Source organism: Erythrolamprus reginae, chromosome 5 (assembly GCF_031021105.1).
Source record: "Erythrolamprus reginae isolate rEryReg1 chromosome 5, rEryReg1.hap1, whole genome shotgun sequence".
Classification (NCBI taxonomy): Eukaryota; Metazoa; Chordata; class Lepidosauria; order Squamata; family Dipsadidae; genus Erythrolamprus; species Erythrolamprus reginae.
This window is the reverse complement of record NC_091954.1, coordinates 67,603,127-67,891,484: the sequence shown is the minus strand read 5'-3', so window position 1 is coordinate 67,891,484 and position 288,358 is coordinate 67,603,127. Positions and strand designations below refer to the sequence as shown.

Here is a 288,358-nt window from a genome sequence, read left to right as displayed (position 1 = left end):
GATGGATCTATGTTTATCCCAGGCATGTTTAAATTCAGTTACTGTGGATTTACCAACCATGTCTGCTGGAAGTTTGTTCCAAGGATCTACTACTCTTTCAGTAAAATAATATTTTCTCATGTTGCTTTTGATCTTTCCCCCAACTAACTTCAGATTGTGTCCCCTTGTTCTTGTGTTCACTTTCCTATTAAAAACACTTCCCTCCTGAACCTTATTTAACGCTTTGACATATTTAAATGTTTCGATCATGTCCCCCCTTTTCCTTCTGTCCTCCAGACTATACAGATTGAGTTCATTAAGTCTTTCCTGATACGTTTTATGCTTAAGACCTTCCACCATTCTTGTAGCCCGTCTTTGGACCCGTTCATATAATGAGGGACCATATGACCCCCTATGAAATTTTGCAGTAGCAAACCATTTGCACTAGTTATGTAAAAGGCACGTTATATTGTCTAATATTTTGCTATTAAGAACTATCATTTTGGCTTCAAGATATTCTTAAGCACAGAATTCACCTGTATATTTTGCCTGTAATCAGTAATCAATTCTGTTCACAAGCAGAACCAGGACAATTTCACTGCCAGTGCCCATTGCGCAATCCCTTTCTATTAAGGACTTTTAGCAAAGGACTAAGAACATCCAGTGCTTTACTTTTTATTGCTCCCTTTCTTAGGATGGCTGTATATGCCAAAGTAATTTTTAATACAATTGCTTCTGAATATATCACTCTTTTATTTGTTCTGTGTGTATCACTTTGGAAGGATTCAATCCTAAAATGCAATTTATAAATAGATTAGTTAATTCATGTAATCTTATACTACTCATTTTGTATCTCTTTCCTCTAATAGTCACATAAGCTTGGCTGCATAGCTAGAGGTATAACAAGCAGGAAGAGGGAGATTGTGATCCCCTTATATAGAGCGCTGGTGAGACCACATTTGGAATACTGTGCTCAGTTCTGGAGACATCACCTACAAAAAGATATTGACAAAATTGAACGGGTCCAAAGACGGGCTACAAGAATGGTGGAAGGTCTTAAGCATAAAACGTATCAGGAAAGACTTAATGAACTCAATCTGTATAGTCTGGAGGACAGAAGAAAAAGAGGGGACATGATCGAAACATTTAAATATGTTAAAGGGTTAAATAAGGGGGAAAGATCAAAAGCAATGTGAGAAAATGTTATTTCACTGAAAGAGTAGTAGATCCTTGGAACAAACTTCCAGCAGACGTGGTTGGTAAATCCACAGTAACTGAATTTAAACATGCCTGGGATAAACATATATCCATTGTAAGATAAAATATAGGAAATAGTATAAGGGCAGACTAGATGGACCATGAGGTCTTTTTCTGCCGTCAGTCTTCTATGTTTCTATGGATTGCAACCAACAAGAAAGTTTTTCTCCCTGTAATGAAATAACAATTCATATCGAGAACTGTTGTATAAATGTTATGAAGAAAGAAAGAGAGAGAGAAAGAAAGAAAGAAAGAAAGAAAACTTTCCAAATTACTATATTTCTAGGTTATCCCAACCCTTTTCTCATTATAAGATGTGAGAAGAAGAATATGTAAAATAGCACAAAGATTTTCAACACTAGTTCATTACATCTAATATATTACAAGAACTGGTCGTAGATACTTCTCTTTTCACATCCCACACAAAATGGAACACATAAGGCTGTGGAAATAGCACACCAAGCAAAGACTACTAAAATGTGAAGAGAGAATCTTATTTACCTTTCTTATAGGAAAGGGAAGTGATGTGCCGGTGCCTGGGGGCTGTTAGGGTCTGTATGGGTGTCAACAGACTCAAACTCAACCTGGATAAGATGGAGAGGCTGCGGGTTTTGCCTCCCAAGGGCAATTTCATCTGTCCATCCATTATCCTGGGGGGGGGGGGGGGGTAGAATTATTGACCCCCTCAGAGAGGGTCCGCAACTTGGGCGACCTCCTCGATCCACAGCTTACATTAGAGAACCATCTTTCAGCTGTGGCGAGGGGGGCGTTTGCCCAGGTTCGCCTGGTGCACCAGTTGCAGCCCTATCTGGACCGGGACTCACTACTCACAGTCACCCATGCCCTCATCATCTCGAGGCTCGACTACTGTAATGCTCTCTACATGGGGCTACCTTTGAAGAATGTTTGGAAACCTCAGATAGTGCAGAATGCAGATGCGAGAGCAATCATGGGCTTCCCCAGGTATGCCCATGTTACACCAAAACTCCGCAGTCTGCATTGGTTGCCGATCAGTTTCCGGTCACAATTCATGCTCAGTCAACCCTTCACTTTGATTGGTTGACTGAGTCACCAGACAAGATTGACTAACCATGCTCTGATTGGCTCTCCCAGTCAGGAACAAATCTCAACAGAGCCGAGGTTGTTTTGTTTTGTAGATAGGCTGGCCCACTCTTAATTTGTACCAAATGTCTGCTGGGGGCAGGGAGCTGCTCTTTGTCTTTAAAAACCTGGTTCTCCTTTTCCCGTCCAGGGAAATACAATATTCTGCCTTCTTAATATTTCCCAAAATATTGTATTCTTCTAGGAGGAGTGGGTGCTAACTTTCTTCATCATCCATTAAGCAACACAAGAAAAGGATGATCAGACACTTTGGGTCCTCTCACCACAACTAGAGAATACATATTCACTGGGGACATTATTTCAATGGTATTAAACTAGTGGATTGCTAGATGCAGGACAGAGAAGTAATTTTACCTGTTAACAGGGTATAATTATATAAAGAATATGTGCTGTTCACGTAATAGGAAATAGAACAAGAAGGGGATAATATTGAATACCAACAATAAACACAAGCTGGTAGCAGTTCTTGAAAGAAATTCAAAGAATAGGAGCAGCGAATTAAGGATTTATCAATTCAAAGGCTACAAAAAGAAATTGCAAGTGGAAACAAATCACCATGAAGAAAACAGCCAAACAGACGAATAACCTCAAATGGAGCACAGCGATAGAAAAGAGATAGAAAGGATGTTCTATTTGCTGGAACTCAGTAATCATTTTCAAACTCTTACGGCTGAAAGAAACACTGAAGAATGGAAGACAGGAGGGTGGAAATTAAAAGGTAGAGAAGATGCAAATGTATCCTGTAAAAAGCCAGAGAAGACACTGCACAATAAATAACTGAAACATATGTTTGCCAACTGGACCTATCAACTGCCTTGAGTGGGATTTAGGAGAGATTTGGTTTCCAGGATGATGGTCTCAGTAATCTAGGTGATTAGGTAATCTAGGAACCACTGCCACAAGACAAGTTTATACTGTATTTCCAAAGAGCATTTGTCCAAAGCATGTGAAACTTGATTAGAAGGGTTTTAATTGAATCCTATGGCAGGCAGAAGTAAAAGAATTGGAAAAATGCACTATAAAAAGCAGGAATATTTCTGCAATGGGGCCTCTTAAACCATTCAAATAAAAGTCAGCAAGATCACTGGTTCATGAAGTTCATGACCTTCATTGACTATGCACTAATACTCAAAATATAAGATATAAGCAAGAGGAGTATGAACTCTCAATACAGAAAAGCTAATATGCTTTAATTTTAATGTAGACATAGTGCGGTGAAACCCAACTGAAAAAGAGCAGTAAATTAAAACAATTTATTCAAAAGGAATAGAAACTATACAAATGGGAGGAGTTCTATTATCTGTTAAAAATATCAACTCCTGCTCTGAAATCTAAAGAAATCAACTTAACATTGCTGCATAGAGCATATAAATTAAAATAACTAGTGGAAGAAATAAAAGCAATATTGTTGACATGGCATGGGTCATCCAACCAATTAGGTGCGGATACCTCTCAAAAGCAAACTGCGGCTTTTTTGAAGCAAGAAAAATCCAGCAAGCTACAGACCACCTAACTCTGATATTAATAGTAGGAATGTTCTAAAACAGATTATAAAGAGATTGTTTCCAAAATTCTTATCTATCAAGGCGATATTACACAGCTTTCCATCTGATTTTTGAGTGGTAAAGTTTCCTAACAGATTGGGGAATATATTTCTGTGGACATATCTTGACATCCAAAGTGCATTTGATAAATACTGATTAACAAAGTACTTAAGTGTGGGCTGGATAGCATCACAATTAAATGGGAATATAGCTGTTTCAAAATCATATTCAATAGGTTGTTCATCAAACTAAAGAGAGGTATCAAATAGGGCATCATACTTATCAATTCTGGGCTTTATACTCTTTAATATTTTTATAAGTGACTTGGAAATACAAGGAATATTTATTGAATTTAAAAAATGAATGAAATTGCTAATTACCTAGAATGCAGAAATAAAATTGAAATTCAACTTAATAGGTTGGAGAAATGAACTTAACTGAATAAAATTTAGCAAAGTTTTTATTTAGAAAATAAAAAATGATACGGGGAACTTAATTTCATTTATGAAAAAATGAAATAGCAATTGATTGCAAAGAACATATGTAAACAGTGCGATAAGAGTATAAAATGTTAAGTGTAATTTTAGGCTGTATTATGATAATATATTATTAAAGTTATTGAAAGTAACAGTACTTAGCTGTTCAGACTCCACCACAAAATACTGTGTCTAGTTCTGAACACTGATCTTTGATACAGGAAAGCAAAAAAACTGGATTAGGTCCACAGAATGTCAGTGAAGATGGTGAGGGTAATAATAGAAATTAACCTATATAAAAGGTTAAGGGTGGATAGCCATTTCTCTGAAAAATTTTACCTTGACTATCTGCACTGAATTATTAGGACCTATAATACTATTTTCTATCGCCAACATTGCAAAAAAAAAAATCCCATTTTAATAAAATGTACACTATTAGAAATTTGATCTATATTAAGAAAAATTTAATATAATTTTCTTAAATCTGCATTTTAACATGTTCTTTCACAGCTTTTGAACTTATTAAGTAAAAGTCCAATAGCACTTGAATACTTTGAATACTTGTAATCAATGAAAAAAATTGGAAGTTTTAAACATTTTAGGCGTCTCATATTATTATGATTTTACTTGAATTTGAATTGTATATCTTTATTTTTATGTATACATTAAAATATATCACCAAGCCTTCAAACCATGGAAAGTTAAAAGTTCATTTTAAAAGTTGACGTTACCCAGTTTCTCTCTAGTTCTTGTATAGATTGGTAGTGCAAGGCTCTTTTGGCAACCAAAATCCCTAGTTATGTAGGATAATATTCTAACATTGTGCATTAATACTCTAAAAGCTAGAGAGATACTCTTACAAGTGGTATTAAATAATAAAATTAATTATATTTATAATTGTAACAGTAAAGAGTTCATTTGGGCCTTGAAATCAGAATGTCAGGATTCATCCCTTAAAAATTGAAACCCTAAAAAAGATATATTTAAGAGCCCTTGTCTTTCAACATGCTTTTTGTACTGTTTCATGCAGGCATGCAACATTTCTGAAGTGGAAAGCAGATTTCCTCAAAGGATCTAACCATAATATTGTTTTCAATGAAATTACACATAATTATACTTTTAGTTTTACTGAAAGAGGGAAGGAAGATAGCAATTTGCTGATTTAAAAAAATGAATCAAAGCAATGTACATTTTATGCATAACATGGTTCAGCCAGGAATCCTTAAATAAGCATTTCTCAATCCTCTGTTATCCTTGAAGCTAGTCATAAAAATATGTAACAAAAATATTTAAGACGACCCTGTAAAAACAGCATTAGCATTAGGGAAATGATCCCTGTAGGAAAAGGGTGAATGTTCCCAAAGTCACAGAAAAATGTAATATCCTCTCAAGAACACAGTGCTAAGGATTCCAAATGTTTTTTTTTTAAATTGTACCATTATTGCACAGTATGCCGCATGCTTTCCCAAATACAACACAACCACACCACGAATGTACTGAATTATAGACCAGGTCGCGAAAGAGTTTGAGAAAACTTGAGGTTGATCTATGATATGATTATACAGCGTAATCTGCTCGTGGACTTTAATTTTCTACATTAGAAAATTATACGGCGTCTTTCTTTCCAAAGATCCATTTCTTGCCCATCTGTTGCTTGAATGGGAACTACTGTAGCGGTAGCAAGAAGAGCAATCAGCATTGGCGGGGATCATCAACCATCACTTTGTGGTTATGGGGAACAAGCGAAGAGGGACAGAACGGCATTAAGGACCCCGTCCATCACCCGGGAAATGAGGGGACGAGGATGAAGAGCAAAGGAAGAAAGGCGCCTGCAAAGCCCAGCACGGGAAGGGGAGAAAAAAAAGAAGTTACCGAGTACAAACAGGACCACTCCGCCGCAGCTACTTCCGCCTTCACTACTTCCGTCCGGCCCTATCCTGTTTTAATGCGTTCTTACCGCAAGGGCCGCTGGGAAATGTAGTACCGATCTAGCTGTCCTGAGAAGTCATAATTAAGCGCCTTTAGATTTGGATTTTGGCATCATCCTGTTACATTTCATCCGGTGAATATCGGACATCGTTTAATCTTGACGAAGAAGTGCGCCGTGCGAGTTTACAAAGTTTACGGGCTGCTTTTCTCCTTGAATTTTATCAACGTTATGTACTTAGGGGTAGGAATAGAAACTCTCTGCTCTGCTCATGCGCAAAAATATTTTACTTATTTAATTTGTTTGTTTGTCAAACATGTATAGGATAGTAGTAGTTTGTATAAATAAAAGTAAAAAGTAACGATAAAAGAGGACAATAGGACAGAAGGACAGGGACGGTAGGCACAGTGGTGTGCTTATGCGCACTCCTTACAGACCTCTTAGAAATGGGGTGAGATTGACTGCAACAATCTTAAGGTTAATTTTTTTGGGATTTGGGGGAAGAAACCACAGAGTCAGATAGTGCATTCCAGGCATAGATCGCTGTATTGTTGAAGTCGTATTTTCTGCAGTCGAGTTTGGAATTGGAATTCATTGGAATTGGAATTCCCTCAATTTTGAATTTTTTTTAAAAAAAAATTGGAATTTAAAAAGTTTGAATTCCATTTGGAATTGGAATTCAAACTTCATTGGAATACTGAATTGGAAGGAGAATATCCATTTCTTGCTTAGCGCTGATAAAGTGCCACATTCTAAAATCAGAAGACATATTTTAATTTTGAGAAAATTTGATAGGATGAATGCCATCATCACACCCCGAAGTAGCTTACTGTATCTCCCCATCTATTGTATGACCTGTGTGAAATAGAAAATACATGGAAAAAATTCTTTGCCTCCCATTCTGAAATGAGCATTACATGTCCTGTGCCTTTTTTTTCTTTTTCTATTAATAGTTGTCCCCAAGCCAAAGCGTAGAATTCAGAATCACAAATTGAGGAACTCAACATATTTATTAAAAATTATAAATTTAAAGTTATCAGTTGCCCCTACCCCCTCTTATTCCCCTGCATTTTCTTTGTATGAGAAGCACACATCTTCAGGACCAGTAAACTCTAGAACACGGATTCTTTGGGAAAACAGTGGGAAAGTGTTGATCTATCCCAGCATCAGTGACCTAACTAAGAAAAGCCAAATTACCAATGGATGAGAAGCACTGGAACCATCCCCCACACTTCTATAGATGTCCCAAAACACACAAGCCTGATACATATCTCTCCATTCAATTGTATCATTACCAAGAATCTCTACCTACAATATCACAAAAGAATTAACAAAAAGGCTTGAGCACCTCACAACAGGAAGCAACACCCCATCAACTCTCCACTACAGTGCCTTCGAACAATCATAGATATGATTATAGATGAGGACAAAATCATAGTCTCATTTGATGCCCTAGCCCAAAGGTCAGCAACTCACGGCTCTTGAGCTGCATGTAGCTCTTTCATCCCTCTGCTGCGGATCCCTGTCACCAGTCAGCTCCACAATTGGTAGGGCTTTCAGTTAGGACAAGTAAAGGAAAAAGGATATGTGCTAGGAAGAGACTCTATGGTGGGGGAAACGGACTTCCGGTTGGCTCCAGAATTGAACCGGGGGGTTCCTGCTAGCACCTTTGTGGCTCTTTGAGTGTTTAAGGTTGCTGACCCCTGTCCTAGCCCTTTCCCTAGATCCAGATTTAGCTCAGAGTTTGTGATCACATTGTTCCACAGCATACCTGACTTAATTAAATACATTAAGATTGAAACATCCAGGATTATAGATTTCAAAGCTTCTGCCTAACCACATAGTTCCAATTTGACAGACAAGTTTATAGACAAAGGTAACCTTTTGAAGTTACCACTTTTAGAATTTATTTATGTATATGTAACAGTTATAGGCTACCCATCTTTCCTCAAGATAACATAGCTGAGTTCATTATGCAACGTTTAGAAGCCATAGTACTTCCACAAACACAGCCCAAAATACAGATTCGCTATGTGGACAACACCTTCACCAAAATAAAAAAGGCCAATTAGAGAACACCTACAAAACCATCAACAGCATCTTCGAAGGAATCCAGTTTATCAGAGAAGAGGAAAACAACTCACACCCTTCCTGGACATTCTGATTAGCAGAAACCACAAACTGGAAATACTATAAGAACATTATTTAAAGTTTATTTAAAGAGTATAAACCAGTGATGGCGAACCTATGGCATGGGTGCTACAGGTGGCACATGGAGTCATATCTGCTGGCACGCGAGTTGTTGCCCTACCTCCAACATGAATGTGTGTGCTGGCCAGATGATTTTTGGCTTGCGCAGAAGCTCTGGGAGGGTGTTTTTGGCTTACAGAAAGCCTTTGGTACGATAGGGGAGGGCGTTTTTACTCTCTCTCCCTGCACCAGGGAAGCCTTTGGAGCCTGGGAAGGAGAAACATGAGCTTACTGGGCCCACCAGAAGTTGGGAAACAGTCCATTTTCGCCCTCCCCAAGCATTGAATTATGGGTGTGGGCACACGCGCATGTGTGATAGCCCGCACGCACTCTTTTGGCACCCGAGGAAAAAAAGGTTCACCATCACTGGTATAAACTCATTGCAGCAACAGCAAGAAAAAGAAAAGAGCACCTATACAACATGTTCCAACAAAATGGATAGCCACACAATTTTATCAAAAGTGCCTGAGCATTCAACTTAATACAGCATAACCAATACAAGCTCTAAATAGAATAACACTGCAATTCATCAAGAATAGCTCAGAAACCACCAACAGACTACTGCAACCACATGGCATCAGCATGTATAGCCACTGTAGGCAGAAGATTGGCAAAGCACCTCCATGAACACCAACTAGAAGTCAGAAGACATGATGAAAACTCTTAATTTCACAATAAATGAATAGAGGTAACCATAGTTTCAATTGGGAATCTCTGACCATTGTAGACCAAGTCCAAAAATGCTAGGGAATTTCTAGAAGCCTGGCATTATGACAAATTAGCTATCCAGACACATAAATAATATCCAAATATTATGCAAAAATGACAATCAATAAGCCAAAAAGGGAATTGGATTTAGGACATTGTATTATATTATTTTATTTTATATCCTGTGAGTTGCCCCGAGTCCACAGAGAGGGGCAGGATATAAATCAAACAAACAAACAAACTCCAAGATTAACATCAGATCAACAATCAGATAAAAAATACAGAAAACAGCCCAGCAAAAAACTATCTAGGTAGGACCATCCCAGGGGTGGGCTACTGCCCGGACGGGGGTTGTGGGACGCAGTGGGGTAGCATAAATGGAGCTCCACCCCAGAACACCCAATTTGCATTGAAAGATGAAAGAAAATGCAGGGAATCCTGCATAAGCCACGCCCACAGTGTTGTAGTAAAAATTTTGGTAGCCTTTCACTGGATAAATCCCCACCAACACTGACAGGCCAAGCCACTACAGTAGAATATACTGTATACTGAGAGAAAACCTCACTGCTTACTAGCAATGATGATATTATCTAGAAGAATAGCTTGAGTCATGGAACTCCTAGATCTTTGCTAGATCTTAAAATGGCATTACAGCTGTGTTTTGTTGAGACAATCTATGCTAATAAGCTCTGAGTATACTCTTTTTGTTTGCCTCAATGCTTTCAAATGAATGAAATGAATATGCTTTTCTGTGATCATATATCTTTTGCGATGGCTCAAGTTACTGAAGGACATTTGGTTACTAGCAATGATGATATTATCTAGAAGAATAGAATAGAATAGAATTTTATTGTCCAAGTGTGATTGGACACACAAGGAGTTTGTCTTGGTGCATATGCTCTCAGCATACATAAAAGAAAAAGAGACATTTGTCAAGAATCATGTCAAGAATCAACACTTAATGATTGTCATAGGGGTCAAATAAGCAATGGAGAAACAATCAATATTAATAAAAATCTTAGGATACAAGCAACAAGTTACAGTCATACAGTCCTAAATGGGAAGAAAAGGATGATAGGAACGATGAGAAAAATTCGTAGAAATAGAAGTGCAGATTTAGTAAAAAGTCTGACAGTGTTTAGGGAATTATTTGTTTAGTAGAGTGATGGCATTCGGGGGAAAAACATTCTTGTGTCTTGGTGTGCAGTGCTCTGTAGCGACGTTTTGAGGGTAGGAGTTGAAACAGTTTGTGTCCAGGATGAGAGGGGTCAGTTTGGGTAATAAAACATCTGGGGGGGAGGAAACAAGTTAAGGGACCCCTCATTTCAACTCTGAGCTACAAATATTCTCCTTTATTAGTATCCAATCTTCACTTCTATTCTTCCCAAAGATTACTGGATGGCTTGAGTCATGGAACTCCTAGATCTTTGCTAGATCTTAAAATGGCATTACAGCTGTGTTTTGTTGAGACAATCTATGCTAATAAGCTCTGAGTATACTCTTTTTGTTTGCCTCAATGCTTTCAAATGAATGAAATGAATATGCTTTTCTGTGATCATATATCTTTTGCGATGGCTCAAGTTACTGAAGGACATTTGGTTAATCCACTCTACACTGAGATTCTTGAATTCTTGTATGGCTCTACTTGATGATTTAGAGACATACATTTGAATCCTCTTAAGTTCAGCAAGCATCTGAAATTATTTTTCATTGCTTTAATGCACTTTAGTCCTTCTAACTTTTATTTTATTTACTGCACGAGTCAAAAAGAGGGCGGGGAAAATATTTATTGACCCCTCACATCCTGGACACAAATTGTTTCAACTCCTACCCTCAAAACGTCGCTGCAGAGCACTGCACACCAAGACAACTAGACACAAGTACAGTTTTTTCCGAACGCCATCACTCTACTAAACAAATAATTCCCTCAACACTGTCAGACTTTTTACTAAATCTGCACTTCTATTCTACTAGTTTTTCTCATCATTCCTTTCACCCATTTCCTCCCATGTTGACTGTATGACTGTAACTTGTTGCTTATATCCTAAGATTTTTATTAATATTGCTTCTCCATTGCTTATTTGACCCCTATGACAATCATTAAGTGTTGTACCACATGATTCTTGACAAATGTATATTTTATTTTATGTACGCTGAGAGCATATGCACCAAGACAAATTCCTTTTGTGTCCAATCACAATTGGCCAATAAAAATTCTATTCTATTCTATTCTTTATTACAAAAACAAAATAAAATTACATTTTTAAATGTTAGAAAAACTTCACACTACAGAGCAAGTCAACAGTGGAACAAATTTTCCACAGAAGGTATGAGCTTTTCTTGATTGGAAGTACTGTAGCACAAATTAGTCAGCCATCTGCTGATTTTTTATTTAAAAAAATGTATATGATATGTACCCTCATGTTCATACTGTCTCACTAAACTGAATTTGACTCAGTGACCAAAGTAAACCATTTTGATTTTGTGATTCTAAGTGGTGCATATCCAGCTAAAAAAAAAAATTACACTCAGATATTAATCAATGAATCTTCAAATATAGTTCAGTCTGCATCCTGTACTCTTTACCATTTTTAATGACTTATTATTGAAGTTGTATTGCAGACAGATTGCTTAGCACATTAGTGTTTGACCCTAATTGGACAAAATGGCTAGTACCTTGTAAATTAGAAATAAAATTCTAATTATCTTGATAGGCTAGACTTTAAAACTTTCTGCAAGCCTTTACATTTTGTTGGAAAGCAAGATAATAATTATGGTTATATTTAAGTATCATTTCTCATTCACTGCATTTTAATGGCTATTTAAAACTACATGTTATGTCGTTTTTAAAAATCCAGAATTGAGAATGTATTTCTGACTTGAATAATTTTATGTACACAATTGTGTATTAACAATTCTTGGGAAAACTTGCTGATCAAGAATATTCTTCAGTGGAAATGTTTCAATAGTGAAGAGCTGGAAAGTCTTCAGAGAGGGGCGGCATACAAATCTAATAATAAATTATTATTATTATTATTATTATTATTATTATTATTATTATTATTAATTTGAATGAAATGATATCCCACTGAAATTCCTTGTTGGATATTGTATTTTTTATTATCACTTCTCTTTTGGATATTTGTGTGCGATATCCGTGTGAGAAACATAATTTGTTGTAAATTTGTTAATGAACTTGAATTGTAGAACATTTGCATAAAATATGCAGTTTAAAGTTGGTTGTTAGAGATAGTTTTATACAGAGATAGTGAGTACTACCCAGCCTGTTGCATGAAAATATGATGTTGAAAGAAAAATGGCTGGTATTAGAGTGTGCTTCTTCCCATTTCATTATATGAAGATGACAGTTGGTATATCAGAAAAAAATATAAATACCGTGTTTCCCCGAAAGTAAGACAGTGTCTTACTTTCTTTTTATCCCCAAAAGCCCCACTATGTCTTACTTTTGGGGTATGTCTTATATTGTTAAAGGGGCACTGACAGCTAAAAAAACTGTGTAAAATGTGTTTTTTTAGTGTATATGCATTTTACCTTCTGTGACGGGCGGGAGGGGGGAGGTTTCTTTGGAGTAGGGCAGTGTTTCCCAACCTTTTTTGAGCCGCGGCACATTATTCATATTTTCAAAATCCTGGGGAACACTGAACGGGGGGGTGGGGGGGTGGCTAAAGAAAAGTTTTGACAAAAAAAAATCTTCCTCCATTTCGCTCTATTTCTCCCTCACTCTTTCTCTCTCTTCCTTCCTTCCCTTCTTTCTCTCTCTCCATCCCTCTTTCTTTCTTCCTCTCTTTTTTGCTCTCTTTCTCTCTCCCTCCTTCCCTCCCTATATGTCTTTCTCTCTCCCTTGCTCTCTCTGCCTCTCTTGCTATCTCTCTTTCATTCTCTCTCTTTCTTTCTTTCTCTCTTTCTCTCTCTCTCTGTCTCTCTTTCTCTGTCTCTCTTTCTCTCTCTCTTGCTAGCTCTCTTTCTCTCTCTTTCTCTTTCTCTCTCTCTCTGCCTCTCTTGCTATGTCTCTCTTGCTCTGTCTCTCTTTCTCTCTCTTCCTTTCTTCTCTGCGGAGGCCGGCGAAGGTTTTTCTTATTTTAAATGTTCCGGGTGGCAGGGGGATGCGGAGCCCGCACGCAGACACACCCGACATTCCAAATTCTGCCTCAGCTGTGAGAAGAACGCCTGCCCCGCCTGTCCTGCAGCCCTTTCGCTGACAGCCTGGGACAAAAGCGCTCCGTGAAGGGACTGCAAGAGGGGCTGGGCGGGCATTAGCAGCCGGATGAGGAGGACGAGAAGCCGCTGCAGCCACCCCCAATCCCCCCCCCTTCCCTGGGTGCCTTCCAAAGGCCCCTGGAAAAAGGCAGGAGGTAGCAACAAGGCGCGAGGACAAGCAGGCAGCTTGGCGGAGGGGAAGCGCTGAGGGGCTCTCCTCCTTCCCCACCCCCGCGCTTCTCTCCCGCCCTGGCTTTTGCTTCGCCTGCAGATTTCCCCGCAGTTCAAAAGGAGGCAAGAGGTGGCCTGGATGAAATTGCGGGGAAATCATGGGGCGAAACGAAAACCAGGGCGGGAGAGAAGCGCGGGGGTGGGGAAGGAGGAGAGCCCCTCAGCGCTTCCCCTCCGCCAAGCTGCCTGCTTGTCCTTGCGCCTCGTTGCTACCTCATGCTGCTCCCACCATGGCTGCGTGCGGTTCCGGTGCCCCTGGCTGAAGGTCGTCCTGTGGCTGGTCTTTGGCTTTACGGTTGCTTTCTGGTTCCCTCTCCTCCCTCCGCCTGTGTCTACCGCCAGCGCCTCATTCCTCGGAGCTGCCGCTTCCTTCCAGGCAGCCCAGCCACGCTGCCGTAGAAAGTGCAGAGGTTATTGCCGCCACCTCTGCCTCCACTCAGGGAGCCACCGTGGTTGAGCTGAGGGAGAGGAAAAGGCGCGGTGACCACGGTGGCTCCCTGAGTGGAAGCAGAAGTGGTGGCAATAACCTCTGTGCTTTCTACGGCAGCGTGGCTGAGCTGGATGGAGGGAAGCGGCAGCTCCCAATCGAGGAACCCACGGCAACGGGCGACGGCTTGGTGGGAGGCGACGGCGGGAGACACAGGCGGTGGGAGGAGAGGGAACCAGGAAGCGACTGTGAAGCCCAAGACCATCCACAGGATGACACTCAGGCAGGGGCGCCAGCAGCGCCCCGCCCAGCTTGAGCTTCTCGCGGCACACCTGGCCATGTCTCGCGGCACACTACTGTGCCGCGGCACACCGGTTGGGAAACGCTGGAGTAGGGACGTGCCCGAGTAAATTTGCAGAGGCGGCAGTGACAAGTACAGGGGACGGCGCGGTGACGTATGGAGAGGGGGACGGCGCAGGCGTGGGCAGGAGGCGGCGCTCATTTGGATCAGACGGAGGCGGCAGACGCGGTGACGTATGGAGGGGGGACGTGGGCAGGAGGCGGCACGCAGCTAGATGAGAGGGAGGCAGCAATACCCCCTTGTTTCCCCAAAAGTAAGACATATGTTTTACCTTCTGTGACGGGGGGGGGGAGGTTTCTTTGGAGTAGGGACGTGCCCGAGTAAATTTGCAGAGGCGGCAGTGACAAGTGCAGGGGACGGCGCGGCGACGTATGGAGAGGGGGACGGTGCAGACGTGGGCAGGAGGCGGCGTGTAGCTAGATGAGAGGGAGGCGGCAATACCCCCCGTGTTTCCCCAAAAGTAAGACATATGTCTTACTTTCGGGGTACGGCTTATATTAGCCGACCCCCCTGAAACCCCCGATACGTCTTACAATCGGGGGTGTCTTACTATTGGGGAAACAGGGTATGAGATGGGTACATTGGGAATTGGGTGATGAAGAAGTGTGTCTGATAGAACAAGAAAATATGGAATCAGAAATGAGTGATGAATGCATGTGGACTAAATAGAAAGGTAATTAACAAGTATGTTGATGTAAATTGGTCATGTAATAGCAAATGAATCTCAGAAGAAATATAGGAAAAGGGGAAATTTATTTTATTTATTTATTTATTTATTTGTTAATCAGATTTGTATGCCGCCCCTCTCCGTAGACTCGGGGCGGCTAACAACAATAATAATACAATGTAAACAAATCTAATATTTAAGTTAATTTAAAAAAACCCTAATTTAAGAAACCGATCATACATACTGACATACCATGCATAAATTTTATAAGCCTAGGGGGAAGGGGAAGTCTCAATTCCCCCATGCCTGATGACAGAGGTGGGTTTTAAGGAGCTTACGAAAGGCAAGAAGGGTGGGGGCAACTCTGATATCTGGGGGGAGTTGTTCCAAAGGGTCGGGGCCACCACAGAGAAGGCTTTCCCCCTGGGTCCCGCCAAACGACATTGTTTAGTTGATGAGACCCGGAGAAGGCCAACTCTGTGAGACCTAACTGGTCGCTGGGATTTGTGCAGCAGCAGGCGGTCCCGGAGATATTCTGGTCCGGTGGGTTGAAATGGGTTGAAAAACAGGGAAAGATCAAAAAAGTCATCGTTGGAATGAGTTTGTTAGATCCTCGAGAAATGTCAAGATATCTAGTAATGTATGGCTATGGTGGAAGAAACATGATACATTGATAACTATAGGAATGGAGAGGGATAGCAGATATAAACACCATTATGTTGGTATATTATAGTAATCTTCAAATAATTGAATGGATGGAATATAGAAGACGGAAATCTGTTCCACTTTATTCCAGAATTATTCCATATGGAATAATGGAGAAGTTAAAGGAAAGATGGAATAATAAGAGAAAAAAACCCCTTCCTAATAATAAGAGCAATTTAGCAGTGGAACTATTTACACAAGGAAATGCTGCTTCTCCTCCACAAAAGTGTTTTCTTTTAATCAAGGCAACCATATGTCAGAGATACTTTAATTTGGATGCTGGAATTGAGTAGTGACTTTGACTTTATATGTCAAAGACTGGTGGTTCTGTCTTTTGCAGGCAATCAGTCTAGATAGTTTCATGATAGTGAATGGGTGATAGAAAGTAGGATATAAAAGATTGACCCAGCTGGGTTATTAAATCCCTAGATATTCATGTTCGGAACAGGAGCTCTGTCTGGACTTCTTTTCTGTTTGAATGTGTCTGTTTGATGCTGCTTATCTGATTGTGATGAGAGTATTCATGTGGTATTGAAGAATAGCAGTACCACATTGCAATGTCAGAAATACCAACCAGCAGGATCTCTTGAGAAATGCCAATGCTAGAAGGCTGGTGCTGATAACAAGACACTGACCGAATTGAAAATGCACATATTTTGAGTAAAGCTAGAGCTAATGGGGAGGACAGATAGAGAAATAATATCCAGTGAAAATCTGCTGTCAGGCTCTTACTGTAGTTAGGATTTGGGGTAGAAGACTTTTCTCATTAAGTCAGTAGAAAGTTGTCATAATTTGTCCGGAAATTCTGGGAGTTATAAATAATAATGTTAAAACTGTTAGCCTCGTACTATAACTTGCTTATCCAGTATATGTATAGACCATTGGCTATTCTGAAAGCTATGTAAATGCATCTGATCAAATGTCCATAGTTAGTTAATTAATTAAGTAAACACTTAATTTGGAACACAAGTAGCAAAATCTTTTCCTGTAGAATTTGGGATAGTCGACATGAGCTTTTTCTTTCATTGATTATAACATGGCATGTATTTAGTATCCATACAGATTACTGTTGTGTTTCTGCAATATCCAAATACCTTGTCATTCCTGGGTGTATCGGTATACAGCATGTTCCTTCCAGTTGACAAGATGTGCACAAGACAGTAAAACATAGTGCTTAAAGTGTTAGTTTGAACAGAATATTGTGAAGTTACTTGATATAAAACTGGACATTAGTTGCATTTCTACCATATTAATAAAAAAATGTTACGGTATCTGATTGGATATTATGGTCTAGGGCTAGGCGTGATAAAGCTGTGATTTTATTTACTGTTTACATAGCTTAATAAAAAGAATTATGTTAACATTTCAATTTTTTAAAACCATGATTGGTGGTAGTAGTCAAGATCTATAGGCTTATCTCTAGTGACAAGCATGATGTTTGGAAAATTATGATTTGGAATAATGAATGATAAAAAGAGAAGGGAATAGCTGTCTATGAAACTAAGACATCATTTTATTGTGCTGTGCTGAATCATTGAAACAATTCCTCCCACTTAAGATTTTATGACTGTAACTTGCTGCTTGTATCCTAAGATTTTTATTAATATTGATTGTTTCTTCATTGCTTATTTGACCCCTATGACAATCATTAAGTGTTGTACCACGTGATTCTTGACAAATGTATATTTTATTTTATGTACACTGAGAGCATATGCATCAAGACAAATTCCTTGTGTGTCCAATCACACTTGGCCAATAAATAATTCTATTCTATTCTATTCTATTCTATTCCATTCCATTCCATTCCATTCCATGTATCTCCTTTCCATACATTTGATATTCATCTTTATCATCTTTATTAGAAAAATACCAGAATAAAGTCCCATTATTTTCAAATTCTGTATGAATTTTATTAACTTGATTTATTAATTTAGATGGTCTAGAAGTTTTATTAGCTCCCTTTTCTCAAGTTGCCAGACAATGAAACTATCATTAATGTATCTGTTGTGAGCACTCCTCGTCCACCTCTTGTAATGATAGATTCTGAGGACGATGAGCCAGGCCCATCTTGGTACCCTTGAGCCAGTGGTGTTGCCAGCTGATGCAGAGAGTGAGGGTGAAATAGACCTGGATGAATCTGAAGGATCACCAGAGGTGGCAGATATGCCAATGACAGTAGAGTCTGACTTAAGGGGAGGAGGAAGAAGATCTGGAGCCTTTGCTAGATGCCCGCTTTAGAAGATTAAGAAAAAGACAAGAATACTTGTATGGAAAAATGAAGTATTTTGTTAACTCTAGGGAATTGTTGACCACTTCCTATAGGTATTTAAGGGTGACGTATGGGTAATTTGGAGTGGAGTTACAAAGTTTTGCAATGGGGTCAGATGGTGATTTGAGGTCTCAGCCAGGTTACTCTAGCCACCTGTTATTTCCCTGCTAAAAATCCTTGGAGAAAAAGTGCTCTGTCCGCTGAGAGGCTTGGAAGCTGTAATTAGTAAGTCTGTGAAACTGTAGACTTCTTATCTCATGAAGAAATGCACCAGTAGCTTTGATCACTGCAGAACTGTTATATCTTAGTTACTTTGCTGAGAAACCTACCAGGATTATATCACATGCATGACTTTGGCTTGTTAAAAATGGGACTTTGTATATAAAAAGACTGATTGGAAAATATCAATGAGTGGATTCTTCCTTTGTTTTCAAGCTGTGTAAGACAGGATATGTTGTGGCTAGCTCTGGTCCAGCTCCTGTCCCAAGGAATGAGCAGGTGGATGTGGGGGAGACATCCACATGCCGCAGGCCTGTTTTGCTCCCGATGGAATCTGCCAATGAAGCCTCCTCTGACCAAGGAAGTGTGAGTGACAGGGAAGAGGGGAGTTTGGCAGACAGCCCAGGAGGAGATCAATCATCTGTATCATCCTTGGATTCTGAACAAGAATTAATGACACATCCACGCATGCGTAGAGTGATGCATAGGAGACAACAACTGAAGGATTATTACAAGAGAAAATGAGGCCACCTGTGGTTGGGTGGGGCTCCAGTAATTAGGGCTGCTGCTATAAATAGCAGCGTGTGGGTTTGGCCGTTGTGAAAGAGTATCTGATCGCAGTTCTTCAGGAATCCTGTGTTGCTGTTTTCTGGAGTTTGTTGATTTTTCACGCCTTTGAAACCAAAGCAGAGCAACGTGTGTGTGTGTGTGTGTGTGTGTGTCACTTCATTGGAAGAAGAAGTGGTGGGAAGTTTCTTCACAGCTGCTAGCTAAGTACTTAATGACTGCTTAAGGGAAATTGTACAGACTACCCAGTTGTTTTGGGACGAGTACTCTTTGCAATACAAAAAGAGTGCTTAGTTTATTTTGACTTTTGTGATAAAGACCATTGTTTTGAATTTTCAAACTTGTGTGTGTCTGAAATTTGTACCCTTTAGTTTTCGGGAGGCTCCTACCAGAGAGCCCGGCAGAACAGGATGGAACAGTATCACAGTAAGCCAATAATACAGCTATACTGTATATGGTTACATTACAAAGCCAACTGCTCAAAATCTTCTATAAAGGCATAGGTAATCTGCTGAAAACAGCATTCCCACTACTGTGGGTTTCATAATTTTTGTGGGACTTTTGTTCATAAGGTTTTTCACCTCCATGGGAAATGTGTTATTTTGCCAGTGTGTGATATCTTTATTATGTGTATATCTGGTGGATCAGGGATACTAAATTTGCTGATAAATAAAAAGGTAAACCACACCAGACTCTCATTCTCAGTTTTATAAAGGTATCACTGAAATTCTCTAAGGTTGGTTAGTTATTTTTTTTAAAAAACAAACAGGGATATTTTCCAAACAAATATTAGAGATGTTTCTCAATATGCAGTGATGTCTACAGATAGGTGGTTTGATGTTGCAGACAATGGGCACAATGGAGAAGGGAGATTAAGAATCTTAGGATTTGTATGGACTTATATTTATATTATATTATATTTATTTAGATTTGTATGCCGCCCCTCTCCGCAGACTCGGGGCGGCTCACAACAAAGTGAAAAACAATTTACAACAAATCTAAATTTCTACTAAAACATTTAAAAAACCCCATTTTCTAAACAGACATACATACACACATACCATTCATAAATTGTATATGCCCGGGGGAGATGTCTCAGTTCCCCCATGCCTGACGACACAGGTGGGTCTTAAGGAGCTTACGAAAGGCAAGGAGAGTAGGAGCAGTTCTAATCTCCGGGGGGAGTTGGTTCCAGAGGGTTGGGGCCGCCACAGAGAAGGCTCTTCCCCTGGGGCCCGCCAACCGACATTGTGTAGTTGACGGGGCCCGGAGAAGGCCCACTCTGTGGGACCTAATCGGTCGCTGGGATTCGTGCGGCAGCAGGCGGTCTCGGAGATATTCTGGTCCAATGCCATGAAGGGCTTTAAAGGTCATAACCAACACTTTGAATTGTGACCGGAAGTTGATCGGCAACCAATGCAGACTGCGGAGTGTTGGTGAAACATGGGCATACCTAGGTAGGCCCATGACTGCTCTCGCAGCTGCATTCTGCACGATCTGAAGTTTCCGAACACTTTTCCATGTAGAGAGCATTACAGTACTCGAACCTCGAGGTGATGAGGGCATGAGTGACTGTGAACAGTGAGTCCCGGTCCAGATAGGGTCGCAACTGGTGCACCAGGCGAACCTGGGCAAACGCCCCCCTCGCCACAGCTGAAAGATGTTTCTCTGATGTGAGCTGTGGATCGAGGAGGGTGCCCAAGTTGCGGACCCTCTCCGAGGGGGTCAATAATTCCCCCCCAGGGTAATGGAAGGACAGATGGAATTGTCCTTGGGAGGCAAAACCCACAGCCACTCCGTCTTATCCGGGTTGAGTTTGAGTCTGTTGACACCCATCCAGGCCCCAACAGCCTCCAGGCACCGGCACATCACTTCCACTGCTTCGTTGACTGGACTTAGGTGGTATAGAGGAGCTTACTGTTCATTTCTTGGAAATATGTGAGTGGTTGATAATATCACCTGTTTGTTCCTTAGTTCCTCCCCTTTGGGGAGGAGGGTTATTATGTCATCATTTAAAAATAAAAATCCTGGTGGAGTAGTGGTTAGAATACAGTATCGCAGGGTAAGTCTGCCCACAGTCGGGAGTTCAATCCTGACCAGTTCAAGGTTGACTGAGCCTTCCATTCTTTTGAGGTTGGCAAAATGAGGATGCAGATTGTTGGGGGTAATATGAACCATTCATAAAGTGCTGTAAAGGACTATGGATCTGTGAATAAGTCTAAGTACTATCGCTATTGTTATTCTAAATGTTTTTGGTGTAGTTGGCTCTATATATTATGACTTTCATTTGAGAATAAGTGACATAGCCATCAACCCAAAGAAATTCAACACCTGTATAATGCCCTTATAAATAATGAATACACTTAAAACATTATTAGAGCAAGAAAAATATCAGAACAGCCAAAGAAGAAGTATGTACAGCAGGCAAACCATTCACACATCTCGGATGTGTTTAACTTGATTAGAAATATTATACAAAAAAAATATAGCAATAGGATTTGGGTTGATGGGCAAGATATAACAACAGTTATCTCTAATAAGGATAAATTGTCATCTAAGAACTGAGAGTGTATATAAAATAAATGGGTCAGTGTAGGAACACTTACATTGGACAAATGAGACTTAAAGAGTTAAAGAACATGAAAGGACATTTGACTTAATGAACAAGAGCCAAATCCTAAATAGTTTTTGTGAATGTCAGCATCTTGGCACACTGTAACAAATCTGCATAATTATTAGAAAGGCAATAGAAATGCATAAAGAGCCAAATAATTTAAATATGGAAAACAATTAGCAACTATTATTCACATGGTAGTTAGCAAATGATTATTGATTGTGGACTATATATAACACTGCTAAGTTCAGTTTCAGATCTGCTTTTAAAATAGTAGCTGCATGGCTGGTAAGATTTCAGCACATGTTCATTATCTCACATGGCTTTACCTGAAAGTAATTTCACCAATATGGTGGAAGGCAGGAATTGATTTAAATACGCCTGAAAGTGGTATGAGCCACATCATTGAGCAAAGTTTGGGAAGTTCATTGTAGCTAAATGGCAAACAGGGTTATAGGGTAGGTTTTTTTCTCTTCTGCTGCTCATTAAGAAACTTATGAATATAAGAAAGACATTCCTTTGTTCATCCATTGTTGTGAAGAAAATGTATGCTTAACTGAATAGGCTTGGATTATGGAAAAAATTGCGTTAAAGGTTGGTTGCAGAATTTGATAAGAGTGCTATAGAGTGGAAGTAAATCATGCACAAAAATAAGTAGTATACATAGCATATGGCTCATGCAGAGCATCCCTGTTTGTTAAATGTATTTATGGATAAATGAATAAGAACTTTTTTTTAAAGAATAGAATTCTTTATTGGCAAAGTGTGACTGGACACACAAGGAGTTTGTCTTTAGTGCATATGCTCTCAGTGTACATAAAAGAAAAAGATACATTTGTCAAGAATCATGAGGTACAACACTGAATGATTGTCATAGGGGTCAAATAAGCAATGAAGAAACAATCAATATTAATAAAAATCTTAGGATACAAGCAACAAGTTACAGTCATACAGTAATAAGTGGGAGGAAAAGGATGATAGGAATGATGAGTAAAAAGTTTGACAGTGTTGAGAGAATTATTTGTTTAGTAGAGTGATGGCATTCGGGAAAAAAACTGTTCTTGTGTCTAGTTGTCTTGGTGTGCAGTGCTCTGTAGCAACATTTTGATGGCAGGAGTTGAAACAGTTTGTGTCCAGAATTGAGGAGTCAGTAAATATTTTCACCGCCCTCTTTTTGACTTGTGCAGTATACAGTTCCTCAATGGAAGGCAGATTGGCAGAAATTGTTTTTTCTACAGTTCTGATTATCCTCTGAAGTCTGTGTCAGTCTTGTTGGGTTGCAGAACCAAACCAGACAGTCCTCGAGAGGCGCGGCATACAAATCCAATTAAATCTAATCTAAATCTAAATAGAGGTGCAGATGACAGACTCAATGATTCCTCTGTAGAACTGGATCAGCAGCTCCTTGGGCAGTTTGAGCTTCCTGAGTTGGCGCAGAAAGAATATTCTTTGTTGTGCTTTTTTGATGATGTTTTTGATGTTATGTGACCATTTTAGGTCTTGAGATATGATAGAACCTAGAAATTTAAAGGTCTCTACTGTTGATACTGTGCTGTCTAGTATTGCCGCTAGATTGGGAAGTAAAAAAATATCCAGATGAAGGAAATGGAAATTTATTTACATATTGTTTGCAAGAAAACTGCCTGCTTATGTCCATAGGGTTGCTGGAGTTGAGTTCAACTTAGGAACAACTCCCTTTTGTCTGTGAAAAGATTTAACAGCATAACCAGCACTAGTCTTGAATCTTGCTTGTTCATATGTATACTGTACATAGCAATACAGTGATCCCCCGTTTATTGCGTCCCCAACCATTGCGAACAGGGTACTTCGCGATTTTTCAACCCGGAAGTCAAAATACCATCTACGCATGCGTGCCCGTTTTTTCTATGGGCACACATGCGTAGATGGCAACCGGGAGATCAGCTGCTGGGCGGCTTCCCTGGGTCTTCCCCCTCTTGCTGGCATCAGCGAGGAGTTTCCCCACCGCCCACGCAAACTCCTCGCTGCCGCCCGCCCTTCGCCCGCCCACGCCGTTCATTCTCGCCGCTTTCGAGCTGAGTCCTGAAGCGAATTCGCTCCAGGACTCAGCTCCAAAGCGCCGAGAGCCAGCGTGGACAAGCCGTTCGTTGGCGCTGGCTATCGGCGCTTTTGAGCTGAGTCCGGAAGCGAATTCGCTCCCGGACTCAGCTCGAAAGCGCCGAGAGCCAGCGGGGACAAGCCGTTCGTTGGCGCTGGCTCTCGGCGCTTTTGAGCTGAGTCCGGAAGCGAATTCGCTCCCGGACTCAGCTCGAAAGCGCCGAGAGCCAGCGCGGACAAGCCGTTCGTTGGCGCTGGCTATCGGCGCTTTTGAGCTGAGTCCGGAAGCAAATTCGCTCCCGGACTCAGCTCGAAAGCGCCGAGAGCCAGCGGGGACAAGCCGTTCGTTGGCGCTGGCTATCGGCGCTTTTGAGCTGAGTCCGGAAGCGAATTCGCTCCCGGACTCAGCTCGAAAGCGCCGAGAGCCAGCGGGGACAAGCCGTTCGTTGGCGCTGGCTATCGGCGCTTTTGAGCTGAGTCCGGAAGCGAATTCGCTCCCGGACTCAGCTCGAAAGCGCCGAGAGCCAGCGCGGACAAGCCGTTCGTTGGCGCTGGCTATCGGCGCTTTTGAGCTGAGTCCGGAAGCGAATTCGCTCCCGGACTCAGCTCGAAAGCGCCGAGAGCCAGCGCCCCCCGGACCCCCAACCCGGGTTTGGGGGGCTGCTAGGAAGCCCCCCATGCCGGCGGCAAACAGCCGCGCCGCCCCCAATCTTCGGCTCCTCGCTAGCGCTGTGGGAGTAAAAACACCATCTGCACATGCGCAGATGGTGTTTTTACTTCCGCAGCACTACTTCGCGAAAACCCGCTCGTTGCGGGGGGTCCTGGAACGGAACCCTCGCAACGAGCGGGGGATCACTGTAATCCTGTTTGTCATCGTGGTATAAGAATCTCTATAATTTATGGCAAAAAAAATTGGTAATAAGTATGAAATCCTAAATGTCAAACAAATTGACATTTCCACATAATGGTTAAGGTGAAAAGCCAAAGAAAAATCTCTGTGTTAGGATGTTGGTGAGCATAAATCAACTTATGGGCAATATTGGTTTGCCATTAGACTGAACATGATCTATTTGACTGCGTTTTGCGTTGACACCTCCCATTTCTGCCTTATTGTCAGGGACCAGCCCTGTCTTGGGCCTCTATTCTTGAATCACTGTCAGGCTGTTTGTTTCTAAAGAGATTGACTCTCTGGCATGTTCATCAAAAATATCACAAAGAGAAGGCAATAAAACTGTCATTATATCATAATTCATTAACTTCCTGGCAGGCAGCATCCTGGTCTAATGCCTGCCTTAGCGGATGCCCTGATGGGATGTTTTCTTTTCCAGAGACTCAGATGCTTCTAGAAGGAAGCCAACATACACTGGGAAATCTTTTGAAACCTAAGCTTTTCTTACCTTGACCTTTCTCCGTCACAACCGCTTCTAAAAGTTTATAAATATATTAATTGTCTTATTGCCAGTCACCTGAGGCGTCATGCAGTAGCAACAGATTTTTATAATTTGCAGTTCCCTTTATCATAATGAGCATCACAAAAGCATATGCATTTTAATAAATTGTGTTAATCAGAAAAGATGTTAACAGGCTCGTCCTGAATTCTTGCTTCTAAAAAAAAACCCGAAAGAATTTTATGCTGTATTCGTTAGACAAAGTGAATCTGTTGCTTCCGGCAGCAGATATTGGAGGACAACAATGAAATCCACCCAGATGATTCTTCTGTGGCCTCTCTGTGGTCTTAAGCCATTTTCATCTTTTGGATCACCAAGCAGCATATGCCCCATGGCCTAGCCTTCATCCCCTAAAATAGCCTGCTGTCATTGTCAGATGTGGAGATTGATCCATTGTTAGAGCTGAACTCTGATTGAGCTGCCAGTGTCGTCGTCTTCTGGAAATGGAATGGAAGGCACTAAGAGTTGTTAATCTAATCTTGCGTAGGTTCTTCTCTGGCAATATTACACTGCTAACCAGAGCATACAAAACATTTGCTAGACCAATTCTCAAATACAGCTCACCAGTCTGGAACGCATTTGAAAAATGTTCGGAAACTTCAGATCGTGCAGAATGCAGCTGCGAGAGCAATCATGAGCTTTCCCAAATATGCCCATGTTACACCAACACTCCGCAGTCTGCATTGGTTGCCGATCAGTTTCCGATCTCAATTCAAAGTGTTGGTTATGACCTATAAAGCCCTTCACGGCACCGGACCAGATTATCTCAGGGACCGCCTTCTGCTGCACGAATCCCAGTGACCAGTTTGGTCCCACAGAGTTGATCTTCTCTGGGTTCCGTCAACTAAACAATGTCGCTTGGCGGGACCCAGGGGAAGAGCCTTCTCTGTGGCGGCCCCGGCCCTCTGGAACCAACTCCCCCCAGAGATTAGAATTGCCCCTACCCTCCTTGCCTTTTGTAAGCTACTTAAAACCCACCTCTGCCGTCAGGCATGGGGGAATTGAGATCCTCTTTCCCCCTAGGCCTTTACAATTCTATGCATGGTATGTATTTATGTATGGTTTTTATATTAATGGGTTTTTAATCATTTTTAGTATTAGATTACTATTGTACACTGTTTTATTGTTGCTGTTAGCTGCTCCATGTCTCCGGAGAGGGGCGGCATACAAATCCAATAAATAAATAAATAAACATTGGACATTAATACAATTGAGAGAGTCCCGAAATATTTCACAAGAACAGTCCTCCATTCCTCTACTCACAATACCTTATTCCACCAGACTTGAAATTTTGGGCTTAGATAGCATAGAGCTATGCCATCTTCGTTCTGACCTAAATGTAGTTCATAAAATCATCTACCACAATGTCCTACCTGCCAATGATTTCTTCAACTTCAACCACAACAATACACGAGCACACAATCGATTCAAATTTAATGGAAACCACTCCAAACTCAACTGCAGAAAATACAACTTCAGCAACAGAGTGATCGATGCCAGGAATGTACTACCTGACTCTGTGGTTTCTTCCCCAAACCCCAAAAACGTTAATCTTAGACTGTCTACAGTTGACCTGATCCCATTCCTAAAATATCTGTAAGGGGCGTGTATAAGCACATCATTGTGCTTACCACCCCTGTGTCACTGTCCTATTGTCCAAATTGACCTGTACCTACAGTACTTTGCTATTGTTTATGTTCATACCAATAGCTGCTATCCTGTACATGTTTTGATGAATGAACGAACAAATGGATGAATGAATGAATGAATGAATGAATGAATGAATGAATGAATGAATGAATGAATAGGACAGAATGTCCTTTCCTCTGGCAGCCACTTCTTACACCAGGCTTTGTGTGTATCTCACAGAGTCTGGGGTCAGGCTAATGAATACTAGAGCAAGGTCAGTAGCGACTTATTTGTGCTAGGTGAAGGAGCAATGAGACTCACCTGAAGCTAAGAAATGGACGGCTGCACCATGGGCAGTGTTCCCTCTAATTTTTTTTTGGGGGGGGGGGCGGAAAAGTATAGTGTCTGAGCGGCAGTCCCTTCGGGACTGGGCGGCACAGAAATAATAAATAAATAAATAAATAAACAAATAAATAAATCCCCCCCCGTTTTGCCTCAGAGAATTTCAAAATAAAATACTGTACTGTGTGTCTATAACAGTGAGCTCATAATAGGGCAACTCTATCAATATCAAAATGCCACTTAAATAGTTGAGCTAGTTTCAAACTAGATTTTGATTTTCTTTCTCTCTTCCTTACTCCCATTCTTTTTCTTTCTCTTTTCCTTCCTCTCTTTTTTCTATCTGTTTCTCTCTCTTCCTCTCTTCCTCTCTCTCTCCTTCCCTCTCACTCTTTCCCTCTCGGCTTCTGGGCAAGTTTGAAAAACTCTGAGTTGATGATGATTTTTAAGTGCGCCATAGCTCACTGCTCAGCTTAGAGGGAACTATGACCATGGGTAACATTTACAAATCGAGGGATGATTTTTCCATTGAAAACAAAAGCCTGGTTAAAAGCCCTGTATGCTTTCCAATGATGGAACAGAAGTGCAGCAAAGTAGGCATCTACAGCATGAGAAATCCGAGCTTTCACTGTTTCCTCTGCCAGTAGACCGGAAGATTTGCATACTTGTCCCATTCTGGATTTTTTATTTCGTTCTACATTGCAACTTAATGTTGGTTTTCTCCTATCCTATCCAATTACGTTTTCTATCATCAGTAAACTAATTTTAAATTACCATAATTGGAAACAAGTGGTACATCATTTGAGGGTGAGTTGTAGATTTGGAATACAAATTATGTAGGGAAGGAAAAAATGTGACTGTCTCTCTCTCTCCACCCCCCTCCCAAAAAAAACCAAAACCCAACAACCCATCCCTTGCAGCTCAGATTGAATCAGGTTTGGGAAACTTGTGTCCTCCAACTATTGCTGACCTATGATTCCCACCAACTTTAGCCTTTGGGACCAATAATTAGGGTTTTAGAGGATTCATACGTAGCGCACCTCTCAGCTAGAGCAATTAACAAAGACATAAGTTTATTTATTTATTTATTAAATTTGTATGCCGCCCCTCTCCGTAGACTCGGGGCGGCACACAGCAGTGATAAAAACAGTGTACAATACAAATCTAATAATATGAAGTTAAAGTTAAAGTTTAGGAATAGCGAGGATATTTATTGATTTGATTTGATTTGATTTGATTTGATCTGATCTGATCTGATTTGATTTGATTTGATTTGAATGCTGCCCCTCTCTGTGGACTCGGGGCGGCTCACAAAATGTCAACAATAAAACAATGTGCAAAATACAACTGGATCCAATTAATATAAATAGTTAGTTTAAAACATTATAAAAGCTAAATATCAAAAAATCATTCATTCAATAAAAAACAAGCATATTAGCCATTCAGTGGCCAGAAGCTGGGATCTAATGACCCCAAGCCTGGTGCCATAAATAAGTTTTCAAGTTATTACGAAATATGCCGTAGTGCAGTGTTTTTCAACCAGTGTGCCGTGGCACACTAGTGTGCCGCGAGACATGGTCAGGTGTGCCGCGAAGCTCAGAGAGAGAAAGAAAACAAGAGAGAAAGAAAGAAAGAGAAAGAGAGAGAAAGAGAAAGCAAGCAAGAGAGAGAGAAAGCAAGAGAGAGAGAAAGAGAATAAGAGAGAAAGAGAGAAAGAAAAAAAGCAAGAGAGAGAGAGGGAGGGAGGGAAGGTGGGAGAGAGAAAGACATAGAGGGAGGTAGGGAGGGAGAGAGAAATAGAGCAAAAAAGAGGATAGAAGGAAGAGAGAAAGAAAGAGGGATGGAGAGAGAGAGAGAGAAAAGAGGAAGGGAGAGAAAGAGGGAGAGAGAAATAGAGCGACAGGAAGAGAGAATTTTTTTGTCCAAACTTTTTTTAGCCCCCCCCCCCCCTTCAATGTGCCCCATGGTTTTGTAAATGTAAAAAATGTGCCGCGGCTCAAAAAAGGTTGAAAATCACTGCCGTAGTGCAATGAAGATTATTAAGGCAATACAAGGAGTGGCCAGTAGCTATCAATCGAGCACCCTTTCTCCCGCTCCTGCTTCATTTTCTCTCTCATTTTTTTCTACCTAAAATATGTTGAAATTTCAGTCAGAAGGATTGAAAGCCAATAAATAGAGACTGAGTTCAGCTGTCCTTTATAATAAAATATCTAATTGTCATGGCTTTTATCTGAACCAGAGACCATGACACATTGCAATACAACATAAATAACTTTATTGACAGCCCTAGAGGCAAATAGCAAATATAGGCTTAAAGAGAAGAGGAGTGACTTTACAATCTTATGTAAATTGGAATACACATGTGATTGAGCCATAGAGCAATCTCGAATTTCATTGGTCAACACATATCATTTGAGGCCATTAGGTATAACTGTGAGGCAATGGGGTAAACTACAAAGACATTGCAACGTTGAAAGAACACAGAGGTAGTATATCTGGGAAGTTATTTTCTTCTGCTTTCCCAGAACTCTGCTCCCCTTCTGTTGTGGTTCCGTCTGAGGCCCCTCCGGGAACGGCTGACCTTCTGTCGGTTTCCAGCTCAGAGGGAGAGGCTGAGGAACAGGAGGTGCAGACAGACGAGGAGGAATCCCAGGCTGAAGAAGAGGGAGGACAGCCAGAGTCCCACCAGGGGGAGCTCTCCTCAGCAAGCAGCCTGGATTCCTTAGAGGAAAGTGCACAAGCCATAATTGATCTGCGACAACGAAGAGCTAATCAGAGACGGAGTCAATTGGCTAAATACTTTCAGCATTAAAGTGGCAGCAGCTGGGTTTGGGTGTGGTGCTCTTGGGAAAGGCTAAAAGGCAGACCCACCCTTCCTGGCTTGTGGAGTTTTATCTTTGAGAGTCGTGGGACCTGACTGTGAACTTTGGCGTCTTGGAATCCTGGTTTGTGCCTTTGACTATTGAAACCTTGGGGGTGTGTGCCAGCAAGAAGCTTGCTGTATTGTCTGGACATCAGGACCCTGCTGTACTGTATTATATCCTGTCTGTTGGGAAGAACAGGTTTTCCTCTGTGCTTATTTTTTCCAGTTATAAAATACTTTTGGCTTTTACCAGAGTGTCTGGCTGTTTTTTCCAGTTGGTGTTGAGGTCTGGGGGAACCCAGACAGAACACCTTCCAAGATCTTTTCCAACTTTATCAGCACATTTTGGTCTTCTTCTTTTTTTATTTTTTTTAAAAAAAGTTTTTATTGAACAGTTTTAAAAACATAACTTATTATTACAAAACGTACATATATACAGAATCAAAATACAAAAACATAGACACAAAAAGCAAGAAAAAGAAGGAAAAATAAAAGAAAGAAAAGGGGAGGTAGTTGCCTAACTTAACACTGCATAGCTGAACTTGTGCTTTGTTTTCTCTGCCAAGGTGTATTTGAGCAAGGGGCTTTTAACCTGGCTCTATATGATCTCATATACAGCACCTTTACAAGTAGAGTTTTGTGGAAAAGGTTTCAGATAAATTCTCAGTATTCAGCAGCGTATTCTAGCCAACTCCATTTTCCACTTTCATTCATTTGAAGGGAGTCTTTAGCTCAAAAGCTACAGAGAACCTATGGTTGACATTGGCAGAAAGAATTGTTATACAGTGTTCCCTCGATTTTCACGGGTTCAAACTTTGCGAAAAGTCTATACAGTAGTCCCTCACCTATCGCTGGTGTTACGTTCCAGACCTGGCCGCGATAGGTGAAATCCGCGATGGGGAATTTATCGACTGATAGTACTTATTTAAGTATTTATATTGTAATTGTTCATTGTTTTAAGTGTTTATAAACCCTTCCCACACAGTATTTATTTTAGATACAGTATTTAAGTACAGTATTTACAATTTTAGATTTTTTTTTTTTAAAAAAAAACCTGCCGATCGAGTTCGGCGGGCTGTTTAAATCTGCCGATCGACTTCCTCAGAACCCCGCGATGAAGTGAAGCCGCAGTAGGTGAAGCGCGGTATAGTGAGGGACTACTGTACCACGGTTTTTCAAAAATATTAATTAAAAAATACTTCGTGGTTTTCCCCCCTATACCACGGTTTTTCCCGCCCGATGACGTCATATGTCATTGCCAAACTTTCGTCTGCCTTTAATAAATATTTTTTTTAATAAACTTTAATAAATTAACATGGTGAGTAATAATCTAAATGGTTGCTAAGGGAATGGGAAATTGTAATTTAGGGGTTTAAAGTGTTAGGGGAAGGCTTGTGATATTGTTCCTAGCCAAAAATAGTGTATTTACTTCCGCATCTCTACTTCGCGGAAATTCGACTTTCGCGGGTGGTCTTGGAACGCATCTCCCGCGAAAAGCGAGGGAACACTGTATATCGTAAAGTACCATAGTTTACATGCAGGTTAGAAGCACACCTTTGGTAGATTTGGCAATACCGATTGGAAAAATTATTAAGGATGTGCTTGGTCTTCTTTTTCAACTTTCTATCAATTCCATCCTTCAAGCTCTGTCTAAAATCAAGTTTCCCAATCTCTGACTCCTTTCTGTGGAACTTCATTTCTTTGCCTTATTTGTTTCTCACAAAGTCATTAAGGCCTGTTTTAGCAGACCTTTGGGGGCTCTAGGTGTTCTGTCGGGCTCTCTGGTAGACTCCTCCCGAAAATTCACAGGTACAAATTTCAGACACACACACAAAACAATGTTCTTTATAATGAAAATTCACTTAAACTAAGCCCTCTTTTGGTATAGCAAAGAGCACTGGTCTCCAACCAAACTGGTAATTTGTACAAGTCCCTTATCAGTTCTGTGATACTTAGCTTGCAGCTGTGAGGCAGTTCACAGTCCTTCTTTCACAAAGTGAAACACACTTTGCTCTGGTTTAGTTTCAAAGTTGGGAAAAATCAGCACACAAAACGTCAAAGTCAGCAAAGCAGGCACGCAACACAACGATCAGATAATTCTCCACAATGGCCAAACCCACTGGCTGCTATTTATAGCAGCCTCACTAATTACCACAGCCCCACCCAACCACAGGTGGCCTCATTTTCTTTGATAATAATCTCTCAGTTGTTGCTGCCTATGCATCACTCTCCTCATGCATGGCTGTATTATTAACTCTTGTTCTGAATCCAAGGAGGAGCTAGATAATTGATCTCCTTCTGAGCTGTCTGCCACACTCTCCTCCTCCCTGTCACTCATGTCTTCTTGGTCGAAGGAGCCTTCATCAGCAGATTCCACCGGGGGCAAAACAGGCCTGCAGCATGTGGATGTCTCCCCCACATCCACAGTCCTTGGGGCAGGAGCTGGGCCAGAGCTAACCCCAACACTAGGAATCATTTTAATCCTTCTTGTTACTCGTTACTTGGCATGTAAGTTGTTATTTATTATCCTGCTATATTATTAGATTGTTATTGCTTAATTTTAATTGCAACCTTATCATTTTGTAAGATTGTAAGCTCGCCAGAATCAGTCATGGCACACTATAGTTAATCAATGTTGTAAGCCGATTGGAATGGCCTATGTGTGAGTTAGGGAGCTATATGAATTTATTAAATAAATAAATGATAAATTTCACCGGAAGTCAGAAAATAAACTCTCTTTCTCAGTGCTGATGAGCCAGGCATCTTATCCCTGACACACAAGAGTCTCAACCAGAGCTTGCAACCTTGGCAACAATTTGCAGTGAAGAAAAAATTGGCCACCCACTTTCAGAAGATGTTTTGCTCACTAAGAGGCAGGCTAACAGTTTTTACAAGTGCACATAATAATATTTGTAACTGCACAAGTCAAAGATTTGTCAAATATCTAGATACTTTCATCTAAACATCCTCAACTGTGAAGAAATCAAAACTGTATAGGTTATACAATAGTTCAAGCCCAAAAATCTGCAATGCCATAACTTAGTTTGTTAGCTGTAGTGGGTGTCATTCTGAAATCAAAATGTTCAGATGTAAGAGGTTGAGCCTTATGCTTTGTGTAGTGTAGTCCTGCTTTTATAATGATAATGACATGAGAGCCTTAGAAATAATTCAGTCCACAAGAACTGTTATTTGTTTGTCTTTTGTTTGTTTATTTATTTAATTAGATTTCTATTTTTATTTAATTAGGTTTCTATGCTGCTCTTCTTAACCGACTCATGTGTCTCTCCATATGTGTTAAGTGCTTTTTTTGACTTGCAATTTGGCTTTTCCTCTGTGGATACTTATAAAAGATCTTGCCAGTTAAAGTATGGAATAAACCTTCCTTTATAGAAGAATCTTTAGCCCAGCTAGTCCTATCTCATTTATTTATTTATTTATTAGATTTGTATGCCGCCCCTCTCCGAAGACTCGGGGCGGCTAACAACAATAAAAAGACAATGTAAACAAATCTAATATTAAAAAATAATCTAAAAAACCCCAATTTAAAGAACCACTCGTACATACAAACATACCATGTATAAATTCTATAAGCCTAGGGGGAAGGGAAAATTTCAATTCCCCCATACCTGACGACAGAGGTGGGTTTTAAGGAGCTTGCAAAAGGCAAGGAGGGTGGGGGCAATTCTGATATCTGGGGGGAGCTGGTTCCAGAGGGTCGGGGCCGCCACAGAGAAGGCTCTTTCCCTGGGTCCCGCCAAATGACATTGCTTAGTCGACGGGACCCAGAGAAGGCCAACTCTGTGGGACCTAACCGGTCGCTGGGATTCGTGCGGCAGAAGGCGGTCCCGGAGATATCTCATAAATGTGTTTCTTCCTAGAAGCAAAGTATGACTACGGTATATACTGTAGCTTAGTCTAGGGTTGGCAATCCATGGCTCTGGAACCACATGGGGCTCCCTGTCACACCCACTGGTTGTTAATTTTTTTCGTGATAGTACCAGCTGATTTCATCCGGCTGTTCGCCCCGACTGACTCCTGGCATGGCTTCAGAAAAGAAGAGACTCTCTCCCATCCCAGTCATTCCTAAGATGTTCGGCCCTACCCTTCACCCCAGTTACTCCACGTGGTTGAGAAAACATAATACTCATGTGGTTGGTCCCGTCCGTCCCCTGCGCCTCCTTGCTTGCTGGATAAGAGAAGGAAGAAGAGAACAGAGTCCCAGTCACTCCTTGCCTCTTTGAAGAAGTTCAAACTACAATCCTCACCTCGCCCGAGATCTGACTCACTACCCAAGAAGTCACCACTCGGTGAGAAGGCAAATAATAGCGACTGAGCTGGGGAGGGGGAAACGTCACATTTGCCTTCAGCAGCCCCTGATATGGCTTGGCCCATCCTCCATTACCACCAGGCTTGCCTTGCCTTTGGTCCAGGTTGAATACATACGGCTTGGCCCAGCCCCCACTACCGCTGGCAGAAGGGCAGCGAGGGAGATGTGGATATGGCGGGCAGATGGCTGCAGCACCCACGAAGCAGACCTGTATTTGCCTTTTCAAGGCAACAAGCATTCTGCCTTCACGAGAGCACCTCATGGCTTTGGGTTCATGGCCTGCCCAATGTCATGAAGCAGACAAAGGCTTCATGGAGTTGGGCAGGCCATGCTTTGGCTCATTTGACTTGCTATGCTATGCTATGCTATGCTATGCTTTGCTATGCTATGCTATGCTATGCTATGCTATTCTATGCTATTCTATGCTATGTTATTCTATGCTATTCTATGCTATTCTATGCTATGTTATGCTATGCTATGCTATTCTATTCTATTCTATGCTGCTATGCTATGCTATTCTATTCTATGCTATGCTATTCTATGCTATGCTATGCTATGCTATGTTATGCTATTCTATGCTATGCTATTCTATTCTATTCTATTCTATTCTATGCTATGCTATGCTATGCTATGCTTTGCTATTCTATGCTATGCTATGCTATGCTATGCTATTCTATGTTTTGCTATGCTATTTTTATGCAGTTTGACAACTGACTGCACCCTACCCTCCAATACACATGTTCCAATTGTTTTGTGGGTGGGTGGGATTGATGTCGCATTGGCCATGCCCACAAAGCATGGCTGGGGGATTATGTGACCAGGGTGTGTGTTGAGTTGGTCTCATCCACCCAGGTGTTGTCACTCTTAGTGTTTTGCTTGCTGTGGCAAATGGTCCAAGTGGCTCTTTGAGTGTTTAAAGTTGCAGACCTCTGGCCTAGTCTTTGATGATGCTGAAGTTTGAGGGAGCTTGTTTAGAGACAAGAAGCATGTTCTTGGCCTAGATTTACAGTGAAAGAGGAGGAAAGTTCTTGCAATTGTAATGGCAGCCTATGGAGTAGATCTATCACATTGCCTGTTTACACCGATTATACATCAATGGTTGGGGGGAGATACTTAGCTGACAAGGGAGATACCATGAACAAGCAAGGGGTTTTCTTTTCCTCCAGTTGAGACTCATTCATTACAATGTGGGTGTGCTGACCCATGAAATTTCTCCAAATGTGGAAAAACGTGACTATATAATTTATGGTAATAGAGGACTGTGTTCATGCTTTCTCCTGAAATAATAAAATAAAAATGGTTTGGGGAGGGAGTTATATAACATTCTTTCTCAAGTTTGCTTATCTCCCTTTGCATTAAGGCAATCTGTCTATCTAACTGTCTGTCTGTCTGTCTATCTATCTATTTTCTATCTATCTATCTATCTATCTATCTATCTATCTATCTATCTACTATCTATCTATCTATCTACCTACCTACCTACCTACCTATCTATCTATCTATCTATCTATCTATCTATCTTCTATCTATCTATTTATTCGATTTCTATGCCGCCCTTCTCAAGATGACTCAGGGCGGCGTACAACATTATAAATGCAACTATATACATATAAAGAAATCTAAATTATTTTAAAAAGAATTATACGAAGTTGCTAAAAATGTTAGAAAACCCCATATACAGTCATACACATTCATCCAATTCAATCATTCATAATACCGGGTCAGAGACAATCTCAACACTCAAGGCCCCCATGCCCACTGGCAGAGGTGGGTGTTCAGAGCTTTATGAAAGACCAGGAGGGAGGGGGCAGTATGTTTCTCTGAAAGGAGTTCGTTCCTTTGTGCCTTGAGCCTTCTCTGTGGCGGCTGGGGCCGCCACAGAGAAGGCTCTTCCCCTAGGCCCCACCAGTCAACATTGTTTGGCCAACGGCAGCCAGTGCAGCTCACAGAATTATGTTGAAATGTGGGCAGATTAATACCATATGTATGTTGTATTCTGTATCAAGCCTAGAAAAAGCAAAAAATTCTTCTTGTTAGTAGAACTATCTTCAGAAACATACAGAAGGGTTGCCAGGGTTTGGGTGATTGTAATAGCCTTAAGAAGCTTCTGGTTTTAATAGTGGAAATCATTAAATGTATTCATTTTCCAATTCTATTCATTTTACTAATTGTTTGGCTCTTATTCTATTAACTTTTTGTTTGGTGTTATACAAGTGTGACTTTATTAATTTTGACTGCAAATTAATCACAACTGTAGAACAGTATTTAACCTCAGTGAAATGGTGCCAACAAGATCACATCAGAACTAACAAGAAAAGGAAGGTGGCATGGTGGAGAAAGAGATATTGTCTTATCCTAAGCAAAATATAGAGCTGCTGTTATACGGTTATGTCTGACAGCCTCAAGTGCTCAGGATTCAACAAATTGGTCCTTGAAACCAGCATGAATCGGCTCCAACTATGCTTAATTAGAATAGAATAGAATTTTATTGGCCAAGTGTGATTGGACACACAAGGAATTTGTCTTGGTACATATGCTCTCAGCGTATATAAAATAAAATATACATTTGTCAAGAATCATGTGGTACGACACTTAATGATTGTCATAGGGGTCAAATAAGCAATGAAGAAGCAATATTAATAAAAATATTAGGATATACGCAACAAGTTACAGTCATATAGTCAACATGGGAGGAAATGGGTGATAGGAATGATGAGAAAAACTAGTAGAATAGAAGTGCAGATTTAGTAGAAAGTTTGACAGTGTTGAGGGAATTATTTGTTTAGTAGAGTGATGGCGTTTGGAAAAAACCTCTTCTTGTGTCTTGTTTTCTTGGTGTACAGAGCTCTGTAGCGACGTTTTGAGGGTAGGAGTTGAAACAATTTGTGTCCAGGATGTGAGGGGTCAGTAAATATTTTCCCCGCCCTCTTTTTGACTGGTGCAGTATACAGGTCCTCAATGGAAGGCAGGTTGGCAGCAATTGCTTTTTCTGCAGTTCTGATTCTCCTCTGAAGTCTGTGTCGGTCCTGTTGGGTTGCAGCACCAAACCAGACAGTTATGGAGGTGCAGACCTTTTCCTGTGTTACAAGAATAATCTTGTATCATGTTGTTGATTCATCGACCAGAGGCAATTGCAAGACTGTAGCTAAGGTCAAAAATCATTAGATTGTAAAATGTTTCTCCCTGTTCTCCTTCCTCATCAGAAAGGATAGACAAGTACAACTCCACATCTTTGTTATCACAAGTCCTTTTAGTATTCTAATGTCAGGTCCCAAAACTGTTCAGGCCAGTTACACAAAAATATTGTATATATCACTGGATCACTGAAATCTAAGGATCTATTGATAAGAAGAGGTGTGTATATTAGTTTTCCTGGAGGCAGTAAAGTTAATTAATCTCTCTCTCAGGTAATGAAAGAGTAATTATCACAGTCCTGAGCATGCCATATATATCCAACGTTGTTCAATACTTTTCTGCAACTGTACTTCACCTCACTTTTCTGTCAGGAATGTTGCCAATTATTTATTCTGGATAGAATAGAATAGAATAGAATTTTATTGGCCAAGTGTGATTGGACACACAAGGAATTTGTCTTGGTGCATATGCTCTCAACGTACATAAAATAAAATATACATTTGTCAAGAATCATGTGGTACAACACTTAATTATTGTCATAGGGGTCAAATAAGCAATGAAGAAGCAATATTAATAAAAATCTTAGGATATACGCAACAAGTTACAGTCATACAGTCAACATGGGAGGAAATGGGTGAAAGGAATGATGAGAAAAACTCGTAGAATAGAAGTGCAGATTTAGTAGAAAGTCTGACAGTGTTGAGGGAATTATTTGTTTAGTAGAGTGATGGCGTTCAGGAAAAAACTGTTCGTGTGTCTAGTTGTCTTGGTGTGCAGTGCTCTGTAGCGACGTTTTGAGGGTAGGAGTTGAAACAATGTCCAGGATGTGAGGGGTCAGTAAATATTTTACCCGCCCTCTTTTTGACTCGTGCAGTATACAGGTCCTCAATGGAAGGCAGATTGGCAGCAATTGTTTTTTCTGAACTCAAGTAAAACTGGAGATGGTGCAGCCTATATTATACAATATGTTTAATTTCATATGCTAGCAAAATGGTGCTTAGGATCATCCAACATAGATTAGAGGAGGAAATGAGACTAGAGACACCAGATGTTCAAGTTGGCTTTAGAAAAGGCCAAGGAACACTTTATTGCTGATTGCATGGGGATAATTGAGAAAGCCAAAGGATGCCAAAAAAAGTCACTGTAGGTTCCATTAATCATAGAAAGGTCCTTGATTGTGCCAGTCACAGGAAAATGGGAATCCCAGAACATCTTATTGTTCTCATGAGAAATGTATATATAAGTCAAGAAATTAAAATTCAGGGAAAGCATGGTGAAACAGACTGGCTCCAGGTTGGCAAAGAGATGCGATAAGGCCGCAGACTTGCCATTATTTATTCAATCTCCATAATGAATATATATTAAGAAAAGCTGGATTGGAGAAGATGAAAAGAAAATTGGAGGAAGAAACATCAATAATCTGTGCTGTGCTGATGATACTGTCTTGGTATCAAAGGATTTCAAAGGATCTGCAGGCTCTAGTAATAAAACAACAAAATCCAGTTGTCTCCTAAAAATGCACTTTTGAGATAACCATGACTGGATGACTGAGAATCGCTACAGACATGTGGTATACTGAAGTATTTCGGAAACTCCAGATCGTGCAGAATGCATCTGTGAGAGCAATCATGGGCTTTTCCAAATATGCCCATGTTACACCAACACTCCGCAGTCTGCATTGATTGCCGATCAGTTTCCGGTCACAATTCAAAGTGTTGGTTATGACCTATAAAGCCCTTCATGGCACCGGACCAGATTATCTCCGGGACCGCCTTCTGCTGCACGAATCCCAGCGACCAGTTAGGTCCCACAGAGTGGGTCTTCTCCGGGTCCCGTCAACTAAACAATGTCGCTTGGCGGGACCCAGGGGAAGAGCCTTCTCTGTGGCAGCCCCGGCCCTCTGGAACCAACTCCCCCCAGCGATTAGAATTGCCCCCACCCTCCTTGCCTTTCGTAAGCTACTTAAAACCCACCTCTGCCACCAGGCATGGGGGAATTGAGATACCCTTTCCCCCTAGGCCTTTACAATTTTATGCAATTTTATGTCTGTATGTCTGTTTGGTTTTTATTATAATGGGTTTTTAATTGTTTTTAGTATTGGATTATTATTATATGCTGTCTTATTATTGCTGTTAGCCACCCCGAGTCTCCGGAGAGGGGCGGCATACAAATCCAATAAGTAAGTAAGTAAGTAAGTAAGTAAGTAAGTAAGTAAGTAAGTACGTACGTACGTACGTACGTACGTACATACATACATACATACATACATACATACATACATACATACTGTTGTGATTCAGCCTGAGGCTGCTCAGGGACCAGCTGTGTCTCTGCTGGCTCCATGCCCGGAGGAGGATGACAGCGCAGAGGAGGGGGCTGAACAGTCGGATGGGGGAGAGAAAATCAGGAATGGGATGAAGGAGAACAGCATGAGAGCCCCGGTGGGGGGGGCTCTCCCCAGCCAGTAGCTTGGAGTCATTAGGTGATGACGCACAAGCTGTCATTGACATGAGACAGCGACGCTCAGAGCAACGAAAAAAGCAGTTAAAGAGATATTATCACCATTGAAGTAGAAACAGCTGGGTTTGGGTGCGGTACTCATCAGCAGGGTTTAAAAGGCAGGCAAGCCCTTGAAGCCATGTGGAGTGTTATCAGTTTGGAGTTGCGTTATCCTGTCTTGTTTCTCGGCGTCTCTGTTCCTGGCTTGTGGCCCAGCAGCTTTGGAACATCCATGGGAGGTATAGGTCTGCTATCTACAGCCTTGGCTTGGCAGCAAGAATTCTGTATTGCTGCATGGACTTTTGGCCTTCGTGAATATATCTGAAGATACAGCATTTTCCTGTTTGTAAGGACATTTTCTGTTACCTGTGTTTTTCTTGAATTTTATAAAACTGCCTTTGCCTTTTACCAGTGTGTCTGGATTCTCTTTTTGAGTTGGTATTGGCTTCTGGAGTGACCCAGACAGAACACATACATACATACATACATACATACATACATACATACATACATACATACATACATACATATTTTGCCTTTTAAGACCAACTACCAATAAGAACAAGCAGCCAAGAAATACACCACAAATTAACATTTAGTAAAGCAGTCATGAAGGCCTTGGAAAAGATATTCAAATGTTGTGATATGTCTATACATAACAAAGATCAGAATTGTGTAAGCCATGGTGTTCCCTGAGGCACTCATATAGAAATGAATAAAGAAATAGGATAGGAGCAATATTGGGAGTGGAGAAGACTCCTGAGAATACAGTTGCACAGTCAAGAAAACAAACAAACGGATCAATTCAGAGTTGAGGCACAGATGATCAGGCTCAAATTATCTTACTTTAGACACATTATATAAACAATTAGCTCTCTGGGGAAAACTCTAACGCTGGAAAGGTTAAAGGGAAAAGAAAAGAGAACGACCAGCAGCAAGCTGGGTGGACTCAGTTGCAGAGATATTATGTGTACTGTAGAAAGACCTAAAAGACCAGATTAGGGACAGGTCATTATGAAAAGACTCTGTCTCTGTCTATATGGACGCTAAGAATTAACAATGACTTTATTTTATTTTATTTTTTTTATTTATTCATTTGTCCAATACACAATACATATGGAAGAGAATAGACATGAAATAATATATATAAAGATAATATGTAAAAATAGAGGAGAAGATATATGAAAGGAAGAAAATATATATGAGATATGAGATAAAGGAAAGACAATTGGACAGGGGACGAAAGGCACACTAGTGCACTTATGTACGCCCCTTACTGACCTCTTAGGAACCTGGAGAGTCTAAGGGAGAAATCATGGATAGTCTAAGGGAGAAATGTTGGGGGTTAGGGGTTGACACTATTGAGTCCGGTAATGAGTTCCACGCTTCAACAACTTGATTGTTAAAGTCATATTTTTTTACAGTCAAGTTTGGAGCGGTTAATATTAAGTTTGAATCTGTTGCGTGCTCTTGTGTTGTTGCGGTTGAAGCTGAAGTAGTCATTGACCAGTAGGACGTTGCAGCATATGATCTTGTGGGCAATACTTAAATCGTGTTTTAGGCGCCGTAGTTCTATGCTTTCTAGACCCAGGATTATTAGTCTATTTTCGTAGGGTATTCTGTTTCGAGTGGAGGAGTGAAGGGGTCTTCTGGTGAAATATCTTTGGACGTTTTCAAGGGTGTTGATGTCCGAGATGTGGTATGGGTTCCAGACAGACGAGCTGTATTCAAGGATGGTTCTGGCAAAAGTTTTGTAGGCTCTTGTGAGTAGTGTGAGATTGCCGGAGCAGAAGCTACGTAGGATGCACATAATCAATTTATCAAAGCTGGAGATATTCACCTGCCCTGGTTTTTTTGATAGGGATAGGCAGAATGTCTCCAAGTCTTGAGAATTTTGCTTTGGTGGGACAAGTCTTAAGTAAGCAACTAGCTGAGACAACAAAGACACTATCATTATGATAGATTCAATTATTTCCTTTGAATTGCCAATCTAGCACTCCTTTATATTATTGGAGGATATACAGAATGTGCACAATAGGAGAAAAAAGCTCCACTCTGGGCACACAGCAGTAGGTACCAGGTGCTTTGCCTTGTATTTTGGCAGGAGCCAGCACAGGCGATACTAGCTGGTGTGCTGCTCGCTGCTGTGTTTAATTTACTAAGCAGGGAAGTTTTACTGATGCAGATGATAAGTGTCTATTCTCCTAGGCCAGGGAAGATGCAATAACAGTAACGATTCCTGCTCTTCACTCCTGGAATGTGAATATACTTCCTACTCTTAAGTAACTTTGCATTTTCAAATTTTATTTATTTACTTACTTACTTACTTACTTACTTACTTACTTACTTACTTACTTACTTACTTATTTGATTGATTGATTGATTGATTGATTTTTATGCCGCCCCTCTCCAAGGACTCGGAGCGGCTTCCAACAACAGTACAATTTACAAATCCAATATTAAAAACCAGAACATATTTAATAAACCCTTATTAAAAACAATAACACAATTCAGCAAACCGTACATAACGCGGAACCATACAATACTTGTCAGGACACAAGGGGAAGGGGAGAATGGGTCAAATATTCCAGTCACATTCACTCATGTTAATTTGAAACTCGTTTTTTATCCTGGCTTCCATTGTGGTTAAATTCTGCACTAATTTGAATGAGTCTGAAACCGAACTGTTGAATATCTAATTTGGAGATCCTGGTTCTCTGGGAAGAAATTGGCAAAAGTTAATGGCCCACTTTCAGTCCGTATCATTCTGTTAGATGTTGAACAATAAACATCCCCAACCACAGCTCCCAAACAGCAGCAGTCAAACAGATATTTTCTGTGCTCCAAAACCAGGCTAAGTTTATAAAGCAGTGTTTCTCAACCTTGGCAGTTTGAAGATGGGTGGACTTCAATTCCCAGAATTCCCCAGCCAGTGTTGCTGGCTGGGGAATTCTGGGAGTTGAAGTCCACCCATCTTCAAACTGCCAAGGTTGAGAAACACTGTTATAAAGTAAGAGGTAGTCTGAGTAAAGAGAACTCAGCTCACTACTATGGCCAAGATTGCAGAATTACTATCTACCCTGTAACTGGAGCTTTGTGCCTCAAAAAAAGGGAAAAAAAGGCAGAAACACCTGTTAGTACTACCCCCTCAAATATACATTCCTGGTTGTAATTTAGGATGGCACCCATCATTTAACAGATGGCGATAAATGGGGAGGGAGAAAGTTGTATCTAAAATAGTGATAAATTGGTACATGGGGAATTTTTTCCCCTGTGTACCTCATTGTTCCCACTTTTGAAGGGGTGGTACTACATGAACATCCAACTTGTTATGGGATACAAAACTTGGCACACTTTGAAACACACAGCACCTGGCCCCTCTAGCTCCCTTGGCAGGGCCCAACAAACGCGACGTGTGTCTTTTTTGCACTAGCAACAGAGGGAACCCTGCTGTTGCTGGGATTGATTTTCCCATTACCTTTTGATGTTGCATATTAAAGGTATAGAGATTCATTCGGTTACTCTCTTGCTTTATTAGTTTCCGGCAGGGCTGATGAAGTGACATTGCTGCAACTTTCCAGGGCTCTGGACCTGGGCTGGAAGGGCAGGGTAGAAGGGGAGGGGGAGAGCCCTCTGCTAAGTAATGAAAGAATCTATGCATGGCTGCTCTCAGAGGCACATAGACCGGGATGCTGGGACAAATAGATTGAACGCTGGGGCCACAGCAAGAAAAAAATGTGGCAGCAGCTGCTGTTGAATTTTCACAAAGCAGGAAGTGGAGGATTCAAAGCACAACACGAGCAGGTGTGTATGCATCTAACCTCTCCACCCCCATAATCACATCTCTCTTTCTTTTCAAATCTCCTTTTGAAATTATTTTAGCCATTAATGACTGAAAATAACTAGCTTCGGGAGAGAGAAAAAGCAATTTAAGGGAAAAGGCCCAGGTAGAGCTCCACGCATACCTGCCCACCCATTCTCTGCTTTAAATCTCTCTCTTCCCACTTGTCCTTTTGCATAACCCTGTAGAGGGCCAAATTAAATGAGATAAGGGGACTCATCTGCTTCAAAATTTATATAACTACTCCATTTGCGTGTGTTTCTGTTTTTCTATCTGCAACAACTTTTGCTTCAATACAATATTTGGGGGGGGTAGGGAATGAAGATTGCCTGGAACAACTAAGGAAAGGTAGTGGTTGTATATATGTCTGACACTTTTATCCAATTAACTCAACAAATAAAAGAGGGACATCTCTAAATCCAAACTTTAGTCAATGGGAATGGATCAATTAAGACAGACTAAACTGGAACAAACAAACAACCAACAACAACAACAGAAAAAGAAGGGGGGATACTTAAAAGCAGTTTTCAGTTTTACAGTTTTATGTTGGCACTGTACCCTCTTCCAAAGAGTAATGACAGGGTACATGCATCATTTGGAATACTGTGTTCAGTTCTGGAGACCTCACCTACAAAAAGATATTGATAAAATTGAACAGGTCCAAAGACGGGCTACAAAAATGGTGGAAGGTTTTAAGCATAAAACCTATCAGGAAAGACTTAATGAACTCAATCTGTATAGTCTGGAGGACAGAAGGGAAAGGGGGACAAGATCTAAACATTTAAATATGTTAAAGGGTTAAATAAGGTTCAGGAGGGAAGTGTTTTTAATAGGAAAGTGAACACAAGAACAAGGGGATACAATCTGAGGTTAAGATCAGAAGCAAAGTGAGAAAATACTATTTTACCGAAAGAGTAGTAGATGCTTGGAACAAACTCCAGCAGATGTGGTTGGTAAATCCACAGTAACTGAATTTAAACATGCCTGGGATAAACATATATCCATCCTAAGATAAAATACAGGAAATAGTATAAGGGCACACTTGATGGACCATGAGGTCTTTTTGTGCTGTCAATCTTCTATGTTTCTATGTGCATTGTTTTCTCCAAGGCCACCAGAAAACATATTGGGGCACTCTCATAAAGAATACATTGGGACATTGTAGCTCCCTAGAGCAGTGTTTCCCAACCTTAGCAACTTGAAGATATTTGAGAAAATATTATTTTACTGAAAGAATAGTAGATCCTTGGAACAAACTTCCAGCAGACGTGGTTGGTAAATCCACAGTATCTGAATTTAAACATGCCCGGGATAAACATATATCCATTGTAAGATAAAATACAGGAAATAGTATAAGGGCAGACTAGATGGACCATGAGGTCTTTTTCTGCCGTCAGTCTTCTATGTTTCTATGGACTTCAACTCCCAGAATTCCCCAGCCAGCATTCGCTGGCTGGGGAATTCTGGGAGTTGAAGTCCAAATATCTTCAAGTTGCCAAGGTTGGGAAACACTGCCCTAGAGAATATTTATTTATGAATCCATAGGATCATGGAACGGAGGAGATTACCTGCTCATCTCCCATGAAAATTGTAAAATTATGGTTAGTACACAATTGCCTGTTGAACCTGCCCCTGTTGGATGTTGCAAAGGAAGTAAGAAAATGTGTAAAAAAAAAAAGGCAGAAATAGTCAATGAAGCCACTGTCCATGGCTGCAGTCTTCTAAGCACCCTTTGTGTGGGAGTCCATTATAACGAGATCAATAGAACATGCCACTCGGTGTGCGTTTTTCAAGTGGTTCTCACTTTCTCAAGGATCTTAATCCAAGCTTCTTGAAGCATTCATCTCTTGTGTCTTGCTTTGTGCTTGCCTTGTGCTCATGCATGTGTGTGCACCAAGGATGAAATCTGCTGAGGAGCCAGCTTTGGACCGTATCTTTGCAGAAACTGTAAGCATGCAGTTGCCCTGTTGATTTATTATAAAGATTTAAGGTCAGCAAAGGCTTTGGAATAGGACAGGGGACTGGAAATTCCTCTGCCACGCGCTATCCTATCGGCCAGCACTTTTTATGGAATAGCCAATTCACAGTTACTATTAAAGGAGCATAGGGGCAATGAGGTCAGATTGTGCAAGGTTCTGTCCTGTTGTGATTCAGTCTGAGGCTCCTCAGGGAACGGCTGGAACTCTGCCGGCTCCATGCTCAGAGGGGGAGGATGAGGAACAGGAGGAGGAGGAGGACCAGGCAGACGGGGAAGAGGAATGTCAGGACGAGGAGGAGGGAGAACAGCCTGAGACCCCCGGGGGGGAGCTCTCCCCAGCGAGTAGCCTGGAGTCATTAGATGAGAACGCACAAGCCATCATAGATATGAGGCAGAGAAGGGCAGCACAAAGAAGGGGACAATTAGCCAGGTATTTCCATCCCTAATAGGCAACAGCTGGGTTTGGGTGTGGTTCTCCTCAGAACGGTTGAAAAGGCAGGCCCGCCCTTCCTGTATTGTGGAGAGTTATCTTTTGGGAGTCCTGTGACCTTGCTTCGATCCTTGGCGTCTCTGATTCTGGCTTGTGGCCTCGAAGGCGGAAAACTTGGGGGAGGCGTGGGTTTTATTATCTACAGTGGTGTGTGTGCCAGCAAGAAGCCCGTTGTATTGTCTGGCCGTCGTGACTCTTCTGTGAAGCTTCATAGCATTCCAGTTTGTAAGAACAGTTTTTGTTATCTGTGTTTGTTTTCAAAGATATAAAATGACTTTGCTTTTTACCAGCGTGTCTGGCTACTCTTTTTAGTTGGTGTTGACGTCTGGGGGAACCAGACAGAACATGTTCCATTGTCCATTCTTATTACCAGGTCACATCATTTATTTATTACAGTGTTTCCCAACCTTGGCAACTTGAAGATATCTGGACTTCAACTCCCAGAACTCGCCAGCCAGCGAACGCTGACTGGGGAATTCTGGGAGTTGAAGTCCAGATATCTCCAAGTTGCCAAGGTTGGTGCTGGCTGGGGAATTCTGGGAGTTGAAGTCCAGATATCTTCAAGTTGCCAAGGTTGGGAAACACTGATTTATTAGATTTGTATGCTGCCCCTCTCCGCAGACTCGGGGTGGCTCACAGCAGTGATAAAACAGTATACAATGACAAATCTAATATTAAGTCTAAAATAACAATTTTACATTAAAAACCTTTAAAAAACCCTTATATAAAAACATACACACAATGTAATGATTTGAAGTACAACAATAAGCAATGATGCTATTGGCTATGGGCAGAATTACCTTTCCATCATGAATAAAAAACTACACAGCCCTCAAGAACATGAGAATTTTTTTAAAAAAAATAAATTTTATTAATTTTTAAATAATGACAGATACACACTACATAAAACATAGTGCACAGTGGTGCGTACTCCCACCACCCAACATCATTCATTCAGACCCCTCCACCCAAATCAGGGTGTACCTTCTTAATATCATTTTAAACCAAGAACATTGCAATATTTACAAATTATAGAGTGATTTCAGTTTATTCTTTATACATTGGTCTCAAATTTTATTAATCATATAACCTCTAACCCTGTCCCATCGTCCCATCAGTTCTTTCACTTTATTTTCATTAATCATATTCATCTTTATATCCATAATTTCAAACTGAATGTGTTTCACCATGTACCGGTACCAATTTTGTATTGTCCATTTTGTTGCATCCATCCAACCTAAAACTATTACCACTTGGGCACTTTTTAGGGCTGCTTCTTTGAATTTCTCTGAATTCACCCCTATCACTCCTTATTACTAATACTGCCATCTCCTTTGTAATCACCCATTTTATATTTAACACCTGACGAACATGAGATTAAAAGGAAAAGTAGATGCTTATTTCCAAACAGAAGGAGGCCCTGATAGCACCTATTAAGTATCGTGACTATATTGTTTACTTCAAGGTCTGCTATTCAAGTAGGAAAATGAAACCTGTTGATTGGTCGAGCCATTGAGAGCTCCCTATAAAAGGGAGAGCTGTTAGCCTACTTGCTGCTTGAATAAAGAGCTGTGTTTTCCAAGCTCTTCAGTCCCAGAACCCAACAACTGGCGACAAAGGTGGGATCCTAAAGAGCTGAAGAGAAAAAGAAGATCAAGCCCAGCAGCAGACACGAACGACAGCCGTTTTTTGACAAGGCAAATTTGAACCACACTAGAGCGAGATGTCAGCATTCCACCCGCTGACTCCTTTCAACCCAGCCAAGGAGAAGTTGGGCTCCTATACAACCAGATTCTGCTGTTTCCTACAGGCCAATGAGCTGCAAAGCATAGCAGACCACAGTAATAGAGCACTATTCCTCAAGCATTGTAGGCATGAGGTTTTTGACATGGCAGAATCCCTAGCAGAGCCAATGCCAGTGGAGACAGTTACTTGGCTGACACTACAGAATATACTTTTTTCTGCCTCACTGGGCTCAGGCAATTCGTAACAGTCCAAGGAAAAGAAATCAAACACACGCATGCTCTTCTAATCAGCAAACTTGTATTAAACAAACAAAAAAGGGTTAACCAAAACAGTCCTTAGTGTCAGGAAATAATGATAGTGCAAGGCGTAATTCAGCCAAATACAAAACACAGGAAAAAGCAAACAAAGACAACCTGCATGGAGCAGAAACGTTTCAGGAGTCCTTTGAATCTTTAGAGCAAACAGCAAGTCTCAGAGGTTTCACCTCCCACATGCCTGAAAAGGCTGGGTTGAAATCCAAAGGCACGGAACAGAAACTTCAGAGCAGGAACCACAAAGTAACACAGCTAAACAGCCACAGTTTGCCTTGTGCCTCTGTTGCCTTTTATACCTTTAGCCCTCGTTAAGGGAACCACACCCAGCCCTCAGTATAAGTACCTCATCACCTCGAGGTTCGACTACTGTAATGCTCTCTACATGGGGCTACCTTTGAAAAGTGTTTGGAAACTTCAGATCGTGCAGAATGCAGCTGCGAGAGCAGTCATGGGCTTACCTAGGTATGCCCATGTTTCACCAACACTCCGCAGTCTGCATTGGTTAACGATCAACTTCCGGTCACAATTCAAAGTGTTGGTTATGACCTTTAAAGCCCTTCATGGCACTGGACCAGAATATCTCCGAGACCGCCTGCTGCCGCACGAATCCCAGCGACCGATTAGGTCCCACAGACTGGGCCTTCTCCGGGTCCCGTCAACTAAACAATGTCGGTTGGCGGGCCCCAGGGGAAGAGCCTTCTCTGTGGCGGCCCTGACCCTCTGGAACCAACTCCCCCCAGAGATTAGAACTGCCCCTACCCTCCTTGCCTTTCGTAAGCTCCTTAAGACCCACCTTTGTCGTCAGGCATGGGGGAACTGAGACATCTCCCCCGGGCATATACAATTTATGAATGGTATGTTTGTATGTATGTGTGTTTAGAAAATGGGGTCTTTTAAATATTTTTAAATAGTAATTTAGATTTGTTGTAAATTGTTTTCACTTTGTTGTGAGCCGCCCCGAGTCTGCGGAGAGGGGCGGCATACAAATCTAAATAATAAATAAATAAATAAACCATACCCAGCCCAGGTGCTACTCTGATCACCTGTAATAATGCTTCAAGTGAGCCCTCCTTTGCATGGCTCTTCGGCTACGCATGTCTATGAATTGGTCTGCAGAGGAATCCAAGGAAGAGAAACTATCTGAGGGACTGCATGCCAAATCCCCTGGGCTGTCTGCTGGGTCCTGCGTGCTGTCTGCCAACTCCTCTGAACCAGTGGCCTCATCCTCATGGCTGTCTGCCACGTCTTCCTGGCTGTCAGCCAGGCTTTTGCACTCACTTTGTGCCGCATCTCTCCCATCTGTGGGAGCAACGGCTGGCCCAAGCCCAAACACAACATACTTCAGACACATTATTCTCCAGTACCATCAAAAGTAGCCAGGTGGCATGAATTTTGACAGCGCCTGCAACAGGATGGTGAGTCTATTAATCAATACCTGGCTGCATTGCGAAAGGCAGCCATGCGCTGTGACTTCTGAGACCTCGACAATATCTTATTGGATCAGCTAATTTGCAGGGTACAGGACACTCTTTTGCAGAGGAGGCTGCTGGCTAAATCCAATGGGACAATTGCAAATGTTATTGGGTGAAGCAAGAGCCACAGAGTCCTCTAACAAAGCTGTGGACTCACTCCATTGCCAGAGCACACCAACACGCCAGAAACAAATAACAGCAGTCCATGACAACCAATGCCAAGATGACTCAGATGACATTGAGCAGGAAGAGGTCTACTGGATGGATCGGCGCCAAGTGCAAAAGACAAGACTGTGTTACAGTTGGGGGGGGCACACCAGAGAGCCACCTGCCAGTTTAGAGACGCCATTGGCCTTCACTGCAAGAAGACGGGCACATTGCCGGGGTCTACTGGCCAACTTTCCTGCCCAAAGGTACACTCTCAAGGAGGCAAAACAAGACGACCCAAGGCGAGCCCTAAGGCAAGAGCCATACAAGCCACAGCATCACAATAGTTTTGAAGAGCAGCAGAGACTAATCAAACTAGAATTGGGCAAGTGAATACTCAAACTAGTCAAAAGATACTGGTAGCCATGCTCCTAGAAGGGTCTCCTGTGAGATGGAGATTGACACTGGTTCACAATCTCAATTACGTCTTGGGCCTCTGTCAAAAGGGCATTCCTGTTCTTTGGCAGGGACAGCTAAAAGTACACTAGCTGATGATTGACAACTTATTTATTTATTTATTGGATTTGTATGCCGCCCCTCTCCGTAGATTCAGGGCGGCTAACAACAATAGTACAAAACATCATGTAAATCCAATACTAAAACTAATACTAAAACAATTTAAAAAACCTTATTTGTAAAACCAACCATACATACAAACAAACATACCATGCATAAATTGTAAAGGCCTAGGGGGAAAGAATATCTCAGTTCCCCCATGCCTGACGGCAGAGGTGGGTCTTAAGGAGCTTACAAAAGGCGAGGAGGGTGGGGGCAATTCTAATCTCTGGGGGGAGTTGGTTCCAGAGGGCTGGGGCCGCCACAGAGAAGGCTCTTACCCTGGGGACCGCCAAACAACATAGTTTTGTTGACGGGACCCGGAGAAGACCCACTCTGTGGGACCTAACCGGTCGCTGGCATTTGTGTAGCAGAAGGCGGTCTCGTAGATACCCTGGTCCGGTGCCATGAAGGGCTTTATAGGTGATGACCAACACTTTGAATTGTGATCGGAAATTGACCGGAAACCAACTTCCCGTCTTGGGGTGGGGGACTTTCAGAGTGAAGTTTGGCTGTTTTGAAGCAAGCCTGACACTGACAATCATAGGTGATTGCCTACCAAACCTGCTAGGCCTAGACTAGTTCGGAGCCCTGGGAATGGAAGTGACGGAGGACAACACTATCTCCAGCGGCTGTGCTGATGACCTACTACAAGAATTCCACAACGTGTTCGACAATGGGCTTGGAAAGTATGTGGGCATCCCCAATTTCATTCAGCCTTGAGTCCTAGATTGGCCCCAATTAGGATGAAGCCACGTAGGGTCCCATTCATGTTAAAGAAAATGGTGGTGACACATAGGCGCCATCCCACAAACTCAGATTACCAAATACTCTCTAAAGATTATTTGCCTTGTCAACCTGCGCTTGCTGCTGCTGCATTCCTTGCTTGGTTGTCATAGAGACGGGGAGGGGTAGATATCAAGGGGGGTTGGGAAGTGTGCAGGAGGAGAAAAGTTTTGTTAGGATAAGTTTCGATTTCCCAGGTGTCGGCGGAGACCGTTAGACAGGCAAATTTTGTTTGGATGTTCGGAAACTTCAGATCGTGCAGAATGCAGCTGCGAGAGCAATCATGGGCTTTCCCAAATATGCCCATGTTACACCAACACTCCGCAGTCTGCATTGGTTGCCGATCAGTTTCCGGTCACAATGAAAAGTGTTGGTTATGACCTATAAAGCCCTTCATGGCACCGGACCAGATTATCTCAGGGACTGCCTTCTGCTGCATGAATCCCAGAGACCAGTTAGGTCCCACAGAGTGGATCTTCTCCGGGTCTCCAGCTATTGTATCAAACACATCTTCCTCCTCCTATTTTTCTCAACCCTACAATAACTTTGTGGTGTGGATTGGATTGAGAGAGAGTGACTGACCCAAAGTCACCCAGCCGGCTTTCATGAGTAAGGTGGAACTTGAACACATGTCTCCTGCTGGCTAATCTGTTGCCATAACCACTAGACCAAACTGCCTCCCTTAAGTCTTCTTTTAGGATTTGCTTTATATATTTCATGTACAGTATTTACAAAAACAAAATGGCAGGAAACCAATTTAGCAATTGTCATTGGATTGCCTTCTGCTGCAGGAATCCCAGCGACCAGTTAGGTCCCACAGAGTGGATCTTCTCCGGGTCCCGTCAACTAAACAATGCCGCTTGGCGGGACCCAGGGGAAGAGCCTTCTCTGTGGCGGCCCCGGCCCCCTGGAACCAACTCCCCCCAGAGATTAGAATTGCCCCCACCCTCCTTGCCTTTCGTAAGCTACTTAAAACCCACCTCTGCCGTCAGGCATGGGGGAATTGAGATCCTCTTTCCCCCTAGGCCTTTACAATTCTATGCATGGTATGTATGTATGTATGTTTGGTTTTTATATTAATGGATTTGTAATCATTTTTAGTATTAGATTACTATTGTACACTGTTTTATTGTTGCTGTTAGCCGCTCCGAGTCTCCGGAGAGGGGCGGCATACAAATCCAATAAATAAATAAATAAATTCCTGAGAAGCCCGGGAGGAGCATCCTGGACCACCTGATGCGTCTGGACAATGGAGATCGGGTGGATGCCCAACAGGGGGTGGGAAAAGGGGTTTTAGTATGTGGGGTACGGGCCATTTTCTTCAGACTTTGCTTTGCTTTCGATGCTTCAAGTTCTGATTTTGATAAATTCACTTTGAACCTTAAATGAAAGGACTCTGAGTTTTACTTGTCTGAATTCTGACTGGCAGCCTTGACATGCCTACAGCTAAGTCAAATCTGAGAGCGAGGGAGCACCTACCTGACGATGCAGCATTCCTTCTGCACGACGTCCTCGAACCGCTTCCTGTGGAACCCTCAACCCCACCCGAAAAGTTCCACAAGGTTCCACATGTGGAGCCAGAAGCAACAGACCCAACCTCTCTGTCCAAAGCCAAACCCCCTACTGAACTATTTATTTTATTTATTTTTTATTTATTCATTTGTCCAATACACAAATACATAGGAAGAAAAATAGACATGTAGTAATATATATAAGGGTAAAAGTGAACTTAGAGGAGAGGATATATGAAAGGAAGAGAATATATATGATAAGTGAGATAAAGGAAAGACAATTGGACAGGGGGCGAAAGGCACACCAGTGCACTTATGTACGCCCCTTACTGGCCTCTTAGGAACCTGGAGAGGTCAATCGTGGAGAGTCTAAGGGAGAAATGTTGGGGGTTAGGGGTTGACACAATTGAGTCCGGTAATGAGTTCCACGCTTCAACAACTCGATTGTTGAAATCATATTTTTTACAGTCAAGTTTGGAGCGGTTCATATTAAGTTTGAATCTTTTGCGTGCTCTTGTGTTGTTGCGGTTGAAGCTGAAGTAGTCATTGACCGATAGGACGTTGCAGCATATGATCTTGTGGGCAATACTCAAATCGTGTTTTAAGTGCCGTAGTTGTAGGCTTTCTAGGCCCAGGATTGTTAGTCTATTTTCATAGGATATTCTGTTTCGAGTGGAGGAGTGAAGGGCTCTTCTGGTGAAATATCTTTGGACATTTTCAAGGGTGTTGATGTCTGAGATGTGGTATGGGTTCCAGACAGATGAGCAGTAGTCTAGGATGGCTCTGGCAAAAGTTTTGTAGGCTCTTGTGAGTAGTGTGAGATTGCCTGAGCAGAAGCTGCGTAGGATCAGGTTAACAATGCAGGTCTACTAGAGTCCCTAAACACCTCATCTACTTACAGGACTACATATGCTAATGGTTGGACCAAACTAAGAGGGGAGGGGTGTTAAGTGTTGGGACTGTACTGTTTATTCCAAGGTCCGCTATTTAAGTGGGAAAATAAAACTGTTGATTGGTCGAGCCATCTGATAGCTCCCTATAAAAGGGAGAGCTGTCAGCCTGGCTCTTTGCTTCATCTTAACATATCGCTTGAATAAAGAGCTCTTCAGTCCCATTTCAGAAGCCTCAAATTCAAGCTAAAGAGAAATCTGCACAACAGCTTAATTTGAAAGGCTTTTTGTTAGAATTTTAGACTTCCTGCAAAGGATAGAAAGAAAAAAAGGGGGGGGGGGCACAACCCACAGGTATTTCAATCATGGTCTCTCTTACTCCTTATTATGGCCCCAAATCTAATGCACACATCCCACTCCAGCTTCCCATGGAAGGTTCCTACCCCAAATATAAATTTAGGGCAAAGTCATCTCCCATGACACAGAGCCACAAAACCAGAAATGCAAGATCTTTTCTTGCCACAGTTCCCTTGGACGCCCACTTTTTTCCCCCTTACTGGTGAATCTTGTGCCTTTAAAGCAGTGTTTCCCAACCTTGGCAACTTGAAGGTATTTGGACTTCAACTCCCAGAATTCCCCAGCCAGCGTGTGCTGTTTAAAGCAGTGTTTCCCAACCTTAGCAACTTGAAGGTATTTGGACTTCAACTCCCAGAATTCCCCAGCCAGCGTGTGCTGTTTAAAGCAGTGTTTCCCAACCTTAGCAACTTGAAGGTATTTGGACTTCAACTCCCAGAATTCCCCAGCCAGCATTCGCTGGCTGGGGAATTCTGGGAGTTGAAGTCCAAATACCTTCAAGTTGCCAAGGTTGGGAAACACTGCTTTAAACAGCACATGCCTAGAGAGTTGCAAGTGTGTTCCTGATCTACCAACATCTGTCTCCTCTGCCTTCCCCACCTTTCTGCCAGCACTATTGCAAGATGAGCTGGAACATGAATCGTGGGTAAGAGCCCCTCTGCACAGGTAATCAATAGAGGGAGCCCCAATCACTCCAAGAGGGATTATTATTTTCTTATGCATGTGTGCATGGGAGATTTATCGCTGAGGCTGCTACGGCAAAATCAATTATTCATGTTATAAATTAGAAAATGATTTATGGAGGTTAAGGGAGTGGCTGGAAGCCTGATCCTGGGCAAGATGCATGAAGTTGAGACACATTTGTTCTCCTTCTCCTAGGAATTGTCCTCTGTCCTTCGTTTCATGCTTGGCCTCTAACCTCTGGCCGTTATGCCAGGAATGAACCCTTCCTGTCATTAAAAATAATGAAATTGCAGTTTCTTTTCTCTGCGAGACCTCATAATAGATGCCAGAAATAGAAGAAATCTTATGTTAATGGGCCAGCAGCATTCAAAGAATGTTTGTTTAAATCAGGTTGTGTCACCTTTTCATGCAATGTTAGCATGTTGGGGATGCATAGTTTGGATTGTATGTATGCAGGTTATCAGAGAAGTGAAAGGGCTGATTTTATTTTATTTTATTTTATTTTATTTTATTTTATTTATTTTATTTATTTTATTTATTTTATTTATTTTATTTATTTTATTTATTTTATTTATTTTATTTATTTCATTTATTTCATTTATTTCATTTATTTCATTTATTTCATTTATTTCATTTATTTCATTTATTTCATTTATTTCATTTATTTCATTTATTTCATTTATTTTTTGATTGATTGGATTTGTATGCCGCTCCTCTCCGCAGACTCGGGGCAGCTAACAACAGTGATAAAAAACAGCATGTAACAATCCAATACTAAACAACTAAAAAAAACCTTATTATAAAATCAAACATACATACAAACATACCATGCGTAAATTGTAAGGCCTAGGGGGAAAGAATATCTCAGTTCCCCCATGCCTGACAGCAGAGGTGGGTTTTAAGAAGCTTACCAAAGGTGAGGAGGGTGGGGGCAATTCTAATCTCCAGGGGGAGTTGGTTCCAGAGGGCTGGGGCCGCCACAGAGAAGGCTCTTCCCACTCTGTGGGACCTAACTGGTCACTGGGATTCGTGCAGCAGAAGGCGGTCCCTGAGATAATCTGGTCTGGTGCCATGAAGGGCTTTATAGGTCATAACCAACGCTTTGAATTGTGACCAGAAACTCATCGGCAACCAATGCAAACTGCGGAGTGTTGGTGTAACATGGGTATATTTAGGAAAGCACATGACTGCTCTCGCAGCTGCATTCTGCACGATCTGAAGTTTCTGAACATTTTTCAAAGGTAGCCCCATGTAGAGGGCATTACAGTAGTCGAACCTCGAGGTGATGAGGGCATGAGTGACTGTGAGCAGTGACTCCTGGTCCAAATAGGGCTGCAACTGGTGCACCAGGCGAACCTGGGCAAACGCCCCCCTCGCCACAGCTTAAATGGATAATTAGAGGCCCTGCTATCCCATTTAAATCTGATGTGTCACATTTGAAGGTAGAAACATCAAAGAATGTAGCCCAAGAGATTTGCTTCTAAAATCAACATTGTCTCAAATTCTCAATGTGGACAGAAATGTATCTTTCAGCAGCAGCTTCTGGTGGATTCCTTCATTTGGTCCTGCAAGGAAACACCACTCTTTCAATCACACTACTTTATCAAGATTGCCTGATTTCCTCTTCTATAATCACTTCTGTCCAGAATTGTTACTGTATTTCTTACATTAGGAACGTTGTGGAAAAGTGCTGGGAAAAGAGTGAAACTTTTTGGTATTGATAGGGCCACACATCAACATTTTTGAAAGCAAATATCTGATCAGGGCAAGGATGTAACAAAAGTGAGTGTGAGTAGGCAATGATTGAGATGTTTTTTTAAAAAAAATCTTCTTAGAGTTGTGGGAGTGGGAATTTTGGAGTTTTAACAATGTTATTTCTAAAACCTTTCGACAGTTTTCCATCTGGTCAGGTTATTTAGCAGTAATTAAGCCCCAATGAAGACTCGGAAGCAAAGTCACTATGTATATTTGTCTATTTACAAAGAAACATGCTGGAAACAGCAATGAAATCAGAGGAATGTCAGTTTGACTGTCAAAAGTCCATTGTTATCGGCACAGCTGATAAGAAGTGTCCAAAAGAAAGTCATAAATTCAAGTTATGTATTCACAAAAGCCGTTCAAAATTAGGGTTGCAGGGTTGCAGAAGGATTTAAGAGATAAACTCTTTGGCTGTTAGTTCTCTCTCTCCATACAGGAACGTTGAACTTCTGCACTGGAAATTCCCATCCTCCTCCTCTTTTATACTATCTGTGATGACAAGCTATGTCTAGAAGTATTTAATGCCTAGACCTACATTGCCGGAGATTTATTTTATTTATTTATTTATTTTGTCCAATACATATTACACATTGAAGAGAAAGATATGTAATAATATAAGTAAAGAAAAGAATAGAAGAAAAGATATAAAAGTATAGGTGAACATATTTGAAAGGAAGAAAAGATAAATGAGATAAGGAGAGACAATTGGACAGGGGACGGAAGGCACACTGGTGCACTTATGCACACCCCTTACTGACTTCTAAGAAACCTGGAGAGGTCAATCGTGGATAGTCTAAGGGAAAAATGTTGGGGGTTAGGGGTTGACACTACTGAGTCAGGTAATGAGTTCCACGCTTCCACAACTCGGTTGCTGAAGTCATATTTTTTACAGTCAAGTTTGGAATGGTTAATATTAAGTTTGAATCTGTTATGTGCTCTTGTGTTGTTGCGATTGAAGCTGAAGTAGTCATTGACAGGTAGAACGTTGCAGCATATGATCTTATGGGCAATACTTAGATCGTGTTTTAGGTGACGTAGTTCTAAGCTTTCTAGACCTAGGATTGATAGTATGCTTGGAGTGAAGGGCTCTTCTGGTGAAGAAGATACTTTTGTCTCCCTTGCATTCTTCTTACTCTAATGTCTAATATTGGGTCCACAATATCCCCCTCTTCATCTAACTCTGACATTACCACAGCTTGGGGGTCTGCAGCCTCTGGAGGGTCCCCAGGCCCTAACTCTCCCTCACTCTCACTTTCCGATTCCTCTGATCAGCACACTGGCCTATGATACCCAGACGGACCCGGTTCATTCTCCTCAAAATCTGTGATCAAAGGAGCCGGATGCGAGCCAACCACAACATACAGTATTTTATTTATTTATTTGTATCCCACCTTTATTATTTTGTACAAACAGCCTAAGGTAGCTATTGTATCAAACATATCTTCCTCCTCCTATTATTCTCACCCCGACAACAACTTTGTGGTGTGGATTGGATTGAGAGAGAGTGATTGACCCAAAGTCACCCAGCTGGCTTTCATGAGTACGGTGGAACTTGAACACATGTCTCCTGCTGTCTAATCTGTTGCCATAACCACTAGACCAAACTGCCTCCCTTAAGTCTTCTTTTAGGATTTGCTTTATATTTTTCATGTACAGTATTTACAAAAACAAAATGGCAGGAAACCAATTTAGCAATTGTCATTGGATTGCCTTCTGCTACACGAATCCTGGTGACCAGTTAGGTCCCACAGAGTCGGTCTTCTCCGGGTCCCGTCAATCAAACAATGTCGCTTGGCGGGACCCAGAGGAAGAGCCTTCTCTTTGGCGGCCCCGGCCCTCTGGAACCAACTCCCCCTCAGAGATTAGAATTGCCCCCACCCTCCTTGCCTTTCGAAAGTTGCTTAAAACCCACCTCTGCCGCCAGGCATGGGGAAATTGAGATATTCTTTCCCCCTAGGCCTTTACAATTTTATGCATGGTATGTCTGTATGTATGATTGGTTTTTATATAATTGGGCTTTTAACTGTTTTTAGTATTGGATTTGTTATATACTGTTTTATTGTTGTTGTTAGCCGCCCCGAGTCTGCGGAGAGGGGCGGCATACAAATCCAATAAATAAATAAATAAATAAATAATAAATAAGTGTCTACAAAAGTGCAAGAGGTTAAAAAAAAAGGATTTTGCAGCTGTAGGCCATCATCAGCCCAGCTCTAACACCGATATTGTAGGGAATTTATTTTATTTTATTTATTTATTTTGTCCAATACACAATGAGGGTTTTAGTGGGTATATATCTATATACACATAGTAAAATACAGGATGAAGGTTATAGAGGAGATACTCATAGTAAAATATATCTAAGAAATAATAGAAAAGAAGGTATAGTAATAGAACATATCAATGAAAGAATAGAAGAAGAGATACAGGAATAGAAGAAAGGTATAGGAGATGTAGGAGAGCAATAGGACAGGGGACGGAAGGCACTCTAGTGCACTTGTACTCGCCTCTTACTGACCTCTTAGGAATCTGGATAGGTCAACCGTAGATAATCTAAGGGTAAAGTGTTGGGGGTTTGGGGATGCCACTATGGAGTCCGGTAATGAGTTCCACGCTTCGACAACTCGGTTACTGAAGTCATATTTTTTACAGTCAAGTTTGGAGCGGTTAATATTAAGCTTAAATCTGTTGTGTGCTCTTGTGTTGTTGTGGTTGAAGCTGAAGTAGTCGCCGACAGGCAGGAACTTGTTAAGTTGTAAAGTAGGGAATATTAGGCTTTACACTTAGCATCGCCCTATTGCTATACAGGACAAACTGGCATGTTGGAGAAAAGCTTGAATTAATATTTACCAGAGCTCTCAAAGCTCTCCACAGACCCGGGCAATTCAGCCTACACTGTGGGGTCTCCTGTCAGTCCAACTATGGACATTATTCTGATTTTAGCTGCTGTTTCCATAGCAGCAGCAGCAGCAGAATAACTGTTTACTACCAAGTTTCTAATGCAGAAAGTCCCCTCCTCTCCCTCACATTTCTCAACACCACTGTAGCATCCTGAGTGCTAAACAGCTAGTGAGGGGGGCAATTATACTGCTATTCAATCCTTCTTCTGCAATCTACCCAGGCCATTGTCCTCTGTCCACGATCCCCACACACTCGCTGGCAACCTTTTGCTTCTAAAGAACCTCCAGAAAACTTAACAATTCATTGGCATCCAGGCACAAAGGACGGTGCGGAGCCTGAAGCATGAGAATTTTTTAAATAAAATGATCGCTTGGGTAAAGGATAGTGCCGTAAATCTGAGCCCTTTTGGTACTTGATAGGAGAGGCCTATTAAGCGGAAGACACTGCAGAAGGGAGGGTTGGTGCCAGTTTCAACTCTTTTTCTATCCTCATGGATCCTGGAGAAAACTCTGCTTGGATTTATGTAGCTATTTCAGCCCAGCAACTGAATCTCCTGCGGCAAGTCAGGTCTTGAATGAGGAAGGGGGAATGATATTCCCCATTCTATCAGCAGAGTTGCCAAATCCATCCACTAAGAAGACACCTATCCTTCTAGGAGTTGCGCAGAACTGAGAATTCAGTCTAATATAGCTTCCCTATCAGTGGACTGTCACGATGTTTCAGAGAAGAAGATTTTCTCCTTTTTTAGGCAAAAACTGATCCTAATATTTATTTTATTTATTTATTAATCAGATTTGTATGCCGCCCCTCTCCGCAGACTCGGGGCGGCTCACAGCAATCGCCATACAATGTAAACAAATCCAATATTTAAATTAATTTTAAAACACCACAAGTTAAAACCAATCATACACACTAGCATACCATACATAAATATGCTTCTCCAGATTCAATTATTTCAAACATACAGTGATGCCTCGTCTTACAAACGCCTCGTCATACAAACTTTTCGAGATACAAACCCGGGGTTTAAGATTTTTTTGCCTCTTCTTACAAACTATTTTCACCTTACAAACCCACCGCCACTGCTGGGAAACCCCGCCTCCGGACTTCCGTTGCCAGCAAAGCACCCGTTTTTCCCCTCCCAACGAGGGGAGCCTCAGTGAAATCGCAGCATCGCAAAAACACAGCGGTCCAGAGGTGGGGTTTCGAGGACTTCGATGTTTTTGCGATGCTGCGATTTCACTGATGCTCCCTTCGCTGGGAAACCCCACCTCCGGACTTCCGTTGCCAGCGAAGCGCTCGTTTTTGCGATGCTGGGATTCCCCTGCAGCATCGTAAAAACACAGAAGTCCAGAGGTGGGGTTTCCCATGGAGGGGAGCTTCAGGGGAATCCCAGCAGCGCAAAAACGGGCGCTTCGGCTGGCAAAAGGGGTATTTTGGGCTTGCACGCATTAATCGCTTTTCCATTGATTCCTATGGGGAAACATTGTTTCATCTTACAAACTTTTCACCTTAAGAACCTCGTCCCGGAACCAATTAAGTTTGTAAGACAAGGTATCACTATATTTCTATAAAGAGCCAGGGTGGAGCAGCAGGTAGAGTGCTGTACTGCAGGCCACTGAAGCTGACTGTAGATCTGTAGGTCAGTGGTTCAAATCTCATTGCCGGCTCAAGGTTGACTCAGCCTTCCATCTTCCCAAGGTGGGTAAAATGAGGACCCAGATTTTGGGGGCAATATGGTGGCTCTGTTAAAAAGGGTTATTGCTAACATATTGTAAGCTGCCCTGAGTCTAAGGAGAAGGGCGGCATAAAAATCAATCAATCAAACAAACAAACAAACAAATAAACAAACAAAATAGTGTTCCAGTTGTTCCAACTGCTTCTCCCAGAATTCCCAGCTGGAATGTGATCAAGAACATCTGGAAAGCATCGGACTGGAAAAGTATGCAATAAAGTATATTTAAAATAATAGTTTAGGAGACCTTTTGGCTTTTGTTCCTGGAAATCTAGTTTCCCATCCCAGGAAATCTAGAGCTTAAACACTGGAGACAAATTCCTTGCGTGTCCAATTATACCTGGCCAATAACAAAATCTATTCTATTCTCATTCACATTCTCATTCCATTCTAATTCTATTCTAATTCTATTCTAATTCAGTTCGGTTCGGTTCTGTTCAGTTACAATGGGTCAATCTTGGTTGCTCAGCTAAAAGTCCTGTTTCCTGTTCTTTTTCCTTTTAATTGTTATTAATATTATATTTATTTATTTATTTATTTATTTATTGGATTTGTATGCCGCCCTTCTCTGTAGACTCAGGGCAGCTAACAACAGTAATAAAAAACAGCATGTAAATCCAATACTAAAACAATTAAAAAATCCTTATTGTAAAACCAAACATACATACAAACATACCATGCATAAATTGTAAAGGCCTAGGGGGAAAGAGTATCTCAGTTCCCCCATGCCTGACGGCAGAGGTGGGTTTTAAGAAGCTTACGAAAGGCGAGGAGGGTGGGGGCAATTCTAATCTCCAGGGGAAGTTGGTTCCAGAGGGCTGGGACCGCCACAGAGAAGGCTCTTCCCCTGCACCCCGCCAAACGACATTGTTTTTGTCTTTGACCGTAAATAAAATTTTATAAATTTTATAAGTTCTGTTCTGTTCTATTCTACTCCATTCCATTCTCTTCTATTCCAATTCTTATTCTTAATTCTCGTTCATAATTATCTACATCCATTGACCACAGCACCTAACCTCTTAAGTCCTATCAGTGGTGGTAGGAATGTTCCACCTCAGCCACTGCATGCCAACCTTTTGGAGTGTCTCTTATAGGGCTTGTGCGTTTTTCTCTAGTGTCCTCCTGATTCAGTTTTGAAGATGTTGCTGGGTCTGCTGGGTGTTATCTCTCTCATTATCTACTGATCTGTAACTACAGTTAGAAAGGCCTCAGGAACCTGGTGACTGAAAGGATGAGCACTCATGAGGAAGGAGCTATCAGTCTTGCTGTGCTGTTTGAGAAGGCCTTCTAGGGCCATCAACCATTGCCCCACAATGCAGCAGGAGCCCTGGGGGGTTTTTTTTGGAAAAGGAGCAATCACCAGATAGCCAAAATCGAAGTTGATAACATCTACGGCATTATACATTGACATGATCGAAACATTTAAATATGTTAAAGGGTTAAATAAGGTCCAGGAGGGAAGTGTTTTTAATAGGAAAGTGAACACAAGAACAAGGGGACACAATCTGAAGTTAGTTGGGGGAAAGATCAAAAGCAACGTGAGAAAATATTATTTTACTGAAAGAGTAGTAGATCCTTGGAACAAACCTCCAGCAGACGTGGTAGATAAATCCACAGTAACTGAATTTAAACATGCCTGGGATAAACATAGATCCATCCTAAGATAAAATACAGAAAATAGTATAAGGGCAGACTAGATGGACCATGAGGTCTTTTTCTGCCGTCAGACTTCTATGTTTCTATGTTTCTATACAGGGCAGTTTCAATGAGGAGGAAATAAAATCTGCCTTAAAATAAAAATTTAAAACTCAAATTTAAGAAAAATTAAAAATTAAATATATTGCTCAAAAAAATAAAGGGAACACTGAAACAATACAATAGAACTCCAAGTAAATCAAACTTCTGTGAAATCAAACTGTCCACTTAGGAAGCAACACTGATTGACAATCAATTTCACATGCTGTTGTGCACATTCAACTTTGTACAGAACAAAGGATTCCACGAGAATACAGTATTTCATTCATTCAGATCTAGGGTGTGTTATTTGAGTGTTCCCTTTATTTTTTTGAGCAGTGTATAATGTAACAATCATTTTCTATGGCAAGAAGCATCACATTTTTTGAAGGAACTATAGGTGGTCCTCATCTTACAACCATTTGTTTAGTGACTGTTGAAAAGTTGCAACATAGTTGAAAAAAGTGACTTATCACTGCTTTCACACCTCTATGGTCATATGGTCATAATTTGGTTGCTTGGCAACTGGTTTATATTTATGATGATTCCAGTTTCCCAATATCATGTGATCACCTCTTGTGTCCTTCTGACAAACAAAGTCAATGGGGAAGCCAGATTCACTTAACAGTCATATTACTAACTTAATAACTGCAGTGATTCACTTAACAACTGTGGCAAGAACGGTAGTAAAATGGAGCAAAACTCATTTAACCCCTGTCTCACTTAGCAACAGAAATTTTGGGCTCAATTGTGGGTCATATGTTGAGGACTATCTGTATCTGGTGAAGTTAAGGTCATTTCTTAGACATCAGAGAGTTATTGTTAATGGCGAGTATTCTGAGCAGAGACAGGTTACAAGCGTTGTGCTACGAGGGTCAGTTCTGGATCCTATTCTTTTTAATATGTTTGTGAGTGACATAGGGGAAGGTTTGGTAGGGAAGGTTTGCCTATTTGCCGATGACTCTAAAGTGTGCAATAGGGTTGATATTCCTGGAGGCGTCTGTAATATGTTAAATGATTTAGCTTTACTAGATAAATGGTCAAAGCAATGGAAACTGCAGTTTAATGTTTCCAAATGTAAAATAATGCACTTGGGGAAAAGGAATCCTCAATCTGAGTATTGTATTGGCAGTTCTGTGTTAGCAAAAACTTCAGAAGAAAAGGATTTAGGGATAGTGATTTCTGACAGTCTCAAAATGAGTGAACAGTGCAGTCAGGCGGTAGGGAAAGCAAGTAGGATGCTTGGCTGCATAGCTAGAGGTATAACAAGCAGGAAGAGGGAGATTATGATCCCGCTATATAGAGTGCTGGTGAGACCACATTTGGAATACTGTGTTCAGTTCTGGAGACCTCACCTACAAAAAGATATTGACAAAATTGAACGGGTCCAAAGACGGGCTACAAGAATGGTGGAAGGTCTTAAGCATAAAACGTATCAGGAAAGACTTCATGAACTCAATCTGTATAGTCTGGAGGACAGAAGGAAAAGGGGGGACATGATCGAAACATTTAAATATGTTAAAGGGTTAAATAAGGTCCAGGAGGGAAGTGTTTTTAATAGGAAAGTGAATACAAGAACAAGGGGACACAATCTGAAGTTAGTTGGGGGAAAGATCAAAAGCAACATGAGAAAATATTATTTTACTGAAAGAGTAGTAGATCCTTGGAACAAACTTCCAGCAGACGTGGTTGGTAAATCCACAGTAACTGAATTTAAACATGCCTGGGATAAACATATATCCATTGTAAGATAAAACACAGGAAATAGTATAAGGGCAGACTAGATGGACCATGAGGTCTTTTTCTGCCATCAGACTTCTGTTTCTATGTTTCTTAAATTAGAAAAGATCTCATAATTTCCATGTTTAGACTCAGAACATTTTTATTCTTCCACTGGTCTGATTGCTCGAAGCCTTTCTTCTCATCAGCTTCCTGTCAAGTTCCCTTGGATCCTCAGAAGCAGCATCACAGAAAAGTGCAACTTTTAAGATTTTAGTCAGAACTCAGCACTGTCCATCATCTGAACTACTGTATCTGATGAAGCGAGCACAGACCACGACCCAGTAAATCTAATATCAGAAATGGCGGTTTTTCATCATCTATATGAAATTTTGAATTTCAAAAAAAACCCACGTAGCATTTGTTTATCTAAATTGTATACCAAAACGTTTGTTGTCATGAGCTGTAACTGAGCAAAATGCATCACAGAGCAACAATTTGAACCAGGGCTGTCAAACTCCTGGACCGCCGGCTGGATACATCACATGTGGGCCACGCGTGGTTTAGCAAAGGAGGGAAAAAGTCCTGATACCTCACATGATGCTGCTGTGACAAAGTGAGTTTGATATTCCTGATTTGAACCAAGGAATTTCAATCTCCTAGTCCAGTGTTTCCCAACCTTGGCAACTTGAAGATATCTGGACTTCAACTCCCAGAATTCCCCAGCCAGCATTCGCTGGCTGGGGAATTCTGGGAGTTAAAGTCCAAATATCTTCAAGTTGCCAAAGTTGGGAAACACTGTCCTAGTCTTCGGAGAGGGGTGGCATTCAAATCTAATAAATTATTATTATAAATTATTACTATTAAATGGTCTAACTTACAGAATTTGTCCAAAATCCAGGTCCATTGGCTCCTGAGAAAATAACATTCGGGGAAGCTCTTCAGTGCTATTGGCTGCTGTGATCATGTGATCTCCAGTTTAAAAAATGTATGAAAGTTTTTCAGCAACTACTTACTCTCTCCTAGTAACAGAACATATCAATGAAAGAATAAAAGAAGAGTTATAGGAATAGAAGAAAGGAATAGAAGATATAGGAGAGCAATAGGACAGGGGACGGAAGGCACTCTAGTGCACTTGTACTCGCCCCTTACTGACCTCTTAGGAATCTGGATAGGTCAACCATAAATAATCTAAGGGTAAATTGTTGGGGGTTTGGAGGTGACACTATGGAGTCCGGTAATGAGTTCCATGCTTCGACAACTCAGTTACTGGGGAGGTGTCTCAGTTCCCCCATGCCTGGCGATATAGGTGGGTCTTGAGTAATTTACGAAAGACAGCACCGGTAGCGGCGGTAAGCCTGATATGGACCAAGCTTTTTATCTGTGATCATTTTCATGTTGTAAGGAGAGAACCAAATGCTGAGATTTAATAAAACAAAGGGATTCCTTGATCCAGAGTTTGGAAAATAAAAGAAGGCGCGAGAGAGAGAGACTAGTTTAAGGAATGAAAGGAATGATAAAATGCTTAACCCTGCTGTTCTGTTTAAGAAAAGTAACAAATCTTCTGTTCCCGGGTCACCCTGACCCGGACCGAAAACTCTTCATTTGCAGTGCTTATGTTTGGTCTTTTTGAAAGCTTTTTTCACTTGGAAAGTAGTCTGAACATTTCTGCACACAATGATATGAAAATTGAAATGAAAAAAGTAAATCTTATTGGTTTATTTTGCGGATATAATGCACGCCCCCCCCATTTTTGTGAAATTTTTTTCAATTTATGGATAGTTTTGCTTGCAAAATGCATTCTATTTTACTAAAGTTGGTATGGGATTGGTAGCTTGAACATTTCTGAACATAATGATATGAAAATTGAACTTGAAAAATTGATGCATATTGGTTTATTTTGTTGATGAAATGCATGCCCCCCCGTTTTTTTTAAATAGTCTTCACTTTATGGATAGTTTTGCTAGCAAAATACATTCTATTTTACTAAAGTTTGTGTGGGATTGGTAGCTTGAACATTTCTGAACATAATGATATGAAAATTGAACTGGAAAAATTGATGCATATTGGTTTATTTTGCACATAAATGTATGCCTCCCCCCGTGTTCAATTATTTCAATTTATATAAAAATTATGCTGTTAATTTCAAACTTACATACTTTTTTTTAGTAAAATGGATTTGTTTCATAAAATTAGTCCTCTGGCTACAATGTGGTTGATTTTCAAAAGGATATTCCAAATATTTCTAGACAAATATGTATAAACAGTGACAATAATGGCACATAGCAAGGCCGGGGGTGGGGGGTGGCCTTTTTGTGGCAAAAATAAACCAATAAGAACCATTTTTTTCAGTTCATTTATATTTTTCTTATATTCAGAAATGTTCAATTTAGTATATCAAACCTTTTGGGGGGAAATTCCTTAGGGATTTGTAGCCTTAAAAAAATAGAAATTGACACGAAATTAAAAAAGGATGGGGGGGAGGGGCTTTTTGATCAAAATAAAAATATAAGTCTCAATTTTTCCAGTTCAATTTTCATATCATTATGTTCATAAATGTTCAAACTAGTTTTCCAGTTGAAAAAGTTTTCAAAAAGATCAAATTCAAGTACCTAAAAAAATTATTTTTGGTCCGGTCATATACGAACAGAAACAGACTCGAAGTTATGATTTTTTTTTGCCCAGAAAACAATTAGCCACCACCCCAAAAATATTTTTTGATGATCAGCATTGTTAAATTGAGTAAATGAATGCCTAAGATTTTAAAGAATATTTCGGATTTGGAGGATAAAAAAATAAAAAGTGAAAATGGTTGCAAGCAGCCGAGGGGGGGGGGAGGCCTTATTTCTGATATTAAAAAACCAATAAGAATCATTTTTTTCAGTTCCTTTATATTTTTCTTATATTCAGAAATGTTCAAGCTACCAATCCCACACCAACTTTAGTAAAATAGAATGCATTTTGCAAGCAAAACTATCCATAAATTGAAAAAAAAATCACAAAAACGGGGGGGCGTGCATTATATCCGCAAAATAAACCAATAAGATTTACTTTTTTCATTTCAATTTTCATATCATTGTGTGCAGAAATGTTCAGACTACTTTCCAAGTGAAAAAAGTTTTCAAATTGACCAAACATAAGCACTTCAAATGAAGAGTTTTCGGTCCGGGTCGTATGTGACCCGAACAGAAGATTTGTAACTTTTTTTGCCCAGCAAAAACTAAGCCCCCCACCCCCCAAAAAAAATTCTCATAGAGAGAACCCCTGAAGTGATGGATAGTCATGAAATTTCAAGTTTCAGATATGCAGGGAAAATTTTTTACAGGGACTCAAACTTGGCTTCGGGTCACATACGACCCGAACAGAACAGCACCACAGAGAGTGGAAAATCTATTTTAAATGTTTTAATAATAACATTTCCTCCTATATGTATTGATAATGTTATAATCAGACTAAGGTATGATGTGGATGGTTTTTTTTCTTTCTTTTTTCTTTCCTTCCTGTGATATAAAGAGAAGTAAATTTGGAGTTTTGTTTTTGTTAAGGGCAGCTATGATAAAATGAGGGTTTAAAAAGCAGGAATGAGTTAAGTAATAATACAAGAAATGGATTGAAGCACAACGGCATAGTTTTAGTAAACAAAAGCAAAAAGCCAAGAGAAATTTGCATAGTTGATAGCATTTTGAATTCAAATGAAAGCGAAAAATAAATTCTGAAATCCGGATGATAAAATCTGAAAAGGAGGTAGCGCAAGATGAATGATGTTTACCAGAATAAAATGGATAAATAATTAGGACATTTTGATTAAGAATTTGGCTATTGATATTATATTGTATTGTATTTTAATTTGAAGTATGTGAATTTGAATCTCTGTAAGGTGTGGAAAAACAATAAAAAATGTATACAAAAAGATATTGACAAAATTGAAAGGGTCCAAAGACGGGCTACAAGAATGGTGGAAGGTCTTAAGCATAAAACGTATCAGGAAAGACTTCATGAACTCAATCTGTATAGTCTGGAGGACAGAAGGAAAAGGGGGAACATGATTGAAACATTTAAATATGTCAAAGGGTTAAATAAGGTTCAGGAGGGAAGTGTTTTTAATAGGAAAGTGAACACAAGAACAAGGGGGCACAATCTGAAGTTAGTTGGGGGAAAGATCAAAAGCAACATGAGAAAATATTATTTTACTGAAATAGTAGATCCTTGGAACAAACTTCCAGCAGACATGGTTGATAAATCCACAGTAACTGAATTTAAACATGCCTGGGATAAACATATATCCATCCTAAGATAAAATACAGGAAATAGTATAAGGGCAGACTAGATGGATCATGAGGTCTTTTTCTGCCGTCAGTCTTCTATGTTTCTATGTTTCTATAACCCCCCCCCCCAAAGAAAGTTATATTTTAGAAGCAGTATACAGACATGCCTAGAACAAGCTGTGTAAACTTCACTTTTTTCATCTCTTGAAATAGATCTGAATTTCCTTATTTCAAAGTACCTCCGATTAGGCAGCTAAATTCCACCCCTTGATTCTATAACATGATTGCACTCTTTTATTTTGTTTAAGCAAATGGTAATTTTTTTAAAAAGTACATTTCATCTGGAGTAGGCAAATTTAGACCACTTTCAAGAAGGATAAAATAAAAGAACAACCAATTACGAGCCAGGTCTACAGGGATTAATCTGCCAAGGTTTGTTGTAACACAAAGGCCTCCAATTAATGTTCATTGTTACATTGATGTTCTGATCATGGCTCTTGATAAAGCAATATAAAGAAAGACAGATCCTTGACTTGAGATGGTTCCAATCTAACTTCCAAAGATAAAAGAAAAAGCGGAAGAGTAATTTCCCCAAGTAAATTGATAATAGATCTAGAATGAAACACTGAACTTCCAGTGGCTAGGAATGGCCTTAGTCATTTTGTTGTTGGTGATAAAAATGGTGCCTATTTTCCAATCTCATATGAAGATATTGGTGAGTCTGGTACTAGCAAAGGAATGAAATTCACAATTGTGGTTGAAATAATGGTCTAGTTTAGAGGGCTCAGAGCAAGCTCTATGCAGGTGTTAGATTTGTGTGTAAATGAAGGAGCAAGCCACAATAACAGTTGAACACTTGATTTTTCTCCAAATTGCAGCTGATGCAGAGCTGCCTGCAGACTCCAGGGAAGCTGCTTTTAAGGGCTTCCCTGGAGACCGCCAGCCACTGTCATTTAAAATTCCTGCCGCGTGATCAGCCAATCAGCAGCTAGTGTGCAAATAATCCTACATACAGCCGTACATAACACACTTCCCCCCTAAGTTTCTCAATTGTCCAGTCAGGAGTCTATAAAATGTACGTCGTCCCATAAATACACGGGTTGCCTGACAGTTCTACTGGGCCTGCACGAGTCAGTTCCTACAGAGTGTTTGAGCTGAGTAGACATGCCTGCTTTAACTTCTCTGGCATCTTAGGGAAAAATCGGGAACCAGCCTCCAGGCATGGAGGCTGAAGATGAGGCTCCATCATTCTCTCTCTGGATGACATCACTGGGCTCCTGGAACTGCTGGTAGGTGCCTGCACTTTCTCTCTGGACTTGAGTATAGGTCCTCTGTTTAATAATAAGAGAAAAAAGTGAGGATATAAAGGCGCAAGCAACCAATATATATAAGCTGTTAGTGCAATCAGACGGGGATACGATTCAAGGATTGACTAAATGGTGGCAAAATGAGATACAAGTAGAGGTACAAGAGATGGAAAATATAGTAGAAAATATAAGGAAAACTAAGAATACAAGAATTAGGGAAATGAGAAGTAAAATATTACATAAGTGGTATTATGGTGCCTGGAGGCTGTTGGGGCCTGGATGGGTGTCAACAGACTCAAGCTCAACCCGGATAAGACGGAGTGGCTGTGGGTTTTGCCTCCCAAGGACAATCCCATCTGTCCGTCCATCACCCTGGGGGGGAATTATTGACCCCCTCAGAAAGGGTCCGCAACTTGGGCGTCCTCCTCGATCCACAGCTCACATTAGAAAAACATCTCTCAGCTGTGGCGAGGGGGGCGTTTGCCCAGGTTCGCCTGGTGCACCAGTTGCGGCCCTATCTGGACCGGGACTCATTGCTCACAGTCACTCATGCCCTCATCACCTCGAGGTTCGACTACTGTAATGCTCTCTACATGGGGCTACCTTTGAAAAGTTTTCGGAAACTTCAGATCGTGCAGAATGCAGCTGCGAGAGCAGTCATGGGCTTACCTAGGTATGCCCATGTTTCACCATCACTCCGCAGTCTGCATTGGCTGCCGATCAGTTTCCGGTCACAATTCAAAGTGTTGGTTATGACCTTTAAAGCCCTTCATGGCATTGGACCAGAATATCTCCGAGACCGCCTCCTGCCGCACGAATCCCAGCGACCGATTAGGTCCCACAGAGTGGGCCTTCTCCGGGTCCCGTCAACTAAACAATGTCGGTTGGCGGGCCCCAGGGGAAGAGCCTTCTCTGTGGCGGCACCGGCCCTCTGGAACCAACTCCCCCCAGAGATTAGAACTGCCCCTACTCTTCCTGCCTTCCGTAAACTCCTTAAAACCCACCTTTGCCATCAGGCATGGGGGAACTGAAACATCTTCCCCTGGGCATGTTTAATTTATATATGGTATGCTTGTGTGTATGTCTGTTAGTATATGGGGTCTTTTTTAAATCTTTAATATTTTAAATTGTTAGACTATTTATGATTTGTTTCTACGTGTTGTGAGCCGCCCCGAGTCCTCGGAGAGGGGCGGCATACAAATCTAAGTAATAAATAAAATAAATAAATAAATAAATTACACTCCCGTTCAACTTGCACACTTTCAGCAGAAGGTTAGGGGTAATTGTTGGCACGGTTATCAAGATAAAGGAGTGTTTATGCATATGATTTGGGAATGCCCCATAGTGCAGGAATTGTGGCAAAAAGTGCAAGAGGATATAAATAGAATGTTAAATATACAATGGATAATCACAAAGGAAATGGCAGTATTAGTTAAAAGCAATGCGAAGGGAGAATTTAGAGAAATAAAACAAGCAGCAATAGAAAGCACTCAGGCGGTAATAGTTTTGGGTTGGGAGGATGCGACAAAATGGACAATGCAAAATTGGTATAGGTACATGGTGGGACATATTCAATTTGAAATAATGGATAAAAGGATAAATTTGGATAATGAAACTGAATTGAAACAACTAATGGGACGGTGGGACAAAGTAAGAAGATATATGACGAGTAGAATCCAAGACCAAGCTACAAGAAATAATTTGGAATCACTCTATAATATGTAATTAGATATTTTGCTCTTGGCTTATAGCGGTTTATATAAGAAACACCCCCGATATGGTGGTGGGGTATGTGTGTGTGTCGGGGTGGTGGGCAATTTTTTTTCACTATGCACTGTTTTATGTTGTGTGTGTATTTTAACCTTGTTAAAAAAAATCAATAATTTTTTTTTTTTAAGAGTATAAGTTCTCTGGTGTTCTTTCAGTTAGGACCTGGTTCTTGCTGTTGGTTTCTGCACCAATTGTTTTGTATGGCTCACGGGATGGAGACCTGTTTTTGTTGTTGTTTTCAGGAGAGATGGTCTCTGGTTGTCGAAGCCAGGAGTTTTCTATGCGTCTTCCCAACTGGTTGATATGCCTCCTCCACTATCGACTGTCCTCTAGCTATATTTTTTAGGATTGGGGACCAGTGATGTCTATTATTGTGGCTTTCACCCATTTGGGTTCGCCTGAGTAGTCTGAGTGAATACCAAGTCCCCCAATTCCATAGTTCTGGTTGTTCTGGCCAACTTAAGGGTGCTTCCTGGGTGTAATTTGGACTTAGTGTGTCCAATTGGGACCTTAGCTTCCTCCCTATCAGTAGTTCAACTGGGCTGTGGTGGCCGTGCATGGTGTTATATGCTGGGTTAATAGAAACTGGTCGATCCATTCATGCCAGTCTCCTGGACCCATTCTGGACAGTGTCTCTTTGATTAGGCAGATCATGCGTTTTACTTGACCTCTTGGAAACTAGCCACAAAATTGTTTATGGCTTCCCCTTCTTGTTGGTGCCAATGGTAGAATTCATTCCAAATAAATAAATAAATAAATAAATAAATAAATAAATAAATAAATAAATAAACAAACAAACAAACAAACAAACAAACAAACAAACAAACAAATTAATTAATAAAATAATAAAATAAAATAATAATAATAATAATAATAATAATAAAATAATAATAATAATAATAATAATAATAATAATAATAATAATGAAAGAATTCATTCCGAATATCCATTGGTGTGTGAAGGTTTATAGTGTTTGGCAAGTTTTGCTTGAAGAATGGACCAGGAGATTGACTGGATGTTCGTTGGCACTATGAGGGTCTGGACCATCTTGTATATTTAAGGTCCGCAGTCTTGGAAACTGTTTGCCTCCAAGAACATGCAGAATCTGGACATGTAGTTGCGTCATTCTTCCGTCAAAAAATGCTGGTACTTGAGATGTCTGGGTAGTCATCCTTCAAGGTTGGCCAGGCAAATCGAGGTCTGTTGCAAAGATAGCCACAGATGCCACAAGGTGCCTTTGTTCTATGATTCTTCTTCCAACACTTTTGCCGCCAATGTTAGATTTGTGCGTAAATAAAGGAACGAGACACAATAACAGTTCAGCACTTTATTTTTCTCCAAACTGTAGCTGATGCAGAACTGCTGGCAGGCTCCTGGGAAGCCACTTTTAAAGGCTTGCCTGAAGGCTGCCGGCCCCTGACAGTTGTTTAAAATTCCCGCCGCATGATCAACCAATCAGCGGCCAATATGCAAATAATCCCATGTGCCCCCAAACTTGGTAACTTTAAGACTTGTGGATCTCAACTCCCAGACTTCTCCAGGCAGCATAGCTGGCTGGAGAATTCTGGGAGTTGAAGTCCACAAGTCTTAAAGTTGCAAAGTTTGAAGACTTCTAATGTTTGGTATATATAACTGTGTTGTTCAACAAAAAAAACATCATAGAAAACAGCTAAGAGCCTGTCATGACTGCTCTCTAGCACTCAATGGTCATCTCATTTTGTTTAATAATAAGGCCTTGTATGTTTCTGGATATATGGGAGGTGTCATGCCTTTAAACAGCACTATTACTTTGTATTCCTTATAAAATACTTTAAAAAAAAAAAGTCATAGAATATTCTCAGACATAGTTGTTGCTGTTATTCACCGTGACTGTCAAGAGCCATTCATCCTTCTGTTAGTACAAACCATGGCACTTAGTTCTTATTTCTTCTTTAGCAAAGAGTTTCCCTTTTTGGACTCCTGGGGTAGGTACCAACTGGTGGAGCTTGAACAGATTCTATGAGCAAGGCTAATTATCACTGTCTCTAAGTAACATCACGGCCAGTACATCCCTAGAGCATCTTGGTGGATACAGACGTGATGCTGTCAAGCAAATTCAAATTGTGTTTGTGACCTTGCTGCAGAAAGGGTTAACTCCCAAGCTCCTAGCACACGAGGAGATGAAAGCAGCAGCTGTGTACAATGACACAAAAGGAGGTATTTTGCCTCTCTGAATATATAGGCTTCAAGTCTCAGAGCTGTTCTCATATGTGAATGGGCTGGGCTTTGATGGAGAATAGCTGTTCTCATATGTGAGTGGGCTGGGCTGTGGTGGATCTTAAAATACACTAATAGTGACAAAGCAACTCTATACCAAGGACTACACAGACCACTAACAAGAGAAATGCAGAATTTGTGGGCTTTCATCCAGGCAATATATCATATATCTTTTCTCATATACCATATATCTTTTCTTCCTTTCGTATAGCTTCTCCTCTATTTTTATATCTTTTCTTCTATCCTTTTCTTTATATATAATACTACATGTCTATTCTCTTCAATATGTATTGTGTATTAGACAAAACAAACAAATTAACAAACAAATAAACAAACAAACAAACAAACAAATAAATGAACGAACAAACAAACAAACAAACAAACAAATAAACAAATAAATAAATAAATAAAAACTAGGACCAGTAAATATATTTGCACTTGAAAACTGAGCTTTAGAAAATGTCTTTTCTACCTGGAAAAAAAAATGATACAGTCACACACATTCAGCTTGTGCTTGTGACTTTGCTGCAGAAAGGGTTAACAAGTGCGGTAATTTAATAAATTAAATTAAATTAAAATTAAATTCAACTGGCAATCATTTCTGAGGCCAGACATTACTAAGATAGCCCAGATCTTTGGACTCTACTTTTGGGACGGGATAGGTTAGATTTTGCAATGCATTATGCCCAGGATTTGGCTGCACTCATTTCGGTCCAGATAGTGGTAAAAAGATGCTCCTTATCAGTGTGCACCGGCCCTAACTGGGAGGGACAGTTATGTCAGGTAGCATCCATTTGAAACCCAAAAATTATTGGTAGACAATAATTGGAAATGATTAATCAACATGATCTGTCGTGTGCTAATCCATCTTTCACGAGGATCGGTCAAAGGGAGCTGAGTGAACAGGTCTTTTCTGTTGTCCTTTCATGGCAACTCATGTCTCTTCTAGCTATGCCATTTTCCAAAGGTTTCTTTAACCCCATGCGGTTCCACTCCTGGATTTCTTTTTCATGCCAAAAGCTATTCTGGCTTCTCTATGGGTAAAGGTCTATGGACCTCAGAAGCTGCTGAAAATGTAACTTTAGCTTGCTTTCTTTATAGTTTCTTCCTACAAGTTATAGTGAAAAGCAGATTTCAAGGCACCAGGCTTAATTTGCAAAAGTCTATAACACCCTGATAAACATGACAAACAGGCATGCTCTTTTTATCCCCAAGATCACATTTCTTTAGCCGTAGAGTACTAAGATACTTTACTGAATCTCATTTATTGAACGAAATGCCAAACGTGAGAAGTGCTAGCCATGATGCAGCACACACAACATGTATTTTGGCAAAAAAAATGTCCTGGGCAGTGGGCTCCAAATTCTTTGAAGCTTGATGGGATTAGGAACACTGATCCAATGCTGATTCGGAAGCTACAGCTTGCCACTCGCTGCCCCTTATTCCTAGTGTCCTGGAATGAATTTGCTATCTCTGGCACCAACTCACCACACACACTCCCATAATTAATGGGACCTGACGGAGTGGCTGTGGATTCTGCCTCCCAGGGACAATTCCATCTGTCCGTCCATAACCCTGGGGGGGGGATTATTAACCCCATCAGAGAGGGTCCGCAACTTGGGTGTCCTCCTCGATCCACAGCTCACATGAGCGAACCATCTTTCAGCTGTGGGCGAGGGCGACGTTTGCCCAGGTTCGCCTGGTGCACCAGTTGCGTCCCTACCTGGACCGGGACTCACTGCTCACAGTCACTCATGCCCTCATCACCTCGAGGTTCGACTACTGTAATGCTCTCTACATGGGGTTACCTTTGAAAAGTGTTCGGAAACATCAGATCGTGCAGAATGCAGCTGCGAGAGCAATCATGGGCTTCCCTAGGTACGCCCATGTTACACCAACACTCCGCAGTCTGCATTGGTTGCTGATCCGTTTCCGGTCACAATTCAAAGTGTTGGTTATGACCTATAAAGCCCTTCATGGCATCGGACCAGAATATCTCCGGGACCGCCTTCTGCCGCACGAATCCCAGCGACCAGTTAGGTCCCACAGAGTTGGCCTTTTCCGGGTCCCGTCCACTAAACAATGCTGCTTGGCGGGACCCAGGGAAAGAGCCTTCTCTGTAGCGGCCCTAACCATGTGGAACCAGCTCCCCCCAGAGATTAGAACTGCCCCCACCCTCCTCGCCTTTCGCAAACTCCTTAAAACCCACCTCTGTTGTCAGGCATGGGGGAATTGAAACATCTCCCCCGGGCCTATACAGTTTATGTATGGTATGTTTGTGTGTATGTTTGCTTTTAATAATGGGTTTTTTAGTGTTTCTCTTAAATTATTAGATTTGTTATATATTGTTTATTATTGCTGTGAGCCGCCCCGAGTCTACGGAGAGGGGCGGCATACAACTCTAATAAATAAATAAAATAGTAAGTAAGTAAGTTAGTAAGTAAGTAAATAAATAATTAAAGAAAGAAAGAAAGAAAGAAAGAAGTAAGTAAGTAAGTAAGTAAGTAAGTAAGTAAGTAAGTAAGTAAGTAAGTAAATAAATAAATAAATAAATAATTACCTGATAAAAACACACTTGGTGAAACAGCAATCTTCGTCCGTTCATTTTCATTGCCTTTTGAGAGAATCCCATTTTTAATCACGTTAAGAACCAGTTAATATTGTATTTTTTTTTAGCATAGCGACCGGGCCATTCAGTAGTATAGAGAGGTCTGGGGACATTGAACTTTTAATTTTTATTTATTTATTTATTTTATTTGTCATAGGATGGTAGTTTGTATAAACATAATATAAGTAAAAGTAATGATAAAAGAAGGCAGTAGGGCAGGGGCGTTAAGCACAATGGTGCACTTAAGCACACTCCTTACAGACCTCTTAGAAATGGTGAGAGACGGCAACTGTAGACAATCTAAGGTAAAGATTTGGGGGTTTGGGAGTCAGGTAGTGCATTCCAAGCATTGATCACTCTATTGCTGAAATCATATTTTCTGCAGTTGAGTTTTGGAGCGGTTTATGGTTAGTTTAAATCTATTGCGTGTATTGCTGCTTTGTGCATTGTATATTGTCACTTTGTGACAATATATGTATTATGTATTGTCACATTATGACAATATATGTATACCTGAAGAAGAAGTAAATGCACCGCATCTTCTAACATATCCAAAGGCAGTCCTTGCCCTTGTTCTGTTCACATGGAGCAAGGTGGGGGGGGATGCTCAAGGAGCAGATACACTCCTATTCTCATAATATAAAAAATCAGGGTGAAAGGACGGCAAAAAAAAAGAATGTTTATCCAACTGCAGTATTACTTGACCTGAATATGACATAAAAAGGAATCATTATGTGTTTAGATGTTACATTAATGTGTACATAACTCACCTCTATTTGCTTGCCGCTTACACACGCCGGATGCTTCTCGTTCCTCATTATCTGTACAGTACATCCATTTATCATGCATTCAGACCACATAACTGCACATGTTAACACTGCAGCAGAGATCAGGCTAAAGGAAGCATTGGAGAAATGCTAATCACCAAACAACACACACCAGATAGACAAATGGCACTTCTTAGTTAGGCAACAACTTCATATACTAAACAATGTCGTTTGGCGGGGCCCAGGGGAAGAGCCTTCTCTGCGGCGGCCCCAGCCCTCTGGAACCAACTCCCCCCAGAGATTAGAATAGCCCCCACCCTCCTTGCCTTTCATACGCTCCTCAAAACCCACCTCTGCCATCAGGCATGGGGGAACTAAGATATTCTTTCCCCCTAGGCTTCTACAATTTATGCATGGTATGTTTGTATGTATGATTGGTTTTATAACAAGGGTTTTTAGCTGTTTTAGTATTGGATTTTCACATTCTGTTTTTATCACTGTTGTTAGCCGTCCCGAGTCCACGGAGAGGGGCGGCATACAAATCCAATAAATAGATAGATAGATAGATAGATAGATAGATAGATAGATAGATAGATAGATAGATAGATAGATAGATAAATATAAAAATACCTCATCTTCAGCCGTTTCTATCACTGTATTCACAGATGGGACAATCTTGTGGCCCCAAATGGACTCCAAACTTCTTTTGTGCGCCTCTCTGGGCATAATTACTGAAACCCAGGGCATAGTTCCTGAAGGAAACAGAAGAAGACTTCAATGTTTTTAATATGGTTTATAAAACAAAGGCCCTCTCCCAAACACCATCCCAATATATGAGAAACAAAAGCCTGGCCTCATTGCCTCAGTCCGTGTGGCCTTTAATTCCTCTCCTCCTGCCATATACTAACATGAATGGCAATGTAATGAGAAAGTGAATAGGTTTCCATATTTATTTGGACACTTCCAGTGAAGGGATGCAAAAAAAAATTTACTACCACACTGTGGCCGTGGCTTATTGTGCAGGTGTGGCTTGATGGTCATGTGACCTGATAGGAGTGACTTGCCGGCCATGTGACCAAGTGGGAGTGGCTTGACAATCATGTGATTAAGGGGTGGCTTAAAGGTCATGTGACTGAGAGGGAGTGGCTTACCGACCAAGATAAGTTTTCAAATGGGCGCTTGGACTCTTTTTCAGTTGATTAAGTCACATTATTTGAATAGCCACAAAAAGGACAAAAGATAGACAGCATTATTTGTTGAGGAGCATAGTAACATTTAAAGGTTTTGTACTGAACCCACAAGGTTCAGTATGATAACAGATTAGGCAAGTAGCTCAATTTTCTTTAATTGCTATAAAAGTTCACTTCTAGATTATTAAAATGATTAAAGCATTTATGAGTAAAAACATACTATTTAATTATTTCCTATTTTAAAAGTAATTAAGGAGCATACTAAGGTATAGAGAAGGAAGAACAATAAAAAACTATTAAATATTCAATAAATAATGCATAAACATACTATCCCCACTGTGTCTCCCCCCCCCCTTGGTGCGGGCAGCAGCCCATCACTGGTCACACTTGTTAAAAATTTAAGGCTCGGGCTTTAGCATATGTGATTCTTAAGACCATTTCCATGTGGTTATGGATAGAATCTGCACAACGTTTGTCTCTCTCTGCTTTGGAAATACTATTTAGATCAGGGGTGTCAAACTGGAGGCCTGAGGAACGAATGCATCGCGTGCAGGCCACACCCACCCTGACTCCGTAAAGGCAAAAAACATGGTAATATGTAATGAAACATCACATGACACGATCGAGTTTGACACTCATTATATAGACCAGGGGTCTCCAACCTTGGTGGTTTTAAGACTTGTGAACTTCAACTCTGGGAGTTGAAGTCCACAAGTCTTAAAACCACCAAGGTTGGAGACCCCTGATATAGACTATAACAGTGATAGCGACCCTATGCCACGGGTGGCACAGGTGGCACGCAGAGCCATATCTGCTGGCATGCAAGCTGTTGATGGAATCTACCCACTTTTTTCTATCTTGCCAGGAAGTAGACCAAAATAGTGGTCTATTTTGTCAAATACCTTATTAAGTATGCAGATTCTACAGCATTCCACTAATTTAGTCATTGCCAAAGAGTGCAATAATGCTTGTCTGGCATGATCTCTTTTTGACAAACCCATGCTAGCAGTTGCATAGCAGTTCTATCCTTCATTAGATCAACAAAAAGAAACACTTTGGAACTTTTGAGGAACATTCCTCATGATGGTGCCCATCATAGAAAAGGAAATGACCCATGCCTTCCTGAGAGATATTTTTTGCTGCTGAAATTCCTGGGACGTTGACAATCGCTTTGAAGTCAACTAGGCAAATGCACACCTTGGTGCCTGGCCAGATACTCCCAGCCCCCTCCTCATGACCGTTAGCTGGTGGGGATGTGGTGACCACAGAAAAAGGGACTGTGTGGCAGTAGCTCCGGTTACACAGCAATAGCAAATACTCGAGAAAAGCAAGACAGCAAAAAGGGCTTTTAGTGAGGATGAATAATTCACATTTTGAGCAATGTCCTGGCGAGTGGCGACAGGAAGATTTCAAATAGCTCCCCAGGGCATAGCCCACCAAGGGAACAGTGGGGAGACAAGTCATGAGGAATGGGCAGCATGGCGGGGAAAGCAGAAGAATAAGATGGAAGAGAAGCAAGCTGGGGTATCATTAGTGGAAGGAGCAAGCTTGTAATAGTTGCTAAAAGGAGATACATTAAATACATTTAGTGAACCGGATTTCTCATTCTGCTGCAGAATTATCCAAGAGGCACCTGTCCTGGATGATACTCTTTGAGCCGATTGAAAACAAAATCCTGTACTGTGATGGAGCTGGTTACCTAAAGCAGTGTTTTTCAACCAGTGTGCCGCGGCACACTAGTGTGCCACGAGACATGGTCATGTGTGCCGCGAAGCTCAGAGAGAAAGAAAGCAAGAGAAAGAGAAAGCAAGAGAGAGAAAGAGTGAGCGAGCGAGCGAGTGAGAGAATGAGAGAGAGAAAGAAAGCAAGAGAGAGAGAGAAAGAAAGAGAGAGAAAGAGAGAGAGAAAGAAAGCAAGAGAGAGAGAGAAAGAGAGAGAAAGAAAGCAAGAGAGAGAGAGAGGAAGGGAGGGAGAGAGAGAGAGAAAGACATAGAGGGAGGTAGGAAGGGAGAGAGAAAGCAAAAAAGAAAGGAAGGAAGGAAGAGAAAGAAAGAGGGATGGAGAGAGAGAAAGAGGAAGGAAGGGAGAGAAAGAGGGAGGGAGAAAGAAATAGAGCGAAGGGGAGGAAGAGAGAGAGAGAATTTTTTTGTCCAAACTTTTTTTAGTGGCCCCCCCTCCCCCCTGCTCAATGTGCCCTAGGGTTTCGTAAATGTAAAAAATGTGCCGCGGCTCAAAAAAGGTTGAAAATCACTAACCTAAAGTCTTGATCAAGGTGTGTCATGTCAACAGAACAAAAGCAACAGAAATTGACAAGCACTAGCAAAATACCCAGCAGGGTTTTGGATTTGTTTGTTTGTTTGTTTGTTTGTTTGTTTATCAGATTTGTATGCCGCCCCCCTCCATAGACTCGGGGCGGCTAACAGCAATAATAAGACAATGTAAACAAATCTAATATTTAAGTTAATTTAAAAAACCCCAATTTAAGAAACCAATCATACATACAGACATACCATGCATAAATTTTATAAGCCTAGGGGGAAGGGAAAGTCTCAATTCCCCCATGCCTGACGACAGAGGTGGGTTTTAAGGAGCTTACGAAAGGCAAGGAGGGTGGGGGCAACTCTGATATCTGGGGGGAGTTGGTTCCAAAGGGTCAGGGCCGCCACAGAGAAGGCTCTTCCCCTGGGTCCCGTCAAACGACATTGTTTAGTTGATGGAACCCGGAGAAGGCCAACTCTGTGAGACCTAACTGGTCGCTGGGATTCGTGTGGCAGAAGGCGGTCCCGGAGATATTCTAGTCCGATGCCATGAAGGGCTTTGTAGGTCATAACCAACACTTTGAATTGTGACCGGAAACTGATCGGCAACCAATGCAGATTTGTTGAGAAGAAAGTCTCTTCGATAGCAATTTTGGGGCACTTCAGTTAGGTCCTCTTCTCCTCTTGATCATGAACATTACTGGTATTAATGCAAACTATATGCATGACCTCTTTCCATGGGTTATATGTCTTTCTGAGTTGCTTTTCTTGTTTAAGAACATCTATGCAATACAGTAACCGACAAACATTAAAAATAAGACATCCTGGTAGACAGGAGAAAACATGTTATGCAGTTTAATATTAATGTGCATTATGAGGAAAATAGCAGACGAGAAACTGAGTTCTATTTTGTCCAATGCCTCTTATGGATCTCTCACTTTGAAGAACATCTGGACTACAGTGATACAATGCAGAAGTATACCATCTTGTTTTAAAATATAAAAGGGGGAGGCAATGTAGCACCTTCCAGATGTTTTGGACTACAGCTCTTCTAGTTCCTTGCCATGGCCAATCTAGTTACTTGCCATGGCCATGGCAGGGAGTGATGGGAGTTGGTTCAGCACATTTGGAATAGCCCACAGCTTGGATTTCTAATACAGTGATACCTTGTCTTACGAACTTAATTGGTTCCGGGAGGAGGTTCGTAAGGTGAAACGTTCGTAAGACAAAACAATGTTTCCCATAGGAAACAATGGAAAACCGATTAATGCGTGCAAGCCCCCCTCCCGAAAAAAATCACAAAAACGGCGCTCTGCTGGTCACCCCCGCCCGGCTGTCACCTTCTGAAACAGCTGGGCGCTTCTTGGCGTTCTCCCGAACGTCGAACCTGGAAGTTCAGCAAAAATTTGGGTTCGGGTTCGGGAGAACGCTGAGAAGAGCCCCGGCTGTTTCAGAAGGTGACAGCCGGGCGGCGGGGCTTCTTGGCATTCTCCCAAATCCGAACTTTTGCCGAACTTCTGGGTTCGGCGTTTGGGAGAACGCCGAGAAGCGCCCCGGCTGTTTCAGAAGGTGACAGCCGGGTGGCGCCGCCCAGCGGAGAGCCCGTTTTTGCAATCCTGGGAGGTGGGGTTTCCCATGGAGGGGAGCCTTAGGAAAATCCCAGGATTGTAAAAATGGGCATTTCATTTGCAATGGAAGTTCGGAGGTGGGGCAACCCACCGCCGGCGGCGGGTTCGTAAGGCGAAAAAAGTTTGTAAGAAGAGGCAAATAAATTCCGAACCTTGGATTCATATCTAGAAAAGTTTGTATGACGAGGGGTTCGTATCATGAGGTACTACTGTATATCTTTTGAATCTTGGGACAGAAAGATAAAATAACAAGCTAATCCAAAAGGGAAAGAGGTCTTTGTTTGCTCCTTCTCTGTTCAAACTAAGATTTCTCTCGACTTGTGTCATTCTCCAGTACCCAAACCTTTGGTTTATTCAGAGTATGAAATGTAACATTTAGAACAAGTGACTCTTGGGGGGGGTTTTTTGAAAAAGAACTCAACACAAAAATGATTATTAGGTCAGTTTATTTTTAAAAGCATAAGATAAATTGGTAAGGTAAAGTCATTTTAAATTTTGGACAAATGGTCCTGTTTTGAACGAAATAATGTCTAAAGTATCACAAGCTTGGAATATTCATTGCGCTAATTTGCACTTACAGAAAGAAAATAGTGGAGCAATTTAAATTGACAAACTATCGCAAACTTAATATTTATACTTTGAACAATCTTTCCCTCTGCCATAATGTGATGAAGTGAGAATGTGTTTATAAGAGGAAACGGCACGTCCCAGCTGCCATTCTACAGTGTTTTTATCTTTGAGCCACAATTAAATCATACAAAGCTCCTAACATCTCTACAGTTCTTACGATTTGTCGGTGTTGATGTATGCAGGCTTTCAATACACTTGCCATATTTGGACTGACAGCAAAACACAAAACATACACACTCCCTCTCCCAACCACTCACACCACCTTTCTAGCAGGCTCTAGCAGGCCTTTCATGGCCATATCTGTCTGCCAGCTCAACTCTAATATCCTGTTCATTGTTCCCAGCTCCCTGGTCTGCACCTCCATTGTCTCAATGCCCTCACAAAAGTCACGCATTTCCATTTATTGCCCTCCGACATTTGCTATACTTTCTATCGTCACCCCTTTCCCTCCTTGCTGTACTCTCGGCTGTTCTGACACCTCCCAATTTAGTATAAACTGCCAATATCATTAGCACTGTTTATTTTTTTACATTTTTAATGTGAATTTAGAACCCAAGCAAGAGGCTTTTCAGGGCATTCTTCACCAGATCGCAGTCCCTGTATCATTTGTTCAGCAATGCTCCAAATTCAATAAAAATGTGTGTATGAAAGAATAAGTCGCTGGGCCCTAGCTAAGACCCAGGAACAATTTCTATGATCTCTTTTTGTTGCAGGTAGCACCAGTTTTGGTCGACATGATGTAAAAAGGATGTCGAGACTCTAAAAAGAGTGCAGAGAAGAGCAACAAAGATGATTAGGGGACTCAAGGATAAAACATATTAAGAACAGAGTTGGGTATGTCTAGTTAAATGAAAAGAAGGATCAGGGGAGACATGATAGCAGTGTTCCAATATCTCAGGGGTTGCCACAAAGAAGGTGTCAACCTATTCTCCAAAGCATGTGAGGGTAGGACAAGAAGCAATGGGTGGAAACTAATCAGGAGAGAAGTAATCTAGAACTAAGCAGAAATTTTCTGACAGAACAATTCATCAGTGGTGGAACAGTTTGCCTTCAGAAATTATGTTTTTAAGAACATGTTGGATAACTATTTGTCTGTAGTAGTACAGTGGTACCTATACCTAAGAATGCATCTATTTACAAACTTTTCTAGATAAGAACTGGGTGTTCAAGATTTTTTTGCCTCTTCTCAAGAACCATTTTCCACTTACAAACCCGAGCGTCCAAAACTGTAACTGGAAAAGGCGGGAAGAAGCCTCCATGGGGTCTCTCTAGGAATCTTCTGGGAGGAAACGGCTGAAAAAGGTGGGGAAAAGCCTCCATGGGGCCCCTCTAGGAATCTCCTGGGAGGAAATAGGGCCTCCACCTTCCCCGTGGTTTCCCCAATCGCATACATTATTTGCTTTTACATTGATTCCTATGGGAAAAATGGCTTCTTCTTACAAACTTTTCTACTTAAGAATGAATTAAGTTCGTAAGAAGAGGTACCACTGTATAGGGTTTCCTGCCTAAGCAGGGGGTTGGACTAGAAGATCTCCAAAGTCCCTTCCAACTCTGTGATGATGATGATGATGATGATGATGATGATAAAATAAATACCTGCTTGAGAGCAGTTTGCTAATTTCTATGTAAGAATACTGTAGCATTTGAAACAATCATTGATCTGTTTACAAGAGGATTAGGAATGTTAGATTATACCTGAATTGGAGAAGAAATAGGAAATTATATTAGAACAATTTATAAAAAAAGCAATTTGTAAATATCTTGAAAACAATGTTTTGATTCCCAAGAGTCAGCATGCATCTGTCATCCATCTCCTTATTTTAAAAGGTAGCTCCTTTAGTGAACTAGAGAAATGTTTTGGATGTGATCCCCCTCAAATTTAGCAAAACCTTTCACAGGATTCCACATGACATTCTCATTTACAAGTTGTTAAATTGTGGTTGCAATGACTCTACAGTTGGTTGACTAACCACACTCAAATGGATTACATCAGATTAGGTGGCAATATCCAGTGTGATCCTGCAAGGTTATGTCTTAGGTCCAGTATTATTCAATTTTTTTTATTGACAACTTAGATAACAAAATTCATGGGCTGCTTATCAAATTTGTGGATGATACACAATTGAGAAATCTGGCCAATATCCAGGATGACAGATCAAGATGGCAATCTCATTTGGATAGGCTGGAAGACTGAGATAAGAGGAATAAGATGTCCTTCAACAGGAAGACATTGAAGCTATTACAATTAGAGAGGGCAAACTATAGCACACACATATAAGATGAAGATTCAAGGCTTGAGAAGGATTTGGGTATGGTTAAGGGCAACAAACTGAGCATGAGTTGGAAGTGTGAGACAGCAGCTAAAAGGGCTAATACAGTTAGTTCTGGGTTGAATTAGAAGAGGATTTGTCTCAAAGAAAGAGAATCCCTTATTCCTCTCTATTCTGCATGGGTGAAATCATGCCAGAATACTGTTTATGACTCTGGCTACGACAGTTCCAGAAGGATATTGATAAATAAGCACAAGTTCAGAGGAAGGCAATGAAGATGATACAGGAAACCTGATGACATGCCCTATGACTGTGATGGCAAACTTAGGGCACATGTTCCACTGGTGGCACGCAAAGCCCTCTCTGTGGTCACATGAGCCATCACCCAGCTTAGCTCCACCACGGGCGCCTCCATCTGGCCAGTTCATTTTGGGGTATCTGCCATACATGCGTGGAGGGTGGGGAGGGTGTGGGATATGAATGTACGGGGTGGGTGGGTCATGTGTGCATGCATTGAGGATGGGAGAGTGGGAGCACCACACCCCATGTTTGGTTCCAGAAGGCTGCAGGGATGCCTGCTAGGCCCAAAATGGGGCATGGGAGGCATGGCAGCGCCCCCCCCCCCATGAGGCCCATATTTTGTCCCAGGAGGCTGCAGGGATGCCTGCTAGGCCCAAAATGAGGCATGGCAGGCATGGCAGCCCCCCCCCCCAAATGAGGCCCATGTTTTGTCCCAGGAGGCTGTAGGGAAGCCTGCTAGGCCCAAAATGAGGCATGGCAGGCATGGCAGCGCCCCCCCCCAATGAGGCCCATGTTTTGTCCCAGGAGGCTGTAGGGAAGCCTGCTAGGCCCAAAATGAGGCATGGCAGGAATGGTAGTGCCCCGGCCCCCATGAGGCCCATATTTTGTCCCAGGAGGCTGTAGGGATGCCTGCTAGGCCCAAAATGAGGCATGGGAATAAAATGTGGTAGGAGAGTCATGCACACAGGGAGTGAGGGGCGGGGGGCAGGAGGGTGTAATGCACAGATTGCATTATGAGTGTCGGCATGCCCACAAGACAGCGCATGCACACGCTTTTGGCCAGTGAAGGGCTACCAAAATTTTTACTACTACACTGTGGCTGTGGCTTATACAGGACGCCTTACGTTTTCTTTCAACATCTTTCAGTGCAAATTGGGTGCTCTGGGGTGGAGCTCCATTTCGCTACCCCACTGCGTCCCCCCATCACCTCCCTATGGGGACAGGTAAAAGAACTTTCAGGCTATCCAGAAGTTCAGATAGTCAATTAGTAGAAAAGAAGATTGAGCAGACATGTGGTATCCCTGTCCAAGTATCTTTTAAAGTGCCACGGGAACAAGGACAGGAAATCAGAGCAAGTCTGCTGGCTTAGGGGCTAAACTGGACTTTATGTGGCACATTAAGGGTTGCACTCCAGCAATGCATTTTGAAATTAACTTTAGTTTTTACTTACTTTGCTTACTTAAGAAGTGTTTTTAAAAGTATGCTCCCACCCAAGTTTCCATTTTATTTTTCATCTGTAGACGGCAAAATAATATAACTCCTATTTTCCAAGATCATAGATCTCACTGCTGATAACTAAAAAGTGGCTTTTTAAACAGATAACAGAAGAAATTAGCATAAAAAACTATGTATATGTTGTTGTTAGCTCTGGCCCAGCTCCTGCGCCAAGGACTGTGGATGTGGGGGAGACATCAACATGCTGCAGGCCTGTTTTGCCCCCCTAGTGGAATCTGATGATGAAGGCTCCTCTGATCAAGAAGACATGAGTGACAGGGAGGAGGAGAGTGTGGCAGACAGCTCAGAAGGAGATCAATTATCTAGCTCCTCCTTGGATTCGGAACAAGAGTTAATGATACAGCCACACATGCGGAGAGCGATGCATAGGCAACAACAACTGAGAGATTATTATCAAAGAAAATGAGGCCACCTGTGGTTGGGTGGGGCTGTGGTAATTAGTGAGGCTGCTATAAATAGCAGCCTGTGGGTTTGGCCATTGTGGAGGATTATCTAATCGTTGTGTTTCGTGACTGCTTTACTGACTTTGACTTTTTGTGTGCTGATTTTTCCCGCTTTGAAACTAAACCAGAGCAAAGTGTGTTTCACTTTGTGAAAGAAGGACTGTGAATTGCCTCACAGCTGCAAGCTAAGTATCACAGAACTGATAAGGGACTTGTATAAATTACCAGTTTGTTTGGAGATGAATGCTCTTTGCTATACCAAAAGAGGGCGTAGTTTAAGTGAATTTTCATTATAAAGAACATTGTTTTGAATATTCAAACGTGTGTGTGTCTGAAATTTGTACCTGTGAATTTTTGGGAGGAGTCTACCAGAGAGCCCGACAGAACAGTATATAACACTGGAATCAATAGGGCTAAAATGTTCCCCCACATTGGGGGCATATTTTGAAAGTTTAAGTATTTACTCTTTTTGGACCTGAAATTGTAGTAAAAGTAGTCTTTTGGGGTGTTCCTTCGATTTATTCTTTCTGTGATTTGACTAAACTGTGAGAACAGTCATTCACACCACAGAAGCTTGTGCACTTCCAAATTCCCAAAGGATTTGTGCTTGTGTCACATTTTTCTTTCTGCCCCATTCCATTATATTCCAGACCATCCAAACTCTCCTTAAATGTCCGCAAAAGATAAATTGCTTACAACATATTGTACATCTCTCATCCACTGACCACATCCTCTGACTGAAAAGTAATAAGAGCCAATTGCAGCATGTAAGAAAAAGCCCTAGTTCAATATAGTCGAATGAAGTGGGGATGAAAATAGCAGAATATGAATATGAGATTGATGAAAATCAGTCTGTAGGGATCTTTTGCACCCCAACTGCTTCTATTCCTCTATCCTCAGTAGATAAATACTCTATGAGTACCTTAAAACCTGTTGCCAACCACAAAATTCTTGGAACAATTACGATAGTAACAAATGATCTATCTTCTCTTGCCATCAGTTTGATAGCATCGCAAATGCTTCTCCTATCTAACTCCATATAAAAGGTGAATGAAAATAATCATTTGTATATTATCACAATAATACCCTTTCTTCATTTTTCAAACATTTATTTAGTTGCATACAATCCTCCCCAACCAAATAGCCATAGCACTTAGACTTATATACTACTTCACAATGCTTTACAGCCCTCTCTAAGCAGTTTACAGGGTCAGCATATTACCTCCAACAATCCTCATTTTACCAACCTCGGAAGGATGGAAGGCTATGTCAACCATGTGTCGGTGAGAATTAAACTGCCCAACTACTAGTAGCGGCAGTCAGCAGAAATAGCTTGCAGTACTGCACTCTAACCACTGCACCACTATGGCTCCTCATGAGAGGACTTGAAAAGGCTTTAAGCCACTTTACTCCTGAAAAATCTGATCTGGGAGGTGTCCTGAGTCAGGGAAATGGGCTATACAGATACAGTGATACCTTGTCTTACAAACTTAATTGGTTCCGGGACGAGGTTCTTAAGGTGAAAAGTTTGTAAGACGAAACAATGTTTCCCATAGGAATCAATGGAAAAGTGATTAATGTGTGCAAGCCCAAAATTCACCCCTTTTGCCAGTTGAAGCACCTGTTTTTGCGCTGCTGGGATTTCCCTGAGGTTCCCCTCCATAGGAAACCCCACCTCCGGACTTCTGTGTTTTTGCGATGTTGCAGGGGGATCCCAGCAGGGGAATCCCAGCATCGCAAAAACGAGCGCTTCGCTGGCCACGGAAGTTCGTAGGTGGGGTTTCCCAGCAAAGGGAGCCTCAGTGAAATCGCAGTATTGCAAAAGCACCGAAACCCCACCTCCAGACCTCTGTGTTTTTGCACTGCTGCGATTTCACTGAGTCTCCCCTCGCTGGGAAACCCCACCTCTGGACTTCCATTGCCAGCAAAGCGCCCGTTTTTGCACTGCTGGGATACCCCTGCTGGTATTTCCCTGCAGCATCACAAAAACACGGAAGTCTAGAGGTGGATTTTCCCATGGAGGGGAGCCTCGGGGATATCCCAGCAGTGCAAAAACGGGCGCTTCACTGGCAACGGAAGTCTGGAGGCGGGGCATCCCAGCGGCGGCGGCGGGTTTGTAAGGTGAAAATAGTTTGTAAGAAGAGGCAAAAAAATCTTAAAGCCCGGGTTTATATCTTGAAAAGTATGTATGACGAGGCATTTGTAAGACGAGGTATCACTGTATATAGATGGTGGCAATGGTGGCGATGAGACTTCAAATTCACCAAAACTGAGAGAGAAATAATTCAACTCAGCACTTGAACACAGTTGACATTGATTAAGAGAGATCTGGAATTGCCTTTGAACTGGTGTATTATCCTTAACTTTTGGAATAAAAAGAAAACCAGGGCACAACATTTATTTTTAATATGCTAGTTTCCCTGTTCTTTTTTTATTCCATTCAATCATGCCTGATTTTGGGAGACTGCCTCAGCAAGTCTTTGCAATTTTCTTGGCAAGGTTTTTCCTAAGTGATTTGCCATGGCCTTCTTCCTGGGGCTGAGAGAAAGACTAACTCAGAGTCACCCATCTGGTTCTGTGCTTAATGTGGGTTTAGAACTCATACTCTGCCGCTATTTTAGCCTGTTGCCTTTACCACTGCTCCAAGCTGACTTCCTACTTGCATTCAAATATGTAGAATTGTGGGGTGGTAGGAATAATGTTCTGAACTTGTATAGTCAAGTTTTTCTCATCCCAGATGAGTTCAATTATTCTGATAAATTGGATATAGTTCCCTCTGTGTTACATAAGGGCATTCTTTCAAGGCTTTAAACTAATCACCTGTTCTGCTTTCAAAGCAAATAAGGTGCTATATGAGCCACAACCTTTAACAAATGCATTTTTCGACTTGGAAATAATTATTAGATAAGAGATGGTGAAAAGGCATTGTGCAGCTCGGCAGATATGCCTATTTGGCCAGTGTAAGTATGGTCTGTTCCCTTAAAATTGGCATTAAGGGGTGTGCATAAGCACACTAGTATCCTAATACTCCCTTTTATTCTTATCCATGTCTTGTATTCATAATCATGTTTATACTTATATTTGTTGTCTAATACATGCTTGAGGAAATAAAATAAATAAATGTGTTTGCACGTGTGCATCTCATGTCTGTTTATTATCTTATGTATCTCATACTCTTCTAATTCTTTGGAAGAAATTCTACCTTGTATAAAACAGCCCAAAATTTTGCAAGAATCACCTCTGTGTTTGTATCCTGGTTAGCTTAGAGGAAGGAATTCATAAATTTGTTTCCCAAAATCAGCTGTTTGGCATACTAGAGAAAAATACTATCCTCTAGTAGCTCTACTAAAAGAGAGTAGTCCATTATGTTTGCAATTCAACTTATAAGCACAGAAAACATGAGAAGCAAACATTTCCATTTGGCCACCTATTAAACATCAGGTGGACTTGTTCTGAAGCCAAGAATTACTGGAATAAAGTAGAGAAATGGTTAAAGGAAATAACGAATGAGAAGATTAGGAAGACTCCAGAATTCTTCCTACTAGGTATCTCAAATATGAAATATAAAAAAGAAATATATTATTTAATAATTCACATTTTAGTTGCGGCAAGGATCATATTTGCGCAAAAATGGAAAGAAAAGGAAATACCAAAGGATGAAGTATTTTTAAAAAATATGGAATGTGCAGAATTAGACATGATGATAAGACACTTGAACAATCAAGCAGAAACAGAATTTTATAAAATATGGGATAATGTGTAAAAATGGTGGAATTTTAAAAAAATATGGAATGTGCAGAATTAGACATGATGATAAGACACTTGAACAATCAAGCAGAAACAGAATTTTATAAAATATGGGATAATGTGTAAAAATGGTGGAATTTTAAAAAAATATGGAATGTGCAGAATTAGACATGATGATAAGACACTTGAACAATCAAGCAGAAACAGAATTTTATAAAATATGGGATAATGTGTAAAAATGGTGGAATTTTAAAAAAATAGTTTAAAAAAATTATATAAGAATTTATAATCACTTGAACCCATGAAGTTGAATATATATATAGTACAGTATTAAGCAATTAAATGGATCAGGTTTTTTCTTTTTAAAAACTAAATAAGTGATTTTAAGTATTAAAAAATATTGTTATAATAGATATAAAGTAATAGATTAAATAATAGTATGATGAATAGAATATTTTTTTTCAATATCAATAATATTAAATGTTGTTTTCATTATTTGTTTAATTAATTGATTGTATTTCTGTATTGATCTCACTATAGTTAGATTTTTGTGTGTGTAATAGTTAGACTTCTAAGATAAGCAGAGCAATGGTAGCTCCTTTAATGTTAAATGTTGTTTGTCTCGTGTGTTTAAAGAAAATTAATAAAAATATTTGGGGGGAAAAATAAACATCAGGGAGGGGGATGCAGTGGGGTAGCAAAAATGGAGCTCCACCCTAAAGCAGCCAATTTGCACTAAAAAAAGAGGTTGAAAGAAAATGCATAAGCCACACACACAGTGTGGTAGTAAAAATTTTGGTAGCCCTTCACTGGTTGAACTTATATAGTTTTCAGGCTTTAGTTTCCACCAACAGTTTTATTAATGGTTATTTCTAATCCAACAAGATAATTAAAATCTTCCTGTAACTTTGAAGGAATAAACATTCCAGACATCCAGCCCCTGTCAACAAAATTCACACAAATTTCATGCCTATTGATAACAAAGCTTCTAACACTTTCAACCTAAGGTTTCACATAATGTCTACTTTGTTAGGCACATGTTATCAGAAATGTATTCTTAATTATTATGTCTCTGCATGTAACAGCGTGAATACAGTTTTATTTCTCTAGAGTCGCGCATCTGATAAAGTGGACGGTAGTCTATTAAATAAAGCTAACACTACAATACTATTGTTTTTGCTACAGCAGATTAATGAGCTAATCCCTTGGTAATCACGTTTTTATCATAATATATAAGAGTGAAATGCCTGATGGCTAGATTAGAAGTGGGGGAAGATCAGTGACTCTGCATATGGTTAAAACTGCAGGGATATTTTTGAAAGGGCATAGTATTATCTGGTGCTTATTATTGTAAATTTACATAGTATACTTGTAAGCTGAGAAGCAAATTTGGGTAAATTAGCATTGGCAGCTGACTGGACTACTTGCAAATGGAACTGTATTACAAAGGAGATACTAGTTATATTTCACTCAAAGCTTCCAAAATGATTGCTTTAGAAATGAATGATCTGTTATTATTTCCCTGACATATTGCATATTTCTAATGTAAAAAAAAATTCTTATGCTGTACTTGAATCATCCTAACATAAAGATGCTTTCTTTCTAATAGGTACTATGTGTGTGGGGGAAATTATAATACGTGAGGCATTATAATTGCTTCACGTATTATAATTTCTGATATAATTTCTGAGGTGTCTGATGATTTATGTGACTGAAAAAAGCAATCTTTATTTTTTTCTATGCTATTGATATTAGAGATGTGGGGTGTTATCCTTATCTCCCGCTAAACTCCATATTTGGTCAAGCAAGTAGAATGCTTGGCTGCATAGGTAGAGGTATAACAAGCAGGAAGAGGGAGATTGTGATCCCACTGTATAGAGCACTGGTGAGACCACATTTGGAATACTGTGTTCATTTCTGGAGACCTCACCTACTAAAAGATATTGACAAAATTGAACGGGTCCAAAGATGTGTTACAAAAATGGTAGAAGGTTTTAAGGATAAAACTTATCAGGAAAGACTTAATGAACTCAATCTGTATAGTCTGCAGGACAGAAGGGAAAGGGGGGACATGATTGAAACATTTAAATATGTTAAAGGGTTAAATAAGGTTCAGGAGGGAATTGTTTTTAATAGGAAAGTGAATACAAGAACAAGGGGGCACAATCTGAGGTTAGTTGGGGGAAAGATCCGAAGCAATGTGAGAAAATATTATTTTACTAAAAGAGTAGTAGATGCTTTAAACAAATTTCCAACAGACGTGGTTGGTAAATCTGCAGTAACTGAATTTAAACATGCCTGGGATAAACATACAGTATATCCATCCTAAGGTAAAATACAGGAAATAATATAAGGGCAGACTAGATGGACCATGAGGACTTTTTCTGCCGTCAATCGTCTATGTTTCTATGTCAAAAAGAAGTTGCAGTGTAACTAATGAGTTAGGTAGCAAACCAAGCCTCTAAGGATCAGGGATCTGTTCCCATGTTTTTATATCATGGCTATTTCCTTAGTTTATTTGTTTCTTTTGTGAAGTCCACTGGTCTTCACTGGCACTGGTTGGACACATAATTCCGGAGAGGCATTCATTCTTCTCCCCAAAGTTCCTCTAGCAGCAGAGTTGTAGTACAGCCAATGCCCACATCAACTGGAACTGAAGGCAGCCATAATTCAACACATTGAGTGATGCCAGGTTAGGGAAGGCTTTTCAATAGGAGCCTCATATGTGGCCTGAAAGAGTCCCTTCAAACAATCTTTCAACCCAATGCGGTCTCAGGGAATGCTTGCTGCTTTTTGGCATCAGGAGACAATTTCAAAAACTCAAGATGAAAACGTTCCTATTCACCAGTTGCACACTGGGAAGAGGGAAGTGTGTTTCCAGTAGTGACCATTTCTACTTCGCGAACAACAAACTATGGTGATCATAGAAAAAAAAAACCTGTGCTTCCAGCATCCTTAACTTAACCATGTCACAGTATGACGCAGAGGCATTGAATAATATACCCTCCAACACAGAGAATCAAAACTAATGTGCTTAGGCTGCCCAAACAGCAAAGCCAAAAATAAAGGAACTGAATATTTGCCTAGTTACTGGGCATTGTGAGCAAAGTGCTAAAAACTTGGATATCAGGATCTGCCAAAGGAAGCAAGGACTCAAGAAGAAGACAGGCATATCCCCTTCTGGTCCTCAAGATGAAATTTGCCCAGAGCTTCTTGCTTAAGGAAACTTCCGAGTAGCTGGAACAAGAAGAGTGGGAACTTTTAACCGAGTAACTGAGTAGTTGATGCATGGAACTCACTACCAGACTCTGTAGTATCATTACCTAACCCCCAAAACATTACCCTTAGACCTCTCCCGATTCCTAAGAGGTCAGTAAGGAGCATGCATAAGTGCACCAGAGTGCGTCCGTCCCCTGTCCTAATTTTCTCTCTTACTAGTATCATGTACATAAATATTATTACATCTTTATATACTACCAATACCTACTTGACAAAACAAACAAAAAACCAAATAAATAAAAACTTCAGCGAGTCCTGTCTTCCACCTTTTCCCCTCGTCTCTCGCGAACAGAGAAGAAGTTAGGTTTTCCCATCTTCAACCAAACTTGGGGGGCAGTGGAGGACACACGGCAACAGGTCATGGGTGGAGAAGATCATCGGGGTCTTAATATCAATGGGAAACGAGGCGGCGAGAGCGAACGTCCGGTGACTTTGGGCAGGGCAGGGCGGGGGTCGGGGAAGGGGAGGAGGGCTTTTTTTTTTTACTGGAGGAGGCGCCAGGTCAAAGCCCTCTTGGCAAGCCCACCCCACTCTTCCACCTTGAGGTGCCAAAGTCCCTGCCTTTATACTCCGTTTATCCTTGCGCGCAGCCTCTCCAACTTGCCAGCCCAGCGCCCTTTTTCCTCTGATCCTTTTTCTCCAGGTAAAAGCAGAGGTGGGCTGCTAAGGTGGAACGGTGAGGTGTGGTCGCTTCCGTGGCTCTGAGTGCGAATCCAGAGCAATGATGCTACTGCACCTGGGCAGGTAGCGAAATCGCGCGCGGACACGCAGGTGCTTGGCGCACCTGCGTGTCCGCGCGCGATTTCGCTACCTGCCCAGGTGCAGTAGCATCATTGCGCTGGACTCCGCTAATACCCAGAGCCACGGGGGCAACCACACTTCGCCGTTCCACCTTACCCGCCCACCTCTGGGTCAAAGAAACGGAATCCGGTCAAAATTGGCTCAAAGAAGACGCAGGACAGGTGGGTACCCGAGATACCCACGCCCATTCAATCCGCTGCTCTTCTTTGTGGCCGAGGGTGATGTGCGTAAAAAAGGTTACACGCCCGCTCTGGAAAGCTGCTTCCCGCAAAGGATACACGCGCACTCACCCAAACACCCAACCCAGCTTCACCGCCCGTCACAGTTTGGCTCCGTATCGATCGGAGCTGCCCGGCCGCGCATCCCCCTGCAAATCCAGGTAGTAAATCAGTGCCAGGCGACTCCACCTCCCGGCGTCGCCATTGGGTGCCTGCCGCGCTCAGGCGGCGGCGATTGGTCGCCTGGCGGGCGCAAGCCTTTACATAAAGAAGGCGCTCGCTCCGCTGACTTGATCGAGCCGGAGAGGGACGCGTTGGCGCACGCCGAGACCGAAAAGGAGCGGCGGCGGCGGCCAAGAGAGCGGACGCTTACAACGCTGAGCATCCTGCACGTGAAACAGGGCTGCCTGCCCTCTCCGGATGCTTGGCGACCGGCTGGTAGGCATGGAGCTGCCTTGGCAAGCCACTTGCCCGGTGAGTACAACTGTTTCCTGCTCAAGCCGACCGAAGCAAAGTTTTCCAAATTCCCAAAGAGATGGAGACTCTCGGGCGGGGAAGAAAAGTTGCAGTTGGCGAATGGTGCGGGGCGGGAGGAGGCCGTGTAAAGCGCGCCACGTGAGACGAGAGGGCGGAATTTTGGGTCCAGGGGGGGGGAGTGGGCTTCTGGGAGAGAGTGGTGGGGAGGGGCCGTGGGAAGAAGCCCGAGCTTCGGAAATCTGGGAATAAGAAGTGGAAAGGAAAGAAGGACAAATGTGATGGAGACGCACTTTTGCGCGCTGGGGATGCGCTGAAGAGCCCAGTGGCACGCCGGATCTTCCTGAGCAGGGAGCCGTTTCTTGGAGTGGTCGCCTCCTCCGGCAGCGAGCAAAAAACCGAGTGCCAAGGTGACTGCTGCTCTCCAGATTGCACTAGTGCTGCTGGTGGCGGCGGCAGCTGCTAGTAGTGGCAATGCCAGTGTTGAGGTTGGCTTGATAGCCTGCAGCTTGACATGGCCGGGGAGAGGCATGGTTCCAACTCTGAAGTGTAACTCCAAGCCCCCGCCCCAGCCCCGGAGTTCTGGCTGCTTCCCGAAGATCTGATAGGTCTGGTTCCAAATTCTTTGATTTTGTGTGTGGGGAAAAAGGAATATCACTTGCCTGCAGTATTAATGCAGGATCTGGGCTGGGAATAGGAAACTCTGGAAAGACAGCATTGCAGACAAAGCCAGTAGCTTTTTTTTGTTTAGTGGCTTCAGAAAGAAAAACAAAACAACAACATTTGGAACCAGAAGCAATACTTGGTCATTACTGAAGCTCAAGCCTGAATTTTTATGATGTCAATGCTTTTGATTGGTTGAACCCGTTTGCCCTCCTGCGCTTTGAATCTTGTGGGTTGGCATCTTGTGACATTTCCTTAACTAGGCTGATATCAGCACACGTCATTGGCTGAACAGATATGATGTCACCAAGAAGGATATAGGGATGCATTTGGACAACAACTTTGTGAACGAGTGATGTCACTAGTCCACAATGAGACACAAAACCCCTGCGTCACTGTGAGGCTTTTGGAAAAGCATCTATATTATTATTGGTGGTGTGGTTCTATAGGAGTTCAACTATCATTTAGGAAAATGGCAGAAAGGATGGCGTAGAAAGGCGGAACAGCGTTCCAGTTAAATGTTTGGCTCTGCTCATTTGAAACTACAGGATTTGCCAGGAGAACTTGTCAACTGAGAAAAATCACATGAAATTTCTTCTCCTTTCCTGGTGGCAAGAAATCAAAGCATGCATTTATTAGGGGATTATTGCATAGTGTTAGAATGTTATGCAAATCCCAATTTCTTTCCGACAGAAGAAATCCGTTGTCACCAACCGTACTGGTTTCTGCATCTATGGGTACAAATAGCAATATAATCAGCCACACCCTAAGACGGTGTTTCCCAACCTTGGCAACTTGAAGATATTTGGACTTCAACTCCCAGAATTCCCCAGCCAGCATTCGCTGGCTGGGGAATTCTGGGAGTTGAAGTCCAAATATCTTCAAGTTGCCAAGGTTGGGAAACACTGCCCTAAGAGATCACGAAAGTCGTGGAAACATGCAGCTGCCGACATACCTTCTTGAAGCACCTTCTCTCTAGTTTAATAATACACATCCCTGTTCTAAACACTATTCTTTTGGATGTTTTTCATCCAATCAGCATTTGGAATTACATGATTAGAAAACTAAAAAGACTACTATAAAAAGCAGGCTTATTATCACAATCTTGTGTTTGGGGCAAATTTGCTGCAGCAGAGGTTCAAAAGGGGCATTTTGTCCACATGGCATTCTTTGTGTAAGAGCAGACCCCTGGCATAATAAAAGATCACAAGATAATAGGACATGAAGCCGTGCAGGTGATTTCCATCAATGTCCACAGCAGGAACAAAATGGCGTCCGCTTATTTTTTTTACCCCGGCTGCCAAGGACATCGGAAACCATACCCATCCCTTGTAATCCTAACAGACACCTAAGACTGTTTCTGATCTTGGTTTGGTTCAAGAAGTAAGTGGATTCAATCTTGAATCCTCTTCACCGATCTGTATCTTCCATTTTCAGAGCCGACTTGAAGAGGCAAAGGTAGCGATCAAAAACAACCTCGCTTCAGTCCATTGATTTTCTATGCCATCCTGTTTGAACATGGGGATGGAGAGAAACTCCATGCATTTCCTGTTGAATCCTTGCAGGAATGAAGGACTGCAATCTTGTAATAAGTAACGATTCTTTATTAACAGAAGTAACGGTTACAGAACTGAAACGAGACAAACATGGCCGTGCCTGGCAGCTATATATATACCGGGCTGCCAGGCTGAGCCAACCTTGCAGTATTTTCCCACCCAAGGAATATGGGGCGGTTACAAGGCCTAACTGTCCTCTGGACACAACATTTCCTTTGTCATATCATGCTGCTTTCTTGATACTGGCAGCCTTTCCATGGGCATCCGATAGTGACTATTGCAGGCACATCCGCAGCGATGGCTGAATTGCCGCCCCCCAACCCAGGAAGTAAAACCTTGAAACCCAAAAACAAAACAGGGAGAGGCGACCTTTGGAGTCCAGGAGACACATTGAGAATTTTGAGTCATGTCATGAACAATATCACAAAATGGCTGCCATAGTTTTTTTTAAAAACTGCCATTTTTAAAAAAGGCAAATGTGAATTTGATCCCCACTGCTCCCTTTGGCCCCAGATTCTTATCCAAAATACTCTGTTCCACACCTGGCTTTACGTTTGCTTTGAGATTATTTTGGAGGTCTAGGGCAGTGATGGCGAACCTTTTTTCCCTCAGGTGCCGAAAGAGTATGCGCGCGCACTGCCTTGCATGCACGAGTGCCCACACCCATAATTCAATGCCTGGGGAGGGCAGAAACAGCTCCCCCCACCCCCCAGAAGTCCTCTGAAGGCCGGAAAAGGCCTGTTTCACAATTCTGTCAGGCCCAGTTGGCTCATGTTTCACCCTTCCCAATCTCCAAAGGCTTCCCTGGAGGAGGGTAAAAACACCCTCCCCCATCCCCTTGGAGGATCTCTGGAAGCCAAAAATGCCCACCCCCAGAGCCTCTGTGCTAGCCAAAAATTCAGCTGGCCGGCACACACAAGAACGTTGGAGCCAAGCCAGGGCAACGGCTCGCGTGCCAGCAGATATGGATCCGTGTGCCATCTGTGGCACCTGGGCCATAGGTTCGCCATCACTGGTCTAGGAGGTCCTTTTTTAAACAAAGCCCTGAGCTACTACCATCTACCATTTTTGTTTTCTAAGCAAGCTTGAAAACCATATGAGACTTACAGGCGCTCATAGGAATGAGGCTGGAGGCCGTTATCTTGCCAACTTTTTGGTTCAATGTTTCACTTGAAAAAGAAATAGTAATATCCCCTCAGTCAGGGAACCCAGTAGAACTGAGGGAAGCATTCACATGTTTGTTGGTGTACGGGTAGTTCTTGACTTACAACAGTTCATTTAGTGACCGTTCAAAGTTACAATGTCATGGAAAGAAATGTCTTATGACTATGTTTTCGCAACCGTTGCAGCATTCCCATGGTCAGGTGATCAAAATTCAGATACTTGACAACTGACTCAAAGGACAATAGTAGTGTTTCGGGGTCACGTGATCACCTTTGACGACCTTCTGACAAGAAAGTCAGATTCAATTAACAGCCGTTGTTACCACCAGCTTAACAACGGCAGTGATTAAAAACTGTGGCCAAAAGGTCGTAAAATGTCTCAGCAACAGAAATGTTGGGTTCAATTGGGGTCGTAAATCATGGACTTCCTGTACTCGGATGTCATTTTGTTCACCCAGGACTAGAAACTTCAACAGATGATTTGGGTTTAGATCACGTATGGATTTAAATGGAGACAATAATAATTATGCTGACTTTCCCTTACCTGACATTCTTCTGATATATTGGGGCCTAAATGTTAGTCTCATCCCAATCTAGTGTGATATGTTGGCTAAGGCTAATGAGAATTCTGCTACAATATTTGGGAGGGGCTAAGCGATGCAAACACCAGGCACAACATTGAATAGATTTGTATTAGAATCTGTAGGCAAATTAGTGTATAATTTATAATGCGGGACTGATGCAAAAACGAAATTTGGGGCTGGGGTTAAGATTAATTTTGGAACTGTATGTCTTTTCCTGTGAAATGCTTTAGAGTAGCTACAGCAAATGATGAAATCTAGGATTAATCATTTTTCTTCAATAACTATTGGAAACTGTTCAAAATAAGCCTAAATGGGACTATCTTCCATATAAGGATTTTGTAATGCGTTCAGCAACTTTATCTCACAGCGCTGGGAGCATAGAAACCAGGTCTTCCAAGGTCCAAGGTGAAAACTGAAATCCCCGAAGAGGAAGGGCAGGGGTTACAAGGATCAAGTACATTTTCTCCACTGCCTGTGCACAGGTGCAAGCTCCGAGTGCATGTTTGTGCATGTTTAGGAAGGCAACTTAATTAATGGCCATTTTCCTAATGATCTATCTAGAAATGCACACTGATGTATGGGTTTAATTAGCTCAAGCCAAATGCTGGGAGCGCGACAGAAGAACACGTTGTCTTTGTCACCAGGCGCCTGTTACCATCCTATGTTTATGGAAACTTCTTTAATGAAGAGTTAATCTGTGCCTAAACTGGAGGATAGTACCAGCTACCAGCCCTGCATGATGGATTGTTTTGCTGTGGAAGAACACAAGAAAGATGCATTTGCCTACCTGGTCATTTGACCTATACCAGTGATGGCAAACCCATGGCACAGGTGCCACAGGCAGCACACAGAGCCATATCTGCTGGCACGTGAGCCATTGCCCTAGCTCAGCTCCAACATGCATGTGTGTGCCAGCTAGCTGATTTTTGGCTCGCACAGAGGCTCTGGGAGGACATTTTTGTCTTCCAGAGAGCCTCCAGGAGGATGGGGGAGGGCGTTTTTATTTATTTATTTATTGGATTTGTATGCCGCCCCTTTCCGCAGACTCGGGGTGGCTAATAACAGTAATAAAACAGTATATAACAATAATACAATACTAAAAACAGTTAAAAACCCATTATATAAAAACCAATCATATATACAGACATACCATGCATAAAATTTTAAAGGCCTAGGGGGAAGTGTATCTCACTTTCCCCATGCCTGGCGGCAAAGGTGGGTTTTAAGCAGCTTACGAAAGGCAAGGAGGGTGGGGGCAATTCTAATCTCTGGGGGGGAGTTAGTTCCAGAGGGCCGGGGCCGCCACAGAGAAGACTCTTCCCCTGGGTCCTGCCAAGCAACAATGTTTGGTTGACAGGACCCGGAGAAGCCCCACTTTGTGGGACCTAACTGGTCGCTGGGGAAGCCTTTGGGGCCTGGAGAAGGTGAAATATGAGCCCACTGTTCCATCAGAAGTTGGGAAATAGGCTGTTTCCAATCTCCGGAGAGTCTCCGGGAGGGGGGGAAAGCTGTTTTCGCCCTCCCCAGGCATTGAATCATGGGTGTGGGCACTCAGGCATGCATGATAATCTTTCGGCACCTGAGGAAAAAAAGGTTCGCCATCACTGACCTATACTATAGATACCTACAAATGGCTCCTTCGTTGTTTCTAAAGCGAATAGGTAAGAGTTTCCCCTGACTAGAGGACCAATCCTGAGAGCTCCTCATATTATTACATCATCATAACTATTCATAGTAATCACTATTAATTGCATTTATATGCACCTGGGGCCTCCTCTCTTATATAACAGGAATAATCAAGTTTGCTGAGGCTTTTCAGTTTTCGCTTTGAGTAGGTTTCTTATATTTCAGGCCACATCATGAATTCTGCAGCCCTAAATCCTATTGCAAAGCATAATGAAATAGATAAATTTCATCCACTGCCTCTTCAGAGAATAATTTCGAGCATATGGTGATTTCAGTGAAGTCATGGAAAGTCTTGGAGGCTAGCTGATCTTCGAGCAGGAGGAGAAAAAGCTGAGGACATGACTAGTTGTAATACCATCTGCCTATCCATGTAGGTAGAGTGGATACTCACAATCATAGTTCCCTCTAAGCTGAGCAGTGAGCAATCGCTCACTTAAAAATCATCATCAACTCAGAGTTTTCCAAACCTGCCCAGAATCCGAGAGGGAAAGAGTGAGAGGGAAGGAGAGAGAGAGGAAGAGAGGAAGAGAGAGAAACAGATAGAAAAAAGAGAGGAAGGAAAAGAGAAAGAAAAAGAATGGGAGTAAGGAAGAGAGAAAGAAAATCAAAATCTAGCTTGAAACTAGCTCAACTATTTAAGTGGCATTTTGATATTGATAGAGTTGCCCTATTATGAGCTCACTGTTATAGACACACAGTACAGTATTTTATTTTGAAATTCTCTGAGGCAAAACAGGGTGGGTTTTTTGTTTGTTTGTTAGTTTGTTTGTTTATTTATTTTCTTATTTATTTTCTTATTTATTTATTTATTTATTTATTTATTTATTTATTTATTTATTTATTATTTCTGTGCCGCCTAGTCCCGAAGGGACTGCCGCTCAGACACTATACTTTTCCGCCCACCCCCCAAAAAAATTAGAGGGAACACTGCTCACAATTGTTCAAGACCATCTCTGGGTTTGGATCCAGCAGGAAGCTTTGCAAGAGCTTACCTTGAGTTCCATATTGTGGAAGTGTTAATACCACACGGTACTACTAAGAGGGGTTAAGACAATCCCAAAAGGCCAATAAGAGAGCTAATGAGTTATTATCCGTAGAAACGTTCACAAGACAGATTACCTATTCCATAATCCGTTTTGACAGCCTTCTCATTCACACAAACAGGATAGATAAAACCTGATGATACGATGGGCTTCTCCCCCTTCACACTTCCATTCCAAGGGACTTTAAAGGGACTATTGATTCTAACCTACAATACTGATTATAAGAATGCTCCAAACTGACAGCCTTGGCTGGGGGAGGAAAGATGGTTATTAACATAAAATATAAGAGTTTTCATATGCGGATACTGACAGAATGAAGAAGTGCCTTCTTCCTTGCTAAGCTTTAACTATTCTTGTTGTGTTTACAAATGAGGGGAAGAGATGCTCATCTAGGATTTTAAGGATTAGCGAATCTCATTGCAAAATTGCCTTCTCGTGAAGTAAGAGAGACTGTCCTATCTCAGAGTCCACCATGAACTGAAAGGGGATTTCTGGCACAAGGTGCTTTATTGGCTGCTGTTCTGTCGGGCTCTCTGGTAGAATCCTCCCAAAAATTCACAGGTACAAATTTCAGACACACACACGTTTGAAAATTCAAAACAATGTTCTTTATAATGAAAATTCACTTAAACTAAGCCATCTTTTGGTATAGCAAAGAGCACTCGTCTCCAAACAAACTGGTAATTTGTACAAGTCCCTTATCAGTTCTGAGATACTATGCTTGCAGCTGTGAGTCAATTCACAGTCCTTCTTCTTTCACAAAGTGAAACACACTGTGCTCTGGTTTAGTTTCAAAGCGGGGAAAAATCATCACACAAAAAGTCAAAGTCAGTAAAACAGTCACGAAACACAAGGATCACATAATCCTCCACAATGGCCAAACCCACAGGCTGCTCTTTATAGCAGCCTCACTAATTACCACAGCCCCACCCAACCACAGGTGGCCTCATTTTCTTTGATAATAATCTCTCAGTTGTTGTTGCCTATGCATCGCTCTCCGCATGTGTGGCTGTATCATTAACTCTTGTTCTGAATCCAAGGAGGAGCTAGATAATTGATCTCCTTTTGAGCTGTCTGCCCCACTCTCCTCCTCCCTGTCACTCATGTCTTCTTGGTCAGAGGAGCCTTCATCAGCAGATTCCACCGGGGGCAAAACAGGCCTGCAGCATGTGGATGTCTCCCCCACATCCACAGTCCTTGGGGCAGGAGGTGGGCCAGAGCTAACCACAACAGCTGCCATCTTCTTTTTTGCATGGACTACTCCATAAGGAGAGATCAACAGACCTTCTGTGGTAGGGCTTTCATGTTGAGAAGATCCTGCCTCAAGAAGCAGATCAGGGGCCCCTCAGGATTGTCTGATCTTCATGGAAAGTTATGAAGCAGAGTGTGATCAACTTAACACAGAACTGTGGTGTTATTAAAATACTTGCTCACAACACTGCATTTGGGTTTAAATCAGTAGTGGGTTACTCCCGGTTCTGCCCGGTTCTGTGAACTACAGAGGCGGTGATGAGAGGCTCCACCCACCCACCCCGGGACGCTTCTGCACATGCCCAGAAGTGTGGCGCATGCATGCACGCAAATCAATAGCGATGGACTTTAGAATCCACTGCTGGTTTAAATCTACAGTATATTGCCTGGTGCTTTTTTAAATAGATTCTTTCTCTCCATCTTCTATCTCAGATTAGCCACAAAACCAGCTCCTACTCTTTGATGGAATCAAAGGAAAGAGATGGGGCATTCTTCTTGAAGGAATGAATTAAGGTCCTTTCTCTTCCTTTTAATTCTGATAAATGAATGTGAAATCTAGTGGTCTAGCCTAGTATATTTTCGTTTCTCTTCAGCTGGGATGTGGAACTCTGAAACTAATATGTTTCACACCCCAGAGTGAATTCTGAGACAGCTGGATTGACTTTCAGTCCTGAAACTAGATGTTTGGCACAAACAGTAGTGTCAGCACATCCTGCTCTTCACAACAGCTGAAATTTTCCAAAGATCTAGCATTCCAATGCTTCCCCCCTAAAGCTCAGAAGATTAAGAAACAAAGTTTCCTGCCCATAATAAAGTAAAAAACATTTTGTGGGTACTTGAGCATTAGGCAACTGCTGACCAATCCAGAACCTCCAAAGCCTCCAAAACTGGTTTCCCAATTCTACAAGGGATGGTAGCAATGCCACCCCTAAGAAATTATCAGGATGGTTACTGTATATGAGATCCCTGCCAATGCTTGGGTAAATAGCAGCAAAATGAGCAAAACAAGCTAGATTTGGAGCCATGCTGACACAGTGGTTAGAATGTTGTACTGCAGGCACATTCTGCCCCCAGCCTGGAGTTCGATCCTGACCGGCTCAAGATTGATTCAGCCTTCCATCCTTCTGAGGTTGGTAACACGAGGACCCAGATTGTTGGGAGCAATATGCCAACGTTTGTAAATTGATCAGAGAATGTTTTAAAGCAGTATGGAACAGTATATAAATCTAAGTGCTGTTGATATTTTCCATCCTTTTATAATCTATTACAGAATTCCTGCATTAAGAAAAATAATTTCCCAACTATTAAATGAATGGGTGACATAGCCGCATGCTTCTCTTTATAGGTACCAAGGTTGCTGCTGCTACTGCTGTTGTGGAGCCTGGTTCTGCCTTGGCCTGGTGAAGGATCCCAGCGCAGCAAACCCATGTTCTCAGCAGTCACTGATGAAATCCTTCCCCCTGACTATGACAGCAACCCGACTCAGCTCAACTATGGCGTGGCCGTGACCGATGTAGACCAGGATGGAGACTTCGAGATTGTCGTGGCTGGGTGGGTACCAAGAAAAATGCTAAGAATTGCTAGATGCATGGGAAATTGTAATATGGTAAATGATTTAGCTTTACTAGATAAATGGTCAAAGCAATGGAAACTGTAGTTTAATGTTTCCAAATGTAAAATAATGCACTTGGGGAAAAGGAATCCTCAATCTGAGTATTGTATTGGCAATTCTGTGTTAGCAAATACTTCAGAAGAAAAGGATTTAGGGGTAGTGATTTCTGACAGTCTCAAAATGGGTGAACAGTGCAGTCAGGCGGTAGGGAAAGCAAGTAGGATGTTTGGCTGCATAGCTAGAGGTATAACAAGCAGGAAGAGGGAGATTATGATCCCGCTATATAGAATGCTGGTGAGACCACATTTGGAATACTGTGTTCAGTTCTGGAGACCTCACCTACAAAAAGATATTGACAAAATTGAATGGGTCCCAAGACGGGCTACAAGAATGGTGGAAGGTCAAGCATAAAATGTATCAGGAAAGACTTAATGAACTCAATCTATATAGTCTGGAGGACAGAAGGAAAAGGGGGGACATGATCGAAACATTTAAATATATTAAAGGGTTAAATAAGGTCCAGGAGGGAAGTGTTTTTAATAGGAAAGTGAACACAAGAACAAGGGGACACAATCTGAAGTTAGTTGGGGGAAAGATCAAAAGCAACATGAGAAAATATTATTTCACTGAAAGAGTAGTAGATCCTTGGAACAAACTTCCAGCAGACGTGGTTGGTAAATCCACAGTAACTGAATTTAAACATGCCTGGGATAAACATATATCCATCCTAAGATAAAATACAGAAAATAGTATAAGGGCAGACTAGATGGACCATGAGGTCTTTTTCTGCCATCAGTCTTCTATGTTTCTATGTTTCTAATGGGGGGGAGGGGCGGCCACACCACAAGGAGTGATATTTGAGGGGTGGGGGATAGTCCTTGCAAAAGGATGCAAGGAAAGTGGTTACATCCCAAAAACTGGTCTGATATAAAAGGTAAAAAAAACACAGTGTACTCTTCTGTTGTTGTTGTTATTTGCACAGTCAGCCAGATGTTCGGACTGGGTTTGGCATTTTTGTCTACCTATCAAGTCCTTACCATGGACTTGGGGTAGGCAAATCTGGATGTGTTACAGATATCGTCACAGGATGGAAGCAGCTCCAAGTAAACCTGCCTTCTGCAATTGACTGATGGCAAATTTGTCAATGTCTATAGTGTTCAAAGTGGTACTCCACTTGTTTTGGGACTGCACCCAATGCACCTATTACTATTGGTACTACCCTTGTTTGCCTTTGCCATAGTCAAATAATGATTATGATGATATTATTATAATAATAATAATTATATTTTAACACTCTGATGACATTAGTAGAGGACTAATGAAAGCTTAGTTAATTTTAGTGATTTTTAAATAAATTTTAAACGTTCCGGAGATCGCAATGGCTGTTGCCTCTAGATTTAGATTTAGATTTAGATTTAGATTTAGATTTAGATTTAGATTTAGATTTAGATTTAGATTTAGATTTAGATTTAGATTTAGATTTAGATTTAGATTTAGATTTAGATTTAGATTTAGATTTAGATTTAGATTTAGATTTAGATTTAGATTCAGATTCAGATTTAGATTTAGATTTAGATTTAGATTATTTATGCCTTCCTTACAATCTCAAGCAACTCTGGGCAGGTTTGGCTAACTGCCATACAGTAGGTGTACTGCCGTATAATAAGAATCAAATATATAGATTTGTTTGTAAGCCATGCCAACTATTATTTATTTTCATCATGGTATATTGAACAAGCTATAATGGTCCAATTCACATATAAGAAAAACCCTAAATCACCTTGTTATCACAAGGGCTGGATGCATATATTGTATTAATTCAAAACTAAACAAATCACATTAAAGTTTAATACAGTGTGTGAATTCAGACCCTGTTTCTCAGAAAAGCTTGGACAATGATATGTTTGTGGGGTTTTACAAATGTCCTGGGTTAAAACTAACATTCCCAATTAGTTTTGCTGGTTGAGACCTATGAGAAATGTCTTTGAAAACCCCCGAGGGGCATTAAATTGGTGAAGGCTGTAAAAGGAAGGAAAAGTATACATGTTCATACTCTACTTTGCTCTTAGGACATGTAAAGATTGATGTGGATCCTCTGGAATAAGCCAAAAATAACATCTGCGCAATGATTCAATTCCAGATGTGCGTGTTGGGTTTTCAGTGGAACTACTGTACAGTTGCATCCTCAAAGCTTACAGCTTAACTGTCTCCCACAAGACCACTTCCCTGATAAACTGCCCCTGCCAGTAGCCTTCTCAGCTCCCACCCCAGCTTCCTCAGCGTGTCCAGGCTGCAATCATGACCTAGGAAGAAAGGGCCAGAGAGGACTGCCTCTTAATAGCTGGCCGTTGCTTGTATAACTTGGACTGACATAATACATGTCTCAGTTGCACTGAGCTGGAAAGAACATACATATCCATTCAAAAGCTCTTCTGTCTAGGATTTCCTAGAAAGCAGGGAAATGGTTTCTGCAACCACATTCATTTCACAGAGCCTTCTCAATCTCTTCTTGACCCTAGCTCTTGCTGAGCTGTTTTCCATCTATTCATACCATCCCTATAAGACAGGATAGCAAGTCTGCTTTAAACACATGGACTACCAAGGCCATAGTTTAGAGACCCACATTTTTCTCTTTCATCCCCACTGGACTACGCTTACCATATTTTTCAGAGTATGAGACGCACCGGAGTATAAGACGCACCTTAGTTTTTGGGGTGGAAAATGGGGAAAAGAATCTGCTTAGCAGATATTCATTTGGCTAGCATCCTTAGTGTTCTGCCGGACTCTCTGGTAGGAGTCTCCCAAAAATTCAAAGGTACAAATTTCAGACACACACACATGTTTGAAAATTCAAAACAGTGTTCTTTATCACAAAATTCAAAATAAACTAAGCACTCTTTTTGTATTGCAAAGAGCACTCATCCCAAAACAACCTGGTAGTTTGTACAAGTCCCTTATCAGTTCGTAAGTACTTAGCTTGCAGCTGTGAAGAAAGTCACAGCCCTTCTTCTTCCACGAAGTGAAACACACTTTGCTCTGCTTTGGTTTCAAAGTAGTGAAAGGTAAACAAACAAAGGCCGGAGTCAGCAAGACATTCATGAAACACAACAATCAGATAATTCTCCACAACAGCCAAACACACACGCTGCTATTTATAGCAGCAGCACTAATTACAGCAGCCCCACCCAACCACAGGTGGCCTCATTTTCTCTTGTAATAATCCTTTAGTTGTTGCTTCCTATGCATCACTCTACGCATGCGTGGATGTGTCATTAATTCTTGTTCAGAATCCAGAGATGATACCGATGATTGATCTCCTCCTGGGCTGTCTGCCAAACTCTCCTCCTCCCTGTCACTCAGGCCTCCTTGGTCAGAGGAGACTTCGTCGGCAGATTCCACTGGGAGCAAAATAGGCCTGCAGCATGTGGATGTTTCCCCCACATCCACCTGCACATTCCTTGGGGCAGGAGCTGGGCCAGAGCTAACCACAACAGTTAGGGCTTTTAAAAAAACCTTATTCAGAGAGAGTAACAATGAAAGAGCTTGCAAACCAGTAAGAGCTGGGAAAATCATTAGCACCTGGTTAGGGCTGGAAAGAAACATTAGAATAGAGCAATGGAGGAAAAAACCCGCAAAGACTTAGGGCATGGAAAACATTCTTCACAAAGAGTAACAATGAAAGAGCCTACAAGGTAAGAGCTGGGAAGATTGTTAGCACCTAGTTAGGTCTGGAAGGAAAAAAAACCTTCCCCCCATAAAAGCTACATTCAGAGTATAAGATGCAACTGAATTTTCAGCCTCTGTTAGGGAAGAAAAAAGTGCATCTTATACTCCGAAAAATACAGTAATTAGCTAACCTTTCAGGTTGGGGAACTTTTTCCTCTCCATTCTTCATGCTGACCTTCCCCAACTTGATGCTCTCCAGTTGGGTTGCAACGACAGCTTCTAGAATTGTCCTGCCTGGAAATTCTGGGAACTGTAATCCCAAATGTAACTGGAAAACCTGGATGGAGAATGCTGCTTTATGCAAAGGCTGTCATCTTTCGAACCCAGTTTATCTTATTAAGCCGAGAAAACCGGAGAGACAGCCTCTTCCTCCTAGGCGAGGGAAAGTTTCGGCAAGTCGAGACATGTGGAAGAGCGCCCTGGCTTGACCCGAAGGAAAACAAACTTTCTCTCACTCTGAGGAGAGGCAACCTTCTCCCTCGCTCTCCTGACAGCCTCCGTGTGCACCTTGACATTGTGTTAATTGGCTGCAGTAGAGTGAGAGAGTGCTTCATCGCATTATTGACAGTATGCTTGGCTTGAGTTGGTGCACAGGAGTGAGCAGGCATTCAGCTGTGTGCTTCTTAATCTGACAGTCCCTTGAAGAGGAAGCGTAGAAGGAAATGGAAACCAGCCTGGCCAGCCGCTCCAAGAGAAACGGCATGTTGTGCCTTTAGGGTGATCGTGCTGGATATGCCTTGACAAATGGGCATATGGAGAAGGGGAAGTTTCCCATGAGTGAAAAACAGGAATGTCTTCACACTTGCCAGGGCTGCTTTAATGTATCATTACCAATACCTTATTTATTTATCACATTTTTAAACCTCACATCTCCCTTGCAAAGGAGCTCTATGTTAGAACGGTACAAGTCCCGCTCTTAAAGGATCCTCATAATCTCTAGCTAGGAATTCTATAATCCTGTCAAGAAGAAAATAAATACAGTGATACCTCATCTTACAAACGACTCGTCATACAAACTTTTCGAGATACAAACCCAGGGTTTCAGATTTTTTTGCCTCATCTTACAAACTATTTTCAGCTTATAAACCCACTGCCACCGCTGAGAAACCACACCTCCGGACTTCCGTATTTTTGTGATGCTGCAGGGGAATCCCAGCAGTGCAAAAACGGGTGCTTTGCTGGCAACGGAAGTTGGGAGGTGGGGTTTCCCAGCGAGGGGAGCCTCAGGGGAATCCCAGCAGTGCAAAAACACAGAGGTTTGGAGGTGGCATTTCGAGGACTTCGGTGTTTTTGGGATGCTGCGATTTCACTGAAGATCCCTTCGCTGGGAAACCCCACCTCCAGACTTCCGTTGCCAACGAAGCACTCATTTTTGCGATGCTGGGATTCCCCTGCTGGGATTCCCCTGCAGCATCGCAAAAACACAGAAGTCCAGAGGTGGGGTTTCCCATGGAGGGGAGCCTCAGGGGAATCCCAGCAGCGCAAAAATGGGTGCTTCGGCTGGCAAAAGGGGTGAATTTTGGGCTTGCACGCATTAATCGCTTTTCCATTGATTCCTATGGGAAACATTGTTTCGTCTTACAAACTTTTCACCTTAAGAACCTCGTCCCGGAACCAATTAAGTTTGTAAGACAAGATATCACTGTATCATATTTATGATATTTATAAATATTTTTTTTAATATTTTTTTTAAATTATGGGTTTTTAGCTTTCTAATTATTGAATTTGTATTATATATTGTTTTCTGTTGCTGTTGTGAGCCGCCCCGAGTCTGCGGAGAGGGGCGGCATACAAATTTAATAAATAAATAAATAAATAAATAAATAAATAAATAAATAAATAAATAAATAAATAAATAAAATAATGAACTGACTTTTCTGCCAATAATACATAATACAAACAGATATTATACATTGAGTGTATTTGATATATTATCTAAATCTAAATATCTATTTATTTATTTAATTACATATTATCTAAATCCCACCTTATTGCCTTCACGATATTCCTTATAAAGTACTATAGATGTCTATGTTATGTTTGCTTGTTTGCTTTGTTTTCTTACTTTGTGTTTAATGTCACTTATTTTTATGTACCTTTTTTAATGTATATAATTAATAAAGATTATTTTTAAATTTTTTTTTTTTTAAGAACTGACTATTCTGACTAGACTGTTGTCACAGATAGACTTCAGCTCACTGGCTTCCCCAAACTTGCTCACCTTCCAATTGTCGGGCTGTAGTGCCTCAGCCTTAATTCTATCCAGTAGTTAGGCATGGTAAGGGTTCCAAATTTGAAGAAATCAATTCTAATTCTCAAATATTACAAAAAGAAATTAATGGTCGCTTCTGGGTGATTGTAACTGATGCATTAACACAAGGAGACTAAAAGCTGGGCTGCACACCTTATATTTAATAATATTGCAATTACTGAAAATAATGATGATGAATAATCCTTGTAAATGATATGAAATTCCAAGTGTGGGAATCAGCCTTTCTCCCAATCTTACTGACTACAAAGTCACATTTCCTTAGATTTGGAGGCTCTTATACAGGATAGCTACCCTACAGCTTTCCTTAACTTAGCCCCCTCTAGATATTTAAAATAACAAATCCATAAGACCCATTCAACATAGAATTGAAAAATATGGGGGAAATAGTTCGAAACATCCTGAGAGTGCTCAAATGGAAATGGTTGGTAGCTTTCCCCAAAAAGATGGTGTTTAAGTGCATTGTGCTACAATCCTATAATTTGCTAACCAGAATGCCAATTCAATCAAATTCACTGGGAATGTGGTCTGTAATATGGTAAATGATTTAGCTTTACTAGATAAATGGTCAAAGCAATGGAAACTGCAGTTTAATGTTTCCAAATGTAAAATAATGCACTTGGGGAAAAGGAATCCTCAATCTGAGTATTGTATTGGCAATTCTGTGTTAGCAAATACTTCAGAAGAAAAGGATTTAGGGGTAGTGATTTCTGACAGTCTCAAAATGGGTGAACAGTGCAGTCAGGCGGTAGGGAAAGCAAGTAGGATGTTTGGCTGCATAGCTAGAGGTATAACAAGCAGGAAGAGGGAGATTGTGATCCCCTTATATACAGCGCTGGTGAGACCACATTTGGAGTACTGTGTTCAGTTCTGGAGACCTCACCTACAAAAAGATATTGACAAAACTGAACGGGTCCAAAGACAGGCTACAAGAATGGTGGAAGGTCTTAAGCATAAAACGTATCAGGAAAGACTTAATGAATTCAATCTGTATAGTCTGGAGGACAGAAGGAAAAGGGGGGACATGATCGAAACATTTAAATATGTTAAAGGGTTAAATAAGGTTCAGGAGGGAAGTGTTTTTAATAGGAAAGTGAACACAAGAACAAGGGGACACAATCTGAAGTTAATTGGGGGAATGATCAAAGGCAACATGAGAAAATATTATTTTACTGAAAGAGTAGTAGATCCTTGGAACAAACTTCCAGCAGATGTGGTTGGTAAATCCACAGTAACTGAATTTAAACATGCCTGGGATAAACATATATCCATCCTAAGATAAAACACAGGAAATAGTATAAGGGCAGACTAGATGGATCATGAGGTCTTTTTCTGCCGTCAGTCTTCTATGTTTCTATGGTGGAAGCGATCATCCACTTGAAAGAGGACGATCACTTTTTACAGTAAGATATTCCTCTGGATAAGAATTATATTCCACCTGTTCCTGATTAATCCCCGATTGCTTCGATTTCTTAGAAGGCAGCTTTACCGGGCAAACTTAACTCATTAATCTATGTGTTCACCTGAATCCATCCATCCTTTTTATTCCCGTCGTTCCTCTGACCTTCCTTCATGGATGTGCATTCCAGACGCGACATCTCCATCACTCTGCCCTAAACTGTCACCACGTTGTTAGTATTCTTACTAAAGTAGAAACATTGTGCTAGTTCTTTAGTTATGGCCTTAACAGAGTCAAGCAGAGCAATTTTGAGCCTCCCTCTGAAATATGATTTATTTGTAGCCTGAAAAGGACTTACTACTGCTTTTGTTACACTTCCTCACATTTAGTCTGAAATGCACTGTAATTCCTAACCCCCCAAAAACATGCACACATACATCTTTAGGGCACAATAGTGATGTCTTTGGTATTTAGGTTTAAAGCCCTTGACAGAATTGGAACAGAATACAATAAAAACAAAAGAGAATGTTATCATAACATATTTAAAAGGCAATACATTAAAAAAACAATAACGGTAATAAACAAGTCACCTAAATTCCTGAGAGTGTAAAAAATATGACTTCAGTAACCGAGTTGTCGAAGCGTGGAACTCATTACCGGACTCCATAGTGTCATCCCCAACCCCCCAACACTTTACCCTTAGATTATCTACAGTTGACCTATCCAGATTCCTAAGAGGTCAGTAAGGGGCGAGTACAAGTGCACTAGAGTGCCTTCCGTCCCCTGTCCTATTGCTCTCCTAAATCTCCTATACCTTTCTTCTATTCCTATATCTCTTCTTCTATTCTTTCTATTCTATTCTGTTCTGTTCTGTTCTATTACTTTATCTTCTTTTCTATTATTTCTTAGATATATTTTACTATGAGTATCTCCTCTATAACCTTCATCATGTATTTTACTATGTGTATATAGATATACAGTGATCCCTCGATCATCGCGAGGGTTCCGTTCCAGGACCCCTCGCGAAGATCGATTTTTCGCGAAGTAGCGGTGCGGAAGTAAAAACACCATCTGCGCGTGCGCAGATGGTGTTTTTGCTTCCACTGCCGGCCGCCCTTCGCCCGCCCACCCCGTTGCTCGCGCCTGGGGTGCGCGCGCGCTTGGGGACATCCCAGCTCCGCTCTCCAGCTGGGGAGCGGACCTAGGGAGTCCCCAAGCGCGCGCGCTTTCCCCAGCAACGCGCGCGCGCTGGGAAGCAGAGCTAGGGTGTCCCCAGGCTCGCGCGCACCGCCCGCCCGCCCACGCTGTTGCTGGCTCCGCTTCCCAGCTGGGAGGCGGAGGTGGGGTTTCCCGCGCGCGTGCCGCCCGCCCGCCCACGCCGTTGCTCGCGCCGATGCTGTCTTACCAGGGCAAGAGGGGGAAGACCCAGGGAAGCCTCTGCCCGGCGGGGAAACTCCACCATCTACGCATGCGTGGAAGGGCACGCATGCGCAGATGGTGGAGTTTACTTCCGGGTTGAAAACTCGCGATATGGCGTTTCGCGAAACTCGAGATCGCGAAACTCGAGGGATCACTGTATACCCACTAAACCCCTCATTGTGTATTGGACTAAATAGATAGATAGATAGATAGATAGATAGATAGATAGATAGATAGACAGACAGACAGACAGACAGACAGACAGACAGACAGACAGACAGACAGACAGACAGACAGACAGACAGACAGACAGACAGACAGACAGACAGACAGACAGACAAATAAATTTAATCCGGTAGTGAAAAGATACAACAATGTCACTTTTGTGGAAGGAGGATTTTAGAGGAGGAGATCTTAGTACTGAGTAGTACCTTGGCAGGCTGGCACACAGGAGGCCCTACAAGCTGTAGTAGCATATTCCCATGCCAGGGCACTCAAAACCCATATCTTGGATTTCCTAGTTTTAGAGTAAGAAATATATTAGAATTGCTGCCACCAGAAGATGGTCTATGCAAAGTTTGCAAGTGTCATTTGCAGATCTAATACACCCGGTATTTCTAATTTCCTTTTGATATTGCTCTTAATAAAGGATAACAAAGCATCTCATTCAGCCCTGGGCTGCAGCTGGTCATATTTAGACAGCTCTATGTCACAGAGTGCAACCTTTGGCAGGAAGATTCCCACCCTAGGATTGCCAGTGCTATGCTTTCTAATATAGCACTTTTCAAATCTTGCAATGATTAAATAAATTAAAGAATATCATTCTGAAAGATGTGCTGGAACAACCCAAAACAATGTTAAGCCAGACACGTGGCTTTTATTACACGTACGTTTCTTTCCCACTGATCTTTCTAGAAGAAGAATACGGGAGATCTTGGATTTAGTCAAGTAGTTGAAAGATTCCAAGTGGCAGATTATTATATCATTATGTATATAATTATTTCAGCATAATATTAATTACACTGTTTTTTTAATCTACTTTTATTAAAGGCTAAAGAATCAGAATATATATATGTATATGTACATGTACATGTATATACAGTATTCTGATTCTTCAGCCTTTAATGTATGTATGTTTGTGCGTGTGTATACACACACACACACACACACACACACAGGCAGACTGCCCAGGTCCAAATCTCTGTAAGAGTGTGGCTACCTGATAAGAGCTAAATAGCTTGAAATAGATCTATACAGTGGTAGCTCTACTTACGAACTTAATTTGTTCCGTGACCAGGTTCTTAAGTAGAAAAGTTTGTAAGAAGAAGCAATTTTCCCCATAGGAACAAATGTAAAAGCAAATAATGTGTGCGATTGGGGAAATCACAGGGAGGGTGGAAGCCCTGTTTCCTCCCAGGAGATTCCTAGAGAGACCCCATGGAGGCTTCTCCCCACCTTTTCTGGCCCTGTTCCCCCCCCCAGGAGATTCCTAGAGAGGCCCCACAGAGGCTTCTCCCCACCTTTTCTGGCCCTGTTCCCCCCCCCAGAGATTCCTAGAGAGGCCCCATGGAGGCTTCTCCCTGCCTTTTCTGGCCCTGTTTTTCCCCCAGGAGATTCCTAGAGAGACCCCACAGAGGCTTCTCCCCACCTTTTCTGGCCCTGTTCCCCCCCCAGAGATTCCTAGAGAGACCCCACAGAGGCTTCTCCCCACCTTTTCTGGCCCTGTTTCCCCCCCAGGAGATTCCTAGAGAGGCCCCACAGAGGCTTCTCCCCACCTTTTCTGGCCCTGTTCCCCCACCCCACCCCAGAGATTCCTAGAGAGGCCCCACGGAGGCTTCTCCCTGCCTTTTCCGGTTACAGTTTTGGAGGCTCGGGTTTGTAAGTAGAAAAGGCTCTTGAGAAGAGGCAAAAAAATCTTGAACACCCGGTTCTTATCTATAAAAGTTTGTAAGAAGAGTTGTTCTTAGGTAGAGGAACCACTGTACTAGTCTCCCTTCATTTTCATTATCAGCAAAAATATGTTACACACACACTCCGTATTTTTTTCAGGATATAAGATGCACCTTAGTTTTGGGGGAGGAAAACAAGGGGGAAATGGTCTCTGCCTCCCAGCAATTTGCCCAACAGTTCAGATGCTATATACTGTTTGCTGTGCATTTCTGGGCATGTGTGCCTGGCCATAGAAATAGCACAGAATTGGAGAAATGTACATTACGGCAGTATATTAATCCCAGAAAGTTTTCTTAAATGTAATCACACTAACTCCTCCCAATTATTTAAATAGATTTACTCCAAACATGACTAAGTGAGGGTTTAACTCAGCTGCCTTATCTTAATACTAAAACAGGACACTGTTACATTTCAGATTATACTTTTACAGATCTTTAAAATTGATGTGGCTTTCTGGAAGTAGCTATTTAAAAGAAGATACCAGAGATACAATAGCACTGGGCCTCTTCAGATCAAGCATTTATTTTAAAAACCTTCTTCATTTTGTTAAGTTAATAATAAAGCAGTCTTTAAAAAAACAAGTCTAATATTTATAGCAGTGGTTGTCAATCTTTCTAATGCCGCGACCCCTTAACACAGTTCCTCATGTTGTTGGTGTCCCCCAACCATAAATCTTGCACCAATTCTTCCAACAGAGCTTTAAGTTGATTGGCAGGAAGGTCAGAGGGACACCCCCACTGTAAATGTCTGACTGGTCAGATTGTAAAAATATCTTCCTGCCCTCCGTAAACTCCTTAAAACCCACCTCTGCCGTCAAGCATGGGGGAACTGAAACATCTCCCCCTGGGCATGTTTAATTTATGCATGGTATGTCTGTGTGTGCGTCTGTTAGCATATGGGTTGTTTTTTTTTAAATATTTAAATATTTTTAAATTTGTCTGTTTACTTATGATTTGTTTCTACATGTTGTGAGCCGCCCCGAGTCTTCGGAGAGGGGCGGCATACAAATCTAAGTAATAAATAAATAAATAAATAAAATGTTCCAAGGTGCCAGAATAGAAGCTTTAGCTCCTAACACCATGGGAAATTTGTCTTTTCCCATGGTCTTAGGTGAGCCCTGGGAAACAGTCGTTCGACCCCCAAATGGGTCCTGGCACCCAGGTTGAGAACCACTGTTCTATAGGCATTTATAGTTGTTGACTTATCTCCTTGCAGCAAAAAATCTAACAGCAAATTTCACCACAGTCTGCTCCCCCATCAATTTGCCTTTGGGCAGCTTTAGTTTCATTTTCATTTTAGGACAAGGGCTTGCTGCCGGGAGGCAGGTAATCAGTGGCTTGTGCTAAGCAGGCTCTGCTGCTGTTTGCTATGAGGAGGTAAATTGCTGGCAGGCAGAGACCAAAGGGCGGGGTTGGAAGGGTGGGGCTACATTCAGCGTATAAGACGCACCCAAGTTTTCATCCTCTTTTGGGGGGTAAAAAGGTGCGTCTTATACTTCGAAAAATTGAAATGAACTTTCTTTCTTTCTCTCTTTCTTTCTTTCTTTCTTTCCTTCCTTCCTCCCTCCCTTCCTTCTTTTTCCTCTCTGTCTGTCTGTCTCTGTCTGTCTGTCTCTCTCTCTTTCTCTGTGTGTGTATGTATCTCTCTGTGTGTAACATATTTTTGCTGATAATGAAAATGAAGGGAAACTACTATAGATCTGTTTCAAGCTATTTAGCTCTCATCATCTAGCCCTACCCTTATCAAGATTTGAACCTGGGCAGTCTGCCTATGGGTGTGTGTGTTTGAGTTTTGCACCAAATTTAAACAAGACACACATCTTAAAATAGAAGATGACCATGTTTTCTGAAGGCAGCTTTTCCTGCTTCAGTTTACAAAGTACACTTGGAACAGTAGCCAAAATGTGTGATTAAGGGCATTTCACAGACCCACTGACACATAAAATTCAGCCTCTGGTGCAGGCTTGGCCCTTTGCATTAATTGGTTTCCTGAAAGGCTCTCCTCTTGATCCCTTTTGAGGACGAGATATTTTCCCCTGGTTTTCAAATAATGCCCTCAAGGTTTCACCAAATTCTATATTTATTACTAGCTACTAGGGCTCCCCTCCCTGCCCTCCTCATCTGTTGTATTTTCCCTCTCTGCTGTACATTTTCAGCCTTAGCAAGCTCTATGCTAACCACATTAGAGTCACACATCATTAGCTGCCAGATGAAACCACTCGGGCGTTTCTGCAACTTTGCATTGTGTGATGTTAACATGGATGGATGTCTCAAAGAATCCAGAACTCTCCCTTAATCAAAGAAGCAGAATTCTACACAACTGGAGGAAGGGTATACTTTGGCCAAATCCATTAATAAGACAGATAAGTACTCTATAAAAGCAGTATTCTTGATCTGATACTGCAGTAGTTTAGCTTTTGTCAATTCTGTATCAGAGATCTTCCCAGTATCACTTCCTGACAAGGGCTTTAGGTCAAACCCAGTTTAATATGCCTTTTAACAATACCGCCCCAGATAAATCCTGATTCCTAAATAGGAGGGGAAACGTCAATTTACATCTTGCATACATTAGTTGTCTGAAACAAGATAAGAAAGAAATTTCTTTTGGGCCTTTACCATTTGGTTTCCATTTTCCCGAGGAGCCCCAGTGGTGCTCGACTTAATCCCCCAAATCCTTCAGTATGTCAGAAAAGATTTAGAAAAGGAACTCTGTCTCTATAAATATAGGAAACACAAAATCCAGCCCTTCCTCTTTAACCTATTTTTCCCAATGAATTCACTGATCTGAAGAAGGGAGAAAGCAACAGTATAAGCTATGGAGTAAAACAAAAATGATTTAAACATGCATAACTACCAGTATAAGTGGCATAACATTTTTATATCTTACATTGGATGGAAAAAAAATAGGCTTTCCTGATACTTTAAAAAAATATAATCCTACATTCCATAAGCATCACTCCTCCTGAACTTTGTACTTAGTCCGATGAAGGGTTTTAATCAACTTTGGTGAATTATGTGTCTCGAAATCTTACCAGATTAATGTATTAAATCTGCACTTCAAAGCATTTTCATAAATGTGCGATGTGTGTTCAGCAGGCCTGAGGAAAACAATGGTTCTCTTCCTTTTTTCCTCTGTTGACTTTTTTCTCGCAAAATAGGACAGTTTTTTGGAAAGGTAGCGGTGGCAGTTGCTGAGAGTCTTGTGACTCATTAAAATCTAACAAATCCATTATGGCAGAAAAAGAGGCAGGGAGGTGATTAATTCAGTGTGCTAGAACTCAGGCTGAGTTACTGGCTTCTTAATAAGGCGGAGCAGTGCAAACGGTGAGAAAATATGGAAAGCATATTGGTTCCCACCACTGTTCTCTTCATTAAAGTCCCTTCCTTTCTCTTCTCCAAGACGATATTGGGGGATGCTTCGTTGCCTAATTGAGGAAGTACATTAGCAGCAACAGAAGACTTTGATAGGGGAAAAAGAAGGGCTAATATCTGAAACCACCCGTGCTCACTCTTGCTTCATTTTTTTTTACTCTCTATTCCTTCAGGTACAATGGACCCAACCTGGTGCTGAAGTACGACAAGACACGGGCCCGGCTGTTAAACCTTGCAGTGGATGAACGCAGCTCCCCCTACTATGCACTGAGGGATCGCCAGGGCAATGCAATTGGTGTGACAGCCTGTGACATTGATGGAGATGGATGGGAGGAAATTTACTTCCTGAACACCAATAATGCCTTTTCTGGTGTGTGTCAAAGTCATTTGTCCCTGACGTTTAACTTATCATTGACAACCAAATTGACGCATCAAATCTTTTGAATGTTCTTTGCATTTCCCTTCATCTTCTGATATCCATGTTGTATGATATGCAACAGACTCTATGTCTGGAAATTATCCCATTGTAGCAACTTCGCCAGTGCTGATTAGTTCCAGGGTCCATTTAACCTGGTCAAAAGCGGTGACAGAAATGTAGAAGCGATTCTCAGAGGGGACGTGTTGTGATGTGGCAGGATGAAGGCCAGGAGTGTGTCCAGCCATCTTTCTTTCTTGTTTGTAGTGTCCCGTAGGCCAGTGTTTTTCAACCAGTGTGCCGCGGCACACTAGTGTGCCGTGAGACATGGTCAGGTGTGCCGTGGAGAAATTAAACATGGGTCCCCAAACTACGGCCTGCGTGCCGGATACGGCCCGTGGAGGCCATTTATCCGGCCCGCCGCCAGCCACCTCCATCCAAACATAAACATTCCCCTCACAATCCCTCCAGCTATCAGTGACAGGAAGAGTGGAGGCTCACTGACCAATCACCTTCTAGGATTCATCCCGACCACTTGTGATGAACCAATAGCAGACCGCCTCTCATCCACACCCAGGAAGGTGGTGTGCCCCAGGATTTTGTAAATGAAAAAAATGTGTCGCGGTTCAAAAAAGGTTGAAAATCACTGCCGTAGGCTGCCCTCCACATAGTTTATTCTGGGACCTCCCCTGCTAGCCTTGTACCACTGACGGCCCAATTCCTGACCTTCACTGGCCACCAGGGTGGGATGTTTCAAGCCTGGAGTTAATTTCCCAGCTGAGTGATTTTGTCGATTCTCTGGCAGCACAGTGGGGCTGGCAGGCCGCCGGAGGTGGGGGGTGGGGGGGTGTAGAAAGACTTGGCTGCTGACTCAGAGTTTTGCCAGATCTCTAGTTGCCAGCAATGACTGCAGCTCTCAGGGCTTAGAATTGCAGAGGATGAAGGAGCGCCTCTGGGACAATGTTCCTTGAAGTGGACAGGACAGAGGGAAGCATCTGAATCATCTAGGCCTCTGTAGCTCCACTGTCATTATTGTTTTCTTTTGGGACGATAAGTATCTAAATGCTAGGCTGGCACTACAATACGCTCTTGCCAACGTTAAGTATGTAGCACTAGTCCACTATCCACTAGTCCAGTGTTTCCCAACCTTGGCAACTTGAGGATATCTGGACTTCAACTCCCAGAATTCCCCAGCCAGCAAATGCTGGCTGGGGAATTCTGAGAGTTGAAGTCCAGATATCTTCAAGTTGCCAAGGTTGGGAAACACTGCAATAGTCCACTATCCACTAGTCCACTAATAGCACTATCCTGCCAGCATAATCTTTATGGCCCAGCCCTTGCAGTTAGAATAACAGGCCCATTTTCTTTTCTGAGCTTCAGATGGGACTGTGGGATTTTCTGGGAAATGCTGCTTGACCATTGGCTTTTCCAGTAAGATCCCTTGTTGGATTTTGGTTGCTTCTAAATTCTTGCTGAATAGCTTATGGCAGTGATGGAAAACCTATGGCACACGGAGCCGTATCTGCTGGCACGCGAGCCCTAGCTCAGCTCCAATGTGCATGTTTGTGCCGGCCATCTGATTTTTGGCTCTCATAAAGACTCTGGAAGGCCATTTTTGGCTTCCAGAGAGCCTCCAGGGGGATGGGGGAGGGCATTTTTACCTTTCCCAGGGTCCAGGAAACCCTTGGCGCCTGGGGAGGGCAAAACACAAGCCCATTGGGCCCACCAGAAATTGAGAAACAGGCCATTTCCGGCCTCCAGAGGGTCTCCGGGGGGCGGGGGAAGCTGTTTTTGCCCTCCCCAGGCATTAAATTATGGGTGTGGGTACAAGCACATACACAATAGCATGCCCACATATTCTTTTGGGACCTTTAGAAAAAAAGGTTCACTATCACTGGCTTATGGGAACCCTGGAACAACGATTGCTTTCCTTCCACTTGCTCAATGCCCGTCTCTCTTTATATCTCTATGGTCCTTTCCCATAGAGAAAAAAAAACACCGCCAAGTCCCTGCTGCTTCTAGAGTTGGGCTGGGCCCTTTACCTGCCTCATCGATCTACTCTTGGTTCTGCTTATCTGTCTTCCTGACACACCTAATTACAGCTTTACAGCTACCAAAGACTCCTACTCTTTAAATCAGCCAATCGCATTACTCCCGGCATCAGGGTCTGGCCATTGATTTTTTTTTTTTCCCTTTTCCCTTTTCCCTTTATGATGTACATGGCTCCGTGCTGCTTTCGCACATTTTTACTTAATGAGTGTATTCTTCTGGACCTCCCTTACCAACCCTTAAGCTTTCTTGGAGTTGCTGCATTCACGGCAGCGCAGTCCCAGTCACAGCCCTGCATACTAGCTAGCAGTTAGAGACTCGCTGAGGGCAGGTATTGGAGTGGAGAGGCTGTAAAGGCTGACAATCGGGAACTAGGTGCTCAAAGTAAACAAAGGGGGAAAAAAGGATTCAGTTTGTAGTGATAAGGTGGGACAGGGATTGTTTGACGGTCACATACACAATCTGCAAATACGTACAAATTTCACATCTGCATAGTGCAGTTGTGTTGTTTCAGGATAGGGTTGTCCCAAATCTTTCCACCTCTGATCGCTTGGAATCTTGGAGCCCTTCTCCCTAAGGCAGTGTTTCCCAACCTTGTCAACTTGAAGATATTTGGACTTCAATTCCCAGAATTCCCCAGCCAGCGAATGCTGGCTGGGGAATTCTGGGAGTTGAAGTCCAGATATCTTCAAGTTGCCAAGGTTGGGAAACACTGCCCTAAGGCAGCGATGGCGAACCTGGTAGCACACGGAGCCATACCTGCCAGCCCACAAGCCATTGCCCTAGCTTAGCTCCAGTGCGCACCGGCATGCTGATTTTCAGTTCATGCAGAGACTCTGGGAGGGCATTTTGGGCTTCCAGAGTGCCCCGGGAAGGGCAGGGGGGACATTTTCTCCAGCAGTCTGCGTCCTATATTGGCTGCCGATTGGTTTCTGGATGCAATTCAAAGTGTTGGTTATGACCTATAAAGCCCTACATGGCATCAGATCAAATTATTTACGGGACCTCCTCTTGCCACATGAGTCCCAGTGACCGGTTAGGTCACACAGGTCCTGTCCACTAGGCAATGTCGTTTGGCGGGGCCCAGAGGAAGAGCCTTCTCTGTGTGGGCTCCGGCCCTCTGGAATCAGCTCCTCGCAGAGAGCCATACCGCCCCCATTCTCTTTGCCTTTTGTAAGAGTCTGAAGACTCTTTCTATGCCACCAGGCATGGAGCTATTAGATACTAGCCCCCTGACTGATGAATGTTATGTGATGTTTGTGGTCTGAGTGGGAATGCTTGATTTTTTAATAATTGGGGATTTTAGATTAATTGGATTTAGGACATTGTAGTACTGTATATTGTTTTCTTTATATGCTGTAAGCCAGTGACTTTCAACCTTTTTTGAGCCGCGGCACATTTTTTACATTTACGAAACCCTGGGGCACATTGAGCGGAGGGGGGGGGCGCTAAAAAAAGTTTGGACAAAAAAATTCTCTCTCTCTTCCTCCCTTTCGCATTATTTCTCTCTCCCTCCCTCTTTCTCTCCCTCTTTCTTTCTCTTCCTTCCTTCCTCTCTTTTTTGGTCTCTCTCTCCCTCCCTCCCTCCCTCTATGTCTTTCTCTCTCTCTCCTTCCCTCCCTCTCTCTCTCTCTTGCTTTCTTTCTCTCTCTTGCTCTCTCTCTTGCTTCGCGGCACACCTGACCATGTCTCGCGGCACACTAGTGTGCCATGGCACACTGGTTGAAAAACACTGCTGTAAGCTGCCCCAAGTCCTCATCTTTGACAAAAGAAAGAATTTCAGAGAAATTAAGGAAGCAGCTACATGTATAGAGAGTGCCCAAGCGGTTATAGTTTTAGGTTGGAAGGATACAACATAATGAACAATACAAAATTTATATTGGTACGTGGTGGGACACATTCAGTTTGAAATCATGGATATTAAAATGCATATGATCAATGAAAATAAAGTGGAAAAAACCGATGGGAAGATGGGATAGGGTCAGAGGTTTTATGGCCAGTGGAATTCGAGACCGATTCACAAAGAATAAATTGGAATCACTCCATACTTTTTAAATATGTTGATGTTCCCCGTTTTAAAATATTATAAATTAGATTGAATGATTGATGTTGGGTGGCGGGAGCACATATCACTGTGCACTGTTTTTGGGTTGTGTGTATTTGTTTATTACTATAAAAATCAATAAAGTTTATTTTTAAAAAGAGAGAGAGAAAGAACATACGGAGATGGGAGTCCAGCCTGAAGCCATGAGATGCCTGATGTCTCCTTCTCTCTCTTTCCCAGGTGTAGCCACCTATACAGACAAACTATTCAAGTTCCGCAATGGGCGCTGGGAGGACATCTTGAGCGATGAGGTGAACCGGGGTGTGGCAAGCCGGTTTGCTGGGCGTTCCGTGGCATGCGTAGACAGGCTGGTGAGTGCGTGAGGTACTTGGCTCGCTGGGCTATCACCTCAGAATCTCTGATCTCCGGCATATGTGCGGAAGAAAGAAATTATTATTATTTATTATTTATTATTTATTATTTATTATTTATTTATTAGATTTGTATGCCGCCCCTCTCCATAGACTCGGGGCGGCTCACAACAGTAATAGTACAATATATAACAAATCTAATAATTAAAAGTCACTAAAAACCCCTTGTTAAAAAGAAACATACCCACAAACATACCATGCATAAACTGTATAGGCCTGGGGGAGATGTCTCATTTCCCCCATACCTGGCGGCAGAGGTGGGTTTTAAGACGTTTACGAAAGGCAAGGAGGGTGGGGGCAGTTCTAATCTCCGGGGGGAGCTGGTTCCAGAGGGTCGGGGCCACCGCAGAGAAGGCTCTTCCCCTGGGTCCCGCCAGACGACATTGTTTAGTCGACGGGACCCGGAGAAGGCCAACTCTGTGGGACCTAACCGGTCGCTGGGATTCGTGCGGCAGAAGGCGGTCCCGGAGATATTCTGTCCCGATGCCATGAAGGGCTTTATAGGTCATGACCAACACTTTGAATTGTGACCAGAGACTGATCGGCAGCCAATGCAGACTGTGGTGTGTTGGTGTAGCATGGGCATACCTAGGGAAGCCCATGATTGCTCTCGCAGCTTCTTTGGAACCAAGGAAGCATAATCTCAGCTGCGTAAAGAGAGAGAGAAAATGTTTTTGGAGAGGCCTTGTTCTCCCTATGGCCAGGCACTGCCCCCTCCCCCACAGCTGTCAGAACTCCCATCAGGGGCTGCAGTGCCAGGCGAGTGCCGCGTTGCTGATAAACACCGCCTGTCTGGGTGATTTATGCCCCTGTCACCTGCATTTTCTTCTCGCTCTACCTTGCGTGGTTTGTTTTCCAATGATTAATGCTAAACCAGGGTGCCATGGTAGAACAAAAGGGGGCAGATGGCGGCTGACAAAGAAGCCTGGGGCAAACATGGCCACGTGAAGACCTGACATGTCCCCTTTGGAAGCCCTCCATGTCTGAGTAGCCTGGTTTTGCTTGTATGTTCAAGGGTCTGGCATGGTGTTTTCTTTACCAGACTTATCCTTATCACAGCCGTGGAACTGCTACCCACTGGAGGCACCCAATATGCCAGTCCGTGGCTTGAATATTTTGTGGCTCATTGTGGTTTGGAAACTCAGCCATTTCATGAATCAGATTATTGTGTCACACACCATCAGAGTTTGCATTTGGGCATAAATATTTATTATTATTATTATTATTTATTAGATTTGTATGCCGCCCCTTTCCGTAGACTCGGGGCAGCTCACAACACAATAAAAACAGTTTATAACAAATCTAATAATTTACAATATAAAGTATTAAAAAACCTCATTAGTAAACGGACATACACACAAGCATACCATACATAAATTGTATAGGCCCGGGGGAGATATCTCAGTTCCTCCATGCCTGACGACAAAGGTGGGTTTTAAGGAGTTTGCGAAAGGCGAGGAGGGTAGGGGCAGTTCTAATCTCCGGGGGGAGCTTGTTCCAGAGAGTCGGGGCCGCCACAGAGAAGGCTCTTCCCCTGGGGCCCGCCAAACGACATTGTTTAGTTGACGGGACCCGGAGAAGGCCCACTCTGTGGGACCTGATCGGTCGCTGGGATTCGTGCGGCAGGAGGCGGTCTCGTAGATATTCTGGTCCGATGCCATGAAGGGCTTTAAAGGTCATAACCAACACTTTGAATTGTGATTGGAAATTGATCGGCAACCAATGCAGCCTGCGGAATGTTGGTATGACATGGGCATACCTAGGGAAGCCCATGACTGCTCTCGCAGCTGCATTCTGCACGATCTGAAGTTTCCGAACACTTTTCAAAGGTAGCCCCATGTAGAGAGCGTTACAGTAGTCGAGCCTCGAGGTGTTGAGGGTATGAGTGACTGTGAGCAGTGAGTCCCGGTCCAAATAGGGCCGCAACTGGTGCACCAGGCAAACCTGGGTAAACGCCCCCCTCGCTACAGCTGAAAGATGGTTCTCTAATGTGAACTGTGGATCGAGGAGGATGCCCAAGTTGCGTCCAAATATTGGAACAAAGGATTGTTTTGTCCCTCAAGTTTGGTAAGTTCCCATGTTATGTGAATCTAGCTATCCTACCCAATGTGGGGAAGGGATGGGAATGCTTCATTGGTTTTTAGTGGTTATTTATTTATTTTATTTTATTTTATTATATATTTGTCACACAAGTATAGAATTATAGTTTGTATTAACATAACAAAGTATAAAGAAGTGATAAAAAGGATAAGAAGACAGAAGGACATGGGTGGTAGGCACAATAGTGCACTTATGCATTAGAGAAACATCTTTCAGCTGTGGCGAGGGGGGCGTTCGCCCAGGTTTGCCTGGTGCACCAGTTGCGACCCTATTTGGACCGGGAGTCACTGCTCACAGTCACTCATGCCCTCATCACCTCGAGGCTCGACTACTGTAATGCTCTCTACATGGGGCTACCTTTGAAAAGTGTTCGGAAACTTCAGATCCTGCAGAATGCAGCTGCGAGAGCAATCATGGGCTTTCCCAAATATGCCCATGTTATACCAACACTCCACAGTCTGCATTGGTTGCCGATCAATTTCTGGTCACAATTCAAAGTGTTGGTTATGACCTATAAAGCCCTTCATGGCACCGGACCAGATTATCTCAGGGACCGCCTTCTGCTGCACGAATCCCAGCAACCAGTTAGGTCCCACAGAGTGGGCCTTCTCCGGGTCCCGTCAATTAAACAATGCCGCGAGTCTCGGAGAGGGGTGGCATACAAATCCAATAAATAAATAAATAAATAAGAAACAACAGAGCCAGGTAGTGAGTTCCAGGCATTGATCACTCTGTTGCTGAAGTCATATTTTCTGCAGTCAAGTTTGGAGCGATTTACATTTAGTTTGTATCTATTACGTGCTCTTGTGCTGTTGTTGTTGAAGGTGAAGTAGTCACTAACAGGAAGGACGTTATGGTGTATGAACTTATGAACAACAGTTTGAAGGCGACGTAGTTGTAGACTGTCTAACGGTAGGTTCTACTCCCTTCCTTCCTGCAGGGGTCTGGCCGCTATTCCATTTACATAGCTAACTATGCCAATGGAAGAGTTGGTCCTCATGCCCTCATTGAGATGGACACAGCTGCCAGTGACCTAGAGCATGGTATTGTGGCACTGAATGATGTGGCCGCAGAAGCTGGAGTCAATAAATTCACAGGTATGAGGAAAGCAGAAGGGTGCTATATTGCTGAAGAAGACCTGAGGATATAAACTGTGGAGACCTTTGATCAGAATGAACTCCAGGTTTGAAGGAACTCTCACAAAATGTCATCCAAGGGTTTTCCCTTTGTCGTGTTGCCCTAAGATTCAGAATAAAATTATCTTTTAGTGCCATAGAATGAAATTTTAAGTCCCCCCCCCCTATTTTAGCAGCCCATTTTTGATTTTTCCCTGAAATTCTCCGTTCCATAATGCATTGTGGAGAAAAAATAAAATGGCTTCCCGCAGGAAAGAAATGAGAGTTCTCCATTTTGCTTCAGAATCTTCCATTGGTCCCTTCTTGAAATCCTACACTCCCCAGGCATAAGAGCATATCGTGGGCTTTAGGGCAATACAGTTGTAGCCACCAACTGAGTTGTGGCTCCCAGAAACGGACCTCTGAGATGGAAAGAAAAATTGCCTCACAGGATGCTAGGCCCAGTCTCTGACTCTAGGCCCATTGATCTTCAGAGGCCTAGGCTCAGCATTCAATCTCAAAGGCCCTGAATTCTTACCAAATCTTTTTGTGGGTATTATAGAACTTCAGGGTAAAATAGAGATCCTCCCAGTGAATTTCAGTGTTTTTATCAATTTGTAGGATTCCCTGTAGAAAGAAATAGGAAATAGGAGAAGGAATCCATGGTTGGGGGTTTGGGCCTTGCAGTCAGGCTAAGATTTATTTCCAGTGCCGTTAACTGCTTCATGGGGAGCAGGTGTTTGGGAGTGCTCTGGAGCTTTCACTCCTCTTGTTCCCAGGGGGTCGGGGCATAGCGGTGGGTCCCATTCTCAGTGAAGCTGCGTCTGACATATTTTGTGATAATGAGAACGGAGCCAACTTCCTCTTTCAGAACCAGGGCGACGGTACCTTCATAGATGTAGCACCCAGCACTGGTGAGTATGCGGCCTGGCCGAGGGTGTTTTGGGGGGGGAGGGCATGTTTTATGAGATGAAAATGATTTGTGTAGTTGCTGGACCCTTGAAATCCTACTAGAGTTGAGATGTTTTCTCCCCCCTCCCCATCCCAGCCTCCCTACTTCTGGGGAAGGAGGGGGTTATAAGTGCACCCAGGCTCAACCACCAGTTATTTAGCGTCTGGCTGATGATCACTGGAGTTTAACGAAATGTCAGGCTGGCATCCATCACCGCCGGGCTGCTGATGACACCTATTCTCTTTAGAAACATTCCTTCCATGTCATCAAGGGAATAGGAACACATTGGCGAGAAGGAGGCTGGGCGGGGGGAAGGGGAGGTGAAAAGCAGGTTGCCAGCCGCTCACACATTATTATTATTATTATTATTATTATTATTATTATTATTATTATTAATTAGATTTGTATGCTGCCCCTTTCCGTGGACTCGGGGCGGCTCACAACACAATAAAACAATTCATAACAAATCTAATAATATACAATTTAAAATTTAAAATAGTTAAAAAAACCCATTTTTAAGCAGACATACCTACAAACATACCATACATAAATTATATAGGCCCGGGGGAGATGTTTCAATTCCCCCGTGCCTGACAACAAAGGTGGGTTTTGAGAAGTTTACGAAAGGCAAGCAGGGTAGGGGCAGTTCTAATCTCTGGGGGTAGCTGGTTCCAGAGAGTCGGGGCCGCCACAGAGAAGGCTCTTCCCCTGGGGCCCGCCAACCAACATTGTTTAGTTGACGGGACCCGGAGAAGGCTGACTCTGTGGGACCTAATCGGTCGCTGGGATTCGTGCAGCAGAATGCCTACTCAACTCAACTAGCTGCCAGAAAACCCCCTTCTGTCCTCCACCACCACGGAGCCTAAATTCCTTGAGGTCCAGAACAGCATAAGATTCAGTTCAGAGTATACCTGGGAATGTTCATCCAGCTGACTTCCCTGTCATCCTCTGTAGGGTTGGATGATCCCTACCAACACGGTCGTGGAGTGGCCCTAGCTGACTTCAATCGTGATGGCAAAGTTGACCTAATCTATGGTAACTGGAATGGACCACACCGGCTCTATCTGCAGGTTAATGCAGGTGGGCGTATCCGCTTCCGAGTAAGTGCCATCTGGAAAAGGGAAGTCCAGCACCGCATATGCCTGGCATGTCCCGGGCTCTGAGCAGGGAAAGGGGATGTGGGGACTCTGGTAATAAAGTAATGTAAGGAAGAACGGAGCACATAGATTAGGTCCAATCACCAAAGAGACTGATGTCTACGCCCCAATTGGATGACCAGAAATTCCATTTTTTAAGGATTATTTCCCAGCTCATTCTTGCAATGTAGATTTGGCATCATTTTCCTCATCCTGGTTTCTATCCCTCAGCAGAAAACTCCTTCATGAAACCATATAGGCTTTTATTTAATATTGCCTCCTGTAATTAACTTCCTACTTTTCAGCCCAGCGACAAAGTCTCCAACCACCTAAATCTATTCCTAATCTTTACTTCCTCTTGGTCCTGCTGAAGCCCAAGCCCTGCCCCACTAATCCCCGTCCTTCCCCCAGGACATTGCCACGCCCAAACTGTCCATGCCATCACCTGTCCGCACCGTCATCGCTGCTGATTTTGACAATGACCAGGAATTGGAGGTCTTCTTCAACAACATCGCCTATCGTGGCTCGTCTGCCAACCGCCTCTTCCGGTGGGTGAGAGCCACATGGCCACCAGAGGCTAGGGCAGTGGGCTCCCTATCTTGCTTGGCCCTGGATCCTGCAAGAGAGGTTTCCCAGCAGAGTCTGGTGGAAATCATCCTTCTCTTTAAAAAGCTATGCATGCAAACTGAGAACATGAGAGGAGACAGCTGGGAGGGGTAATTCTTGATCCATTGTACAGTGGCGTTTACTCTCCTGGGTCATAATCCACAGGAGTGAGATAGTTCCAGCAGAATGGGAAGGGTCCCATTTAATTCCAGCCAGCCTTTATACAGTTGACAATATTGTGACTCACTACTGATACAGCAGTCTTGTTCTGCCGAGACCAATCCCTGGAGATTCTGGCTTTTACTAATTAGCACTTATGCACAGTTCCCATTAATTGTAGGCAATCAATGGCTTGTTAAACAGAGTTGCTTACATTTCTCTGACTAATAAAGTGATAGCAGCAGCATATGGCAAGTCTAGGGAGTCCGTGCCAAATTTATCATTTTGCAAATGTGCAAGGTCTCTTCCAGGGAAAAGAACAGTGGCAAAAGCAGATACAGCCTAGAGATCTAGCCTGTAGATACTGGGTGGTGATAACCAGAAATAGACTTTCAAAATTAAGGTCCTGTTCAGAGAGGGCGACATTCATTACTGCAAACCTTTTCTGCTGCAGGGTTATCCGCCGAGAACATGCCGACCCAGCTATTGAAGAACTAAACCCTGGCGATGCTGTGGAACCAGAGGGGCGTGGCACAGGTGAATCACTGTCATGTCTTTTGTGGAGCATGATTATCATGCATCACTTAGCAAGAATGAAACAGATATAAAAGAGGTTGCTGTAACCTATTGGCAATGGTTGGGACAGACCTTCTGCCAGTGATGAATTGTGTACCAGTGACCCCTCTCTGTGCCAGGAAAATCTAGATATCTGCGTTGTTGGCAGTGGGCACGGTTGGGAAATGTCAAATTGTGAGTGTAATGGTTTCCAATAAGAGTGTATTTGTATGATAGGTTTGCATGAAATCTGAGTTTTGTAAACATGGACATATGCAAATACTGCAGGTGTTTGAGGGAGAAAGGGAGAGACTGGCAAATATTCACCTGGGTGATGTGGTGCATCATAACAACATAATTATTTGTCTTAGGCTCAGAGACAAAACATCCATGTGGCCTGACCCCATGGCCTATGGGTTGTCCCCATGATTAAAGCATACGAAGGAAGAGGAGAATGACCTTTGTGTGTGATTCCTATCAACAGAAGCAGAAACCCTCTATTAATAGAGGATTTGGCATTTGGAAAAAATAGTATCTGTGGAGTAGAGAGACACAACAAATACCACTGCAGGGAAACTGAATGGAATCAAGCGCAGAGAAGAAGATACTACATTCTGATTTTCTCACGTTGGGCATTATATCATTCAATATTGCTGTTAAGCAGTGTTTCTCAAATAGTGGGGTGGGCCCCCCTGGGGGGGGCGTGCAGAGTGATATCAGAAGGGGCGCATGACTCCAGGGAACATGCTTTCTTGCCACAGGGAGTAGGGTTTTTTTTGCACCAAACAATAGTACAGAGCAGGAGACGTGAAGTGCATATAACAAACCCTTAAGAGACACCATGGAAAAATATTTAACAGGGATGAAAAGAAAGGAGGAGAGAGACGGAGATAATGATACAAACGTAAGTCTCCCGAAAACTAAGACAGGGAAATATGACGAAGTGTATGTAGCACTTGACTTCACTGTGACTACGGTGGGAGACGAGGAAAGACCGGTAGGTTTACTGTGTCTAAAAATGTTGGCAGCAGATAACATGGAGCCAAATAAATTAATGCGTCACTGAAACGCATGACACACCAATTGCGCTGATAAGCCGCTTGAGTTTTTTCAGCCAAAACAGAAAATAATTGAGAAACACTGTGTTAAGTAATGTGGCCCTTTCACAAAAAGGATGACCTCATTTCCTTACTGAGATTGTATCATTTTAGGAGGAGTGGTGGTAGATTTCGATGGTGATGGGAAGTTGGATTTAATTCTTTCCCACGGTGAATCCATGGCACAGCCACTCTCGGTCTTCAAAGTCAGTGAGGTAGGTTTAGAAAGCTTCCTCTCTCAACGTGTTCAGAATCAAATCCGTATGTCAACAAGCATGAACGCCCTTCCTCAGTTCCATGACCACTTCATCCTTTGGCTGAGTCTGTCTGTCCATCTCCACAGGGTGCTGGCAACAACTGGCTGCGGGTGATTCCACGTACACGCTTTGGGGCATTTGCTCGTGGTGCTAAAGTGGTGCTGTTCACACGGCGCAGTGGTGCCCATCTGCGCATCATTGATGGAGGGTCTGGGTACTTGTGTGAGATGGAGCCCGTTGCCCATTTCGGCTTGGGTGAGTGAGGAGGAGTAGGGGCAGGGCTTGCGAGAGTGGTGCGTGGGCCCAGCCATCTACCTACTCGTCCAATACAGGTAGTCCTTCGCTTACAGCTATTTGTGTAGTGACCATTCAAAATTGCAGGGCGTCCAATGCATTCAAAAATGGCACCTAAAAAAAATGATTTCTGATTATGTGTCACATTTACGACCTAGGATCACGGGATCAAAATTTGGACACTCGGCAAATGGCCTGTATTCACGATGATTGCAGTGTCCCTCCCTTTTGTGACTCTCTGACAAGCAAAGTCACCAGGAAATCCAGGTTCACTTAACAACCATGTTACTATCTTACAACTGCAGTAATTCGCTTAACAACTGTGGCAAGAAAGATAGTAAAATAGCAACTGTCTTGTTAAGCAACTGTGAATCCAATTGTGGATTCAGCTGTGGTCGTAAGCTGAGGGCTACCTGTAATATATAGTACTAGTTATCATTTATTTCTTCTTCCAACTCAAATTTGAGAGAGAGAGGAACCTGGTGCAACCTAACACCACCTCTAAATTTTATAGGTTCCTATGCAGACAGATAGTGCCATACGAAATTGTTGCAAACATGGGTCAATTATTAACAAACTTCAATTAATATTTCCCCACTCTGTTCCCCATGGCTTTTTTTTATTTTTGAATTAAGAGTTCTTGAAAACGCTTGCATGCTATTTTCTAAGCCCTAACTTAAGAAAGGCTTTGCCTTAATATGGACTTCGACTTTGTTTTCTTGTGACCTGTTTAGGTTCATTGGGGTTTGTTTTTTTTAATGGATCTTCCTTGTCTCTCATCCTTCCTAATACTCACCAAACATCAGCGGAAACACTGCAAACTAGAAGTCTGGAGATATTCTCAATCATCCATGTCATGATTGTCCCAAAGGTGCTTTTTCTGGAGGCAACTGGACTTTCCGTTTTTTTCTTTTGAAGATGTTTTGCTTTCTCATCCCCACTATATTGCCAGAACTGAAGATGCTTCTTGGATGAAGAAGCGAAACGTCTTCAAAAGGAAAAAAAAAACAAGTCTAGTTGCCTCCTGAAAAAGCACCTTTGGAACTGCAAATTAGATAAAGCAATAGGTCTGTCATTTCACCAACTTATATCGTCATCTTTCTATTCCTTCAAAAAGTTTTAGTTCAGAGCCTCATCCCTGCATTCCTTCAATTCTACCGAGGTCGAGCAAGCATACCGAAGAATCCTTATTACAATACATTTCATATTTTAAAATGTTTTCCCAAGTCTGCCAATTCAGCAGCAAGTTTTTTTAAAAACCCTATCAGCTCCCTACTTTATGGGGGATCCACGGATACTAAACTACTGCTGCAGTAAAGCCTATTACCCAATCATAATCCTTTCCTTTGAAAATGTTTAGCAAGTTAATGTTATTATCTTATGTATTAATGATAGCTAATTCATCCTCAGGAGAATAAAGGGTGTTCACAGTAATTTGCATTCCCAGAAAGTAGACTATTTGTATTAAAGTGAAGCCCTGGTTTGCTCCTTCAGCTGTTTTTTTGCAGAAAGCGCTGCAGTTCTTCACACCTCATTACTCTCCTGCATCCTTGAGGTGGCTTGGTTTAGTGGGGCATTGCCAGGTTAGATTGTGCTGTAAGTGAAGCCAAGTGGCTCGGAAATTCAAGGAGCCTACATGCCCAAATATTCCACACACCCCTGCTGGTCTTGGCACAGAGTAGTGGATGGAACAACACAACCCCATCACATCTCCAGCTCTTTCCTCTCCGATGGGAACAGCTATTAAAATTTGGAAGGAGGAAAAATAAGCATGAATCTGAAGGAAGGGTAGTTTTTAACAACCGTTCCTCTGTCTTTCTATGGGGGCTGCCATTTCCTCTATTATTCAACAATTCCCTGTGCTTTTTGCTTGTAGGACAGGACGAAGCCAGCAGCCTGGAAGTGACTTGGCCAGATGGCAAGTTTATCAGCAGAGCTGTAGTAAGCACTGAGCTCAATTCCGTACTGGAGATTCTCTATCCCAAAGACACACCAGCGTCACCCACCATGTTAGTTCCTCTTGAGGTAAGCTTCACAATTAAGCCCATTTAAATGGGGTTTTCAGTGTAAGGAATGTGAAGTCATTTTCTCCGTAATGAAAGCAATGAAACTAAATGGATCCCAAGGAAAAAAGAGACCAATATCACACTTGTTTAGTAGAAGTATAGCAATGATTTTTAAAAGAAAATAAAAGGGAGTGATTTTCCACCCAATTTTACCTTCCAAAAATATTTAAAGAAGCTATCCAGCAACCCATGATTGTGAAATATGGGTTCCTGGTGGGAAAAGAAAAAGAGCCAGCAACATAGAGGCAACACTTCTGCCGCACGAATCCCAGTGATCGGTTAGGTCCCACAGAGTTGGCCTTCTCCGGGTCCCGTCGACTAAACAATGCCGTTTGGCGGGACCCAGGAGAAGAGCCTTCTCTGTGGCGGCCCCGACCCTCTGGAACCAGCTCCCCCCAGATATCAGAGTTGCCCCCACCCTCCTTGCCTTTCGCAAGCTCCTTAAAACCCACCTCTGTCCTCAGGCATGGGGGAATTGAAATTTTCCCTTCCCCCTAGGCTTATAGAATGTATACATGGTATGCTTGTATGTATGAGTGGTTCTTTAAATTGGGGTTTTTTAGATTATTTTTAATATTAGATTTGTTTACATTGTCTTTTTTATTGTTGTTAGCCGCCCCGAGTCTTCGGAGAGGGGCAGCATACAAATCTAATAAATACAATACAATACAACATAGAGGTGTGGATGTTGATTTGTATGACTTTTTTACAGGCCTAGATCTCAAGGCAAGGTGTGCTTGGATGAACAGGAGTTGCTCCCAGCATGAAGGGAAGATATTTGAATAAAAGAAAGGCAGATGTCACAGGACGCAACCATACACTAAATACAAATATTCAAATACACTGCTCAAAAAAATAAAGGGAACACTTAAACAACACAATATACCTCCAAGTAAATCAAACTTCTGTGGAATCAAACTGTCCGCTTAGGAAGAAACACTGATTGACAATCAATTTCACCTGCTGTTGTGCACATTCAACTTTGTACAGAACAAAGTATTCAATGAGAATATTTCATTCATTCTGACCTAGGATGTGTTCTTTGAGTATTCCCTTTAATTTTTTGAGCAGTATATATGTAGCTACAATTATATTCTTAGGAAGGTTGCACCTAAAAATGTGATGCTTCCACAAAGACTACCAGGCTGATTTTTAGAGTTCCTTTGCTCTTTTCCAAAGTTTTTGATCTCTGTTCTCTTCCAGCAGCCCAATTTCTCTAGTCGCATAGAAGAGAATACAGTAATACCTCATGATACGAACTTAATTGGTGCAAGGAGGAGGTTCGTAAGACGAAAGGTTCGTAAGACGAAACATTGTTTCCCATAGGAAACAATATAAAGTCAATTAATCCGTGCAACCAAAAAAACCCCCGCAAAAAAACCGCTTTCGGCGACTGCTGGGAAGCCGCACGGCTGTTTTAAAATGTGACAGCCGGCCTGGGGGGCTTCCCAGCACCCCCCGAACCTGGATTCGGGGTTCAGGGGGTGCTGGGAAGCCCCCCAGGCCGGCTGCGACCTTTTAAAACACCCGCGCCGCTTCCCATCTGTCTCCTGAAGCCGAACGGCAAAGCCGAACTTCCGCGTTCGGCTTCAGGAGACAGCTGCGAAGCGGCGCGGGTGTTTTAAAAGGTCGCAGCCAACCTGGGGGGCTTGCCAGCACCCCCCCGAACCGCGAACCTGGGTGTTACCTTTTAAAACAGCCGCGCGGCTTCCCAGCAGTCTCTGAACGCCGGTTCGTAACTCAAAAAAAGTTCGTAAGAAGAGGCAAAATTTTTCTGAACCCCGGGTTCGTATCACGAGTTGTTCGTAAGACGAGGGGTTCGTATCTTGAGGTTCTTGGTGTTTTCTGAGCTTGGTTGTTTGCTTGCAGACATTTCATTACCCAACTATGTAACATCCTCAGTGCAAATCTAACACATTGAATTGTGATAGCTACATTAAAAGGGATCAGAAAAGATAAAGGGTCTAATACAACTAAAGTGGCTGTAATAAAGGTGACGCTGCTGCAAAAATGGCTGTTGTCAGCAAAGTGATTTCCAACGTTAAAAATCTACTAGCATGAGGTAAGGAATGGCCAAGTGTAAGAAAGCTACAGTATGTGATAGTAAACGAAGCTTAATAATAAAGGACAGCTGAAATCTGGAAAGAGAATTTGACTGTGCCATCTTTCTAATGAAACAATTGTATTAGACATAGTATTAGACCGCCGTCTTCAGGTAGTTTTGTTCCTCTCTTTCAGATATATTGTTCATAAAGCCAGAAAGTCTTGAAATTATTCAGGAATCTGGATGGGAGGAATAGACTTTGGCTTGTTCCTCACAAGATTAGGTGGCTGTGGTTGTCTGGTTGTTAGGGAACATTTTCACTGTCTTAGAGTGGGCTGGATGGGGTTACACTTCCCCATTTTGAGACTGGTGTCCAAATTGGAAGTCTTCCTACTCAGTTTGTGCATCAATTGAGCCCTTTTCTTGTCCTGGAGGCCTTCAGATACTCACTCAAGCTTGTGATTGGACTATTCAGATACTCACTCATCTTGTGATTGGACTATTGCAACAGGTAGAAGGTAGAAATGCAAGCACTTCTTGTTATGCTCATGTGCCAGTTTTCCTACACAAACTGTAATGGCTACCAGTTGGCTTCCAGGTACAATTTAAAATGCTGGCCATTACCTATAAAGCCCTTCATGCCATCGGGGTCTGGTTTATCTGCTGAACTGCCTTGTCACCAATCATTTCTGCCAGCTTGGTATTTTCAAACCAAGTGGGCACAGTCCAGATCCCTTCAATTAAATAGTATCACATTATGAACCAAGGAACCATGTCTTCTATGGTGCCTGTCCCGATATTTGGAGGGAGATCCTCCTAAAGATGGCATCTACTCTCTTAGGTTTAATATGTTAGTGGAGTCCCTGCCATGATTTTTGTACCGTTACAGCTGTTTTGCCTGGGCTGTTATGTGTTTTGTTTTGCTTGTTTCAAATTGTATATTAGATGTTACCTATAATGGGTTTTACTTAGCCATCCTGAGTCGCATTGGGATGGGGCGGCATAGAAGTCAAATGAATGAATGAATGAATGAATGAATGAATGAATGAATGAATGAATGAATGAATGAATGAATGAATGAATGAATAAGTAAATAAACGAACGAACGAACGAATGAATGAATGAATGAATAAGTAAATAAACGAATGAATGAATGAATGAATGAATGAATGAATGAATAAGTAAATAAACGAACGAATGAATATATGAATGAATGAATGAATAAGTAAATAAACGAACGAATGAATGAATGAATGAATAAGTAAATAAACGAACGAATGAATGAATGAATCAATCAATCAATCAATACTTTTCTTTTTAAAAAGGACTGCTGAAAATTGGAAGCAGAATTTGAACATGCCATTTCTATAATGAAAAGATTGGGCATGAATCTGTAAAGGCTTTACTTGGGGCAGCTTATATTCCGTGACAATACCTTTAATATTATTGAACAGCAACATCTGCTATCTCAAGGACTTGCTAGGTAGATAAAAAGGGCAAACTAAGTCTACACATCTGGCTGACTGTACCACTAACCATAACAATACAATAACACAACCTTCTCATTTGCAAATACTGGTTCGTGGGTTCTCAACTACATTCACAATAAATAGTGAAGAGATTCAAATTGGCACTGACTGATATTTGCCCAGTGCAGGGTTGTTGTTTTTTCCTTGCTGCTTCTTTTTATCCAGAAAAATCTGCTGAGTGTCTTGATTTCCATATGAAAGTCTTAGCTGCTACATAGGAAGCACAGGCTTCTACATTTATTGTACAAGAGGGTCAAGATGGGATAACAAAAATACCCTTGAAGATTGGGTGCTGTATGCAGGTAGTCCTCAACTTATGACCTCAGTTCTGCCCCAAATTCCTATTGTTAAGCAAAACAGTTGTGAGTTTTGCCTCATTTACAACCATCTGCTACAGTTGTGAAGAGAATTGCTGCAGTGGTTAAGTGAATCATACAGTCATTAAGTGAATATAGCTTCCTGCATTGATTTTGCTTGTCAGAAGCTGGTTGGGAAGGTTACAAATGGTGATCATCCCAGTTGATTAATAAATGGTCAAAGCAATGGAAACTGCAGTTTAATGTTTCCAAATGTAAAATAATGCACTTGGGGAAAAGGAATCCTCAATCTGAGTATTGTATTGGCAGTTTTGTGTTAGCAAATACTTCAAAAGAAAAGGATTTAGGGGTAGTGATTTCTGACAGTCTCAAAATGGGTGAACAGTGCAGTCAGGCGGTAGGGAAAGCAAGTAGGATGCTTGGCTGCATAGCTAGAGGTATAACAAGCAGGAAGAGGGAGATTATGATCCCGCTATATAGAATGCTGGTGAGACCACATTTGGAATACTGTGTTCAGTTCTGGAGACCTCACCTACAAAAAGATATTGACAAAATTGAACGGGTCCAAAGACGGGCTACAAGAATGGTGGAAGGTCTTAAGCATAAAACGTATCAGGAAAGACTTAATGAACTCAATCTGTATAGTCTGGAGGACAGAAGGAAAAGGGGGGACATGATCGAAACATTTAAATATATTAAAGGGTTAAATAAGGTCCAGGAGGGAAGTGTTTTTAATAGGAAAGTATACACAAGAACAAGGGGACACAATCTGAAGTTAGTTGGGGAAAGATCAAGAGCAACATGAGAAAATATTATTTTACTGAAAGAGTAGTAGATCCTTGGAACAAACTTCCAGCAGACGTGGTAGATAAATCCACAGTAACTGAATTTAAACATGCCTGGGATAAACATATATCCATCCTAAGATAAAATACAGAAAATAGTATAAGGGCAGACTCGATGGGCCATGAGGTCTTTTTCTGCCGTCAGACTTCTATGTTTCTATGTTTCTAAATTAACAAATAGAGTGGTACCTCTACCTAAGAATGCCTCTGCTTATGAACTTTTGTAGATAAGAACCGGGTGTTCAAGATTTTTTTGCCTCTTCTCAAGAACCATTTTCCACTTACAAACCTGAGCCTCCGAAACTGTAACCAGAAAAGGCAGGGAGAAGCCTTGGTGGGGCCTCTCTAGGAATCTCCTGGGAGGAAACAGGGCTGGAAAAGGTGGGGGGAAGTCTCCATGGGGCCTCTCTAGGAATCTCCTGGGAGGAAACAGGGCCTCCTCCCTCGCTGTGGTTTCCCCAATCACACACATTATTTGCTTTTACATTGATTCCTATTGGAAAAGTTGCTTCTTCTTACAAACTTTTCTACTTAAGAACCTGGTCACAGAACGAATTAAGTTCGTAAGTAGAGGTACCACTGTACACGCCAGTTGCCAAGTGCCTGAATTTTGAGCGTATGACCATGGGGATGTGGCAATGGTTGTAAGTAACCAGTCACGAGTCACTTTTTTCCATGCTGTTATAACTTTGAAGAGTCAGTGAACGAATGGTTGTAAATCAAGGACTACCTGTATTCAATACTGTATGGTCTGAGGCAGAAACTGCAACTGCACAGAATCAGGAATAAATCCCTCAAAATACAAAAATGGAGTTAAAGATGAATGGTCCCCTGATTATTTGTTTTTGTTTTTTCCCCTCATAGTGTGGCCAAGGATTCTCTCAGCACAAGAACGGACGTTGTGTTGGTGAGTCACCCACCAAGAGAAAATCAGCAAATGTTCCTGGGATGAGATTTCTTGGTCCTCACAGCCAGGCTTCCCTAAAGTAAAATGAGGCTCTTTGGTATCCAAGCCCACCAGCGTGGCTGATTTCTGAGACTGCCGGCATGGAGTCTGTCTTTTATTATTTCCCATGCTGTTTCTCTCTCTCTCTCGCTTCCTTTCTTCCCAGACATGGATGAGTGTGCAGAATTTCCTTTTGTGTGTCCAAGAGGCAGGCCCATCTGCATCAACACATATGGTGGGTACCGTTGCCGCAGCAACAAGCGCTGTAACCGGGGCTTTGAACCCAATGAGGATGGCACTGCTTGCGTCGGTGAGTGATGACATGGGCAGAAGGGAAGACCCTTTGGAGCTGCTCCCCCAAGCCAGCTAGGAAATTCATAAGGCAGTGAAGTCTGAAAATTCTTGGTGAGATGTGTAGCTTGATGGGAAGGAATGCTTGGAGCAGGAAGCAAATTAACCAGCAAGCACTCAAATTCACCTTATCTACACTGAGAACATAGGCACCGAGACAAATTCCTTGTGTGACCAATACTTGGCCAATAAAGAATTCCATTCTTAATAATAATAATTATTATTATTATTATTTATTGGATTTGTATGCCGCCCTTCTTCGCAGACTCGGGGCAGCTAACAACAGTGATAAAAAACAGCATGTAACAATCCAATACTAAACAACTAAAAAACCCCTTATTATAAAACCAAACATACATACAAACATACCATGCGTAAATTGTAAGGCCTAGGGGGAAAGAATATCTCAGTTCCCCCATGCCTGATGGCAGAGGTGGGTTTTAAGGAGCTTACGAAAGGCAAGGAGGGTGGGGGGAATTCTGATCTCTGGGGGGAGTTGGTTCCAAAGGGCCGGGGCGACCATAGAGAAGGCTCTTCCCCTGGGTCCCGCCAAACGACATTGTTTAGTTGACGGGACCCGGAAAAGGCCCACTCTGTGGGACCTAACTGGTCGCTGGGATTCGTGCAGCAGAAGGCGGAAAATGGTTCTTGAGAAGAGGCAAAAATAAATTATTGCAGAGGGCAATACATCCTGCTCTTTACCCTTGTTAAGCTGAAGGGAAAAATGACAGATCATTGATGGTGAACCTTTTTTCCCTCGGGTGCTGAAAGAGCGTGGACATGCAAGAGTGCTGTCACCCATAATTCAATGCCTGGGGAGGGCAAAAACAGCTTTCCCCCCCCCAGATGCCTGTTTCCCAACTTCTGGTGGGCCCAGTAGGCTTGTGTTTCACCCTCCCCAGGCTCCAAATGCTTCCCTGGAGCCGGGGGAGGGTAAAAACGCCCTCCCCCATTCTCCTGGAGGCTCTCGGAAGCCAAAAACGCCCTCCCAGAGCCTCTGTGTGAGCCAAAAATCAGCTGACCTGCACACACATGCATATTGGAGCTGAGCTAGGGCAACTGCTCACGTGCTAGCAGATATGACTCCGCCTCCACCTGTGGCACCTGTGCCATAGTTATAGTTTATAGTTTATTAGATTTGTATGCCGCCCCTCTCCGAAGACTCGGGGCGGCTCACAACATAACAGTGATACAATACAGTACAAATCCAATAGTAGAAAAGTTAAATCAGTTTTAAAAACATTAATAACATAGTAAAATCCCTAGCTATACAATCATACACATTCAACCTAATCTATCATACATAATACATAATAAAACATAATAAAAAAGGGGGAGAAGGTGGTAATTATCCCCACGCCTGGCGACAAAGGTGGGTCTTCAGCATTTTACAGAAGGTGAGGAGGGTGGCGGCTGTTCGAATCTCTGGAGGGAGTTGATTCCAGAAGGCCCGGGCCACCACAGAGAAGGCTCTTCCCCTGGGTCCCGCCAGCTGACATTGTTTGGTCGACGGGACCCGGAGAAGGCCAACTCTGTGGGGCCTAATCGGTCGCTGGGATTCATGCGGCAGAAGGCGGTCCCAGAGATATTCTGGTCCAATACCATGTAGGGCATATAGGTTCGCCATTACTTTGATAGATTATTTTCCCAGGTTAGGAAAATTTAGTGTCAAACATTCTGGAAACCACTAATCATTGCTGAGCTGCTAATCACAAATTGTGGCTTGCAAGAGGGAAATGGCAGGTGGAGACAAGGGCGCTTGCTTTCCTTCTACCTGTTGCTTCCCAGCTATCACTGGCCGTTCTGTGGCTAGAAGATGGTGGCTGGACTTCTCTGTGTAGCCCTGCATCCTTCCCCTTAAAGGCTGTCTCCTTGCTAAGTGCCACTAACCAGTGTTCTGTCCTTTCTGCTTCTTTTTTTCTCTTTCTCTCTGTGTGTAGCTCAAGTGGCCTTTTTCGGTGGATATCCTTCTTCAGGGAGCTGGCTGGGCTCGACCTTGCCATCAGCCCCTCTCCTTTCACTTTGCCTTGGACTCTGCTTTTACTCCTATGCACTTTAAGCCTTGCCAATAAAGGACAGAAGCAGCCTTTATGGATGACTTAGCCTCCCCTCTCCTCCTTCCCTCCATATCCTCTCATCCAGTTTTCTCGTGGTGGTCACTGGAAACATAAACTGAGGTGGGAGCATCCATTTTGTAGCCCGGCTGACGACACTGGCACTACCAATATACCCTTTGCATGTTTTCTGGGAAAACAGAGAGGGCAGAGGCCCCACTAATGCTTGTCACCTCTGTATGGTGGCCATTCTCTTAGGAGCTTGCCCATAACCAAGAAGGAAGCTCTTGCGGGTAGTTGCTTGTTTGGTTACATCAATAGAGATACTCTGTGCCTGCTGGTTTGGCCTATAACACAATTGCTTCCCGTCCTTCCTTCTGCCCCTCCTTTCCTTCCTTTCTAGCCCAATACAAACCTGGATCTTGGTTTGTCTGCAATTGAAATAAACAATCTTTCAGCTGGAGAATATATCTCCCTTAACAGCCCCCCCCCAAATAAACTACACTGTCGACAAGCATCAACTTGCAACTGTGCTTGGGATGTGGGTGAAATTGGAGGCAATAGCTAACATTCAGAAGAAAATAGGCCGGAAAATGAGATTAGTGTTAAGCTATGTTCCTTTATGGCAGACTTAGAGCAGTTGCATAAGCTGCTTGGGTTTTACTTCATTTTAAAAAATATAGCAGCCAATCCTGCTGAATTCTGCTCTCCAGTGCCCGGCACATCTGACCAGAAGTCCTCTCCTGGTAGCAACTCATTTCCCACTTGCCCTTTCAACATTCCTACTATAGATGCAGGGGTGGGCTGCTGCCCGGATGGAGTGGAACGCAGTGGGGTAGCAAAAATGGAGCTCTACCCCAGAGCACCCAATTTGCACTGAAAGATGTTGAAAGAAAATGCAGGGCGCCCTGCATAAACCATTCCCACAGGGTCGTAGTAAAATTTTTGGTGGCCATTCACTGTATAGATGCCTTTTTTTTTTACTTCTTTACCACATTCTTCCCAATCAAAGTCCCTTCCAGATATACATATGACAAATCGTAAGATTCTTAGCAAAGATAAACCTGGCTTAGAAATCTGCAATTGAAATCTGTACATCTGGAAGATTCCCAAGGTAGAAACTCTACCATATGCTAGTGGATCTGACCCAATCGTGCATCAGTGTAATAGGTTAAGGTGTTAGAATTTACAGTCGTTCCCAAACTTGGCTGCAGTTCAGTTCCAAGTCTGGCCCAGCTCCAGCGCATGTCGCACTAACACAGTTTGTAAATGCTTCTCTTTCTGTTCCTGTTTTATTTCAACTTTAAGACTTGTGGACTTCAACTCCCAGAATTCTCCAGCCAGCTATGCTGTGATTTCTCCAGCCAGCTATGTAGCTATGCTAGCTGGAGAATTCTGGGAGTTGAAGTCCACAAGTCTTAAAGTTGCCAAGTTTGGGAACCACTGGACTAGGACAAGAGAGACCCCGGGGGTCCATCCACTTTCAAACATAAAAATTCATTGGGTGACTTTAGTCCAGTCTCAGTTTCTCAGCACAGCCTCCCTCGCGAGGTTGAGAATAAGGGGAAGAATTGGAGGAGGGATGCGATGCATGCTGCTTCAAGCTCCTGGAGGAGAGGCAGAATATAAATCTGATAAACAGATATAGGCAACTTATGAACCAGATGCAGCCTTTAATCTTTGTTCTGCAGCCAATAGAGTCCCACTCACTTTGCTAGACCACGTAGGGAAATAATCATTAGCTGATGAATAGCAAGAAATGTGAGTGTGTGTGTGCGCGTGTGCATGTGTAGGCATTGAAGTCTTGCCTCTGAGCAAGCTTATTCCAGATAGTTTTTCCCCCATCTTCTGATGGCAGCAAATTATAACAGGTTCATTTTGGGAGAAGGGCTAAAACTTCTCTGGTGAATAAGGTTCATCAGTTGGGAAGTATACTGCTCAAAAAAATAAAGGGAACACTTAAACAACAGAATAGAAAGTTGAATGTGCTGACAACAAAAATGAAATTGATTATCAATTAGTATTGCTGTAAATGAAACTTCTATGAAATCAAACTGTCCACTTAGGAAGCAATACAGATTGATAATCAATTTCATTTTTGTTATCAGCACATTCAACTTTGTACAGAGCAAAGTACTCAGTGAGAATATTTCATTCATTCAGATCTAGGAGGTGTTATTTGAGTGTTCCCTTTATTTATTTTTTGGAGCAGTGTATAATTGAACTCCTGTTGTGTAAACAGAGATGGAAATGAGACTGCAGGAGTAACTATTTATTTATTTTATTTATTTATTTATTTGATTTTTATGCCGCTCTTCTCCTTAGACTCAGGGCAGCTTACAACATGTTAGCAATAGCACTTTTTAAACAGAGCCAGCATATTGCCCCCACAATCCGGGTCCCCATTTTACCCACCTTGGAAGGATGGAAAGCTGAGTCAACCTTGATCCAGTGATGAGATTTCAACTGCTGACCTGCACATGTGATGTATCTCTGTGTGTTGTGATTCTACCTTCAGATTTTGTCCATTTGTACAACTTAGATATGTGGGGCCCAAATCATTCTTCCTATCCATGATTTTAGAAGTTTATTATATTGTTGCAAGCACAAACTAAATGTGAGCAAGACACTTTATTTTATTTTTTTTACTAAATATTGTGATTATGAGTAAAATGAGCCATGGTGGTGCAGGGGCTAGAATGCAGTATTGCATGCTAACTCTGCTCAATGATAGGAGTTCGATCCTGACCTCCTCAGGGTTGACTCAGCCTTCTACCCTTCCAAGGTCGGTAAAGTGAGGACCCAGATTGTTGGGGGTAATAAGCTGACATCATAAACCACTCGGAGTACATAGAGTAAAGCACTATGGAGTGGTATATAAGTCTAAGTGCTAATGCTAGTGGTTAAGGAGGAGATATTGTGAGCATATCTTCTATTTGCTGCACAGTAAACACTATCACTTTGTATGGGACCTGTGTTATAAACACACAAAACACATGTGCCAAGGGAGTTGCAATAGACCAGAGATTGTGTTCTTTGTCTACAAGTATGTATTCCATTTGGTAATTTTGCTCCTGGCTTAGATCCACTGAAACTATGACTGTTACGTAAAGAGTGAGGTGGAGAAAGGCCAGAAGACACAGGATTCAGGTCAGAAGAAAAAAAAAAAGCAGAGAGATCATCATTCTACAGGTGTTAACTGATGTGAACAGATGCCTCGGAATCCCTTCTCAAATTCTGAAATCATCAGTTAGTCCTGACTGAAAGAAGAGTCTGTCATTTATTTTTATAGGGTAAAATTATTATCATTTAATGAAATTAATAGTGATCCAGATATTATATAACTTCAAGTTGAAACACAAAGCCAGATGGACTCTTTTGTATTGTAATGAGACAAATATCATAGTCTGCCAGTTTTTCTCTGGCTTAGAATAAATAAGAAGCCAGAGAGAATATGAATTATCTCCCCCACCCCCAACCCACTCCATCTCTCTTACAAGCCTCTCTATTAGTGTTTCTCAACTTTAGCAACTAAGCTAGAGGAGAATTCTAGGTCCAAATCTCTTAAAAGTTGCCAAAGTTAGGAAACACTGATCCCTATCCTCCAACCTCCCATCTGAAACCTTTCTTTTCTAATCCCCTGCTGTGGGTAAAGGACTAATGATGGGTTCAGATCTTGTTACTGTTCCAAGCCTCAGTTGCAACTGGGAGAAAGTTTTAATAGTGGATTTGGAATATTTGAGAGGGAAAGAGGTTGCTTCAGAATCTAACAGGAACACGTTTCTCTAGCCTTAAATAAAAGGATATGTAAAAAAGAGGAAGAACTCAAAACTTCAAAGAAGATGCCATTCTTTCCTGAGCAAATGTTGTGCCATTCTGAAAAAAACAAAGCCCATGATTTAAATTTTATATACAGTGTTCCCTCGATTTTCGCGGGGGATGCATTCCGAGACTGCCCGCAAAAGTCGAATTTCCGCGAAGTAGAGATGCGGAAGTAAATACACCATTTTTGGCTATGAACAGTATCACAAGCCTTCCCTTAACACTTTAAACCCCTAAATTACCATTTCCCATTCCCTTAACAACCATTTACTCACCATTATTACCGGTACTCGCCATTGAATAAAACACTTAGTGATTCTGATACTTATAAACATAATTATTTATTGACAATATTTATTTTTTTTGTTATTTATTTGCAAAAATTATTAGTTTGGCGATGATGTATGACGTCAACAGGCGGGGAAAACCGTGGTATAGAAAAAAACCCGCAAAGTATTTTTTAATTAATATTTTTTGAAAAACCGTGGTATAGGCTATTCGCGAAGTTTGAACCCGCGAAAATTGAGGGAACACTGTACATGTATTTGTGTTCTCTTTTTCCCAGCTTTCGATACATCTGGAAAGAATCATTTTGACTAACGTTAACTGTTAGCTTTCTTACCTATAGTGAGGGTGGTGGTTTATATTTTCATTATATTTCAGTTATATTTTCATTTCTTGAATTCACATAAATCTTCATTTTCCCTGTCGACTAAATAGGCTAGTGGGCAGTACAGATTAATTTGCTTTTTTTATTCTTTTCGGAATTTTCTCTTCATAGCAATGTAAAATCGGATCAAAATATTTCAATATCCTTGGTGCAACTGTAGAAGATTTTCTGTTAACCCATCTCCACTTGCTGCCTTGAATAGGTGACACATTGCTTGCACACCTCACATCACCTTGTTGGAAAAATCCAGTTAGCCTCACCCTGCAGTGCAAGCTACAGCCTAAGAATGAGAGGTGCTTCCTTTCTGTATATGTTTCTATTGCACAAAATGTAAAGGATGGTTGTTAAAGGATCGTGAAACAATGTTGAAGAAGCACATATTGCTACTACCAACCTCGCCAGCCTTTCCAGAGTTGCTGAGACTTCTGGAAGTTTGGTCACAAAGCTGGAGTGCACCAGGGGGCGAAGGACTGGATGGACCATTTCACTCTAATTTTTTATTCCTAAACATTCACATGACTATCACAACCGTATATGTACAATGAAGTCTGCATGGCTAGAAAACTCTCACCTGAGGTCTGAGGAACCACTGCCAGTCCGGGTAGACAGTCTTGACAAAATGAGGTCCATTGCATACGGAAGAGTCAGAAGCGACTAAATGACAGAATAAAAATGCTGAACTGAAGGAACCTTTAATATTAGGTGGCTTTCTAAATTTCTGGATCTGTTGGATAAACTTGCATGAACAATAATAAAACAGCTGTTTGCAGTTTTAAGGTATCCGGTTTCCTGGAATCCTAGCACTTTCTTGGGTTCCAAGGCGAAAATACAGGGAGCTGTGATATAAAAGTGCGTTTACAGCTGTTCTGTCACTTATAGTTGAATGACTTCATTCCTACTATGTGATTAAAAAGACCTTTTATTGCATAAATGATGAATCTGTCTTATCACACAGCTAACTTTTAATAACACAAAATACCTGAAAGAGAGAGACACCATTCAAGAACTCAAGCGACACATGATTAAAAAGAATGCTTTTAATGTTCTTCAGAGAAGTGCAAATTGTAGCAGCTTAGAAAACCCCAAATACATTTTAAGCATGTAGAACTGGCAGCCTGGATAGAACCTTTTAGCAATGCTTTAAAGGTAGGATGTTGTATGTTGAGCTGAAAAGTTAGTTGAGAAGAGGCATGGGGCATTCAATTTGTTCAAAATATTTCTGACAGCTGAGTCAAGGGCCACAAAATCTTGATAGTGACATAATGACGACTGAAGGCTACTGAGGTGGACTTTTCAGCCCTTTTGATTCTGGTCTCTTGAGATAGGAAGTTAAATAAAAGGTGCTTTAAATCTCTCAGCTAATATTTACATTTTATTTGGCAAGTAAATTTAGAAAAAAAATTGCTATTATATGGAAGTTTGTTGTTGATTTTAGGGAATGTTAGAGGTTATATGGGCCTGGCTATCCCAAAATTCCAGTTTGTCCATTTCTCATTTAGAACCAGATGGCCATCTAGCAGCCAATCTTTCCCCTTACTAAATAGAAAGGGGACTCATTCTAAATGAGTCTCCGGAGAGGGACAGCATACAAATCTAATAAATTATTATTATTATTATTATTATTATTATTATTATTATTATTATTATTATTAAATTCATAACTATCTCCCTTGGCATCTTAGTGATAACCCACCATTCTCTCATTTTGGAGAGAAAGGATCTATGGTTGAGTAGAAATAATGCAACCCTCTCCCCCATTTTTTTAAAAAGAGGCCTTGGGTAGGTAGCATAGTTTTGTCAAGTACGTTGCTGATTCAAACCTGGCTAATAAAAGTCCGAGCACTCAATGCTGCTTTTCAAGTATCTCTCAGGGACAGCAAAGCCATTCAAGGCCAAGGTGAAATCATCAAAGACGCTGGGCTCTGTGCAAAAGCTTCAGTGGAGAATACCATTTCTTCTGAGGTTGAAACAATTGGCCTTAAGATGACCCATTGGACATCTGTGATTCTGTTCTTCTGCCCAAAATTTAGTGCACGGAAGGACTGTGCTTTGTGCTTCATGAACAGAAAATAGCTGTAAGTAGTGATGTTTTATGGCAAAAGTATTGGAAATTCACCAAATCGCAAAAGCAAAATACACACTTCAAACATATTCATAGTATAGTACAGTGTTTCCCAACCTTGGCAACTTGAAGATATCTGGACTTCAACTCCCAGAATTCATAGGTCATAAAATGGGCAACATTTATTTTTATTATTCGTTAATTACATTTGTATGCCGCTCAACTCCCGAAGGACTCTGGGTGAATTACAACAGAAAACTCACTTAATAAATGTCTCCCATAGCATTTGAGTCTATGGAGAAGGGCGGTACAGAAGATAGATCGATGATAGATAGATAGATAGATAGATAGATAGATAGATAGATAGATAGATAGATAGATAGATAGATAGATAGACTACTCAAAAAAATAAAGGGAACACTCAACACATCCTAGATCTGAATGAATTAAATATTCTCATTGAATATTTTATTCTGTAGAAAGTTGAATGTGCTGACAACAAAATGAAATTGATTGTCAGTCGGTGTTGCTTCCTAAGTGAACAGAAGTCAAGAAGTTGCTTCCTAGACGTCAGGAAGACTTTCACAGAAATTTGATTTACTTGGAGTTATATTGTGTTGTTTAAATGTTCCCTTTAATTTTTTTGAGTAAGATAGATAGATAAATGATAGATAGATGGGTAGGTAGGTAGGTAGGTAGGTAGGTAGATAGATAGATAGATGATAGATAGAGAGTTATTTATAGTCGTAGATAGAGGACTACTTGTACTAAAGGGAAATACGTACAAATAATTACAAATGGTAAGGACTGCTGGGTGAAAGACGGAAGTGTCATGTAAATCGTACACCACAAATGAGTGGTTGGGAACAGCTTCCTAGCAGTGGCTCTGTGTCGCTGCTTTAGCTAATAGTGGCTGAATTCCTTGCCTGCCACATCATGTTGCTCAGCTGTGTAAGATGCCTGGCATGTGATTTCATCCAACTTCCGTGAAGAAAAATAAAGAGGTTACATGGCCCAGTAAGTCCAGAAGCTTAGAAATAATTACTGAGTATTTCCCCCTCCCAATGCATAATATCATTAGTGAGTTAAAACAACAGTTATGAAGCTGGTGCCCTCTAGAGGACAGAATCAAAATCGGAAGCTTCAGGCTGAAGAATGAGGGGAAAAAGCTTTCACAGGAGTGGCAGACACCTCTTCAGAATATTAATTCATACCAGCCTGGCTAGCAAAGGTGATGAAATGTAGGAGACAACAAATTCCCCATCCTTTCAACACTAGGCTAGATTTTTGAAAAGGGTCCAGAGAAAAATAGTTATTTATTTTATTTATTTGTTTCGTCAAGTATGTATTGGTGGTATGCAAAGACATAATAATATTTATATACATGATACTAGTAAAAGAGAAACAGTAGGACAGGGGATGGAAGGCACTCTGGTGCACTTATGCACACCCCTAAATTACAATGTTCATTACCATGTGTTGCATTAGCCATCTTAAACTGCAATGTACAGTAGTTAATGTAGCACTATAAGCACATGCTAAGGCTGCCCCGAGGGAGCGACTTATTTATCTATCTATCTATCTATCTATCTATCTATCTATCTATCTATCTATCTATCTATCTATCTATGTAATTATGTATTTATGTATGTATTTGTTTGTTTATTTATTTATTCATTCATTCATTCATTCATTCATTTATTACATTTGAATGCCACCCCTCTCTGAGGACTCGGAGCGACTTACAACAGTACAGTGTACAAATCCAATATTTTAAAAAACCCAACACATTAAGAAACCCTTATTAAAAACAATCACACAGCTCAACAAACCATACATAAAGCAGGACAGCAGGGGAATCAATTCCTCCATGCCTGGCGACATAGGTGGGTTTTCAGGAGTTTACGAATGCAAGGAGGGTGGGGGCAGTCCTAATCTCTGGGGGGAGCTCATTCCAGAGGTCCAGGGCCGCCACAGAGAAGGCTGTTCGCCTGGGTCCCGCCAAACGACATTGTTTTGTCGATGGAACCCGGAGAAGGCCGACTCTTTGGGACCTAATTGGTCGCTGGGATTCATGTGGCAGAAGGCAGTCTCGAAGGTATCCTGGTCCGATGCAATGTAGGGCTTTATAGGTCATAACCAACGCTTTGAATTGTGATCAGAAACTGATTGGCAGCCAATGCAGGCTGCAGAGTGTTGATGTAACATGGGCAGATCGAGGAAAGCCCATGATTGTTCTCGCAGCCACATTCTGCACGATCTGTTTTCAAAGGTAGAGAGCATTACAGTAGTCGAACTTTGAGGTGATGAGGGCATGAATGACTGTGAGCAATGACTCCCAGTCCAAATAGGGCCACAACTGGTGCACCAGGTGAACCTGGGCAAACGCCCCCCTCACCACAACCGAAAAGTGATGTTCTAATGTCAACTGTGGATCGAGGAGGACGCCCAAGTTGCGGACCCTCTCCGAGGGGGTCAATAATTCCCCCCCCAGGGTAATGGACGGACAGATGGAATTGTCCTTGGGAGGCAAAACCCACAGCCACTCTGTCTTGTCTGGGTTGAGTTTGAGCTTGTTGACACCCATCCAGACCCCAATAGCCTCCAGGCACCCGCACATCACCTCCACTGCTTCACTGACTGGACATGGGGTGGAGATGTACAACTGGGTATCATCAGCATGCTGATGATACCTCACTCCGTGCCCCTGGATGACTTGTACTCCTTGCTCAAAGAATTTGGGTGATATTGCAGTTGAAGCTGAAGTACTGTAGTTGTTTCTCCAGCACTGGCCAGGACCTACTGAAACTCATCTCTGAATCAGAGGGCGTACGATCTTGTACTCCTCTCAGATAGCAAAACTCTTGAAGCAGCCCTAATTAGATTTAACTTTCAATTAAGTTTAATTTGTGAATGGTTATGACCAAGGAGATTATTTTCTTTGCCAAGGCACAGAAATCTTACTGCTCACAATAGATGACATTCCCGTTATTGTTGTTGTCCAAATGTGAGTAAGAGAGATCTGTCCATGTGAACTTGAATTGAAATTATACTTTTCCTTGCCGCTGCCCGGGGGTAGGTTCAGACTTGTTCAGACTGGTTCACCTTGTCACGCTGTGTATTGCCAGCCCCAGAGACATTCAGTAATTAAATAACTCTGTGTATGTTAATTTAGCTCCACCCATTATGATGTAAATCCTGTCTAGATAGCCAGCATCACTTCCTCTCTTCTCGGTGAAGAAGAAGGAAAATCTCCATCTTTCTTTTAACTCTCAAGCAATGTAGACGTATAGCAAAAGCCTGGGACCAGGCATAGCTGATTTATTGTTTTTATTAATAAAAGTAACTTCGTTTTGAAGCCGTTTCTGTAACTTTATCCGTCGCCTCCAGATTTGATTAATTGCAGCTCACGCGGGCTGTGATTGTTCTACTATAATCTGACACACCTGAACTGGTAGTGACCCGCTGGTGATGTCATAATGATGTCACCGAACTGGATTAGTTGGGGCTGGGTCTGTGGGTGCCACCTTTTTTTAAAATATATATATATTTTTTTATTTATTGATTGATTTTGACACCCACCCACCCCCTTCTGAGATGAGTTCTGGCACTGTGCATGCAATCGCCATCTTTTTTTCGGCTTTGCTTTTTAAAAATAATTTTCAGAGTTTTTGTTACTGTAAAGTACACCGCACCTATACAGCGCAGGAGGAAGCGAACCGGCAGTGAGGTATGTTGGAACCCGCCCCTGCCGCTGACTGCAAGGTTTCTTCTTGGAAACAGACTCCAGTCTCTGCAGAACAGATCAGTGCAATAAGCTTTCTTAGTAAACAATCGTGTTGTACTCTGCCTGAACTGCATAGCATGCATTAGCTCAGTGTTTCCCAACCTTGGCAACTTGAAGATATTTGGACTTCAACTCCCAGAATTCCCCAGCCAGCAAATGCTGGCTGGGGAATTCTGGGAGTTGAAGTCCAGATATCTTCAAGTTGCCAAGGTTGGGAAACACTGCATTAGCTCATGTAACCCCTTCATACGGCAGGTAAACTGTCCCATTTATTAAATGGCATAGACAATCATTTCTCTCCCAATTCAAGATAGTCTCTCCTCTGCCATCAGATGTACAGTTTAAATGATTGAGATATTCTCTTTTTATTTGAATCCAAAATAAATGCTTGCATACTCACCCCATGACCTTCATTGGGAATGTGGTAGTTTTGTACTCCTCAGGTTTTGTCTGCTGCTTCTCTTTTTTTCTGATGATGCAACAAAGGTGAAGAAAAATGCTACACAACACGGGATAGCGTTGCAATATAAAATGTTATGCAGGAAATCTAAGATCAATTACAGTGATCCCCCGATTATCGCGAGGGTTCCGTTCCAAGACCCCTCGCGATAATCGATAACTCGCGATGTAGCGGCACGGAAGTAAAAACACCATCTGCGCATGCGCGCCCCTTTTTCCATGGCCGCACATGCGCAGATGGTGGAGTTTGCGTGTGGGCGGCGGGGAAGACCCGGGGAAGACCCAGGGAAGGTTCCTTCGGCCGGCCAATAGCTGATCTGCTCCTCGCTGCTGCCGCGCTGCGGAGCAGATCAGCTGTTGGGCGGCCGAAGGAACCTTCCCTGGGTCTTCCCGCCGCCCAGGCAAAGGGGAAACCCCAAGATCGCTTGCCGCTTGCCCGTTCGCCCGCCCGCCCGGCTGCTCGCTTGCCGCTCGCTTGCAGCGCGGCAGCAGCGAGGAGCCGAAGATGGGGTTTCCCCGTTGCCCAGGCAAAGGGGAAACCCCAAGATCGCTTGCTGCTTGCCGCTTGCCCATCACCCGCTCGCCCGGCTGCTCGCTTGCCGCTTGCCCGTTCGCCCGCCCGCCCGGCTGCTCGCTTGCCGCTCGAGAGCAAGAGGGGGAGAGATAGAGAAAGAGAGAGAAGGAAAGAAAGAGATGAGAGAGGGAGGAAGAGAGTGTGAGAGAGGAAGAAGCAAGATAGAGAAAGAGAGAGAGAAAGAAAGATGAGAAAGGAAGGGAGTGACGTCATCGGGTGGAAAAATCGCGATATAGCCTTTCACAATGATCGGGATCGCGAAACTCGGGGGATCACTGTATATTGGCGGGGATATTTACAGTAGGCAGAAAATCCACATGTAAAAGAAGAGCTGGGCAAAATCCTATCCTTACCCCCAGTGCTAACCTTGTGATGTCACAACATCCCTTTCAGGATCATGATTTTAAAGCAGAAAGAGTGATCGACATTTTACTTACATTTTTATTTATTCTGAATTACACAAATGCTAATGGCTTTGCTCCAAACCAGCTTAAAATTTATGTTTATTTTATAATCAAAGATAAAATTTAGCAGCACATAACCTACTGAAATTTATAGGTCAGGGAATGTCTTCTTATGTCTGAGTTAAGCCCCACTTTCTAATACAATCTCCGTGCACATTTAAGTTGCACGTTTGGTTATATGCAGTGATGGGCTCCTACAGATATGGTCAGGTATTATTATTATTATTATTTATTAGATTTGTATGCCGCCCCTCTCCGTAGACTCGGGGAGGCTCACAACAGTGATAAAAACAGTATACAATGACAAATGTAATATTAAAAGTCTATAATAATAAATCTAACATTAAAAGTCTAAAAAAATCCATTTAAAAAAAATCATATATACAACATACCATACATAAACCTGCATAGGCAAGGGGAGATATCTCAGTTCCCCCATGCCTGACGACACAGGTGGGTTTTAAGGAGTTTACGAAAGGCAAGGAGGGTGGGGGCAATCCTAATCTCCAGGGGGAGCTGGTTCCAGAGGGTTGGGGCCACCACAGAGAAGGCTCTTCCCCTGGGTCCCGCCAGATGACATAGTTTAGTTGATGGGACCCGGAGAAGCCCAACTCTGTGGGACCTAACCGGCCGCTGGGATTCGTGCGGCAGAAGGCGGTCTCGCAGATATTCTGGTCCGGTACCATAAAGGGCTTTAAAGGTCATAACCAACACTTTGAATTGTGACCGGAAACTGATCGGCAACCAATGCAGACTGCGGAGGGTTGGTGTAACATGGGCATACCAGGTATGCAGTACTGGTAGCAAAATTTTAAATTTTTTTTCTTTTTTTCCCTTCTGGGCTCTGGGTATGTTTTTCCTATCACAGTAAATGAGGTTGAATGTAATGTATAATTTTAGAAGAGCTGTGCGTGTGTGTGTGAACATATACTTTATATAGTAGATAATCAGAGGTGGGCTACTGCCCGGATGGGAGGGAATGCAGTGGGGTAACAAAAATGGACCTCCACCCCAGAACACCCAATTTGCACTGAAAGAAGTTGAAACAAAATGCAATGTAATGCTCTCTACATGGGGCTACCTTTGAAGAGTGTTCGGAAACTTCAGATCATGCAGAATGCAGCTGCGAGAACAATCATGGGCTTCCCCAGGTATGCCCATGTTACACCAGCACTCCACAGTCTGCATTGGTTGCCAATCAGTTTCCGGGCACAACTCAGTGTTGGTTATGACCTATAAAGCCCTTCGTGGCAGCAGACCAGAATATCTCTGAGACCGCCTTCTGCCACATGAATCCCAGCAACCGGTTAGGTCCCACAGAGTTGGCCTTCTCTGGGCCCCATCGACGAAACAATGTCGTCTGGCAGGACCCAGGGGAAGAGCCTTCTCTGTGGCGGCCCCAACCCTCTGGAATCAACTCCCCCCGGAGATTAGGATTGCCCCCACCCTCCTTGCCTTTTGCAAACTCCTTAAAACCCACCTCTGCCGTCAGGCATGGGGAAGTTGATTCCCCAGGACCATCTTTGTTTTATATATGGCATGTATGAGATGTATGATTGTTTTTTATATTGAGGGTTTTAAATTAATGGATTTGAACTCTTTTTCTTGTTGTGAGCTGCTCTGAGTCTCCGGAGAGGGGCGGCATACAAATCGAATTAATAATAATAATAATAATAATAATAATAATAATAATAATAAGCCACACCCACAGTGTGGTAGTAAAACTTTTGGTAGCTCTTCCCTGGTTATATGGTAGAGCAAAGTAAAAGTCAATGAACTAAAAATTTGTTAAGAATAAGCTAAAGGAAGGAAAATATTCCTTTACAAGGAGATCTCTTTATCGGAATATTTTACAGGCCAGGCAAGGAAAGAAGAATCTACTTCTTAATTCTAAATTCTATCTGCAGTGGAATATTATTTAAACATTACTGTAGCACTCTTTGATGTAATCTTCAAAAAAGATTATCTCAGTAATCCTTCCTATGTAATCATACATGGGAACCTGTAGAACATAATTTTCCTGTTCCCTAAAATGAGTCTGTTGAGAATTCCATCCGCATGAACCGGAGCCTAAGCAGGATAGGCTGGAAGGATAGTGGTTTATCTAAGAGCAACGGCTGAGGTTATTATCAAGGAGAGATTGGAACAGGGAGCTTCCTAGATCACCCTCACATTAAAAAGATTTAATTATCTCTAAAATTTAATTATCCATATTTAAATTTCTCAGCCTAGCTTCTGGTACTTATCTTTACAGTACTAATTCTCTCGCCAACTGCCTGTTTTTTATTGGAGTGAAAATTAAAACTCTAAGGAGTTCCTATCGGGCAAAAGAATGGTAGATATTTGGGAGGAACAAGCAACCTGGCACTCTGTTGTTGCAAGGTTGTGTTTTAGGAGAAATTCAAACTGATGTCAGCATAAGGTTTTGGAATGCCTGTTTATGGCCTATACCAGTAATGGTCCATGTTTCAGCAGAGATAGCTATTATGCTGTGAGCCTGATCCCATCTTTGCATTACCCAATAGCCTGCCTTGATTAATTGTTGGCTTCTGGTCTCTGCAAATTTCCTGACATTTTACTCAACAGATGTCATTTCATCAAGCCAGGGATTTCCAAGTTCATCTGACCAATAGTTGCTACCATATTTTTCGGAGTATAAGACGCACCTAGATTTTAGAGGTGGAAAACAAGGAAAAATGTATTCTGAACCAAATGGTGTAGTAATGTGTTATTTAATAAAATACCAGTGTAGCACAATACATTTTACAAACATGTATATTTTTTACCATCATGTGCACTTTTTACAGACTTCAAACTTGGCAGCTTTAAGACTAGTGGACTTCAACTCCCAGAATTCCTTCTCCAGTCATGCTAGCTCTATTCTATTCTTGGGCCTCCGATAACTTTCAAGTCATGGAAAATCACTTCTTAGAGATAAAATTCACTCTTTATTTTTAATCAAGCAGGATACATAAATTGCAATACAGAGTTTAAGTAGTGTTGTGGCTAGCTCTGGCCCAGCTCCTGCCCCAAGGAATGTGCAGGTGGATGTGGGGAAAACATCCACATGCCGCAGGCCTGTTTTGCTCCTAGTAAAATCTGCCAACGAAGCCTCCTCTGACCATGGAAGCGTGAGTGACAGGGAAGAGGGGAGTTTGGCAGACAGCCCAGGAGGAGATCAATCATCTGTATCATCCTTGGATTCTGAACAAGAATTAATGACACATCCACGCATGCATAGAGTGATGCGTAGGAGACAACAACTGAAGGATTATTACAAGAGAAAATGAGGCCACCTGTGGTTGGGTTGTGCTGCTGTAATTAGTGCTACAGATAAAAGTGCAACCTGGTGTTTTAGCCTCATGGCAGTTTATCTGATTCATTGTTTCATCAAGATCGTGGTTTTTGTGCTGTTCAAGATTGTGCGTGGACTCTCTGGACTTTAGAATTGGACTCAATTTCCCAGTTATTGGGTGAGCAATTGGATTGCATTTAACCTGTGCCTTGTGTGTACCAGAAAATCCCTTTGACATTTAAAAAGGGAGCTGTTTCTGTTTTTCTGTTTATAAAAACTTTTGGGTTTTCCTTTTATCGTGTGGTGTGTGTCTTCCTGGACTAATTACCCTGTAATTACGGGAGGTTGAAACACCCCGGCAGAACATGGTGTAGTAATGTATTATTTAATAAAATACCGGCATAGCACAATACTTTTTACCATCATGTACACTTTTTACAAACTTCAAACTTGGCAGCTTTAAGAGTAGTGGACGTCAACTCCCAGAATTCCTTCTCCAATCATGCTAGCTCTGTTCTATTCTTGGGCCTCCGATAACTTTCAAGTCGCGGAAAATCACTTCTTAGAGATAAAATTCACTCTTTATTTTTAATCAAGCAGAATACATAAATTGCAATACAGAGTAGTATATGAAGCAAAAACAGTTCTATCTCATTAAGAAACCAGCCTCAACTCTGGACCTGGGAAGCGCACCAAAATTCAATCTGGGTTTGAAATTCTCCTCCAGTCATGCTAGATGGGATAATTAGAAGGCAAAAACATCACAATTTTTGCTAAAAAACAGGCAATTTCTCTGTTTTTGTGAAAAAAACAGGGAGGACAAAGGGTCTGGGAAGCCTTGGGTGCTGGTGGATGGCAAAAATGCCCCCATTTTTGTGAAAAATAGACCATTTTTTGCCTCTTTTTTCACAAAAATAAGGGCATTTTTGCCTTCCTTCAGTCCCCAGGAACTCTCTGCAGGCTTCTCAGACCCTTTGTCCACCCCATTTTTCTGGCTGTATTCTGTGCATAAGATACACTAACATTTCCACCTTCTTTTGGGGGAAGGAAGGTGTATCTTATACTCTGAAAAATATGGTAATTAGAAGACCATTATATAATCTTCTCCATTCTCTTCCTTTATAACAACATCAGTGCTAAAAGCAGAGGTAGGAAGCAGTTGAAAAGACTGGTCTTGGAACCTACCCTTCCCAATTCCACCTGCCAGCAAATGGTTAGCCATGGAAGGAAAAAAACTGTACATACATCTGTGCTACAACAAGCAAGAGAGAATATCCCTGTGCACTAACTTATTTTATTTATTTTTATTTATTTATTTTGTCCAATACACAATGAGGGTTTTAGTGGGTATATATCTATATACACATAGTAAAATACATGATGAAGGTTATAGAGGAGATACTCATAGTAAAATATATCTAAGAAATAATAGAAAAGAAGATAGAGTAATAAAACATATCAATGAAAGAATATAAGAAGAGATATAGGAATAGAAGAAAGGTATAGGAGATATAGGAGAGCAATAGGACAGGGGACAGAAGGCACTCTAGTGCACTTGTACTCACCCCTTACTGACCTCTTAAGAATCTGGAGAGGTCAACCGTGGATAATCTAAGGGTAAAGTGTTGGGGGTTTGGGGATGACACTATGGAGTAATGAGTTCCACGCTTCGACGACTCGGTTACTGAAGTCATATTTTTTACAGTCAAGTTTGGAGCGGTTAATATTAAGTTTAAATCTGTTGTGTGCTCTTGTGTTGTTGTGGTTGAAGCTGAAGTAGTCCATTAGGACAGGTCTAAACTATAAAATACTCAACATGTTTTTGAAAAACTATAGCTGGCTTTGAAAAATTAAGACAGCAGTCTTTCATGTATTATATCAAGTTACAGAAAATGTCACGATGTCAAAAATGTAAAGGTTATCACACATATCTAAGGCATAAACCTGGATTTAATCTGGTGGTTAGCCATCACATAAAATCAGCGTGAAGCTGATTTTGATCTAATTGGGATAAGTGATCTAATTCTCAACTCACTTCAGATCAATGCAAGTTTATAGAGCTTATATTCTTTTCCAGTGATGCCACACAATCTTACAGCTTCAATTTATTATCTTAGAGTTGGGAGCATTAAATATTGGACTGTGTTTACAAAATGACACGGTCATTCATTATCTTATTCTTGTCCAAGGTATCCATCTCATGTATTATATTTCTTTTCATCAGTGTGAAATGTTGAAGGATGTATTGTATCACCAGAAAGGTTTTGATTATATATCAATTGCCTAAAAATTACATGTTGATGTTAGATGTGCTTCTTTTCCTTACAGTTTCAAAAACATGCTACTTCCACAACTCCCTGTGATCTTATCTGAAGGGTTTAATGAGGCCTGCTAGGCTATAGCTTTCTATTATCCAACCAGCATCAACCAAGGAATAGAGCAATAATTGCACACCAGAAGAGCCTTCCAAATCAAAGAAGATTACAATACATATCAGTTAAGTCTAAAACGTTGTCATAAGAAAAAAACAGAATGTCAGCAAGCCCAGCTCAGGCACTTACAACTTGTAAATATTATTTCCAACACTAGCTTCTTTTGAAATCCCAGAAACTATAATCATACACCCATGAGGAGCAAAGCTGTGCGCACAGCACACCGGTAGCAGAAGAATCGGGAATATACCCATATGATCAGCATCTATTCCTTCTGTTATGCGGGGCTATTGGCAATTAGCCTCCAGTGAGTTCGGAATAAGTTTCAAACACACACACAGTCAAAATGAATAAAACAAGTTTATAAACAGTCTTGAAATACAAGCTCTGAGAGGAGTCAAATTACTCTCACCCGAAAGTCCTTAGATGCGGAAGCATGCCAAAACAAAGGAGTAGATAAGACCGCTGTAAATCCACACAGCCACACACGCCAAAGTCCTCAAAGGTTCTTTAACCATGAAATATCCAAAGTTCACTAAAAGTCCTTGAATACTCTGTAATACTTTCAGAAGTCTCTCTTTCCCAAACGGATAAACGCCCACAGCCCATGCTTCCCAACGCCCATATTTATCACAAACTCATTAACATAATTACCCCTTGAACATATGTGCTCACTTATCTTCTGAGACGCATGCGCAACTGTTCCTTTCATGCCACAAGCTGCACACAGGGGCATCCACAAGTGGGACCTCCTCCGATTCTGATGATTCACTAATTGGAGCACTGACTGGTGGGCTGGCTGCACCCATCTCTTTGTCTGTCTCCTCTCCCCCACTGTCTGTCCCTGACTGTGAGCCAACTTCACTGTCCGATTCTGCTGGCAACAAAACAGGTCTCTGATAAACCAAGGATTCCTATAAATCAACATCAAAATTTCCCACAGCAGGAGCTGGCCCTCACCCAACCACAACACCTTCCAACATGAAAGTCCATTCAATTATAGCTCCTTTTGATTCTCTACCTAGTTATGCTTTCAGTCTTATAGCCCAGAGGTTCTTCAAAACTTTCTGCTCAAAATCTGGAGCAAGAGATTCTGTACTCACGGAGACAACTCCTGTCTGTCTTATGTACGTAGCCCAGATTTCATTTAAAAGTTTGAAATTTTCTCCTGAGAGTTTAGTTTAATTTAATTGGATTTGTATGCCGCCCCTCTCCAAGGACTCAGGGCGACTCACAGCATATATAAAAGACATAATAATAATACAATTGATCCAATTAATATAATTAAAAATCTTTAAAAATTCTAACTTTAAAACATTCATTAACATGCACACAATAAATCACACTAAAAACACTCATTGGTCAGGAGGAAATATCTAATGACCCCAGGCCTGGCGACAAAGATGAGTTTTTAAACTCTTTCGTAAGGCAAGGAGGGTGGGGGCAATGCAAATCTCTGGGGGGAGCTGATTCCAGAGGGCCGGGGGCCTCACATAGAAGGCTCTTCCCCTAGGCCCCGCCAGCCGGCATTGTTTGGTTGATAGGACACTGAGGAGACCAACTCTGTGGGACCTCACCAGACGCTGGAATTTGTGCGGCAGAAGGCGATCTCGGAGATAATCTGGCCCTATGCCATGTAGGGCTTTATAGGTCATAACCAACACTTTGAATTGTGTCTGGAAACCGATTGGCACCCAATGCAGTCTGCAGAGTGATTATGAGATATGGGCATGCCTTGGAAGGCCCATAACCACTCGCATGGCTGCATTTTGGACGATTTGTAGTTTCCGAACACTCTTCAGAGGTAGCCCCATGTAGAGAGCATTTAGAGGGAAGTTACTAGTGTTCTGTCAGGCTCTCTGGTAGACTCCTCCAAAAAATTCACAGGTACAAATTTCAGACACGCACACATTTGAAAATTCAAAACAATGTTCTTTATAATGAAAATTCACTTAACCTAAGCCCTCTTTTGGTATAGCAAAGAGCCCTCGTCTCCAAACAAACTGGTAATTTGTACAAGTCCCTTATCAGTTCTGTGATACTTAGCTTGCAGCTGTGAGGCAATTCACAGTCCTTCTTCTTTCACAAAGTGAAACGCACTTTGCTCTGGTTTAGTTTCAAAGCGGGGAAAAATCAGCACACAAAAAGTCAAAGTCAGTAAAGCAGTCACGAAACACAACGATCAGATAATCCTCCACAATGGCCAAACCCACAGGCTGCTATTTATAGCAGCCTCACTAATGACCACAGCCCCAGCCAACCACAGGTGGCCTCATTTTTTTTTTATAATAATCTCTCAGTGGTTGTTGCCTATGCATTGCTCTCTGCATGCGTGGCTGTATCATTAACTCTTGTTCTGAATCCAAGGAGGAGCTAGATAATTGATCTCCTTCTGAGCTGTCTGCCACACTCTCCTCCTCCCTGTCACTCATGTCTTCTTGGTCAGAGGAGCCTTCATCAGCATATTCCACCAGGAGCAAAACAGGCCTGCAGCATGTGGATGTCTCCCCCACATCCACAGTCCTTGGGGCAGGAGCTGGGCCAGAGCTAACCACAACAACTAGTAGACTGCTTGAATTAAACACGCAAACGGCATCCGGTAAGTTTACGAATGTGTCTAATTGCCTGATTGAAAAGCAAATAGGAGCCATGGATTCAAAACAAAAGGTCAGTTTAACAGTTCTCTGGAGGTGTAGCAAAACAGATCCAAAGCAAATGTGCCCTCTATATGTACACTTTATGCACCAAGAAAAGCCCAGGTCAAAAAGATGCTTCTTTAGCTCCACCTGGTTGCTATGCAACTTGTAATGAGTACAGTTCAATTGGGTCTTCACTCTGCATCCTTCTTGTCATGATGCAGAATCTAAATGCCTTTAAAAATAAAACCCAGCGACACCTTTTCTTTCTCCACTTGTGCAGGTCTAGTTTAAGTGGTAATCACATCATATTCAGCTGCATCGAGCCTCAGGATTGGGATGGCTCTTTAAGGCACAGGTGTCAAATTCGTGGTGTCACATTGCCATCGTGTGACATTTTCCTCCTGTGTGGATCTGGGTGGATGTGGCTGCGCATGATGCATCCGATCCACAGGCCACCAGTTTGACACCCCTGTGCAGCCTATGACTAAGCAAAATTGCTGATGAAGTGGGCTATGGAAAGAAATGGAACAATAATAGAGTATCTGCATTGGTTGCCGATCAATTTCCTGTCACAATTCAAAGTGTTGGTTTTGGCCTATAAAGCCCTTCATGGCATCGGACCAGAATATCTCCAGGACTGCCTTCTGCCGCACGAATCCCAGCGACCAATTAGGTCCCACAGAGTTGGCCTTCTCCGGGTCCCGTCGACTAAACAATGTCATCTGGCGGGTCCCAGGGGAAGAGCCTTCTCTGTGGCGGCCCCGACCCTCTGGAACCAGCTCCCCCTTGAGATTAGAATTGCCCCACCCTCCTTGCCTTTCGTAAACTCCTTAAAACCCACTGTCAGGCATGGGGAAATTGAAATAACTTCCCCAGGCCTGTATTGTTTATGTATGGTGTGTTGTGTGCATGTTTTTAAATTATGGGTTTTTAGTTTAAATTATTAGATTTGTATTACATATTGTTTTGTCACTATTGTTGTGAGCCGCCCCGAGTCTACGGAGAGGGGCAGCATACAAATTTAATTAATAATAATAATAATAATAATAATAATAATAATAATAATAATAATAATAATAATAATAATAATTACACAGATGCCTGCCTCTGTTACTCTCCAGACCTTGAAAAACACCTCCTCTTTGCATTGGTTTTCAGTGGGTCAGTCTCTCCTTTAGCTGATGCAGCTCCATGTTAGGCAAGAACTCAATCAGGATAATGGGGATCGATGGTAGTATAGAGATAAAAATGAAAGAGGAGCAAATAAGGAGGTCTTCAGGGAAGGAAGGATTTTCTCACTTTTACAACACCAGCTTCCTATGTTAACAATCAGACAAGTACAAATAAAACGAACTTCACAAAATGGAAGTATTTTGAGTTAACAAATGAGCTGGGGAAATTATTAGCATGTAAACAGAGAAAAGAAAGTAAGAAGAAAACGATATTAAATTGATAACATCGGAATGCTATGGTAACAGATAATGCAACTATGACAGGGAATATTCCACCAGTATTATGCAGAGCTTTGCAAAGAAGAAGATATTTCCCCAGCAAAAATGGATACTTTTTAAAATTTAATTAAATTTTTTTTTTAATTTTAATTTTTTATTTATTAGATTTGTATGCTGCCCCTCTCCAAAGACTCAGAGAGGGGCGGCTCACAACAACAATAAAAACAATATTCTATCGAAAACAAATCTAATATTAAAAAGCACATAAAAACCCGATCATATTTAAAAAGCAAACAACACATAGATATCCAAACATAAATATAAAAAAGCCTGGGGGAAAGGTGTCTCAACTCCCCCATGCCTGGCGGTATAGATGGGTCTTGAGTAATTTACGAAAGACAAGGAGGGTGGGGGCAGTTCTAATCTCCGGGGGGAGTTGGTTCCAGAGGGCCAGGGCTGCCACAGAGAACACTCTTCCCCTGGGGCCTGCCAAATGACATTGTTTAGTTGACGGGACCCAGAGAAGGCCAACTCTGTGGGACCTTATCGGTCGCTGGGATTCGTGTGGTAGCAGGCGGTTCCGGAGGTAGTCTGGTCCAATGCCATGTAGGGCTTTAAAGGTCATAACCAACACTTTGAATTGTGACCGGAAACAGATCGGCAGCCAATGCAGGCCATGGAGTGTTGTAGAAACATGGACGAATCTGGGAAGCCCCACGATGGCTCTCGCGGTTGCGTTCTGCACGATCTGAAGTTTCCGAACACTTTTCAGAGGTAGCCCCATGTAGAGAGCATTACAGTAATCGAACCTCAAGGTGATGAGGGCATGAGCGACTGTTGAGCAATGACTCCCTGTCCAAATAGGGCCGCAACTGGTGCACCAGGCGAACCTGGGCAAACACCCTCCTCGCTGCAGCCGAAAGATGATGATGAGAAGAAAATGAAAAATTACCAAAGATAATGGATAAACAAATCAAATGATGAATGGAACTACAGTAGTCCCTCGCTATACCGCGCTTCACCTACTGCGGCTTCACTTCATCGCGGGTTTCTGAGGAAGTCGATCAGCAGGTTTTTTTAAAAAAAATATATCTAAAATTGTAAATACTGTATTTAAATACTGTATATAAAATAAATACTGTGTGGGAAGGGTTTATAAACACTTAAAACAATGAAAACTTACCAAACAATTACAATATAAATACTTAAATAAGTACTATCAGTCGATAAATTCCCCATCGCGGATTTCACCTATCGCGGCCAGGTCTGGAACGTAACACCAGCGATAGGCGAGGGACTACTGTACAATAACAAGGACCATCTGTGATGCTATAAGAAAAGCAGTAACATGAGAAAAGCTCTTGGCCAAACCAGACTGTCAGTCCCCTAATATTAATATTTTGGGGGGGGAAACTATTACAACCTATTCAAAAATGATTAACTTCATTCCGACTAATGAAGGATACCAGAAAGTTGGTCAGACAGAAATAAGACATTAATTCCTAAAGAAGGTCAAGATTTAACTTTATCAAACAAATTACTGACCAATGCCAACGAAGAAATTAAAAAATATTATAAAATATTTAGAATGGTTTTAGATAAAAGAATGAAAAGTATCTTGCAAGAGTTTATACAATACGGCTTTTTCTCAAGACAGTGAAGGAACAATAAAAGTAGTCCTAGATTTTGAACTGTAATGGAGCCCACCCATTATAGAAACATAGAAACATAGAAGACTGACAGCAGAAAAAGACCTCATGGTCCATCTAGTCTGCCCTTATACTATTTTCTGTATTTTATCTTAGGATGGATATATATTTATCCCAGGCATGTTTAAATTCAGTGACTGTGGATTTACCAACCATGTCTGCTGGAAGTTTGTTCCAAGGATCTACTACTCTTTCAGTAAAATAATATTTTCTCATGTTGCTTTTGATCTTGATCTGTCCCCTTGTTCTTGTGTTCGCTTTCCTATTAAAAACACTTCCCTCCTGGACCTTATTTAACCCTTTAATATATTTAAATGTTTCGATCATGTCCCCCCTTTTCCTTCTGTCCTCCAGACTATACAGATTGAGTTCATTAAGTCTTTCCTGATACGTTTTATGCTTAAGACCTTCCACCATTCTTGTAGCCCGTCTTTGGACCTGTTCAATTTTGTCAATATCTTTTTGTAGGTGAGGTCTCCAGAACTGAACACAGTATTCCAAATGTGGTCTCACCAGCACTCTATATAGTGGGATCATAATCTCCCTCTTCCTGCTTGTTATACCTCTGGTTGCAAATAAGAAAGGTTGTTAAGCCACATACCCACTTTAACAGATTAAAAGAATTGGAAGGGACCTCGCAGATCATCTAGTCCAACAATGGTGAACCTTTTTGGGGGGGGGCGAAAGAGTGTGCATGTACACTAATGTGCATACGTTGAGTGCCGACACCCATAATTCAATGCTTGGGGAGGGCAAAAACAGCTACCCCCACCCCCTGAGGCCCTCTGGAGGTCAGAAATGGACTGTTTCCCAACTTCTGCTTGGCCCAGTAGGCTCGTGTTTCACACTCCCCAGGCTCCAAAGGCTTCCCTGGAGCTGGGGGTGGGTAGAAACATCCTCCCCCATCCACTTGGAGGATCTCTGGAAGCCAAAAATGCCCTCCCAGAGCCTCTGTGCGACCCAAAAATCAGCTGGCTGGCACTCACATGCCTGTTGGAGCTGAGCTAGGGCAACGGCTCGTGTGCCATCAGATATGGCTCCACGTGCTATCTGTGACACTCATGCCATTGGTTCACCATCACTGATCTAGTCCAACCCATGTCCAAGCAGGAAACCCTATATCTGCATAGGATTGAACTCCAGAGATCCTTCTCCTGATTGTGAGGCAAGAACTCCACCTCTAGGCCACGGTGCATATCACCCATATGATTATCTTGCTTAATGACCCCAATGCCTTCTCTCCTGTTGCAGTTGTTAAATGACCATGCAGGTTGTTAAGCCAACCGCGGGGTGCCTCAGATGAGAGAGGCCTTCAGAGGTCTACACGGCACCATCTCCCCAACTCAAATGTGGCACAGAGGCTCCCCTACCGCAACACATCTGTGTTCTGTTTCCTCTTTTCCTGGTTTACCAGAACTTTATAAAAACATGTTTTATTTTAGCCTTCAACAAACAAATCAAATGTTCCTTTCTTTTATATCTAACATCCTTGATTTTTAATTCATTTAAATTTTGCCTTTCCTTTCCCCATCTTCTTCAAGGCTGTAAATGACCTCTTGTTAAATCCAGTGGAAAGTCATTATCCAGGTCATTGACTTGGTTTGTCTTTTGTCTTTTCCCTTGGATATTCAAAGCCTTAAGCCCACTTCTTCTTCTTTTTGTATCAATAAAAAGTCTGTTTTGCCGTCTTTATCTAGAGTTTTCCTGAAATTTGCATTTTCAATGTGAACGCTTGGCTACTTTGTAATCCACACTTTTTAATTCACTTTTTCTGATTCCACTATTTCTGCCTAAAATTTATTTCATATATGTCCTTTATTCAAAAACATATTTCGATATAGCCTATCCATAGAACCAAATTTTGTTAATGGTATTATTGATATAATTGCTACTAATTTCTGGCCCCATTCTCTGAAAATAATATTTCATATGTTACAGTATTTTGTGTCATTTTGTAAATCGCAAGGCTAAAGAATTTTCACCTAGACTTTAGTTCCCTCTAGTGTCCAATTTTGACATCTTGACATGGTATGAGTGGATTTCAAAATCATTGTATAAGAATATGGAACAAATATAATCCCAGGTTGTGTCCCAAAATACCTTAGCACAAAAAGTATTTTATAGAAAAGTAACATCCGGCAAAGAGAAATAGTTAACATATCAAGACTTATTAATATAGGGATAGATTAAGATGAAGTCAGGAGAACAACTAACTGCAGAGATGTAATTTTCAATGTTTTAATAGGCACTATTATGAGAAAGAGTTAGTAAAGACAAAAAGGTAATGGGAACTGAATGGCATAAAATGGACTTTGAAAATGAGTTGTGTACAAATGATGAACATGTGGTTGTTTTATTTGATTTGTTTGCCACCCTACTTTTGTGCCAGTTGTAATGAGTCTCAAACTCCAGGCACCATCCAATCCTTCTCTTTTTCTGCAAAGGATAATTGTTTTCTTCCAACTTCTAAATATGCCATTGCATTCTTTAAATATCAAAATAACTTTCCTTAGTAGATAGCACCAAATGCTGAATCTGAAGACAGAACCAAAGATCCCATTAGATGTTCTTTTAGCTAATTAGGAGAGTTCTGCAGTAATCCCTGTTTGAAGTAAAGCCAGACTTCTGTAACACTACAGGCATCACTGATGAGACTTCAAATCTGCTTGAAAAGCAAATTAAGCTTCCAAGGATGTTGCTGGGCAGTTTCCATCATGGGAAGTTTGGGGTTCTTCCTATACAGTTGCAAGGCTGTGTGAAAACAGAAGTTCTCCTTCATTTCATGCAACTAAAAATATTTAGATTTCTCCTTGATTTCTGAGATTCTGAGAGGTGGATATTTTCCCATTGCAAATACAACAATGTGTGATTAAGAGGAAACTCTATCCTATGCCCATTACAGCAGACTGCAGAAATCCTGCATATTACCTACCGTAATTCTGATTATCAGTTACATTGACCATCAGGAAACACCATCTGGGCAGATTTTTCTGGGATTCATCAGACATATGAAGCAAGTTATTGTTCTATGGAGTTCAAACTGTGTTCAAAAGTGACCTTCATACTTCAGATGACCATACACAGTATGATGCAGATTGGTGCCTCCTAGTAGTTGGTGCCTCCTAGTAGTTAATGTAAATGAAATCACTACACAGGATATACAGTATAAATTGTAAAATTAGAGAAATTCCATACATATACACACACACCAAGGAAGAGAGTGGAAGACCCTGTTTGCGGGGGAATGAAATAATCTAAAACCTGTTATAGTTCTTTCATCTCTTGAACATTTGGGAGTGCTGTTTACACAAATATGAACCTTAAAACATCATAGGGATCTATTGTATGTCTCATTAGAGAACCGATCCCCATTTTCCCTGTGTATTATAGAGGCTAGAAGGGAGCAACTCCATGAACACTCTTTCCATAGTCAATGCTACCAGATTTACTATTATTTCCTTTGCACTTGGCGGGAAACAAAGTAGTTTAAATTCCTTCAGAGGGATCCCCATACAAATAATCCATAATGCTCTTGCCTCGTGATATTAAATGAAATGTGCACAATCCACCCCATTAATTAAAGTACAGTGGTACCTCTATCTACGAACTTTTCTAGATATGAACCGGGTGTTCCAGATTTTTTTGGCTCTTCTCATGAACTATTTTCCACATACGAACCCAAGCCTGGAAAAATTTCCCGGCTGCCGCCATTACGCGTGACCATTACGCATCAGCATCCTGCCGAGTTTCTCCGGAGTTTTTATTGTTTGTGGTGTTATTTAACATAGAATTGTGTTAAAAAACAATCAAAAGCAATCATCAATCAAAAAGCAAAAGGGGTGACTTTTGGGATGGGTTCACACACATTATTTGCTTTTACCTTAATTCTTATGGGAAAAAATCGCTTCTTCTTACGAACTTTTCTTCTTACAAACCCGGTCACGGAATGAATTAAGTTCGTAACGAGAGGTACCACTGTACCTATTTCATAATTTTCATGGTTCAACAAATTGTCACCAAATGTAAGAGGACGAGGAGACCGCAGAAGAATCCACCTTCACTTTTTTTCCTCGTTTACTTCACAGCTTCAAGAAAAATTGAAGTAAGAAAATAATAATAATAATTTATTAGACTTGTATGCCGCCCCTCTCCGAAGACTCAGAGAGGATGGGAGCAGAGAGGATGGGAGGATAAAGCAGGAATTGCAAAAATTGAAGGGCAAAATAGATTAGCAGACTTCCCTGCCTCCCCCTGAAGTTCTGATTGCCTCTGAAAAAAAATGACCAAGTATAATCTAAACTAATTTATAATTTTTAGATTAATCTGAAATGAGATTTAGATAAATACGAATTTGTATTTCTGAGATAGGTTGCATCTTTTGTGTATACAGTGATCCCTCGAGTTTCGCGATCTCGATCTTCGCGAAACGCTATATCGCGATTTTAAAAAAAATATTAATTTTTTTAAAAACCACTTCCGCGTTTGGCTTCAGGACTCAGCTGGGAAGCGGCGCGGCTGTTTTAAAAGGTCGCAGCCGGCCTGGGGGGCTTCCCAGCACCCCCAGGCCGGCTGCGACCTTTTAAAACAGCCGCGCCGCTTCCCAGCTGAGTCCTGAAGCCAAACGCGGAAGTTCGCCTTCCCGGCCGCCCATGCAAAGGGGAAACCCCAGCTCCTCGCTGATGCCCGCCGCTCGCCCGCCCGCCAGCAAGAGGGGGAAGACCCAGGGAAGGTTCCTTCGGCCGCCCAGCAGCTGATCTGCTCGGTAGCGCAGCAGCAGCGAGGAGCCAAATCGGGGTTTCTCCTTTGCGTGGGCGGCGGGGAACGCAAACTCCACCATCTACGCATGCGCGGCCATAGGAAAAAAGGGCACGCATGCGCAGATGGTGTTTTTACTTCCGCAACCCTACATCGCAAAAAATCGATTATCGCGAGGGGTCTTGGAACGGAACCCTCGCGATAATAGAGGGATCACTGTACATCGCTACAGAGCACTGCACACCAAGACAACTAGACACAAGAACAGTTTTTTTCCGAACGCCATCACTCTACTAAACCATTAATTCCCTCAACACTGTCAGACTTTCTACTAAATCTGCACTTCTATTCTACTAGTTTTTCTCATCATTCCTATCACCCATTTCCTCCCATGTTGACTATATGACTGTAACTAGTTGCTTATATCCTAAGATTTTTATTAATATTGCTTCTTCATTGCTTATTTGACCCCTATGACAATAATTAAATGTTGTACCACATGATTCTTGACAAATGTATATTTTATTTTATGTATGCTGAGAGCATATGCACCAAGACAAATTCCTTGTGTGTCCAATCACACTTGGCCAATAAAATTCTATTCTATTCTGTTCTGTTCTGTTGTATTCTATTCTTTTCTATTCTATATGCAAGTCACATTGTTGAGACAATTTCCATGTAGAAGATTATTTTCCTTCCTGGGATGATGACCTGGTTAGCTACATACCATCACAGTCACAGACAATTTGGCCGGCAAACTAAGAGAACATTGGATGATTAAGTTTTATGAAGCGTTTTGTTCAAATGATTTACATAGCCCTGTATATTAAGTAAACTATTTAAGTAGTCAGTCATGCACACATTTGAAACTATGTGTTAGGATGCTTATCCATGAAACAATTAACCATAGAGGTGGGAACTAATATGCTGTTTCTAAAGGCAATGGATAAAAAGAACAAAACACAGGTAATTTCTCACTTGCCATTTATTGTTAGAAATTGCCATGTAGAGACATAATAGGTTGAGTAATGACCAGATTCGTGTGGCAAAAATGATACCCAACATATGGCATGAGCTCAAGGAATCTGGCCTAATGTCTATGTATCTGCCATAGCCTCTGCAGTTCCAGTCCCAGAGAACAAGGTTTGGTCAATTGCCAATTCTTTTCTCACTTTCAGGTAAATCCAATTCTGAAATCAAGGTGGTTTCCTATTGTCCTTAACATGGTTGCTGCTGAAGAGCCCCTGTTTCATCTGGAAATCCAGTCGCCACATCTCCTATAAATTTCTATTATCACAATCTCTGCAAGGTGCCCCACTGCTGGTGACTTATTGCCTCTTCCTACCCCTTGTGTCTCCTTCATTCTGGTGCCTCGAGAATACTTACAATAAATATGAAAGATATTGTGGCATCTTCCTGTCCCATGATCCTGAAACATGTATTTTTTTCCTTATTTTTAAAGGTCTGCATAAGCCATTTTTTGGTTCTCTTCCCCAACTTTAAGAGAGGCTATAGGCCTGGCCTTAATCATCATTCTACAGTGTATCCTAAGAGCCACGCCTACAGAGCAATGGCCAACAGCAATGACAGCAAGCAGCCATAGTGTGGCATGGCTCAGACTTTACTAGGGATGTGGGAAGCAGGGTCACCAAGTCAAGGAAGGGTGAGAGTCACAAGGGGAGCATTGGAGAGAAACAGTGGGGAAACAGTTATCGAGGCAGCAAGAACTATCCTACAGAAGCACCAAACTGATGCCTGCTATGGCATGATTGGCAATGTATCTTGATTAGCACCAGGGCTTTCCGTAGACGCCCCACCATGCCCCTGAGTAATGACAATGAGTTGCAGCAAGGTTTCTCAGGCCAGGCATTCAGTGAACAATAATGCCCTAGTGTGCACTTAAGACTCCCTCGTCCTTAGACGTGTGTACAATTTTATTCGTTGAGGCTTTCAGCATGCATGTGCCTACTATACACAGAGACAGATGTGTAATATGTGAAAAATTGGAAGTCTTTAAGGACCTATTGTTTGTTGTTGGAGGTAGTGACAAACTTCATCCATGATTTGAATACTGATTCATTGGACCCCCTGGTTCCCTCTTCTTTTGATCTACCTTGTTTCACAGAGTGGCACCAAGGGACTCGGAGAAGTGGCGCTGAAGCACCAATACCTAGAGTTTCGTAAATGTTTGTAGGACCCAAACAGCTGCATATACAGGATGAGAAAACATGCCACAAGGAACAACCTGTGCATACAAGTGATCAGGTGACTTTGCAAAACACCAGTGCTGGGAGGTGAGTTAAAAGCTGTAGAAAAAAAGCACTTGCTCTATTAGCCTTGGGTAAATATCCTTTTTTTGTGACTTTGTGTACCAACTCGGAGGCAGAGGAAGGATGAAGTCTAAATAGTGGTGTTGTGATTCAGCCTGAGGCTCCTCAGGGACCGGCTGGAGCTCTGCCAGATCCATGCCCAGAGGAGGAGGACAGTGAACAGGAGGACTAGGCAGACGGGGGAGAGGAACGTCAGGAAGAGGAGGAGGGAGAGCAGCCTGAGACCCCCGGGGGGGGCTCTCCCCAGCTAGTAGATCTATAGTAGATATTTACATACATACTTAAAATATACTTCTTGGGCTGGACTACGTTAACCAATAAATAAACCATTATTCCACCCCTCAACCCACAATACACCTTTAAAGCCTCAGAATATCTCTAGTGCTCTCCATGATCCCGGAATTATACTGAAATCTTTTGGCGTGGGCCGGAGTCAAATTTGGAAGAAGCTATAGTCTTCAGTAGTATCCATGCTACTGTCCCAGACTAAGGAGCATCTCCATTCTGTGGCTCTATATTCTTTTCTAGTGCCCTGAAAGAAATGGAGCATAAGGCATGTTCTATGGTTTCCAAGAAGAGAAGACATCCTAGCGTCTGTGAAAAGACAAGTTTTGGAAGTACCAGCACGAGAGGTGTAGGAGAGAACACAGGCGATTGAAGTGGAAGCACTATGGACACTGAATATTCGAAGCATATAGCATGCCTGAAGTTCAGGAAGGGAATATATAGGAGTTTAGGTAGCCTGTTAAGGAAGAAGGCAGAAATTCTCAGCCATGGGATTATAACTTGGTTTAAAAAAAATCTCCTGTTTCTTCAGCCTACCCCACCTCAGCTCGCTATGCTGGGTTGCTATTTGCTGATCACTTGACTTCAGCTAGCAGTGGTAGCTGGTTCAGGTAATAAACCCAGAGATTGAGGACAGAATTGGAGTAATAATCTATCTGAGAAAATCAGGCGCCACCATGTCTGCAGGAACTCACAGGAAGTGCCAATGTTTTCAGATAAAATGAATTTGGCCACAGAAATTGAACTCATTCAGGGGTAACTGCCACTCAAGTCAAGGTCAGGAATCCTCAGGGATCCAGGATTTCACTGACCATTGTAAATCCCAGGGGTGTCACGATACGTCTTGCTGGCATCCTGACCCCCCTGGGGGAGCTCAGAAACGGGTGCTCTGATAGCGCAGCCTGCGAACCTCAGAGACTCCATCGTCCCGGCAGTACAAGTCCCTGCCGGGACTTTGTGCCAGTCACCGGCCCCCTGCCCCCCCGCCTCCCCCGGCACTGCTGCTGGCGCTGCTGGTGCTGCCCGAGCTGGAACTGCTGCAACGATCTTCATAGATGGAAATCTCAATCTGAAAGCAAGAAGGTAAGGACACCAAACAAAGGCGTGAAAATCCCACTCCACCCCACACTCAGCTAAGGGGGGCCACTCTCAAATATACACTGCTTAAAATAAATAATAAAATAAAATAAAATAAAATAAAATAAAATAAAATAAAATAAAATAAAATAAAATAAAATAAAATAAAATAAAATAAAATAAAATAAAATAAAATAAAATAAAATAAAATAAAATAAAATAAAATAAAATAAAATAAAATAAAATAAAATAAAATAAAATAAAATAAAATAAAATAAAATAAAATAAAATAAAATAAAATAAAATAAAATAAAATAAAATAAAATAAAATAAAATAAAATAAAATAAAATAAAATAAAATAAAATAAAATAAAATAAAATAAAATAAAATAAAATAAAAAATAAAATACACTTAAACAACACAATATAACTCAAAGTAAATCAAACTTCTGTGAAATCAAACTGTCCACTTAGGAAGCAACACTGATTGACAATCCATTTCACATGCTGTTGTGCACAATCAATTTTGTAGGGAACAAAGTATTCAATGAGAATATTTCATTCATTCTAATCTAGGATGTGTTTTTTGAGTGTTCCCTTTATTTTTTTGATACTTTCTCTACTAGAACCTAGACTGTCTACTGTTGACCTCACCCCATTCCTAAGTGGTCTGTAAAGGGGCGTGCATAAGCGTACCAGCGTGCCTACCATCCCTGCCCTACTGTCTCCATTTTTTTCCATAGCCATTTACTATGTTCATATTTATGTTTATGCTATACCTGTTGTTGTGATTGGCTCTGGCCCAGCTCCTGCCACAAGGAATGTGGAGGGGGAGGTGGGGGAAACATCCACATGCCACAGACCTGTTTTGCTCCCAATAGAATCTCCCGATGAAGGCTCCTCTGATGAAGGAAGTGTGAGTAGCAGGGAAGAGGGGAGTTTGGCAGACAGCCCAGAAGGAGATCAATCAACCTTATCATTCCTGGATGCATAGTAGAGAACAACTGAAGGATTATTACAGGAGATACGTGAGGCCACCTGTGGTTGGGTGGGGCTGCTGTAATTAGTGCTACAGATTAAAAAAGCAGTGTGCTGATTTAGCCTTGTGGAAGTTTATCTGATTCATAGTTTCGTCAAGATCGTGGTTTTGCTGTTTCCCTGTTCAAGATTGTGTGTGGACTTTCTGGACTTTGGAATTGGACTCAATTTCCCAGTTACTGGGGGAGAAATTGGATTGCATTTAACCTGTGCCTTGTGTGTACCAGAAAATCCCTTTGACATTTAAAAAGGGAGCTTTTTCTGCTTTTCTGTTGATAAAGACTTTTGGTTTTCCTTCTATCGTGTGGTGTGTGTCTTTTTGGACTAATTACCCTGTAATTACGGGCAGTTCGGACAAGGCGGCAGAACATCTGTTATCTTGTATGTGTTTGACAAAATAAATAACAACAACAATAACAACTCAGTGGGTCGGATTGTTGTTCGTTAAGCAGGTATGGAGAATTATGTCATTCATGCAACTGTACTGTTTTTCCCCACAAACACACAGACACACACACATCTTTTTGGAGAGAGAGAGAAAAAGACAGAGAAAGACAGAGACAAAGAGACAGAGAGGAAAAAGAAGGGAGGAAAGAAGGAAGGAAGGAAGGAAAGAAAGAAAGAAAGAAAGAAAGAAAGAAAGAAAGGCAGTTCATCTTACCTTTGTTGTGTTCCCAAGCCAAGCTACTTATTGCTATCTGTTTACATATACATCATAGCGAAATCCCAAGTTGGCAAGCCAGTGCTTAGTTAAATGTTCAGTCAATGTGGAGTCCATCTTTCTTTGCCCAGCTCTTCTGTAGGGTGGACAACCAGGAAAAGCTACAGGACTATTATAGTTTGTCCACTTCCTAAGAACTCAACTTCTGGATTCATATAACATACTTGGAATATTAGCAACTGCATGTACAGAGTAGGCTAACCTTAGCTTTAATTTTATTGCAAGCTCTGAAAATGGCTTAACTTCTACAACCAATTTAAATGCCTTTTGCATGGGAGAGATAAGCCAACTTGTGGTAACAATAGTGAACTCAAAAGATGTGCCCCTTCGTGGTAAAGTTAGGCAACGGCTACCTAGTGTATTGTGCATTGTGTAAAAATGTACAATGAATGTTTTATCTGGCATCTATTGTTAAAGGTGGACTTGAACCAGTGATGGGCTACCAAAATTTTTGCTAGCACACTATGGGTGTGGCTTATGCATTTCGTTTCAACATCTTTCAGTGCAAATTGGGTGCTGTGGGGTGGAGCTCCAAATTTTGCTCCCGGAACTGCATTCCTGACCATTCCCGTAGGAGCCCATCACTGACTTGAACCCGCTCCTAGACCATTACATCATTGTTGCATTCATGAAGTCATGTATTGTATCCTGAATGTGAGACTCTGATCATTATCATTTACAAAAATTGAAAAATAAATAATATCCGCAGGATTCCAAATCTCAGTAGGGATAGGAAAATAATAACACAGCTTATAAGAAATGTCTGTAGCATAAATCAGAGCCAGCTACCTAGTTTTAGGCAGTAATGTCTTCTATTTTCATCCCTGACCTCAACCAAGAAGGATACAACTCTCATGCCCCGCTCCACCGGGTCAGTCAGCAGAAGCCCTCGTGGAGCATAAATCTTCTCATTCTGCTCCTGGATATACTTGGAGATCTTCTTCAGAACCTGGAGAAATAATTAGTGAACCAATCAGAACCAATTTCATGTTCCCAGATAATACATGGCACAAAGTTGAGAAGAAAGTTACTAAACAAGTTCCACTCTCTTTTAGAAATTGTGCACTATTATAAAAATGAACAAAAAATAATAATCCTGGCTCACTGTTAATTGCACTTATTTATCCATCATATTTTAGGTTCAGATTTACTATTTTAGGGATCCCTCCTCTCGTAGTTCTTTCCGTGCCTGGCCAGATGGGAGTCATCCTCCTTCTGAACATGAGTTTGATACTATCCCAAAATTAATGTCATTTTGGAATCCTATTAAAATATACTGAAAATAGCACTAAAACCTTTATCAATATTATCCTCTGAAAACTGTAGCTTTTGTCACACAGGTTTCCCTCCCTTCCAAGGTTGATGTAAAGTGCTAGCACCCACACCCGTGCAAAACACACGTCCAGAGTGAGGTAGGATAGATCCATCATGTACTAAAGTTCACGTCTCCCTCCAGCCACCTTGCATTTGTGGGGTGTAAGTCAAAACCAAAGCCCAGAGAATTTATTTATTTGTTTGTTTGTTTGTTTGTTTGTTTGTTTGTTTAGTTAGTTAGTTAGTTAGTTAGTTAGTTAGTTAGTTAGTTAGTTAGTTAGTTAGTTAGTTAGTTAGTCCAATACACAATAATACACAATGAAGGTTATAGGATATAGTAGAGAAGAAATATGAGATATAGGAGAGACTATAGGACAGGGGATGGAAGGCACTCTAGTGCGCTTATGTATGCCCCTTACTGACCTCTTAGGAATCTGGAGAGGTCAACTGTGGATAGTCTAAGGGTAAAGGGTTAGGGGTTAGGGGATGACACTGCAGAGTCCGGTAATGAGTTCCATGTTTCAACAACATGATTACTAAAGTCATATTTTTTACAGTCAAGTTTGGAGCGGTTAATGTTAAGCTTGAATCTGTTGTGTGCTCTTGTGTTGTTGTGGTTGAAGCTGAAGTAGGACATTGCAACATATGATCTTGTGGGAAATACTTAGATCATGTTTAAGGCATCGTAGTTCTAAGCTTTCAAGACCCAGAATCCATATCTATTCTCCTTAACATAACCTGTGGATCCCAGATAAGGGTAACCCTCTTTGCCAGCGTTTTGCCTATGGCAAGATTGCACAAAATTGATTTTATACTAATGTAGACTTCTATCAGTCAAATAATAGAATGTTAGCACTTCAAGTTACCCTTGGGGGAAAAAACCCATGTGACAAAAAATACAATTTTCAGAGGATAATATTCTTTCAAACTTTCTATCTAGTACAGGTAGCACATGGAGCCATATCTGCTGGCACGCGAGCTGTTGCCCTAGCTCATAGAAACATAGAAGTCTGACGGCAGAAAAAGACCTCATGGTTCATGTAGTCTGCCCTTATACTATTTTCTGCATTTTATCTTAGGATGGATATATGTTTATCCCAGGCATGTTTAAATTCAGTTACTGTGGATTTATCTACCACGTCTGCTGGAAGTTTGTTCCAAGGATCTACTACTCTTTCAGTAAAATAATATTTTCTCACGTTGCTTTTGATCTTTCCCCCAACTAACTTCAGACTGTTTCCACTTGTTTTTGTGTTCACTTTCCTATTAAAAACACTTCCCTCCTGGACCTTATTTAACCCTTTCACATATTTAAATGTTTCAATCATGTCCCCCCTTTTCCTTCTGTCCTCCAGACCAGTGTTTTTCAACCAGTGTGCCGTGGCACACTAGTGTGCCGTGAGACATAGTCAGGTGTGCCGCGAAGCTCAGAGAGAGAAAGAAAGCAAGAGAGAAAGAAAGCAAGAGAGAGAGACAAAAAAGCGAGAGAGAAAGAACGAGCGAGAGAGAAAGAGAACAAGAGAGAAAGAAAGCAAGAGAGAGAGAACAAGAGAAAGAGAGAGAGAAAGAGAGGGAGGGAAGGAGAGAGAGAGAAAGACATAGAGGGAGGTAGAGAGGGAGAGAGAAAGAGAGCAAAAAAGAGAGGAAGGAAGGAAGAGAAAGAGGGAGAGAGAAATAGAGCAAAAGGGAGGAAGAGAGAGAATTTTTTGTCCAAACTTTTTTTAGCTCCCCCCCCCCCCCGCACCGCTCAATGTGCCCCAGGGTTTTGTAGATGTAAAAAATGTGCCGCGGCTCAAAAAAGGTTGAAAATCACTGCTCCAGACTATACAGATTGAGTTCATTAAGTCTTTCCTGATACGTTTTATGCTTAAGACCTTCCACCATTCTTGTAGCCCGTCTTTGGACCCGTTCAATTTTGTCCATATCTTTTTGTAGGTGAGGTCTCCAGAACTGAACACAGTATTCCAAATGTGGTCTCACCAACATGCATATGTGTGCTGGCCAGGTGACTTTTGGCTCGCACAGAGGCTCAGGGAGGGCATTTTTGGCTTCCAGAGAACTTCTGAGGGGATGGGAAAGGGTAGTTTTACCCTCCCCCAGCTCTAGGGAAGCCTTTGGAGCCTGGGGAGGGTGAAACTCAAGACTACTAGGCCCACCAAAAATTGGGAAACAGGCTGTTTCCAGCCTCCAGAGGGCTTCCGGGGGGGGGGGGGCAGAGGAAGCTGTATTCACCCTCCTCAGGTATTGAATTATGGGTGTGGGCACTCACGCATGCGCAATAGCGTGTGTGCACACTCTTTTGGTACTCCAGGAAAAAAGGTTTGCCATCACTGATCTAGTACCTGAGATTTAACCTCTGGACAATATAAATGGATTGTCTCGACTCTTACATGGCTAAAGACTAACTTGCAGCATTGGAAAATTAACTCCATTTATTTGTCTGAATTTACAGACACTTTACATCCTGGACACAATCTGTTTCAACTCCTGCCCTCAAAACCATGCTATAGAGCAGTGTTTCCCAACCTTGGCAACTTGAAGGTATCTGGACTTCAACTCCCAGAATTCCCCAGCCAGCGAATGCTGGCTGGGGAATTCTGGGAGCTGAAGTCCAGATATCTTCAAGTTGCCAAGGTTGGGAAACACTGCTATAGAGCACTGCACACCAGAACAACTAGACACAAGTACAGTTTTTTCCAGAACGCCATCACTCGGCTAAACAAATAATTTCCTCAACACTGTCAAACTTTTTACTAAGTCTGCACTACTATTAATCATCTCATCATTCCTATCATCCATCTCCTCCCACAAATGACTGTATGACTGTAGCTTTGTTGCTTTTATCCTTACAATTTATATTGACTGGTTCCTAGTATGATTGGATTGCTTATTTGTACCCGGACTATAATTAAGTGTTGTACTTTATGATTCTTGACAAACATATATTTTTCTTTTATGTACATTGTACACTCTTTTACACACCAAGACAAATACCTTGTGTTTCCAATCACACTTGGCCAATACAAATTCTATTCTATTCTATTCTGTTCTACTCTACTCTATTCTATTCTATTCTATTCTACAAATTGAAGATCTGGTTGCACTTGCTATTTATGAGTGGATTGCATACAGATGTAAACTTTGTATAGACCATATAATCATATAATGGGACTCATTTATACAGAATACAGGTTAAAAAAAAACCTAGCTGTATTAAGGCATTAGAAATATATACATATTTGCAGGATCCAACCTGGATCATTTTCCAGAACCAAAGGTTTAGTCTTTCGAATTGTGCTGCAGCCAATCCTTCGGAAACTTTTTTCTCACCAGAATGTACCGTACATATTTCAATATTTAAATTAGACAAGTATATATAAAATTGCAATTGTGCAGTGTTATAATGATATATCATTTTCTTTTTCATATTTCCTTCCCTTTTTATTAGAGCACTTTTTACTTATGTAACTCCATAAATTTTATCTTTGTGCTCGGCTTTTTTCCTCTTAATTAAAAAGCAATAAAATATACATTTTAAAAAGCCTTGGGAAAAAACCCTGAGTTATATAATTAGAAAGAGAGTACATGGTATGCAGTGCAAATGAGGGCAAATTGCTTGGCCACTGCACGTTATTTATTTCAATAACTTGTAAAATTAAAATAGTTATCTTGATATTATTTCCCTGGTTTGGGAGCCCTTAATACAGCATAATAAACACCTATGATATTAACTATTGTAAATTAATTTTTTGATTTGATTTGATTTGATTTGATTTGATTTGATTTGATTTGATTTGATTTGATTCGATTCGATTTGATTTGATTTGATTTGATTTGTATGCCGCCCCTCTCCGCAGATTCAGGGCGGCTAACAACACTGATAAAAACAGCATGTAACAATCCAATACTAAACAACTAAAAAAAACCCTTATTGTAAAAACCAAACATACATACAAACATACCATGCATAAATTGTAAAGGCCTAAGGGGAAAGAGTATCTCAGTTCCCCCATGCCTGACGGCAAAGGTGGGTTTTAAGAAGCTTACGAAAGGCAAGGAGGGTGGGGGCAATTCTAATCTCTGGGGGGAGTTGGTTCCAAAGGGCCGGGGCCACCACAGAGAAGGCTCTTCCCCTGGGTCCCGCCAAACGACATTGTTTAGTTGACGGGACCCGGAAAAGGTCCACTCTGTGGGACCTAACTGGTCACTGGGATTCGTGCAGCAGAAGGCGGTCCCTGAAATAATCTGGTCCGGTGCCATGAAGGGCTTTATAGGTCATAACCAACACTTTGAATTGTGACCGGAAACTGATCGGCAACCAATGCAAATCTTCTCTTGTGTCTCCAAACCTTCTCATAGTGAGTCTCCATGCAAAGAAAGATGAAGTAGGCAGTGGCACACGCCAGACATCCTTCTAGATAAGAGCTGCCCCCAATTTTCTCAGCCTCCGCATAGAAGTTGTTCAGTGTCTTCACTGTTTCCTCAAAAAACTGCCGCTCAATCTTTGGGAGGGGAAAAGAAAAGAAACGACATAAGTTTGATAGGTAGCATGTCATTTTAATGACTACTGGTGTTCTCCTGCTGGAATTTCTAGCAAGTATACACTATTTATTTATTGGTTTGTTTGACTGATTATTTATTTTTATTGCATTTATATGCCGCTCATTCCAAAATGGACTCTGAGCATCTAACAATAGTTATAAATATAATACAAGTAGGAAGCAGTAAAAACATCACTAAAAACACATGTATAATAAAAACCATATATAGAATAGAATAGAATAGAATAGAATTTTTTTGGCCAAGTGTGATTGGACACACAAGGAATTTGTCTTGGTGCATATGCTCTCAGCGTACATAAAAAGACAAGATACATTTGTCAAGACTCATGTGGTACAACAGTGTTTCCCAACCTTGGCAACTTGAAGATATCTGGACTTCAACTCCCAGAATTCCCCAGCCAGCGAATGCTGGCTGGGGAATTCTGGGAGTTGAAGTCCAGATACCTCCAAGATGCCAAGGTTGGGAAACACTGTGATACAACACTTAATGATTGTCATAGAGGTCAAATAAGCAATGAAAAAACAATCAATATTAATAAAAATCTTAGGATACAAGCAACAAGTTACAGTCATACAGTCCTAAGTGGGAGGAAAAGGATGATAGAAATGATGAGAAAAACTAGTACAATAGAAGTGCCAATTTAGTAGAAAGTCTGACAGTGTTGAGGGAATTATTTGTTTAGTAGAGTGATGGCATTTGGGGAAAAACTGTACTTGTGTGTAGTTGTCTTGGTGTGCAGTGCTCTGTAGCGATGTTTTCAGGGTAGGAGTTGAAACAGTTTGTGTCCAGGATGTGAGGGGTCAGTAAATATTTTCCCCGTAAATATACAGTAACAAACAATCTTAATTCCAGGCCTCCTGGAAAAGCCAGGTTTTAACAGCTTTCCAGAAAACCATTAAGGAGGAGATAATGCAGATCTCTGGGGGCAGTTGATTCCATAGGGTTGGAGCTGCCACAGAGAAGGCTCTTCCCTGAGGTCCCACCAACTGACATTGTTTGGCGGACGGGACCTGGAGAAGGCCAATTATGTGGGCCCTTACTGGCCACAGCAAGGTATGAGGGAAGAGGAGGTCCTGTAAATAGTGTGGCCCTGAGCCATTTAGGGCTTTAAAAGTAGTAACGAGCACCTTGAATTGGGTTTGGAGACCGACTGGCAACCAATGCGTTGTGGTTAGTTCTCACCCAGTTCCTGCCCCAAGGAATGTGCAGGTGAATGTGGGGGAGCCATCCACATGCTGCAGGCCTGTTTTGCTCCCAGTGGAATCTGCCGACGAAGTCTCCTCTGACCAAGGAGGCCTGAGTGACAGGGAGGAGGAGAGTTTGGCAGACAGCCCAGGAGGAGATCAATCATCTGTATCATCTCTGGATTCTGAACAAGAATTAATGACACATCCACGCATGCACAGAGTGATGCATAGGAAGCAACAACTAAAGGATTATTACAAGAGAAAATGAGGCCACCTGTGGTTGGTTGGGGCTGCTGTAATTAGTGCTGCTGCTATAAATAGCAGCGTGTGGGTTTGGCCGTTGTGGAGAATTATCTGATCCTTGTGTTTCATGAATGTCTTGCTGACTCCGGCCTTTGTTGACTTTTCACCACTTTGAAACCAAAGCAGAGCAAAGTATGTTTCACTTCGTGGAAGAAGAAGGGCTGTGACTTTCTTCACAGCTGCAAGCTAAGTACTTATGAACTGATAAGGGACTTGTACAAACTTCCAGGTTGTTTTGGGACGAGTGCTCTTTGCAATACAAAAAGAGTGCTTAGTTTATTTTGAATTTTGTGATAAAGAACATTGCTTTGAATTTTCAAACGTGTGTGTGTGTGTGTGTCTGAAATTTGTACCTTTGGATTTTTGGCAGGCTCCTACCAGAGAGTCCAGCAGAACACAATGCAGCACTCATAGAGATGGAGTAATACAGGCATACCTAGGTACACCCATAATTGCACGCACCACTGCATTCTTCACCAGCTGAAGTCTCTGAACACTCTTCAAGGGTATTGAAATGGCAACGTCTTGGGCATTGGCATGTTGTGAGAATGGATGATAGGCGGATTCTGAAAGATCTCCTGTATGGTGAACTCGTGCAGAGAAAGCGTCCCAGAGGGAGACCAGAGCTGCGATATAAAGATATCTTTAAGAGGGATTTAAAGGCTTTGGGAATGGACATTAACAGCTGGGAAACCTTGACCTCTGATCGTTCAGCTTGGAGGCTAAAGACACAGCATGGCCTTCTCCATTTCAAGGAGACACTTGTTCGGCAGGCCAAGGCTAAGAGGCAGTCCTGAAACCAGCAAAATCTGGGGGCCAGGCAGGGGACAGATTGCATCTATCCTCAGTGTGAATGCTCTCAAATTTGTCTTTAGAAGTTGTTTTAGGAACTCTTTCCAGAGCACGATCCCATAGTCTTTTGAGACTGAAGGTTGCCAATGCCAATGGTATTCTCCTTTATGGAAATGTCAAAAGGTGGAACAGAAACATAGAAGATTGATGGCAGAAGAAGACCTCATGGTCCATCTAGTCTGCCCTTATACTATTTCCTATATTTAGGATGGATATATGTTTATCCCAGGCATGTTTAAATTCAGTTACTGTGGCTTTACCAACAACGTCTGCAGGAAGTTTGTTCCAAGCATCTACTACTCTTTCAGTAAAATAATATTTTCTCACATTGCTTCTGATCTTTCCCCATACTAACGTCAGATTGTGCCCCCTTGTTCTTGTGTTCATTTTCCTATTAAAAACACTTCCCTCCTAAAATATATTTAAATGTTTCGATCATTCCCCCCCCCCTTACCCTTTTGTCCTCCAGACTGTACAGATTGAGTTCATGAAGTCTTTCCTAATAAGTTTTATGCTTTAGACCTTCCACCATTTTTATAGCCTATCTTTGGAAAGGGGCGGCATACAAATCTAATAAATAATAATAATCTTTGGACCTGTTCAATTTTATCAATATCTTTTTGTAGGTGAGGTCTCCAGAACTGAACACAGTATTCCAAATGTGGTCTCACCAGCGCTTTATAAAGGGGGATCACAATCTCCCTCTTTCTGCTTGTTATATCTCTAGTTATGCAGCCAAGCATTCTACTTGCTTTCCCTACCGCCTGACTGCACTGTTCACCCATTTTGAGATTGTCAGAAATCATTACCCCTAAATCCTTCTCTTCTGAGGTTTTTGCTACCACAGAACTGCCAATACAATACTCAGATTGAGGACTCCTTTTCCCCAAGTGCATTATTTTACATTTGGAAACATTAAACTGCAGTTTCCATTGCTTTGACCACTTATCTAATAAAGCTAAATCATTTGCCTTATTACAGATGCCTCCAGGAATATCAACCCTATTGCACACTTTAGAGTCATCGGCAAATAGGCAAACCTTCCCTACCAAACCTTCCCCTATGTCACTCACAAACATATTAAAAAGAATAGGACCCAGAACAGACCCTTGTGGCACACCGCTTGTAACCTGTCTCTGCTCGGAATACTCGCCATTAACAACAACCCTATGATATCTACGCTTCAGCCAGCTGCAAATCCACTGAACTATCCAGGGATTAAGTCCAATCTTCACTAACTTATCTATCAGCTCTTTATGTAGAACTGTATCAAAGGCTTTGCTGAAGTCCAGATTGGCAATATCCACGGCACCACCTTCATCCAACACCTTTGTGACATAGTCAAAGAAACCAATGAGATCAGTCTGACATGATTTGCCCTCAGTAAAGCCATGCTGGTTTGGGTCCAATAAGTTATTGGTTTTTAGGTGCTGATTTATCCTCTTTTTGGGTAGTGTCTCCATCATTTTAACTACAACTGATGTTAAGCTAACTGGCCTGTAGTTACCAGCTTCTTCTCTACTACTCTTCTTGTGGATAGGAACAACATTGGCCATTATCCAATCATCAGGAACATCTCCTGTTAACAGGGATTGGTTAAACAAATCAGTCAGGGGGGTAGCAATGACAGATCTGAGTTCTTTAAGAACTCTGGGGTGGATGCCATCTGGACCCATTGCCTTATTTATCTTTAATCGTTCAAGTTCTTCTAAGACATCGGCCTCTGAGATCACTGGAACTGAATCCCTACAGCTGGAAGCAATGCTATATCCATCCATAGAGACATTACCAAATCAAAAGATATGGTAAGAAATATCCATTTACAGTGTTCCCTCAATTTTCGCAGGTTCGAACTTCGCGAAAAGTCTATACCACGGTTTTTCAAAAATATTAATTAAAAAATATTTTGCAGGTTTTTTCCCTATACCATGGTTTTTCCCGCCTGATGACGTCATGTGTCATCGCCAAACTTTCATCCGACTATAATAAATATTTTTTTTAATAAACTTTAATAAATAAACATGGTGAGTAATGATCTAAATGGTTGCTTGCTAACGGAATGGGAAATTGTACTTTAGGGGTTTAAAGTGTTAAGGGAAGGCTTGTGATACTGTTCATAGCCAAAAATAGTGTATTTACTTCCACATCTCTACTTCGCGGAAATTCGACTTTTGCGGGCAGTCTCAGAACGCATCCCCTGCGAAAATCGAGGGAACACTGTATATGCGAACATTTTTCTTTAAGAAATTCCTCTGCTACTGCATAGTTAATGTTAACAGGTTAGGAAAAATCCTTCAAAGTGTCAAATTTATTCACAACTCTTCAGATACTCAATCCCACCCCTTTCCACTCTGTTACTAGCTAACAGCAGAACCTCAAAGACTCAATGCGGTTAGGTAAGACCATTTTTACACCCTCTGTCTATGCAAAAGAACAACTATGACAGAATTCAGAAATCCAACCTTGTATGTGTGGGTGAATATGCGCAGGGATTAAATCCCAGGACTCTTTTGTGGCAACAGATATTTCATTGTTCTTTTTGTCAGACAGGGATGTGGAAGACCCCTGCAACCTGTTTACATAACAGTCCTGTTTAGTCTGAAATTCTTTGGTTCCTACTTTGCTACTTCAGCCCTTCCACAAAAAAGTACACCTACAGTAAATTCAGTGGGTCCTGGAAGTGTGCCTAGGTTGGAGCTGCTCCAGTCCTTTGCAACAGCTTCCCAAATGAAATTGGAGGAGAGGAAGTGGCACCCTAGTAGCCTTCCAGAATGCCATGAAGGTCTGGCTCTTCTCCCAGGTGTTGGGGTAAGATGGAGTTGATACAAGTGGTAAATTTTATAGCTGATCACCTGGCGTTGCCTGGCTATTTATTTATCCCAATCTTGTATTAGACAAGAAAAGGAATGAATTATATCTATAGTGTCAAATCAAAGCAATTTTATTTACAGGCTTTTAAAAGTACATTGATACCTCGTCTTACGAACCCCTCGTCATACGAACTTTTCTAGATACAAACCAGTGGTTTAAGATTTTTTTGCCTCTTCTTCCAAACTATTTTCACCTTACAAACCCGCCGCCGCCACTGGGATTCCCCGCCTCTGGACTTCCGTTGCCAGGCGAAGGCTCCCCTCATTTGCAAACCCCACCTCCGGACCTTCCGTTGCCAGCGAAGCGCCCATTTTCGTGCTGGTGGCATTCCCCTGAGGCTCCCCTCCATGGGAAACCCCACCTCTGGACTTCCGTGTTTTTGCAGTGCTGCAGGGGAATCCCAGCAGGTGCTTCACTGGCAACGGAAGTCCGGAGGTGGGGGTTCCCAGCGAGGGAAGCCTCAGTGAAATTGCAGCATCGCAAAAACACAGAAGTCTGGAGGTGGGGTTTCCCATGGAGGGGAGCCTCAGGGGAATCCCACCAGCGTGAAAACAGGCGCTTTGGCTGGTGAATTTTGGGCTTGCACGCATTAATCGCTTTTCCATTGATTCCTATGGGAAATATTGTTTCGTCTTATGAACTTTTTACCTTACGAACCTCGTCCTGGAACTAATTAAGTTCGTAAGACAAGGTATCACTGTATAAGGACTTTGTTAGGGAACTTGTGGACAGCTGAGGGACCACCACCCTTTTTTACCATTTCCTCAAACTGGGCATGGGACTGAAACATATATCCCTGAGCTGGCCCATGCTGCGCCTCCTTCACCCCTGTCTCTCTGGCTTCGAAAGCTATTTTGCCTCAAGTGGGGTGGTCCTATCCTTTGCGCAGTGAGATGGACAAAGGATGATCCTGTGAATATGGGCCAAAGCTGTGAGGTGGGGGTGGATGATCTGTTTAGGCCATGGCGCACTCAATCAAAGGCCCCTGTACTGGCCTAATGTGGGTCCCTTCACTTCATGGGCCTACTATGTGAGGTAGGCCTAGGCCTGAGTTGGGGCAAACGATGATCCTGGGAACACAGGTCAAACCTGTTGCCTGTGAGAATGGACCATCCGGGTGAGGTGGGGGTGGGTGATCCGCTTAGGCTAAAGTGACAAGATTTTAACATTGGTAAAGAGGGACACCATTGACGGGGGTGGGCTTCTTGATTAAAAATTTGGTCTATATGGAGCAAAAATAATTTTCTCTTTTTTTCTCTCTCTCTCTCTTCCTCCCTCCCATTCTCTCTATTTCTCCCTCTTTCTCTCTCCCTCCCTCTTTCATTTCCTCTCTTCCTTCTTTTTTTCTCTCTTTCTCTCTCCATCCCTCTTTCTTTCTCCCTTGCTCTCTTTCTTTCTCTCTCTCTTTTCCTCCCTCCCTTTTTCTTTCTCTCTCCCTCCTTCCCTTCCTCCTGCTCTCTTTTTTCTCTCTTCCCCCTCCCTTTCTATTTTTCTTTTTCTCTCCCTTTCTTTCTTTCTCTTTCTCTCTTCCTTCCTCTCTTTCTCTCTCACTCTCTCCTTCCCTTCCTTTCTCTTTCTTTCTCTCTCTCTCCCTCTTTCCCCTCCCTCTCACTCTCTCTTTCTCCCTCCCTTTCTATTTCTCTCTATTTCTCTCTCCCTCCCTTTCTCTCTATTTCTCTCTCTCTCTTTCTTTCTTTCTTTCTTTCTTCCTTCCTTTCTCTTTCTTTCTCTCCCTTCCTTCCTCTCTTTTTTCTCTTTTTCTCTCTCTTCCTTCCTCCCTGTCTTTCTCTCCCTCTCTCTCTCTCTCTTCCTCCCTCCTCCCCTGTTGTTTCAGTGAGACCGGGCTCAACAAAAGCCGCATGCCCTGGACGAGTTGGGGGTAGGGCAGAGGAAGAAGAGGAGGGGGGAGGAGAAGGGGCTCAGCAGCTGAGCCACCCGAGCCTTTTTCAATGAAGGAGCCAGCCAGAAGGACTCACACGGGAGGCAGAGGAAGAAGGGGAACTTACCGAGCTGCCAAGGCTTGTCAAATGCCCAGCCGCTTTGGCTTTCTCCTACAGGCTGCCAGCTCCACCTGCCTCTTCAGGGATTGGCCTGGCTCAGGTAGGCAGGCAGGCAGATTAAGATCGCTTGGTGGGGGAAAATATAATGTGCTTTAATGAAATGTGCCTAGGTGAGATAGGCAGCATGTAAGTTCTTTAAATAAATAAGGAAGTCACGAAACATTCATAGAATGTTAATGGGACATCACAGCTTAATCTGAGCTCCAATCTACTCATTGGTTTGATATAAAATTTTGCTATAGTGTTTAAGCCATATGAAATAACAGATTGTACCCGACTGTCCAGTTCAGGAGGGAATTTGGTCTGGAATTGACAGATAGTTCCATCACTGTAATCTCGCTGTATAAAAACCTTGGTAGCCAATGAAGCGCTCCTCCGGAGTTCTTGGAGATTGTGGACCTGAAAAAAATTGAAATCAGGAAGTTACAACATGGGAAAATCTTCCTACAGTAGAACTGGTGGGAGCTCACACCGTATTCCGATACTTGCAGATCAAATGCATGGACTTCTTTCATTCCTGGATTGCTCTGTACTTTTTGTACTTTTCTACATTTTCATTCAGAGACAACCAGTGAAGGGCTACCAATTTTTTTTACTACCACACAGTGGGTGTGGCTTATGCAGGACGCCCTGCCTTTTCTTTCAACATTTTTCAGTGCAAATTGGGTGCTCTGGGGTGGAACTCCATTTTCGCTACCCCACTGCGTTCCCCCCCATCCGGGCAGTAGCCCAACCCTGGAGACAACACATAATTTTCCCTTGCATTGCATACTACATTGCATGCGTATGAAAGTTCTCCCCAAGATAAATTATACACTGATAGGTTGTTTTGTTTTCTATCTTAGGGCAGAAATGTTAAAGAGTCCAAGTCCAAGGGAAATGTGCTGTTCTATAACATATAACAGTGCAAAGCAATGCACTGAGCATGACCAAAGGCATCTTAGAGCATTGAATATTATACATTTAAATTTTTTAATTAACCATTGTCCGTTGTTCTTGAAGCCACTGGAAAGCGACTTAATTATCAGGATTGTTTAAGAAAAAAATATAAACTGCCTAACTAAGTAGACTCAGTGATTTCTGCTTCCATAGAGATTCACACCATCAGTTCCACTTGGGCAGATGACCATTCAAATATATATGTACAGTGGTACCTCTACCTACGAATGCCTATACTTGCAAACTTTTCTAGATACGAAGCGGATGAAGAGATTTTTTTGCCTCTTCCCACGAACCATTTTCTACTTGCGAACCCGAGCCCGGTAAAATTCCCCCTTTAATTCCAGCCATCTCAGGCTTTTTTGGGCTGCTGGAGGAGCCTTTCGGTGGTACCGAAAGAGGAAGAGGAGAAGTAGAAGGAAGACAGGAGGATGAGGAGGAAGGCGGGCAGCCGAGGACTCCCGCGCTCGGATCCTCTGTGGAGGGGGCGGCCAAGGACAACTCCTCCTGAGTGCCAGGCAGCCAGGCCGCAAGCATGTGAACCACCTTATGGGGGGGGGGACAGCAGAGGGAGAGGAGGGCAGGGGTGCGGTTGTTTGGACACCGGTGGAGGAGGAAGAGAAAGAAAGAAGGAGGAGGAGGGGGAGGAAGAGGAGAAGTAGAAGGAAGAAAGGAAAACGAGGAGGAAGGTGGGCAGCTGAGGACCCCTGTGCTCGGATCCTCTGCGCAGGGGGCAGTTGGGGACAACTCGTCCTGAGCGCCAGGCAACCAGGTGGCGAGCGAGCGACCAGGGGGGAAACAGAGGAGGGAGAGGAGGGCAGAAGTGGTGGTTGTTTGGATGTTGGTGGAGGAGGAAGAGAAAGAAAGGAGGAGGGGGAGAAAGAAGAGAAGGAGGAAGAGAAAAGGAGGAGGAAGAGGAGAAGGAGGAGGAGAGGAAGAGGAGAAGGAAGAAGAGGAAAGGAAGAGAAGAAGGAGGAAGAGAAAGGGAGGAGGAAGAAAAGGAGGAGGAGGAGGAAGAAGAGAAGGAAAAGGGGGAAAGGAATCTCACAACCGACCCCTCCACTCCCCTTCCAAAGCCCCTTCTTTCCTTCCCCAAGCTGTGCCAGCACTGCTGTCCTGTGGCCCTCCAGAAGATACAGCCGGGGAAGAGCGATCTCCTTCTTCCCAGCCATGCACACCAGCGAAGGCGAGCAAGCAACCTTGTGAGGGGAAACCGTGGAGGGAGAAGAGGGCAGGGTGGGGGCAGTCGTTTGGATGCTGGTGGAGGAGGAAGAGAAAGAAAGGAGGAGGAGAAGGGGGAGGAAGAGGAGGAGGAGAAGGAGAAGGAAGAAAGGAGGACGAGGAGGAGGAGAAAAGAAGGGGGAGGAGAAGAAGGAGACAGCAAGGCTGTCAAGGAGGGTGGAAGCTCCACCGGCTGAGAAGCCGCCAAGCAGCTCACCATGTGTGTCAATCTCCCCGTGAGACTCTCTCCGGGCAGCCTCCACTGTCTCCCACCACCAACACCCGTCTCCTCCACTCGCCCCCAAACAAGGACCAGAATGCCAAAACGGGTGACTTTTCAGGTGGGGTTGCATGCATTATTTGCTTTTACATTGATTCCTATGGGAAAAATTGCTTCTTCTTACGAACTTTTCTACTTAAGAACCCAATCACGGAATGAATTAAGTTCTCAAGCAGAGATACCACTGTACGTAGTTACTGATCATTGCATATACTGTAATAGGAGCAATAGGAACTACCATTAATATCTGCATTAAAATGCATACTAATGGGATATGGTCAGAATGCTGAAATTGTTTTTAGATAATGTTTCATGAGTCATTTTGGCACCATCTTCAAACTGGTATTTCTTTTCCTATAAGCTTTTTGGGTGGTTATCTGCAGGTACTTCTAAGAATAGTGTATATTTCAGTTAAAAGTTTGAATTTGCACATTTTAAATGAAAAATATTACTTTATTACCTAATAAATATCTTCTTAATTAGTCATGGTATAATTAAATAGTCTAACAGATTAATTATACATTTCCAAGCTACAACCTCCCAAAACATTAAAGGATCTTTTATGAGGTTGAAATACAGAAAACCAATATTCTACTATTTCTTAATTCTAGTTTCCCCCCCCCCCCCATTCAAATAGCAGACACAGAATGGTCCAATTTCAGTTCTGATTGGGATCAATAAGCATTACGATTAAATGGTGATACAACTGGATTTCAATCTCAATTATTTATATCTGACTCCAGTGTAAAGATTATGTTCTCACACCACACTAATATATGCATGAGCTATCTACACTTAGATTAGTGTATGGTTATTAAGATGAGGAGGGGTTCTTAACCAAGGTCATAAAATAGAAAATAATTTAAATTAGCAAGATGAATGAAGATGTTCAAACATGTTACCAAAGATGATATGTTATTGGATATTTCACATATAATAATCTTCAAGTGAGTACAACTTGTTGAAATACAATCAGAATTAAACAGGACAAACCTAAATTAATAAGGATTATTTCTTTTTCCCACCCATAGAGGGAAATCTCTCCGTAATAAGAGCTCACTTAATAACCATCAATCTCTTAGCCTGTGGTTGCATTAAAAGCATTGAGTTGGCTAAGGTTGTGGATGATATCAAACTTGGAGAAGATGCAATATGATTTGAAAATAGAATGCATTACCATAACATGATGGTTATTAATCAATTCATGGTGGGCAGCATACAAATCTAAATAATAAATAAATAAATAAATAAATAAATTAGTGTTGAAGACTCAGAGCTGCTGCCTTTAAGTTTATTTCTCATATTATATGCTGCCTAGCCCTAGGAATTGAAGTGGTTCAAAATGAAATAACAGGTTATATGACATCATAATGTTAGACAAAAATGGTCCAGAAAAGCTATTTTATGTTGTTAAAGATCCAAGAAGTTTCATTAGTTTAAATATGAGGTCATCCAGTTCAATAAAGTTTCCTAAGTATTTAGAAAACTAACAGGTGTACTGAATTTGAAAGTAACCCTGATATCCCCCAATAAAAATGGGAGCCAATATTTATCTCATTCTGCATTTAAATGGAAATCTTCCATGATCAGAAGTCCCAAAGGTGCTTTTTCAAATGGCAGCTGGACTTTTTGGTGTCCAGTTGCCTCTTGAAAAATCATCTTTGGGACAACCATGACCTGGATGACTGAGAATCTCCATAGACATCCAAGAACAGAAATTGAGGATTGAAATTAATTATTTTAAGAGTTGAAGAAAGGTGAAGTTAGATAACTATAAAAATAACTGCCTATTATTTTGTGTGTGACTGAGAGAGAGAGAGAGAGAGAGAGAGAGAATGAATCTGTGTACTTGTGTACTTTCTTTCTTTCATGGTCTAAGGATATCCTACTGAGTCTTTAACAAGTCCTTTGTGCTTCCTGCTACCCGCCCTTCCATGCCCTCAGGAACAGCTGCCCTTCCCCTAGCAACAAGCAAGCTTTTAGCTATTTGTGATCTGACTCAGATTAATTCTCCTGTTCAGGGACACATCTTTTATTGACAAACATGATTTTACTAAATGAAATGAGAACATGGGAAATATGGGACAAGAGCAATAATGATTGTGGGGAAAAAATCGCTGAAGGGTGGGATTCTTGATAGGGGCTGACTTTGAAAGAGTTTTGAAACCAAGCACTATATAATGGTGCACCATTAGAGAAAACACTTCATCATTTCTTTCCTTTCCATTCCTACTGCATTTTTAACCTTATCTTAACAGCAACAACAAAAATCATATTCCGGACCTGCCTCTGAGTCCATAATTGATTGATCTGAATAATGGAGCTTCCATTTACTCTAGAAAAGCACAGCTCTTGTATCTCTTTCTTCCCTGTTCATCAAAGGTACAACTAAAACTAAGTCCAAAGCATCAGACATAAGGCAGCCTTACCCAACCTTGTTCCTTCCAGATTCATAACACCGCACTAACTATCATCCTACAAGCATAGCTATTGACTAGGCTGCTAGCACAGTGCTACTGAGAAGGGCTCCCCTGGGATTCTGATTTTCTGTCTATGGGTGTCTCCCATGTGTTCAGGGGAATCCATTGATTCACTGCTGGGTGGGGGTAGGAAATCAAGCAATTGACTTTGGAGGGAGTGATGGTATTCCTAGCCCTCAATGACCCTCAGGTTTGTTTGTTTTACTTCCTTTATTTATTTAACCTGTACAATTGCAGCAAAAATAATAATAATCAGAAACTCAGGAAATGCAAACGACCCTCAGCACAACATAGCAAGGAACCTGAGGCCACAACAACCAATAACAGCTAGCATTAGGGTGCCTGGTTGAAAGCTTCCTGCAGCATCAGTAAGAGGTCAGTAAGGGGTGTGTATAAAGTGCACTAGGGCGCCTTCCGTCCCCTGTCCAATTATCTCTCCTATATCTCATATTTCTTTTCTTCCACTCATATATCTCTATATTTCCTCCTCTTTCCTCCATTGATGTATTTTATTCTTATATCTTCACTCCTATCCTTTCTTTCTGTCTTTCTTCTTTCTTTCTTTCTTTCTTTCTTTCTTTCCTCTCTTTGACATGTATTACCACATGATTAATCTCATTAACATAAATAAATAAATGGATGGATGGATGGATGGATGGATGGATGGATAGATAGATAGATAGATAGATAGATAGATAAATAAATAAATAAATAAATAAATAAATAAATAAATAAATAAATAAATAAATAAATAAATAAATGCATCAGAGCAAACAAGCACAACCCAGGAAAACATGACTGCAGCTCCAACGATTCGGCAGAGCCCCAGCCTTCAGGACATGTGCCGGCAGTTGCTCACCTCAGTTGCCATGTTTCACCAACGTGGCTCAGTGCTGTTCCTCCACACCGAGGGCTGAAGCTGTGTGACGATAGCAATTGGTTGAGGAGGGAGACTTGCTTTCCCAGAAAAGGCGCTGTCCCTGGTGCTGTAGTCGGAGGAAGCCCTCAAACCTCGAAGCTGCTGCCAGCGGGGGCGGAATTCAGTCTGCTGCGTTGAGGTGGCGCCTGCGGTGGGAAATAGACGCAAAGCGGGTGGTTGCTATCCTTGGTCCTGAAACTTGCTATTGGAAAAACAGCAAACTGGAAGCCAGCATCTCATCTAGCGTTGACGACCCATTTCCCAAGCTGATCCCTCGGTGGGTAGCTCAGCTTCGTTGCACGGGCTGGCTCAGTGAGTGGCATCATAAGGGGAGGGGATCCACAGCTTTAAGTGGGAGCTGCACCCCCTCCCCTGCATCCCCCTGTTGGAGGGACAAGATCTAGCTCGGGGAGGGACTGTGAGAGGCGGAGCTGCCAGAGCTAGGGAGGGGGGGAAAACCTCCGCTGACGTTTATTTCCTGCATGCCTTTTGCAGGAGCTTGCAAGCACTTTACACCTTTATATTTCTGAGGCTGTGGATTGCAGTGTTTCTCTGGAAAGTGCCGAGACGGCTCCCACTTCCAGAATGCTTTTTTGATCTGGTGAAAGCCCAATAGCAGCTGCCGCATAGCTGCCCTCAATGCGAAAGAACTAGTTTTTTTTTTTAAGTCAGATTGATTCATTTGCTGTGCTAATGAAAATCTAAGATATAGTTTGTTATGTTTGCAGAGCAACAGTAGAGAGACCCACAGTCCATAGCACACGGTGATGAATTCCACAGTCTATGTTAATTAATCAATTTTAGTTATTTTAATGTCTTTGCTCAGTTGGCATAATTCTGCAGAGAGTAGATTGGAATAACAGTTGTGTACAATAGTCCTTAAACTTCACTGTAACCCCCATATGGCTTTGGAATTGAAACAACACATGTTCTTAACTGCCTGACAGCCTCGATGGTGCAGTAACAATAAAAAGTCAATGGCAGCCCTGTTATCTAATATCGCATGTCTCAGGTCAGATTGCTCTTCATTTAAACCAGTCAAGGCGATGGAGGTTCTGTTAATATCTTTTGCCAAGGTACAAGCAAGCTTTCCTATCAAACGCTGATTGTACGCTGCCAAAGCGGGCACTCCTACAAGTGAGGCAGTTAAAGAAATATATTCAGCTTTGTTCAATAAGACAATGCTATCATCACAGGTGTTATCCAAGGGAATAACAGTTCTGCGTTGCCGATAATGGTGAGACAAAAGTACATCTTGCTTGGAGGGGAGAACAGGAACTAGGCGGGTCAGGCTACAAACGGTTTCAGATAGGTTTGCTGGAATATAGTTGAAGGTCCTGTCACCACATGTAAAAAACCATCCTGGGGGAAGCAGAACATGACCATAGGCAAATGATATCTGTTGTTTTCTGGGTCTTATTTACACATGAAAGGAATCCCCCCCCCCTTTAAATATGAAAACAACTGGGGTTCTCAGAAAAAAGGAAATCTCCACTCAACCTCCTACTTATCCCCTGCAAGTGTTTAGTATCCGAAACTTTACATACTTCTGCTTATTCTCATTTTCTGTCAAGCTAAGCAATTCATTTTGTTCCCTCACAGTCACTCAATTGTTTAAATTATTGTGACTTCTGTTATGAAAAGATAAGATGCTCTTGAACGTTCTAAAATCTCATTGTTTTTTTGACTAATTATGGTTGGGCATCACGTTATTAATATATAAACTAGACATCTCATTAGGAATTCTGCTTCCATCTTGCCTAGCAAGTGAATGGTGCCAGAGAAAAACATTCGGATGTGTTATGTCTGGAAGCTTCCTTCAACATTTGTGAGAAAGAGGAAGGGAGGACAATTGTAGTCAAGGCAGAGGGAGGCTTTACTGCACATGTCAATAAGGCTTGCATTTTATGCTTTTCTCTAGATGAAAAAGAAGCATTGCTTTTTAAAAAACCTGTCAAACTTAATTTAGAGCAGTGCTTCTCAACCTTGGCCGTTTGAAGATGGATGGACTTCAACTCCCAGAATTCCCCAGCCAGCGTTGCTGGGGAATTCTGGGAGTTGAAGTCCACCCATCTTCAAATGCCCACAGTTGAGAAATACTGGTTTAGAGGTATGCTATTAATTTTTTTATGCATTTCCTGCCTTAAAACAGCAGAAAATAGATGTTCTGGTTTGCAGCAATTGTAGTCAAGGAACTGAAAATAGCAACCAATAAGCTGCTTATGGCCCTGGGCCATATGTTGGTTACAGTGAGTTTTATGCATTGAATATGTTATTTTAAACTTTCTTTTTATTTGCTGTGCTGAGAATTTTGTTCCAAAACTGCTTTTCTATTTCTTTTCTTTCGTTGATCCTATTTTATAAAAGACTACCATGTTATAGTACAGTGTTTCCCAACCTTGGTAACTTGAAGATATCTGGACTTCAACTCCCAGAATTCCCCAGCCAGCATTTGCTGGCTGGGGAATTCTGGGAGTTGAAGTCCAGATATCTTCAAGTTGCCAAGGTTGGGAAACACTGTTACATTAGACCTGTAGGCTAGTCTGGAAGCAAAGGAAATATTTCCTTGCTGTTGCCAAGAAAACTACAGAAGAAACAAGTCTGGATTTTAAAAACATATTCAGATATCACAATTGGGAAACAAAGAGATAGGATGGTTGGAACTGCCTGAGCTAGAGAAGGTGCATAGTAGACGTTACAGTGATGTCATGTGCACAAGGGCACCACCGCACAATGGCATGAATAATGTAATTTATGTCAGTCATATCATGATACAAAGTGTCAGATGTAATTTCTGCCAATTGTATGATGACGTTATGATGCACGTTACATCCAGTGAAGGGCTGCAAAAACTTTTACTGCCACACTGTGGACGTGGCTTACTTTGTGGGTGTGGCTTGCCAGCCATGTGGCCAGGTGGGAGTGGCTTGACGGTCATGTGGTGGGGGTTTTAAAGGTCATGTGACTGGCTTAAAGGTGGCCAACTTGACATCACTCACATCAAGGGTTAGGGTGCCTGGCCTCTCCTCGCCTCAAAGAGATACAATTTCCCCATCTATTTACTATTACTGAACATCCAAAATGTACTATTTAATTCGATGTATATATGCCATATGTGTACATACATATTACACACAGGCACACAAAAATATATATTATCTACTATATAAACTGTATGTACAAACACACACACACACGCACAGCTCTTCTAAAATTATATGCATTCAACCTCATTTACTGCAATAGGAAAAACATACCCAGAACCCAGAAGGGGAAAAAAGAAAAAAAAATCAAAGTTTTTCTACCTGTTCTGCGCACCTGACCGTACCCATAGGAGTCCATCACTAGTTACATCCCTCACACTCCTTATCCCTAGAAAAAAGCAGGTCTGGGAATAGCACAGGGAAAGGATATGTGTTTTAATTATAAAACAATGATTAAACACTTTGCTGTAATAGACCCTGTGGACAGTGGACACTGAATAGGAATGTAAAATGAGAAAGGGAAATTCTTATATTAATTGTGATTTTTATATCTTAAGTCACTGTGTTATAGTTAGTTAAGAAGTACTGGTAAATCTTTCTGAATTTCAGATTACAAAGCCAAACACAGAGGACTTTTCTTTGGCTCCTACCATTTCCCAAAAGATGTGACTGTTTAAAACAAGTTTCCCTGTACGACATAAGGGAAAGAAATATGCCTCACAAACCAGTGACCCTATGTGAAAAAGGAAATCTATAAAAAATTTGTAGCACAAAGTTATGCCTACTCCCTGGGCTCAAGCTACACTATTTAGTTTATAGATGCTACCACAAGATATTGCAGCTATTCTTATAGTATGTACCTCCGAGACTGCCTTCTGCGCACGAATCCCAGTGGCTGATTAGGTCCCACAGATTTGGCCTTCTCTGGGTCCCGTCGACTAAACAATGTTGTCTGGCGGGACCCAGGGGGAGAGCCTTCTCTGTGGCGGCCCCGGCACTCTGGAACCAACTCCCCCCAGAGATTAGGACTGCCCCCATCCTCCTCGCCTTTCGTAAGTTATTAAATACTCATCTTTGCCGCCAGGCATGGGGAAATTAACACACACCCCAATTGTCAAGGTTGGTGTATGGTTTGATTGGCTGTGGGATTATTTTATTTTATTATAAGGGTTTTAAATTGGATTTTTAAAATTGGATTTGTACACTGTTTATGTTGTTGTGAGCCGCACCGAGTCCTCAGAGAGGGGCGGCATACAAATCTAATAAATTATTATTATTATTATTATTATTATTATTATTATTATTATTATTATTATTACTACTATTACTATTACTATTACTATTACTATTACTATTACTATATTATTATAGTAATAGTAATAGTAATAGTAATAGTAATAGTAATAGTAAATTATTGTTGTTGTTGTTGTTGTTGTTGTTATTGTTATTATTATTATGTAGAGAAGGAATCTTACATAGCTCAAGAATAACCAAGAATTCAGCAGTCATTGGAACTCTAGTAAGGAAAAAGAATAAAGGCAATAAGCATTGCTACTCTGTAAAATGTGACCGGCTGGTATGTGCTTCCATGTGTTCTAGAAACTGAAATAATTGGGTGTCTTTGGGTACCCTGGTGAAATCAGCATGTTGTGCCAAGGCAGCCACCCAAAGCTACTTGGTCCCTGCTTTTCTCTTTCTGCAACTATCTTATACACTAGTGATGGCGAATCTTTTTTTCCTCGAGTGCCGAAAGAGCGTGCACGCCCAGTCTCATGCATGCACGAGTGCCCACACCCATAATTCATTGCCTGGGGAGGGCGGAAACAGCTTCCCGGTTCCCCCCAGGCCCTCTGGAGGCTGGAAACAGCATATTTCCCAACTCTGGTGGGCCCAGTAGGCTCATGTTTTTATTTATTTATTTTTTATTTATTTTGTCCAATACACAATGAGGGTTTTAGTGGGTATATATCAATATACACATAGTAAAATACATGATGAAGGTTATAGAGGAGATACTCATAGTAAAATATATCTAAGAAAGAATAGAAGAGAAGATATAGTAATAGAACATATCAATGAAAGAATAGAAGAAGAGATATAGGAATAGAGGAAAGGTATAGGAGATATAGGAGAGCAATAGGACAGGGGACGGAAGGCACTCTAGTGCACTTGTACTCGCCCCTTACTGACCTCTTAGGAATCTGGATAGGTCAACCGTAGATAATCTAAGGGTAAAGTGTTGGGGGTTTGGGGATGACACTATGGAGTCCAGTAATGAGTTCCACGCTTCGACAACTCGGTTACTGAAATCATATTTTTTACAGTCAAGTTTGGAGCGGTTAATATTAAGTTTAAATCTGTTGTGTGCTCTTGTGTTGTTGTGGTTGAAGCTGAAGTAGTCGCCGACAGGCAGGACGTTGCAGCATATGATCTTGTGGGCAATACTTAGATCTTGTTTAAGGCATCTTAGTTCTAAACTTTCTAGGCCCAGGATTGAAAGTCTAGTCTCGTAAGGTATTCTGTTTCGAGTGAAGGAGTGAAGGGCTCTTCTGGTGAAGTATCTTTGGACATTTTCAAGGGTGTTAATGTCTGAGATGCGATATGGGTTCCAAACAGATGAGCTGTATTCAAGGATGGGTCTGGCAAAAGTTTCATTCTCCCTAGGCTCCAAAGGCTTCCCTGGAGCCAGGGGAGGGTAAAAAAACCCTCCCCATCCCACCCAGAGGCTCTCCGGAAGCCAAAAATACCCTTCCAGAGCCTCCGTATGAGCCAAAAATCAGCTGGCCAGCACACACATGCACGTTGGAGCTGAGCTGGTGCAATGGCTCATGTGCCAGCAAATATGGCTCTGCATGCCCCCTGTGGCACCCGTGCCATAGGTTTGCCATCACTGTTATAGACCAACTGAGTACATCTATTTCTATGCCACATATCTGTCATTCCATCCATGTTGTTAACCACACGTTTTCTCCAGCTGGAAGAAAGGGATACGATATAGTTTCTATAGCAACACTTCTGCCTTTGGATCCATGAATAAGGGATTCCCATTAACACATTCACCATGAATGTGTTAAGCAGAAATTTGGTTCTGTCATTCTATTTCTGAGATAATTTTTTTCCTCCAGGAGGAAAAATGGCTTGTAGAAAACGCTATGCTCCAGGTAACCCCTTACTTGTTATAGTGGAACTTCACTACCGGGAGAAAAAGGGGGAATCTATTCATTATGGTTAAGAGCTTCCTAGTATCCAGGACTGTATTGCAATCTCAGTGCTAGCCTTCCCATCCAAACATCGCCTTTGGCAATGTGCCAAATCAAATATCTCATTAGCAAGATGGAATTTCTATAGCTTATGGTCACTCACTTTGAAACTTTTCATTTTCAGCCTGTTATACTATAAAATAACTCAGAAGACAAATCTGGCAGAGTTGAACTCTAACCTTTTCTTTCAAGCAGATATCTGAAATACACACTGGATCAGCATTATCACACACACATACATACACACACACACACGTGTGTGTGTGTGTGTGTGTGTGTAACGTATTTTTGCTGATAATGAAAATGATTTTTTGATATATATTTATATAATATATAAATAAATAGGCCTGGATGTTTGTGGAACAGCCTCTCCCTGAGGGTGACTGCCCATTCCACCAGGTTAGGTGGAGTAACATACATATATGCAGTACAATAATATTAAAAGGGATTCCTCCCCATTATTGTTCTTTATTTATTTGTTTGTTTGTTTGTTTGTTTGTTTTGTCCAATACACAATGAGAGTCTTAGTGTGTGTATGTATGTATGTATGTATGTATGTGTATACAGTATATATATATATATATATATATATATATATATATATATATATATATATATATATATATATATGTAGATTGTTCTGAGTTCGGGTTTTGCCCTGTGTAATGTTTTGCATGTCTATGCATAGACATGCAAAACATTACACAGGGCAAAACCCGAACTCAGAACAATCTACATACATATACCCGTGAAAATTTACGAAAACATATATATATATATATATATATATATATATATACAGTGATACCTCGTCTTACAAACGCCTCGTCATACAAACTTTTCGAGATACAAACCTGGGGTTTAAGATTTTTTTGCCTCTTCTTACAAACTATTTTCACCTTACAAACCCACCGCCGCCTCTGGGATGCCCTGCCTCCAGACTTCCGTTGCCAGTGAAGCACCTGTTTTTGTGCTGCTTGGATTCCCCTGAGGCTCCCCTCTATGGGAAACCCCACCTCCAGACTTCCGTGTTTTTGTGATGCTGCAGGGGAATCCCAGCAGGGGAATCCCAGCAGCGCAAAAACAGGTGCTTCGCTGGCAACGGAAGTCCAGAGGTGGGGTTTCCCATGGAGGGGAACGTTAGGGGAATCCCAGCAGCACAAAAATGGGCGCTTCGGCTGGCAAAAGGGGTGAATTTGGGGCTTGCACGCATTAATCAGTTTTCCATTCATTCCTATGGAAAACATTGTTTCGTCTTACAAACTTTTCACCTTAAGAACCTCGTCCGGGAACCAATTAAGTTTGTAAGACAAGGTATCACTGTATATATATATATATATATATATATGTCACATGTTTTTTTGCTGAATTTGAAAATTAAGGGAGACTAGGATATATATATATACACACATACACACACACACACACACAGTAAAATACATGATGAAGGTTATAGAGGAGATACTCATAGTAAAATATATCTATGAAAGAATAGAAAAGAAGATATAGTAATAGAACATATCAATGAAAGAATAGAAGAAGAGATATAGGAATAGAAGAAAGTTATAGGAGATATAGGAGAGCAATAGGACAGGGGACGGAAGGCACTCTAGTGCACTTGTACTCGCCCCTTACTGACCTCTTAGGAATCTGGATAGGTCAACCATAGATAATCTATGGGTAAAGTGTTGGGGGTTTGGGGATGACACTATGGAGTCCGGTAATGAGTTCCACGCTTCGACAACTCGGTTACTGAAGTCATATTTTTTACAGTCAAGTTTGGAGCGGTTAATATTAAGTTTAAATCTGTTGTGTGCTCTTGTGTTGTTGTGGTTGAAGCTGAAGTAGTTGCCGACAGGCAGGACGTTGCAGCATATGATCTTGTGGGCAATACTTAGATCATGTTTGAGGCATCTTAGTTCTATGCTTTCTAGGCCCAGGATTGAAAGTCTAGTCTTGTAGGGTATTCTGTTTCGAGTGGAGGAGTGAAGGGCTCTTCTGGTGAAGTATCTTTGGACATTGTATTATTATTGTTGTATTATTTTGCTCAGTTCTTTGTTAATTTGTATTCTATCTTTAACATTTAATAACAAAACACAAACTTTCCAAGTAGGGTGCACTTAGTGCCAAGACCACCAAGAGGGACAGTTTTTTTCTGGAGCAAAATTTTAGCACCCACCGCACCAGGGATGAGCTCTTGAGGTCAAACAACTGATGCAATCCGGGGTAATCCTCTGTTGGAGGCCTCAGTGTGTGAGAAAACTGTTGTTCTGCAGGTAGCAAGCAGATGGTAGAATGTGCTTGCACACTCTCTCACCATCTAGTTGGGCCAAGTAGTGATCTCAGCCTCTGCTGAGGAGGGAGGCTAGAACGGCATCTGAGTCGATCAAGCTTAATATGTCAAGTTCAGACTGCTGGGCTATTTAGACTAGTATTATCTATTCAGAGACGGAGATCTTTCTAGTTCTTTTGAAGGAGAATTTTTAAAACCTTAGGGTCTTTCTAAGTATAAGGCAATATACTGATATATGATCTTGTCATTATTTGGACTTCTCACATAAGAAACAACGTACAACACTTCCAAATAAAAAATGTGAGAATGAGCATATATGAGAACATTGACAAAATAATTACTGTTGCTTCCTAAACATTTCGGCATACAAATCCAATTAATAATAATAATAATAATAATAATAATAATAATAATAATAATAATTTCATCAGCATCCCCTGTGCCCCACCTACCCACCCCCCAAAAAAACCCTGGAAGTTGAACTGGTGGGAATCAATTTAGCCACACTGAATAATTAGTTCTTGTCTAAAACAGATGCAATCTGTTGAGAGAGGATACTTTCTCAAAACTATGAAACTAATTATGCCTTGTGAAAAATACAGAATATTTATCCATGAATTCTCCTAAGCTAAAAGCTCTTCTGGGAATTTTGTATCCTAATCAGACTTATTATTTGTTTCCTTATTCCATCCATCAGTTATTATACGTTAGCAACTACGAAGTAAGTGTAAGTTAAACCATCTATAGGGCCAGAAAGGAAAGAGTTGTACTGTATAATTGTTGTGTATATGCATGTACTTATTTCCCCATTAATTCCAGTGCTACTTTGATGAGATAATCATTTTTCAAGTTGTAGAATTGGTAGATTAATGTAAAAATAAATCACATTGAGATGAACTCTATAGACATAGCCAGGATATCAATGCATTATAAGAATCATTTATCAGGAAGACAAAGAAATTATGGTAAGATCTTGAACAGCAGATGAATTGAAAGCATTTTGAATAATTATTTTGTCCACATCCATCTGATGTTGTCAGACAAAAGTGAACCCCAATGCAAATATTTTCATGTAATGTGCCTCTCACATCATGCTAATAATGTTTTTTTTTTTAATTTATTTATTTATTTATTTTCTCCAAAACACAATGAGGGTTTTAGTGGGTATATATCTATATACACAAAGTAAAATACATGATGAAGGTTATAGAGGAGATACTCATAGTAAAATATATTTAAGAAAGAATAGAAAAGAAGATATACTAATAGAACATATCAATGAAAGAATAGAAGAAGAGATATAGGAATAGAAGAAAGATATAGGAGATATAGGAGAGCAATAGGACAGGGGACAGAAGGCACTCTAGTGCACCCTAACCCTTACTGACCTCTTAGGAATTTGGATAGGTCAACCATAGATAATCTAAGGGTAAAGTGTTGGGGGTTTGGGGATGACACTATGGAGTCCGGTAATGAATTCCACACTTTGACAACTCGGTTACTAAAGTCATATTTTTTACAGTCAAGTTTGGAGCGGTTAATATTAAGTTTAAATCTGTTGTGTGCTCTTGTGCTGTTGTGGTTGAAGCTGAAGTAGTCACCATCAATTGAACCTCCACAATATTCAGAAGAAATGAATGAATCAAATCCAAAATATCACAAATATGTCAGGTAAAGCTAGATGTCTAGGCCTTGCCTGAGTTGCATTTCATGATGAACAAGCACTTCCTAGCAATCTTTTATAACTATTATATCTTCATCTCGTCCCACGCCCATAGCTAAGGCAGCTTAAAATTACCTATAGCCTAGGTCCCAAAAATCCCTCATGTGTAAGGCTAAGTAGAAAATGGTCATTGCACCCAGAAGTTTCCCATGGAGTACCCAGAATAGCATTAAAACAGACAAAAGAACCGGGGTGGAGCAGCAGGTAGAGTGCTATACTGCAGGCCACTGAAGCTGACTGTAGATCTGAAGGTCAACGGTTCAAATCTCATCACCGGCTCAAGGTTGACTCAGCCTTCCCTCCTTCCGAGGTGGGTAAAATGAGGACCCGGATTGTGGGGGCAATAGCCTTGCTCTGTTAAAAAAAAGTGCTATTGCTAACATGTTGTAAGCCGCCCTGAGTCTAAGGAAAAGGGCGGCATAAAAAATGAATGAATGAATGAATGAATGAATAATTAAAATGGCACTGCTTTGCTGCATTTATGTGGAATATATACAGTAGCTCTGTAAATTAAAGACAGGGGCTAAAAGATAAAAATAATTACCACTTCATCTCCTTAAACTCACTAAAATTCATGAATTATTTATGGAAATAAACAAACAAATAAACAAATAAATAAACAAATGATGATTGATGAAGACTCACTTGAATCCCCAGAAGTTAATATATAACTGATTGTTCATCAATGCAAATGCACAACAATGCTCAAGACCCTATTTATACAGTGAAACCTAATAAAAATAATACCTCGAAAACCAGTGGTGAGGGGCAGCATACATCCACTATAGAAACAAAAAACTTAAGTCTTTCGTTACCAAAACATCAATTAGATAGTTAATATAACTATTTTTCTCTCTCTCTAATCTCTTCTTACGCCTTTTCTATCTTTCTGTTTTTCTATCTTTTCTCTCTTTCTATTTTCTTTATATTTTTCCTCTTCTGTTTTATTACTCTGTTATATACCCTAGTTTGTATTGCTTGTTTTTAATGTATATATTTAATAAAGATTATTTTTTTAAAAAAACAAATGATCACCTATACTGCAAGCAGTGTATTTATATTCCAAATTTTTAATATATCTATATAGCTAAAGCATCTAAGTAAGATCTAAAATACACCTCATAAACTGAAGGAGGGTAAGGCTTTATGTGGGACGTTCCTTTTGTAGGGCAGGCAGCTCGCCCACCCCAGATGAAATGGTCATTGAAGGCAATGACCAGTGACCAGAGGGATGGAGGGATGGAGGGATGTCCACTACAACAGTGTTTCCCAACCTTGGCAACTTGAAGATATTTGGACTTCAACTCCCAGAATTCCCCAGTCAGCGAATGCTGGCTGGGGAATTCTGGGAGTTGAAGTCCAAATATCTTCATGTTGCCAAGGTTGGGGAACACTGCATTACAACACCTATTAAGTAATTGAGGTGACAGCATTGGCCACACCGGAATGAAGTTCTACAGGCATCACATGTACTGATAGAAGTCATTTTTAATGAGAGACAAAAGAAGAAGCCAGGGGCAGGTTGAGGATAATGTCACCATGCCCAAACCTCCATTAATGGTTCCTGGGACATCTTTGATCCTGAAGAAGCAGGATGTGTTGATGATTCTTTAGACACACATCTTGACACAGCTACCTAAAATCCTTTTATTCATTCTGTTTTTAAATTATCACTTAAAACATAGAAATATAGAATATTGATGGCAGAAAAAGACCTCATGGTCCATCTAGTCTGCCCTTATACTATTTCCTGTATTTTATCTTCGGATGGGTATATGTTTATCCCAGGCATGTTTAAATTCATTTACTGTGGATTTATCAACCACATCTGCTGGAAGTTTGTTCCAAGGATCTACTACTCTTTCAGTAAAATAATATTTTCTCATGTCGCTTTTGATCTTTCCCCCAACTAACCTCAGATTGTGCCCCCTTGTTCTTGTGTTCACTTTCCTATTAAAAACACTTCCCTCCTGAACCTTATTTAACCCTTTAACATATTTAAATGTTTTGATCATGTCCCCCCTTTCCCTTCTGCCCTCCAGACAATACAAATTGAGTTCATTAAGTCTTTCCTGATATGTTTTATGCTTAAGACTTTCCACCATTCTTGTAGCCAGTCTTTGGACCCGTTCAATTTTGTCAATATCTTTTTGTAGGTGAGATCTCCAGAACTGAACACAGTATTCCAAATATGGTCTCACCAGTGCTCTATATAGCGGGATCACAATCTCCCTCTTCCTGCTTGTTATACCTCTAGCTATGTAGCCAAGCATCCTACTTGTTTTTCCTACCGCCCGACCACACTGCTCTCCCATTTTGAGAAATCACTACCCCTAAATCTTTCTCTTCTGAAGTTTTTGCTAACACAGAACTGCCAATACAATACTCCGATTGAGGATTCCTTTTCTGCAAGTGCATTATTTTACATTTGGAAACATTAAACTGCAGTTTCCATTGCTTTGACCATTTATCTAGTAAAGCTAAATCATTTACCATATTACAGACGCCTCCAGGAATATCAACCCTATTGCACACTTTAGAGTCATTGGCAAATAGGCAAACCATCCCTACCAAACCTTCCTCTATGTCACTCACAAACATACTAAAAAGAATAGGACTCAGAACAGACCCTTGTGGCACACCGCTTATAACCTGTCTCTGCTCAGAATACTCGCCATTAACAATAACTCTCTGATGTCTATGCTTCAGCCAGCTGCAAATCCACTGAACTATCCAGGGGTTAAGTCCAATCCTCACTAATTTATCTATCAGCTCTGTAGCCCTGTATGTGCAGTTTTTATAGGAACAACCTTGAGTTAAACCCAGAAGTCTATTGGGAGCTAGAGCAGCTGATGAATTCTCATACTAAAATCATATACCACATTTTTCGGAGTATAAGATTTTCCTCCCTAAAAGAGGCGAAAAATTCAGGTGTGTCCTAAACTCTGAATGCAGCTTTTTTCGAAGCTTTTTTTCCCCAGCCCTAACTAGGTGCTAACAATCTTCCCAGCTCTTATCTTACAGGTTCTTTCATTGTTACTGTCTGTGAAGAATGTTTTCTACCCTCTAAATCTTTGCGGAGTTTTTTTTTTTCATTACTCTAACTTGCTCCAAGTAAGTTTCTTTCCAGCCCTAACCAGGTGCTAACAATGTTCCCAGCTCTTACAGCTTACAAGCTCTTTCTTTGTTACTCTCTGCTAAGAATGTTTTCCAAGCCCTGTTTTGCACGGTTTTTTCCATTGCTCTAACTTGCTCCAAATGTTTCTTTCCAGTCCTAAACAGGTGCTAATGATGTTCCCAGCTCTTACCCACTTTGCAAGCTCTTTCACTGTTACTCTCTGTGAATAATGTTTTCCAAACCCTGTCTTTGTAGGGTTTTTTATTGTTCTACTTGCTCCGAATTTTTCTTTCCAGCCCTAACCAGGTTCTAACAATGTCCCCAGTTCTTACTGGCTTGCAAGCTCTTTCATTGTTACTCTCTCCAAATAAGCTTTGTTTAAAGCCCTAACCAGAGGATAAAATCATGTGCTGAAACTGACTGGACTAAGGATGCTATTCAGATGAATATATAGTAGGCAGATTCTTTCGCCTATTTTCCTCCCCAAAAACTAAGGTGTGTCTTATACTCCGGTGCGTCTTATACTCCGAAAAATACGGTATATGTTTACTGTATATCTCACATAATTTGAGGGGGAAATACAGTGAGGAAAAAAGCTTCAGATTTGTTTATACTGTACTAATTTGAGGCTTACTTCACTGAATACAATGAGATTTCCCTCCAAGTAATCAAATAGATTTGCACTATTAAACCTCCACATTAATCACATGCACTGAAGGAATAATACTTCTATTTATCATCTTTGTATTTTCAGAGGAGAAAATTAGAGAAATTACAACTTCAGATGTCTTAGAGGAACTAGACTACAGGTGCTATATCACAAGTCGGGTGCTAGTTATGAACTGTCACATGCAAAAATTAATGATAGAGGTGATATATAAATGTCTGGCAGACAGTTGGTGACTCATATATCACTTCTCATTCTAGGCAGCATTTTCTAGATGCTGCTGCCATAAAAAAGAACTGAAAAGAAATGGTAGCTGAGTGGGTTTGTTTAGTTGTGCAGATTTCCAAGGACTGGTGCTGCACCAGATAGAAAGCATTTTACTGGTTGTAGGTACATTTGAAGAGAAATGTATGTTAATATTAAACCATCCATTAAAATAGATCTATATATCAATATGATGACACCAAGAGATACATCGAGTCGAACAAGTGATGCTGCCGTAGGTTACTGTCAGTGAAGGGCTACCAAAATTTTTACTACTACACTGTGGGTGTGGCTTGTGCAGGACACCCTGCATTTTCTTTCAACATATTTCAGTGCAAATTGGGTGCTCTGGGGTGGAGCTCCATTTTTGGTACCCCACTGCGTTACCCTCAGTCCAGGCAGTATCCCACCCCTGGTTACTGTCAATTATTATTATTATTATTATTATTATTATTATTATTATTATTATTATTATTATTATTTATTTATTGGATTTGTATGCCACCCCTCTCCGCAGACTTGGGGCGGCTAACAACAGTGATAAAAAACAGCATGTAACAATCCAATACTAAACAACTAAAAAAAACCTTATTCTAAAACCAACATACATACAAACATACCATGCGTAAATTGTAAAGGCCTAGGGGGAAAGAATATCTCAGCTCCCCCATGCCTGACAGCAGAGGTGGGTTTTAAGAAGCTTACGAAAGGCAAGGAGGGTGGGGGCAATTCTAATCTCTGGGGGGAGTTGGTTCCAAAGGGCCGGGGCCGCCACAGAGAAGGCTCTTCCCCTGGGTCCCGCCAAACGACATTGTTTAGTTGACGGGACCCAGAGAAGGCCCACTCTGTGGGACCTAACTGGTCGCTGGGATTCGTGCAGCAGAAGGCGGTCCCTGAGATAATCTGGTCCAGTGCCATGAAGGGCTTTATAGGTCATAACCAACACTTTGAATTGTGACCAGAAACTGATCGGCAACCAATGCAGACTGCGGAGTGTTGGTGTAACATGGGCATATTTGGGAAAGCCCATGACTGCTCTCGCAGCTGCATTCTGCACGATCTGAAGTTTCCGAACACTTTTCAAAGGTAGCCCCATGTAGAGAGCATTACAGTAGTCGAACCTCAAGGTGATGAGGGCATGAATGACTGTGAGCAGTGACTCCCAGTCCAAATAAGGAGCAACTGGTGCACCAGGCGAACCTGGGCAAACGCCCCCCTCGCCACAGCCGAAAGATGTTTCTCTAATGTGAAGTGTGGATCGGGAAGGACGCCCAATTATTGCCAACAATACAGAAAACCTATCTTGTCAATAAAGCACGTCATTTTTCTGTCTTACCTAAGTTTAAAGGTCTGCTCTACTCTCTTATATTAGGGTAAAAGTGACCTACTTATTCAGCTCTCCTATTGTTCTAGCTAAGAGCAAAAGGTTAAAACTAACAATCATGTGTTCACCTGCTTGCTTATATGATCTATCTGTATGCTCTATATTGAGGATGTTCATCTATTGTGTTCGAAAACCTCTGGGATTCCCTATTGCAGATTTTCCATTCATATTTCATGTCTTCCTGCCAGCCGGCCCTGCTAGACCAGGAACACATTATATATGTAAAAAAGCAGGAAAGACACCAGAAGAGTTTATACCCCCAAAGACCTCCTGCTACTCAAGGCCCTAGGGAAAAGGATTCCGGCCAGGGAGGTGCAAAGGCAGCAAGCATATTGTCAACCCACCTACCAACCAGGAAGGATGTATTAGTAACTGAAGCTGCAGCACAACACAAGACTGAGCAATCCCCAGGTGCAGTTTACTCCTCCACAGCTGAGGTGAGTTCTAATTAAAAACATAATTTGGAGCTTCAGAGACAAGAGTTTGCATATGCATCATAGAGATAAGGCAGGTTTAATAAGCCAAGAGTAATGTGAGGCCAGTAGAATCAGAATGTGGGCATCCCTAAAGGATTCTGTGAAAAGGAACCACTTCTCTAACAGATGGTGCTGCGATGGATTGGTTGGAAAAGCTTCAGCCGATGATTCCTTTCTAGGGCATCACAGAAATTGCCCAAGTCTAAAGTGTGCAATAGGGTTGATATTCCTGGAGGGGTCTCTAATATGGTAAATGGTTTAGCTTTACTAGATAAATGGTCAAAGCAATGGAAACTGCAGTTTAATGTTTCCAAATGCAAAATAATGCACTTGGGGAAAAGGAATCCTCAATCTGAGTATTGTATTGGCAGTTCTGTGTTAGCAAAAACTTCAGAAGAGAAGGATTTAGGGATAGTGATTTCTGACAGTCTCAAAATGGGTGAGCAGTGTGGTCTGGCAGTAGGAAAAGCAAGTAGGATGCTTGGCTGCATAGCTAGAGGTATAACAAGCAGGAAGAGGGAGATTGTGATCCCCTTATATAGAGCGCTGGTGAGACCACATTTGGAATGCTGTGTTCAGTTCTGGAGACCTCACCTATAAAAAGATATTGACAAAATTGAACAGGTCCGAAGACGGGCTACAAGAATGGTGGAAGGTCTTAAGCATAAAACGTATCAGGAAAGACTTAATGGACTCAATCTGTATAGTCTGGAGGACAGAAGGAAAAGGGGGCACATGATCGAAACATTTAAATATGTTAAGGGTTAAATAAGGTCCAGGAGGGAAGTGTTTTTAATAGGAAAGTGAACACAAGAACAAGGGGACACAATCTGAAGTTAGTTGGGGGAAAGATCAAAAGCAACGTGAGAAAATATTATTTCGCTGAAAGAGTTGTAGATGCTTGGAACAAACTTCCAGCAGACGTGGTTGGTAAATCCACAGTAACTGAATTTAAACATGCCTGGGATAAACATATATCCATTGTAAGATAAAATACAGGAAATAGTATAAGGGCAGACTAGATGGACCATGAGGTCTTTTTCTGCCGTCAGTCTTCTATGTTTCTATGTTTCTAAGTCTGAAAGCCACATTCAGAACCTAAAGAAGGCAATTTCCTTATCATCACACAGTTTTTTTCAGTTTACTGTCTAGGCTCCCAATGCTTCCCTGTATGTCTTCTTCCCCTGCCTTTCCGAAGTATTTCATCATTTCCTTTACGATCATCTGCAGACTTTTCCTGTGGTTTAAATAGCCAGTTATAATTAACATCTTTCTACAAGAAAATGGAGCTGCTGCAGATACAGAGCAAATGAAAACAAACCCGCCACTGGACCAAGAATTCTTTGGACCTAGCACTGTTCCTCTAAGTCAGTGTTCTTCAAAGTGTGGTCTGAGGAATGCTCTCTACACGGGGCTACCTCTGAAGAGTGTTTAGAAACTTCAAATCATGCAAAATGCAGCCGTGAGAGCAGTCATGGGCCTCCCTGGGCATGCCCATATTTCTCCCAACACTCCGCGGACTGCATTGGTTGCTGATTGGTTTCCGGACACAATTCAAAGTGTTGGTAATTACCTATAAAACCCTACATGGCATCGGGCCAGATTACTTGCGGGACCACCTTCTGCCATATGAGTCCCAGCAACTGATTAGGTCCCACAGAGTTGGCCTTCTCCGGGTCCCGTCAGCCACAGAATGTCACTTGGCGGAGCCTAGGAGCAGAGCCTTCTCTGTGGTGGCCCCGGGGCCTCTGGAATGAGCTCCCCCTGGAGATTTGCATTGCCCCCACCCTCCTTGCCTTCAGTAAGAGTCTTAAGACTCACCTATGCCAGCAGGCTTTGTTGTATGATTGAACTGGTATGATTTTTTTTTTAATATTGGATTTTTAGATTGTAATTTTAAATTTCATTAGATTTGCCATTGTACCTTATTGTTATATCATGTGCTGTTAGGCACCCCGTGTCCTCGGAGAAGGGCGGCATACAAATCTAATAAATGAATGAATGAATGAATGAATGAATGAATGAATGAATGAATGAATGAATGAATGAATATATAAATATATAAATAAATATTAAATAAATAAATAGAATTTAAATAAATAAATAGAATTTAAATAAATAAATAGAATTTAAATAAATAAATAGAATTTAAATAAATAAATAAATAAATAAATAAATAGAATTTAAATGAATGAATGAATGAATAAATAAATAAATATTAAATACATAAATAAATATTAAATACATAAATAAATATTAAATACATAAATAAATAGAATTTAAATGAACGAAGGAACAAACAAATAAAATACTGTAAAATAAAATAAAATAAAATAAAATAAAATAAAATAAAATAAAATAAAATAAAATAAAATAAAATAAAATAAAATAAAATAAAATAAAATAAAATAAAATAAAATAAAATAAATAAATAATATTTTAGCATACAGAACATCAATAAGAAAGTGAACCCGGTTCCATAATAGCTTTAGATCTGAAACGTCAGCCCTGAAAAAGAGAGGGGTTATAGTGTGGCAATTAAGAATTCTGTTGCAAGCAGCCCACTCATCAGAACAAAATGTTATGGCCATACCTGTAAGGCAACAGTTGTCTGCTCCTAGATGAGGGTATCAATGCATTTTCAGATAAACTCCTCTGAGCCTGTACAGATCTGCGGTAAACACAGGGTTCTTCCTGTCTCCCACACTGCTCTGCTGGAAGGTTGGGCTAACCTCAGCATGTCACTGACAGGCACAGGTGCACCACAGACTCCGTGAATTTGCAAAGCAGCTATTCATTCCCTGAACCAGCTTCCTCTGCAAAGGAACCAACTCCCCCCACCCTGATGTCCGTATTGCTCCCACCCTCCTGGCCTTCGGTAAGGCCACAAAGTCCTGGCTCTGCCGGCAGGCCTGGGGGCCATGAATTGTACATCTTTCCTGGCCAAACTGTATGAATGGTGTGTATGCATGCGATTATGACTGTTTTTTAACAGTAAATGGATTTTTATTATAGGGGTTTTAGTTTTAGATATGATATTCGATTTCTTCTATGGCTTTGTATCTTTTTGTATCCGTATTTATATTTTTTGCAAGGCGTCCTGAGTTCTTCGGGATTGGGTGGCATCAGTGAAGGGCTACCAAATTATTTACTACCACACTGTGGGTGAGGCTTATGCAGGACGTCCTGCATTGTCTTTCAATATCTTTCAGTGCAAATTGGGTGCTCAGGGGTGGAGCTCCATTTTTGCTACCCCACTGTGTTTCCCCCCTCCCGTCCGGGCAGCAGCCTACCCCTGGGTGACATAGAAGTCAAAGAAAGAAAGAAGGAAGGAAGGAAGGAAGGAAGGAAGGAAGGAAAAAGAAGGAAGGAAGGAAAGAAAGAAAGAAAGGGAAGGAAGAATGAAAGAAAGAAAGAAGGAAGGAAGGAAGAATGAAAAAAGGAAAGAAAGAAAGAAAGAAGGAAGGAAAGAAAGAAAGAAAGGGAAGGAAGGAAGAATGAAAGAAAGAAGGAAAGAAAGGGAAGGAAGAAAGGAAGGAAGGAAGAATGAAAGAAAGAAAGAAGGAAGGAAGGAAAGAAAGAAAGAGAAAGAAAGAAAGAAAGAAAGAAAGAAAGAAAGCCAGAGATAGCTACAGTCATAAAACTAGCGGAAAATGGTAAAGGTTTTCTAATTTATTTCATTATTTATTTATTTATTTATTTATTCGATTTCTAGTCCACCCTTCTCTTGAGACTCAGGGCAGCTTACAGTATAACTTACACATTTTACGCAGAAATCAGAATTACTCTAAAACAACCCGAACCTTATAAAAAACTTTAAAAAATTTACTCTACCAACACATCTCACATCAATCTATCATACCAATCATTCAGTCAATGGCAGGAGCTGGAGCAAAATGACCAGTTCAACAGCCTCAGGCCTGTCGGCACAAATATGTTTTCAATTTCTTCCAGAAGGCCGGGAGAATAGGAATCCGGATCTCCAGGGGGAGTTGATTCCAGAGGGTAGGGGCAACCACAGAGAAGGCCCTGCCCCTAGGGCCTACCACCCGGCATTCCTTGGCTGATGGGACCTGGAGAAGGCCAATTCTGTGGGCCCTACCTGGTCGCTGGGATACGTGAAGCAAGAGAGGGCCCCGAAGGTAATCAGGTCCTAAGCCTGGTTCGTCATTTACAATTTGATCAAAGTTTTATCTCTACAAATCCATATCCATGGAAGATTTTTTTTTTTTTACAAATTTGAGGAATTGAAAAAACTGAAAAGTCATAAGACACTGAACACTTATGTTTTCTACATAAAAGACGGAGGCCATTATAGAATGAGGTGGGGAGGGAGCAGAAATTAAATGTGCCAATTATAAATTACCTGGGCATAAGAAAGCAGCCCTATGCAGTCAGTCAGAGTCATGTAGCAGGAATTTGCTGCATTAATCTTTCTTCTTTTCCAAAGATCAATAGCCCTGAAGTCCCCTAAGCTAGCAGATCAGAGAGGGAGTAATGAGGGTGTCTTGACAGACAGGAGCATCTATCCAGCTGGCTTCAAGCCTATCCTGCGCAGGCCTTTCATCAGCCCTTGAACAGAGAGGTAATTCGGTGGCCTTTTAAGTTTATTTTTACTAGACTCTGTGCTGACATCTCGGAAAAGGCCATCTCAAGACATTTTGCTGTCTGAAGGAAGGGATGGCACCTGGGCTGGCAACTTTAGCATGAAGTTCAGTTAGGGGGCTAAGACACACTGATTTAGGAGGCCTTAAACAAACTTAAACCAGAAATATTACTGGAAGCCAAAATCACGAGACTAGGTCTGATTTACGTTAGCCATGCCATGTGTGCAAATTCATTGGAGAAATCAAGGATGCTAGGATTGGTTAGCGAATCAAGAAGAAGTCTACTGAGAGGGGCAGCATACAAATCTAATAAAGGAGGAGGAGGAGGAGGAGGAGGAAGCAAAGAACTAGCTGCCTTGATACCACCCTAGCTGATAGAAAGAATGAACATCCATCAGCTGACAACAGCTGTGTTTGATAGGTAGCATGGAGAGCACTTGCCTATAAAGTCACCAAGAGTTGGGCAGGAATGAACGGTTAAAACTGTTCTGCCGGCGTTTCCCAAATGCCCGTAATTACAGGGTAATTAGTCCAGAAAGACACACACCACGTGATAGAAGGAAAACCAAAAGTTTTTATAAACAGAAAAACAGAAACAGCTCCCTTTTTAAATGTCAAAGGGATTTTCTGGTACACACAAGGCACAGGTTAAATGCAATCCAATTTCTCACCCAATAATTGGGAAATTGAGTCCAGAAAGTCCACACACTGTCTTGAACAGGGAAACAGCAAAAACCACGGTCTTGACGAAACTATGAATCAGATAAACTGCCATGAGGCTAAACCAGCAGGTTGCTCTTTTATCTGTAGCACTAATTACAGCAGCCCCACCCAACCACAGGTGGCCTCATTTTCTCTTGTAATAATCCTTCAGTTGTTGTCTCCTATGCATCACTCTACGCATGCGTGGATCTGTCATATGTTCTTGTTCAGAATCCAGGGATGATAAGGATGACTGATCTCCTCCTGGCCTGTCTGCCAAATTCCCCCCTTGCCTGCTACTCATGCTTCCTTCGTCAGAGGAGCCTTCGTCAGGAGATTCTATCGGGAGCAAAACAGACCTATGGCATGTGGATGTTTTCCCCACCTCCACCTCCACATTGCTTGGGGCAGGAGCTGGGCCAGAGCCAACCACAACAAAAACTAACTAAACAAACTATCACAGTTAAACCTATTAGAGTAAAGTGACCAGATTATAACCTCGGTAAAGCAGGACACCATTGCCAGGGGGGACAGATGACTTTTTTTTGTGTGTGTGTAGAAACCTGCCAGCTATTTCCGGGGGGGAAGAAATATAAGAAAGGACCCTTACAGCAGAAGCCACCTTGGGAACCCAGAAGTGCAGCAGAAGGAACGGTCCAAAACAATCCAAAGAGAAAACCAGAGAAACGGGTTAAGGGACGTTTTGAAATCCGTAGGACTGCTCATCCTTTTAAAAAACAACAACCCCAAAGGGCAGCCACTCCCAACTGCAAAAACAAACATGGAAAGGTGACTGCGGGGGAAAAGGGGGAACAAAAAAGAGGGATGGACAATGACGGGGGTCATGGCGGTTACCATAGAAACTCACCAATGGGCATGTCAACTTTGACTGCCATTTTGTTCTCCCTGCTGCAAGCCCCGAAGGGGAGGCGGGAAGGAGCAACATCAGAATACTCTTCGAAGAATTCCAACGCTTGCCTCCAAAGGGGCTGGGCCTACAAGTCCCAGAATTCCTTGCTGAAGATGCTGAGGGGCCATTTTGGGAAGCGTAGATGTGGCAGGTTTGGCATAACTCTGGAACCGTCTTCTGTCGCACGAATCCCAGCGGCTGATGTTGTCTCACAGAGTTGGCCTTCTCCGGGTCCCGTCAACTAAACAATGTCGTCTGGCGGGACCCAGAGGAAGAGCCTTCTCTGTGGCGGCCCCGGCCCTCTAGAACCAACTCCCCCCAGAGATCAGAACTGCCCCACCCGCCTTGTCTTTTGCAAACTACTTAAGACCCACCTATATCGCCAGGCATGGGGGAATTGAGACATCTCCCCCAGGCTTTTTATAGTTTTAGGTATGGTATATGTGTGTTGCATGGTTTTTAAATGATGGGTTTTTAGATGCTTTTTTAAATGTTAGATTTGTTTACATTGTCACACTGTTTTATTATTGTTGTGAGCCGCCCCGAGTCTTCGGAGAGGGGCAGCACACAAATCTAATAAATTATTATTGTTATTATTATTATTATTAAGGGACAGTTTATTATAAAGGTGCTGAGCTGGTAAGGTAAGATGACCAGATGTCCCATTTTAAAAATATCAGGCCTATTTAAAAACGCCACACGACGTGGGACAAATTGCTCAGAAGCGGGATTGTCCCACCAAAGCAGGATGTCTGGTCACCTTATATTAGAGGATAAAAATTGAACGCTTGAACAAAAACAGATTCTAATTCTAGCAACTGTATCCTAAGTTGGTCAATCATTCCAATTTGCATAAAAATAGGGCAAACAGGACCATGAAATCATGGGAATTTGAGTTATATTGTTCATAGCCAATAATATGAATATGTTGTGTCTGTCTGTGCTAAAGGCACAAATGGGGTGTGTTATATAGTTTTCCAAGGAGAAGAAACTCCAGGCATGGCTCAGTTTTGATGGACAAGGGACAGATTGTAACAGGAGGCAGCAGGCAGACTATGCTATAAAGGAAAAGAGAGAAAGCAATAAAGATGCACTTAATGCCTGGACAAGCCTGCTCGCATAATCAACATGGCAGACGAGGCAGCAAGGAGAGTTGTGATATTTTTATAGATGAACCATAATGTGTTTTTCTCCAAACTGCATTCAACAGATGGTCCATTTTCCCCAACAGAAGTATAGACGATCATCTGTACAGCTGGAAAAGGCCAAAAAAGTCTGCTAAGAAAACAAAGAGCAAACTTGAAAGCAAAATAGGCTAAAAGACCTCCAAACCAGTTCATCTTTCCCACAGTGAAACTACTACAGCTTCTCAGAAGACGCTTTCAAATGCTTTTCCTAAAATGCATTGTGCCACAAATTACTTTTAAACATGCACAGGAGTACAGTGGTACCTCTACTTACAAACTTAATTCATTCCGTGACCAGGTTCTTAAATAGAAAAGTTTCTAAGAAGAAGCAATTTTTCCCATAGGAATCAATGTAAAAGCAAATAATGCACGTGATTGGGGAAACCATAGGGAGGGTGGAGGCCCTGTTTCCTCCCAGGAGATTCCTAGAGAGGCCCCACGGAGGCTTCTCCCCACCTTTTCTGGCCCTGTTTTCTCCCAGGAGATTCCTAGAGAGGCCCCATGGAGGCGTCTCCCTGCCTTTTCCAGCCCTGTTTCCTCCCAGGATATTCCTAGAGAGGCCCCATAGAGGCGTCTCCCTGCCTTTTCCAGCCCTGTTTCCTCCCAGGAGATTCCTAGAGAGGCCCCATAGAGGCGTCTCCCTGCCTTTTCCGGCCCTGTTTCCTCCCAGGAGATTCCTAGAGAGGCCCCATAGAGGCGTCTCCCTGCCTTTTCCGGCCCTGTTTCCTCCCAGGAGATTCCTAGAGAGGCCCCATAGAGGCATCTCCCTGCCTTTTCCGGCCCTGTTTCCTCCCAGGAGATTCCTAGAGAGGCCCCATAGAGGCGTCTCCCTGCCTTTTCCGGCCCTGTTTCCTCCCAGGAGATTCCTAGAGAGGCCCCATAGAGGCGTCTCCCTGCCTTTTCCGGCCCTGTTTCCTCCCAGGAGATTCCTAGAGAGGCCCCACAGAGGCTTCTCCTTGCCTTTTCCGGTTACAGGTTTGTAAATGGAAAATGGTTCTTGAGAAGAGGCAAAAAATCTTGAAAACCCAGTTCTTATCTAGAAAAGTTCGTAAGTGTTCTGCCTGGCCTAAAGCCAACCACAACAGTAAGTAGAGTGTTTGTAGTAGGTACAGGTATCACTGTATTTAGTAGTTAGTTAGTTAGTTAGTTAGTTAGTTGGTTAGTTAGTTAGTTAGTTAGTTAGTTAGCTGACTTCTATGCTGCCCTTCTCAACCGACTTAGTAGTTATCCCTTTGCTCTAATGCTAATTGGATCCCTTTCTGTGTGTCTATATTCCATTATCCTGGTCCAATCAACCTCCATATTATCAGAAAATGGTATTATGCTTTAAGTATTCTATTTGTTTAGGTTGCCTAGCTCTTTTGCCTTTTTATGTCTCACACTCAAAACCAATCATCATCCCCACTCGCTTTCCATTGAACTGTTCCCAACCATCAACGTCCTTATGAAATCCATTGATGTCCTTCAAGCTCCACTCTTGGAGCTTGAAGAATACTGTATATTTTCAGTATATACATATTGTGTTACTTTGCTCCTGGTTCTCAAAGTTTAATAAACTTTGCAGGAGCTCCTGAAATCTGCTATTCAACAGAATTTTAAAAATACAGTATCTGTAATTCCGTAATCCTGGAATTATTAGTCTCTGTGCTGATTTTCCCAGCTACGTTAGTCTAAGCAGCTCTTGGTCAAATATAACTCCACCATTTGATTTGCCTAATCACCCATGATTAGGTCCATGTTTACAAAAGTGTAGTATCCAAAGGCATCACTAATTTGCCTATATGTCAAAATGTAAAGGAAAAAAGACATTTACGCTCTTGAAGTGCTGAGAGAAAATAGACTGCATCTGTCACAGATTGCAAAAGGAATTTTTTTCATTCCTTTTGTATTCTTAAAACAAGAGAAGGGACAGACAAAATTCCGATCTTGGCAACATTATAACCACATAAACAGAATTGCTTAAGATGTGTGTTACATGGTTATCTGTATTCTTTGTGTATATACATTATTCATTCATTCATTCATTCATTCATTCATTCATTCATTTATTGGACTTGTATGCCGCCCCTTTCCACAGCATATACCAAAAACATAACAATACAGATTATCCAATTAATATACTAAAAAGATTCTTTAAAATTCTAACATTAAAACATTCATTTGCATTCATTCAATAATCACACTAATGACATTTGTTGGTCAGGGGGAAGGTCTAATGTCCCCAGGCCTGGTGGCAAAGGTGTGTTTTTAAACTCTTTCCGAAGGCAAGGAGGGTGGGGGCCATAGTTCCCTCTAAGCTGAGCAGTGAGCAATTGCTCACTTAAAAATCATCATCAATTCAGAGTTTTCCAAACCTGCCCAGAAGCCAAGAGGGAAAGAGTGAGAGGGCAGGAGAGAGAGAGGAAGAGAGGAAGAGAGAGAAACAGATAGAAAAAAGAGAGGAAGGAAAAGAGAAAGAAAAAGAATGGGAGTAAGGAAGAGAGAAAGAAAATCAAAATCTAGTTTGAAACTAGCTCAACTATTTAAGTGGCGTTTTGATATTGATAGAGTTGCCCTATTATGAGCTCACTGTTATAGACACACAGTATTTGTTTGTTTGTTTGTTTGTTTATTATTTCTGTGCCGCCCAGTCCCAAAGGGACTGCCGCTCAGACACTATACTTTTCTGCCCACCCCCCAAAAAAATTAGAGGGAACACTGGTGGGGGCAGTGCGAATCTCCAGGGGGACCTGATTCCAGATGGCCAAGTGCACTATAATTAATGATTATAGTGCACTCGTATCAGAATTTCTCCAAATTTAGGGGGGTAGCTAGAACACAATACCATTCAGCAAGAAGAAAAGATCTCAAACCAGTTTCCCATGTGATTATAGTTACTTTGGAAAGAGCTAACAGTCATATTAGCTGGACAATGATGAAAGAACCAGGTCAGAGAAGGTGAAATTATACAGAAAATGCACAGGAGGGGCTTTTTATCACATATTTCAGTAACTATGCAAAATGTCCGTCTGGACATTCCCTAGCTAATAAGTTGTAGAAAGTTGTCAATCTAAATGGTAAGCAAATCTATCTAGTCATCTACAATCAGTAGAGGCTGCCACACCCTCCACCCTTATTATCAATACCTGTATTCCCTCTGTTTTCCTTTCCACCTCAACTCTCTCTACTCATTTTCAGGGTGGCGTCATCCTGTCTCACCATAATGTCTCTCAGTGAAAAGTACAAACAAAAAGACCCCACAGAGAAATCGATTGGCCCCTCCCAACACCAGCCTTTGAGCATAGCTGCCTATCCCCACAACCAGATAAAAGGTAGATTTAACCCCTGGTTTCCCACTAGTCAACATTTTGATTGAAATTGATTCCTTCCTTCCCTGATCTAGCCATTTCTCTGGACTCCAGCTGCCTGAATATCTCAATCACTAAGTTACAATAGTCAACAAATCTTCATTTTCAAATTTAGGACATGTGTCCCCATACATCTTGAGGCAAGCAGAACAAGAAATTATAAATAGGTTGTGTAGAATATAAAGAAGCCATTAAAAAGACTATAAAGCCAATACACCTCCATCATAAGAGAATGAAAAATCATCTTAGTGCCATAGAGCAGTGTTTTTCAACCAGTGTGCTGTGAGACATGGTCAGGTGTGCCGCGAAGTTCAGCGAGAGAGAAAAAAAAAGAGAGAAAGAAAGCAAGAGAGAAAGAGAAAGAGAGAGAAAGAAAGCAAGAGAGAAAGAGAGAGAAAGAAAGCAAGAGAGAAAGAGAGAGAAAGAAAGCAAGAGAGAAAGAGAGAGAGAAAAAGAAAGCAAGAGAGAGAGAGAAAGAGAGGCAGGGAAGGAGGGAGAGATAGAAAGAGAGCAAAAAAGAGAGGAAGGAAGGAAGAGAGAAAGAAAGAGGGATGGAGAGAGAGAGGAAGGAAGAGAGAGAAAGAGGGAGAGAAATAGGGTGAAAGGGAGGAAGAGAGAGAGAGAGAATTTTTTTGTCCAAACTTTTTTAGCCCTCCCCCCACTCCCCTCTGCTCAATGTGCCCCACGATTTTGTATATGTAAAAAATGTGCCGCAGCTCAAAAAAGGTTGAAAATCAATGCCATAGAGGACCCGTGGTTAAATAGCATTATACATACTGATTGGGTTCACTTAACTCACTTAACACAGATTAACAAAGCACAATTGCTATGTTCATATAAAATGATGTAGCAATAGAAACAAACCATGTTATGGCTTAATGAAATTACCTTGTTTGCTCTACATGCCAAAACAATGGCTGAATTCCCACAAGAGGCAGAACCACAAGTTAACCACATTTTAGGCTGAGCTAGACTCTTGTATAAACATAGCCACAAAATCATACCTGAATCTTCAAGGTTGTTGTTGCCTCCAAGAGGAATAAAGTGGCAGGATAACAATCCAGAATTAAGTACAAATCACCTTTTTGTTTGACTGGGGTTATTCTTAACCCCTATATTTTCAGATTGATCATTCCAAAATAGCCATCCCTTACATTTATCATGTAGTCACTCTCAGCAGTTTCCCCCAAAATATCCATCTCACCTGCTCTAGGCATTTATCTAACACACTCATTTAGTGGTTAGATCCACAAAATTTGCTAGTTTGATTTGTATTGAGAGAACCCAATGTTAAAATGTGATTGGCCAATTAATGGATGAATACACCATGTGAATTCAGGCAATCAGCTGTATGATTCAGTTAAGATTAAGCTGGCTCAATAAATCTCAATGAACCTTGGTGTAACACAATAATTAATACATACTTTCTCTCTCTCTCTGACTCAGAATGATGGTGAATCCTCTAGTTTCTTTGATTGTATCTTGAATGTTCTATACCTATTTAGGAATTAGGAGGAGGGAATATAAGACACGGCACATCTGAATAGCATGAGATCAAGGGGCTGGATAACCAGAAATCATTTGCTTGTGCAAAAGCTGGGAAAACATTTATCTTCAATTCTCTTTTTTTCTATTGGCTGTGTCATCAATGGGGTAGTCAAGATATCCCACCAAGGTTAATGCAAGTGGTAGTCAAGATATCCCACCAAGGTTAATACTAGGTGGAGCATCTCTGTGGCATACTTTAGGTGGCGTTTGTTAAGCCAGTGTTTCCCAACCTTGGCAACTTGAAGATATCTGGACTTCAACTCCCAGAATTCCCCAGCCAGCATTCGCTGGCTGGGGAATTCTGGGAGTTGAAGTCCAAATATCTTCAAGTTGCCAAGGTTGGGAAACACTGTGTTAAGCTATGTTCCAAGGGCCTGACAGGAAAGCTTATTTCTGGATCCTTCATCTTCCCCATTCTGGTCCCAGACTTACTATTTATTTAATTTATTTATTTATTTATTTATTTTGTCCAATACACAATGAGGGTTTTAGTGGGTATATATCTATATACACATAGTAAAATACATGATGAAGGTTATAGAGGAGATACTCATAGTAAAATATATCTAAGAAATAATAGAAAAGAAAATATAGTAATAGAATATATCAATGAAAGAATAGAAGAAGAGATACAGGAATAGAAGAAAGGTATAGGAGATATAGGAGAGCAATAGGACAGGGGACGGAAGGCACTCTAGTGCACTTGTACTCGCCCCTTACTGACCTCTTACGAATCTGGATAGGTCAACCGTAGATAATCTAAGGGTAAAGTGTTGGGGGATGGGGGATGACATTATGGAGTCTGGTAATGAGTTCCACGCTTCGACAACTCGGTTACTGAAGTCATATTTTTTACAGTCATGTTTGGAGCGGTTACTATTAAGTTTAAATCTGTTGTGTGCTCTTGTGTTGTTGTGGTTGAAGCTGAAGTAGTCACCGACAGGCAGGACATTGCAGCATATGATCTTGTGGGTAATACTTAGATCTTGTTTAAGGCATCTTAGTTCTAGGCTTTCTAGGGCCAGGATTGAAAGTCTAGTCTCGTAGGATATTCTGTTTTGAGTGGAGGAGTAAAGGGCTCTTCTGGTGAAGTATCTTTGGACATTTTCAAGGGTGTTAATGTCTGAGATGCGATATGGGTTCCAAACAGATGAGCTGTATTTGAGGATGGGTCTGGCAAAAGTTTTGTAAGCTCTGGTAAGTAGTGTGAGATTGCCAGAGCAGAAGCTACCTAGGATTAGGTTTACAACTCTTGAAGCCTTCTTGGCTATGTTTTTGCAGTGGGCTTTGGCACTTACATTTTTTGTTGTTAGTATACCGAGATCTTTAACAGAGTTGGGATTATCTGTGATAATTTGATAATTCAGTTTGTATTTGGAGTTCAGATTCTTTTTCCCAATGTGTAGGACAGAGCATTTGCTAGTTGAGATTTGGAGTTGCCATGTGTTGGACCACTCAGAAACAGAGTTCAGGACTTTTTGGAGAGTAGTTGTGTTATCGGTGGTGTTGAAGAGTTTTACATCGTCGGCGAAGAGGACACAGTTGCTTGTGATGTAATCGCAAAGGTCATTGATGTACAGAATGAAGAGCATTGGTACCAGTACACTACCTTGGGGAATACCGCTTTTAACTGGAACGGGGGTGGTTATGGTGCTTCCTATTTTGACCACTTGTTGTCGATTTGACAGGAATGCTGTAATCCAGCTGTGGGGGGATCCTGAAATGCCATGGATCCTGAGCCGCCCCGAGTCTACGGAGAGGGGCGGCATACAAATCTAATAAACATAAACATAGGACTTCTCTCACAGTAGTCTACCATTTGGGAATGATTATATCTAGAAAAAGGAACAGGCCATATGAAGGAAGTGCCTGAAGAAATGTGTCTGTATATTTGGGGCGCTTTCTGAACAAAAATGATCTTGAGAATTTGGCAAGCAGGGTTTTATTGCCATTCATAAAAAAAAGAGACAAATAAGTGGCCCAGCCATCTTTTCTAAGTGGGTGTACAGTCTTTTCAGACTAACACTTCCTTCCAGAAATAAAATTCACTCCTTCCTTAAAAATAACACAATAGAAACAACCAGCAGTTAGCCCCAAATCACCTGAAACGCTGATTCATACACAGTTTTGTTTTCACACTCCTATAAGTTCCCACCTACAGTCTCACCTTGTGATACTCACACTCCAAAGCCTGTCATTTGCCCCCTCCACATACTGTTCATTACCAGCATCAAAACAACACATCCATCAGAAGCCAGTGATTTTCTGTCAGTGCCAGAGAGCTTATCTTGTTCTTAGCTGTGATAACTGGGGCCCTAAAGTCATCCCCTTCACTCAAGTCAGTGGGTTTGATAAAGTCATGTCTTTATCTTATCTGAACTCCACTGGCAGCCACAAATTAATATGCTTGAGAGGGGGTGTCTCTCCACTTCAAAACAAAAAACAAAAAACAAGGCTGGATCCCACCTGGAATCTGTTCCCAAAAATTTATCTTTGCACTAAGTAGTATTTGTGAAACTGGAGGACAGCGCCTGATGATGACCCTATAAATTACATACTAACTACCAAAAATAGCAAGATTAGCAAAAAGGTTTGAAATGTATTTTAATTCTCTCATTTTCCAACTACAAAGATGTTGGCTAAGCATAAGCCTAGATCTATTTTATTTTTATTTTTATTTTTATTTTTATTTATTTATTTATTTATTTATTTATTTATTTATTTATTTTGTCCATTGAAGAGAATAGATATGTAATAATATAAATAAAGAAAAGAATAGAAGAAAAGATATAAAAGTATAGGTGAACATATTTGAAAGGAAGAAAAGATAAATGAGATAAGGAAAGACAATTGGACAGGGGATGGAAGGCACACTGGTGCACTTGTACACGCCCCTTACTGACCTCTAAGGAAAATGTTGGGAGTTAGGGGTTGACACTACTGAGTCAGGTAATGAGTTCCACGCTTCGACAACTCGGTTGCTGAAGTCATATTTTTTACAGTTAAGTTTGGAGCGGTTAATATTAAGTTTGAATCTGTTGCGTGCTCTTGTGTTGTTGCAATTGAAGCTGAAGTAGTCATTGACAGGTAGGACGTTGCAGCATATGATCTTGTGGGCAATACTTAGATCGTGTTTTAGGCGACGTAGTTCTAAGCTTTCTAGACCTAGGATTGATAGTCTGCTTTCTTAGGGTATTCTGTTTCGAGTGGACGAATGAAGGGCTCTTTTCCTGGAAAGAAAGCTTACTGAACCTTATTTTGGGGTGGATATATATTTCACTTGGGATATCAAGTGTTGTAACGGATAGTTGCCCACTCTCAGCCCTTTAAAGCATGCAAGCTCAAGAAACAGGAGCAATGTGGGTTCCAAGAATGAGCTATTGTTGTAGGACAGGGCAGGGTGTCAAACTCAAGGCATAGCAGCTGGATATGGATCACAGGTATTTAGATCTGGCCTATAGGGTTGCCCTGGAAACAGCAAAGGATTGGCCCACAGCACCTCTGCTGGCAAAAACGGAGTTTGGAAGGGCCTCTGTTTTCTTTTGCTGGCAGAGAATTTCAGGAGGCTGAAAACAGCTCAGGAGCTCATTTTTGTTGGCAGAGTGCTTGGGCCACCAAAGGCAGCCTAACAAAAGTAATGTTGAGCTGGCCACCACCAACACCACCCACTCCTCAGATCAAACACAAACCTGATGTGGCTCTCAATGAAATTGAGTTTGACATCCTTGGTGTAGGATATAATTCCATCTGTCCGTCCATCACCCTGGGGGGGGAACTATTGACCCCCTCAGAGAGGGTCCGCAACTTGGGCGTCCTCCGCGATCCACAGCTGACATTGGAACATCATCTTTCGGCTGTGTCGAGGGGGGCGTTTGCCCAGGTTCGCCTGGTGCACCAGTTGCGGCCCTATCTGGACAGGGAGTCATTGCTCACAGTCGCTCATGCCCTCATCACCTCGAGGTTCAATTACTGCAACACTCTCTACATGGGGCTACCTTTGAAAAGTGTTCAGAAACTTCAGATCGTGCAGAATGCAGCCGCGAGAGCCATCGTGGGGCTTCCTAGATTCGCCCACGTTTCTGCAACACTCCGCGGCCTACACTGGCTGCCGATCGGTTTCCGGTCACAATTCAAAGTGTTGGTAATGACCTTTAAAGCCCTACATGGCATTGGGCCAGAATACATCCGTAACCGCCTTTTACCGTACAAATCCCAGCGGCCGATAAGGTCCCACAGAGTTGGCCTTCTCCGGGTCCCGTCGACCAAACAATGTCGTTTGGCGGGCCCCAGGGGAAGAGCCTTCTCTGTGGCAGCCCCAGCCCTCTGGAATTAACTCCCCCCAGAGATTAGAACGGCCCCCACCCTCCTTGTCTTTCGCAAACTACTCAAGACCCACCTATATCGCCAGGCATGGGGGAGTTAAGATATTTCTTCCCCTAGGCCATTACAAATTATGCATGGTATGTTTGTGTGTATGTTTGGTTTTTATAATTAGGGTTTTTAGCTGTTTTATTAAATTGGATTGTTACATGTTGTTTTTACCATTGTTGTTAGCCGCCCCGAGTCTGCGGAGAGGGGCGGCATACAAATCCAATAAATAAATAAATAAATAAAATAATAAAGCTTGAAAACTTCTAGGAGTTTCTCTCAACTACTTCTTATGCCAAACAATATCAAGGTGAGATTCTGTTGAATGTCCTTCTCCTGCTTTCTTCTTTCCCAGAAATAAGTAATCATTTTGAAACTCTTTCCTTAAGTTTGTTCATTCCTGCCCCATTCCCAGGGCCTACTGGGTTCAATACATACTTTCATATAACCATTATTTAGATATTTTCTTTTGTGCCAAATTGCTCATTTAAAACATTTTGCCACAATCGGGCAGGGATGCTTTTAATAGCTATTGAACTGAGAGCTTTTAATTAGAAGAAGTTTTAATGACTGATTAGGTTCACTGATTAGATTCAGAGTTAGAGAAAGGTATTTTGGTTGATTTGGTCTATTTAAAGCACAGGTTTTTCACATAAAATGAAAAGGTGATAAACTTAATACATTGCTCACTTTAAACACTTATAAAATTTGCTAAAAGTACATCCATTCAATATTTGGAAGAAAATCTACATTAATGCTACACATTCCACTGCAGTGGTAGCATAGCAATTTTCCAAAATGATGTTATTATTTGGTGGTTTTCTGGCTTCGTGTTGCTTTTAATCTGACCTTTGAAGTAATTCTCTAGTGATGTTGGCTGCAACATAAATTCTCACAAGATTTATAAAACATTGTTATATTTAATTAGTAGCTAGATTTACCTCATTATAATGGGCTCCAGTATCTATTCCAACCCCAACTCTTTCATGTTAGACTGTTTCTCATTAAAAGTAAAGAGAAGATTTCTTTCTTTAACTCAGGCCTACAGTATAACTCTAAATAATAAAATAAAAATAAATAAAATAAAAACTCTAAACAACCACTAGATAAAAGCAGAGCTGTTTGTGTATTAGCTAACATTTAGCTGTCACCCAGAACTTTGCAGTTCTTTTTCACAATCTTATTAATCACAAACATGGGTGAGACTACTGTATACCTTATCCACTTATTTAATAGAAATAGTCCTGTGAATTTAAAGTATTTAACAACAATGAAATAATTGAACTGCAATGGAGAAAACTATACCTGATGAATTTCTGATCTCAAAATTAGAACACAATGGCAATTTCAACATAATATAAAGCAGGGTTGTTTCCTCTTTTATTCTATTTACTGTATGTATATTTATATCTAAGGCTACCAGATCTGGGCTGGAAAAATATGGACAGCCAGTAGATAGAAGGAACCAGCTACACCACCACCACCAAAAAAAACCCCACCTTAATCTGACTCTGTGCTATCATTCCACCGTTGGCCCAAGTAATGGAGTTCAGGTGTGGTGGATATACAGTGGTACCTCTACTTAAGAACTTTTCTATATAAGAACCGGGCATTCAAGATTTTTTTGCCTCTTCTTAAGAACCATTTTCTACTTAAGAACCCGAGCCCGGGAAAATTTCCCAGGAAATTTGAGAGCGGCAGGAAGGCCCGGCCAGTTTCCTGCCATTCCCCCTGGGTTTCTCTCTCTGGCGCAGTGTATGGGAGGCAGCCTCATGCTGGGTGTATGGGAGACACGTGCTCCTCCTCGCCACCTCAGAGCGAATCACCTCTTTTTTTTTTAAGCCTTAAAGTTTTGGATTTTTTTTATTCCCCTCACCTCACCTTCTTCCTTCAACAGTGACTCTCCTTCTCCTCTTCTTCCTCTTCCTCTTCCCACCCAAACTCCAAGCATTTATTTCTTTCCTAATGGGTTTGCACACATTATTTGCTTTTACATTGATTCCTATGGGAAAAATTGCTTCTACTTACAAACTTTTCTACTTAAGAACCTGGTCACCGAACGAATTAAGTTCTTAAGTAGAGCTACCATTGTATTAGCAAAGACTCCAGGTAATAGCTAAGTTTATTTTTTCCCAGATGTTGGACTACAACCCCCCTCATCCTCCAGCATATCTAAGGACTATGCTAGCTAGATATGTTGCGCATATGTAATCCTACATATATCCTACATATACTAACATTAATCCTAACACCACATATCCAAAGACAGTATAAACTGAAATGTAAGTTGCAGAAATCCAAACTACCACTAAATGGCAAAAAAAAACCAGACACAGAAATGTTGTGTCTTTGCTGCCATCTAGATTCAATAACACTTCCTAAAAACAGGGAGTGATTTAGCACATTCCGTCGAAATAAATACATGTCACGTCCAATTAAGAATCGATGCAACCTTCTGCCCTTTAGCTCAAATAGATATTTGGTTTCAGTCTCATTTACAGATTTCAAAGACTTGTGGCTCTTCATCATCTCTTAGGCCAGTGGCTAGAGAATTCTGGGAGTTGAAGTCTACACATCTTAAAGTGGTCAAGTTTAAGAAACACTGACATACATGGAAGTTACAAGAAGAGCAGAAAGACATTCAAAGCCATCTTTTGTTTTCCCCAAGCACGTTCTAGTTACAACACAGACCAGGTAAGGAACATGCCAGGGTTTATTATCACAAGTCCTGTAGTGCTATCTTGATACATCACCCAGCTGTGAAACATCAGGTAAACTATTAGAAACCTTAACTGACTTTATTCTAGCTTATCTTTCCACAAAAGAATTGTGATTGATCTTAGGTATGACATGTTTTTCTGAATCAAAATTGACTGAGTTATTCATTAAGCCAAGGAGGGTGAGGGGATGGGGGTTATCAAAGCCTTTTCTCCAGAATTCTCCCTTTTGCTACAAGGCCATTAGTGTCAACTGCCCTGGAAAGAGATTTAGAAAATGTTTCTGTGTTTACCGGTATTTGCTTGTTTAAAAATAATGTTTTTAAACAAGCGTTATCTTGCTTAAGAATTATCTATGTTGATTGAAAACTACTTGCATAGAATATATAAATAATAGTAATAAATGGATACAAAAATATTTGCACTTTCAACTTTTTTTTGTTTTTATATTTTTTATTCTATAGTTGCCCCGACTCACCCCGAATAAAAGAATTAAAGGGTTGTAAAAATAAAAATATATTATTTATTCTATATTTTACTATCCATGAAATAGCACACTGTGGGCATTATTTTAAATGTTAACACTAAACGTTTCTGCTAAAGCAGAAAGATGGCATAGAGATTATCATCAATTATAGTGGATAAACCTAGTCAATGTGGTTAATTTAGAGTTTAATGTATTGTGCAAACTCCAGCAATCAGGGTAATTCAGTTAATCATGGGTTTTCATGGTGTAAAAGCACAGCTAATATGTGAGGCTTGTGATTTATTTTGGCACTTGCTCTTTATATGGAAGCAGCTGTATATCCCACAAATGACAGACCTAGCTGCCAGAGATTCATTTGTTTGGCCCCCAGAGTGCTTTGGTGAATAGACAGTTACATAAGTACCTTATTTTTCAGGGTATAAGACACACCTTAGTATTAGGGGAGGAAAATAGGGAGAAAAATCTGCCTACCATTCATCTGTCTAGTGTCCTTAGTCTGGTCAGCTTCAGCACATTATTTTGTCCCCTGGTTAGGGCTTTAAAAAAAAACTTATTCAGAGAGAGTAACAATGAAATAACTTTTAAGCCAGGAAGAGCTGGGAACATTGTTAGCACCTGGAAAGAAACATTTGGAGCAAGTAGAGCAATGGGAAAAAAAACCCTGCAAAGACTTAGGGCTTGCAAAACATTATTTCCAGAGAATAACAATGAAGGAGCTTGCAAGTCCTAAAACTTGGGAACATCATTAGCAGCTAGTTAGGGCTAGGAAAAAAATATAGCTTTTAGAAAAAAGCTACATTCAGAATATAATACTCAAATTTTTAGCCTCTTTTGGGGAGGAAAAAGGTGCATCTTATACTCCAAAAATACAGTATGTTACATAAAATATATAAACATATACCTTTTGCAAAGAGTTTCCCAATCCAAAGAACAAGATGCTTGGATCTGTAAACAGCTTCTGGCTTTCTGTTCACATTCTATCTAGGGACTGAAGAACACATTAGACATTCATCTGATAACAATGTTTCTTTCAAAAGTCTCTCATATGCTCCCCATGTTCATTTCTGGTGGCCTACCTGGTCCAGGTTCTTGTTATCCAGGAAGTATATACCGTATATCATCTGTTTACCCTTCTGGTGCAGGGAGGAAGTAGAAAATGATGCTTCTCTTCATTCTGAGTGATCATTTATTTGCTTGTTTGTTTTGTCAAGTACGTATTGGTGGTATATAGAGATATAATAATATTTATATACAGTAATAATAACTAGTAAAAGAGAAACATTAGGACAGGAGACGGAAGGCACTCTGGTGCACTTATGCATGCCCCTTACCGACCTCTTAGGAATTGGGAAAGGTCAACAGTGGCTAGTCTAAGGGTAAAGTTTTGGGAGTTAAGTGATGATACTAAAGAGTTTGGTAGTGAGTTCCATGCATCAATTACTCGGTTACTAAAGTCGTATTTACTACAGTTGAGTTTAGAGCGGTTTACTTTAAGTTTGTGCTCATGTGTTGTTGTGGTTGAAGCTGAAGTTGTTGTTGAGAGGAAGTACGTTGCAGCCGATGATTTTATGAGTGTTTAGGTCGTGTTTGATTCTCATCATCCTGATCAGAACCCCACCCCCCATTGTTAACTTTGCTAAAAATGACACAAACTTTTTTTAAAAAAAATTATTTAATTTTGTCCAATACATAATAATACCCAATGAAGGTAGTAGAGGACACCTTCAAGGAAATAAAATTAGAGAAGGAATAGAAGAGAGAGTATAGGATAAAATAAATAAATGAGAGAATAGAAGAAAGATAAAGGGATAAAAGAGAAGATATATGGGATATAGGAGAGACAATAGGACAGGGGTTGGAAGGTACTCTATTGCACTTATGCACGCCCCTTACTGACCTCTTAGGAATCTGGAAAGGTCAGTAGTGGCTAGTCTAAGGGTAAAGTTTTGGGAGTTAAGTGATGATACTAAAGAGTTTGGTAGTGAGTTCCATGCATCAATTATTCAGTTACTAAAGTCATATTTACTACAGTTGAGTTTAGAGCGGTTTACTTTAAGTTTGCATCTGTTGTGTGCTCATGTGTTGTTGTGGTTGAAGCTGAAGTTGTTGTTGAGAGGAAGGATGTTGCAGCAGATGATTTTATGAGTGTTTAGGTCGTGTTTGATTCTCATCATCCTGACCAGAAACCTCCCCCCCCCCATTGTTAACTTTGCTAAAAATGACACAAACTTTTTTTAAAAAAAAATATTTATTTAATTTTGTCCAATACATAATAATACACAACAAAGGTAGTAGAGGGCATCTTCAAGGAAATAAAATTAGAGAAGGAATAAAGGAGATAGTATAGGATAAAATAAACCAATGAGAGAATAGAAGAAAGATAAAGGGATAGAAGAGAAGCTAGATGGGATGTGGGAGAGACAATAGGACAGGGGTTGGAAGGCACTCTAGGGCAGTGTTTCCCAACCTTGGCCACTTGAAGATATCTGGACTTCAACTCCCAGAATTCCCCAGCCAGCATTCGCTGGCTGGGGAATTCTGGGAGTTGAAGTCCAGATATCTTCAAGTGGTCAAGGTTGGGAAACACTGCTCTAGGGCACTTCCTTTGCACTCGCTCTCCTTTGCCTCTCAAAAAATATTGTATGTTTGTATTTCCTGCCACTGTCCCTCACCAAAACCTTCACCTATAATCTCTACAGGAAAAAGTCAGAATGGGATTGTTTCATTGTTTAGCTAGGAGGCTAAACATTACTCGCAATACATTGGAGAGGCTGCTAATCAAATCAGACAGGTTTTTCATGGGCTTATCAGGACTAACATATTTCGCACCTGAAATAGGAGGTGGGGAATGAAAGTGGCTTTATACTAATCTGCTGGTTTTTAATATACTCCAGAAATGCAGCCCGGGGGACAGAAAATCTAGCTACTTTGTAGTATTTCAGGGCAATGGCAGCTGGAGCCTGGTGCCATGTGTCTTATAGAAAAGAACCAGGCTGTTGTGAAAGGCGTATGAAAAATCCAGATGGTCCAGAGCAGAGAAGGAGGAGGAGGAAGGGGGAAGGCTGAGGGTGAAGGGGCAGAGCCCAGAGATAGAGGTGGGGGCACCTTCGTGGCTGGCACCCAAGTCAGACTTGGGAGGAGGGAAGCTTCCTAATGAAGATTGGCTGCTGGCTACCCCCCCCCCCCCCCAAGAGGCTCCTTTGCAAACTTAGAAGGGGTGGTGCTAAATAGCCTGGAGCAGAGGCTTTATGCGAATCCAGCTCCTTCCATCCCACTGATAGTGGCAAATATAAAGAGCCAGTTGGAGAGAAGAGATTTGCTTTCCTGGGCATAGGGACTCGGTTTGGCAGTTCAATTTGGCTGGGATTAGAACAGAGCAGTAAAGTTAGTTACCAGTGGCACCTGTGGCAACGCAACTTGCCTCTTTTCCAAGCAGAAACAGTGCAGTCTCTGGACCATGATCTTCCTCTGTCGGTGGAACGTCCTGGAGGCACTACTCCTGGTTCTGGTGCAGGGCTGGGCGCAGGAGTACGATTACTACAGCTGGCCTTCCGATAACTTTCAGCATGGACGCTTCTATACCAAGCAATCACAATGTGTGGACATCCCAGCTGACCTGCAGCTCTGCCACAATGTGGGTTACAAACGCATGCGCTTGCCTAATCTGCTGGAGCATGAATCTATGCCCGAGGTCAAGCAACAAGCCAGCAGCTGGGTACCTCTCCTGGCCAAGAGATGCCACTCAGACACACAGGTTTTCCTCTGCTCTCTGTTCACACCCGTCTGCCTGGACCAGCCCATCTATCCGTGCCGCTCCTTATGTGAAGTTGTGCGCGATTCATGTGCGCCTGTCATGGAATCCTATGGCTTCCCCTGGCCTGATATGCTCAACTGCAACAAATTTCCCTTTGACAACGACCTCTGCATCACAGTGCAGTTTGGAAACAACCAGGTTACTCAGCCACCAGGTAACAGTGTGGAGGGCAAGTGGTGTTTGTGTATGTGAATTAATATAGCTATTTCTTATACCATTCCTGTAGAACCCCACTTTACAATAAACCCTGGACTTTTGTTCCTAGAAAGAATTATTAGTGTTTATTATTATTATTATTATTATTATTACTATTATTATTATTATTATTATCATTATGTCAATACAACACAGCAAACGAGATCACTATGCTGGATTTCATATTTCATCACCAGTCGGGTGCTTCCCAAGCACCTAGGACTGCGAGATGTAGCGGCGAATTATGTGTGCCGATCCCAGTAACCAACTAACCTCAGATTGTGCCTCCTTGTTTTTGTGTTCACTTTTCTATTAAAAACACTTCCCTCCTGAACCTTATTTAACCCTTTAACATATTTAAATGTTTCCATCATGTTCCTCCTTTCCCTTCTGTCCTCCAGACTATACTGATTGAAGTCTTTCCTGACAATGTCTGGACATTTTATGCTTAATACCTTCCAACATTTTTGTAGCCTGTCTTTGTACCCATTCAATTTTAGCAATATATTTTTGTAGGTGAGGTCTCCAGACCTGAACACAGTATTCCAAATGTCGTCTCACCAACGCTCTATACAGCGGGATCACAATCTCCCTTTTCCTGCTTGTTATACCTCTAGCTATGCAGCCAAGCATTGTACTTACTTTCCATACCGCCTGACCACACTGTTCACCCAATTTGAGACTGTCAGAAATCCCAGTACTTTGTAATTAACATGGGTGTTACTATCAGTGCAAAATACAATCTGTGAGTAGGCTCATGTATAATTGGTTCTTTCTAATGATTTCAGGACTGCTGTACAGAATGCCGCGAGACTCGGGGCGGCTAACAGCGACAATAAAACAGTGTGCAATATTAATTTGGTATTAGAAATGATTAAAAATCCATTAATATAAAAACCAAATATACATACATACATACCATGCATAGAATTGTAAAGGCCTAGGGGGAAAGAGGATCTCAATTCCCCCATGCCTGGCGGCGGAGGTGGGTTTTAAGTTGTTTACGAAAGGCAAGGAGGGTGGGAGCAGTTCTAATCTCTGGGGGGAGTTGGTTCCAGAGGGCCAGGGCCGGGGCTGCCAGAGAGAAGGCTCTTCCCCTGAGTCCCGCCAGGCGACATTGCTTAGTTGACGGGACCCGGAGAAGATCCACTCTGTGGGACCTAACTGGTCGCTGGGATTCATGCAGCAGAAGGTGGTCCCTGAGGTAATCTGGTCCGGTGATATTACTTCCAAGCCCAACTACAAAATCAGTAGGAAGGTTCAGGAGGGAAGTGTTTTTAATAGGAAAGTGAACACAAGAACAAGGGGACACAATCTGAGGTTAGTTGGGGGAAAGATCAAAAGCACCATGAGAAAATATTATTTTACTGAAAGAGTAGTAGATCCTTGGAACAAACTTCCAGCAGACGTGGTTGGTAAATCCACAGTCACTGAATTTAAACATGCCTGGGATAAACATATATCCATCCTAAGATAAAATACAGAAAATAGTATAAGGGCAGACTAGATGGACCATGAGGTCTTTTTCTGCCGTCAGTCTTCTATGTTTCTATGAATCATATAGGATGAAACACGAACATGATGTGACTTTTTCTCTAGGATGCTTCTTTTAGGAGTGCAAGCGTCTTCCCATAATGAACCTTGAAGGAGCTCATCCTCTCAGGCAATCAGGGAGAGATGGATACAGGGAGATTTTGGATCTAAAACCAACAAATGTTTGCCCTCACACAGGCATGCACATCTGCTATCTACAAGCAGCTGTTTGCAAATTCTTTGGGGCCAGCAGCCAGCTGGAGGCACTGTTCGATAAAAAGAGAACCCAGGCTAATTTCAGAGGTATTCCGATCATGGAGCAAGCTGGAAAAAGAACACAGAAACTTTTTTTATTTTTTACCACTGGACTTGGTGAGACCAAATCTGGACCTGGTCAGAACCAATTTACAACTGGGATCTAGGAAGCACCATTTTCCACCAAGAGGTTTCTGAATGTAATCATAAGTGCATAAGTGCACTAGAGCAGTGTTTCCCAACCTTGGCAACTTGAAGATATTTGGACTTCAACTCCCAGAATTCCCCAGCCAGCGAATGCTGGATGGGGAATTCTGGGAGTTGAAGTCCAGATATCTTCAAGTTGCCAAGGTTGGGAAACACTGCACTAGAGTGCCTTCCTTCCCCTGTCCTATTGCTCTCCTATATCTCCTATTCCTTTCTTCTATTCTTATATCTCTTCTTCTATTCTTTCATTGATATGTTTATTCCTACATCTTCTCTTCTATTCTTTCTTAGATATATTTTACTATGAGTATATCCTCTATAATTTATACAATTTATGCATGGTATGTTTGTGTATATGTTTTTGTTTTTTAATAAGGGGTTTTTAGTGATTTTTAAATTATTAGATTTGTTGCATATTGTTTCATTGTTGTTGTGAGCTGCCCCAAGTCTACGGAGAGGGGCGGCATGCAAATCTAATTAATAATAATAATAATAATAATAATAATAATAATAATAATAATATAACCTTCATTATGTATTTTACTATGTGTATACCCACTAAAACCCTCATTGTGTATTGGAATAGATAGATAGATAGATAGATAGATAGATAGATAGATAGATAGATAGATAGATAGATAGATAGATAGATAGATAGATAGATAGATAGATTAGGTAGGTAGGTAGGTAGATAGATAGATAGATAGATAGATAGATAGATAGATAGATAGATAGATAGATAGATAGATAGATAGATAGATAGATAGATAGATAGATAGATAGATAGATAGATAGATAGATAGATAGATAGATTAGGTAGATAGATTAGGTAGGTGGGTAGGTAGATAGGTATATAGGTAGATAGGTATATAGGTAGATAGATTAGATAGGTAGGTAGGTTCCCTGAGGAGCCTCAGGCTGAATCACAACACCAGGTAAGTAGGTAGGTAGGTAGGTAGGTAGGTTAGTAGGTAAGTAGGTAAGTAGGTAAATAGGTAAGTAAGTAAGTAAGTAAGTAAGTACGGTAAGTAAATCAACAGTACTTCTGGAGCTGAGAGCTGAAGAAAGTCCAGTTCCCTTTTGAAAAAGCATCACTGGGAAAACTATGACTTGGATGACTTAGAATCTCCATAGATAGATATTGAGGCAAAGTATATTATTTTTCATTCAGAGCAATTTTTATGAGACAAGAAGTAGATATAGCCAAGCTATTCCCATAAACCAGGTCTTAGAAGCCAAAGCCCAGCAAACTCCAGCACATCGTGTTTCTCAGCCTTGACTATTCTGGGAGTTGAAGTCCACATCTCTTCAAGTTGCCAAGGCTGAGGAATACTGCCAGCACAGCTTTTAGCTCCAGGTCCTTTCATTTCAGAATTGCTCTTCTGTACAACCTCTGTCTGATCCCTAAGACAGCCGGAATGATTCAGAGTGCTTCCATCCACAAACTTTTATTTTCCCTCTTTTGTTTTTTAATAGCAACAGGGAAAAAATACCAGCAGGAAAATAGAAGAATATTAAAATTGACGGTTTTGAAACATCAGCAGTAATCTGTCTCTCATGCACATAAACCAATCCTGTTTACTCAACTTGCTAGACTCAATCAAGACATGAGCATGATATGTGAATAGCTAAACCTTGTCACTGGGTACAAAAGTACATTTTGTCTAAGACAACCCTGAAGCAACTTCTACCTGAGCTCACCTCCCCCACTTACCCTCCCACCAGATCTGTCCTCTGAACAAGATTGCAAAAATTATTTCTCTGGCTTGAATAGGAAGAGACTCACAATCGTTGTCTGCAAAATTAAGTTTCCCTAGGTATACTGCCTTGGGTCTTATTTTATTTATTTATTTGTTATGTCAAGTACATATTGGTGGTATACAAAGATATAACAATGTTTATATACACTATGCTAGTAAAAGAGAAACATTAGGACAGGGGACGGGAGGCACTCTGGTGCACTTATGCATGCTCCTTACTGACCTTTTAGGAATCAGTAGAGGTCAACAGTGGATAGTCTAAGGGTAAAGTTTTGATACTACAGAGTCTGGTAGTGAGTTCCATACATCAACTACATGGTTACCAAAGTCGTAGTTCCTGGAGTCGAGTTTAGAATGGTTTACTTTAATTTTGTATCTGTTGTGTGCTCGTGTGTTGTTGTGGTTGAAGCTGAAGTAGTCACTGACAGGAAGGATGTTGTAGCACATGATTTTATCAGCTATGCTTAGATTGTCTTTAAGGTGATGTAGTTCTAAGCTTTCTAAACCCAGGATTGTAAGTCTAGTTGCGTGGGAGTGGAGGGCTCGTCTAGTATAGTATCTCTGGACATTTTCTAGAGTGTTTATGTCTGAAATGTAGTGTGGATTCCAGACAGATGAGCTATATTCAAGGATTGGTCTGGTGAAAGTTTTGTATGCTCTGGTTAGTAGTGTGAGATTACCAGAGCAGAAGCTACGTAGGATTAGGTTAACAACTCTTGAAGCCTTTTTGGCGATGTTGTTGCAGTGGCCTTTGGCACTTAGGTCATTATATGAGTATTCCAATGTCGTTCTTTTCATTTTCTGACTCATATATCCAGAGCTCTCACAACCATTCTGGAATGTTTGATTAAATTCCTCCACCACAATTCACTCTAAGGACCCAACCAGTCATGTCGAATTTTAATAACCATCCACAAGAAGCAACTTCCCCCTTGTCTATTTTGTGGTGGCTGAAGGATCTCTCTATAAAAGAAAAAAAATATAGCTCAGGGTTGAACTGTAGAATCCTTGGTGCTCTAAGAACTTAGTTGTTTTCTTGTAGACATTTCATTTCACACTAAGGTAACAAAGTCAGTATCACTATGTTCCCTAGTTGTGTGAAACATCTACAAGCTTGGCGCTCCAAGACGGAGTATCACTCTGGTGATTGATGGACCAATAGCAGATATCATCTCCCCTACCCCCATGTACATTTTATTCCCTCCCTCCCCATCTTAATTACCATAATTTTAGGTATACATATTTTTATTGCTACTAGTTTTATTGCTTTTAACCTTGTAAGCCACCCATAGTTGCCTTGTGTGGGGGTAGCTGGGTGGATGGATGGATGGATGGATGGACAGACGGACGGATGGACGGACGGACTGGTGGGTGGGTGGGGGGGGGTGGATGAGTGGTAGGTGGGTGGGTAGATGGTGGATGGGTGGATGGATGGGTGGATGGATGGGTGGGTGGGTGGGTGGACAGACAGACAGACAGACACTCAGAGAGCACAAAGGATTCCACAAAGTCACTATTCCCAGTTGGAATGAGGTATATGTGCTGCCAGTGTAGGGGGAACTTGGCCCAAATCCAAAATTTCTCATGGGAACATAATCATTACAATGTATTTGGAGATAACCTCTACTGACTCCTACCCCATGGATACTTAGGAACGGCTAATAATGTCTTCTAATGGGGTTTCTCTCTGCATGCTTCAAAAGGGCAATGCAGATTTTATTTTGTCCTTAATATCATTTTTGGTTAATGAATTGATTAAGTATAAAGTTTGGCAAACTGAAGAGGTTCTTGCTAGCAAAGTGCCCATGTATAGAGCAAGATGTCTGGTGTCTGATGCCAAAAAATGCAAAGAAGGGCAACTAAGATGATTAAAGGTGTGGAGGCTAAAACATACTGAGAATGGTTGGGGGATTTGGGTTTGGCTAATCTAGGGAACAGAAGGACAAGTGGGGACATGATTGCAGTATTCCAGTATTTGAGAGGCTGCCACAAAGAATAGGGGGTCAAATTATTCTCCAAAGCACCAAAGGGCAGGACAAAAAATGATGGAAACTAGTCAAGGAGAAAAACAACCTGGAATTAAGAAAGTTCCTAATAGTGAGAACAATTAACTAATGGAACAGCTTGCGTTCAAACATTGGGTCCTATTAGGTCCCACAGAGTCGGCCTTCTCCGGGTCCCGTCGACTAAACAATGTCGTCTGGCGGGACCCAGCGGAAGAGCCTGCTCTGTGGCAGCCCTGACCCTCTGGAACCAACTCCCCCCAGAGATTAGGACTGCCCCCACCTTCCTCACCTTTCATAAGTTATTAAAAACTCATCTTTGCCACCAGACATGGGGAAATTAACACACACCCCAGTTGTCAAGGTTGGTGTATGGTTTGGTTTGATTAGATTGTGTGATTATTTTATTATAAGGGTTTTAAATTGTATTTTTTTCAATTGGATTTGTACACTGTTTATGTGGTTGTGAGCCGCCCCAAGTCTTCGGAGAGGGGTGGCATACAAATCTAATAAATTATTATTATCACTATCATCACTATCACTATCACTATCATCATCATCATCATCATCATCATCATCATTATTATTATTATTATTATTGTGGGTGCTTCAACATTGGAGGTTTTGAAGACGAGACTAGCCAGTCAATTGTCTGAAATGGTATAAGACAGTGATGGCGAACCTATGGCACAGGTGCCATAGTTGGCATGCGGAGCCATATCTGTTGGCACACGAGCCTTTGCCCTAGCTCAGCTCCAACGTGCATTTTTGACTTGCACAGAGGCTCTGAGATGGTTTTTTTTGCTTCCAGAGAGCCTCCTGGGAGATGGGGGAGGGCATTTTTACCCATAGCCTTTGGAGCTTGGGGAGGGTGAAACACAAGCCTACTGGGCCCACCAGAAGTTGGGAAGCAGACAATTTCCAGCTTCCAGAAGACCTCCGGAAGCTGTTTTTGCCCTCCCCAGGAATTGAATTATGGGTGTGGGCACTCATGCATACATGCTCTTTCAGCACCCAAGGAAAAAAAGGTTTGCCATCACTGGTATAGGATTTCCTCCTTGCGCAAGGGCCTGGGCTAGAAGGTCCCATCCAGCTCTATTCTTATTCAAGTGACAAAAGGGCTGAAGAAATAATCATGCAATGTATTTTACAAATCCAGGATACATCTTTTAATTCAAACTCACAGTATGGGTCCAACTTTAATTATGTCTTTCTTTATCTGAGTTAAAAAGAAAGATGTCGCACTTTTTGTATTTTAATACTCATATAACAGCAAGAGCCTTAGCCTATCCAATTTAATAAGGTGGAAGAAAACTAGACCCACTCAATTTTTTGTGAATTTAAAAAAAACCCTTTTGTCCTTTATTGCCTTTTTACTCATTTTCCTCTTTCCTTTTTTTCAAATGCATGCGAATGTAATAATTATGCAGATCTTCCTAGATGTTATAGATGCATGAGGCTAAGTAACAGCTAGAGAACGATGCATCCCATTAAGGCAAACATGACTATTGTTCATGAACAATATTCCCTTTCTACCATCTTGGTCTCACTTGCCTATTGAATAGACTGCTAGGGGCTGCAGTGGAAAGTTATAGGAGAGACAGGTAAAAACTAAATTTGTTTACAGTATATTAAATTTACATTTCATATAAACATGATTATTCCTCATCTATTTAAGCCTCCCCATTAATATGTTTTAAAAAATAGAATTAAATAGGTATGCTGAGATGGTTCTCCAAAGGGTGCATCCAAAGAGTTGAATGTTACATAATACTCTGTAGACCAGTGTTTCCCAACCTTGGCAACTTGAAGATATCTGGACTTCAACTCCCAGAATTCCCCAGCCAGCATTCGCTGGCTGGGGAATTCTGGGAGTTGAAGTCCAAATATCTTCAAGTTGCCAAGGTTGGGAAACACTGCTCTAGCCTACAGATTTGGTAAAGGTCTATACTCCCATTATCCAGTGGGCAACATCTGACAAGGATGTTTGGGGTTTATTCTTTGTATACCTAAATTGAGAATGTTTTTGATCAATAATTTATTGATATTTTGTTTTGTTTTGTTTATTTGTTTGTTTGATTTTTTGTTTTGTTTTTTTATGCCGCCCTTCACCTTAGATTCAGGGCAGCTTACAACATGTTAGCAATAGCACTTTTTAACAGAGCCAGCATATTGCCCCCACAATCCGGGTCCTCATTTTACCCACCTCAGAAGGATGGAAGGCTGAGTCAACCTTGAGCCGGTGATGAGATATGAACCGCTGACCTGCAGTACTGCACTCTAACCACTGAGCCACCTTGGCTTGTCATTTATTTATTTAGCCTTTACTTGAGACTGTGTTCCAAAGAAGTCAAAGCATATTATTATTTTTTACATCTCATTTATGAAGTTCCTTCAGAGACAATATAGTTTGATTTTCCTAATATCTTTTGCCTTCTTTTATAATCAAGACTTCAAATTCAAAAAAAGTAGGAAAAATAAATGGAAATCAACCAGGAAAAAGCTGTCTGCATAATAAAAGAAATTGAAAACAAAACACAAGAATAACTGTATGGGAAAAACTGTTTCCCTGAAATATATTCCTATCCCCATTATTTTCAGTATGACATTCTTATCTGGATAGGGTGAAGTCTGTATTTTTTATTTGTTCAGGATATTTTGGGACAATTTAAAAGTTCATAACTGTTCTGCCTGACTCTCTGGTAGGAGCCTCCCCAAAATTCAAAGGTACAAATTTCAGACACTCACACGTTTGAAAATTCAAAACAATGTTCTTTATCACAAAATTCAAAATAAAGTAAGCACTCTTTTTGTATTGCAAAGAGCACGCGTCCCAAAACAACCTGGTAGTTTGTACAAGTCCCTTATCAGTTCATAAGTACTTAGCTTGCAGTTGTGAAGAAAGTCACAGCCCTTCTTCTTCCACGAAGTGAAGCTCACTTTGCTCTGCTTTGGTTTCAAAGTGGTGAAAAGTCAACAAAGGCCGGAGTCAGCAAGACATTCATGAAACAAAACGATCAGAGAATTCTCCACAACGGCCAAACCCACACGCTGCTATTTATAGCAGCAGCACTAATTACAGCAGCCCCACCCAACCACAGGTGGCCTCATTTTCTCTTGTAATAATCCTTTAGTTGTTGCTTCCTATGCATCACTCTACGCATGCGTGGATGTGTCATTAATTCTTGATCATAATCCAGAGATGATACAGATGATTGATCTCCTCCTGGGCTGTCTGCCAAACTCTCCTCCTTCCTGTCACTCAGGCCTCCTTGGTCAGAGGAGACTTCATCGGCAGATTCCACTGGGAGCAAAACAGGCCTGCAGCATGTGAATGTCTCCCCCACATCCACCTGCACATTCCTTGGCGCAGGAGCTAGGCCAGAGCTAACCACAAGAATAACAAGGCAAGGTAATCAGGAAATCACCATCATCACTTCAAATCAATTGCCTATGAATATCCTGGCCTAACACTAAATATGCCCAATTTTTCTGAGCTCACATTCATTTTTTCTCTCTCTTACAGTGTCAAAGATTTGCACCCAGTGCGAGATGGAACACAAAGCAGATGGCATCATGGAGCAGATGTGTTCCAGTGACTTTGGTAAATGATACACACAAAACAGCAGTGGGGATCTGGGAAGAGCAGCTGTTGGGACATGTCAAATAGTTGTTGTTCTTACTTCCCTTTTCCTGTTTGAATTCTACCTATTTTCAATCACATCCTTCAGTAGCTTCCAGGTTGTTTCTGGGATAAAATCAATGTGATTTTTTTTTGACTCACAGTAACCCTAAATTCTGACTCCAGGAAAAAAAAAACACCTTTGTCTGAACCCATCTTATCTCTTAATAGATTGAATTCGGATATTTTCTCATATAACTAAGCAGCCTTGTCACTTAGGTCCGCTTGATTTATATCTTCCAACAACTTTCAATATTTTCCTTTTGAAAAACAAAGTTTCAACAACAGCCTGATCATAAAATTCATTTTTGAAGACAATCTCCAGGCATTAATATTAAGAGTCATCCCCTATAATTATTAGAATTTTGATTTCTTTTCTTTTCTTTTGTCAATTTTTCAGCGCTCGATTTTAAAAGGGGAATAATTTATTTGCTGCCTTGAGTAGTCCTTATAGAAAAGCCAAGGCATACATTTAAAAAATAATCATAATAAAATATTTATGCAGTTATAGTTCCGTCCTTCAAAAGATGAACTCAACCAGATACTTAGTATAATCAATCCAGGCAAACAGAAGACTGAAAATAGCTGTGGTTAAAGATGGCAGATTTTTCCTTATGAAGGAACTAATGTGTAGGAGACAAGGTGATACCAGCAGCAGAACAATTTACTCGGATGCAGAACACGATACATTTCACATACATTTTCACACCATCAGAGAAGCTGAATCTAACTATCCAAACTAAGGCAGCTGCTTCATGATGGTAACTTTGTGCCATGAAAGGAAAGGAGGTTATTACCACCACAGGCAAATGTGAAGATTGAGATGGGCTTGTAGGGTATTCTACTTTTGGTGTCCCATTAAGGTTGTCAATCTTGAATTCTTCCTAATTTAATTTAGAGATAAGCACCAGTTTCTTTTCCCCCAAAACTGAGGTTTTTAAAAAATATTTCAGTTCAAAAACACATTATTCCCTTAATTTTTCCCCAGGGTTTTCCCAAAAAGTTGTCATAAATCAATACCTGACCTTCCTTTATTTCCAGGCTGTACATGAGTAACATCAAGCTCTTCGCAAAGTAGCACATTTCCCACCACATAACCAAATACAAATTTGCTCGTTCACTTTGGATGATCCAGTTCTTGTGCCTTTTGGAAAGTCTGTTCATATGTGGTATTCTATTAGAAGCAATCTGTGCTACATCACCCAAGGAATTCCCTCACATGGAAAAATCAAAAGATGAAATCAGTGGTATATCACTATAACTGCAGTACAGTGATACCTCGTCTTACAAATGCCTCGTCATACAAACTTTTCGAGATACAAACCCAGGGTTTAAGATTTTTTTGCCTCTTCTTACAAACTATTTTCACCTTACAAACCCACCGCCACCGCTGGGATGCCCCGCCTCCGGACCTCCGTTGCCAGCAAAGCACCCGTTTTTGCACTGCTGGGATTCCCCTGAGGCTCCCCTCCATGGGAAACCCTAACTCCGGACTTCTGTGTTTTTGTGATGCTGCAGGGGAATCCCAGCAGCACAAAAACAGGCGCTTCGCTGGCAACAGAGGTCTGGAGGTAGGGTTTCCCAGCGAGGGGCGCCTCAGTGAAATCGCAGCAGCTCAAAAACACAGAGGTCCAGAAGTGGGGTTTCAAGGACGTCGGTGTTTTTGCAATGCCGTGATTTCACTGATGCTCCCTTCGCTGGGAAACCCCACTTCCGTTGCCAGCCGAAGCACTCATTTTTGCACTGCTGGGATTCCCCAGAGGCTCCCCTCCATGGGAAACCCCACCTCCAGACTTCCGTGTTTTTGCGATGCTGCAGGGGAATCCCAGGGAATCCCAGTAGGGGAATCCCAGCATCGCAAAAACACGGAAGTCTGGAGGTGGGGTTTCCCATGGAGGGGAGCCTCCGGGGAATCCCAGCAGTGCAAAAATGAGTGCTTCGGCTGGCAAAATGTGTAAATTTTGGGCTTGCACACATTAATCGCTTTTCCATTGATTCCTATGGGAAACATCGTTTTGTCTTACAAACTTTTCACCTTAAGAACTTCGTTCCAGAACCAATTAAGTTTGTAAGACAAGGTATCACTGTAATTCCTAAAAATGGTATACCTGCATTGAATGCTGTTGTGCTCAATAAACTTTTTAACAATCCCCCAAATAACCTGGATTCAGACTGGGGGAAAAATTGGATAAACTATCTCCTTTCCAGATATTCTCACTACTGAAACGATAATGGACTTCAGGGAGAACCAATGTGACATACCGTAGCTAAAAATCTGGTAGCTAGGCCTTAAAACAAAAGGATATCTGTCATGTGCAAAGAAGTAGCCAGTAGGAAAATGTGGCAAGGGATGAGTAAATCATTCTCATTTATTCATGAAGCTTCAATTTGTCCACTATTTATCTTTGGTCTTCCTCTGCCAACATACAGCTCATCCGTTTGGAGCCCATATCGCATCTCAGACATTAACACCCTTGAAAATGTCCAAAGATACTTCACCAGAAGAGCCCTTCACTCCTCCACTCGAAACAGAATACCCGACCCAGACTAGACTTTCAATCCTGGGCCTAGAAAGCCTAGAACTAAGACGCCTTAAACATGATCTAAGTATTGCCCACAAGATCATATGCTGCAACGTCCTGCCTGTCGGCGACTACTTTAGCTTCAACCGCAACAACACAAGAGCACACAACAGATTTAAACTTAATATTAACCGCTCCAAACTTGACTGTAAAAAATATGACTTCAGTAACCGAGTTGTCGAAGCGTGGAACTCATTACCGGACTCCATAGTGTCATCCCCAAACCCCCAACACTTTACCCTTAGATTATTTATGGTTGACCTATCCAGATTCCTAAGAGGTCAGTAAGGGGCGAGTACAAGTGCACTAGAGTGCCTTCCGTCCCCTGTCCTATTGCTCTCCTATATCTCCTATACCTTTCTTCTATTCCTATATCTCTTCTTCTATTCTTTCATTGATATGTTCTATTACTATATATTCTTTTCTATTCTTTCTTAGATATATTTTACTATGAGTATCTCCTCTATAACCTTCATCATGTATTTTACTATGTGTATATAGATATATACCCACTAAAACCCTCATTGTGTATTGGACAAAATAAATAAATAAAAATAAATAAATTTTAAAGGTCACTTTTGAAACTTAAAATCAAAGGAACTATACTCATCAATTCTGTAATTTGCATACTTACAACCCTATCTACTTCTCTCCTCCGCTGACTTCCCTCCTTAAGTTGTAACGTCTTAAGGCAATTTGTGATCTATTCTCTCTTCCGCAGTGGTGAAGATGCGCATCAAGGAGATCAAAAAGGAAAATGGGGAGAGGCGATTAGTGGCCACTCAAAAGAAAAAAAAATTGCTCAAAGTGGGGCCACTGAAACGCAAGGACACCAAAAAGCTGGTGCTGTTTATGAAGAACGCAGGCGCCTGTCCTTGCCCCCAGCTGGATGACCTCAGTGGCAGCTTTCTAATTATGGGCCGAAAAGTGGGTGGGAGATTACTCGTCTTGGCCATTTACCGCTGGGAAAAGAAGAACAAGGAAATGAAATTTGCCGTTAAGTTCATGTTCTCTTATCCATGCTCCTTGCACTATCCATTCTTTTATGGCTCAGACACCCACTGAAAGCCCTACACACAGAGAGAAAAATATCCTTTTTCTGTGGGCAGGCTGACCTCAAGATACAATCTGTTAGAGCTCATTTTTCCAAGGATCCTGTTTTCCACGGGATAATTAGGCTTGATTGAAAATATTCCGAAGAATCCTGCACGTTGTTGATACTCGTGTGACTTCAGAGATCTTACAGAAGTTCTTTCTTATCCTCCATATACCATCAGCTGCCAAATAAGAAAAGTCTTTGTGGCTTTGAGTAGTACCTTGTTTCCCCGAAAATAAGACGTACCCCGAAAGTAAGGCATGTCAGAGGTTTTGCAGAATTTGCTAATATAAGGCACCCCCCGAAAATAAGGCGTAGTCAAGTTTACATACGATACGATGGAAAAACATACGGTACCATTCAAAGCTGTTCATAGCGATACCGTAATAATGTGGCGTCCCCTGCTGGCCCCTTCCATCGCTTTCTACCGTCCAGTACAGCAGACACAGTCTGCTGCTGTCTCACCGCCATTACAGTCTCCACTACAGTGCGTAGACTGTAGTTCCTCTGGTGGCCGGAAGCTGCAATAGCGGGAGTATACTGTTGTACCGTATAAGTGCCGTCGTTTGTGTGTGTGGGTGCCATACTGGCAGGTACCGTACCGTAATCAGTGTGCCATATGGTACACTTTCTTTGGGGGTGTCAGCTTTTCTGCCTCTGAATTTGTCTTATTTGAGAAATATAAGGCACACACACACACACACACACACACACCCGAAAATAAGACGTAGCACAACTTTTGGAGCAAAAATTAATATAAGACAGTGTCTTGTTTTTGGGGAAACACGGTAGTATCACCACACCCAGTGTATCCTCTTTTTATCTGAATTGCTCGGCATTTTAATGAAAACATAGAATTAAACTGGAACATTTGAAATAAATTCCCCCATTTTCATTTCATTTTAATAAAAAGTCTTAAAATACATAGATTAAGGGCAGGAAATCCATGTTTAATGAACTGTTCATTGATACATTCTTTTAAACCTCTCTAAAATGATTTATTACATTATTTTTTTTAACAATAGTGGAATCAGGTTCCAAGTATGGCAGATCAGCGTATTCTCGTGTGCTTGAAGAAATACATGTTGCTCAAATTAGGACTCTACCAAATATTGGGCTTTCTTGTTTCCAACTTAAACAAATAGAATTGCAAGGAAAGATTGAGCAATTTTTAAAAGACGGTGCTAAAAGCCAGTCAATAGTTTTGAGCAAAAAGGAGTCTTTACCCATAATTTCATTTACATACATCTCTGCTACTAGCAGCTCTGCCCTGAAACATGTGGGCATATTTTAAGCCCAGGTTGCTGGATATGTTTTGAAACTATTTCTAATATTATTCTGTAGGCTGGCAATGTGTCAGAGTATCAGTATTCCTGTATTTTCCTTCGAGGAAGGATGCCAAACCAACCAGGGCTTCCAGGTGGCTATCCACCATGCAGGATGCCAGACCCCCAAAAGGATGGATGCCAACCAGATGGAAAACAGGGTGAAGTTGCTTTCCTTGTCTCCTACAGCTGGGCACACAACTGCATATACAGTGTTCCCTCGATTTTCACGGGTTCGAACTTTGTGAAAAGTCTATACCACGGTTTTTCAAAAATATTAATTAAAAAATACTTTGCGGGTTTTTTCCCTATACCACGGTTTTTCCCGCCCGATGACGTCATATGTCATCGCCAAACTTTCATCCGACTTTAATTAAAAAATTTTTTAATAAACTTTAATAAATAAACATGGTGAGTAATGATCTAAATGGTTGCTAAGGGAATGGGAAATTGTAATTTAGGGGTTTAAAGTGTTAAAGGAAGGCTTGTGAGACTGTTCATAGCCAAAAATAGTGTATTTACTTCCGCATCTCTACTTCACGGAAATTCGACTTTCGCGGGCGGTCTCGGAACGCATCCCCCGCGAAAATCGAGGGAACACTGTATAGCATTAGCATGGCTGGGAGACAGAAGAATTGCTTAAAACAAATGGAAAGGAATAATCCTGTTTGCACAAAGATACATTTTTCATAGGGATTTATTCCTAGCCAAAACTTTCAGGTAAAAAGAGTGGATGAGAAGAGATACATTTCCCAAACAGGATAAAAGTTTTTTCAGATAGTCTAACAGTGTATCTAACCTGGCAAGTGTAAGATGCGTGGACTTTGGGATGAGGGAGTCTGCAAAATGTGCCTATTTAATTTTATCTTATTTTTAATCCCACCTTTTATTATTCTGTAAATAACTCAAGGTGGCAAATATATGTAATACTCCTTTGTCATATTTTCCCACAACTATCCTATTGTTGGACCAGAGTGATTGTCTCAGTCACATACCTAAGGTGGGAGTAGAATTCATACTCACCTGGTTTCTAGCATTGTGCCTTAACCACTAGAGCAGTGTTTCCCAACCTTGGCAACTTGAAGATATTTGGACTTCAACTCCCAGAATTCCCCAGCCAGCGAATGCTGGCTGGGGTATTCTGGGAGTTGAAGTCCAGATATCTCCAAGTTGTCAAGGTTGGGAAACACAGCATTAGAGCAAACAATCTTACATGACACACTATGGATATCAAGATTGCGTCTGCCATCATTGTTGCCACAATCTTTTAAATATTTGTCTACAACAGATGAATTTTCATATGTGAAAAAATGGACAGTTCTGAAGTTAGAACAAAACTGGGTGGCAGGGGGAAGAGGGAAGGGGAAAGAAACTATAGGTAGATGATTTGCACCAGATAGAATTTGAAAAAGGAACACTTCTTCAAAATTGTCTCTTAAGAATCAGTTATGTAGGGGGAGAAATAGCACTGGCCTTGAATATTTTCTCATAGATTCACTGTGAGTTTATATTTTAAAATGCTATCCATCTATGTACTTCGTTTTACTAACACCCCCTCCCCCAAAAAAGTATTCTTCTTTGGGGTTACATCACATTGCAAGCAACAGTATTAACAGTATTGGTGGCTTAGTTTCAATTCTCTAGCCTCCACTGTATTCCAGGCCTTATGTTGTTCCAAAATCTGTGGGATTGCTACCAAAGATACAATACTTTGGAGTAATGAGAACTTTTAGTTTCTAAATCTTCAGGTTTAATTATTTCTAATGCAATCTGTACTTTTCCTTGCAAGGAGATTGCCTATTTGCTAATTAAATAAAATGAAAACAGATTGTTAAAAACTGACAAAACACATTTCTCCAATTCTTCACAACTATTGCATTGTGTCCCCATTACAGGCGTAGATCCTCATAAAATCGTCTCACACACACAAACACACAGTTTTGAAAATTGTAAGCATAAATGTGTTGCTGACACAAGGAAATTGACCAGTTCTGGGATTTCATTTATTCAACTTTCCCTATCAATTGCTTCCTTTGTCTCACCCTTCTTCCAAACGTCTTCTTAAATTACTTTCATGATACAACTATTGTCTACTCTTATAAACCAATCCTCTTCCTTCTGCTATTGCAGCCCAAACTCATTTAAAAGGTTAGGGTTCTTCCTCTCCAAAGATAAGTTGTAGGGGGAAAAAATAGTAGAAAATCATTTCTCTACCCTAACAGTCATTTAGTGAGCATCCACACCACATTCTCAAATGAAACAAGCAACTCAAAAATGTTGTGGGTACCTGGTATACTGTGAAAATTTAAAAAACGTCCCTTCATATCTTAAAGACTCCATCTAGTCCTGCAATTTATTTTTAGCATTGGAAAACCAAATGACTTTGATGACTTGTACAACTGTCCACAATGAAAAATGGGAAGATTTAGTTCATCTATTAAGTTGAAAGCATAGTACAGTAGTACCTCTAGATACGAGCTGCTCCACATGCGAATGTGCCACGAGGGGAGAGAAATTTCTTTTCAAGACTCGAGCTCAAATTCAGGATGCAAGCCGAGCGTCCACTAGGTGGCGCAAGAATCCTTGCTTCTGGTTATCTCGGAGGGGAAAAACAAAGTCTAAAGCCATTTGTTCCAGATACGAGTTGTTCGACATACGAGCTCCGTACTGGAACGAATTAAACTCGTATCTAGAGGTACTACTGTATTCTGAATCTATTTCCAGCCAGGCTGTGTATATATGTTTCTAATACCCCCAAAGCAAAAGACATTCTTAGTCACATCCCCATCAGGCATACCCAATACTTCACCAAGGTTGACTCTCAAAGGGACTGAGATACTATCAGCTCCACACAAAAAAACCATTTCCTTTTGGCATTTAGGGTTATATACACTGCTCAAAAAAAAAATAAAGGGAACACTTAAACAACACAATATGACTCCAGGTAAATCAAACTTCTGTGAAATCGAACTGTCCACTTAGGAAGTAACCCTGATTGACAATCAATTTCACATGCTGTTGTGCACACTCAACTTTGTACAGAACGAAGTATTCAATGAAAATATTTCATTCATTCAGATCTAGGATGTGTTATTTGAGTGTTCCCTTTATTTATTTTTTTGGAGCAATATATATTATGCTCCATCTCATATCCACATGTGTCAACACATTATAGACACACTACGTCTGTTTTGCAGAAATCCACCCTATCCTGTATTGTCCCAAAGAACTGTTCCCATTCTCTTATCCCCTACCATGCATCCTATAGTTCATTGTTCTATTTGCCTTATAATGCTCTTCTTCCAGAAATATGTATCCACAGCACGAACCTCAGATTCTGAAAATGTGGCCTTCACACAGAAGGATATTATTTATTGCTAGGATATATATTACTCTACAATGTCCCATTTCTGTAGAAGTGATCTACCTCCTAAGGAAGCTCCCTGACTTTCAGCTAGGCTTTGCTGTTAGCAAAACTCCCAGTTAACTACAGCAGCCTCTGCCTTCTAATAATGCAGGGATGAAAAGCAAAGGTTTTCCAGATCCTAGTCTGACCATGATAACAGGGGCTTGGGATAAAAAACTAACAAAATTAAGTCAGTGGCATGGAAGTGGAGAAGGAAGAGAAATACTATCCTCCCCTGAAATAGGCAGAAAAAGTAGATCCAGCTACCCCACCAGTCGGACCACCGCACTTGATCCTCTTGGCCCCGCCAAGCCTGCTCTCAGAGCCAACTGTAACCATCATCTGAACGAAGACCCAGCCTTCATTCCGTAACAGACAAACGCAGAGAAAGAGAGGGATGGCACCTCAGCCATGGCAAAACACTTTGAGAGGTTTGAGGAGCCCAAGTGCCAAGAGCGACCTTTCAAAAATGAAGGCAGCCAACCTCCCGTCAGCCAAACTCCAGGGGGGGGGGAAGGGTGGGGGGGGGCACAGACCAGAAATAATAATAATAATATTTGCTCTTGGCATTGGGAGAAGGGAAGGAAGCCTACAGTAGGTTTAGTGCATGAAGAATCCTCCACGCAACCAGGATTGCAGGAATCTCCTTGGTTGCTTTCAAGAAAGAGCAGGAGCACACGTAGCAGTCAGCAGGTTAGATGTGCTAGCCCTCCATATTCTGTTTACAAGTAGTGGGAGGGGGGGAAAAAGAAGCAGAGTTGTTGCTTGTCTCCCTTCAAGTAGGCGGTAGTGTAGTGTAAGATCCCCAGCAGATTCATCCGAAGATTGGATTCCATAGGGGCTCCTCACTTGGCGAGTGCTTGGTTACACTGCCCACAGACAAAGACGGTCTCCCGCTGGGCATCCGGAGCTGCAATTAGAAACACCCATCAGGATTTCAGGACTAAGCAAACCTTATGCCAGTGGATCTGGAAGGTCTTAAGCATAAAACGTATCAGAAAAGACTTCATGAACTCCATCTGTATTCATTCATTCATTCATTCATTCATTCATTCTATCTATCTATCTATCTATCTATCTATCTATCTATCTATCTATCTATCTATCTATCTATCTATCGGATTTGTATGCCGCCCCTCTCCGGAGACTCGGGGCAGCTAACAACAATAATAAAACAATGTACAATAATAATCCAATAAATACTAAAAATGATTAAAAAACCCATTAATATAAAAAAAACCAAACATACATACATACAGACATACCATACATGAAATTGTAAAGGCCCAGGGGGAAAGAGCATCTCAATTCCCCCATGCCTGGCGGCAGAGATGGGTTTTAAGTAGCTTACGAAAGGCAAGGAGGGTGGGGGCAATTCTAATCTCTGGGGGGAGTTGGTTCCAGAGGGTCGGGGCCACCACAGAGAAGGCTCTTCCCCTGGGTCCTGCCAAGCGGCATTGTTTAGTTGACGGGACCCGGAGAAGACCCACTCTGTGGCACCTAACCGGTCGCTGGGATTTGTGCAGCAGAAGGCAGTCCCTGAGATAATCTGGTCTGGTGCCATAAAGGGCTTTATAGGTCTTTGTATAGTCTGGAGGACAGAAGAAAAAGGGTGGACATGATCGAAACATTTAAATATGTCAAAGGGTTAAAAAAGGTTCAGGAGAGGAGGGAAGTGTTTTTAATAGGAAAGTGAACACAAGAACAAGGGGGCACAATATGAGGTTAGTTGGGTGAAAGATCAAAAGCAACGTGAGAAAATATTATTTTACTGAAAGAGTAGTAGATCCTTGGAACAAACTTCCAGCAGACGTGGTTGGTAAATCCACAGTAACTGAATTTAATAAAAATATATCCATCCCAAGATAAAATACAGGAAATAGTATAAGGGCAGACTAGATGGACCATGAGGTCTTTTTCTGCCGTCAGTCTTCTATGTTTCTATGTGATGGCAAACCTATGGCGAGGGGGTCACAGGGGGCACGCGGAGCCATGTTTGCTGGCACGTGAGCTGTTAGGCTGGCTCAGCTCCAATGTGCATATGTGTGCCATCCAGCTAATTTTTGATGCGCCTTGAGGCTCTGGGAGGGCATTTGTGACTTCCATAGAGTCTCCAAGGAGATGGGGAGGGCATTTTTGCCTCTGGAGCCTGGATAGGGTGAAAAACAGGCCTATCGGGCCCACCGGAGCTTGGGAAATGGGCTGTTTTAGGCCTCCAGAGAGCTTTGGGCACCCGAGGAAAAAATGTTTCACCATCACTGCCTTGTTTGTTTGTTTGTTTGTTTGTTTGTTTGTTTGTTTGTTTGTTTGTTTGTTTGTTAAATTTGTATGCCGCCCCTCTCTGTAGACTCGGGGCGGCTCACAGCAGTGATAGAAACAATGTACAATACAAATTAATAATACGAAGTTAAAAACCCATAATTTAAAAAACATGCAGTTCCCCCACTCATTACAGGCAGTCCTCGATTTACAACAGTCCATTTAGTGACTGTTCAAAGTTACAATGGCACGTGGAAAAAAGTGACTTATGACCGTTTTCCCCACGACTTTGTAGCATCCCTATAGACAAACCCAATCAAAATTGAGATGATTGGCAATTGACTCATGATGAAGAGCCAGTGGTTAGCACTGCAGGCTGCTCTAGCTAGTTGCTAGCTGTAGTTCAGCGGTTCAGATCTCACCATTGGCTCAAGGTTGACTCAGCCTTCCATCCTTCCGAAGTGGGTAAAATGAGGACTCAGATTGTTTGGGGGCAATAGGCTGATTCTGTAAACTGCTTAGAGGGGGCTGTAAAAGCACTATGAAGTGGTGCTAAATGCTATTGCTATGAGGGTGCAGTGCCCCAGGTTATATAATCCCCTTTTGTGAACCTCTGACAAGCAAAGTCCAGGGGGAAGCCAAATTCACCTAACAGCTGCAGTGATTCACTTAACAACTGTGGCAAGAAAGATTATAAAAATGGGGAAAATTCACTTAACAACTGTCTTGCTTAGCCACAGTGTGGTCCTAAGTCGAAACATAGAAACATAGAAGACTGACGGCAGAAAAAGACCTCATGGTCCATCTAGTCTGCCCTTATACTATTTCCTGTATTTTATCTTAGGATGGATATATGTTTATCCCAGGCATGTTTAAATTCAGTTACTGTGGATTTACCAACCATGTCTGCTGGAAGTTTGTTCCAAGGATCTACTACTCTTTCAGTAAAATAATATTTTCTCATGTTGCTTTTGATCTTTCCCCCAATTAACTTCAGATTGTGCCCCCTTGTTCTTATGTTCACTTTCCTATTAAAAACACTTCCCTCCTGAACCTTATTTAACCCTTTAACATATTTAAATGTTTCGATCATGTCCCCCCTTTTCCTTCTGTCCTCCAGACTATACAGATTGAGTTCATTAAGTCTTTCCTGATACGTTTGATGCTTAAGACCTTCCACCATTCTTGTAGCCTCGAAGACTACCTATACCTCTTTCCAGGAATGTCACATCTATTATCATATCTTTATTATATTTAATAAAAACCAATCTGAATGAGGTATCCTGAGTTAATGCTCTGAAATATATTGAGTCAAACATTTGAATCAATGCTTTGCTTTTAATAAATGAGTCAAATATAGCAATTTTCATTAAATAGGTTAAAACCTTTACAAATTTAAGCAAAATCCTTCAATGTGTGTGTGTGTGTTTTCTGTCGGATCACCCTGGTATATTAAAGGAGTATCAGAGTTCCTTTTTGCCCCTAGGCCCAACACAAGGCAGTTAATTTAATCATAGCCGACAAACTATATTCTGTATGTATCACATGTTTTTGCTGAATTTTTAAAATTAAGGGAGACTAAAATTAAGGGAGACAAATCTGCTACGGCCAGCTGCTATGAATGTATGAAGAATTAATATTTATTATTGGGGTTTTATATTGTATTTATAATTGTATTTTATAATTGTGGGGTTTTTTTACCCTTGCAAGCCGCCCTGTGTCCACTTTGAGAAGGGCGGCCTATAAATCTAACAGACAGACAGACAGACAGACAGATAAAATCTCCCGCTATAGCGATTTCACGATTTCCCCTGACCACCAATAGGAAAAGAAAATACCCACCCACGGGACTTTTACCTAAACAATTCTCCCCTTTGTCCTTTTTTTTGGGGGGGGGGTTGTTGTTCACTTACCTGTAGCCCCCATGTAGCTCTTGGGAATTTTGAAAGAACAGCACCTGGAGCAAAAACTGTTCCCACAGTTACTGCAGCTTCGCTAGAGAAGGAAAAAATGGAAGGAGATGAGTGAGTGAGCAGGCATCAGAGTTCAACCTCTCTTTTTAAAAAAAATTGGTTTATTTACTAAATTAACAACAAACAAAAAATACTTAAAAGAAAACGTGCCCAACACCAATAAAACCCCCACCACCATTTAGGGGGTTAAATTATTTACAATAAGTTTCAATTTCTTCCTTAGCTCCGGTTTACATTTCTTTACATACAAAAAGTGATTGGAATTTATTTTTCACATTGTCATCATAAATTCTATTTAAGATATAATTTTTCACCTTATTCCATCGTGCCATCAGCTTCTCCAATTTATTTTCATCAAAGTTATTTAATCTTATTTCCATAATTTCGAAGTGGATGTGGTCCACCATGTACCAGTACCAATTCTGGATTGTCCATTTATTGCTATCTTTCCACCCTAATACAACTACTGCTTGAGTGCTTTCCAGTCAGAGTTCAGACTGAGGTCCACAAGAAGAGGATGAAGCAGGGAAAGAGGGAAATGGAGCAGGCTAAGCAGGGAGTTGATGGGCTGGACAAAAGACTCACCCTCTTCTTCAGGACAGAGAAAGTGGCAGAACAACTTGCACAATTTCCTACAACAGAGCAGAAGGATACAAGTTAATTGTCACACCTAATCACTGCTTAAGTAAGCAAAACCAAAATCCTGGCCTTCCTTTTTTTTCCCAATCACTGAGTAAAGTTTTTGTTCATCTACAGTTCCATCATGCCACTGATGGCTGGATTCACACGTAACTCACGAAAGTCAAGTCTGGTTCTCATTCAACCAGATTAGTCTGAAGTCAGTTTGTACCAAAAAAATTTAGAATGAGAATCCCATGCAATATGAATATAATAAAATTTGGATTCAGCCAAAACAAAACACTGAACAAATATGCTCCTGCTTTGGAGAGAAACCAATTCTGAAACCTGAAATCTTGAATCAGAAAAATAAAATGTCTGTATACGCATGGAAATTAGAATTGGGTGAAATCCACCCCCCTTGCTCCTTAAAACAGTCAGGAAGAACCAAAGGTGTAGTGGACATCAGATCATAACAGATGAAATAAAGAAAGACTGGTAGAAAATGTCTCACTTTACGGAGTGATCCTGATCAAATTGGTCTCTCAAAACAGTGTTTCCCAACCTTGGCAACTTGAAGATGTTTGGACTTCAACTCCCAGAATTCCCCAGCCAGCATTTGCTGGCTGGGGAATTCTGGGAGTTGAAGTCCAAATATCTTCAAGTTGCCAAGGTTGGGAAATACTGTCTCAGAACACGATGTAAGTATAAATGAATTAAATATAATTAATTACTATTGGTTTTAAATTAATCTAAATCAAATTATGTTTGATTTTAAAAATCAATTTTTCCACCCTGATTCTCTTCATTATCTTACACCACACATTTTTGGACCCAGCGCCCAACCTCTTTTTGTACCCCAAGTTTCTAATACATTGTGGGTAAAAATTAGTGGTACAACTTTTTTTTAAAGAACTAACTAGTAAAACAGGTGAACCTAGAACAAATTAAGTTGGATGCAGTGGAAGCTGATTAATTAAAGAGCAAAAGTAGCTTTTTTGTTTTAAAACATAGCAGCACGCATAATGTAAAAGCAGGTAAAAGCTAAACATATTTTCTTGTGCTGTTGGGAACTAATAAAACTAGGAAGAGGCAATAAAAGGTTGCTCATCCCTATACCAAATAACACTGAAGATGCTTTTTCTTGACCCAGATATTTTTGTATACAGTTGTGGTCAGGATGATATTTTTCCATCATGACCCATGTAAAATTACTAATTTGTTCTGCAGTCATTTTTGGGATCAAGCCTCCTCTTCTGCCGATACTCTTGAATAATCCTGCTTCATTCCCAACAATATGTACCTCTATGAATAACCCTCTACCACTTCCCCTTTCAGTCCAGTACCAAGATTGTTGGTTGGGTAGCGTTTGCGTAGTCGCTCTGTCAACCGTGACACCTTGCTACGAATCACTTCATTCTTGCTCATAAAAGGACTGTCAGGGAGGCCAAGGTCAAACTCTCCTGAACCCTGAGAGATGTCATCTTCCTCCTAGACAGAAAGAGAGATTATGAGGAATGTGGTATGCATATTGCGTGGGGAAAACTCTAAGGCATAAAGATAAGGACATCCTGGAAAGTACAACCTAGAAGAACAGTATCAAACGCTAGGAAAAGCTGGGCAGAGACTGGAGAAGGGATGGAATGGCAGAGAAACTTTAAAGGTAATCCTCAAATGAATGAATTCTCAAACTACAGACCTCAATGGCATCCTTGAATTCATCATCGGCAAATATATGTGTCCATGGGTAATATTGCAGGATCCAATCTGGGTCGGACACCGGGACCAGAGGTTTAGTCTTCTGAGCTTTTGGACTCATGCTAGAGCCCTTTCTCGGGGAACTTTTCTCTCACCAGAAGTTTCTCACACATTTTGTGAAAGAGAAGTACAGTGGTACCTCATCATACGAACTTAATTGGTTCCAGGAGGAGGTTCGTAAGGTGAAAAGTTCGTAAGATGAAACAATGTTTCCCATAGGAATCAATGTAAAAGCAAATAATGCGTGCAAATCCTTCAGGAAAATCCCAAACTTTAGAAGGGAGGCGAACAGAGGGCAGGGAGGAGCAGCTAAAGGGTGGTGGTGGAAGAAGCAAGGCTAGGCTAAAGGGTGAGTGGGAAGGAAGAAAGGCAAGGGGGGCGCCCCTCCCTTTTCTTTCTTCAAAAGACACCGTTTCAGTGCCTTTGCAAGCACATTGTTCTCTGCAAAAAAATTTCCTCCTCCAAGCCGCCCCTCCCTCCTCCCTTTTCTTTCTTCAAAAGACACCCTTTCAGTTCCTTTGCAAGCAGGTTGTTCTCTGCAAAATGTTTCCTACTCCAAGCAGCCCCTCCCTTTTCTTTCTTCAAAAAAAGGGGGGGGGAAGAAACCCCTTCATCCCAGCAGCAGCTGCTTGGGTTCGTAAGGTGAAAATAGTTCGGAAGAAGAGGCAAAAAAACTTAATCACCGGGTTTGTATCTTGAAAAGTTCGTTAGAAGAGGCGTTCGTAAGATGAGGTACCACTGTACTCTGCGGATAGAATTCAGAACAAGCCTGAAAGCTCAGAAGTCTAAACTTCTGGTCCCGGTAACCAACCCAGATTGGATCCTGTAATCCTTCAATTTGGAAGAGTGGATAAGGAGATGGGATATGATCCAGACAAAAAAGTATAGCATAGACTGACTCTTAAGGTGTTAGGAATCACAAACAATAAAACAAAAAAGGGAATTCAACAGCTAAGGATAGAGCAGCCCACTCTATTGCACTCACCATTACAAGCAGCTGAGTCTCCTGTTCTTGCAGCAAAGACAAAAGACAAGAGAAGATGGCCCAAAGACAGAAAACAGTACAGCCCAATCCCAGTATCATGTCTTTAAATGCATCCCATTCTATTCATAGGACAGTATATTATTTAACAGTACAGCCCAATCCCAGTATCATGTCTTTAAATGCATCCCATTCTATTCATAGGACAGTATATTATTTAACAGTACAGCCCAATCCCAGTATCATGTCTTTAAATGCATCCCATTCTATTCATAGGACAGTATATTATTTAAAGGTCCCTTTTATTTCTTGCACATATGTAGATTTACATCACAGGTAAAGAACTTGACCTAACTTGAACGTCTCGCTAACCTTTGAACAAAAATGTTAATTTATTTATTTTAGCACTTTTTACAGTTAGTCATGTCTCTACCTCAATTCTGGACAACCCTTGAGAAATTAAGACCAAAGCAACAAAGAATTCCAAATTAATTTGAAAAACAAATTTCAACAGCAATCAATTAATTATAGAGCCGGGGTGGCGCAGCAGGTAGAGTGCTGTACTGCAGGCCACTGAAGCTGACTGTAGATCTGAAGGTCAGCGGTTCAAATCTCATCACTGGCTCAAGGTTGACTCAGCCTTCCATCCTTCCGAGGTGGGTAAAATGAGGACCCGGATTGTGGGGGCAATATGATGGCTCTGTTAAAAAGGGCTATTGCTAACATGTTGTAAGGTGCCCTGAGTCTAAGGAGAAGGGCGGCATAAAAATTGAATAAATAAATAATGTGTGCCAAGGGTTCAAATGGATAATGTCATCTTAATCAATGAAAAGTGTTGTGGTTAGCTCTGGCCCAGCTCCTGCTCCAAGGACTGTGGATGTGGGGGAGACATCCACATGCCGCAGGCCTGTTTTGCCCCCGGTGGAATCTGATGATGAAGGCTCCTCTGACCAAGAAGACATGAGTGACAGGGAGGAGGAGAGTGTGGCAGACAGCTCAGAAGGAGATCAATTATCTAGCTCCTCCTTGGATTCGGAACAAGAGTTAATGATACAGCCAGGCATGCAGAGAGCGATGCATAGGCAGCAACAACTGAGAGATTATTATCAAAGAAAATGAGGCCACCTGTGGTTGGGTGGGGCTGTGGTAATTAGTGAGGCTGCTATAAATAGCAGCCTGTGGGTTTGGCCATTGTGGAGGATTATCTGATCGTTGTGTTTCGTGACTGCTTGACTGACTTTGACTTTTTGTGTGCTGATTTTATCCCGCTTTGAAACTAAACCAGAGCAAAGTGTGTTTCACTTTGTGAAAGAAGAAGGACTGTGAATTGTCTCACAGCTGCAAGCTAAGTATCACAGAACTGATAAGGGACTTGTAAAAATTACCAGTTTGTTTGGAGACGAGTGCTCTTTGCTATACCAAAAGAGAGCTTAGGTTAAGTGACTTTTCATTATAAAGAACATTGTTTTGAATTTTCAAACGTGTGTGTGTCTGAAATTTGTACCTGTGAATTTTTGGGAGGAGTCTACCAGAGAGCCCGACAGAACAGAAAAGTATCAACCAACCAATAAGGCTCACCTAATACCCTGCTCCAAATGCCACATTTAATCCACTGGCTTATCAATATTTCCTTATTCCAATCTTCCCCAACCTGGTATTCTCCAGATACATTGGACTATAATATCCACAATTTACATACAGCACAGCCAAGAACCTGGGAGTTAAAGTCCAACATCTCTGGAGAGCATTGGGCAGGGAGAAACTGATTTATCTTTCTTAGGACAGACCAGTCAAGATTCTCAAACTACAGACCTCAATGGCATCCTTGAATTCATCATCAGGTTCTGCTTCCTCTGCTTCCTCCACACTGCCAGGAGTTAGGTCCTATTTAAAAAGTTTGGCGTTACTGTTAAAGGAGCAGGAGTTCAGAAATAAACTTGGAAAATTAGTAAAGCAAGAGGACTAAGATAAAAAAAAGTATAGTAGAACAGAGGAATTAACAACTCATTCTCTTTAGATGTAAACAGGGATGGGCTACTGCCTGGACCGGGGGGCGTGGGGCGTAGTGGGATAGTGAAAATGGAGTTCCACCCCAAAGCACGCAATTTGCACTGAAAGATGTTGAAAGAAAATGCAGGGCGTCCTGCACAAGCCAGACCCACAGTGTGGTAGTAAAAAAGTTGGTAGCCTGTTGTGGTTAGCTCTGGCCCAGCTCCTGCCCCAAGGAATGTGGAGGTGGATGTGAGGGAGACATCCACATGCCGCAGGCCTGTTTTGCTCCGAGTAGAATCTGTCGACGAAGTCTCCTCTGACCAAGGAAGCGTGAGTGACAGGGAAGAGGGGAGTTTGGCAGACAGCCCAGGAGGAGATCAGTCATCTGTATCATCCCTGGATTCTGAACAAGAATTAATGGCACATCCACGCATGCGTAGAGTGATGCATAGGAGACAACAACTGAAGGATTATTACAAGAGAAAATGAGGCCACCTGTGGTTGGGTGGGGCTGCTGTAATTAGTGCTACAGATAAAAGTGCAGCCTGGTGTTTTAGCCTCATCACAGTTTATCTGATTCATTGTTTCGTCAAGATCGTGGTTTTTGCTCTTCAGGATTGTGTGTGTGGACTCTCTGGACTTTAGAATTGCACTCAATTTCCCAGTTATTGGGTGAGCAATTGGACTGCATTCAACCTGTGCCTTCTATGTACCAGAAAATCCCTTTGACATTTAAAAAGGGAGCCGTTTCTGGTTTTCTGTTTATAAAAACTTTTGGGTTTTCCTTTTATCGTGTGGTCTGTGTCTTCCTGGACTAATTACCCTATAATTACGGGCGGTTGAGACACGCCGGCAGAACAGTATCCCTTCACTGCTTCTGCCTAACAACCAGCTGGGACTTTAAAAGTCCAGAAAGGAGAAGGAAAGAAAAAGATGGCAATTCTCGCAGAAGAATAATCCTACAGGCAATCCTTAAATCACCAGATTATTGTGCCAGGAGAGTTAAAAATCTTACGAAGGGGATTTCAGAATGTACAGGTTTAATTATTTCTCCGCTTTGCTCCTTCCACCAAGCCTTACCTCTGTCCCAGTCTGGGTAGGTGTCCAGTCTGACAAGGCAGTCGTTTCCGCTTCTCCAAAATCCAGGTCTTCAGGCTCTGGAGCCACAGGGACGGATTTGAAACCCAAGCGCCACTCTACAGCTGACTTTAGGTCCAACATCACTGGAAAAAGAAATGGCTAAAGATCCTCTAGAACAATATTTCCCAACCTTGACAACTTGAAGATATTTGGACTTCAACTCCCAGAATTCCCCAGCCAGCAAATGCTGGCTGGGGAATTCTGGGAGTTGAAGTCCACACATCTTCAAACCACCAAGGTTGGCAAATACTGTTCTAGTATAATACTGTATATAATACTGTTTTATTAGTCCCACTTGCACTAAGAGTCAGTCACCGAATATGAAAACATTGATTCCTTGCCTCACGCAGGTATCTAGCAAAAAAAGCCTCCACCTTGAAAATCATTTTCAGAAAGCTTCTCCAATTTTCTCTACCAAAGTCCCAATGCAATAGAGAAGTCCACAGATGTAATGATTTGTTTACATTTTAATTATACAATCATTTACAGATAAGCCATTTCCCAAAGGACTTGGTGCTATGTAATGAAATTATAATTTAAAAACCCTCAACAATCTGATTAGGAAAACCCAGGGCTACCATCAGTACCTAAATGCTGCACATGATAAAAATGTTTTTAAGATCTTCCTAAAATCCAGGAGGTTGGGGCTGTAGAGGGCAGAGTAAATAGCTTTGAGGGACTAGAGAAAGAACCACCATCAAGGCAACAATCAAATAATATTATGAGTCCGGAGCCAAAAAAGTAACACGTGTAAACATCTCAGATGGCTCCTCAATTCTGTTGCTAAAGCTTTACAATAAAGTATCACTGTCATACATGATACGGGTCACCTAATTTGGTCTACCATGAAAGGGTGACAGGGCCATTTCTTACGGGGCAAAATATTCTAAAAAACATGGCCTGAGAATTCTTAATATCCTTCTCTTAAAACAGTGGTTCTCAACCTTTCTAATGCCGCGACCCCTTAATACAGTTCCTCATGTTGTGGTGACCTCCAACCATAAGTCTAGCGCCAATTCTCCCAACAGAGCTTTAAGCTGATAGGCAGGAAGGTGAGAGGGACATCCCCATTGAAACGCCTGATTGGTCAGATTGTAAAAACATGTTCCAAGGCCAGAATAGAAGCTTTAGTTTCTAACACCATGGAAAAATTGTCTTTTTCCATGATCTTAAGCAACCCCTGTGAAAGAGTCGTTCGACCTCCAAAGAAGTCCCAACCCCCAGGTTGAGAACCACTGTCTTAAAAGAACCTGGGGGCTAAACCATGTGGTGTTTCAAAGGTAGCAGCCACTACATTCAATTGGACATAGACATCAACTGGCAGCCAGTCCACGATCCAATACAGATGTTACACTGTTAAATCAACTGTGTCCAGTTAACTGATAAACAACAGCACTTCGGTCTAGATGTAGCTTCCAAGTCAAAGGCTGACTTATAGAGAGTGTGTTATAATCTTGGATAACTTACCTTGATAAAATGCCACATTGCCCAAGAAAATGGCACTATTAAGAAGAACAAAGATCCAACAGAGGGGCAGCAGGTAAAGGGCACAAACTGAACCCATCAGCATCCCATAAAACCTAGGGCGTAGAGGAGAAAAATAGAGCAGATGACATATAACATACCTGAACATCTGGATGACACTTAGATACCAGTGACTGAGAAGTGGGGTGGGGATTTGGGAGGTATAAGTTAACAGCTCCCTAACTCAAATACAACGTCCCAGGGGAAACGGTGTGATGTCAAATTAGACCACTTCCTCCTTTGCAAATACTTCTCTTTGCGTTGCTTTCATCTGCCTTCCCTGATCTTGCTGCATCCAGGGGATATACTAGTTCCACAGTCCTAACCTTTGCTCTCCTTTGAGGGAGAGTAATACAACTTTTTAAACTCTAATTTCTTCTAACAATATTGTTCAAGTATAAAATGCTGATCCTTTTTGTTCTTTTTTTAGTCACTATCTCCCCATGTTTTTTTCTCACTTTTGATTTCAGAAGTTTTGGTAAAATACATGTGTATTAATATACTGTATATTTCATGTTTAATGAAGTACACATAGGCAAAGGAAATTTGTATGTGGGTGAGTTGAGTGTAATGGCCAGATTTTTAACTATGGCTATAAAAACAAGATTAGACATACAGTGGTACCTCGTGATACGAACCCCTCGTCATACGAACTTTCCGAGATACGAACCTGGGGTTCGGAAATTTTTTGCCTCTTCTTCTGAACTTTTTCCGTCTTACGAACCCACCACCCGAAAGCCGAACCTGGAAGTTCGGCAAAAGTTCAGGTTTGGGTGGCCGCCGAGAAGTCCCGCCGCCCGGCTGTCGCCTTTTGAAACAGCCGGGGGGCTTCTCGAAAGAACCCGGAGGTTCGTCAAAAGTTCGGGTTCGGCGTTTGGGTTCAGGAGGACGTTTCAGCCGGCCAGGAAGGACATCTTCGTGACGTCAAAGCTCCGCCCATGGAATTCCCTATTGGGATTCCCCACCTCCGTTTGAGCCTCCCGACCGGCCTGACAGCTCCGTGGCTCTTTTGCAAAGCTGACAGCCGGGCGCGGGGCTTCTCAGCGTCCTCCTGAACCAAAGAACTGAACCCGAACTTTTGACAAACTTCCGGGTTCGGCGTTCAGGAGAACGCCGAGAAGCCCCCCAGCTGTTTCAAAAGGCGACAGCCGGACAGCAGTGCCCAGCAGAGCACCATTTTTGCAGGGGTGTTTTTTTTCTTGCATGCATTAATTGACTTTACATTGCTTCCTATGGGAAATATTTATTTATTTATTTATTTATTTATTTATTTTTATGTATGTATGTATGTATGTATGTATTTATTTATTTATTTATTTGATTTTTATGCCGCCCTTCTCCTTAGACTCAGGGCGGCTTACAACATGTTAGCAATAGCACTTTTTAACAGAGCCAGCCTATTGCCCCCACAATCCAGGTCCTCATTTTACCCACCTCGGAAGGATGGAAGGCTGAGTCAACCTTGAGCCGGTGATGAGATTTGAACCGCTGACCTTCAGATCTACAGTCAGCTTCAGTGGCCTGCAGTACAGCACTATATCTGCTGCGCCACCCCGGCTCATTTTTTTAATTTTTAATTTTGTAATTGTGTGTTGACTTAGAATCATAATCTGGACCAGATTTTTGGTTATAACCCGTGAAATAGAGGCAACCATGTGAGCAAATCTGATTTTGTTAAGCAAATCTCATGATCGTTAAGCAAAACACACTCAGAAGTCTAAATCCATTCCCCCAATAGGTATTAATTGCAGAAAATTAGTAGGAAATGGTGGGAACTGGAAAAAATAAATCACAGCCATGTGACCGCAGGATCTGCAGTTGTAAATGTGAGCCAGTTGCCAAGCACATGAAATTCAGTCAAATGATCTTGGGGGGAGGGGGGCCGTGTGACATTTTATGATGATTGGAAGTACTTTATTCATTATCAAGCATGCTTTCATAACTCCAAGTGGTTATTCAATAATCATTCCTATGTCAAGGATTACCTCCATTAATATTTATTAAATATTTATTTATTAAGTTGTTTTATATAAAGGTGAACTTAGATCATATTTGCAACTTGCTTTTGAGCCTTTTTTGCGTAAATGAACTCGATTTTTAAATTTTTATCATCAACTGCCAATGTAGCGAGTTGCTAGTTAATTAGACAGCTGTATTGCTTTTTTAAAGTGTGACTAAGTTTATTTGTGCAAACAAAGAACATTTTAAAAAAACCTAGTTTCTGAGATGGAAGAAAATAGCTGAAGTTATATATTATGCCAAAGAGTGCCAAAAAAACTAGAAAAACATCCTGGGAGGCGAATAGAGCTCCAGAAAAGCAGAAGTGATTTTCTGGAAGTAAGCTATATTCATGAAACACTGCCTCCTTGTCTTTATTGTCCCACCCTATTACTTCATAATGACCTTGCAGGCAAACAATGTGTTATATCCAATGAAATATCGTATTTTTTAGAGTATAAGACACACCTTAGTTTTGGGGGAGGAAAATAGGGGGGGGGATCTGCCTACCAGGTATTCCAAGTGTTCGGAAACTTCAGATCGTGCAGAATGCAGCTGCGAGAGCAATTATGGGCTTCTCTAAGTATGCTCATATTACTCCAACACTCCGCAGTCTGCATTGGTTGCCGATCAGTTTCCGGTCACAATTCAAAGTGTTGGTTATGACCTATAAAGCCCTTCATGGCACCGGACCAGAATATCTTCGGGACCGCCTTCTGCCGCACGAATCCCAGCGACCGGTTAGGTCCCACAGAGTCGGCCTTCTTCAGGTCCCGTCGACTAAACAATGCCATCTGGCGGGACCCAGGAGAAGAGCCTTCTCTGTGGGGGGCCCCGACCCTCTGGAACCAGCTCCCCCCTGAGATTAGGATTGCCCCCACCCTCCCTGCCTTTCGTAACCTCCTTAAGACCCACCTCTGCCGTCAGGCATGGGGGAACTAAAACATCTCCCCCTTGCCCATGTTGTTTTGCCATTTGATTGATTGACTGTGTGCCTGTTTTTTATATATATTGGGACTCTTTTATGAATTTATTAATTTTAAATTGTAATTAGATTGGTGGGCATTGGATTTGTTATTATGTACTGTTTTTTTATTATTGTTGTGAGTCGCCCCGAGTTTGCGGAGAGGGGCGGCATATAAATCCAATAAATCTAATCTAATCTAATCTATTCATCTGGTTAGTGTCCTTAGTCTGGTCAGTTTCAGCACATTATTTTATCCCTTGGTTAGGGCTTAAAAAAAAAACTTTATTCGGAGAGAGTAACAATGAAAGAGCCTGCAAGCAGGTAAGAGCTGGGAACATCATTAGCACCTCGTTAGGGATGGAAAGAAACTTACTCAGAGCAGGTAGAGCAATGAAAAAAAAGCCTGCAAAAACAGGGCTGGAAAAACATTCTTCAGACAGAGTAACAATAAAAAAGCCTGCAAGGTAAGACCTGGGAAGATCTTTAACACCTAGCTAGGGCTGAAAAAAAAGTTACATTCAGAGTATAAGACGCACCCAAATTTTTGGCCTCTTTTAGGGAGGAAAAAGGTGTGTCTTATTCTCCAAAAAATACGGTAAAATGTTCTATCCAATCATATGCATATTCTAATTTGCTTTAATCTATATCCAACTTCTAAGACAGGCAAGACCAGCAGTGATGTATTAATTTGCATGAAGAGCTCCTAACTAAGTGTTGGGCGAACCAAACATGCATAGTTCGGGTCCATGCCAAACTTCGCGGGATTTGGCATACCAAACCTGAACCCGGACTTTTCCAGAAGTCCATGTTCAGGTTCGGCGTTCACTCGAACACTGCGGTGGGAGGGAAGGGGAGGCAGGGAGGGCTCTGAGGCTTAAGCTGCCAACACGGCTTGGGAGGGGGCAGGAGACCTGGAACCTGACCTCCCCCCAGTGCTTTGCCTCCCACCGGGCCAGAGGGGTGGGGAGGCAGGTTCTGCCAGCTAGCTATTCAGTATCCCATCTGGCAGCTTCAAGCGGGCGATGGGCGGGAGGGGGAGGCTCCTGGCCATCGCCCGCTTGAAGCCGCCCACCAGGATCCTCAGAAGCTGGCCTGGCAGAACCTGCCTCCCGAGCCTTCTTGCCCGGCGGGAGGCAAAGCGCTGGGGGGGAGATGTCAGGCTCCATCAAGCGGGCGATGGTTGGGAGCTGCCGAAATGAGAGAGAACTAGGGGCAGAGCCATCGCCCGCTTAATGGAGCCTGACACCCCCCTCCAGCGCTTCGCCTCCCACTGGGCCAGAGGGGTGGGGAGGCAGGTTCTGCCGGCCGGCTATTCAGGATCCCAGCCGGCAGCTTCAAGCGGGTGGTGGGCAGGAGGGGGAGGTCCCGGCTATTGCTCGCTTGAAGCTGCCTGCGAAGCGCTGGGGGGGAGGTGTCAGGCTCCATCAAGCGGGCGATGGCCAGGAGCTGCCGAAACCAGAGAGAACTAGGGGCAGAGATTTTTGGGGGTTCCCGGCCATCGCCCGTTTGATGGCGCGCTCTTCCAGCGCTTCGCCTCCCACTGGGCAAGAGGGTTCGGGAAGCAGGTTCTGCCGCAAGAACGTACGAGCCGCAGCGGCGAACGCAATTTAACGTTCCGGCTTGTAGCCGATTGCTGCCTCTCCCCAGCGCTTTACCTCCTGCCGGGCCAGAGGTGTTGAGGTTCAGGTTCGGCGAACCTACCCAAATTCCGACGACAAGTTCGTCCAAACCCGCCGAACCCGAACTTTGTCGGGTTCGCCCAACACTACTCTTAACCTTTTCTTCCCCAATGCTTCAATCATTAAGCCACAACTTGTTGAACTGCAAGATGACGTATTTACACTGAGGGGGGAAAAGACTTAAGGAAAAACAACTTAAAACAACTTATCTCAGAGAAGAGGCAAAAGCAAACAAATTTGCAGCTTGCTCTGAGCTTTGAAAGGGTCGCCCACCGTTGTCCTAAGCCAAACACTTACTGGGAGGAGACAGTCGGGTTCTCCCAGAAGAAGACACGATAAGCTGCTTCACAGCCACTACAGAGCCTGTTCAGGAACGCTTCTAATCGGACCAGGCTGAAAAGAAAGGACAACCATGTTAAATATAACTGTGCTGTCAAATAGTGACCGCAGACACTGACTTCAGTGACTTCAACAACCTAAATCTCACAGATAAAGCTTTCCTCAGCCTTTTATTTAATCATAGAATAATCATAGAAAGCAATAACACTCAGAAAACAGGCCCTTGTCCACACATAGAAGAAGCTAGGATCAATGTTGCCACCACTATTTAAATTTAGTCAGCTCTAATAAGTATTTTTCTAATAAGCTTTTTTTAAAAGCACAGGTTCTAAGCATTCCAGAAAAAAATAATAACTCAAACAAAGATGGGATAAGTCAATACATACTTTTGCCACATGTGCATTTAGCATGCCTGGGTATTATGTTTCTCCTACTTTTGCACATGCTTCAATGCCAGATGCCGTGAAAACAAGGCATGTGTTGTAAGAGGATAGAAAAATATACTATCACAAGACTTTATCTTGTGACCTGCTGGATGGGGAATGAATATATTGCACATGCCATTGAAAACCGGATGCAGAAAACTGCAGATTATTTATGTGTTGGGCACCCTTGTCCAAATTTGTAACACTGGATTAGTAATTGGGTGAGTAAAACATCCATTACGACATGCTAAGCTCACCCATCATGATTTGGGGGAGACCTGCAGGAGCTTCTTAAGCCAGCTAGCCCTAGATTGCCAGGCAGAGAAGGAGGCAAAAAGCAACAGAATCAGTTTCCCAGACGGGATAAGAGTCAGCATGATCCATTACAACACGTTATGTTAGGTCCCATAGAGTTGGCCTTCTCCGGGTCCCGTCGACTAAACAATGTCGTTTGGCGGGACCCAGGAGAAGAGCCTTCTCTGTGGCGGCCCTGACCCTATGGAACCAGCTCCCTCTGGAGATCAGAACTGCCCCCACCCTCCTTGCCCTTCGTAAAGTTCTTAAGACCCATCTTTGCCGTCAGGCATGGGGGAACTGAGACATCTCCCCTGGGGCCTATACAGTTTATACATGGTATGTTTGTTTGTGTGTATGCTTGCTTTTAATAATGGGGTTTTTAGTGTTTTTTAAATTATTAGATTTGTTCTTACATTGTCTTTGTTATTGTTGTGAGCCGCCCCGAGTCTACGGAGAGGGGTGGCACACAAATCTAATTAATAATAATAAAATAATAAGTATTCCAAATAGGGGAGACCCGGATTGCTGAATCCCTGCTGAACCATGACAATGGGCAATCCTGAACCAGCAATAGCTGCAAGCAGAAATTCCTTAAGAGGTAACAATGGCAAGCAAACTTGCAGAACCTCTTTGAAGCTAACAATTCCATTCTACACATGCCTACCCAAACATAAATCAATCCTTTTGTTGATTTCACAGCACAGATTATATATTTGGCAAGGTGATAATGCTGACACCTGGCCAAATTAGTTCCTTATCTAAGTCCTGACCGACTGCACTGGCAAAAGCATGTATCCTTGCCCAACCTCTACTATCCATCATGGCTACGAATTACCTCTACTGCTCTCCTATCCTAATTGTGAATTTCTCCCCTATCATTGTGGGAACACAACATTGGCCATGGTCTTATTGTGATCCCGCACATACTATCTTATACCAGTGATGGCGAACCTTTTTTTCCTCGGGTGCTGAATGGCCGTGTGTGCGCACTATCGCACATGTGTGAGTGCCCACACCCATAATTCAATGCCTGGGGAGGGCAAAAACAGCTTCCCCCACCCCCCAGAAGCCCTCTGGAGGCTGGAAACGGCTTATTTCCTAACCTCTGGTGGGCCCAGTAGGCTTGTATTTCACCCTCCTCAGGGTCCAAAGGCTTCCCTGGAGCCGGTGGAGGGTAAAAACGCCCTCCCCCATCCCTCCAGAGGCTGTTTGAAAGCCAAAAACACCCTCCCAGAGCCTCTGTGCAAGCCAAAAATCAGTTGGCCACCACACACATGTGTGGTGGAGCTCAGCTAGGGCAACGGCTCGGGTGCCAGCAGATATGGCTCCGCATGCCACCTGTGGCACCCATGCCATAGGTTCACCATCACTGGTCTATAGAATGTTCAAAATATTAGACTTATTTTTTAAAGACTGCTTTATTATTGTTCTAGGCAACTTAACAAAATGAAGAAGCTTTTTAAAATAAATGCTTGATCTGAAGAGGCAAAGAGGTGAAAATAAGGATTATTAAAAGATAATATGAACAAGCTCAGGAAAGACCAGATAAAAGCTAAACCTTCTAATGCAACTGTACAATCATATGAAAGTCGATGTGCTGAATCTATAGTAATTGATGCATAGAGCTGTAAACCTATCAAAAGGTTTATTAAAATCAATGATTTAAAAATGTGTCTTCTTCTTTAGTAACTGAAATCAATCGACTATTCCAGACTATCATTGCACATTTTTGTGAAATGGACAATGAAATCATTTATATTCCCAATAACTCTTCATCCAATATAGTTACAGAGTTAAACTAATGATATATGATATCCCCTGTGGGTGAAATGATGTAATGCTTCTTATAAACAGCTAATCTATGAGGGGAATCTTTAGAACGGCAGTGCAAGTAAACATGTAATGATCGTCCAATGTTTCTTAAAAGAGATATTCACACATGCATCAATATTGGCTTATATTCAGTATTGCACAATTCTTGTTTATGTCATATCACAAACAGTAAAGTGTGGGACCTACAGCATATGTGGCATTTGTGATGTCATATTAGTTTTTTCAAACATAAGCAGTCCCTTCTCAAACTCTCGGAAGACTGGAACAGCATATAAACCAGTCAGCCAATCAGTCAGTAACCTCTCAAATTTGATGCAAATGCAACTGTTGGCCTCTAAATTATGCCACTAAAAGAATGAATTTATTTGATTAAGGGATGGATTGGAGGGCAGAACACCAATGTGCCTTCTCCAGGCTGCTTCTTGCAATAAATACAAACATACATACATAGGGGAGTTCATAATGTGGTTATTTTTTCCTTAAGAAGGCAGTTCCTCCACCTCTTCAGGTAGTGCTGGTTCTCCCCTCGAAAAGCCATCACTGGATCCCATTATTATTATTATTATTATTATTATTATTATTATTATTATTTATTTTATGTATTTTATGTATTTTATGTATTTTATGTATTTTATGTATTTTATTTATTTTATGTATTTTGTTTATTTTATGTATTTTATGTATTTTATTTATTTTATGTATTTTATGTATTTTATGTATTTTATTTATTTTATTTATTTTATTTATTTTAATTTATTTATTCATTCATTCATTCATTCATTCATTCATTCATTCATTCATTTAGACTTGTATGCCGCCCTTCTCCGAAGACTCAGGGCGACTCACAGAATACAGTACAAAAAAACAATATGTATACAAATCTAATTAGTTAAAACTATAAACTATACTAAACAGTGTCTATTGAACATCAAACCCCCCCTTTTGGGGAAAACTGGCAGAGAAGGCAGTCACGCATCACTTTAGAGGAACCTGGATGAAGGGAATTATCCAGATCCCTTTCAGTCAGGCTGCGGGCCTGAACATGGGATGGAGATGGTATATTGGTCACACTTTGAGATAATCTTTGAGGAAAGCAAAATGGGGGCTGTGCGTCTGTCCTTGCTATACTTGAACCCTCGGTGGCTTTCAATATGATATCCTTCTAGATACCCTCCAGGGATTGGGACTGGGCAACACTGTACAGTAATACCTCATCTTACGAACTTAATTCGTTCCCGGAGGAGTTCGTAAGGTGAAACGTTTGTAAGATGAAACAATGTTTCCCATAGGAAACAATGTAAAATCAATTAATGCATGCAAGAAAAGAAAAAAATGCAAAAATGGCGCTCCCCTGGGTGCCGCCACTCGGCTGTCGCCTTTTGAAACAGCCGGGGGACTTCTCGGCGTCCTCCCGAACGCCGAACCCAGAAGTTCGGCAAAAGTTCGGGTTCGGCGTTCGGGTTCAGGAGGACGCTGGGAAGCCCCACCTCCCGGCTGTCAGCTTTGCAAAAGAGCCGCAGAGCTGTCGGCCGGTCGGGAAGCTCAAACGGAGGTGGGGAATCCCAATAGGGAATTCCATGGGCGGACCTTTGACGTCACGAAGACGTCCTTCCTGGCCGGCCGAAACGAGGTACCACTGTATTTTGGTGGTCCTCCCCCTTTCTTCAGGGTGCTTCCAGTCATGTTGGTCGGATGTGAGTGATCTCAACCTCTTCTTGGTGTGATGCTGTGCGTTTCAGTGCCCTATTTAACTTCTGAATGAAGCTGTTTAGTGAGATTCTCTGTCACCAAACAGTGAAGCATCATCAATATGTTGATGATGCCCAATTATACATCTCTGCCCATGATTAATTAAATGATGTCCCATTTCTTGGAGGCTGTGGGGGCCTGGATGGGGGAAAGCAAGCCTTAACTAAACCCTGGCAAGACTGGGGCCTTCTGATTCGGAGCCTTCTGATTCTAAGATTTTGCCACATGTGGTACTAGATGAGGTTGCGCTGCCACAGACAGACCCAACGCACAACCTCCTAGATTCGCAACTCCTCAAAAACATTTCAAAAATTTAAAAGTTACTATAGTGGGCTCAGCCTATAACAGTGATGGTGAACCTATGCCACGGGTGCCACAGGTGGCACGCAGAGCCATATCTGCCATCACAATAGCTGTTGCCCTAGCTCAGCTCCAGCATGCAGTGCGCACCAGCCAGCTGATTTTTGGTTCACATGGAGGCTCTCGGGGGGCATTTTTGGCTTCCAGAGGGCCTCCGGGGAGATGAGGGAGGGCGTTTTTGCTCTCCCAAGGCTCCGGGGAAACCTCCGAAGCCTGGAAAGGGTGAAAAACGGGCCTACCGGGCCTACCAAAATTTGTGAAACAAGCCATTTCTGGCCTATAGAGGGCCTCCAGGGGGACAGGGGAGGAAATTTCTGCCTTGCCCAGGCATTGAATCATGGATGTGGGCACTCGTGCAGTCGTAATAGTGTATGCACGGTCTTTTGGCACCTGAGGGGAAAAAAGTTCGCCATCACTGGCCTATAGCACTTCCTAATAAGATTTTTTTTGCCTTTCTTCCAGGAGCTCAAGCCAGTCCAAAACATTCCCCGCTCCATCCTTATTAGCTCAACAAGCAATTTATATCAAGCGACGGCCCTTCGATTCCATGCCCAAACGATGCCCACGAGCCCAACCCCGTCTCTCCCAAGCAGACTTACAAGCCTTTAACTTCAGTCACAGCCTCATTTCGGGAAAGCTGAACTTTTCTCACATCTTCTCGCCACACACTGTGGTACCTACGGCGTGCCAGCTGCTCTTCAGTGAGACGGATGCGACATGTTTCCTGTAGATAGCCGAGCATGGCAGGCACTGAGATTAGCAGGGCACACAGCCCATACCAAGCAGCTACAATGCAAGATGGAATAGATGCAGAGTTTATAACATCTTATCTAATCAGCAGTGATTTTATGGTCCCCCTAACACAGTGTTTCCCAACTTTGGCAACCTGAAGAGATCTGGATTTCAATTCCCAGAATTCTCCAGCCAGCGAATGCTGGCTGGGGAATTCTGGGAGTTGAAGTCCAGATCTCTTCAAGTTGCCAAGGTTGGGAAACACTGCCCTAACATACTGCCTCATCACAGGAAGTTTCAATACCAGCTGTCAGTGCAATTTTCCCACCATTCATGTTGGCAAGCCAGCCTTCCTAAATGTTTCTGGAACAAAATCAGATCCTACTCTCCTCCCATTAACACAATCCATCTCATGATTTCTGGGAAAACAGGTCCCGGAATTTCCCAGCGTGCCCATCCAACACTTCTCACCTTCACTCAGAGTAAGCAGCAGAAAGTTGAGGCCCAAGCAAGTAATGAGAGAACAGAACGGCATCTGCCAGCTGTGGAGTAAAAGCAATTAAAAAATTACAATCTCAAAAGGACACTATTTATTAGCTATTAATTGGGAAGAGCACTGAGGAAAAATGAATAAAGAAGGCTGCATAAAAGATTAGAAAGGATCTAGTATCATATATTTTTTTCTGGGATTTGAACCAAACCAAAATTATTTTTTAAAGTATGTGAGATCTACATAACACCTTATGTAAAAAATCCCTTCTGTTTCCAACATCAATAGGGCAGGAGTTGATTACCATCATCATAATTTAAAAGCAATGTGAAAAGGACCCTAAAAGCTAAAAAAAGGAGATATAGGAGCTACACGCAATCTCAAAATCACAGCAACTATGATCCTTAAAAATTGTATTTGCATAGAAGACTGGTATGGGAAAGAATGCTAAGTTAGATAAGCCTTTTTATGGTCTAACAAAGCTTCTTTCTATGGTCATAAAATGAAATGAACTAACACCAGCACAATAAGACAAAAGAGAGGTGATGATCATAAGATATTGCACATCCTCTGATTTAAACATTTAGGCAAGAAAGGCTTCCCCTTTTCCCACTAGAAAAAGCAAATCTTACAAAAAGAATGTATTCCTCTATTCTCAAGAATGACAACAGGCATAGATTTTACTGAAGTGAACTATGATAGATTTATGATAATTCTATGAACTATGAAAAAGTAGCTATATAGAAAAGCACTAACCTGAGGAGGAACCACATTCCTTCAGCAACATCCTGCAGTGGTTCCAGGTACAGCTCTAGTTGCTTATAGGATACCACCAGATTAAAGAGGTCCAAGGAAGAAGGCTTTGGGTGAGAGGGTGAAACTTGCTGAGCATCAGGTGTTGTGGCGCTGTCTAATCCATTCCCTGTGGACACTCCACCATCACGTTCTGATACCTGCATACTGTAAATATGCATTTGTGATTTAACTTAATTTTTTTATTCATTTCTCTGAAGAGAAAATTAAGGAGAACAAAGATAAACATTTCTGAAATAATACTGTTTTGAAACATAAAATTATCTATTATTTTATTAATTAATTTATTTGTTTCTTTGTTTCTTTGTCAGTCAAGTAGTTTATATAAACATAATATAGAAAGCAATGATAAAAGAAGACAGCAGGACAGGGATGGTAAACACAATTAAACCTAATATCCAAAGCCTTTTAAATAGTGGAAACTGTAAACAGAAAAATGAATGAGCAAACAATATTTTATTATTTATTTTTATTTATTTATTTTGTCCAATACACATTGAAAAGAACAAACATGTAGTAATATATATAAAGAAAAGGATAGAAGAAAAGATATAAAAATAAAGGATAAGATATATGAAAGGAAGAAAAGATATATGAGATAAAGGAGAGACAATTGGACAGGGGACGAAAGGCACACTGGTGCACTTATGCACGCCCCTTACGTATATATATAATAATTCTGCTGCACGAATCCCAGCGACCAGTTAGGTCCCACAGAGTGGGTCTTCTCCAGGTCCCGTCAACTAAACAATGCTGCTTGGCGGGACCCAGGGGAAGAGCCTTCTCTGTGGCGGCCCCGGCCCTCTGGAACCAACTCCCCCCAGAGATTAGAATTGCCCCCACCCTCCTTGCCTTTTGTAAGCTACTTAAAACCCACCTCTGCCGCCAGGCATGGGGGAATTGAGATACTCTTTCCCCCTAGGCCTTTACAATTTGTATGTATGTTTGGTTTTTATAATAATGGGTTTTTAATCGTTTCTAGTATTGGATTATTATTGTATGCTGTCTTATTATTGCTGTTAGCCGCCCCGAGTCTCCGGAGAGGGGCGGCATACAAATCCAATAAATAATAATAATAATAATAATAATAATAATAATAATAATAATAATAATAATAATAATAATAATAATATAATAAACTAGCCATTGAGGGGAAACATACATTACCATTTATCCATGGACTGCATACTTCTAAAGCTATAGAAAATTATATTTCCCATTCAGACAATAATGAACAAATTAGAGATTGCATGAAGAAGTTGCATGTAAATCCAGTGGGGAGTGCATTGCAAACAAAATAAATGCATAGAGTCATTACCCTACATTCTTTTCCAGAAATGAAGAAAGTTTTCAATTTATCCAAAGATGAAGAGATCTGTGATTAATAACTACCAGATACAAAGAGATCCAGCATCTGCATTCTCTCCATGCCTGCACCCTCATCAACCGCATTTCCCCTCCAGGGCATGAGCATCCTTTCAGGAAGGCAACCACAAAAAAACCCCACAACTTAAGTCTTAGAGCTGTGAAACCAAGCATACCGACACGTTGAAGCAAACGTTCCCTACACGGCACCTTTTCCCACCTGGCGTCTTCCAGATACACTCAATTACAACTGCCAGCAGCACCGCATCCAAACACGTCCTTGCCGCGCTGGCCAGAACTATAGGAATTCATGGCATCTAAGGGGATTCAAGGTTGGAGAAGTTTGCTTCCTGGGGGAAGGAAGGCACCGATCCCCTGGACCAGATCACGGAGACCAACCGGATACCAAAGCCTCACCTCGATGCTGCTCCGCTCCGCTCCACACTCGCCCCAAGCTCAAGTCAGGAGAAGGGGCGGAGCCTCCCCAGTGGCTCTGTTCAACTCGACCCCCCCGTAGCCGCCCGCACTTCCTAGCAAGAGAGAGACCCGGCTGTCCCTATTCCGCCTAAGCTTCGGGAAAGCGACGGCCGTACCCGCCTACCAGAGAAATCGAGCCAATCACAGGCAGCGATAAAACCCGAAGAGCGTGAAGGGTCACACCGGCGGAGGGTCTCCCTGGAAAAGCTCACCTCCTATTGGTTGAAAGCCTCTGAACTTCAGCCTATAAGAACTGGAGTTCTTGCTCGCGGTACTGGCAAGCTGAGGCTGAAGTTCCTAGAACAGGCTGCGGTGGTTGCGGCCTGAACGGGGTGTTTGCTTCTGCGCCCTTTGCCCAAGTTAGTGTTGATCATTAAGGTTTCTTATTTATTTATTTATTTTATTTATTTATTTATTTAATTATTTAATTGATTTATTTTGTCCAATACATAATACACATTGAAGAGAATAGATATGTAGTAATATAAATAAAGCAAAGGATAGAAGAAAAGATATAAAAATATAGGAGAACATATATGAAAGGAAGAAAAGATAAATTGGGAGCGTCGTTGCTCCAAAAGCTGAAAAGCTTCAGTCATACAAGATTAATATAAATGAAAAGGTTGCATTCTGGAAGCTACTTGAGCATTTTTCGGCCAAGGGTCCTAAAGGTCAAGATTGGTTTAATGATGACATAGATGATCATTAAAAGACTTATTGTGCCAGTGGTTCTCAACCTAGGAGTTGGGACCCCTTTGGGGGTCGAATGACCGTTTCACAGAGGTTGCCTAAAAATTAAAGCTTTTATTCTGGCACCTTAGAACATATTTTTACAATCCAACCAATCAGGTGTTTACGTTGGGGATGTCCCTCTGACTTTCCTGCCAATCAGCTTAAAGCTCTGTTGGGAGAATTGGCGCTAGACTTATGGTTGAGGGTCACCACAACATGAGGAACTGTATTAAGGGGCCTCATGGCATTAGAAAGGTTGAGAACCACTGGATTAAGCACTAAGCAGAATTTTTAAAATATTTTTTTCAAATTGTCTCATACTAAAGGAAATACAAGCTTCTGGTATGGCTGAAGTCCCAAACAAGGTAGCTAAGCCCCAATGTGGTTTGCTTGATTGGGACCTAGCAGTTGGACCAGCGATGTCCTGGTTTTGGGAAAGACAAAATTATCAACCCTAAATGTTATCCTTGTAGAAGATAAAAGGCTGGTTGGTATTTGGGGAAAGGAATTCAGCACCCTTCTGACAACTAAACCAGAAATTGGTCCTGGTTTCCAAGAGCTTCTCCAAAAAGAATAAAATAAAAGATAATATTTTTTTGAAAGTAGTAACCTTGTCATTGTAGTTTCTTTTTTCTTTTGGGGGGAAAAGATGGGGGGGATATCACAATGTTCTCTGAACATGGAAGCTCTATGGCGTGTTTGTGTGCGCGCACTCACTCACGCACTCCTGAGCAAATTCAATGTGCATAGCTTTTGGCTGTGTGTGAATCTAGGAACGAGATGGACATATGCGCCACAAAGAGAAAGTATTGATCCATTTGAAATCAGTGTTGGAGAAGACTGCTAAAAATACCATTGGCAGTCAAGGAGAGAAACCAGATCAACCCAAAGTTCCAGGCTCATTTTACCTTTCAGATCAATTCTCAGTGGTTCAAGGTTGACTCAGCCTTTCATCTTTCCAAGGTGGATAAAAAAGGACCCAGATTGTTGGGGGCAATATGTAAATCGCTTAGAGAGGACTGTAAAGCACTATGAAGCTGTATATAAGTCCACGTGCTATTGCTATTTTACTTCAAGCACATTATGCAAAGACACAGATCTCTGGAAAAGACTAGTGCTGGGAAAGGTAGGGAAAAGACAACCAGCAGCAAGGGGGATGTAAGTCTCAGTAAGAGACTTGAAAAAATAGATTTTCTCCATGATGAGCTATCCCTTTGTGGTTGCTAGGAGTTGAAAATAACTTTTGGCACATAATACTCTGAACAGTATATCAATACAACTTGTTTTGTTTTTTTTATGTTTTTCTTTGTACAAAAAAACCCTCTGCAATTTTGTTCATAAAAATAACTTGGTTCAATAGAAATGCCTCCTAAATGCAATATTTATTTAGTGAAGAACTGCAAAAAAATAAAAAAGAGATGCACTTGTAGACTCATTTTTTTACCTTACAATGCAAAACTATAATTTTGGTCAAGTGGACTACACTTCTTTAGAATACATACATACAATTATTATTATTATTATTATTATTATTATTATTATTATTATTATTATTATTTGTTAGACTTGTATGCCACCCTTCTCCGAAGACGATGCAAATGCATTTGCATTGTTTGACACAGATTTAAAAATCATAATGGAACAGTGATTATGTACTGATTACATATTGGTGTATTCCAGAGGAGGGTTCCAACTTAACTCAGTGCCAGTTTGCTTCCTTGTGTGCCATGTGGCTGCATGCACATTGGGCACCGCAAGTGCATGTGCAGCAATGAAAATGCGGCTTTTGTGCATGCACAGAAGCAAAAACCAGCAAAAAATTCCAAAAAGCCACAGATGATGGTGCATGCCCAGTGCCAACAACCCAGCTTCTGCGCATGCACAGAAGCAAAAACTGGCAAAAATATTCCCTCCAAAAAATCCCAAAGATGAAGGTGACCACAGACTGGCACCGACAGAACTGGCTCCATGACATCAGCAGCAGTTTGCTATCGCTTCTATAGAACCAGCACGAAGTGGGAGGAACACACCTCTAGTGAATTCTATTTGTGCTTCATTAGAAATTAAAATAATGCTCATAGTGATCTTTAAATATAAGAATTGCAGGAAAATTGTTGGCATGCTATGTGAAATTTCTATATGGAAAGGCTGTTACTAAATTCATTTCACAAATACCTGAAATGATTGGATTTTTGGATAACAGCAGAAATTCGTGGCATAAGAGCAGAAAATCAAAATATTTTCTATAGACTGAAAGAAGCAGGCTCTGAAAATATTAATTTGAATATAATGTCCAGGGTTTGTATTTGTATTATTATTGTTGATATGTTATCCTTTAAATTAGTATTTTGTTATCAAGATTTACAATTGCTTCCCTATTTATGCTGCTACAACCATAACTTTGAAATGTTATTTTATTGATTTGGAATGTCAGCTGCTTCTCAATAAAACCACAGCTCGTTGACTTTTTGAATGTCTATTGTCTAGCATGTTCCAGCCATTGTGTTTATAAACCATAGGGAAGGGCTTTGGCTGTTTTACTCTCTTTTGCTATCAGGTTTTGTGGACCTGAACACTGGTGCGCGTTAACCACGTCACATTTTGGTTTTGTGTGCTGGCAGATAATAAGTGTCCAACATGTTGCTAATATTGTAGTCAACAGCAAAACGTAGCATTCACAAGAAAGCCACCAGGTGGTAGTAGAAAACAGGCTTTAAACTTTGGAGGGTTTGGAAAAATAGGAAGAATAGCAGATTCCCTTTTCAGTAATTGTCTGTTTTTTAAAAAAAAAACATTCAAAATCCATAATGAAAAGTTTACTGGAAGAACCAAAATGTTAAAAAATATAGACAAACTTTTGCAATAATACCAAAAAAAACCCCTCTCTAACTAAACTCTGAGATGAGACCCACAGAAACATCTTAAACAGATAAACCACTTTTCTTTAATTATCCCAAATTGTCATGTGTATAATTTGAAACAATTAATATATATATAAATGACACAAATAGAATTTGATTTTATAGACTTCAACATTTTTAACATTTAAGTACTTGGGCCAGGCACTGTTAATACCAATCATTATTAAACATTATATCTTCCCAGCTCCAGAAACTCTGCGTGGCTTGCAGCCAAATAAAAACTCACTACACTTACCATTCAATTGTAAACAATAATATAAAACTAAACTAAACATATGAGGGTTACAAAACAATCCATGCAGATGCTTTTAATCCCGAAGTGCTGGTTCCAATAATAAGGATGTGATTGACTGTTACTAAGACAATCTGCCCTAAGCTAGAGATACAATTTACAATCAAAGCTGGGCAAAGCCTCCACCCTTCAACAAGCTCTGGGTTCTTGAACATACTTTTCAGAGTTGGCATAAGCTGCTGAAGAATCACTTGATGTCCAAATAAATAACCATTCTGTCTTGGTATATTCCATTTCAGTCTGTTCTGTCCCAGATGCATCCAGCTGCCCAGTTTTGAGTGTACACTATTTTCTGCCCAGCTACCGTAGAGACATGTTGTTCGTGTAATATCAGCATAGATTTATATTCATTCCAAATCAGTAGATTGCTTTTCCCTGAGTTTCATATAAATGTTTAATAAAATGTAACAGAATACAAATCCTGTGGCTCTCCATACGGGAGCAGTGACATGCTTAAATACTCTTCCTTTAATACAATGATTATAGCTTGCTTTGGAAGGAACAAAATCCCTGTAAAAAAGTGCTTCCAGGACACAACCTTGCAGGTTACCAGAAACTATGGCAATGGTATTGCATATTGAGATACCAGAATCAGGAGAGCTGCACTACTTCTAGATCCCATTGAAGTCATCTAGGTTAAAGACTAGGTGTGAGTTCAGTTGGTATAAGGACAGCCAGCCCACCCCAAGTAACACGCTAGGGTAGTGATGGCGAAGCTTTTTTTTCCTTGGGTGCTGAAAGTGTGTGTGTGTGCTACTGTGCATGCGCGAGTGCCCGCACCCATAATTCAATGCTTCAGGATAGCAAAAACAGCTACCCCCACCCTCCCGGAGGTCCCCTGGAGGCTGGAAATGGCCTGTTTCCTAACTTCTGGTGGGCCCCGTAGGCTTGTGTTTCACCCTTACCAGGCTCCACAGGCTTTCCTGGAGCCAGGAGAGGGTACAAATGCCCTCCCCCATCCCTTCTGGAAGCCAAAAATACCCTCCCAGAACCTCTGTGTGAGCCAAAAATCAGGTAACCAGCAAAGACATGGAGGTTGGAGCTGAGCTAGGGCAACAGCTCATGTGCCAGTAGATATGGCTCCGTGTGGCATCACTGCACTAGGGCAAGGAAACAAAGGCTAGGGCAGGGGCCACCAATCTGCCACTCTGGAGTTACATGTGGTTCTTTGGGGCCCTTGTTGTGGCTCCCTGTCTCATCACTGGCTGGCCTTGCCCTCCCCTCCCTCACCCAGCCTGAGAGACGATGGCTAGAATGAAGAATCAGCCAGGGTTGGTTATCTGGGGCAGGTTGAGGAACATAGCAACCTCCAGATGGAGGCTTCCTTTCGGGCGACCCTCCTTCCTCTCTCACGATTCCCTGTCTGGCTGTGGAGGGGTCAGGAGGGTGTGAATGCATGGGGAGACCATCATGTGGGTTCCAAAGCGCAGCAAAGATACACATGGAGGACAGGCAGCTACTCACTTAAGGAGGGTCTTTGGACACTGATTCTTTCCTGCCCTAACAATTTGGCCATTGCCTTGCCGTGTCTCGTCCCATTTCCTCCCCCCCCCCTCCAGCAGCTCTTCAGCCGAGCGGGGTGGGCATAAGCTCCAGCCCAACGTGGCAGAAATCAAAGGCTCTTGAAAGCTCTTCTTGTGCAAAAACCAACTCTTTCAGCTTTGTCCAGAATGTCTTGATGCTCTTTCAAGCATGATTTTCCTGCTTGAATCCTTCACTTTGCCCATGGAAGCTTACTTCCTGTCAGGAAGTGTTGCAGTCTGAGTTTTATTCCTTCCTTCATTGTCTGGGCTTGCCTGCTGATGAAAAACAATGGGTGGACAGGCTGTTTCAGGTTTACTCTGAGGCTTGAATAATTATGGCTGCCTTCACAATGACATAGTGTTGTAAACTGGAGTGCTCTCATTACTTCCATGAGTGTTTACACAAAGCATAAATCTACGGAGATTCTTAATTATCCTGGTCACGGTTGTCCCAAATGTGCTTTTCAAAAGGCAACTGGACTTTCTTAGGGTTTTTTTTTTTCTTGAAAACGTTTCGCTTCTCATCCAAGAACCTGAAATGAATTGATGAAGTTCTTGGGTGAGAAGTGAAATGTTTTCAATAAAAAAACTAAGAAAGTTCAGTTGCCCTTTGAAAAAGCACCTTTGGGATACACAGAGCAATAGTACACTCACTCTGATCAATAAGACTGCAATTGCCTGTTCTCTCTGTGTAAATTCATATGGTAAAATAAGAAGATTTAACAGCTAAAATGTGTTATTTTAATTAGAAAGGTAATACATCTCACAAGTTGTGGTACATACAAAAACATTCTTCAGAAGGAAGAATTCACTCAGCTTGAATACTGCCCTCGTTCTCTGCCCTGTGTTATCTACTCACAATGACCACAATGATCACAATCTTGTTATTACAACATAATCACTTCCTTGAGTAAAATGTAACCCATCAAGTACCCAATTGCTCCTGAAAATGATATCACTTTTCATTGCTCATAAAAAGGTTTGAACTGTAAATTCCACTTTCTGTGACCATCTAGCTATGATCTACAACATGCTAGAAAGCTTGATCTAAGTGGAGTTACTGCCATTTTATTCTTGCATTATTACATGTTAACTGATTCCTATAAAAAATGAAGAGTGTATTTCTTCATCAGTATGCAGTGCTGTACTAGTGATGCTTACATTCTGAGAAAGTATTGATAGATTTACTTCAAATTATTATGCTTTTGCTGCTCAAAGTATTGATCCAAATTATTCATCCAATATAAAGCATATTTATTTTATTTATTTATTATTGAGATTTGTATGCCGCCCCTCTCCGCGGACTCCTATCTAGTATCATAGTCCAACATTTTTATGATAGAAAATAACTTCCCATCTCTGCTTTTCCTCATTACTGGTGTCTACAATCTTTACTGCAACTTAACTAATTTCTACAATTAGACTGTTTCCAGCACCAAAACTTTTCCTTAAATTTTTTTAACTAAATACCCTGAATATTTAAAGTAATATATATTGAAATTCATCTCGATCTAGCAGTCAGCAATTTCATTTATATCCCACCTTTATTATTTTTATAAACAGCATGGCAAAAATATCTAATATTCCTTTTTTCTTTTCCACAACAACAACAACAACCCAGTTATATGGCTGCAGTCAGTTACATCTGTGACACCTTGCTGACTTAATAGTAAGGAAAAACCAATGTCACTGAGTAAATTAGTAACATGAAGGTTGTGAAATCTGTAGCGGCATTTGTCCAGTTTTGTCCGTGATGTTTCAAAGAGCTTTGAGGTCAAAATCAATAAAAACTATAAATGTCAAGGATCTTTCTTTCCTAGTTATGATCAAGCATGAGTCAAAAGCAATATACTAAATTCCACCCACATCAATTATTTACACATTTTTCTGTCTGAAAAACAAATGTTATGCATTGGTAGACGATCGTCTATTAGTAACATCCAATCATCATTTATTTCAAAAAGAAAGTACCATCTGGAAGACAGTATTATAAGTGTTAATACTTAATTGCAGGACTTACTTGTGCAAGGAGGACTTAAGAGGTTAAGATAATAGATGATGACAATACATAGAGAGAAATTATCACATAATCATTAAGCTCATGAAAGAAAGATGTACATTGTTCATTCAGTCTCCAAATCAGATTTCTTCCTTTATATCTTACCAGTATCTGGAACCACCCATGTTGCAGGAATAAGGCACAGGGCCAGTCCTAGCATTAAATAAGTAAGGCAGAAATCTCAAGCAGTATATGTGGAATTTAACAAATTCTAAGTAATAATAGATAAGAAGGAACTCATTCATCTTTGGCTGTAAAAAAAAAAGCAATTATATATTCCTTCTTATCTATTATTACCCAGATTGCCCTAATCTCTCTATAAGGTATATTCTTCTTGTTGTTTCTCCCTTTTTCCTGGTGAGAAAATACACATACTGTATGTTTAAAACAGAAGTATTTAACAAGTTGTGGTTATTATACACAATTTTATGCAGAATCTGAGATAATTATAGAATTGAGGATCTGGAATATAATCTTTATCAAGACAGGTCATATCTAGAATTTGATGCAGGAACAGAAATCTGTGTCTAATGTTCAAAGTGGAACTTTTGGAAAGTAAGGGGAAATTATCCAAATACCCCTATATTTTATACTGCTTGGTTTTTAGAGCTCCTCCTAAGTCTTTTTTTCAGATTTTATGTTCAAGAATAATCTATATTGGCCGAGATGCTCCAAACATAATGGATGTTTATTATATTATTATTATTATTATTATTATTATTATTATTATTATCATTCATTCATTCATTCATTCATTCATTCATTCAAACAATTATAGGGTGATAATTTGTATGTTACAGCCATTCTCAGATACATTACATATCGTTTAGAATATGTTAACAGTAGCTAAAAGTAGCAACAACACTTCCCCTTGCTCTTCCCTTCTCTAGTAGGCAGGATGGATTTTAATCTCCTTATATTTATCTCCTCCTAGAACCCTTTCAGGGTGCCATGCCCTACCATAATTCTTGACTAAATGTCTTGGCATGGGCATTTGGTTCTTTCCCAATCAATTTCACCTTGTCATATAAATTCCGTGAATGAATGAATGAAAATCGCCCCTAACATTGACCTATACAGCTACAGGCCGTCTATATTGCACGGCGCCCCGCAACTGAACCGAGGTAAGAGCGTCTGTGCAGGAGCTGAGCTGAAACACACGCGCTCCACCAAAACCAAACTTCTTCAGAGGTCCTCAAACCTGGCGACTTTAAGACTTTAAGCATAGCTGGCGGGAGCATTCTGGGAGTTGAAGTCCAAGTTGGCAAGTTAAAGGCAGTAACACCCTCCCAGCCTGCAGGCTAAAAACTCCCTGACGTCAGTCACCCTGCCTGCCACGTGTTCGCCAAAGAGGCCTCACCGTCCCTCCCTAGTCCACACCTGATTGGCTAGAATGGCAGCATCCTCTTCGGCGTTTGGAGAAGAGGGCAGCGGAAGGGATTGGCTGAGACGCCTCCCGTCCTTTCTCTTCATTGGCCCAACCTATCTTCTCGGGAGCCGAGTATGAATGGCCGGAGGTCGGTTTGAGAAGGGAGTGCGAAGCTTCTCCTGAGCTCGGGTCACTCTGGCGGA

At 41.6% G+C, this 288,358-nt stretch overlaps 6 protein-coding genes across 26 annotated transcripts in view; 3 read left to right on the top strand and 3 right to left on the bottom strand.

Moving 5' to 3' along the window:
- The window catches only part of R3HCC1L (R3H domain and coiled-coil containing 1 like), a 72,655-nt gene extending 66,359 nt beyond the window's left edge, over window positions 1–6,296 (bottom strand). The window contains exon 1 of the mRNA XM_070754224.1: window positions 6,251–6,296. The gene's annotated coding sequence lies outside the window, so the exon portion shown is untranslated. The remainder of the gene's footprint in view (window positions 1–6,250) is intronic.
- Window positions 6,297–95,922: 89,626 nt separating this feature from the next.
- Window positions 95,923–148,298, top strand: CRTAC1 (cartilage acidic protein 1). Of its 2 annotated transcripts, none has more exons than XM_070754025.1 (15): window positions 95,923–95,976; window positions 105,268–105,473; window positions 119,842–120,038; window positions 124,417–124,547; window positions 127,648–127,804; window positions 128,602–128,736; window positions 129,729–129,874; window positions 130,322–130,458; window positions 131,130–131,212; window positions 132,442–132,542; window positions 132,671–132,839; window positions 134,755–134,903; window positions 140,544–140,586; window positions 140,792–140,935; window positions 147,634–148,298. In XM_070754025.1, exons 1-15 carry the CDS (start codon window positions 95,923–95,925, stop codon window positions 147,639–147,641), a joined length of 1,860 nt encoding a protein of 619 aa, XP_070610126.1. In that variant the 3' UTR covers window positions 147,642–148,298. The 2 variants fall into 2 exon arrangements, with proteins under 2 accessions (XP_070610126.1, XP_070610127.1); XM_070754026.1 differs by lacking the exon at window positions 147,634–148,298 and adding an exon at window positions 142,917–143,035.
- Window positions 148,299–172,116: 23,818 nt separating this feature from the next.
- Window positions 172,117–232,619, bottom strand: GOLGA7B (golgin A7 family member B). Of its 13 annotated transcripts, none has more exons than XM_070752939.1 (6): window positions 232,533–232,619; window positions 195,530–195,735; window positions 190,024–190,149; window positions 182,264–182,416; window positions 177,448–177,549; window positions 172,117–174,833 (listed from the first exon to the last, which is right to left on the bottom strand). In XM_070752939.1, the coding sequence occupies exons 2-6, from the start codon at window positions 195,539–195,541 to the stop codon at window positions 174,729–174,731; spliced, it is 498 nt and encodes a 165-aa protein (XP_070609040.1). In that variant the 5' UTR covers window positions 195,542–195,735; window positions 232,533–232,619; the 3' UTR covers window positions 172,117–174,728. The 13 variants fall into 13 exon arrangements, with proteins under 13 accessions (XP_070609040.1, XP_070609041.1, XP_070609046.1 ...); XM_070752940.1 differs by lacking the exon at window positions 232,533–232,619 and adding an exon at window positions 232,103–232,180; XM_070752945.1 differs by lacking the exon at window positions 232,533–232,619 and adding an exon at window positions 230,309–230,351.
- SFRP5 (secreted frizzled related protein 5) lies at window positions 230,886–249,683 on the top strand. Of its 4 annotated transcripts, none has more exons than XM_070752935.1 (4): window positions 230,886–231,121; window positions 235,068–235,599; window positions 244,925–245,002; window positions 248,384–249,683. In XM_070752935.1, exons 2-4 carry the CDS (start codon window positions 235,089–235,091, stop codon window positions 248,725–248,727), a joined length of 933 nt encoding a protein of 310 aa, XP_070609036.1. In that variant the 5' UTR covers window positions 230,886–231,121; window positions 235,068–235,088; the 3' UTR covers window positions 248,728–249,683. The 4 variants fall into 4 exon arrangements, with proteins under 4 accessions (XP_070609036.1, XP_070609034.1, XP_070609035.1 ...); XM_070752933.1 differs by having other exon boundaries at window positions 235,065–235,599; XM_070752934.1 differs by lacking the exon at window positions 230,886–231,121 and adding an exon at window positions 231,131–231,198 and having other exon boundaries at window positions 235,065–235,599.
- A 4-nt stretch (window positions 249,684–249,687) lies between these two features.
- ZFYVE27 (zinc finger FYVE-type containing 27) lies at window positions 249,688–279,356 on the bottom strand. 3 transcript variants are annotated; one of them, XM_070752930.1, is made up of 13 exons: window positions 279,200–279,319; window positions 278,959–279,099; window positions 277,361–277,564; window positions 276,586–276,656; window positions 275,982–276,168; window positions 270,677–270,772; window positions 265,679–265,791; window positions 264,152–264,294; window positions 262,892–262,963; window positions 259,686–259,830; window positions 258,307–258,353; window positions 257,662–257,743; window positions 249,688–254,399 (listed from the first exon to the last, which is right to left on the bottom strand). In XM_070752930.1, exons 3-13 carry the CDS (start codon window positions 277,561–277,563, stop codon window positions 254,335–254,337), a joined length of 1,224 nt encoding a protein of 407 aa, XP_070609031.1. In that variant the 5' UTR covers window position 277,564; window positions 278,959–279,099; window positions 279,200–279,319; the 3' UTR covers window positions 249,688–254,334. The 3 variants fall into 3 exon arrangements, with proteins under 3 accessions (XP_070609031.1, XP_070609032.1, XP_070609030.1); XM_070752931.1 differs by having other exon boundaries at window positions 279,003–279,099; XM_070752929.1 differs by lacking the exon at window positions 278,959–279,099 and having other exon boundaries at window positions 279,200–279,356.
- A 7,730-nt stretch (window positions 279,357–287,086) lies between these two features.
- Window positions 287,087–288,358, top strand: part of AVPI1 (arginine vasopressin induced 1) — a 5,918-nt gene continuing 4,646 nt past the window's right edge. The window contains exon 1 of one of the 3 annotated variants that reach the window (XM_070752927.1): window positions 287,087–287,109. The gene's annotated coding sequence lies outside the window, so the exon portion shown is untranslated. Of the gene's footprint in view, window positions 287,110–288,275 lie in introns of those variants that run through there. The other 2 variants (XM_070752925.1, XM_070752926.1) reach the window with 2 other exon arrangements.

What these genes read in the sequence shown, in the direction of transcription:
- CRTAC1 (XM_070754026.1), top strand. Translation starts at nt 95,923, where the DNA reads ATGCTTGGCGACCGGCTGGTAGGCATGGAGCTGCCTTGGCAAGCCACT. An exon ending in TGGAGTCAATAAATTCACAG is followed by an intron (nt 127,805 to 128,601) that starts GTATGAGGAAAG and finishes TCTTGTTCCCAG; the next exon opens with GGGGTCGGGGCATAGCGGTG. An exon ending in ACCAGAGGGGCGTGGCACAG is followed by an intron (nt 131,213 to 132,441) that starts GTGAATCACTGT and finishes GTATCATTTTAG; the next exon opens with GAGGAGTGGTGGTAGATTTC.
- GOLGA7B (XM_070752939.1), bottom strand. An exon ending in TGGAGACTCACTATGAGAAG is followed by an intron (nt 177,550 to 182,263) that starts GTTTGGAGACAC and finishes TTATTTCTCCAG; the next exon opens with GTTCTGAAGAAGATCTCCAA. An exon ending in TGGAGCGGGGCATGAGAGTT is followed by an intron (nt 174,834 to 177,447) that starts GTATCCTTCTTG and finishes TCTTGCTTTCAG; the next exon opens with ATTGAGATTTCCATCTATGA.
- SFRP5 (XM_070752935.1), top strand. Translation starts at nt 235,089, where the DNA reads ATGATCTTCCTCTGTCGGTGGAACGTCCTGGAGGCACTACTCCTGGTT. An exon ending in CCAGGTTACTCAGCCACCAG is followed by an intron (nt 235,600 to 244,924) that starts GTAACAGTGTGG and finishes TCTCTCTTACAG; the next exon opens with TGTCAAAGATTTGCACCCAG. An exon ending in GATGTGTTCCAGTGACTTTG is followed by an intron (nt 245,003 to 248,383) that starts GTAAATGATACA and finishes TCTCTTCCGCAG; the next exon opens with TGGTGAAGATGCGCATCAAG.
- ZFYVE27 (XM_070752929.1), bottom strand. Translation starts at nt 277,563, where the DNA reads ATGCAGGTATCAGAACGTGATGGTGGAGTGTCCACAGGGAATGGATTA. An exon ending in GGAATGTGGTTCCTCCTCAG is followed by an intron (nt 276,657 to 277,360) that starts GTTAGTGCTTTT and finishes TTTACTCCACAG; the next exon opens with CTGGCAGATGCCGTTCTGTT. An exon ending in CTACCCAGACTGGGACAGAG is followed by an intron (nt 262,964 to 264,151) that starts GTAAGGCTTGGT and finishes CTTTTTAAATAG; the next exon opens with GACCTAACTCCTGGCAGTGT.